This window comes from Girardinichthys multiradiatus, chromosome 2 (genome assembly GCF_021462225.1).
Source record: "Girardinichthys multiradiatus isolate DD_20200921_A chromosome 2, DD_fGirMul_XY1, whole genome shotgun sequence".
In the NCBI taxonomy this organism is placed as follows: Eukaryota; Metazoa; Chordata; class Actinopteri; order Cyprinodontiformes; family Goodeidae; genus Girardinichthys; species Girardinichthys multiradiatus.
In genome coordinates this window covers 6924282-7212639 of record NC_061795.1, presented here as the reverse complement: position 1 = coordinate 7212639, position 288358 = coordinate 6924282, and the positions used below count along the sequence as shown (strand labels likewise).

Here is a 288358-nt window from a genome sequence, read left to right as displayed (position 1 = left end):
AGCTCTCTCCTAACCACAACGGACCGGCACAGTGCCCCGTTACTGCGGCAGCCGCACCGATCCGTCTGTTAATCTCCCACTCCATTCTTCCCTCACTCATGAACAAGATCCCAAAGTGCTTGAACTCCTTCACTTGAGGCAGGAACTCCCCTCCAACCTGAAGAGGACAAGCCACCCTTTTCAGGTCGAGGTCCATGGCCTCGGACTTGGAGGATCTGATCTTTATCCCAGCTGCTTCACACTCGGCTGTGAACCGCCCCAGCGCATGCTGTAGGTCTTGGCTAGAGGGGGCCAGCAGGACCAGGTCATCTGCAAAAAAAACAGACAAAATTAAAATTATAATAAAAAATATCATAATTTAGAAAAAATAAATTCTATCCAAAATAATTTTTTGGTGTGATTATTGGGCTCACAGCACTTAATAATTAGAACTAGTTAATTATCATTAATAATTGATAATTATTAACTAAAACCACACCAAATGTCTCTGTGTTATCAAGCGTTTTACTGAATGGTGTGGGACACTGAACTAATTTTGACAGATAATCACTCTTACACAAAATAAACAAACACTGTCTCTTTATCTATGTGAAAATTTATTAAACCAATTCTCCCTCTTACAACCGGCTATTCTGGTCAACTACTCCCATCTAATTAAGCATGCACTATTATTATTGACCCTGTATTTGTTATCATTTTTACTTTCCTTCATTCAGCCCAACTACTAGTCCATCAGGACTGGCACCGAGGAGTGGGTGATCTGGGTGGATGACAACATCAGAAGAAGCTTCTACTTTAAAAATGTCTTCATAGCAGCAAACGACCTCTAACACAAGTTCCATTGCACTCCTCACTGCCTCAATATGAAGGGTGGGCAGTACTTTGAGGAAGGGGTCCAAGTTGATTCTGATCTCACAAGAGCTGCAATCTCCAATTTGTCTGCAATGAGTTAGAGATATCAGTCTTAGTTAAAATGGGCAGTTGTACTGATCTGCAGTAATGAAGATGAGGAATAAACTTGATTGTGTTGCTTGAAGGATTGATAATACTGGGTTTCTCCTCATGGATCCATTACCCATGTGACCCGATCTAGGATAAGATGGCACCAATGGCTGGATGAATGGGTGAGAAGCCAGAGCAGGAGACAACTCCAGGCTACTTCAATCTTTTTCATTTTATTTTCTTACGTCACATTAGCGTCACATTAGCAATGCATGGAACTAGTTTCTTCATGCAGCAGATGTCTTGAAGGTGTCATTACCAAAGAGGCCTTTGTACAAAGTATTTCATGCATTTCTGTGTGTTCAATACTTATTCCCAACATTGTGGATTACTTGGGTGGTTGCTAACATCTGGTTTAAATGTCATGTTAACAGGAAAGAAGCACTGGCAATGAAAGGTTTCACTTGGGAAACATGAAATACAGGATGAATGCGTAAACTGGAAGGCAGACGCAGACGTAGAGCTGAGGGACTGATGACAGAGTCAATAGTGTAAGGGCCAATGAAACGAGGGGACAGTTTCTTGGACATAGCTTTCAGTGGAATGTCTCTTGAGGACAACCAAACCTTTTGGCCAGGATGGTATGTAGGCGCAGGCCGCTGCCTGCGGTCTGCGTATTTCTTGTTCTGGTCTGCCGTACGAAGAAGTGCTCTGGTTGCATCTTCCCAGATACGTTTGTGATAGGTATTATTTAGTCAACTCAGAGTTAAGGAAACGACACAGTCAGTTATACTTGCGGCAAGGGTAGGTCACACTCTGCAGTGCAAAACTACAAAGTGTTGGCACCCCTCTCTCTTTATTTATACATGCTTGGTCACACACAGTTCAACAAACATTCACGGTGTGTGTGTGTGTGTGTGTGTGTGTGTGTGTGTGTGTGTGGGGTCAGAAAGGTTAGGGTTCATTTGTCTTGATTATAAACAAACAGAGGAAGTGGGAAGTGGGCACCTGGTGTATAGCTCCCAGATGCTGCTAATAAAATAATAAAATAATAAAAGCATAACTCATTCTTGTGACCATCTCCCTTCCTGCAACATGTAAGGAGGGAAAAGCACTTAGATGAGTGATAAACAATACAAAAAGTCATAAAAACCCTAACAGTTCCCCCCTGTTTTATCACGAATAAGTCATGAGTAAATACATGTAAAATGAAACACTCTGTGTAAGCACAAACCCACAGGACGGAAAACAGATTCTTTTGTGGGAAACACTTACACGGTTCCTCCGCCCTAGGCAACCACCAATCATGGCAGAGTGAAACAATATAATAAAGCAAAGAAACAAAATGTAATAATAAAAAATAAAAGAATTAAAACAAGCCTTGTTCATATCATCATTGCACTTTTTCTCATTTCACTTAAACAGCAACTTCTTTCGATTTTCTGCTATAAGGTCATTTTATGAAGTACAAGTATGAATACACTCAGGCATTGAAGATATATTCATTTACAACATGTCATCATAATCATCTGCTTTTTGGGTCCAGTGTCCATCTTGTCCATCTCTTCTCGTGTGATGTTGCATCCTGTGGATCCTGTCTTAAACAGAGAAAGAGCCCCGCTACCAGGTTTAAGCTCAGGCTTATCAGTCCTGTCCACACGTCACAGAAAGCCATGCTAAATTGGGTCACAGGTCAGTTGTTTTTGTGATGGAAAATTCTTTTTAAAATGCTCTGATATTCTCTTCACCTCTCTCATTTGTTTCTGTGTTGTATCACTCACAGGTGACCTTCCATCTACCTCTCACCTCTGACCTCTGTGTTTGATTAGTGTTCTGTTTTTATTAGCAGATGGACTCTAAATTCAAATGCTGGAGAGTTTCATGGTTAACCCTTCCTGAAGTGTATATTTCAAGGGAAGGTAGATGGGTGGCCTCATAAATAACTTTGTTAACTCTGACCCGGGGAGGGTCTAGGGGCCATATTTCTAAAACTCCTTGAAGTTGAGATAACACCCTCATTTTTAGTATAAATACTGTTTGTGATTTCTGTTCGTTGCTCTGTTTAACTGACTTGCTTGGTGACAGAGTCATTCAAACGCTGAATGCCTTTGAATAAAACTTATAAGACAAAGTCCGGATTTTCTCTTGTTATGAGTCAACTTCTACCCACTTTGATAAGAAAATTCCACAACAATTTTAGCGTCACGAACAGGATCTAACGTGCCAGAGGAGACCGCAGGACAGGACACGGACGCCTGGCCAGCCTGGAGACGTTGTCCTCAGTCCACCTCCATATTACGGTAGTGGAGTCCGGGTGTCCGCCTGCGGCGTCTGGCTGATTAGATCCGAACAATTTGTCTTCAAATATATCTGGGTGAGAAGTTGCTCTGTATGATATAATGTATATTATTATTTTTATTACACATTAACCATCATCTCCTAACTAATTAATTAGGTTCCAGAGTTGCGAGAGGGAGGACATCAGCTGAGGGCCCGGTTACCCTGCAAAAGTAATTGCAGGGAGGTTCTTATTGGTAACAATAAGATAAAGCAGAACACAGGGTTTTGCGGGTGGTTTTTAGCAATTTTCTACACCTCATAAAGGAGAAAAGCCAGACGGCAGACGTGCCGCTGAACAGGTAAAAAAAAATGGTTCCGGAACCTTGAGGCATCAGGGGTGTCTCCTTCTTCAGACTCTGATTTATAAAATAATGAAAGGAAAAAGTGGGGATGATTGTGTTAAATGTGCTTTAATTTGGAAGATAAGTTTGGTTTTTCACAGCGTGGAAGTTTGAGTGTAAATAAGTTAAATAGTTTAAAAAGTTTCAAGTAAAACGTTGATGGAAAAATAAATAAAAAACAAGAAAAGATTAAAAAGCACAGAGTGCATCAATTAAGGGGTTAAAGAGTTAAAACTTTCCTGAAGGAAGTTTTGTTTGTCTTAAATATTGCGATCAGTCGGAAAAGAAGGTAAAATTGAAAAGGGACATTAGAAATGCGAAAAGAAAGTTGTTTTAGAAAGGAGTATAGTTCATGTTGTGGAAGGAAGTGACAGGCAGGGGGACAACTGACTGACTGACTGATAATATGTATTTGTACAAAATCTGAACCTATACTAAACTTTTCTTCTGCCTCTCTCACACACATATACACACATATATGGGATTTAAGTTCAACATCTGCGTTTTTGAGTCTGGATTTTAGAAACCTGCCCTTCTCCATGGCTACTCCGCCAGAGACGCTTCTCCAGTACGGCCTGAAAGAGAGAGATCTGCCTTCCTGCATGTTGAAAATCGCAGTGTGACTTTCTACAAGGAAAAAAAAAAAAAAAACGAATCTCAGAAGAAAATCCGGATTCTCTGAGATGGACAACGATCCATGCTGTTTGCAAGAGCCAGAAGAGCAATACACTGGATTTATATTGAAAGCATCTTATGCGGGCAGAAGAGAAACCGGAGCAAAGTTTCTTCTTTCTCCCTCCTGGAGAAGTTAAAGTGGACAAAGAATGATTGAATGTCTCACCAACAGACCGGGGAAGGGCCTGGTTGTTTTTTGGACTGATAGAGGACTGTGTGACAGTCTGACTCTGGAGCGATTAAGAAACTGATGGGGGTAACGTACAAACACACACATTTGCATAAATCTTTTCCTATTTTCTGCAATGAAGAACACTTATTAACCGCTGCTCATGTGACACTTGCTTGACGTTGACAGATATAGCGGGTTAAAATATTATTTTAGGGTTAGAAAAGTATCTTTAAAAAGGTGATAACTTAACTCATTTGATACTTTCCAGTTAATTCTTTTAGAGAAACAAGTTATCTTTCGTCGTGGAATATTCAGGGTCAATTATTCTAGTTATTAAAAGTTATTAAAAGCAGAGGAAGTTATAACATCTCCAAAACTCAGCAGTAACCAAGTGTTTCTATGTTATTCTCAGGACAGATCTCATGAAGGAGTATTTTTAAAACCCAGCGCATGTTTAAAACCTGATGGGTTTCTCCTTCAGATATTATTTTCTGTTGTCAGAGTTTGTATCCCATAAATCTAATGGGTAGAGACCTCATTAAAACAGTCTTAGTTCTACTGCAGATGGTCTTCATACAGTTTCTGACACAGTATTTACAGTTTGGTGCAGTTTTTGTCCGCAAGTGTTAACTGACGCTTATGGAAAGTACAAATTCATTGTTTTTCACAGCAGCTGCTGGGAAGAGGTTATATTAGTTTTTTTCTTCCCTCTTCTGATTCATGCAGCGTGTTGATTTATACTGTACCTTATATCAGGTCCTGACAAAAACTATGAAAGGTTTGGTTCTGCAGGTTCTTTTTTCTCCCTTTGGAGAAAGAAAGGACACCTGATCAGTTCTGTGCTGCACAGAACTATTAAAACACTTGTTGTTTTCTAAGATATCACCAGCTAAAAACTTTTAAAACTTTTGAGAGTAATTGGTTTTGTTAAACACATTTCCCTTGGTAAAAACAAACCTTTAAAATGAGTATGAAAAAATTGGGTTATTTAGAAAGAATCTGATTGGACAGTGGTACCACACAAAAATTAAACTAATTCCTAAAAGACTGCATGAAAAGGCCTTCAGAACCGTGGAGTTATTTTCCACCACAGTACCAAGTTTTTAAGGATGCTTTTTCTTTATTTTAAAACAGATCTGTATTTTTTGTTTTTGGCTTTTTAGCATAATGTTTGTCTGAAGCTTCTTATGAACTGTGTTAGAAGCAAATATGATCTGAGGTAAATTAGGAGCTGTGAACTAATAATTTTAAATCTGATTATTGTCCAAGCAGAAATAATATATTTAGCCAATCCTTCAATCTCTGCAGAAAGTTAACACCATTGTTCAATGCAGTAGTACTGAACTTGTGGTTCCTGGACTCCTGAAGCCTGTAAGCCATAGATTTTGGGTCCATGAAATTATAAGACTTAATTAAAGGTAGGCTGATTACTTATTAAAATAGATCTAAGCCAATGATGAGTTCCAGTCATTTTGGTGACTTTGAAATGCAATAATACTCAAACTTTCTACTCTGGGGAACACAGATTGGGGTTGAAGAGTTTAGTTTTGGAACCAAGGTTAGGATTTTTATAACAGAATCAAGATCAGTAAAATCCTTTATTTTAGGAAAAGAAAAGAAATAAATGCTCTCTTAACAGTAAGAGGATGGTCGGCTCAAACTCAAGTCTCCTTGTTTGATTTCTTAGGGTTTAAAGATTAAAGGAATACATATGAGTACAAAGGTACACAAGGTGATTTCAGATTACTAAGAGATAAAATATTGGAACATTTATCAGCATTTGGATTATTAAAGAGGGGTTCTAGTAATAAGTTTTCCCCAACTCTCAAAATTTAAATAGCCAAATTAAAGAAAATGATGTTTGTTTGTTTTTTAAACACTATGTGGAAAAAAGTCCAGTTTGGAGACAAGCTTCTTATCTTAATTTATGATTAAGTCAATCACTGCAGTTTTGTTTAGTTTGGGTATAACATAAAAATGTCAATGCCGACTTTTCTAATTTCCCCTCGGGGATCAATAAAGTATCTTTGAATTTGAATTGAATTAAATAAAAAATACTTCTTTGCATTTAACTTGAAATTCTGCAATACAGCTGCGATCAAATTGAGTCAAACAAAAAGAGAACTATAACAATAACTCTCAGGATTGTAGTTATTATTACAGAGTTACAGTATAAAGAATTAGCAAAAGGTTTCAGCATCAGTAAATTTGGATTCATATAAGAGAAAACTGTTGCTGTGCTTCTAAATACTTTGAGATCTCTTTGGACTATGTGCACTCATTTTAAAAAAGGATCCTGACGATTGCCATAACAACATTGATCAATTATAGCATTAAAAGATATGGTTGAGAAAACATATTCTGAAAAGAGATTGTTAAAAATTTCTTTGAATTCTTGAAGCTTCAAATTTGGCCATTTGTTTGTCTTTGATGTTTTGTCTTTGTTTTGTTGGAATTAATGTTTGTTTATATGTTGCATGAAACAATAATTCATGTTTAGAATAATGTTTCTAAATCTCAGATTGATTAAACTTTGAGTTTTCAGGAGAGTTAAGAAGCAGCTTGTTTCTGAGGTAGGTTCATGTTAATAGCTTTGTAGTTTAAGTTACACTAATGTGAGATGGGATGAAGAAACTGTGGGTCCGCCCATAGGCTGTCAATCAAAGGTTAGTTCTGCCTGACTCCGCCCACCTACTAGATTGGTTCATGCCTTTGTTGTCATGGTAACGCTCAGCACCTCCCTTCCTGAGTTTTAACACTGTTTAAGAGACAATAGAATCAACATGTTTGTAGTGATTGTTGCCTTAATAACATGTTTTTTTTTGGATGTAGGATGACTTTTAGATTTATGTGTTTTATTACTAAAAGGTTAATGAAATAGTTTAAACTAGTTTGAAGAATTAGTTTTGCATAAAGAATCATTGGTAATTTATTAGATTGAAAGTTTCCCTGGTACCATTAAGCTAGCTGACAGTTCAAGATATGCAAAAGTAAGGAATATATTTTTGATAAAGAATCAGAGTCATGCCTTTATACTTGGTGGGAATTATTTATTAGATTGAATTTGTAGGGTTTATGCATCTGAATTACATTAGATGTCCATTAATCTAATACTCATCTTCATACAAGACAAATCAGGATGATATGTGACTAATTTCTAAGTGAGACATTGATGAACTGAATGACAGTTAAACTGAATTGCAGTTAAAAACATCTGGATTTTCTTTATGTTGCTTTCGTTAAATTCATAGTGACACATAGTTATGTCAGAATTCATTTCTTTGGTTCTATGTAATGTGATCTTGGTTACTAAAACATTTTTGTACAAACTTTTTGCTGGATTGTCGCATGGGTTGGACCCTGCGCCAGAAGAGGGGAATGTCAGAATAAAGTAACATGGGGTTCCAAAAGTTTTAGCACTCATGGGAAAAAGGGTAGCTCAGACCTCCAGTGAGGACTTAGTGACAATGTGAGAGAGACGTTGTACTTTGTTTATATAAATGGTGCATAGCTCCCTAAGACCACATTATGAAAACCTCTCTGAAATTATGGTGTTGATTCTTTTGTGAAATTTTATATCTCCACAGATTAGACCATTATTGAAATTCTTTTTGGGTTTTCTGAAACTATGAAATGTTGACCTGTAATCAGACCTTCCACAAACATCATGTCACATTTTTGATATTCAGAATATTTAGCTGATGGTCATTGCTAGTATATCAGGTGAAGTCAGAAGATCAATTATTTTGATTTTGTTGGATGTTTTGATGAAGTTCATGTAGTTAAGCACTTAGGTTTGAGAATGGGACTTTGAATTGAAAATTAGCCAAGTGTTGTGAAGGCTCTACCTATTGTTCTCACTTATATGAGATTGAGACAAAGGACACAGGCAAATCTCAGTCCTTTTGAAGTGCTGTGTGGCAGGTCTCCTAATTTGGACATGGGGATATTGCCAAGATCATTTTCTTCCACATCTTTGTGTGAAGATAGGATGTTGTTTACTGTCAAAACCTGTCCACTGTGTTTTCTCAAGTTTCACAGACGGTGAAGGCTGCATTACCAGGAACAGCCACTTCAACCCTCCAGTCCTTTATTCCTGGCGACTGGATTCTGGTCAGAGAATCTAGGAGAAAACACAGGAAGTCCAGGCGCTGGAATGGCCCATATCAGATCCTACTAGACACCCAGGAAAGCTGCAGGAAAGCTGCAGGAAAGCTCCAGCTCCTCTAGCTTCATCTGGCTTCCAGGACGCAAGTCATCTTCCAACTGGATCATCCACGGCCTGAAAGGTGTGAGGACAGCGGACCACCACAAGATAAAGAACTGTAAGCTGATCACTGGCGAGTGATTGAAGAGGTGGTTGAAGAACACTGTTCTTACAAGGGCACAATAATCCCTTGGGCAGTGCAACGTTATTTCAGAATCTACTTAAGGCCATCGCATTGCCTGAAAGTTAGAAATCATAAGGTCATTTGCCTCACTGCACACACACCACAGTGAGAGACACATAGGAAACATACAGGGAAGACTTCTACACATTTACACATAACCTTTCTCTGGATGATGAACTGGTGACGCCTGCAACAGAGAGACAGTCAAATATGCGCCACGATGCTTATTCTCCTTAATTTCTTAAGCATGTTAGAGTTCCTGTTTCTAAATATATTTCTAGAGGAGCTTCCTACGACCGCCCACCTGTACCAGACTGGTAACAGGGCAGCTTGAAGCGCAGAAGCCACTCAGGAGAGGCAGCAGGATTTTTTTTTATTATTATTATTTTTTTTAAGTGGTTTATAATTTGTTTTCTTTGAGAAAAAACTGTTTGCTTTCAGTACCAGAAGAAAGGACATTCCACTTCAAGGTCACGATGCAGTTAAATGGAAGATGGTCTGTTCTGATGCTAATGATTGGTATTGCAAGTATTTTTATAACTCTTGTGTTCATTTGGGAAAAGGTACAGCAAAGACAATGTAAGGCTAATTTGAGGAATTATGCTGTACGGAAAAGCAGAAATGTTGGTAAATTTTCTAGTGAGACTAATTTAACGTGTGCGTCTACAGGAACTCTTTATAGATTTCGGGGTAATAGAAATCCAATTAAAGATCCAGATATTTGTATTGCTCAGGAGGAAAGCACACCTTATTTCCTTGGAAAGACGGTGGGTTGTAAAACTATTATACCAGTTTCATGTGCCTTGATCCACAGTAATACATCTAGACCTTGTCCTGTCAGAACTGATCCGTATACTATTTCAGAATCTTTGGCTCCAGATCCTTTTGTGTTAACTCTTAATCTTACAGCCTTACCGAATGGAAGTCAATTGTATGGCATGGCAGGTAAATTAACCAGGGTTCTTGTTACTTTTCCTAGTAGAGATGGGTTCTCGTGTCCTAAGAACATGGTTTGGATGTGTGGAAACAGATCATATCTGTATCTGCCTGCTAATTGGTCTGGAGTATGTTATCTAGCTCATTTACTACCTACAGTCACGACTTATGATTCACTCAGCCCATTATTAGAGAGGAAGACAATGCTCAAACGGCAAAAGAGAGCTAGGATCCCACATTGGAAAGGGATTTTGGGTACAATTTTTCTTAATTATGGTGCTGCTAACGCCGCCCATAGGATTAATGAGTTGTCAGTTGAGTTAGAAAATCTTACTGCTTTATCTGAGGAAGGTTTCACTGTTCTAACTACGGAGCAGCAGGCTATAAGAACTATGAGTTTGCAAAATAGAATGGCTTTGGATTATCTGTTAGCTGAGAGGGGTGGCGTTTGTCATTTAATTGGGGAACAATGTTGCACTTTTATTCCCGATGTGTCTAAGAACATGACGAGTATTCATGATAAGTTTGAGGACTTGCTGACGACCCAACAGAAGGAGAATATGAGTTCCTCTTGGACTCCTTGGTCTTGGTTCTTTACTGGTGGATGGACATCTTGGTTAGTAAAGATTGGAGTGATTCTTTTATGTTTCTTTTTGATTTTGATGTTTCTTTCATGTTGTATTATTCCAATGGTTAGGGGAATGGTGATGAGACTGGTACGTTTTTCTGTGTTGCCTGTTGATAAGGATGTGAACTTAATTTCTGTTTGTCATGATTGTGATGATTCTGCATTTGCGGTGGCAGATGGTATGGATACCGATGGATTTTATGTTGCTTGAGATGCTTTAATGATGTGCTAACTCTAAAGTGTTTGGGGAGTTATTACTGATGTTCAGCATTTTAGTGGTATATATAGAGATTTGGAGTTTTTTTAAGTGTTGTTATCCTTATTGTTTTAGCTTTGTTTTGGTTGTAATTTGAGAACAGTAGATCTTAGGGGAAGCCATGAAATAACACATGTATTTGTTATGTATTCTTTTCATTTATTAGTTTTACTTTGATTATGAGCTTGGGTGCTGGTTTTGTAGAATTTTCTTTTAGTTTTGTGATTATCTTGTAATCAGAAGAAAGGAGTGTGATGGAAAATTCTTTTTAAAATGCTCTGATATTCTCTTCACCTCTCTCATTTGTTTCTGTGTTGTATCACTCACAGGTGACCTTCCATCTACCTCTCACCTCTGACCTCTGTGTTTGATTAGTGTTCTGTTTTTATTAGCAGATGGACTCTAAATTCAAATGCTGGAGAGTTTCATGGTTAACCCTTCCTGAAGTGTATATTTCAAGGGAAGGTAGATGGGTGGCCTCATAAATAACTTTGTTAACTCTGACCCGGGGAGGGTCTAGGGGCCATATTTCTAAAACTCCTTGAAGTTGAGATAACACCCTCATTTTTAGTATAAATACTGTTTGTGATTTCTGTTCGTTGCTCTGTTTAACTGACTTGCTTGGTGACAGAGTCATTCAAACGCTGAATGCCTTTGAATAAAACTTATAAGACAAAGTCCGGATTTTCTCTTGTTATGAGTCAACTTCTACCCACTTTGATAAGAAAATTCCACAACATTTTCTTCGCCGGTTTGAGATGTTGGACCATATGGATCCAACCCCTTTGTATCCGGTCATTCCCCTGTTACCCCATCGGTTGGTTTGGCTCCTGTAACGGTGATATTAGCTTACAGTGGCTCTTGTGGATCCAGGATGGTCTCTCTGCGATTTTTAGAGCTGTTGGTGTGGTCAGGAGAACACGGTATGGCCCTCTCCAGCAGGGGGTGCTCCAGTCCTTTCTGTGAAGTGTCTTAATTAGGACCAGGTCCCCAGGCCTCAGGTTGTTCTGTGAAATCGGAGCAGAATTTACTGGCAGACTACTGGACAACTGTACTTCTTTTGTTTGTAACATCTTATTCATCCGTTCAGCTAATGATGTTTCCTGCTGTGCTTTTCCTATGTCATCCATTTCTGATGGCAATGGAAAAGGTCTGCCATGTACTATTTCAAATGGAGTGAGACCAGTTTGATTTGAAGTTATTCTCATCCATAATTTAACCAGAGATAGACATTTAGGCCATGGCATCCCTGTTTCTTCCATTGTTTTCCTTAATCTATTTTTTATTGTTCCATTTGTTCGTTCAACCAGCCCAGCAGATTGTGGGTGGTAAGAACAATGGTTTTTCAACTGAAACCCTAATGCTTTAGAGCACAGTTCTATTACATTATTTACAAAATGAGTCCCATTATCTAATCTTATGATTTGTGGGATACCATATGTAGGGAAGTAATGTGTCACTAAACTCTTCGCCACTGTGAGCGCATCACAGTGTTTTGCAGGGTACATCTCAACCCACTTCGAAAATGCATCTATGACCACTAAACAATATTTCTTTCCCCCTGACCATGATAACTCTATGAAATCCATGTGTATTGTGTGAAAAGGATGAATTGCTGCTGGGAACTGGCCTCTTTTGGGTCTCATGTTCCCCTGTGGATTATGTTTGCAGCAAATAATACATGATCTACAAATGTTTTTTGCATAGTCAGAAAAATGTATGGTATGGAAATGTAGATTTACTAAGTGTATCATTCCCCCTCTCGACACATGGGAAACCCCGTGTGTCGCATGGGCTGCCGTCTTGTATAAATTCTTTGGTAATATTGGCTTATTTCCCAAATGATAAATGTCATCTTTCTTTATGGCCCCTCTATTCAGCCAAGATTTAACTTCTGCAGCTGGTGCAGATTGTTGTGAATCTTTCAGCACATCTGTATCTATAAATAAGAGATCTGACATTTTCAAAGTGAGGGGAAGCCTCAAAGCTATTTTAGCAGAAATATCAGCGAAGGTGTTCCCCTTCGTTTCCATGGCTTCATCAGATTGATGCGCTTTACATTTACAAAGTGCTATCTTTGCAGGTAGCTGGATAGCTAACAGCAGTCGTTTTAACAGATTAAAATGTGTCAATTCTGTTCCAGCTGATGTTTTAAACCCTCTATTTTCCCATATTTTAGCAAAATGGTGAACAGAACCGAATACATATTGGCTGTCTGTATAAATGGTTAGGATTTTTCCTTCATATAGTTCACATGCTCTGATAACAGCATACAGCTCTGCAATCTGTGCTGAGCATGTATGGGGCAGGGCTTGTGATTCTATAATTTTAGTTTCAGTGGTTACTGTATAACCAACTCTGTTTTTTCCATATTCATCTTTTGATGCTGATCCATCTACAAAGATTATTTGTGAGTTTTCCAGAGGTGTCTGAGAGATATCTTGCCTAGGTTTTGTATCTTCCTCAACCTTTGTTTTGCAAGAATGTGAGAGAATTTAAGTACACCCTTTCATCAAACTTTTTGACAGGTGGGTGGGACTTCCGGTGAGGGTGGGATTTCCGGTTGGCGCCATGTGGGCGCCATGTGGGTGCCATGTGGGCAGGAGGTCACGTGGTCAAGCAGGTGGTGTGTCCAAGGGGGCGTAACAGTGGATGCTGATTGCTTGTCGTCATTAGGGGCGATACCTTAAATGAGTCAATTAAAACACAGGGGTGTGTTTAAGGGTGTTATGGGGAAGGCCTTAAATGAGCCAATTAAAACACACGGGGGTGTGTTTAAGGGTGTTATTAATAATCTGTATGTTTTTTCAGGCGTTAATACATCTAAAAACAAAAAAAAAGACATGCATCCTTTTATATTTTAAAGGTATAATCAACTTAATGTTGACCTATCACATGAAATCCTAATAAAAATGAAGTGTGTAACCTGACAGAAATTGTAAGTTCATTTTGCTTTTACAGCAGGACCTATTTTGTTGAATATATGAGCCAGTCTAAATCAGTTCAAAATAGAAAAGACCTAAAAAGTAAATTAAAAGATTGTGCTTCACTACATCGATGGAACGAGCAAAAACCTTCAGCTTCTGCGTCAACATACTGGAAAAGCAGCTGAAAGAGGTAAGACGAATATGAGATTAACAGAAAAAAAAAAGAACTTCAGTATACTGTTTCCAAGTTACAAATTGACTAGCAATGATGTGTTTGTTTTTGAATCATGAGAGACTCCATTTTAGGAAAAAACGAATGATAATTTTAGTTACCTGTAGCTTTTCTAAAACATTTACCTTTTTCATCTTAGAGTAAAAGGTTATTCAGGGGGGGGGTTACAGTTATACTATATACAACTGTTAGGGGTGATGTCAGGAAGGGCAGTTAGGTCTGTTCCTTAGATAACCATATCACCTTTGAACTCAAGAAAGGGTTTTGGTCTTAAAAACATAGTCTTTGCAGTTGAGATAACACTGTCATGTTCTGGTATAAATACTGTGAGTAAATGTTGTCCGGGGGCTCTGTTTCATTGGCTAACCTCAGTGTCAGGGTCTTCAAATGCTGAATGTCTTTGAACCATAACACTTGTTACATTGAAAATACCAGTACTGACAAAAAAAAATGTCGGTAAATATTTCAGGAAACCCGGAAATTGTGGAATCTACTTCTGATAATTCACAAAAGCACAATGACATCTTTAAACGTAAGTAAGTAAGTAAGTATTCATCTTTAAGAAATCATTAAATGCATGTGAATGTTCTCTAATTTTGTCTATATATATATTGTTTATATATATATATATATATATATATATATATATATATTTGTTTCTTTGTCATAGAACCCACTGCTGATGACCTTGATGATTTCATCTTGACACAATCAGATTATGGTAAGTAAATGTTAAATGCAATAAAATATTTATATATACATATATATATTATAGTTAACCCTTGACAATGCTTCAATTTATAGATTTGATGAGAGAGGTAAACCCAAATGATCAAGTTGGAGGGTTCAGCGGCTGGAATCGACAGTCAAAATTGAGAAGGCGAATTATTTCCAAACAAGAAAAAACCCCAACAACATCTGAACTTTCTTCTAACACAGAAATTAAAACTGATTCTTTGAATACTCCTCCGTCAATTATCATCATTTCCCCTGAAGACACACCGGATAAGTTACCGGCACCACCAGAAAGTAAGTCCTAAGAACTAACTATTTTTCTTTGAGAGTGAATGTATTTTAAACCTCAGATAAAACTGTTTACAGATTCGACTGAGAGCTCTGTGGAAGACACAGCTGTCGAGCAGCAGCAGCAGCAGGGTAGAAAAAAAATAAAAATTAAATAAAAACAATATATATATATATATATATGTATTTTAAGCATAGTTCAATAAAATGTCATATAAACCCGTTTACAGATACATCCAAAGATGCCACATTGAATCCGCCCACCAGAAGGTCGCTTTTCAAAGATCAAGACAGCTTTCAGCAGAGAGGCACCATTTCAGTTCAACAAGAAGTGAAATCTGGAGGTTTTACCGCAAAGAATCGGAGTAAGATAATAAAAAAAAACTTGTGTATTTTAAAAACTATTTTTCGTTTTATTTATGAACGCTGTGCTGCGCAGCGTAAGATAACTTTTATCGTCTTCTGTTTTTACAGAGTATTTAACCACGGCCAAAAGACAGCGACTCTCTTGGCTACAAAGCAGAGCAACGCTAGTGAGTGGTTTAATGAACGGTATGTTTTAATTCATACATACATACTGAATTAATTTGAATTCCTTTGTTTTGTTTTTTTTTGTTTTTTTTTCAGCTTTAATGTGATTATTTCAATATATATATATATATACATATTTTTATTTATTTATTAATTTTTTTGTTCATTCTCCTTACAGAGGTAACGTTGATGGTAGGACAGATTGGCCACAGAAACGGACAACGCAGGAAGACAGTCTCTACAGCCTCACGGGATCTTCGTAATAAGGCCTCATCGTTAACGCTTCTGGCAGCATGTCAGATTCTGTTAAAGAAGCATTTTGGTGACATCAAGGTGATTTTAAACTGAGCTGATCACTGTGTTTTGTTTTTGTTTTTTTCTGTAGGTTAGTTTTATTTTATTTATTTTTTCTTATGTTCATAGAAATGGATAATCGAATCAGACTTGCCCTGGATGAAATAAGAAATTTAGTTAATGAACTTAACCAAATTCCCGTTAATGCAGAAGTAGCAGATAACATCGTTTTAAATGCATCTCCTGCTAACAGTGAAAATGTAATAAATGAAGATCAGCACGGTGACTTTTTAAACGTAATCAATCAGGCTCTTGAAGATTTAAATAGAGCATTTTATCCACTCAGCATTGAGCAAAATGATCCACCTGACACTCAGCAGAATCCTTCTACGTCACACGCCGCAGATCGGCACGGTGACGTTTTAAACGTAATCAATCAGGCTCTTGAAGATTTAAATAGAGCATCGTCTCCACACAGCATTGAGGAAAATGATTCACCTGACAGTAATCAGAATCCTTCTACGTCACACGCCGCAGATCGGCACGGTGACGTTTTAAACGTAATCAATCAGGCTCTTGAAGATTTAAATAGAGCACCGTCTCCACACAGCAGCATTGAGGAAAATGATTCACCTGACAGTCATCAGAATCCTTCTACGTCACACGCCGCAGATCAGCACGGGGGTCATTTCAATACGGACGTAGCAGTTAGTTCTGATCAAATAGGACGAAACCCTCCAGCCGTGGTTGAACGTGAACATTTTAATAACCATGAAATAAGGAGACCTTTTACCATACCGCCGCCCTGTCCAAGTAATGTTCCAGATTTAGCCGCATTCTATACAGACATCATGCGTATTATCATTGAATTAGCCGACGCTGTGAGATCGTTAACCAGACGTAACGACATTGTGCAGCTGGAATTAGTGGGTGAAAATCTCAATCGTCACATCACATTTACTGTTACAGATGATGGATATATGATCCTGCCTGCTTTCGAAAACTTCCTCGACGATTTAGTACAATCGAATGCAAATATACCTGTAGATAATAACATGGAATTTGTTCTTCAGGTTGTTAATGACCCAGCAGGAGGTTCTAAGCGTAAAGCTGCAGGAACGTTAGACTGTGAACTGTTTAATAAGAAAATGCGTCATTTGTATATTATAAACAATACCGGTAATCAGTTATGTTTTGCAATCAGCCTCGCACACGTCTCTGATCCTGAGCTCACGGATCACCGTGCTGTAGAACTGGGGAGGAGATGGCAGCATCAGGCAGGCCTCAACGAGCAAACAGCAGTTACTTTTAGTGATATTGGTAAATTTGAAACCATTCTGAAGAGAAAAATTGTAGTGTTTCACAGAACCATGGGCTCTACTGCTCTGTGTAAATTTGAGACCAGTTTCCCCGATCGTTCAAACCCTCTGTTTTTGCTGTTATTTCAAGGTCATTACTATGGGATAAAAAATCTCAAAGGTTTTATGGGGTGCAGATATATTTGTAATTACTGTTACGCCAGCTATCAGAATGCCAATACACACCATTGTGAAGGTTATTGTCCAGTGTGTCGAACATATAAATGTATGCAAGAGATTAGCAATCCTGTAAACTGTGCAGGCTGTCAAAGAATCTGTCGTAATTCCTCATGTTTCTGCAGACACAGGGAACCGCGCATCAGAAATAGTGCTGACAGACCTATGAGTGACTGTGAGTTGGTAAAACTGTGTAAAGTATGCAAACGGATATACGTTATTCCAATCAGTAAACCGAATAAACCACACGTGTGTAATGTAAAATGCAGTATTTGCGGTGAAAATGTACCTCCCAGCCTAGACATTACATGCGATGATCATAAGTGTTACATTCAGCCTTGCAGTGCAATTAATCAGCTTGATGATAAACTGATTTTTTATGATTTCGAATGCCTCGTCAATGAGAGCGGCGTGCATACCCCCTTTCTGGTCTATGCTAAAACGTTGAAAGGTGATAAATGGTACGCTTATGGACTGAATTGCACCCAAAAATTTCTCCTGCATTTCAGGAGGCCGAAGTACAGAGGTTACACCTTAATAGCGCACAATGCGCGTGGGTACGACGGTTACCTGATCCTTACAGCAATGCTGCAGTTAGGCATTAAACCTCATCTCGTCATGGTAGGAAGTAAAGTTCTCTGTTTAACCGACCCTGATTACAGGTTAAAATACATTGACAGCTTGTCCTTCATGTGCATAAAGCTTAGCGCCATGCCGAAAGCGTTAGGCTTTACCGATCAAAGCAAGGGTTTTTTTCCCCACCTACTTTCCTCTGAACAACGTCTCCAGTATGTGGGGCCTTTTCCTCCTCCATCCTGCTACGCTGTAGAACGCATGAGTGTTCAAGAACAACAGGTGTTTAGCAGCTGGTACAGAGAAGCAAGCAAAGAGGTCTTTGACTTTAAGAAAGAAGCTATTCATTATTGTAAAAATGACGTTGAAATTCTTTCTCAAGGATGCTTAAAATTCAGAGACGAGTTCTTTAAGGAGACAAGTGTGGATCCGTTTAAAAGTATCACAATAGCATCAGCCTGCATGAAGGTTTTTGTAACCAATTTCCTTCCTCCTCAAACCTTAGCCATTCCATCACCTCTGGACTACAGACGTAGCAGTAAAACGTTCTCCAGCGCGTCCATTCAATGGCTCGGCTGGATTGCAGACAGCAGAGCCATATTTATCGAGCATGCATTAAATAGGGGTGAAAAGAAAATCGGCCCATATTCTGTGGATGGGTATGCAGAAATTAACGGTGTCAAAGTTGCGTTTGAATTTTATGGCTGTTTTTTCCACGGCTGTAAAAAGTGTTACATGCCTCATGACAAGTGTCCGTTGAGAGGGGTCGCATTTGAACAGTTTTACGCAGCCACTGTTGAGAGAAGCAAGGTGTTACAAACTGTGTACGGCCTTCGTCTCGAAGTCATATGGGAGCATGAGTGGATTGAAATGAAAAAATCAGACCCATCATCTGATTATTCTAGACGATGTTATCGCTCAAGCCTCAGATGATGAAAACGTGATGAAGGTCTTTACCCAGTTTCGTCACCATCGTAATATGAGTGTTATGATGTTGACTCAGAATGTTTTTCATCAGGGAAAGTTCAGTCGCACTATTAGTTTGAACTGTAATTATATGGTGTTGTTTAAGAACCCGAGAGATAAACTCCAGCTGAATATACTGGCCCGCCAAATGTTTCCATCTCAAAAGGGTCTCTTCTTGGAGAGTTTTGAAGACGCAACGAGAGAAGCTCATGGATATTTAATCATCGATTTTACGCCTACCTGCCCAGAACATTTCAGACTGAGAACGGGGATACTTCCTCAGCAGTGGCCTGCTGTGTACGTGCCCAGAACAAAGTAAGTCATCATGTCTGCGCGTATAAAAAGGAATTTACCATTATTCAGAGCTTTGTACCAGGCCTGTCCACAGAAACGTAAAGATATTCTCGCACACTGCTCTCCCGACTTTATTCAGGCTCTGTGCGAGATTGCACTGAATATCCTAAAAGGTAACATTAAACTATCACCCTCTCAACACCGACAATTGAAGAAACAAAGAAATATCATCAGATTGTTGGGTGATAAAAGAACCGGGATAAAAACTAAACAGTTGGCTCTCAAAAAGCAACGAGGTGGTTTTCTCCCCATCTTAACGGCTCTTGCACCCTTGATCGGTGATCTAGTGGGTGGAATCATCAGGAGATAATGTCTCTCAGAACATCGCAGAAGATGTTTCTCATTTCACCTCATCAATTCAAGCGTCTGACCCAGTCAGACACGTCCATCAGACAGACGGCAGAGGAGAATTTGGATGCTGAAATGAGAGCGATATTAAACGAGCCGGGTTTGACTTCTTATGAAAAAATCAAGAGATACGATGCTCTTCTCCAGAGGTATCTGACTTTACTTAAGCAAGGTGTCAAAGAAGAAAAACAGCGGGTTAGTTTAACGCTGCAGCGTGACACAGAGGTTCCTGAACATGAGCGGTCCCAAGAAAAACAAGGCCCAGGGCAGGACGAGGCCCCTAAGGATCAGGTTCTTACGGAAGTACTGAAAAGCCTTCCTAAACACAACCGTAAAAATGCCGAGTACATTTTGAAGAAATTATCCAAAAGAAGTGAGAGTTGGACTTCGCGAGGTGAATTTGTATTTAAAGGAAATGTTATAAAAGGGTCCCACATGATTGATTTCTTGAAAAATCTCATGCTTCCATTTAAAAAATCTGGAGCATCACAAACCCGAGGATGGTCTGACTTTCTACACGCCTTGTCAGAGGTAAACATCCCTATATCTTCAGTCATTAACCCTTATGCTCGTGAAGAATATAGACGTTTCAAAACAGAGGGTACATCGATTGAAAATGGGGGTACACCCCCCAGCGTTAAGCAGAGAAGAAAAAGAAGAAGAAGAAGGCAGATAACTCATTCTCCCTACTGGTCTAGATCTGAGCTGGAAGATTCAAAAAATGCTGATGGGAGATCAAAAAGGTCTCTTCGTAAGATGACACTACCACCCCGATGGATTACATTTTCACCATAAACCGTTATAAGAAAATGAAACATGTAGTCTATTTCTTTTATTCAATAAAATATTTATTGATTATATTTTTCAAGTCTAACTTCGTTCTCTACTTCACACACTAACATATGATATCATTACACAAATATTAAATCATAAGAAGAAAAAAAAAAAAAACAATGAAAAAAAAAAAATAAGACAATTTAAATTCCATAACAATCCATAAATATCTCCAAAGAGCATGTTCCGTGAGTATAAAATGTACAACTTTGATTAACGACACATTTCTGATATTTTTTCACAAAGTTAGATACCATTAAATCATTCTTAATCACATCTCCGGTGTATTTCGACAACACTTGCTGCATTGATAATCCGCATGCTCTATGACATAGATAAAAAATGCAATGGTGACCGCACACAGTGGACAGAGTGTTTTGAAGCTGATTATTATGATACAATATTTTTGAGGATCTGTCTTCTAAAAATGTTACGATGCTTGACGGGTAGAACTCGAAATCCGGAGAGAATCCATAAGAGTCAAAGCTGGATTGACCATTCTCATCCAATGTCAGAGCTAGCCAGTGTTCTCCCGGCATGTGTGAAGGATGTGTGTTCACAATAAAGTAGGCCGGCCCTGGGAATTTGTCAGCTAGCAGCGGCAGCTGGTCGCACGGCCATACACCACAAAACAAATCTCCCAGCAGATGACGCATCAGGCTCTCAATTTCATGATTATTCATGCCTGATTAGATTAATAATAATCCACCAGCACACGCCTCTTTGAATCAATCTCTAAAATAGAGTCATAACAAGCGTAGATGATCAGCGTGGTGGTATGAGGCAACGGGTCTCTGAAGCGCATTTCCAATCTTAAATTTCCACTGGAAACTGGAAATAGAGCATCTGTGTCCTCGCCCGGGTTAAGATTAAATGTGAATAGAGAGTATCCTTGATTAAATTCCTGACGTGTTATACTCAGCGGAAGATCTTTTAGATGTCGTCCTGTAGCTGTAAACAAGTTGTAATACTCTCTCACTGAATGACCTTGGTTAAAATTGGGCTGGAAGGCTTTAGCAGGAATTTGTCTGCCATCCTTACACAAAGCTAAATATTCCATATCAAAATTATTAAAGTCAAACGGATTGAGATTGCGTGTTCCTGTAAAAGCGTCATGATCCAGTAATGCAATCACCACATACTTGGGAAAGACACCTAAGAAAAGATTCTCTTGGTTGCATACCCTTGAATTTTCAGGGATGGAATATGTTTTTACATTCACACGTGAAAGTGGATACAGAGCATTTGCCTTCATTAAAGCTGAAGCGTGCCCCAGTCGTACAGCTGGAGAGACAGTAACGTTTTTGATAAAAAGAGATGCTCCTAATATCCTGAGTTTGTAAGTGGAGTCTCTTGCTGCCATGAGACAAAATGCATCGTTGGCTCTTGTAAGTTTAATTTTGAGGTCAACAGAGTTTAAAAGAAGTCTCTCACAGAAAAATATGTCTGCATGCAGGGGGCCTAGGGATGTACCTCCCTGGAATTTGCCGTAAAGCCTGCTCTGCTGTTAAGACCTTGGTTAGGGCCGTTAGTTGTAACAATAGAGTTCAGAGCACCTGCAGTGTCTTTATAAAAAAGACCAGAGCTAAACTGGGTTTTTAAAGAATCCTCAGAAAAGTTTAACAATGTCTCAATCATGGCTCTATATGGATGTGTAGCGCTGGATTGTGAAATCATTCGATCTCCGAGAGTGACGTCACACTGACTGAAGATGGTGTTTAACGGGTAGTTGATGAGCCCTACAGGTGCATCATCTGGCAGGTTTGTTCCATTCTCGTTAGTAATTTTCACTCTGAGATGCAACAGCGTATCGTTGAGATCCAGATACTTTTCTCCGTCTCCCGGAATGAAAAACTCGATCGGGCCTCCATCGGTGATTGCTGATAAAGGCTGGATCTCGGTGTAAATTTTATCTTCGATCGATAGCTGCGTCATCGGGGCAGAAAATAAGTCCAACTCTGCCAGCGTGCACTTTGATGATTTGTTATGTAAAAGAGCCATTATTTAAATATATCAAAACTTGCGGATGACTTCCTTCCTCTTCGTTTGTCAGCTGCGACTGATCTCCTTTTTCGCGTTTGTCGTTGTTTTTTAACCGTCCTTAAACGATCACCAGTGGGTCTTGTTCTGGGTCTTTTGGATAAAACCATAATTCCTGAACCTTCTTGACCGTCGGTGTGTGTAGAACCACTCATTTTACTCACGGCTCTACCGATGACATCCGAAGAGATATTTGATGCAGCCGTTTTAAGATGGGGTTTTGCAATTGCAAATCCTTTTTTAACCAGAGGGGATACGAAGCGGAATAATTTTGAAAATAATGATCCAATTCCGCGTCCATACATGACCGGGGCCCCATAAAACCCTGGCAGATTACCGCCTGATTGACTTACATAGTAATTTACAAAGCGATTTGGATCACGTCTCAGACTTAGCTGTGCCATGTTCTCTCTTGCCTGCTTGATGCAGTGTTGAATAACCAGCGTAATATGAATGATAACCAATCAATCTTAGAGGTTATATACATATCTCTGGAATAGTTTATACAAATAAAATTTATCTCAGGCTACGTTGTGATATCACCGGTCTGAAGTGTAGTCTTATGACGGTCTTTCCATAGACGAAATTTACAGGAACGTTTTGGTCCGATTTAATTTCTATATTGATATTTTCAATGTCTTCTGGAGACTGGAAGGTAGTGGGCGGGGTTAAATGTCTGAGTAATCATATCACTGAATTTGCCTTGTACTTTGACGGTCCGCAGTAAAGGTGCAAAAGTGTCGCCTACTATTTGTGGGCTGACCACGTCGCTGTAACAGTATAGGTGATAGAAACCAGCCTTTATATCCGCCGGAAAAGGAGCCAGTTTTGGTTCAGAAACATGAATCCATTCCCCTGGTTTCACGCCCATCATATAAGCTAGAGTGCTGAAGAAGCGTATTTCATACGGACTGTTTGCTTGAAATGCAAATCTCTTTTGAACTTTGCTGAATTTAATGCGTAAACCCAATTTCAATTTTTTGAAAAACATTTCCATCTCTGTCTCGAGTTGAATAACGCTGTTATAGTAGCCACTTCTGATCCTTTGCGTATTGATCTCCACATCACCAACCTTCCTCCATTCAAAGTAGGCATCATAATCCGGTAAATTATGCCATGTATGAGGATATGAAATCTCGGCTAATGCAACCATCCATTGGCCTTCTAAATCAATATGTTGAGCTAAATTTACACGGAAACTTGAACTGGTATTATTTTTAAACACTTCCATGCTAGCATTAGATGGAAGAGTAACGTAAAAGCCATCATCCTCTACCTGACGGTTCATGATGCTGTGTCAACTGTGAGGTTTAGTGCAAACCTTTTTTATACGTTTCGAAGTTCATCAAACTTGATGCAACTGTTGAATTTCTCAGGCCAGTTTTTCCAGCTTACAAAAACCTGTTTGACTCCCTTGACCGTACGTCGTTTTAATATTTTTTCCACTTGATACATCTTGTCGTTAAATATTTTTACTTTTTGAAGTTCCTCAGCGTAAAAGGAACCCTCGATAGGTTCTCCATCCAAATCTTTGAGTTTGTATACAGGAGGAGAACGGGGTATCTGCTCATACACTGCAAACACTTCATCCGTAAAACTCTGTTCGTATTTTTTGTCAAACACTCCACGGACCTTGGATATTCTGACAAGAATTGTTTAAACGTTGTCACTGAGTCCTTGCAATATCTGTTGGACTTGACATCATACAGATTCTGAAACACTTGAAAGGCATTTTCTGGGGTCACTTCCATAGGGCTCATTTTAATGCTGGAGTGGTAGGAATCGTTGTAGCTTCTAGCTAGGTTTTGCAGTACATCGACGTACCACCGGGTATTGTTAGCTGTAAAATATCTCCACATCCTTGTTTTTAATGTGCGGTTAAATCTCTTGACCACTGAAGCTTTTGGTTCACTCGCTGTGGCAAAATGTTCAATACCGTGTTTCTCCATTAAAACCTTAAATTTCTTGTTAAAAAATTCTTTACCGGCATCAGTCTGAAGTTTTTTGGGGATCTGACTTTCTGTAAAAACTGATTCAAATGCCTTTACCACCTCAGCGGCTGTTTTCCTCTTCAAAACTCGTACATACGCCCTTTTCGAAAAGATGTCAATGACTGTTAATAAATAATTATAACCATCATTTTCCATGGCCAGAGCTTGCATGTCACAGAGATCAGCCTGGAACTGCCTCAATGGTCTGGTGACAAAAACTCTGTTTCTCGGGAACTTTATTCTTGCAGGTTTATGTAGAGTATAGGTATCTTCTCCTGATAAAAAATCTTTAACTTTTTCAACCGCAACCTTCTTTCCCGTTTCATCTTGCATAACCCTCCTCAGCCTATCTACACCCCCAAAACTTCCCGGATTTGAAGGGCTATAATATACTTTCTTCATCAGCCGTCTTCCTGCCATCTCTGCCTTATGCTCACTCTGCCGATTACTTGTTAAATAATGAGAAAAAACACACAGGAAGGTAGATTTATCCCTATTTTTTTTATTTTTGTATTTAATATAAAAAACAAAAAACAACCAAAAAACAAAATCAGAAAAAAATGCAGATTAATGCAGATGAATTCAAACACTACTAGCTTTTAAACAACACTTTTGGGAAAGGTTACTATGTTCCTACTTTAATTGTATTTAATAGTAAAAAGAAAAAAGAAGAAAGATCATATAATGCAGATTAATTAAAGTACTGGAATACTAAAAAAAAATGATACAACAAGTCATCAAACATGTGAGATCAGTTTGTCAGTCCATAGCACTCTGAAACAGAGTTAAGTTGTTTGAGATGTTTCTCATCGACCATGCGATCATAAACGTGCGCTATTGCACTGTGGATGCCTTGTACCGATTTCAGTTCATATAAAACTGTCTTGGCAATCGTCTTCACTCTGAAGTCATCCGCTTGTATGCGTCGAAGTACCAGAAGATTCTGAATAGCAGGAACGAGTTTGGGGGTTACGAGTCGTCGTACGATGCATTGAAAGTTGACTTGGTAATAATCCTCCCCCAGTACCTCCAGGCAATGGTGTTGACGCTGGCTCGGGTGGTTCATTATACATCCATAGCAGGTTTCTCTGAGATAGTTCAAAGAGGTTATGTTGAATAAATGAAGTATCGCTGTTTTCACCGTATTGATGAGGGTGGTTGAGAACCAACCGTCAATTTCGTCCTCCTGGTTACTCTCATCCTCTGCTGAAGGCTGAGGGTCCTCCATCGGTTCCAGGGTTTGTGTAGGGGCTTCAGTAGAGGGTGAGTAGCCGGTGGCTACCTCCTCCTCCACGACCACCTTCATGTCTTCAGGCAGGACATTCGCGTCTACAGACTCAGCCATGAATAGCGGTGATGGTGAGCAGAGGTCTGGAGAAAGCGGTAGATATTTCATGTTGTATCCTGTAGGTGATGCAGGACTGAAGTGGTTCTCTGAGAATGAGGATGTTGAGGTGGATGGTGAGAAGAGGTCAGGGGAAGGCGGATGATATGGTCCAATGTTGAAGCTTTCATCGTGCGCGGGAGAGAAGTGGATCTCTGCTCGGTGGTTGTAAAGATCCCTGTATGGTGTCGGTCCACTCATTCTCATGATACGATTCTCAGTGTCTGTGAGCTTGCAGTTATCCCCCCGTATATATATCATAGGAAGGGGCGTGTCCTCAGAAGAGGGTTCGTTCTAAACGTAAAACAGGAAACGTCAGCGTTTTTTTCACTGACATGACATCGATCCAACTTCGTGACTTGTGGAAAAGGTCGGAAAGACAATGTCCAATTTCATTCATCTTCTCTGCCCAAGCTTCAAACGGCAGAGCCAGCATTGTCTTGAATACGCCGCAGTCCTGATTGAAAGCCTCCAACACAAACAGATCTGAGGGACTCGTCCGGTTGTTCCTGCGTCTGCTTGCCCGAAAAGACCAGCGGCCATTTGCTGTGGTTTTTGACCCCCACACTGTGCTAAAGAGAGGTTCTCTCTCAGCTATTTCAACATCGGATGGTATATGAAACATTCTCGCCCGTTTTACAGGTCGAGAAGACAGTTCATTTTCTTCTTCTTCTTCCTCCCTCTCCTGCCTTGAGACTGTTTCAGGGCTATCATTAAGGTGCGGGATTGCAAGCCTTAACACAGCCCAGTCGCTGTGGGTGAGAGTACACAGAGCCAGTGATCCATTAAATACCTCATCTTGATCCAATTGATACAGGCAAAGCTCTCCTATTTCATACATGAAAATATAACCCCAGCTGCCAACCAGGCCATATGGCTCCAAAGACCATTCTTCCTGCAGAGTGTCGAACGGGGGTCTTTGTAAACTGCAGATGTAGTATGTTGATTTCTTAGGAGCATTCAATTCACGGGATGAATACTGGTAGACGGTCACTGGGGTTTCGCAGAGAACTGACATACCTCTTGGCCAACCATGGTTGTTGAAGTTGATGTTGGATCCTCATCATCGGTAGAGTATGTCATGACGGGAATTCCGATAGGTATCTCCGTTGAGGAAGTATATGATGCAGTTGCTTGTTCATCATCATCATCTTGGCACGCGTTGCGTTTCTCCTCCGCTTGACGATAAACTCTCTTAACTCTAGCCATTGTTGAACGGGTGTTCTTTTTTCCAACGAATGCTGCATGTAAAGTGCAGAGTTTTATCTCTGTATTTAAAGTAAACACTAAAGCACGCCCTGTTGTTTTCATTGGGTTATTCAAGGTTTAACGATGCTTACAAACACACCCCTTCTATTTTTAATTGGTGTTGATACCAAACAGTTTCCGATAATACCATATTTGTCTTGTTCTATTTATAACAAACACACCCCTGTGTTTTAATTGACTCATTTAAGGTATCGCCCCTAATGACGACAAGCTATGGTGTATAGCCCCCAGATGCTGCTAGTAAAATAATAAAAGAATAAAAGCATAACTCATTCTTGTGACCATCTCCCTTCCTGCAACATGTAAGGAGGGAAAAGTACTTTCATGAGTGATAAACAATACAAAAAGTCATAAAAACCCTAACAGTTTGCAATGGCGTATGTGGTGCCGAACAGATGCTATACCTATATCCTTTTCATCAGCAGGAAACAAAGGAGGTTGATAGCCCAGGGAAATCTTAAAAGGTGAGAGGCCTGTTGCGGATGAGATTTGTGAATTTATAGCATATTCTACCCAGGGAAGAAAAATACACCAGTCCAGAGGTTCGGTTGTGGTCATGCATCTGAGAATGGACTCCATCTGTTGGTTCATGCGTTCAGTCTGTCCCTTTGATTGGGGATGATAACCTGAAGTCAGGGAAGCTTTGGCTCCAATGGCTAAACAAAACTGTTTCCAAACACGCGAGATAAATTGAGGACCACAGTCTGATACAATGTCCTGAGGTATGCCATGGAGGTGAAAAACATGTTGAACCAACAGCTTGGCAGTACAAAAAGCAGAAGGAAGTTTCTTTAATGGTACTAAATGGCATGACTTGGAAAAACGATCAACAATAGTGAGAATGACAGTATTTCCCTTAGATATGGGTAAACCTGTGACAAAATCCAGAGCAATGTGAGACCAAGGGCGTTTCGGAGTACTGAGTGGCTGAAGTAGGCTATAGGGAAGTTGGTTGCACGATTTCTGTCTGGCACAAACCGAACAGGCCTGCACGTACTCAGTGACATCTTTATGAACAGATGGTCACCAAAACCGTCTAGAAATGAGTGCTACAGTTCTGCTAACTCCTGGGTGACCTGAGAATTTGGCGGTGTGAAACCAGCGAATGAGCCTAAACCTAACAGAGGTAGGTACATACTTCTTATTAGGAGGACCCGTACCAGGGTCTGGTTCGTTTCTTAGGGCATTGTATACAAGGTTCTCTATCTCCCAAACCAGAGCTCCAAAAGTCCAATGGGATGGCACAATGGGTTCGGTCTCCTTCTCAGTAGAATCTGGTGAACGAAGCCAGGAGAGAGCATCCGTCTTGATATTCTTGGAGCCTGGTCTGTAAGAAATGGAGAGATCAAAAGCGTGAGAAAAACAATGACCAACGTGATTGGCGGGGGTTCAGTCTCTTTGCTGTTTGCAAGTAGGCCAGATTTTTGTGATCGGTCCATACTAAAATGGGATGCTTGGCCCCCTCCAGCCAATGTCTCCACTCTTCAAGGGCTAGCTTTATAGCCAGCAACTCCCTGTCCCCCACGTCATAATTTATTTCAGGGTTAGTGAGACGATGGGAGAAAAAGGCACATGGGTGGAGTTTTCCATCTGTAGCCGACTGCTGACATAGTACGGCTCCAACACCCGTATCTGAGGCGTCTCCTTTAATGTCTGAAAAGCCTTGTCTGCTTCGGGTGTCCAGGAAAACACGATCTTTGTGGATGTCAAAGCAGTGAGTGGTGCGACGATCAAGCTAAAGTTCTTTATGAATCGTCGATAAAAGTTTGCAAGCGGTCTTCCACTCATCCCCCTGACGGATCCTAACTAAGTGGTATGCATTACGGAGATCTAACTTTGAAAAAATGGTGGAACCATGAACTGGTTCAAAGGCCAGAAGACAAAAGAGGAAGAGGATATTTGTTTTTGACTGTTATTTGGTTTAACTCTCTATAGTCTATACATGGGCGTAGTGAGCCATCTTTCATTCTTACAAAGAAAAAACCAGCTCCGAGTGGAGATGAAGAGGGGCGAATTAATCCTGTCACCAGAGATTCATTAATATAATCTTCCATTACTTTTCTTTCCGGTCCTGAGATGTGGTAAAGCCTACTGGAAGGCAGGGGGGCACCGGGAAACAAATCTATTGCACAGTCATAGGGTCTATGTGGGGCTAAAGACAGAGCCTTGGATGTGCTGAAAACCAACCTGAGATCATGGTAATCTGGTGGGACGTTTGTGAGATCGATTATCTCATTCTCTGCAGGATCTGATTCAACTCGGGGTGAAGCTACTGCTGACTGTAAACAGGAGGAGAGACAGTTAGTGGACCAAGACACAATACGGCTTTCTGCCCAGTTGATGTGAGGGTTATGTTTCCTTAACCAAGGGAAACCCAAAATTATAGAATTTAAAGCTATGGGAAACACAAAAAAAGAAATCTCCTCCCTATGATTTCCCGAGAGGATAAAGGTCAATGGTTTGGTTCTATGTGTTATTCGGGGTAATCTCTTCCCATCTAAGGATGAAACAGACTGAGGCAAGAGAAGTGGTTCTGATCAATAAGATTCTGGTTGCTGCCGGAGTCAATGAGAGCGGATAGATTCTGAAAAGGTCGGTAAGAGATTAATGTGGCAGGCAAACTAAGTCTGGGGGTAAAAGGCCGGTCCGCCGGAAACCCCTCACTTACTGACGGACCTGGTCTTTTGGTCCCGAAGGACGAATAGGACAGTTTGCGAGAAAATGGTCAGCTGAGCCACAGTAAAAACACTGATTAGATCTGCGACGTCTCAATCTTTCCTCTGTGGAATAGTGAGTACGCCCTATCTGCATAGGTTCAGCTCCAGAACTCTGCGGGGCAGAGGTGGAGCGAATAGGTTCAGGTGAAGAACTAAGTAAATGAGTCCTAATTGCACTCCGTTCAAGTTGGGATCTCTTTCTTTCTCTCATTCTGTTATCTAATCTGACGGCTAACTTGATTAGCCCATTTAAAGTCGAAGGCTCGTCGACTAATGCTAACTGATCTTTCAATGATTAATTTAAAGACTGGAAAAAAGCCGTCTTCCATCCAGAAGCAGCTGCCAAGGTGCAGAAATCGATGGAGAACTCAGCAACAGGCCGGTCTCTCTGTTTAATCGACCAAAGGCTTCGAGCGTTTACAATTAAATCTTTCTCACTAGAAAAAACTTGTCAAAACTCCTCCTCAAACTCTGAAAAAGTGCATCAAAAATCTAAACAGTTTGAAAAATGGGCCTCTGCCCATCTCAAAGCCCTTCCAGAAAATAAACCAAGAATAAACGAGATCTTGACTGAATCATGAGGAAAGGATTGTGGGGAACGATTGAATACTAAAGTGCATTGTAAAAGAAAAATTCCTTCTCGCCAGAGAACTTCTCAGGATTCGGGGAAGTGACGATACATGAATGCAGAAGTTGCTGGGAAACCTGTGAGGCTGAGGCGCCCTCTACTGCCGGGGAGAAGAAATTACTCAGGGTGTGCTGAAACAAGATGGCCAGTTGTTCGATCTGCTGATTGGTCTGCTTTTGCTGTTCAAACAGAGAATGGAGGGAAGAGTCATGAGTTATGATTTGGTGGTGTTGTTCTGATAGAGTTCTCCTGAATGCTTCTGCTGGGTCTGGTTGGCCAGAGTGTTCTATCATATTGGTTCTTACGGATCTGACCCACATGCAAAAAAGCAATTCAGGAGACAAAGTTTTGCGGTAACTTGTTTATTTACAGTGAAGTGACGTGAGCAGGGAAACAGGAACCGGGAAACCAACTGCAAAACAAACAGGATGATGAGCAGGGTAAACTCAGGGTCTTGAACTAATGAATAAAGAGTTAGTCTTACAGGGTTAATGGAAAGATCTGCCAGAGGGTGAGAAGTGGAGAGACCAATATGTTGTTTATCCGTGAGACTGATGAGGATGGAGTAACTGTGCGCCAGAATGATTAACGGGTCTAGGTCTTCAGAAGTAGGCGCGGTGGGAAAGGAGGAGGGTGGACAAGGTTCTTGAATGGTCTGCAAGGAGTGAGGAACTCAGGAGGCTGCCAACCAGCAAGGTCCAAGAGGTTTGGGCCTTTGTTCATGGAGTTTAATGGCTTCCTTCTGGAAGAGGTCAATCCAGGCAGAGTTCCACACAAAAGGCAAGGTCAGGTTCAGGTAGTCCTGCAAAGGAGCACAAAACCAAAATTACTTGAAGTCTAGGCAAGGAACAAGACAAGGTAATGTGGCTAAAGCTGTACCACTGAGGGGCAACACTCTGGCAATGAGTTGCTGGCAGCCTCCTCCTAATATACTCCTCAGCAGGTAATCAAGGGAATGATGAACACCTGTCACCTCTCCTCCAGGTTCCACGCCATCTAGGGGCTAAGCAAAGTAACAGCACCAAAACAACAGACAAAAACCCAGATCCTGACATTAGCCAACATTTATACATATAGTCTAAATTTTAATGTCAAGTATTACTCAATATTAGAAGGGTTTGTGGATGTCTGGATGTTGTTGTTAAAGGCTGCTGCTAGTTTAACTCCTTTATTCCCAAAACTGAATTTACTCAAACACTACTGGTCTACTGCAGGTAAAATACTGAATATTCATACCTGCTCCACAGAAACCCAGTTATAATAATTTGAAGGTTCCAACACAAAGAAAAATTCAAAGTCCTGACAGTTCCACTCTTTAGGAGTAGGCTGAATTAATAACAAAGCTTTTGTTTTAGTTAAAAAGGAAGAACCTTTCTCTGCTCATTGAGTCTTTATTATTCAGATGTTTCTACTTACCTTCACAAGAACTCCAACATGGGTCCTGTCTTGCTCCTGTTTGTTCAGGCAGTAGCAGGAGGACATTTGGGGCCTTCGCCCTGATGACGCATGAGCTTGGGCGCACGCTCTCGACGCTGGCCCATGCTCGGCGCCAGGTGTGGTTGGTACAATCATCTTTGACCGAGCCCTGCAGGAGAATACTGAGGGCTCTTCCTGTGGTTCCGGGGGAGCTCTTTGGCTCCACTGCGCAGGAGGCCTTAGACCACACAGCCCAGGCCTCCCGAACGAGGCAGCAGCTGGCGGGTCTTCATAGACCTGCCTGCCGGCCTGTTGCTGCTGGGGCAGCTGGGGGCTCGTTGCGGGGTTCCTTCCCCCCTTCTGTTCCTTTCTTTGGATCCACGAGCATGGCTCCTAGGCCGCGACTGGCTAGGGCCCAGGGGGACCACAGTGGGGCCCAGGCTTCGTATCCAGTTTGGAATACTCAATCTGGTCGGCGTTTCCCCAGGCCTTCTGGGCCAGTTTTAGAGCCGGTGTTTAGAGCCTTTGTTGTTTCACTGAGCTGCAACTTTGGGGGTTTTATGACTGCAGCCTGGTGGAAGCCGCTCCCAAAGCTTTGCTCAGTACTATATTTTCTCTTGTTTTTGCCATAACTGCTGGTTTGACTTTCATACACACTCAATGCTGATTTATCTTGTTTAGTTAGTTATCTTACCCATTTTGTGTAGAATTTTTGCATGCTTGATTAGGTGAAGATTATTGAATCAGAATAGCGAGGTGTATCAGGACTGTTGATTTAATAAATATTCACGTAGATAAAGAGAAAGCATTTGTGTTTATTTTGCACAAGAGTGATTTGTCTGTCAAAATAAGGTCAAAGTTCCCCCACCTTTGGTGAGGCGGTTGATTAAACAGTGACATCTAGTAATAGTTATCAATTATTACTGAGAATTTAATAATTGTAATTATCAAGGGCTTTGTGCCATAATTACAACACTAGAGGACATCTCTGATTTCAATTCATAAGTAATGATTTTGTTGGTTAAGAAATAAAAAAATTTCAAATTATGGTTTTAAATTATAATTCTTGATAAATATTAATTAATCAATAATCATAATTCTTACACGGTCATCTGCGACCCGATGAAGGCTCGGGCCCTCGACAAAGAGATATGCACCTTGCTGGCCAAGGGTGCAATTGTTCCACTGGACCCCCTGCGGGATCTAGGGGTCTTTTATTCAGTTTATATTCTGGTTCCCAAGAAGACCGTGTTATGTTACTCTTGAATACAAACAAAAACTAAAGTATGACCAGAACCAAAAACCAAACTTGACAGAACATGAACAAGACCAAAACATGACCAGAAAAATAATAAACAGAAGCATTATTCAAAAACTGTGAGAGAAATACAAGAAAAACCCAGAAACCAAAAACCAAACAACCCCAAATCATAACAGAACCCCCCCATTTAAGGGCGGATACCAGACGCCCACAAGAGTCCAAACAAGAGACAACCCGACCAGGGCTGGCGGTGGGGGACTCGGTAGGAGGGCCAGAAACAAAAACAACCCAACCAGGGCGGGCTGTGGGGGCCTCGGTAGGAGGGCCAAACCAAAAACAAAGTTCAGGAGGGCGACCATGAGGTCGTCTCGAGCAGGCAGAGTTCAGGTGGGCGACCAGGGGGTCGTCCCAAGCAGGCACAGAGTTCAGGCGGGCGACCAGGCGGTCGTCCCGAGCAGGCACAGAGTTCAGGCAGGCGCCAGGACCTGCAACACAGAGTTCAGGCGGTCAACGGCGATGGCGTGGAGACCTGTGACAAAGACGTGGAGACCAACAGAAGCGTAGAGACCGTGGCGGCCTGCGACGGGACCCTGCAGGTTGGTCAGGAGTCCGGCCGAGCAGAGTAGAGGATCCCCCAGAAACTCTGTGGAACTTCGAAGGCGTGGAGCCTGGCGAACCCTCTGTGGCTTAAGCGGAGCCTGGCGAACCCTCGGAGGCTGAAGCTGAGCTTGACGCACCCTTGGAGGCTGAAGCAGAGCCTGGCGAACCCTCGGGGGCTGAAGAAGAGCTAGGCGAACCCTCGGAGGCTGAAGCAGAGCCAGGTGAACCCTCGGAGGCTGAAGCAGAACCAGGCGAACCCTCGGAGCTGGGTTCAGAGACCAGAACAAGGACAAACTGTTCCTTGAACCCCTCAGGAACAGGGTCCAGCGGCGCTTCCTCCTCGAACCCCTCGTCTCTGGGTTCAGAAAGCCAGAACGAGGACAAACTGCTCCTTGAACCACTCAGAGACAGGTCCTTCGAACCCCTCGTTGCAAGTTTCCGTGAGGACCAGTTCCTCACTGAACCCCTGCAGACTAGGAACAGGAGCTGAGGCGTCGGCGGGACCCTCAGTGGCGTGGGCAGGAGCTGAGGCGTCGCCGAGACCCTCAGTGGCGTGGGCAGGAGCTGAGGCATCGCTGAGACCTTCAGTGGCGTGGGCAGGAGCTGAGGCGTAGAAAGTGTCTGAGAAAGCATGAAGAGGATTCTGAATGTATAAACACTTATCTATGTACAGATAAAGATTGTAAGACAGGAAGCTTTTCAGATCACCATTTCCTTCTTTGCCCAAAAGTTGAGTTTAAAAGGAGTGGAATTGATAAAACTAGAAGGAGAAGCAGATTTACAGAAGAACAGGAGATGTTCATAGCTGAACTTTCACCAGAAATGGCAGAGGAATGCAGAAGAGCATTCTCAAATATGACTGCATCAGTAAACAACACAGAAAGTGAAGTCCATGGGCTTATGGAGGCATATGGATTAAAAGAGCAACCTGTTATTCTAATGCTGCTGGAAGTCACTGCAAATGCAGGCCAAAAAATTGGCACTTTGATTGACTTGGCTTCTGACACTAATTACATTACGCATCAAGCAGCAAAAAAAACTAAACCTGATGGGTGAGAACATAACGTTAATCGTTCATGGTGTAGGGGGAATGGCAATTAAAGTAAGAACAAAGAAATATCTGTTAAAAGTAAGAGTTAAGACACCCAAAGGAACGGAGAGAGCTCACCAACTCATTTGTTATGGGCTCAGTGAGATTGGCAAAGTGCACAGAGTCATCCACAGCAACTGCTAAGGTTTTTTCCAGAAGTTGACCTGGAGGATCTCAAAAGGCCAGATTCCATTGACCTGCTAATTAGCCACAGAGAAGGTAGATTGGCCCCTCAAAGAGTCAAGGTTGTTGGACACCTGGTCCTGTGGAACGGCCCACTTGGCATAACTGTGGGAGGAACTCATCTGGATCTTTGTGAAGAGGCTGATGTGGTAGAACACAGGTCAGAAACACACTTTGCTCGCTCTATGCGCACTGCTGCAATAAGATGTGAAGAAGTTTGCAGTCCTAAAGAAGTCAAAGCTGAAGGCAAAAGCACATCTTCTAATAAAGAGTTCATTGACTGGTGGAAATGGGAGAGCATAGGAGCAGCTTGTGAACCAAAGTGTGGTGGATGTCGTTGTGGAAATTGTCAGCCTGGGGGAAAAGATGATATTAATGGAGGAGAAAGAATTTGAAATAATCAAACAAGGTCTTACCTATGTGGAAAGAGATGCTCACAGTGATGCTCCACACTGGGATGCAAAGTATCCTTGGATTGTAGAACCTACCTGTCTTCCTAATAACAGGAGGAGTGTGGAATCAACTTTTTTGACAACAGAGACAACTGAATAAAGAACCTGAATGGAAAACCATTTATGCAGCCCAAGTGCACGAAATGGTGCAAAGAAAAGCAGCAATTAAACTGTCAGAAGCAACTTTAAACAGCTGGGAAGGACCTGTGTGGTATGTAAACCATCAAGTGGCACCAAATCCTCACTCTGTAACCACTCCTGTGCGCTTAGTATGGAACAGCAGTCAAAGATTTGAAGGGCTGAGTATCAATGACATTCTGCTGAAAGGTCCTGATGTTTTAAATCCTATACGTGCTGTTTTACGTAGGTTCAGAAGAGGAGTACATGCTGCCTTGGGAGACATTAAAAAGATGTACAACTCTGTATGGTTAGAGGACCTAGAGAGACACCTGCACAGATTCCTCTGGAGAGACAGCCCAAGAGAGGAAATTAGTGAGTTTGCTATTACCAGAGTTAATATTGGGGATCGTCCCGCTGGATGTATTGCCCAAATAGCAATGCGGGAAACGGCAAAACTACCAATGTTTGATTGCTGTGTAGAGGAGCGGAGGATTCTGGAGGAAGACTGTTATGTTGATGACATTTTAACATCTGATAATAATCCAGAACTTTTGCAAAACCACAATAAAGAAGGTGGAAGAAATCTTGCAAGCTGGAGGATTTTTGTTTAAACCATGGATCTTGTCAGGCCAAAGTGGGAGGCGAAACACTTCTTCAGAAAAGGACATTTCCTCTCTTAATAAAGGAAAAGTTTTTATACTCCCCAACCAGTTGAAGGAGGAGGACAATAAGGCTTTGGGAGTTGGATACCTGGTGGAAGAAGATAAACTCTATGTGATGACATCAATCAACTTCTCAAAAAGAAGGAAAAGAATGAAGGTGGGACAGGACCTAAGAGAGGAGGAAGTTAAGCTAAATACTCCAAATCCTCTCACTAGAAGAGAACGTCTGAGCCAAGTAGCCAGCCTCTTTGATCCCATTGGTCTAGCTACACCTATCAAACAGAAGGGGGCAATTTTAGTGAGAAAGGCTTTTCAAGAAGCCAGAAGCGGAGATAAAGCAGGGGACACCTGGGACCAACCACTTTTGAACTGTTCCAAGAATATGTGCGTCTGAGCCAAATTACATTTTACAGGAGTTTGACACCAATTGGTTGGAGTGGAAAACCCATGGGAATAACCTTTTCTGATGGAAGCGACAAAAGTTATGGGGCAGTTCTATATTTCAGATGGGAGACTGAGCAAGGGATCCAAGTGATATTAGTTGAATCCAAAGCAAAGCTCACTCCGCTTGATCAAAAAGGAGACTCTGGATTCCAGGTGATCTCAATATTGCCGACAGTATAACAAGAGGTGCATCTCCTGAGGACCTTCAGGAGGATTCACAGTGGCAAAATGGACCAACATTTCTGTGCCAACCTATAGAACGATGGCCGATAAAGTCTGCCAAAGATATTTCTGTGTCTGCAAAAGAAAGTGTCGCAAAGCTCCAAAAGAAAGCTTTTTCAGCAGTGACGACCAGGGCACAATCCAAGCAAATTAATGAGAAATAAATTAGGAAGGAGGATGAGACAAATAATTCATTAAAAGCCAGTGAGTGGAAGGAAAAGGGCAGTCAAAGCAAAGTTTTTCCACTAACTTGTATTGCCAAGCAATTAATCCAGGAGAGAAGATACAGTAATCTTTCTAAACTGGTCAGAGTTATCGCATGGGTGAGAAGAGCTATTGAAAAGTGGAAACTCATATTAAAAAGACAGAGTGGCAGCAAAGGGAAAGTAAATCAACAGACAGCCATTCATGCTGGACTTAGTGTTAAAGAGTGTGAAGATGCGATAAAAGATGTTTTTCTGGCTGCTCAAGAGGGTAATCTATTCAATGACACCACTTTGAACAGACTAGTTGTGTTTAAAGAACAAGGCTCTGGACTTCAGGTATGTGGGGGACGCATTCAATCTTTTGGTGAAGATAAAGAAGTAGTTCCTATCTTACCACATGATTCATGGATATCCACACTGCTTGCCCTTGAATCTCATGAGATAAATCATGAAGATATTGCTGGAACATTATTGTGGATGAGAACAAAAGTATGGGTAGTAAGAGGCAGAAGACTGGCTAAAAAAGTTGTGGATAACTGAGTGATATGCCAGAAAGCCAAAGCAAAAAGGTGCAAGCAGATAATGGGGGATCTCCCTCCTGAAAGAACACAGCCTGCCAGACTGTTTGAGTACACAGCTATTGATTTGTTTGGGCCCTATGAAGTGAGAGATGAAGCTCGGAAAAGGGTGAAACTGAAAGTGTGGGGCATCATCTTCTGCTGCATGTCATCTCGAGCTATCCATACAGATCTTGTAAGTGATCAATCAAGTGAAGGGTTCTTGTTGGCATATCAAAGATTTACAGCCCTGAGGGGGCATCCAAAAAAGTTGTGGTCAGATGGTGGGAGAAACGTTGTTGGAGCTAAATCTGCTCTTAGTGATTTCTATTTGTTTTTTAACCAACTTAACAAAGAACAAATTCAATGGGAAACTTTGAAACATGGGACTGAATGGTGCTGGAAAATACATCCTGCAGACTCCCCCCACAGAAATGGAGCAGCAGAAGCAGCTGTAAAAATTGTCAAGCAAGCTTTACACAATTTAGGAGGAGATGGAGTTTTCACATGGGGAGAATTTCAGACATTCCTGTACATTGCAGCAAATCTGGCAAATGAAAGACCAATAGATGCTAGAACTCAAAGCCGAGAAGACTGCATAAACTACATAACTCCTAACTCTCTGTTGCTGGGAAGAACTGATCCCAGAGGTGATAGCTATGGCTTTGAGTTTGAAGGGTATTCCCTCAAAAGACTAAAGTTCATTCAAACAGAAGTTGACAGATTCTGGAAAAAGTGGAGTCAACTGGCTGGACCAAATTTGTTTGTCCGAAGTAAATGGCATTCAATGAAAAGGAATGTAGCTACTGGAGACATCGTTTGGCTTGCAGACCAAAATGCCCTGAGAGGTCAGTACAAACTTGGCAAAGTGATTGGGGTAAATAATGACAAAAAGGGGATTGTGAGAGATGTATATGTAAGAACTTATCCAAGTTACCCTGTGGCCACTGTTAAAGCTGGAGGACAAACAAAGAAAAAGGGGAAAGAACTCTCAATAAAGATACTTTCAACAATACTTCATAGAGATGTCAGGCGCATTGTTGTGTTATTGCCAATAGAAGAACAAGGAACACTGCAGTGATAAGATCTGACGATGAAGAGAGAAAGATGTGACCTCCTAAGGTTAAAAAACTCAGGAGCTCAAGTGGGAGGTGTCAAGTTAATCTAACAAATCTGACAGTTTTAAATGGTTTACTATTTCCATGCAACTGGGGTGCACTCTACAACGAATCAAGCGCACCCATCCCTGTCATTGCTCTATCTCAGCAGGCAAATCTAATAAGGTAATCCTGTTCACCTGTGCTCAGGGGAATTCTATTCAGAGAAAGAACTTCAGCTGAAAGCTTCTCCAAAGACACCACTGGTAGGAACTGGACAATATTATTTGAAGAACATAATACATATTTAATTTGAAAAGCTAAAACTGTGCTGATATTTGCTGATTGTTTGTGGTTGGATGTGAGTGGTCAAAGAGAACATTGTTGTTTCTGATGTTTGGTGTTTGTTTCATCTGTTTGTAGGTTATCAACCTACTTAAGTTCAAGAAATGGTGCACTGATGTTAAGATCCATCTCAAAAGAAAGGATGAATAAACAAAATGTGACTGAGCTGAGTTGTTTTTGTGTCTCTTTGGAGAAAGCAAGCCTTTTCAAGTTTGGGAAAATGCTGAAGTGACATCAGATGAAGAAAGAAACTTGACAGCATGGGCAGAGCTGCAGCGAGCCTGCGAGACAGTGCTGTGGCAGGTGAAAATGCAGGCTTACTTGCTGCAGTGCTCACGTCCGCTGACAGGGAAACCACCTCCTCGCCAGCCGACCAGCTGGGAACCCCTGCGCGTCGGCGATTTCTGCGGCAGGAGGAAGAAGACGGCTTAGCTACCGGTACGGAAGCAGGAAGGGAACGTCAGAGCTGATGTGGAGGGACAGAGCAGCCCTCCCGAACTCTCTGGCGCTGGGCCGCCTCACGCTCCATCTGTTCCAGCAGCAATGGAGACGGCAGAACCTCCAGGTCTTTAGGCAGATTTCTCTTCGCCTCCTCCTTCTGCCGTTCAACCCAGCAAGTCTGCCTTGTGTTTATCCACGAGGTCCATGGTTTGCGGAAACATTCTGTTATGACTAGTGAGATTGAGGACCCCAGAATGCAAACTAGACGGCATGTCGGAAAGTGAAAAAAAGATTTAATTAACAAAAATTCACTCTCAGAAGAGGCAGGAACAAAACAACGAATGGGCAGGCACGACAGGCAAAAACAGACATGGGCAGGCTGGCGAGACAGGCGTGGCATGACTACAGGACAAGAGCATTATCTGAATAATGTTTCCGCTAAGAACAACTGAACAGGAGTGTATATATGGAGAGTAAACCAAGTGGAGACAGATTAGTTTGGAGCAGATGAACCGGATAAAGATAATTAACAGACAGAACAGAACGTGGCTGGAGCAAGAACAGAGACTCTTGAATACAAACAAAAACTAAAGCATGACCAGAACCAAAAACCAAACTTGACAGAACATGAACAAGACTAAAACGTGACCAGAAAAATAATAAACAGAAGCATGATTCAAAAGCTGTGAGAGAAATACAAGAAAAACCCAGAAACCAAAAACCAAACAACCCCAAATCATAACAGACCGGTGGTTTTCGTCCAATATTGGACCTCCGGGGTCTGAACGCTTTTCTGAAGGTTATGCCCTTTCACATGTTGACCACCAGGGAGATACTGCAGGGGATCTATCTGGGCGACTGGTTCACATCTATCAACCTGAAGGACACTTATTTTCATGTCCCCATTGCTCCAGATCATTGGCGGTTTCTCCGCTTTGCATTTCAAGGGCGGCACTTTCAGTTCAGGGTCCTTCCCTTTGGTCTTTCCCTCTTTCCACGGGTATTCACCCGGTGTGTGGCAGCGGCCCTTTCCCCCCTGCAGGCCAGGGACTGCAGATCCTTCTCTATTTGGACGACTGGCTCATTTGTGCTGTGACCCGCAATCAGGCAGTCCAAGACACTCTGTGCTCACACACATGCGTCAGCTGGGTTTGAGAGTGAACCTCGAGAAGAGCAGCCTGATCCCCTCCCAGGTGACTATTTTCCTAGGCATGGTTCTAGACTCTGTTTCCATGATTGCCTGTCCTTCTCCTCGGCGCCCAGTTGTGGAACGGGTCCTACATCATGGCGGGTGTCTGCTCGGCCCCCTTCCGTGTCAGGGGGAAGTCGTCCATGCGGATGCAAGACCGTGCGGCTCATGGGGTGTGGTACATGCGGCAGTGCGGTGTCCATATCAATGTTCTGGAGCTGATGGCTGTGTTCCTGGCGCTCCGTGCTTTCCTTCCAGGGCTGCTGGGGAGACATGTGTTGGTTCGGTCGGACAACACCACAGTTGTCTTTCACATAAATCATCAAAGGGGGTCCAGGTCTCTGAGACTACTGTCCCTGATCCGCCGGCTCCTGGTCTGGGCGGCACCACCAGCCTCAGGGCGGCCTATATTCCGGGTCCGCAAAACGTGTCCGCGGACTTTTTGTCTCGGCAGGTGCCGCTTCTGGGGGAATGGCGCCTTCACCCAGAGGTGGTGAATCGCATTTGGGCGACCTATGGTGGGACGGAGGTGGACCTGTTTGCGTCCAGAGATGTGGCTCACTGTCCCCTCGGGTTCTCCCTGATGGACAGTGCCAGTCCTGTGGGTTGCGAAGCACTGACACACGAGTGGCCACGCTCCCTTCTGTATGCCTTTCCCCCATTGCCCCTGATCCGTCAGACACTCCTGAGAGTTCTCCAGGATGGGCACAAGCTTCTGTTGGTAGCCCCATTTTGGCCGAGGAGGACCTGGTTTCCGCTCCACGGCACCCATTCGCCAGATTGACGACTGTCTCTTTGTCTGTTTTGATGGCTCTCGGAAGGGTCAGGCCCTTTCTAGACAGCGGTTGTCACGTTGGATTGTGGAGATGATCTCTGTGGCTTACTCTTTGCAGGGTTCCCTTGGACCAGTTGACTCAGGGCTTGTTGGATGTAACACAGCCGGCAGGGGGCGCACGATGTCACTCCACTAGGAGCCTGTCCACCTCATGGGCTGCCATGACCGGGATGCCTCTAGAGGCCATTTGTGAAGCAGCTTCCTAGACGGCACCGAGCACCATTGCCAGGTTTTACAGGGTGAACGTCGCCACGCCTCATCCCCTGCAGGGCATACTGGAGCAACCACCTTCTGCATCCCGCTGAGGTTGGTATTGTTGCTGTGTTCCTTTGGGTTTCTGTTGGACCCCTTGGGACCCTGTTGGTTTGCGTCACCCAGTGCTTGAAGCACTACCTCTGGTGGTCAGTAGGGATGAAATAAAATGAAAGTTATGACTCTGTAAGGCAGAGTGAACACCAGAGGCGGAGGTTCAAGCACTGAATGAATTTAATAACAACATAGTCACATGTCACCGGGAGCTCAGTCCCGACAATCTTCTCGCAAGCATGTGGATACTGAGGGACCAAGCGTTCTGGTGGTCATCCAGGATTCATAGAACCGTAGTCACAGTCGTAACTTTTGTTAAAACACATATGGGACACAGAAGGGACCTGCCTCTTTCAGTTATTCTGCCCAAAGTACAGCTCCTGAGAATAAACCAGTTATATAGGGAGCCTTCTTTCATACAGTAGCTCAACCACTTTCCCATCATGTGTCAAAGTCAGGATAATGGTCCAGTCATGTGCAACATGCAACCAATATGGTGTGGTGTTATAGAACAGCAGATAAAAGAAGTAATTTGAGCAATTAACAAGCTCTTTAACAAGGCTAGAAACAATTTAGCTAAAATAAAGAAAACTAATAAACAATATACAATACTGTTAGGCAAGTGTAAAAAATGCTGTAAACAAAGAATGCTTTCAAAAATAGAAGTGTTAATCATTTATTTTCATCAATCAACAAAATACAGTGAATGAACAGAAGAGAAATCTAAATCAAATCAATATCTGGTGTGACCACCCTTTGCCTTCAAAACAGCATCAGTTCTTGTAGGTACACCTGCACACAGTTTTTGAAGGAACTCGCCTGGTAGGTTGTTCCAAACATCTTGGACAACTAACCACAGATCTTCTGTGGATGTAGGCTTCCTCACATCCTTCTGTCTCTTCATGTAATCCCAGGCACACTCTATGATGTTGAGATCAGGGCTTTGTGGGGGCCAAACTATCACTTCCAGTAATTCTTGTTCTTCTTTACACTGAAGATAGTTCTTAATGAATTTAAACATTTATATTTCTGAAAGCATTTTTTGTTTACAGCTTTTTTTCACACCTGCCTAAAACCTTTGCACAGTACTGTACATTTGAAGGAAACAGGGGAAGCAATGAAAATGATGCAATGATATCACAGTTTAATGTGACTACTTATGTTTAAGAACTAAGGTTAATTTTGAGTTTAAAAATAAGGATATAAAACTAATTAAGAACAATAGTTGGTGTGTGTTCAAATGAAAACATTGTAAAAACAATTTAAAGAATGATTAGCTCAGTTAGAAACCAATAACCTTTTGAACAATTGATTCTTAATGATGGTAATAGAGTGGACTGCTAAAATGGTGGAGAGGAACATCTATGGACTCTCACAAGATGGTGAACGAATGGACAGACACAATGATGTCAGTTTTAGCTAACAAAGGATAGCTAATCAACTCCGTTAAATCGCTCATGTACCTTTAATTGCAATTAATATAAATATTAATATGTGTATGGGCTCTGGCAATGCGTTAAGACAGATTCCTGTTAAAACCACTGATTAAAGTAAAGTTTGTTGTAACTTTCAAACACAGCCCAAACTCTTGTTTGATCTGATTTCTCTCTACTGTGACACCTCTTACTTGTTCTAATACATAAGCATGTTAAAACACATACTTTCTGTTGCTGCTTTTGATGTTTGGGGACTCTCCGTGTTTTATACGTTTTTTTGTAGTAGTGATAAGGGGTCACTAGCATTGCGTTAGCTCCACCATGGCTACCCGTTCTGCTGTTTCTCTCTCTGAGTCTCCTCCTCTCTCCTGGCACTGGAGACACCAGCGACCATAGTCAAATGTCTGCCAGGGGCCAGAACGGGCGACATCAAATCTTACCTGAAACTGCTGGCTAAGGATAAGCATAAATACAGTAAGATTGTAATTCACGCTGGCGGTAATGACATCCAGTTACGTCAATCGGAGGTCACCAAAGTTAGTGTTGCTTCAGTGTGTAAGTCTGCCAAAACAATGTCGGACTCCGTAATTTTCTCTGGTCCCCTCCCCGATCTGACCAGTGATGACATGTTTAGCCGCATGCTGTCATTCAACCGCTGGCTGTCTAGGTGGTGTCCAGAAAACAATGTGGGCTACATTGATAATTGGCGAACATTTTGGGGAAAACCTGGTCTGATCCATCCAGACGGCATCCATCCTACTTTGGATAGTGAGACAACATTGGAAGTAATCGTAGAACCTGATCTGTGTTTGGACTGCTTTGATCCTGTGGAGCTTCCTGTGTTATCAGAAATATTAGCTTCATCTCAACCTTCAACTTGTATGTTAGACCCAATCCCAACCAAATTATTTAAGGAAGTGTTCCCTGTGATTACCAGCCCCATTTTAGGTATGATTAACCTATCCTTAGTAAATGGATATGTACCACAGGCTTTTAAGGTAGCTGTAATTAAACTTTTACTTAAGAAACCTTCGCTTGATCGAGACGACTTGAAAAATTACAAACCTATATCCAACTTTCCATCCTTATCTAAAATTCTTGAGAAAATAGTTGCTAATCAAATGTATGAGCATTTACACAGCAATGACCTGTTTGAAGAGTTTCAGTCAGGCTTCAGAGCTCATCATAGCACTGAAACAGCTCTGCTGAAAGTCACTAATGATATTCTTATGGCCTCAGATAATGGACTTGTGTCTGTACTTGTCCTGTTAGATCTCAGTGCTGCATTTGATACAGTCGATCACAATATTCTCTTAGAAAGGCTGGAATATGCTGTAGGGATCAGGGGAACAGCGCCAGGCTGGTTTAAATCTTATTTGTCTGACAGATTCCAGTTTGTTCATGTAAATGATAAATCATCTTTAAACTCCAGGGTTAATTGTGGTGTACCACAGGGTTCAGTACTTGGGCCAATTCTCTTTACTATATATATGCTTCCAATAGGTAAAATTATCAGGCAGCATAGAATACATTTTCACTGTTACGCTGATGACACTCAGTTTTACTTATCCATGAATCCTGATGAGCCCAACCAGTTAGATAGACTACAAGCATGTCTTGAAGACATAAAAACTTGGATGACTTTAAATTTTCTGCTTCTAAATTCAGACAAGACAGAAGTTGTCGTCTTTGGACCGGAGTCTTTAAAAAAGAAACTGCTTAGTCAATCACTTAAACTGGATGGCATTAAATTGACCTCGGATAATACAGTAAAAAACCTTGGTGTTATTTTTGACCAGGACATGTCATTTAAATCCCATATTAAACAGGTTTCTAGGATTTCCTTCTTTCATCTCCGGAACATTGCCAAAATTAGAAATATCCTGTCCAGGAGTGACGCTGAAAAACTATTCCATGCATTTGTTACTTCAAGGCTGGACTATTGTAATTCGTTACTATCAGGATGTCCACAATATGCAGTTAAAAGCCTTCAGCTGATTCAAAATGCTGCAGCAAGAGTTCTGATGAAAATTAAAAAGAGAGATCATATTTCCTCTACTTTAGCTGCCCTTCATTGGCTCCCTGTTAAATCCAGAATAGAACTTAAATGTCTCCTCCTCACATATAAACCTGTATGACCCCCTCTCTTTTCTAATAGTTATGGTCAATCTGACAGAGAGAGGTATCCCAATCGTTGTGGTTTTTAGCATAACAATGGCCATCAGTGGGCTCTAGATGGAGAAACTGTCTACTTTTAAGGCTAGGCTTAAAACTTTCCTTTTTGATAAAGCTTATAGTTAGAGTGGCTTAGGTTATACTGAGCTATCTCTGTAGTTATGCTGCTGTAGGCGTAGGCTGCTGGAGGACATAATGACCACTTTCACCTTCTTCGCTACATTCTCACACTACTTACTAATTCTGCATTATTTGCTGTTATTTCAGTTTTTAACTTTATGTTCTCCCTCTTTTCTCTTCCTAGAAGCTACCCCTGGCCTGACTCTGTGTCTACCTGTGACACCTTTCTGGAGAAGGGCATCGTCCAAGCTTCTGCTGGCAACAGCATAATGCTCACCCTCTACCGATGACCCACATGGCCCTGTCTTTCAGTGTTTAACCCTTTCTCTCTCCTAGACATGGTGATTGACTGAGCTTTTACTGTGACTAACTTTATGTGCTCTCTTTCAGACTCTAACCTTGAAAACTGGCTCAGAGTTTCTGTTCTTTCTTTCTAGGTGAAACGACTAAAGGAGTTACATCCATTAGCATTTACTTTTCCTTCCCATAGAAAGGACTACTGAATCAATGCTTCTGTATTCTTTGTGTGTCTCTGCTCTGTTCTCTCAAACCCCCAGTCGGACGTGGCAGATGGCCGCTCACACTGAGCCTGGTTCTGCTGGAGGTTACCTTTAGACAACCATTCATAATGCAAGATAAGATACAATATTATTTTAATAAACTAATATTTTAAAGAATGATTTGATGAATAAAACCAACCTTCTGGATGACCAATTCTCAACGGTGTTTAATTAGCTGCTTTTATTTATTAAAATAATAGTTAAAGAAATATTATTTTGAATAAGAACCAAATCTTTGAGAAATTGGCTTAATTGTGTTATTTAGTTATCAAGTTTAGTAAAATAATATTTAGGGAAAAGGTAGTTTACATATTATTTTACTAGATTGAAAACTAACAACCTTTTTGGGTAAATGATCTTTAGCAGGCAAACACGTGTTCTTAGCTGTTAGCGGTTGAAGCTAACAAAAGAAGGTTATAGCTTATCATCAGAATCAAACACATACCTTTAAAATACCATTGATAAAAGGGTTAAAATGCATAAGCGTGGACGGCGCGTTATGGCCGGTCTTCTGTGTTTAAAATCACCATTTAAATAAAGTTTGTCTTAACTTAAAAAAAACCCACAAACACAGAACATGCAAACTGAAGACGTGTGCTGAGCAGATAATCTGCTAGCACTAAGATAGCTGAGTTTCAACACAAACAAAACCAAACATCATAAAATGAAAAATGTTTAGATTATTTCACTCTAAACTACTTCTCTCTGCCCAAAACACAACCTCTTACGTGAACTGTGCTGAGGAAAAGTTGTCTGGGGCAATGAAGTTGAAGAAAGCATTCACAGTGAACAAAGGGTTAGTGGCAGCTAACCTCCGTAGCTGTGGGGTAGGGTGGCTCGTTCTGTCAGCTGGCCAAACTGCATGTTACTGCTGTAGCCACAGTGATGCGGTCCCGTTGTCCTTCCTTCAGACCGTGAAAACTGCTCCAGTTGGCGTTGTAGAGACAGGGTCTCTGCTGGGAACTCTCTAGAACACAGTTTGCTTCTGTAGACCTCAGAGAGAAAAGTCAAGCCACGCTTGTATCTTAACTACCCCGTTCATGAATGAATACCGGATTCACAAACAGCAATTCATTTGTACTTAACTTAGTGCATTTGATCGCGTAATCATATGACACTCTTGGATCCAGTTTGAAGAGTTGTCTGTTTGCCAGCAAAGAGACATTAGCTCGCTGTGTCCCTCTGTCCAGTTCCTCTGGGGACCTGTGTGGAAGAGGTCAGTTTGTTGCAAAAGCGAAGTTTTTATTCGGACAGTGACGTCATGGGACGGCCGCTGTTATTCCCTGTTTCTGGCTGTGCTGGAAGTTGGTTAATGCGATTTATTTTGAAAGTTCCAGAAATGTTTTTATCATGTTGTACCCATGGCTGTGGTCCCAACATGGGCAAGGCTACGGTTCTATGCTATCTTCTCTCTTTGCTCTAGAAAGGAAAACGCTCATCAATGTCTTTTAGAGGAATCTGTAAAACCCTATTTGTGTCATTTGTGCGTCACTGTAAAACCAACTGAGAACACAAGTTAAGGAGCAGTAGGTGTTAGATAGATGGAACCATCTACTTTGCTTAGTTTCCTGCTCGGCTGTCTTCCCTGTCCAAAATGTGCAGATTGCTGTTTGCAAATGAGTGCACCTTGTTTTTGATTTAGAGATTAACTGCTATGTCTTGACCCAATGAGCTGGTTCTTCTGTTTTTGGTCATCCTTCAGTTTCTCCAATGTAGAGGTCTTACCATTGCTGCTTGGATGGGACTTAATATACCACACCACTGTGCTTGTGTTTGGGTTTTTATTCTTGGGAAAAAACAGTTTTTGTCTGATAGTGTTGTTAGGTTTAAAATGCACCAGGATATTGTGCTTAGAAAATATCCTTCTTACTTTCTCAGCCCTGCGATGGACTGGCGACTTGTCCAGGGTGTACCCTGCCTCTCGCCCATAGACTGCTGGAGATAGGCACCAGCTCCCCCGCAACCCACTATGGAATAAGCGGTGGAAAATGACTGACTGACTTTCTCGGATACTCCAGCCACATTTGGAATGACAATATTCATCACATCTTCTTATTCTCTCCTTCAGTGGACTGAGTTTAGTGTTTTCTTGAAATCTTGGATGCCTTAACATCAACCCAGTTAGGGCGTCTACAGATTTGAAGTGCTTTATAAATGTGTTGTCCTTCTCTTTTATCCTTGTGGGGACCTGTGGTGCTGACAGTTTATGTTCCAGTGGATAGTGAGAATCAAAAAGTAGGTACTGGTTTGTGATTGAGGGTTTTCTATAGGCTTTAGTCTCTTTAAATGTGCACTGTTCTAAAAAGGTAACTTGTGGGTTTTGGCATCCTCTCTAAGGAAATTGATGTTGTTGTCAAGATCATATAACAGTCAGGTGTGGATTTACCATATAAGCAAAAGTAAGCAACTGCTTGGGGCCCCAACCAATAAGGGGCCCTGCTGGTGGCCCACTCCCTAACATTGCTCCTACATTATTAATTTGTTTAAAATAAAATAGAAATCATATACAATTTAAAAAAAAACTATGACAAAATGTGACACAATGCATGATTGACCTCTGTTTCTCCTTTCCACAAATTAAAATGAACTGTACTGTATAAAAGATACAGGAAATGCAGTGTGCTTGTGCAAGAAGCAGGATCAGACAGAAGAAAGACGATATAGGGTTATCACAGTGGAGTGGAAAAAAGAAAAAGCATTAAAAACATATGTTTTTCAATGTACCTACAATAATGTTGACTGAGGAAAATAATGTCAAGCATTATCCAGGAGCATCCACTGCAAATGTCAACAGGGAACCGGATTGGATGAAGGAAAAACAAGTGAGTGCTGAGGAACAACAAGCCAGGAAGAGGATTTACATGATGAGCTGTGATTGATGGTTGTTGTTACAGTACAGTCCAGATGTACGAATTTAGTAGTGGTAGGAATTATTTTCTACATAAATTCTGGTTAAGACACCCCACATTGACCTCAAAGTGTATATTGATGAGACAAACTGCAGTACAATGTTTATTTTCTCTATATCAAAGTATGCAGGCCAAGGCCCACAGGGTTAGATTCAACTAGTGATGTCCTAGACAGCTATACAAAAGTGAAACCATAATTAAAGCTGATTGGAGAAATACTGATTAGTAATACCAAACTAGAAACATCTGAAATGCGCCATGAAGAAGAGGAATATACAGCTACAACAGCATAGGAGAAACAATAAAGGACAGGAAGAGACAAAGGGACAAATAAGAGTAAATTAACATTCCAGGGAAAGGAATACAAGAGAAGACAAAAAGGCAGCATAGAGAAGACCACAATAGAAAGAAAAGGTTGAACATTTTATTAGTAAAATACATTATTCTATACATGTTACAAATAACCTGTTATGCTCTCACGTGATACTCTCTTCAGTAAAACATGACAGAAGACACTACTTTTTTCACAGAAGTCCGACTACTCAATCAAGGTAATTTATGGTAACTTAATGGTGTCAAAAACCGAAAATACAATATAGAGATGGTCATCTCTTCCAGTATTAACAAATTTGTTTTTTCCAGATGCATTATCTATCCACACGTCACAGAAGAGGGTTATGGTTATTGTCTCAGACTGATACACTACCGGTAAAAAGTTTTAGAACACCTTTCTCATTTAATGGTTTTCTTTATGTTTATGACTATTTACATTGTACATAGATTTTCACTGAAGGCATCAAAACAGTGAATGAACACATGCAATCATGTAGCAAACAAAACATTGTAACTTTAAATATGCTTTATATTTTAGATTCCTTAAAGTAGCTGCCCTTTGCTGTGATGACTGAAATATTAACCTCTGGCCGTCTCTCAATGGACGTCTGTGAAGTTCTTTCAAGACTCTTTGGAAAACTATTTCAGGTGACTACCTCAAGAAACTCAGAGAGAGAGTGCCAAGGGAGCAAAGCAGTAATGAAAGCAAAGGGAGGCTATTTTGAAGAATCTAAAATATAAAAATATTTAGAGCTATTTCACACTTTTTGTTTAGTTTTGTTGGCTTTCATAAGAATCTACAAATAAATAGTCATGAAAATAGAGACCCATTAAGTGAGAAAGTGTATCTAAAACTTTTGACCGGTAGTGTATTTTGAGTAAATGACATTGTAAATTGAAAATACAAAAAGGCATGGACCAAAAAACAAGTTTTACATCCAAAACATCTTTGCATTGTTGTCCTTTTACAGCTCATGCATGTCTCTCTTGCCTGTACGTCTTGCTGACCGTCATCCAGTCTGCTTCCCTGTCCACACCTGCAATGGGCCAATGTTTGGATTTGCTTCCAAGTATCACTTCTCTCAAACACACTGACTTTGGGACAATGCTCTAACAGCTGGGCCCTGTCATAGGAGTATGCAATATGACACAAAAATAATTGTGATATAAATTAATGAAAATCTGCTAATTTAGGAATACGTTATATTTTACTATATTGCTGTTGGGATTATGAATCTGAGAATATTATTTAATATTCATATTTTATCAAAAAATATTTCAGTCTGTTAAGGGTTGTCCTGTGAATACCAGCCCAGTAAGGCGATGGTATTAGGACAAAATAGAAAGGTGTGAGACGAGCTCTGACATTATTGAACAGCATAAACTCTGCACACACATGGAATGAATTCACACAGTTTCTTAAAATACAAGAATTTATTAATAAAAATAAGCCAACTCAAAGTCAAACATATTTCAATCAACAACTATGCTAAAACAATCCAACTAAACTACCAAGCAGAATTAAAGAATAACAAAGACTAATGGGCTATGTACAATATAAACAAGTTGATGAGAGATGATTGAAAATCATGACCAAAAGAGTGATGCAACATTACCATGCAATGTTTATGTTTGAGAACCAAGGATTATCTTGAAGAATCTGGAAATGAAATTAAGTTAGTCTTGCAACCAACTTAGGCAATCAGCAGACGTTTAGAAAACTGAGATGAGATCCTCAGACCCCATGTGAGACCATATGCTGGTGCGGTTGGCCCTGGGTTCCTCCTAATGCAGGACAATGCTAGACCTCATGTGGTTGGAATGTGTCAGCAGTTCCTGCAAGATGAAGACATTGAAGCTATGGACTGGCCCACCCGTTCCCCAGACCTGAATCTGATTGAGCACATCTGGGACATCATCTCTCGCTCCATCCACCAACGTCACATTGCACCACAGACTGTCCACGAGTTGACGGATGCTTTAGTCCAGGTCTGGGAGGCGAACCCTCAGGAGACCATCTGCCGTCTCATCAGGAGCATGCCCAGGCGTTGTAGGGAGGTGGAGGCCAAACACAATACTGAGCCTCATTTTGACTTGTTTTAAGGACATTACATCAAAGTTGGATCAGCCTGTAGTATGTTTTTCCCACTTTAGTTTTGTGTGTGACTCCAAATCCAGGCCTCCATTGGTGAATAAATTTGATTTCCATTGATGGTTTCTGTGTGATTTTGTTGTCAGCACATTCAACTTTGACCAAAGCAGTGTTCCTAGGTTGCTTTATGTGAATAAATGATGGACAACCTAAAGATTCTTTTGCATCTTTATTAAACTATAAATGTTACAAAGAAATATCGTAGTAATAGGAATTGCACATTAAACATAAATGAGAACAAATAGTTGAACCCCAAGTTTGAAAAGAACAAAAAACATTAATAAATATAGAAAATTTTGACAGTTCCAATGTAGGGGAATCACAGCAAGTCCAGTGACACAGTACATATAAAGACCAGCACTTCAAGAAAAAAAAAAGAAATACCTAGAGGCATAAAGTGCACTAGTAAAAATGTGGCACTGTAATGTCAAAGGTAAAACTTTAAATATAGAACTACATCCTATATCTATTTATTATATTTATATCTACATCTGAAATGGGTATCAACATAAAGATTAATATTTTTAAGTAATACTCGTATGTGTAGGCATGTGTAGCCAAACACATCAGATAATGTTACCCCTGGAAGCTCGTTTAGGTCAGTTGTCCACTCCCCATGTTCGTAGGGATCAAGCCTGTTAACTGGCTGTATTTTGTTCTAGGTATCGCTGTTTCGCTTTGCTGTACAATTGGTTTTGGTAGGGAATCCGGGACTTGCTCTTTTCACTGTCCATGGTTTTTTATATTAGCTTCTGTTAGTGTGTCTTACAAAATGGATGTGGCAACTCAGCATGCAATGCATCGTGACGTCGATTCACAAGCCCTATAATAAACAAAAGCTTGACTTAGCAGCAGTATGCAGCATTGCACAGTAAACATCACATTGCAGTGCTAGCGCCACAATTAAGGCACCAGACTGCATGTAAAAATAATGGAGTAACTCACTGTTGGGTAACAAGTTGAATGCGGAGATGGGAGCGAAGGTATATGTTTTTTTTAATGAACAACAAGAATGGGGGGTTTTCATTGACGTCACTGAAGTTGCCGGTCCACCATCTTGGTTGTCTCCGTATCGCTTCAAGCATTTCACAACATTGCAACTGTGCATACTTTTTTGACCTTGGTGAAGTATCTAGAGTCGTTACAGCCTCCTGATAAGGCCATGTACCTCAAGAAAATTATGGTCATCAACAAGGTGGATCCATATGTACAAACTTGGTTTGGTTTGGTTTGTTTAGCTCAAATCTGGACGATTGACCGCACAGCTATTTTTTAATAGCCATAACATAGGCAAAAATCCATAATAAGTTTAATATTGCCTTTTACTGGATATTTACTTAGTAGTTATATTACTAGATAATACATTTACAGCATAACAGTCAAGGTAAATTGCAGCCTACATATAGATGGTGTGACAGCTCTGCTTTCTGAAGCAGGTCACAGCGCTGAGAGCTGGGTGGCAGTGCAGAGTGATGCCACCCAGCTCAGAATCACGGTCTTGGATGACTACTTTCCAGAATTTTATTACAATAAATGTACACAAACATTATTTATTTACCTGTCACAAAATGTGCACTGCACACTCGGGCATGAGTGAGGTTCAAGCCGCCCAAATCCGTCCTGGATATCCGATTCAGCCACAGTAGTCGGCGTTGTGTGCTCAGTGTTGGAATTATGATTATCGATTAATTAATATTTATCAAGAATTATAATTAACAATCATAATTTGACAAAATTAATTTCTTAACCAAAATCCTCATTTATGAATCGAAGACCAGGGATGTCTTCTGGTGTTGTAACTGTGGCTCAACGCCTTTGATAATTACAACCGTTAAATACTCGGTAATAATTGATAACTATTACCAGAGATGTCACTGTTTAATCAACCGTTTCTACCGAAACATGGGGAACTTTTAACCTTATTTTGACTGACGAATCACTTTTGCACAAAATAAACACAAAACGCCTTCTCTTATCTATGTGAATATTTATTAAATCACAGCCTGATACAATTCGCTCTTCCGATTTAATAATCTTCACCTAATCAAACATGCAAAGTTCTACACAAAAAGGGGGTAAAATATCTAACTAAACAAAATAAAGCAAAACAGCAGTATGGAATCAACTAGCAGTAACTCTGGTGAGCACACAGAATTATAAAACGTTTGGCAGCAAGCTAGTAAGCAGTAAAGTTGAAGACAAAGAAAATGGTGAATTTACCCATGAGGTTATTATAACAGTCCAGTTCCACAGTGCACCTGCGCTTGCTCTCAGGTGTTAAATAACTCCGCAAAGCACACACAAAGCTGGGTAGCACAGCGGCTTCCAGACATCCAACACAGCACATCAAAGTTTCAATAAAAGGTTGCATGCACATATACTGGTCCTTCTCAAAATATTAGCATATTGTGATAAAGTTAATTATTTTCCTTAATGTCATGATGAAAATTTAACATTCATATATTTTAGATTCATTGCACACTAACTGAAATATTTCAGGTCTTTTATTGTCTTAATATGGATAATTTTGGCATACAGCTCATGAAAACCCAAAATTCCTATCTCACAAAATTAGCATATCATTAAAAGGGTCTCTAAACGAGCTATGAACCTAATCATCTGAATCAACGAGTTAACTCTAAACACCTGCAAAAGATTCCTGAGGCCTTTAAAACTCCCAGCCTGGTTCATCACTCAAAACCCCAATCATGGGTAAGACTGCCGACCTGACTGCTGTCCAGAAGGCCACTATTGACACCCTCAAGCAAGAGGGTAAGACACAGAAAGACATTTCTGTACGAATAGGCTGTTCCCAGAGTGCTGTATCAAGGCACCTCAGTGGGAAGTCTGTGGGAAGGAAAAAGTATGGCAGAAAACGGTGCACAACGAGAAGAGGTGACCGGACCCTGAGGAAGATTGTGGAGAAGGGCCGATTCCAGACCTTGGGGGACCTGCGGAAGCAGTGGACTGAATGTGGAGTAGAAACATCCAGAGCCACCGTGCACAGGTGTGTGCAGGAAATGGGCTACAGGTGCCGCATTCCCCAGACCTGGGCTACAGAGAAGCAGCACTGGACTGTTGCTCAGTGGTCCAAAGTACTTTTTTCGGATGAAAGCAAATTCTGCATGTCATTCAGAAATCAAGGTGCCAGAGTCTGGAGGAAGACTGGGGAGAAGGAAATGCCAAAATGCCAGAAGTCCAGTGTCAAGTACCCACAGTCAGATTAAATATGCTAATTTTGTGAGATAGGAATTTTGGGTTTTCATGAGCTGTATGCCAAAATCATCCGTATTAAGACAATAAAAGACCTGAAATATTTCAGTTAGTGTGCAATGAATCTAAAATATATGAATGTTAAATTTTCATCATGACATTATGGAAAATAATGAACTTTATCACAATATGCTAATATTTTGAGAAGGACCTGTAATTCAGAACACATTAGATTAAATGGCGAATCTAATCGCACTAAAACCTTCTGTACCGTGTCCAGACCTTTCTAAGAAATAAATAAAAATAAAGGATGGGTTTTACTTGTTGTTGTCTCCTCTGAGCAGAGGGAGAGAGATGGTGGTGGGGGTGGGGGGTGGGGGGGGAGTTGGAAGTTAACTTGCGTCCACAGTTAACTTCAGGAAGAGCGGTCAATCTTCGTCCTCTTGGCGAAAGGGGAAAATATGATCTGACCGTCAGGAGTCGACTGGACAAAACAAGGTGGCGATCCGTCTCCTTGAAGCTCCGTGGTTTTTTTAGTTACGTGTTAAACTCACGTCTTCGATCGGCAAAGTGAAATTTCTGGCCTTCTCATTCCAGAAACCTCGTTCATTAATTTTTCATTGGCCAACGAAGGAGAATAAATGAAATCCACTTGGGACTCTTCTCCAGAAGTGATGCGCTTCAGTTGCTGGTCCAGTCTCCAGCTGAAAAGCAGCTTCTTTCAAATGTCCGCCTTCCTATGTTGCCTCCTGTGACGTCAGACCTGGGACAGCCCCGTCATATCAGCCGTGGTGGTCGCTGAGTTTTGTAGGACAGACCATCCTGCGGAACAAAATGGCCAATGGCGTGGGAAAGGCATAGTGGTGTCCAGCGACGTGCAAATGGTCCAATATTCAGCAAACAAGTGGTCCAACATCAGTGTTTTTGTTTTCTCACACTGATATTCTATCACAGCTGGCAGACGGTAGAATGAACGTTGGTCTCGACCACCACGCACAGCACAATCCACAATTAAGCAAGTTTTCCCCATGGTTAAATTAATGGTTCGGAGTTTTGCTTCACTGATCACGCTAAAAAGCTGCCACCCAAGATGGCGATCGTGTAGTGCAGCCATGTGACTGCGACGCAATGTGAAAACGCCCCATAGCAGACCACAGCCACAGTGAGCAGCAGCGCAGAATTAGAGTAAGTGTCACAAGGGGCTCTTGGAACTCAAAGGTGAATAGGGTTCAGCTGAAGGCAGTCACGTGGGTTACACATGGCACCCCAAACCATCATTGATTGTGGAAACTTCACACTGGACCTCAAGCAACTTGGATTCTGTGCCTCTCCACTCTTCCTCCAGACTTTGGGACCTTGATTTTCAAATGAAATGCCGAATTTACTTTAATCTGAAAACAGAGCTTTGAACCATTGAGCAACAGTCCAATTCCTTTTCTCCTTAACCCAGGAAAGACGCTTCTGACGTTGTCTGTGGTTCAGGAGTGGCTTGACACAAACAATGCGACATTTGTTGCTCATGTCTAGTATTTGTCTTTGTGGTGGCTCTTGATGCACCAACTCCTGCCTCAGTCCACTCCTTGTGAATGGGTTTTGCCTGATAATCCTTTCAAGGCTGCGGTTATCCGTGTTGCTGGTGCACATTTTCCTACCACACTTCTTCCTTCCACTAAATTTTCTGTTAATATGCTTGGACACAGAACGCTGAACAACTAGCTTTTTTAGCAATTACCTTTTGTAGCTTATCCTCCATGTGAACAGTGTCAGTGACTGTCTTCTGGACATATGTCAAGTCAGCAGTCTTCCCCCTGATTGTGACCATTTAAAGGCTCAGAAATCCTTTGCAGGTTTTTTAAGTTAAGTAACTGATCAGGGTATGATCAATAATACAGAGACACTGAAAAGTTAATATATTTCAGAGACACTGAATATATATATATATATATATATATATATATATATGTTTTGTTTAGCCATAATCATCAAAACTAAAAGAAACAAAGGCTTGGAATATATCATGTGTAAAGATTCTATATAATATATGAGTTTCACTTTCTGAGATGACTGGCAAAAAAGATTGCACTTTTACGCAATATTCAAATTTTTTGGGATGTACCTGTAAACTGACTACTTGACTGCATTGTTTGATAACTGATCAAATTGGAATGATGTACTTGACTTGGAATCTGTCATTATGATTGGAGTGAACTAACTAACTTATTGTCAAGGCGAGGTGTGGTAGAGGACCCCACAATGCAGACAGCAGGCAGAGTTGTGGTGAATAAGGATTTAATAAACAAAACTTAGCAAGTTGTGGCAGGCAGACGTGAAACAAAGGCAGGTAAAACAGGCTTGGTATGAACAGAGACTGAGGACTATGAACAATGAACAATTAATGTTTCTGCGAGGAGTAAAAATAACAACACAGTATATATTGGCCATGACATGAGAAGTAGGGAGACTGATTGACATGGTGCAGCTGGACTGAATGAAGCTGATTACTGGCTGACTGAGGCAGGGAGTGAAAACAAAAGATGGCTGGAACAAAACAGAAATTCAAGGAGACATTCTAGCCTAAGAAACATAACTATAATAGAACTGAAAACAACCACAAGAAACCAAACCTAAACAACTACAGTACCACCTCTAAAACAATAAACAGTGGCAGGTTCCAAAACTGAACTGTGAGAACAAAATAAGAGAAAACCCCAAAACCAAAAACCAAACACCCCCAAATCATAACACTTATAGCAGTATGTCTTTCATGTTTTGGTGTTGTTGGGGACCCAAATTCAGAGACCAGGATGGCAGGAGCGTGATAATAAAGAATACTTTTAATGATGGAAGTTAATAGCCTGAAACAGCAGGGTGTGGACGACAGAGGCTTGGACGTGGAGTTACTGAAACAAGCAGTATTTATACTGGGAAGTTTGATTATTGAATGCTACAAAAGTGAGTGAGTGAACAGATGAGGAACAGCTGTTAAAGAACAGGAAACAGAGGCACCGAGGTCAAAGATCAACACTAGCAACCACAAACACAAAACACTGGAATACACTAAAACAGAAGATGTTACAAAGGCATCAAGATTACCAAGTTAAACAAAAAGCCCAAAAGATCATAACAAGGGCATAGTTTTGCTACAGGTGAAAGAAATTATGACTGAAAATACCTTTATAAAATCTCCTTCTGAAAAATCCGAACTATCCCTTTAACATGCCATCTGGATGCTCCTGAACACCAGCTCCTGAATAGTGACAGTCTTCATAAAAAGATTAAAAGGTGTCACCTTCGAAGTGAGTAGGCGTGAAGGACAAGTTTGTTAAACGAAAGGTCTGTCAAGAAAAAGAAGTGGTTTTGAATCATAAGTCAGCTCTTGCAATTAGGAACAGATTTTGGTCACAGAAATCCTTGGTTGACATTACTTTAACGAACATTCACATTTTAAAACATGAGACAGCCTCTCCCTCAGCGTTCCAGAACAACTTTCTAATGTTACATCAAGTGGAAACATAATATCAGTTGGCAGGGTGTCTGAGCTGCATGTCTGCTCCTGTAACTGCCCCATGTTTAAAAAAATATACAACTTTATTGAGGTCAGAGTGTCCCCTCTGGTAACACACAATCTTCTGGCTGCTTCTGGAACAGATTGTGTGGGGATTTCAACAGGATGCTTTCAATACAGTAGAGATTAGGCAATTAACCTTAATGTCACTGTAATTATTAAGACACTTCAGAAAAAAAATGAAATCATTTCCCAAATGGTGCCAGGCAAAAAGGATGTGCTGCTGCTTGGCCACGTAGTGCAAAGGGCTGTCAATGGCCAATTAGAACAAACAGATGAGTTAAAAAGATATTAATCTGTTTAACACATAAAGCTGAATGGAGTCATATCCAGCTGTGAAGCCAAATTTTTGCATGTTCCTTTTTTTATCACCACATTCACACTGAAAACACTGGGAGGGAGGACAATAACATCAGTGTGGAAAATTTGTATAAAGATTCTTTATATATTTCGGCTGTTAGGTGTTTTTCTGAGAGCTTCACATGAGAACGGAATAATCCAGGGGAGAGCAAAGAGAAGCCAGGGACTTAAATAGCAGAAATAACAAGTGAGTGCCATGAGTTTGATTATGAGGCACAGGTGGGCAGACTGAGTTTGATTGTAGAAGCAGAGACAAATTAACACAGAGCTAATAAAGCAAGACCTTAATGCAGAGGTCACGGATTAGCGGACCAAGGTCCAGATCTGGACCCAACAAAGTTGTGCTGTAAGAGTCCATTCATCTTTAAATGTGTGATTTTCATAGTCCGATTTACATATTTTTGATGACGCCATCTTCTTTTACTCACTCATCTGTTCACCACCAAGTCATCGTACTATCAGCAAGCGTGAGCTCCCAAGCTAGTAATTTAGCAACCTGCGTTCAAGGACCCACATACCTTCTTCTTTGTTGTTTTCAGGTGGTTGGCGTACAACGTTGCGGTGCATTACTGCCACCAGCTGGCTTGGAGTGTGGACCAGAATGTCGCTGACCTACACAACTGTCAGACGCGGCAGCCAGCAGGAATAAAATGTTTATATCTACATAGTAAATGAGAAAATGCTTTGCAGTTAGGGTAGCAGCAGCAGCCAACTGAAGCAGCTCATTGCCTAACTTGCATCACTTGCAGCCTGGGGTCAGACGCTCCACTGGAATATACCATATAAACACGAGATGCGGCACAAGTGAAGTTAGACACTGTTGAACAACATGCAGTAATATGTAAATGTTTAAAATCAGGTTGGGTCTGGATTGGACGGCTCGTGGGTCCAGATCCAGACCCGGGTCTGCTAATCCGTGCCATCTGTTCTAAACTATCCCTTAAATGTTTTCTGTGGACCAGCCTGTTCTGAACCACCACATCACTTCGTTCAGTGAAGCTGCTGTGTTCATTTCTATCTCCTGCTACTGCCTGAACAGACAGGAGCCGGACAGGAGCCGCATTGCAGTTCTTGTGAAGGACATCTGAACAACAAAGATTCAATGAGCAGAGAAAGGTTCTGCCTTGCCTTGTAACTCTTACTCAACCTATTCCTTAAGAGAGGAACTGTCAGGACTTTGAACTTCTCTGGAAACAATTAACAATACAACTAGGTGTCTGTGGAGCAGTTATGAATATTCTAGCAGCAGCCTTTCACAACAACAATCAGATGTCCACAAACCCTTCTGATATTATTACTGATTAACACTTGTAATTTAGACTGCATGTAAAAATTTGTTTACCATTTTTTTAAACTGTCACTGTCATCATACAGCAGACCTCATGAAGAGTCGTGAACAATCACTGCTGTACAGGTCCTTCTCAAAATATTAGCATATTGTGTTAAAGTTCATTATTTTCCATAATGTCATGATGAAAATTTAACATTCATATATTTTAGATTCATTGCACACTAACTGAAATATTTCAGGTCTTTTATTGTCTTAATACGGATGATTTTGGCATACAGCTCATGAAAACCCAAAATTCCTATCTCACAAAATTAGCATATCATTAAAAGGGTCTCTAAACGAGCTATGAACCTAATCATCTGAATCAACGAGTTAACTCTAAACACCTGCAAAAGATTTCTGAGGCCTTTAAAACTCCCAGCCTGGTTCATCACTCAAAACCCCAATCATGGGTAAGACTGCCGACCTGACTGCTGTCCAGAAGGCCACTATTGACACCCTCAAGCAAGAGGGTAAGACACAGAAAGAAATTTCTGAACGAATAGGCTGTTCCCAGAGTGCTGTATCAAGGCACCTCAGTGGGAAGTCTGTGGGAAGGACAAAGTGTGGCAGAAAACGCTGCACAACGAGAAGAGGTGACCGGACCCTGAGGAAGATTGTGGAGAAGGGCCGATTCCAGACCTTGGGGGACCTGCGGAAGCATGGGACTGAGTGTGGAGTAGAAACATCCAGAGCCACCGTGCACAGGCGTGTGCAGGAAATGGGCTACAGGTGCCACATTCCCCTGACCTGGGCTACAGAGAAGCAGCACTGGACTGTTGCTCAGTGGTCCAAAGTACTTTTTTCGGATGAAAGCAAATTCTGCATGTCATTCGGAAATCAAGGTGCCAGAGTCTGGAGGAAGACTGGGAAGAAGGAAATGCCAAAATGCCAGAAGTCCAGTGTCAAGTACCCACAGTCAGTGATGGTCTGGGGTGCCGTGTCAGCTGCTGGTGTTGGTCCACTGTGTTTTATCAAGGGCAGGGTCAATGCAGCTAGCTATCAGGAGATTTTGGAGCACTTCATGCTTCCATCTGCTGAAAAGCTTTATGGAGATGAAGATTTCATTTTTCAGCACGACCTGGCACCTGCTCACAGTGCCAAAACCACTGGTAAATGGTTTACTGACCATGGTATCACTGTGCTCAATTGGCCTGCCAACTCTCCTGACCTGAACCCCATAGAGAATCTGTGGGATATTGTGAAGAGAACGTTGAGAGACTCAAGACCCAACACTCTGGATGAGCTAAAGGCCGCTATCGAAGCATCCTGGGCCTCCATAAGACCTCAGCAGTGCCACAGGCTGATTGCCTCCATGCCACGCCGCATTGAAGCAGTCATTTCTGCAAAAGGATTCCCGACCAAGTATTGAGTGCATAACTGTACATGATTATTTGAAGGTTGACGTTTTTTGTATTAAAAACACTTTTCTTTTATTGGTCGGATGAAATATGCTAATTTTGTGAGATAGGAATTTTGGGTTTTCATGAGCTGTATGCCAAAATCATCCGTATTAAGACAATAAAAGACCTGAAATATTTCAGTTAGTGTGCAATGAATCTAAAATATATTAATGTTAAATTTTCATCATGACATTATGGAAAATAATGAACTTTATCACAATATGCTAATATTTTGAGAAGGACCTGTACTCTTCATAAGACACAGCAGTTGTAAAGCTGAGCTTTGACATTTTGCTTTGAAAGCTGTTCTCAGAGAAATCATACCTCTCTCTCAGATATTTACTTGCTCTTTCATAGAACTGAATAAAATCAGCCTCACAGTTCTTTGTCAAATCAGGAGTTAGCTGTTTAAGTCTGATGTTCACAGCACAGCCAAAAGAATGGTCCCTCAGCCTCCTCTCGAGTTTCCCTTTAAGTTCAGTCATCACTTTAAAGACAGAGGTTATATTGAATGATTTGGTCTCAAGTGCTTCGATGCAGTCTGAAAACACCATAAGAATGTGACGGAAAATGAAGTACATCTCAGACACTTCAGTAATGTCCTCTGCAAGGGACCTTCACAAAATCTTTGGACATTCTTCATCATCCAGGCTCTGAAAATAGCTGGCAAGGGGCTTCCAATACTTAAGCATTCGGTCGATGGACGCCAACAGAGACAGCCACCTTGTGATGATGTGCCGCAGCAGGTTGCACTTATCCACCTTCTCAAACTCTCAAACTCTTTCATCTGCACTTTTCTATTGGCTGAGATGCTAAAATGGCTGTACAATTTTAACACAACATTTTCAATGTCCAGATCCAAGTTACCAGCTGCATATCTTGTAGTATTGTGCAAAATATACGCTAAACAGTTTGCAGCAAGCACGAGACTTTGAGCTGCTTTCAGCTTTTGATAAACACTATTGTGTTTTCCATAGTTAACACTGGCATTGTCTGCTGTATATGCTGACATTTCCTCCATATCCAAACCAGACATCCTGAGTTTTGCCAGTAGCTGATTCGTTATAGCTTCTGATGTCTCGTTACTGTCACTGTAAAAATCGAGCAAATCATGCTGCACGCCCTCCTTAAAGTATCTCAATACCATGGGGAAACACTTAATCGTACCTTTGATTGATGCATCAGTCGCCAGTGAATAATGTAGATCGTTTTCTTTTATATAGTCCAAATGCGCTTGGACGGAATATGGTGCTAGGACATTTTCACACAAGGCTTTAGCTTTAGTTTTCCACAGTTTACCCCTTTAGCTATTGATGAGTTGCTAAAGTTCTTTCGGTCAACTTATATTCCACAGTCTACACTCGGGTATGATTGGTGATGCCTGACGGCGTGATAAATTGTACAAAGTTATGCAGCTGATATTTTGTCATCCTGGGAAGATGTGGCTTCATGGGAAAAGGAAAAAAGGAAAGAGGTAACCGTGCTTTAATTGTTGCTCGTGTGCTTGTCTGTGCTGGCATGTTAATTGATGATTGATGATTGCTGCTTACAGCCACATCACATCGACACAGCGTGCAATACGCATGACAGTCATCCTTCCCACTTTTGGAGATAAATCCATATTCCTTTGTCCATTCGAGATTAATTGTAATCTTTCGTCTAGGCATTTTTCCGGCCTGCAGGTGAACTTGGTCGGTTCACTTGGTCTACCTAGCTGAACCTGACCTGACATCCTCTATGTCCACATTGCTAATTTAATTACGTTCAGTACCGTTAACCTATAAAATGTCTGATATTTATTTGACATCAATTTCATCAAATAATCTGTCACAAATGCATCATGATGGATAGCATTTTTATTTAGGTGCATATACTTTTTCATTAGAGATCATCAAAAAGGGGAGAAAAGATCATATCAAAAAGAGGACAAATGGGGGTCGGTCTCAAAGCTGCGTCGGACAGCGGACAGGCGTTTTAAAAATTGGACTGTCCGTCTCAAAGCCGGACGTATGGCCACCCTAGTCATGACGTTACACGTAGGACACTAAAGCTGCATTTAACTTGGTTCAGTTGGACTCAAAGTAAAAAGTTACGTTCAGATGAAAATGTGTGACTATTAAGTTAATTGAACCAACAAAAGTAAGTTGTCCTCGCTAAACCAAACAAATGAGATTAATGTAAATTAGTCCCGAACATGAACTACAGCCCAACAACTCTATTTTAGAGGGTAGAACCTTAAACAACTTTCTAGAATTTCCTTCTTTTACCTCGAACATTGCCAAAATTAGAAATATCCTGTCCAGGAGTGATGCTGAAAAACTAGTCCATGCATTTGTTACTTTAAGGCTGGATTATTGTAATTCTTTACTATCAGGATGTCCACAAGAAGCAGTTAAAAGCCTTCAGCTGATTCAATTATCATATTTCTCCTACTTTAGCTTCCCTTCATTGGCTCCCTGTTTAGAGAGTAATGCAAAAGCATCAGTCAATCTTAGACTAAAAAGTAGAGTGTGCTGCAAAGAGCTCCTCCCACATCTCAAAACACTCATAACTGGCCCAGTCCTCATGAAACAATCCGTCTCACCTGCAGTCAGAGCAGGAGATGTTCACCTCTGACAAAGGGGTGACCCTGCAAATGAATGTACGTAAAAATAATAATAATAATAATACATTTTATTTAATAGGCACTCAAGGTCACCTTACAATGAATACACATCAAAATTAAAAACAAGAACAAATAATAAAATAAAAACACAGCAATCAAGCAGTTAAAATGTAAAAGTGCAAAATAATAAAGTGCAGAAGGCAGTCCTAAACAAGTGAGTCTTTAGTGAAGATTTGAATTGTGAAAGTGAATTTATGATCCTTAAATTAAGCAGTAGAGAGTTCCAGAGCCGAAGAGCAGAGCGGCCGAAAGCTCTACTCCCCCATGATGGTGAGACGGGCAGAGGGAACAATCAGGTGAATAGCGGATGACGATCTGAGAGTGCGAGAGGGTGTAGTAACGTTGAGAAGATGGGATAAATAAGGTGGTATGAGATTATGGACAACCTTGAAAGTGAGAAGAATGATTTTAAAGTCTATACGGACCTTGATGGAGAGTCAGTGGAGCTCTGACAGAACAGGAGTGATGTGATGGAAGGAAGGGGTTCTATAGATGATACGGGTAGCTGAGTTTTGAACTAGTTGAAGCTTATGAAGAGATTTATGTGGAAGACCGTAATCAAGACGGGAAGTGACGAGGCTATGAATGAGAATGGCAGTAGTATGTGAAGTGAGGGAGGGGCGAAGATGACTGATATTTCGCAGATGAAAGTAGGCGGACCGGGTCATGTTATTGATGTGAGATTGGAAAGAGAGAGTACTCTTGAGGAGCCAAACTCTTTACCTGAGGCGAAGGGGAAACAGAGCAGTTGTCAATATCAATGGAGAAACTGTTTGTTGTGGATAATGTGGTTTTTGTGCCAACTAGGAGAACCTCAGTTTGTTCACTGTTTAATTTGAGTAGATTGGTGGAAAACCATGAATTTATTTCAGCCTTACAGTCAGTAAGGGAGGTAGATGGAATGTTGGGAATGGGTTTGCAGGAAAAATAGAGCTGGGTATCATCCGCGTAACAGTGGAAACTTATATAGTGTTTTCAAAAGATATGGCCATGGGGGAGGAGGTAGATTATGAAAAGAAGGGGCCCCAGGACAGAGCCTTGGGGCACACCGGAAATGACAGAAGAAGACTGAGAAGAAATGTTTTTAACTGAATAAATTGAGAGTGATGGGAGAGATATGATTTAAATCAATTTAGAGGGGTCTGAGTAATACCAATGGAGGAAAGTCTATTGAGGAGGGTGGCGTGACAAATGGTGTCTCTCATAGTGTTACGTATGGCTCTGACCCAGAATCACGCTCAAAGGAAACAGGTACAAGTTTGAAAAAGGTTTATTTAAGGAGAATGGATCGGTATGGTGTGTAGGAACAACTGTAAGGAAAACCGACAGGTAAGTGGCACAGTAAACGAAACCGGAACTTAAATGTGAAATGTCTCTTACTAGGAGGGAGTAGGCAATCCGCCAGGAGGAGAGGGATTCGGACTGGAGAAGAAATGAATATGGAGACAACGGTAAGTCCGATGATTTTCTAGTTACTTGGGTTAGAGCTTGGAGTGCAGGCGAAGCGTCAGCGGAGAGATGGAGGGTGGACAGGTTAGGTTGAATGGTCTCTGGAGAATCCGGGTCCGGAAGCAGCCAGCCGGGGACGTTCCAGAGTTCGGCTTCGGGTAGGTGTATGTGGAAGATCCTTCCTGGGGAGATCCTAGGAGCGAGGCTAGTGCGAAACTAAGCCACCAGGGCCAGCCTGGGTAACCTCCAGGTAGTCGCCAGTATAATACTTGGAAGGTCCTTGAAAACGTAGTTAGTGTTTGAACGAAGCCACCGGGGCCAGCCTGGGTTACCTCCAGGTAGTCGCCCGTTCAGTTCACTAAGAAGAACAAAAAACAAGTTAAACGTTGTCAAAGGCAAAGTACACATAAACTTAATTAATACGAGGCTGGCTGAGTAGCTACCACAGAGGCTAATACTCGAGCGACAAGATCCTGGCTGCTTCCTGCTTAAGTACTCCAGGACTCAGTCACCAAGATGGAAAACACCTGTCTCCACCACTGCTGAGCACTAGCGCCTACTAGGAGTCAAAAAAACGCAGACAAAAACATACAACAGAAACTCCAGCCCCAACAGTGTCAAATGCTGCACTTAGGTCAAGGAGGATAAGGATGGAAAATAAGCCTGAGTCAGCTGCCATGAAGAGGTCATTGGTGACTTTTATGAGAGCAGTTTCTGTACTATGGAGAGGGTGGAAACCAGATTGGAACTGTTCATACAGGTTGTTATGAGATAAGTATGTGTGAAGTTGAGTTGCTACTACTTTTTCTAGAATTTTGGAGATGAAGGGTAGATTAGAAATTGGTGTAAGATTATTGAAGTTAGTGGGATCTGCACCAGGTTTTTTCAGAATAGGACTGATCACTGCAGTTTTGAATGAAGCAGGAACAGTTCCAGTGGAAAGAGAGGAATTTATAATAGTAGAAATGATAGAAACCAATGAGGGAAGACAGGCTTTAACTAGCACTGAGGGGAGAGGGTCTAACTGACAGGTGGATGGTTTAAGCTTCTGGATGATATCTGAGATTTCTGGGATGGAAGGGAGATGAAAGTTAGAAAAGAAATTAAGCAGGATGAGAGAGTTCAGAGGTAACATTGGAAGTCGGTTAAGATGATGGTGAATTTTCTGGATTTTTTCATCAAAGAAAGACACGAGTGAGTTACAAAAGTTAGTTGAGTACAGATGAGGAGGAAAAAAGTCCGGGGCTTGAGTAATATTCTTATATAATGAGAGTAGTTACTATGAATTTCCTTTATTAGAGCAGATAATATCAGTGTAGTTATTGGATTTTGTTTGAGTAATACAGTCCTTGTAGTGGAGCATGTGGTTTTGTACATGTCTTTATGAACAGAAAGTCCAGTTTTCTTTTGAAGCCGCTCAAGTTGCCGTCCTTTAGCCTTCATAAGTCGAAGTTCAGACGTAAACCAGGGGGCAGAACAGGAGAATGAGACAGATTTAGTTTTTAGTGGAGCCAGGAAATCAAGTACAGAACGAAGACCAGTATTGTAGTGTGATACCTGTTCGTCAAAGGTGGTTACATTATGAATGTCCATTTTGGAGTTAATATTAGCAGAGAGGGAATCCAAGTTGATGTCCTTAATTTTGCGGAAGGAAATGATACGGGGAAGTTTAGTGATGGACAGAGAGAGTCTGGCATTAAATGAGAGGAGAAAATGGTCTGTTGTAGGTAGTTCATCAGCAGTACGATCAAAAGGAGAGACACCAGAGTAGCAGATTAAATCCAAAATGTGACCCTTAGAATGAGTGGGAACGTCAGTGTACTGCTGGAGTCCAAAGCCTTCAAGACAACACATGAGGTCTCTGGTGAGAGGGTTATTAATATTGTCCATATGAATATTAAAATCACCCAGCACAATGTTATTTGAAGAAAGAGTGGACAAGTGAGTGAGTAGAGTAGCAAAATCATTTAAAAATTTGCTGTTTGGTTTTGGAGGGTGATAGATAACTGTAATGATGGTGGGAGTAGATCCAGACAGTTTGCACACAGTCGATTCAAAAGAGGAGAAGGTAGGAACAGTCAACGACGACTTTCCACTTCTCATTATGAATTATGGCGAGACCTCCTCCCCGGCTGGTAACCCATGGTTGGCAGATGTAAACAAACCCAGGAGGGGTGGAATCATTGAGTTGAGAAAAGTCATAGGGTTGTTGCCAGGTTTCAGTTAAGCAGAAAAAGTCAAACTTATGGCCCGTGATGAGATCCTGAGTGAGATGTCCCCTGTTTGTGAGTGAACGGATGTTGAGCAGATCGAAGTTGATAATGGAGTTGTCGCAGGTGTTAGCCGAACTAGCTAAACTGGCAAGCACACTGTGGTCACTAATCCAGCCAGTCATACATTGAGGGCGGCAAGAAGTGGACCAGATGGATTTTATTGCCTTCGAGGAGTCTTCCTGTATATTCCGACAAGACCCACGGTGAATATATCTTCGGCGTGGCAGAAATGCTATATCCGATTGATGTAGTAGTGAAGCTGGCGGAAGTGCAGACAGGTGGAAACGCAACCAAAGGAGCTCAGCAGCAGGGTACTGGAGCAGAACCGTCACAGGTTGGTGAATGAATGCCAGAGAAGTCCAGAGAAACACCGACCAGATATGTATCTTTCCGGTGAGCATTGTAGATAAAAACCACAGGGCAGTTTGGACAGGTAAGCAGAGGTTGACGCTGTGAAATCCGTGAGGCTAACACGCCAGTCTTGACAGTACAGATTAAGTGTTTCTTTGTCCAGATGAAAGCGATTGCTTAGACCATAGTCTAAGAATGCTTTAAAGCTTCAAAAAGTTACGTTTAATTGAAGGTTACCGGCGAGCAGCAAGCAACGGCAGCCAGTGGCGCCAACGTTCACCCGAAAAGCCGGTTGGCTCATTCCCGTTTGGGTTTTCAGGAAGCTAACACACATGATATCTGATTGACTTGTTTCAAAATCAACTTTGCTTAGATGAAAAACAAAACTACAGAAGTTAATCCACTCTGAAATATTCATATGGAAATCATTTGCTTGCATATAATGTTCTTTAGGCATGTTTTTGCATGTTTTCCCACTGAATACAAAACACAGCACCAACAATGCCTTAGAGCTACAAACAAATAGTAACTGTTTACACAGACTCCAGGAGTGAACTTTAGCCTCAGCTTATTTTGGCCTTCATCTTCAACTAAAACCCTTAACTAGTAGGTTGCTGTCTGTTGTAATTGTAATACATTAGCTAACTAACACACTTTACTTTTGAGCATTACTTCTGAAGTCCAGTAATCTGTTTGTGTTTTAGTGCACTTCATTACATGCACCAACTGATACATTCCTGTGTGTGTGTTAACCTTAACAGAATCATCCTACTACTCAGATGTTCCTCATTGAGAGTAAATTATCAGACATGTTGTATCAAAACAACTTTATGTTGAGCTTTAACAACTTTAACAACTTTATGTTGAGCTTAAATTGGAAATCCTGTCGTTGGACTTTATTTGCATACTTTTCAAAATAACTGGATAAACAACGCATTTAGGAAAAGAAAAAGAAATAAAATTATCCCGTTCTTTTGGAACCACTGTTAGATGGATCAACTTTCATGAGGTTATTAATGTTCAGACAGTATCTCCTGTGGCAACAACAACCATGATGTATTGTACAAAAGAGAGAAACGTGACATTTGTTAGTAAAGCCAAATAGCCCTGTCACTTTAATCGAACCTCCTAATTATTCCTCTAGAGGTCCAATTAGCTTGAAAATGGCTCAACATGAAGCAAATCACTGGTCCAGCAAGATGCCGATGGTCTAGATGCCTCTCCTGAGGATACTATTAAAATAGCGCTTCAGACAAGTTCAAGTTTTGGAATAAACTTTGTACTTTCGCTCGCTAAACTTTTAATTATTCAATGGCACATGGATGAGACAAATCCTTTGGCCAACACAAAACTGGACCAACATGCAAAAGATAACTCAGCGGTCCGTTTTTAAAATAAGTTCTGACAGATGGGTTAGCAACGAATTGGTGTTGGTTCAAGAAGTCTTACTGTAGCTTTAGATGGCTGTGCAAGACAACAGCCAAACCTCACTGAGCTTAACCAACAAACGTTTACCTAAACATAGAAAAGAGAAGCAATCTATTAAAAGATGGCTGCAGAGTGTAAGGGATTGCTCTATATTTAGTGTGCATATCTTGTGCTGATTTTAAAGACAGACTTCAGTGTGACCATCAACAACAGTATTATCCTGGCCAGTTAAAATTATTCTTTATACCTGCTAGGTTGTGAGTCCCAGTTTGACATAAACTGACAAACTAAATAAAATGATGAATGACAATGAGGTTTTAGAGTTTGAAATGTATATTCTTCATTGATTAGCAATTCAAACCAGTTCAGTGTAGACACACATAGTCCCGTGTCTGCAGTAGGGGGAATAGACCCAGACTTTGACTTTACATCTCAAAGATAAATTGGTTGGAGTTCCTAATCCTAAGCCTGCAAATTGAAATGGAGTTTAAACAAAATTCAGAATGAAAGACTCACCCCTCACCGTCCAATGACTTTCCCGTGCGTCTCCCGGCCTTCCAATCAGCATCCTGTCCGCCTGATTCATCATCCAATCACCTTCCGGCGCCTGGTTTTTAAAGGACCTTCGGCTGTGTTCCTCCTCGCTTGTCAGCTAAGCTCATCCATCCTCCACCCCACCTCCACCATCTTCCTTCACATCTACTCCTGGCTTCCTCGCTCCATGGCCGCCTATCCACCACCAGTGTCGGATCGGGGGGAAGACATCTCTAAATCTAAGCCTTACAAATGTTCATCTTAGCTCATATCATTCACAGCATTCATGTCTTCCTCCCAGGTCCGAGCGCCAAAGATATAATTATGTGTAATTTCACATCATTAAAACTTTTCTAATTGCCAACCCTCTCTTTGTGAGACTTTTTAGATTAAAATACTAATTAATACTACATGTTTAACAAATGGTTTGGAAGCACCTTAGTCTCTTTTGGCATGGATGTAAATTGGCTACATTGAACAAATTCCAATAATAATGCATCCTCTTATGACCCTCATCATCCAATTTTAAGAGCTTTATATCGGCCATCTGCAAATTAAATGTTTGGTACCAAAACAGCCTGACCCATGGAGGCACGGTCTCCACTGGACCCCTGAAGTTGTGCTTCGGTATCACCAATGTTAGTCGCAACCACTGCATGCCGGGCCATCCATGGATTGGATTGGAACTCCTCCAGATGCCTGATTGGAAGCCTCACCTCTGCTCCTTTCTTGAACCATTTTTAATGGAGACTGACTGTTGACTGAACACCCCACAATACCTGCACCTCATCTTAGTTGAAAAACATCTTTAAACTTTAGCTGCCTTTTAACACATCCAGTTTGGTGACAAATGTTAATTTGCTGTCTAATCTATCTAACCCACTAACTGGTGAAATGAAGACTCAAGTATTATTCACTTCACCTGTCTGTGGTCATATTGTTATGCCCAATCAGTGTAGATTGAGTTTTTTTCCCAAAACTGTATTCTTAAAAGGTTCTTAAATAAAATGTTTCTCTCAGAGGTGAATAAGCCTTGCTGTGAATAACCAACATCCATGGTTGCATGTTAACTAAGCTTTCTTGAACGAGCACAGACAAATGGGATGGGATCTTCACAGTCCATCACATCCACAGAAGACTCATTGTTTGCAGATTTGAACCAGGAGGAGTTTGTCTCGCTCTTCTGCTAAGAGACCCACAAATCACATGCTGATCCTCAGTCCTATTTACTTGAAAATGATGAGCTTTTTAAACTGACGTCCTTGACTTGGAAAATTAAACAACATTCCTCTGTTTGTTAGGTAATGATTTGATATAAACACTGTGTAGGTTGTATCATACATTTAAATTAATACATTTAACCCCCTAAAAGTGTTTTTAAGATTACATACAAAATGGTGAAGGTGTTGGAATCAGAATGAATCCAATGCGAACGTTGGGGAAGTGGTGATGTAACTAGGTTAGAAAGTTCTGGGGGATAGTGGGTCCTTGTGAAAAATACTGAAAGTACTCGGCAATCCTCCTCAGAGATCAGTGATTAATGAAGGTGCTGCTACAGATGCACAACTAACAGAGTCCACAGTGTCTGAAGAATTCCTAGAGGATCTATAATACAGATATGTCTCATTTTCATCTTCTCTTTTTCACTGACAATTTTCTCAGATACTTACACACATTTTCTTTGCCTAAAAGATAGCTAGCTGTAAGATGAGGCTGCTGATCTGAATCTCATTTCAGGCCTTTCTGGATTGACTTTTCATGTTCTTGCCATACATTGCAGGATTTACTCTGGGTACTCCAGATTCCTCCAGAAGTAAAAAAAACATGGTAAGTTTAGTTTTAAAATTGTAAAACTATGTTTCATGTGAGTGTGGAGGTGTTTGTGTGCGCAAATGGTTGTGGTGGTTTGTGCTGGCCCTGTGTTCAACTGGTAACCTGTCATGGGCATATCCTGCCTCTCACACATTGCTAGGGTTAGGGTTATGCTTGGACAGGCTTCAGCCACCACAATACGATAAGGTCAACACCCCAGAAACTTGACTTTCTAACAGCAGTGTGTTCACTTTAGAGATCAACTAAAGGTGAATGTGGAGAGATAATGGTACGTACATTGTAGAGGGTGACACGGGAGTGGATTTTCTCTCCTGTCCCATCCCGCTCCCACAGAAAAATGTCTTGTCCCATCCCAATCCCAGGCCAGCATTAAAAAAAAAAATCCTGTCCCGTCCCACTCCTGGTAAATTGACTCCCACTCCCATCCCGCTGCCATTTAGAACGACTCCCACTCCTGTGCCACTCCCATTTTTGTTTTCTTCATTTAGTCTTTTGGGAATTTCTTTGTTTGAAAGACCAGTTAGGTCCCTGTTGTTAGCTGTAGTAGAAATAATAAAATATCAAACAAGGAAACAGACCATGACTATCTTAGCTGAATAAACAAAATGTACATAGTTGTATTTTACTCATTTATTAAGTGATTGTTTCCTTTGAACAATGACATTACTTTTATGTTTCAAGTTGCTGAAACGAAAGAAAAATGCACCTAGTAAGAGAACTGTACTTGGTGAACAAAAGTGTAAAAAGGCATTACCTTCACAATTTAGAAACTGTATCTCAATGGTTCACAGCCCTGGTCCTCAGGGACCCCTTCCCAGCAGGTTTTAGATGTGTGTCTGCTCCAGCACACCTGATTCAAATTCTCACATGACCTCCTATACAGGCATCAAGAATGGAGGGTCAAACTGGACAAAATTAACACAATAAAATCATCATTAAATAAATGAATGTTGTGAATGTCCCATAAGTGAAGTAAATGTAACAAGAAAGAAATGTAACATTAATTATGCCATTAAATTAAAAGGTACCATTTATTTATTTAACACATCATTAGAAACAATAAATGTACCATTATATCATGAAATGGAAAATTATACAATTAAATGTGCCACTGAATAATTAAGTATACTTTTAAAGACGACATGACGTAATTAGTGGTACACTTAATATTTAATGATGTATTAAAATATATTGTACATTTAATGGTACATTCAATTTTTTTCTATTTCACAACGTATTTATTTAATATCTTCCCTTGATGAAGCCTTACTACGGAGCCCGTGAGGGGACATGGGAGAATTGTTTTTCTTTTGCATCCCCACGCAATACTTTTTACGTTCCCACGAAATACTTGTTCGGTAATATTTGCGACTTTCCTGTCATTCCAATAAGTTTAATAGATAAGTCCTTACTTCTGACTTTACGTTGCAAATCCAATTTTACCACGTACAGTTCTCCACCTGCGTTTGCTCCCTCCATTCTGAACGCAGGTGGAAAACGTCGATCAGAAGCACTGTTGGCTTGTGGGTCGTGTAGTTCGTTTGACTCGCATTATAGTATATGATTCTTGGAAAAAAAAAACTACACTTTTTTTTTCTTACAGTTTATAACAAAGTCTCAGTTTTACATTTCCAAAGACAATGATCCTAGTTTGTTCTCCCTCCTATTGGTTAGCTCCCGCACCCGTCTGCTCCGTTCATTTTTTATCCTGTACCGTCCCAATCACGTGATCTTTACCGATGCCGTCTCACATCCCACGGGATTCCCATGGGAATCCCGTGACCCGTGGGATTCCCGAAAAAATGTCAGCCTCTAGTACGTTGTAGTTAATATTAGTCACATGTAACCAAAGCTGGATCATGGTAAGTTGCTATCCCACCAACAAAGCTTTCCTAAACGGTGGAGGAACTGTGCAAATGTACTCAGTTGGTGACACAACTTGTGCCCTGATCCACGAGTCGATCAGCAGGATCATAAGTACAAATGATGATGAAAAAGATGACTGAACACTTATTTTTATGTTACAGAAAATATGAGGAGATGTGTAGAACTTTCAAATGAGAACAAACTGCTTCTGGCATCTGCTGCATTTGCAAACACTGAGAGGAAAAATGTGACTGCCCAGACAAAAGAGGCAAATGTTGAAGAATAATGGATCTGTGTTTTTAGGAGTCCACTTGTTTCTTAAGAGATGTGTAATTTTGCACTATAGAACTGGCGCAGATAAATGTAATGTACTCATACTCGTACTCGTCGTCTTCCGCTGTATCCGGGACCGGGTCGCGGGAGCAGCAGACTCAGTAGAGACACCCAGACGTTCCTCTCCCCAGACACCTCCTCCTCCAGGGGGAACCCAAGGCATTCCCAGGCCAGCCAAGAGACATAGTCCCTCCAGCGACCCTATGTAATGCGTCATGCAAAAAAACAATATGAAGATGCAACTAAACAGATTGAGAGGTAAAGGAGTGTGTAGGTCTTAACGACCATCCAACATATACCTTCCAAAAGAGAGCCAACATTCTTGAGGCCCGTTTTTGCTGCCTAAAGCAAGAAACACACATTGCAAAATGCTTTCTTTCAGAAAACCCCAGGAAAATGCCATGACTTTGGATGAATTTATGGGATCTTGAAGCACTGGTTATGAAGAGGTCTAGAGATGGAATGACTCGTACCATATGGAGATCACAGTTCAGTGACTTGTATCGCTGGAGATAATGCCTATCCAAAATCTACTTTAGGAATGATTGTAGGTCCAATTTCAGCAAAAAAGCAGAAATTAAAGTAAAGTAGCTTTGGTTGCTAATTTTATATAGTGAGCTGTGTTTGAGGCATACTTTTTGCAGTTTTATCTGTTTCAATAATCACACACATGTGGACATACCTGAGGTTTGCAGGGACCTATTTATGTCATGCACTGTTCACTAACGCACTTTTAATCAAGCGAAGCTTAACCTATGGCTGCAGCTTTTGTGTGAAAACTGAAATAGGATTTTCCTGCTGTTAATGAATTATTTTCCATCGGTGACACTGAATCAAGACGGATGTGGCATCTAAATTTAAAGCAATCACTAAAACCCTTCATGTTTGCTCCTTTCACTTTATCAACAAAAATCTTTTAACTAACTCCTTACCTCACGTCATGGCTGAGCGCCAAATGACCACATGAGAGGAAACATCAGTGTCTGAAAACAATCAACAACTCTGTTGAATGCAAACCAGATTTTCAGGTTTAGGAAAAACAGGCAGCGTAGCAGCACCAGTTCCTGACTGCCCAATCCTCTCATTTCTGAACTAATTTTAAGCCAACAACAGAAAACATCAACTCAGAATAGTCAAATACAAAAATATTGCGCTCTAGGGATTTAGATGGCTCGACTGGAAAAGGGTGGCTTGTCCTCTTCAAGTTGGAGGGGAGTTCCTGCCTCAAGTGGAGGAGTTTAAGTATCTCGGGGTCTTGTTCACGAGTGAGGGAAGAATGGAGCGGGAGATCGACAGACGGATCGGTGCGGCTGCCACAGTAATGGGGGCGCTGTGCCAGTCCGTTGTGGTGAAGAGAGAGCTGAGCCGAAAAGCGAAGATCTCAATTTACCGGTCGGTCTACGTTCCTACCCTCTCCTATGGCCATGAACATTGGGTCATGACAGAAAGAACGAGATCCCGGATACAAGCGGCGGAAATGAGCTTCCTCCGTAGGGTGGCCGGGCACTCCCTTAGAGATAGGGTGAGGAGCTCGGCCATCCGGGAGGGGCTCGGAGTAGAGCCGCTGCTCCACATCAAGAGGAGCCAGTTGAGGTGGCTCGGGCATCTATACCGGATGCCTCCTGGACGCCTTCCTCGGGAGGTGTTCCAGGCACGTCCCACCGGAAGGAGGCCCAGGGGATGGCCCAGGACACGCTGGAGGGACTATGTCTCTCGGCTGGCCTGGGAACGCCTTGGGCTCCCCCCGGAGGAGCTGGAGGAGGTGTCTGGGGAGAGGGAGGTCTGGGCGTCTCTGCTGAGTCTGCTGCCCCCGCGACCCGGTCCCGGATAAAGCGGAAGACGACGAGTACGAGTACGAGGATTTAGATGGACTTTGTCATATTTCTTTGAAGAGGGTACAGGCTAGTTTCACCCACTCAGCTAACATCTTAATGTGAACCAAACCCTATAGCCAAATAACCTGGAAATAGTTACTTCCTGTAACGTGTAGGCCTCTTTATAACCCAGCGGCGAGATGTCAGGACTAGGCTGCTGTAATGTAACTAAAGACTTTCTAAAATAGCGGAGAAGTGGCAACATAGCAGTCTGCTTAATGTTCCCACAGGGATGTCCTTTAAACATGTGATAAATGATAAAAAACTATGCGTCTGACACTTACCATTAGCTCACATTCATCAACAGGAACTAACCACTCCCATAGAAATGGCCTCCAGGAAAAACAACTCCCCTGCTATAATAAATGTTGCTATCTCTGCTAATAATTCACAGAGAAAAATGAGAGTAGGAAAGCAGAGCAGTGAGTCTGCTTACAGGAAAAAAATGATGGAGTTTCCCTGAAGAGAAATTGTTCATCTGCTCACAATCACTCAGCACATAAAGTAAAACAGCCTTATTAATACAAACAAGGTCAAGTGTTTCTACAGCCATGCCACATTCTGGTAAAGCATGTGCTTTGAGTGATCAATGTGACTAGACTTAAAAAGCACTATGTAAAATTAGTCCAATTACTAAAAAGAAATATTGTATTTCTACTGCATGCTTCATTACTGTTTATTAGCCATAAAAAGGGAGATGGGTGTTGCTGTGTTTACATATGAGGACCTATCAGCTTCTATCCTATTTCACAGTGAAATATTTAACTTATTGAAAACCTTGAGCTTCAGGAGTTCTTCCCTGCATTTTGGTCCATTAAAAAAACAAACTATGACACATTAGGGTCGTAACAAGACTGGGATGGTAACTTGTACTGGAACCAATGGCAGGTTGACTTGACCTTGAGTATATCTCTTATCAGGGACCCCCTCCCCCACTCCTCCCCCCCCCCTGCCTTGTAGTTTACAGTAGGAACTGTGTACTTTCATTGTACACCTTGTGGACTTCTCTCCTAATGAGCTTGATTAGAGATAAAACATTTTCAGAACCATGTATGATTTTCCTTCCATTACACAGTAATGCTCTACTTTGTGATTGGCTGGTCACATAAAATCCCAATTACATACATTAAGGTTTGTGTTTGAAACGCGACAAAGTGTGGAAAAGTTCCACAGGTATAAATAACAGTCTAAGGTACTGTAAGGTCAAAACTAGTCGCGCTGCAGACACCTTCAAGTTTTAAGTAATTTTTAGTCTTACCAACAAGTTTTTTTCTGACCAGAAGTGGGTTGCACTAATTTACATGTACTTAAATAAATTGGTTTTCTAAAGTAACTCTAAGAGTAGTTTTGTTGTACTATAGTTTTTTTTATTTTTTTGTAAGCGATATTGTTTTGAAGTAACACTTAATACAATTCATGGCAAATCTACCCAGCTCTGCTTTTACTGGAAGTAATAACATGCCAAGTACAGACTTGCATTTTAAAGAGAATCTGTGCTGAGGGGGCGAAAGATTAGGGTGATGACATGGAAGCCTTCCAATCATACTCACTTGTAGCTTATCACCAATGCTAAATCATCCAAGTACCAGAGAAAAGCTGCAAAAAGCTGCTCAGCAATAAAAAAAGGTGTTATTACTGCGATGCCAAAACAGGTTATTAAAAATGGTATAAGTATTTTTTTGAGATGCTATTTTCTAAGGTAAAAGAAAGCGAAATGTTTTTTTCTTTCAAACTTAATACACCTTTAAATTATTTTATTATCTTTTGAGAGAAGCGTGTCTCATTTTCTATCAAACACAAACTTTTTGGTAGAATGATAATAACCGAAGATGTGCCAAAGTCCTTAAATCAGTCACTGACTTTTAGCCATATAAAGCTGATGCCATATGAGGGTTCTAGGTCCCCCATCTATCCTTTATGTGAAAAAAAATCATCTTTCATACTGTGGCTCATTAGGAACTGCTTGAATTTCAGTATAAAACATGTTAAACAGAACTTATTTCACCTTCTTCAATAGAACACAGTTCCACCTGAAAGATCTGTGGCTCATTTTAAGTTTTTTAAACTTTTTATCTAACATTTACAAAATTTCCATCCATGTGTTTTTTTTAATCAAGGATCCAATGTGAATACAAATTGATAATTAAAATATCATAAAGTAAGAAACAGCACATTGTTTGCTCCCTGAAATAATTTATGTAATTAAATTAAACTTGTTTTTTTTGTGTGTTTTTAGAGTACATGGAATGAGACCGGGTTTACTGTCTGGGTCCTGTTGTGTCTCGATGTTGCATGATGAAACACTCACTAGTGATTTATTGTTTGAAAGCCATTTATTTATCTCAAGGAACTCACGTCCTTCTGTTTTATGTAGGATTACAGCAGAAACCTGCAGCTCCAGAAAGCCGCCCACCTGGGACTGACTGGTCTGCTGCCTTCCCTTCCCGGCCATGATGGATGGTGTAGGAGAAGAACAGGAGGCGTTCCCGGAAAGTCGAGCATCTTGCAGCAGCTTAAACAGCGTTCAAATGGTAGTTGCTTCAGAGATGTTTGATGTTAAAGACTGATATAAACTGGAGAGCTACACTTCTTCCATGCAGAGGTGTAGAAATGTATTCATTCTTAGATGCATTTTGATCACTGATGCAATAGCAGGGCATACTTAATGTAAAGAATCTATAACTGAGGGGTTTTCACTTCACAACAAACACACTATATGCTTCACACAGCTACCTACACAAACCTAGAAAGCTTTATGTGATCATTGTCATAGGGAAACAGCACAATAAGTCATGAAATGATTAACATGTTTTATAAAAGAATCATCAGGTCAGTAATGATAAACAGTTGTTTCAAAATGAAAGCATATTATTTTTTTTTATCAATCTGATAACAAGCCTTTGCATCCACATTTGATCCTTCATTTCAACTTTTCTATTAGACAAATAGAAACAAAAGCTTGCTCGGGACCTAGATCTGTTGTCATGGTGACATCTTGCAGGATTATGGATATTTTCACATATAAGGAAAATTTCTTAAATTAGTTAAATTTGAATAAAGGTTCATTTAAGTGGCAGCTCAAGCATGTCAGCGTGTTTCCTTCCGTGTTTGATCAGGTCAGAGAGGGAACAAGCTTCTGTGACATGAAAAATTCTGTATTTTTTCTTGAATAGTGTCTGACTGCCATGATGCATTTGGCAAGTAAGATGTTCCTTCAAATAATTTTGAACAGCTTGTACGGTTAATGTCAAGCAAAGCGGTTGGAAGAAGCAGAAGTGATTAGAAAGAGAAAGGTGATCTGAGGGAGTCACTCAGGAGAAGCTTTTGGTTAACAACAGAAGACATCTGGGGGAGAGAGAGCTAGGTAGATGTCAGTCCAGGATGGTAGCTCACAATGTTTGCCAAAGGTTTTCAACTAGCCCTCCAAATCATGGCTAGACCACAGGTGTATAAAGTCGCCTTTAGAATCTTAGTGAATTCCAGCTTGAAACCATGATAGATGCTACCTCAGCAAAAGGTCCAGTGATGAAATTTCCTCACCACAACATATTCCACAGTCAGCTGTTAGTGGAAGAGGCTGGGAATGACGACGACAGCAAGAGAGAGGTCAGAGGATCCTAAAGGCTCAGAGTGCATCAACTTTCGGCAGAGTCAACAGCTACAGACCTCCAAACATTAAATGACCTTTAGATTAGCTCACTAACTGTAAGTAAGGAGCTTTGTGGAACGGGTTTCCATGGCCAAACAGCTAACATCATATTAAACTGTGTGGATTAAGAATGGCATGTTACTCAAGTTTACATGTGTATGAAGACAGACGAGTGAATAGTTTTGGCAGAATAGTGGATGTCACTCATGTTTCATGTACATCATAGCTGACCTCAGTTCCACTTAATCACTTACAGTACAGGGTGTACAGTCTATTGTTCTTCATTTCGTTAGTGGGTCAGGACCTTCAGAGGTCACATTTGTCTTATTTGACAAGTTTCTTTAAAAACACAAATGGTGTACACTGCAGTGAAAGCTAAACAAAACCAAGTGTTCAGTTTACTCTGAACTGCTCTTCATCATCAGTTTAATATGGCTGCTTTTCTCACAGTGTAATTAATGCACATTAATGCATTTAAGCAAAATCTAAACCATCAAAGAAATTAGCTATTAAAAGCAATTAAAATGTCACATTTGTCTTATTTGACAAGTTTCTTTAAAAACACAAATGGTGTACACTGCAGTGAAAGCTAAACAAAACCAAATGTTCAGTTTACTCTGAACTGCTCTTCATCATCAGTTTAATATGGCTGCTTTTCTCACAGTGTAATTAATGCATATTAATGCATTTAAGCAAAATCTAAACCATCAAAGACATTAGCTATTAAAAGCAATTAAAAGGTCACATTTGCAAGACTGTTGACTGTAGATAATAAGTATAAAAAGTCACTCCTTTACGATCTGTAATGATTCGAATCATTTAGGACGGATAAAGCATTGTTAAGACAACTGAAAAAGGGACATTTATTCAGAGCAAACAGTGATATAAACTGCAGCTACAATAATCATGAAAACAATGAGCTGAGAAATCAAACTGCTTCAGTTCTCCCGTCTCCTCTTTAAAATCCTCTCTCTTAGCAACATTAGAACTTTGCATGAGGTGCTCCAGGAATCTAGAGTCCAGAACCTTAAAGACTTGAGCTGCATAGAAGCCATTGATCTTCATGTCAAGATGAGGGATGTGGCTACAAATATGGATTTAAGTTTCCAGTTCTTCTTATTTGTAACAGAGTATATAGATTCTTTGGATAATTATCTCCAAAATAGGAGTTTTTGTTCTGTAGAAAACTAAAAGATGTGATCAATTGATAGAGCTTTAGTGCTGAGTTATTGTTAACTTTGTTTTGAATATGTTAAACGAAGAAGGTCTAGGTGTCAGATGTAATCCTTATGTGTTCTCATGTGTTTTTGTTCTCATCATCTTCCTGTTGTTTATTATGTTCTGTGAGGTCTTACTGTATCTTGTTTATTTCTCTGCGTTCATTTTTGTCATTTCTCACCTTATTAGTTCATTTATTTTTAGTTAAGTAGTTTATTCTTGTGTTCTGTGCTTTGTACATTTGGGATTATTTTTTAGTTCTACATTATGGTGCGTTCACACGGAACACGGATTCTGCGAATTTTTCACGTCATTTGTGTGCTGTTGCTCGCTTGACATTTCGCATGCAAATGTCAACAAATGGCAACGCTTCGCTGTGTCATCAAATAGAAGGAGCTTCAATCTGCTGCTTGCTGGTTTCAACTTAACATGGCGGACATGGATTTCACGGATATTCACGGTGTTTTAGCTGTGGAGAGCCAAAAAAACACCACCGGCGTCAACGTCCCTGGGTTCACCAGATTCTTCAGGGACGGAAACAGTTCGGAGAGTACCACCACCTACTCCAGGAGCTGTGTCTGGATGACGGTCGATTTCAGCGGTACTTCTGTCTATCCAGGACCCAGTTCGAAGATCTGTAGTCCTGTGTTAGGAAACGAATCGGCCTCCGGGACAGCAACTACCGGTGCTGTATCCCCGCTGCTGAACGCCTGTCCATCTGTCTTCGGTGGGTAAATAAATCTCAGCTAGTTAGTTGAGTCTTACAGCTCTGGCTTGCCGCACACCGCCACCATGATTTGGTCCTCCATCTTCTTCTCCGCTGCGGTCCTTCACCCTATGTCACAGCAACAGCCAGTCCCTGATTGGTTGATGCGACACGAATTTAGAGAAAAGTTCAGGTTTTTCAACTCCTGCTTGGCGTCCATCGCGGGTTTCGCTTCACTCTCGCTTTGCTCGGTTCTCGCTAATCACGCCTTTTGTGTTGCCTCCTTCGTGTCCTTCGTACTGCCTCGCGCCGCTCTTGAATGCGCCTCTACATAGTGATAACATGTAAATCGGTCGCTCCTATCACAGAATTCGCGTTCGGTGTGAACGCACCTTTAGACTTTTCTCCTTGGTTTGATAGTCTGTGTGTTAATTCAGCTCCACTCATTCTAATTAGTCTCCTACCCTCAGTTTTCTTGATTACCTTATGCATCAGCTGTCTCCTGATTAACACACCAGCATCCCATGTCATTCTCCACATCTCCCTCAGCATATAAACTCTCTGGTTCACTTTGTTCTTTGCTGGATCCGTCAGTTACTCTCGCTATTTCCATGTCATTGTTTCTGACTGTGCTTCACATCCTGTTCTCCACATGCAGTGCTGTAAGTTTTGTATGTTTATTCAATTTAACCCTTTAGTCACTATGCTGCTCCCAAGTTCCTGTCTGCGTTTTGGTCCGCCTCCAGACTCACCAAACCTGACACAAGAAATAATACTTATACAATAAATAATAGGAATAGTTAATGAGACTTGGACAATGAAAATTTTGAAACTCCACACAGAAAGAGATCAGATTGGAATTTGAACCCAAACATTCTTGGTACAATGCACAAGTGCCAACTAACTACACCACTGTTCAGTCCTGAAATAATTTCTCAAGCCCACACACAATACTGAGCCTCCTTTTGATTTGTTTTAAGGACATTACATCTAAGTTGGATCAGCCTGTAGTGTGTTTTTCCACTTTAATTTTGTGTGTGACTCCAAATCCAGGCCTCCATTGGTTAATAAATTTGATTTCCATTGATGATTTTTGTGTGATTTTGTTGTCAGCACATTCAACTTTGTACAGAACAAACTATTCAATGAGAATATTTCATTCATTCAGATCTAGGATGTGTTATTTGAGTGTTCATATTAATTTTTTGAGCAGTGTATTAGGGTAGTGTTGGTAGGAAAAAGCTCCTGTATTGTCAAAAAAGTCTTCAGTCAATCTGTTGCCCAATCTCTATTTGATTAGCCTGGTGAGGTTACAGTGAAGTTTCTGATATAACTGCAATATTAAACAAAACTACAATCACAACTAAAATGAAGGATTATACACATCTAAATACCTGGCTGAACAGACAGCTTTGTATTGATTCTCTACATGACAGAGAGACTTTTTCCAGTGTGATTCTGGTTTCATTTTCCTAGTTGGAAAGGTTCTGGAGCTTCTCATTTTCTGTCTCACACTAACTGGGAAAAATTAATAGCCTGTTTAGCTCCTATTATCCTGTTATCACTTGGCCACGTCTTACAAGATGGCTGTAATGTCCTGTTAAGTTTACATGTCTTTAGTTAGTGCACCAATGTTTAAATTGACTGCAGAAAAAATGACCTTATCATAAAAAACCTACAAATTAAAAAAAAAGTTGAGGTAGTAAATCAATCTTCCTAAATGTGACTTGTAATGTTCCACATGATGGATATCTGTGGCACGTAACAGGAGTAAAAGTGGAAGAAAAGGGATTCAGGAAGGCTCAGGGGAAGGGACGTGCGGCCTTATCTCCGGCCTGGACAAATGGCTGGTCCTGCCATAGCAGAGAGTTGGGACCGCTGACTCAGTTCTCAACTAACCTTCAGCAAACCAGTCAGACCTGGACATTAATCATCAGCATCTCTGCGCTACTCCTGCTAAGTCTTGGAGTAAGAAATTGCAGCTGTCGTCGTGTCCACAGAGACCCAGACTGCTGTTTTTTTTTTTTACCCATCATGCCATCCTCCTCCTCTGTGGCACTCAAATTATTAGCCCAATTACTTGAGCCCCTCCCCCTCTCTCTGCGTCCTTGAGCACTCCTTAATGTCACTCTATCCTTGTGCTCCAACCTGTCCTTTCTTGTTAGGTTTTCACATGACTTGCAAGCATTTACAGCAATAGTAAAAAGAAAGTACACCCTCTGTAAATTCTAGGGTCTGAATGGCAAAACCTTTTGGTCTCTACAAGGTTCAAAGATTATTTAAAGCTAAACTCAAGAGCACAAAATCATCATGTTATCATAAAATAATGATTAGGCCAAAATGTTTAAGCTGCAAAATATGCAGCTTTAAGGGGATTCAGATTTTTCAACAAATGTTCTTCATCAAATGGTCATCTTCTACACTTCCATCGTTCTGTCTGTCCTGTGTTCATCCATCTCTGGTTTGGTTCATCCTCAAAACAGGACAGGTCCAAACTGCAATGAACAGTCAGTTCTGCAGAGAGGGTCATCAGGGCTGACCTTCTGAAAACAGATGTGAATTACTTAAATAAAAACAGGAGCCAACATCTGGTGTCAAAATGATTATTTTATTGAACTCCAACCAGCTGACTGCATATCATTCAACTATGATTAATCATTTCTGCTTTCAAAAATAAAACTGTGAACTTTGTGAATGTGACTATTTGGAAGCAACGTTGTAAAATGTCCTGTTGCTTATCTCAGCTCAGGCTTTAATTCTCCCCCCAAAAAATCAGCTTCTTTAGAGGTAACTGACTCAGGTGGTTGGTCCATATTATGATGGGTTAATTCCCAGGTCAACAACCAATATTGCTTTTTTCAAAGGTCAACATCAATATTCAATTATCATCATCATTAAAATTAGTTGGTTTCCTGTCACAAACTATGTTTTTAAGGGTCGTTCATACATTTTCAGTTGGTCGAATGTCAGGGTCATTCCAGTAGCTCAATGCTAGTTTGCTTTTGCTTTACTCATTCCAAGTCAGCCTTGTTGTAGGTTTGGGATTATTATCCTGTTAACAACTAATTGTGTCCAAGTTTCAACACAAGCTGCTGGAACAGCAGTTTCACTGTCCAAGCTGAAATCAGTTTAACATCAACTTAGAGAGGTTTTTCTAAGAAAGAAATGTCTGACCGACAAAACCGACACCTTCAGGTTTCAATAAAATGTGTAGCTCCATGCATTTTATGGAGTAAAATGTTCCAGTCAGATCAGACAACATTTGACATTTGGCCAGAATGATGAAAAAATTGCTAGAGGAGTAAAGCTCAGCCCTTTAAATTTGCTAACACACTGCCTACTGTCATGCATGGTGGTGGTAAGATCCTGCTGAGAGTGTTTTTGTTGCTAGTGTTACTGGTGTATTGCACTAAGTGGAGGACATAATAAAAATGGACTGCCTCTAAGTTTTTGAACCTTACTTCAAATCAACAGCTAGATGGCTGAAATTTGGACACAGGTGGTTTTTCCAACAGGACATATCCAAAATGGCCTTGGAATGAATAAAGAAGGCTAAACTTTTCGGACTGGCCTTGACCTTTACCCTGGTGAAAGTTTATGGACTATGGTTAAAAGACAGTTTCCAGTTTCCAGTTTCATGCAACATTTTGCATTTCTTTCATGTAGAAAGTACTCCTAGATTAGTGCTCCTGTATTATTTTTGTGTGTATTCTCTCTCCTTTCAAATCCCCAGTCAGTCGTGGCAGATGGCCGCTCACACTGAGCCTGGTTCTGCTGGAGGTTTCTTCCTGTTAAATGGGAGTTTTTCCTTTCCACTGTCGCTACATGCATGCTCAGTATGAGGGATTGCTGCAAAGTCAACGCCAGTGACTGTCCACTGTCGCTACCTGCTCATCCAGGAGGAGCTGCAAGTCTCTAATTTTTTCAATGTTGCTTCTGTTTATTGTAAGAAAGAAGAAAAAATCCATTGATGGGACTTTGTCATTTGTTAGTCAGATCTAGGGGAAAATCAAACAAAGTCTTTTCCCCCCAGCATGAAGTCCTGCAACGTTGCTCCTTGGCTCTGATGGTGGCTCATGATTGGACTGTAGGAATTAACCTGAACTGGCACCTGTTTCTTTTCATGGGAAGGGCAGTCAATCAACAGCAGGAATCATTCTTTGTTGTCTTCTTTGCCACTGTCAAGAAACCTGAAGAAAGATAAGCAGCATTAGAAAGGAATCACTCACCTTGTTCAAGTGTATCAGACTGAGCAATACCAATACCCCTATAACATTATTTTGTTTCTACATGTTTTATTGATGTAAGATGACACAATACCACATTAGTAACCAGAGCATACATAGTTTTATCACTTGATAAGCCAAGCTGTCACAGAATTTTTGGACACGATGAAAAACCATAGCTTGCACACATCATGTACTGTGCAACTGAAGCTTAAAAATTGCAGCAATCACGAGGGTGACCAAACGTCCGTATTTGTGCGTAACTGTGCCGCATTTTTCAATCCTGTCCCTGTGTCACTCAAACAAAAACAATGTCCCACATTTCCCTGGGTCGTATTCTGATAAGTAAAAAAACTGTTTGATAGCTCTTCTGAAATAAAGAAAGCAGAGCTGCAGTCATCATTACAGAGCTGTCAATCAAAATACACATCGGCGTCCCATGTCATGACCAACCTGTGCGCAACGATGCTACTAAAATACAACAAGAACAAGAAAAGGATTTTCTTGTACATCAGTAGACTACAGAATATAATGGAAATTATGTCACGGAAAAGATTGAAAGACTGAAACTTTATAACTGAGTGAGGCCAGTGAAAGGTTATGTTTTCTGAAGTTTGCCAAAGTTAATTTTCACACGGAGGGGAGCGACACTGTAAAAGTGAGTCGCACAAGAAATGCAAACCTGAAAAAGCCGCCTGCTGAACTATGGACTAATTTTTACACAAACCCAGAGATGACTGCAAGACACACAAGGTAACAGCAGCCGAGATTACCAGAGTTAAACTTTAAAAGCTTGTAAGTTTTTTTTCAAACTTGTGCTAATTCTTTGTTGTGCACTAAGAAGTAAAGCAGAGATTGATGAATATGATGTGAGATCTTTGTTCAATTAAAATTTATAACGTCATCATGTGTTGGTGATGTGTCCCGCGATGTCCCTCATAAGCATCCTTGTTGTCCCGCATTCGGTTTTTTTGATATCTGGTCACCCTAGCAATCACCCTACAATAACATGACTTTATGTCACAGTACGCAATGCTGTATGCACTGATAAAGATTCATTTACGATAAAGATTCACTTTCTGTTTTGCGATGGATGCGTGAAACAGAAATTGAAGCTGACGGCTTGACCTACTTTCTGATTTATTAAACTCATAAATATATGTTGTTCTGCTTCTCCATGTTGCTTTCCCTAATTATCGTAAAACTCACTGCACCTCACATTTATTTCTCTTCTGTTTGCAAGTCCAATTGTGCTCTAACCAAGTATACTCCTTACTGAATCAATGACACCTTAGAAAATGGGTCTCATGGACAGAATGCGTCCTACCAAATACGTCCTACTGGTTCTACATCAGAATCGTGGGCATCAAAGAAAAAGATCAGGACTTGCGCACAGGATTCATATTCAATCTAATTCCAGGGCTGTTGACCCTGATAATTTCATTAAACCTGTAATGACAGCTGCATTCATCGCAGATTGTAGCATCAACCTGGAGTGCCAGCACAGTCATAACTCATCATTGCGAAGATCATCAATATCTTTGCCTCGCCAGAACAGTGTTTTGATTCTAGTCCTATCAAGGCTGAAAGTAATTTCCAGTACACCTGATGGGGCTTTCTTTCTCCATACATCCATACTTTTCTCCATACTTTTAATAAGGTGCCTCTGCAGTCTTTCTTTCATGCCTGCTAGATGTTGCACTGAATGCTCATCTGTAGAGTTGGTACAGTATTAAGTTCTTTCTACTTTAACAGAAAAAAAATATTTTTGTAATTGATGCAGTAAAACTGACAATTTTGCATACTGGATAACAACAGCTACTGGTCAAAATGATATGGTTCCTGCCAGGTTACTGTGACTATGTTTGCTGTCAGCTCATATTGCCACTGTCCACCTAAAGCTGGGGACACACTACACGATGTTCCACCTGCTGGTGCTGACAGGAAATGCAGAAAAGCCTATGAAACCTCATTGAGGCTGAATTTGAGGGGAAACGTGACACACAATGGCCTTGTGTAGGAAGTAGGGATGTTAGGATGCACGTGTGCAGGATTCGAGTACATTGCTAGAGCAGCTGTGAAAAAGTGCAGTTTTGGGGGTTACATCTAGTTGCATCGAACTGTTAACAATGAGATACTCTATGCTTTTATTAGAAACATGGTCCGACTAATTATTTGATTTTGAGGGTTTTCTCACTGATATATAGCTACTCTTTATTAGAAAACAGACAATGAGGCCTAGCGAAGGACGCAGGGCCTGAGTAAGGTACATGTCACAAACAACAACAAGGTAAATATCACATCTAAAGAAGAATGAGAGTCAAGTTGAATCCTGGAGCACCTATTGCCTGGAGCACCTATTGCCTTTCTAATTGCCTGCAATCAGCTCTGGTAACCCCAGATTCTTACCCATCAGAACTAGAGGAAGCTCCTCCAGATCTGTCCAAAGTACCCAATGATTACCATAACCTTAAGGTATATAGCAAATCTCAAGCAGTCTCCTTACCTCCACACAGACCTTATGACTGTGCAATGGAACTGTTTCCCAGCGTTCCTCTGCCATCCAGCCATTTGTACAACCTGTCTAAACCCAAAAGAGAAACCATGGAGGAATATATCAACGAGTCTCTTTTTGCATCCGTCATTCCACATCTCCCCCTGGGAGATGTGGAATGACGGATGCCCAAATTGGCGGCGCTCAGCTCCTTGTTTCACTGGGGGTCCTTACGACGCCGCAACAACGGGTTCTGGAGCTCGATTGCCTCCACTGTGTGGCCTGGCTCCGGAGGAACACTCGTCCGAGGCATCAACATCTGCAGCGGCTCCGGCCGAGCCATCCATGTCAGCAGCGGTTCCGGCCGAGCCATCCACGTTGGCAGCGGCTCCAGCTGAGTCATTCTCAGCAGCTGCAGCTGAGTTTCAGGCTGGGTTTTACTCTTGCTCAGGACGACGTCGTCGCCGGAGGGCATTCACCACTGTGAAGGTTCGTGTGGGCGCCTCCTACTCTTCTACGGAGGGTCCACCGACCACGGCTTCCTCGCAGCTGTTTTCCCCGGCATGGGTCCAGTCCGGACCGGAAACGCCACCGGCGGAGCTCATGAGGCTGCGGGTCATGGATTTTGCTGACTACCTGAGGATCTTCCTGGAGGACCTGGACTTCGTGCACCCAGTCCTCGCGGTGGAGTTCCTCGGGAGGGGCTGGCTTAACGCTCCAGCACCACTCTCCACTGGAGGTCCCTTCACATCCCTTCTCGAGGCCGTGAGTGCTGCCACCGGGTCTTCAGAGCCACAGCCAGCCGCCGCCGGGTCTTCAGAGCCACAGTCCCCCCCCCCCGCCGGACCGCCAGGTCATGTTCCGGAGGAGCCCGTGGGCGGGTTGCCTCCACTGCCACGCCATGTTCCGGAGGAGCCCGTGGGCGAGCTGCCTCCACTGCCACGCCATGTTCCGGAGGAGCCCGTGCGCGGGCTGCCTCCACGTCCTGGTCCTGAGCACCTCCTATGTTTCCTCCGGGGGTGTTCATGGAACTGAATCCTGACGTCAGACTAGCTGACGCCAAGCCAGACTCTAAGTCAGCTGATGCCAAGCCAGACTCTAAGTCAACTGACGCCAAGCCAGACTAAGTCAGCTGACTCCAAGCCCGACATGACGCTTGACTCCAAGCCCGACACGACGCTCAACACGACGCCTTCATGTGAGTGAACTCTTTAAATTAAAGAAGGAGTTTCGATCCCGCTCTGCTTTTTTCCCTGCTTGTCTGCCTTTGGTCCAGCAAACAACCGCATTATGACAGAATGTGAATTTAAAGATATAAAAATCTGTCATAACGAGGGACAATTGTAAAAGATGTTCAAATCATTACCAGAAGTTAATAATTTGCAAGAGAGCCACAAACAGACTATTTTTTCAGCAAGGACAATAACTGAGGAAAGTGACAGTAAATCAGGCATTAAGTCTCAGGCAGTCCCAAAACAATCTGAGTAGCACAGACCCCACCTGCTGTCATGTGTCAAATGAAAACCCGAACTAGGTAGGAGTAACTGTGCAGGTGATTTGCTAGCAGACATCATTATGTTTGGCAATTTTCGGGATTACTGTAGTTGGAGAAATGAATCCCAATTACCAATACTTTGCTTAATAAATTTAGTAAACAGTACAAAGGAAGAAAGACAGCAGCATAAATTTTCAGCATAATTATTGTTGTTGTTATTGGTTGTTAAATCAGAGTCTGCGGTCACAAAGCACCTATATGACAGTCTCCATACACTCCTGTCGATGCTATAATCTGTTTAGTCAGCTTTAAAATATGTATAAGCAAGTTCATAGTGCAATGTATATAATTAAGGCTCTTCTTGTGGAGCTTTTGTTGGAAGTTATTTCTGAGTTTATCTGCTGAACTAAAAAAAAAAACTAAATGCTCTAATATTTTGTCCTTCCTGTCGAGTATGAAAACAGTGGCTACAGTGGTGGTCATCTTAGAAATGTGAGAAGTAAGTAACAAGTGAAGACAGACACAGACTATTCTAAAGATCTCTTACTTCTGGCTAAATGTTACCCTACTTAACATTCACTACTAGACTCCTTGAGGCAGATAACTACTTGTGATGTTTCCTTCTGTATTTTCTAAAAAATAAAACCTCCTCCAAAAGCCTTACTTGGGCAGTGATAAAGTCTGAATCGTTTGAATTAATAATTATTGCATCCCTAAATCCAACATCCCCTACCCTCATCAACAGAGAATAAAACACACTACTGACCAACTGTTAATCATGCAGTTATGATTGAGCTGATTTAACACGACAACAGGAGCTCTACATGTTTCAAATGAAATGTTTTAATTATGCATGAATTATATTAATTAAGCATCATTATAAACACAATTATATCAGGACTTTTTATCCCTGATACGATCCAAATCATGAAAGAATGTAAATTTGTTGATACAGTTAATATCTAACACTTGGGTCCAACACAACATTAGCTTCCTGTGACAAGTTCAGTGAGCATTTTTATGTTTAAAAACCAAGGTTTATTTTAAGGACTTTGAAATGAGGCCAAATATTGTTAAAACTAATTAAGAACAACAATCTGTCTGTGTTCATACAACCAGTTCACAATGCAAATCAGAAAGGTAAATAAAACATTACCTTAATAAATTATATTTTAAATAGAAATCAACAATCTTTTTGGCAACTGATTCTTTATAGTTAACCAGCCATCAGTTTTATATGTACTTTAAATATCGTTAATAGGAATAAATATTTATGTGTATATGAGCATCAGCGGATTGTGGAATGAAAAAACGAGCCGTGTTATGAACACGGCTGAGCTAATAATTGCTACTGTTAACTTTATCTTGACTGACAAATCACTCTTGCACAAAATAACCCAGAAACGCCTTCTCTTTATCTATGTGAATATTTATTAAATCACAGCCTGATACAATCAGTTCTTCTGATTCAATAATCTTCACCTACTCAAACATCCAAAGTTCTACACAACAGGGGTAAAATATCTAACTAAACAAAAATAAAGCGAAACAGCAGTGGGATCAAAATTGATAATATGACGAAAGGGGTGTGGTGGTGAGGATGTTGGGGCGCAGTTCCACTGTAACTCTGTTATACTCAGTCATAAAACGTCCCCCAACTCTGTGAGGTGAGCAGACAAAGGGTTATAAAACCTTTGGCGGCAAGCGAGCAATCAGTAAGATTGAAGACAAAGAAAATGGGGAATTTCACCATGAGGTTATTTTAACAGTCCAGTCTCACAGCGCACCTGCGCTTTTTACAACTGGCTCTTGGTATATGGGCTAGGTTAATTTTAGTGGCTCAGCATGAGCCCCAAGGGCGCTGTTTTAACAAACTTGGCTAAGGCAACCTATAAAAACCTCCCAAAATCTCTTAGAACCAGGCAACAAGACTTTTTACCACCAATGAAAAACCGAAAATAAGGTGACTCAATTAATTGAATGTCCACAATTTAACTAGATTTTTATATGCTTTCTTTAATCAGCAACGCTTATGCAGGGGTCAGTAACAGCTTCAATTTGGCAACACGGAATAATTTCAATAATAGAAATAAATCAATCAATTCAGCCTGTCTTTCCCTGATGCTGAAACTAATGAGTTTGGAGAGGCTTTGAAGACGGAGGCTCATCCATGCACCTGATGGAGAATAATTCTTCTGGTAACAACGAGTGGTTTCTTGAAGGGAATACGACTTAATCTTCAGTTTTCTTCCTTTAAGTGGCAGGTACTGATGCTCCAGGCTTCAATGGTTAAACAGAATCTTTGTTGTCATATGTCTCAGAAGACAGTAGTTTCCAGAGGCTGAAGAGTTGAAGGAAACCCAGAGACATAAATGAGGTTGATTAACTTAGAGCAATCAGCTATTCACCGATCAAGTTCACTTCTGTTGTCTGGATAAAAAGGCTTTAGATGAAATCAGATTCTTAATCTTGAGGCACAGTCCTTCTAAGGCAAACGGGTTGATCCTCTTTTTAATGCAGTCGATCAGCTGGGCTATGTCTCTGGTCCTCTGATTCATCTGTAGCGTCTCTCCGATCTTATTTGCTGGTCTTCTGCGTGGAAACAACCAACTAGTTCCTCTATTCTTGCCCATTTTATAGAGCATTTCCACCAAACCCTTTGTGCTCATTGGCCAGTGGTTGTTGCCATGGCTGTCCCATTGGTCACCCATGACATAAGGTGATTTTCTGGAATTTCCCGAGTCGTGTCCATATCAGACATGCCATCATCACCTCAATTCTGAGCTGTCTGCTGGCCTCTTCTTGGCCCTGCGCCCCCGCCTTAATCATCAGTCTTGTGCTGTAAGCTGCAGTTCTTACTTCCCCAATTCCCGAACATCTGCTCTATTCCTGTCTCAGTCAACGTTACACTTCCTCTTAAACAGAGGCTTTAATTCTTACATTGGTGCTGCTCAAACTTTTAGTTACAGTGTTTACTTCATTTACAGTTAAAAACCATTACTTAAACTTCATCCTTTTTATTCATACACCACAAAACATTATCTCTTTCATATATAGCTGATTGAGAATGTCAAACCTTAATGTTTTTTGTTTTTTTTCTAATTCTCAGTTCTTAACCACATTTCAATCATACATCTTTTAACTTGTTAATCAACGATTACTAATTTTATTCAATACATGTGAAAGAATATAAAATCATCATACATAATTTCTTTGGATATACTTGTTTATATTTTTGCAAAAGATAAGACAGATAACATGTGGCAGATAATATGTGGCTCCACACAGGCCTCTCCAGTCTCTCAGCTCCAGAATATGAGAACATGCTTGTTTCACTCCCCACTGCTTCAACTGTGTGTTTTTAATAATTATTGCATGGATTACTCATAGGGATATAAGGATATATATTGTAACTTTTATGGAGTTAACTGTGAGCAGTTACTAAATGTTGCATGGATTACATGGAAAGATCTCACCTTATTTTGACAAGCATTAGCAGTTAATTGTTTTACTTTTTAGCTTACCAATAACAGGTCATTTTGCATGTTTTGAAGAATATTTAAACATATTTAAGATGGGTTACTGGGGATAGATAAAGGGAAAACACAGGCAAAACAGAGTAAACCCTCATTATTGAACCATCAGCGTTTAAACTACTTTTAATAAAGTTTGTCTTTAAAAACACAACCAAAATTTCATGCATCAAGGCCAGGTAGCTTGCTAATACTTAAATATGTTTTCTTTTAATACCACTAACAATGCAAAACACAATGAAATAAACAAATATTTTTAGTGACTGGTGTGGAAGCACCTGAAGGACATCACAGGCCTCCTGCTGGACCCCTTGCAGTTTGTTTACTGGGTAAACAGGTCGGCAGACGACGTGGTCAACTTGGAGCCACAATTCATCCTGAACCACCTCTACCACCCATGCATGTACGCCAGGATCCTGTTTGTAGATTCAGCTCTGCCTTCAACATCAACCCAGATATCCTCCATTAGAAGCTGTACCAGTTTGTGCCAGCCTTCAGCTGTCAGTGGATGACCAGCTTTTTGACTGACCGACAGAGTCTGGTGAGACTGGGGAGCATCTTCTCTCGCACAAGAACTATCAGAACCGGTGCCCCCCAGGAATGTGTTTTCTCCCCACTCAGTTCAATTAAGTCCAAAATGATTTGAATCAAATAGTCTAATTTACACGTAATCACTTTTTGGATTAAATTAATTGCTATACTATTAGGCCAACTTATGTAGAATGAGCTCTACCTTCAACCAGCCTCTCTGCGGTCACTTTTTTTTATTCAACAAAAGTATTTATAGCCCAGGACAAAATATACTTTAGCTGAACATCTGGAGGTTATACCCATGTATGCAGGACATATTTAACAGAATCCAATACAACTACTACAAACCAATATTTTGTGTATTGTTGATCAAAAAGATATTAGCACTGGCTAAACAGTTGCACATGTATTGAAGAAAAATGAACAAATATATGATAGGAAAGCAGAAGTAGCTAAAAGCTTGCTTAAAAGTTGCCACCGGTAAGCAGCGTAACGAGAGGAAGGTTATTTGTCTACAATTTCATTCAGAGACTCACCAGCAGCCATTACGAGGATGTCAGTACTGTTGTCTGGATCCATGGGGGGTGTATGAGTCAAAAATACAAGAAGATTGAGTTCATTGGACAGCTAAGAGACTAGTCATCTCCTGAAGCCCTGGTAGACGTACTTGGTTCTGTGATACCCAGGGTTTTTGGTTTCAGAAAAGGTGGTAAAAATTAGGTCACTCAACTCAGAGGCAAGTCAACCTTGAGTTAAGCACAAGAAGCTTGGAAGTGCATACTTATCCCCAATAGAATTAGAAATATTAATGACGGCATATGGAGAATATCAAAACATATTTAACAAAACGAAGCAATAATGTTGCCGCCAAAGAGCGAAACTAAGCAAGGCCAAGTCGATGTGTGAGTTTGATCTGATGGAGAATTAAATTTGTATTCGACACTATGCTTATTAATTGTCCAAAAAATTATTAAAGTGTGTCAGCATCTGTCTGTGTCACGTTTTTGAGTTTTGTTAACTTGTGTTCTGGTCACCTCCCTGCTCACCATGTTCATTTGTTTTACAGTGCCTTGCGAAAGTATTCGGCCCCCTTGAACTTTTCAACCTTTTGCCACATTGCAGGCTTCAAACATAAAGATATAAAATTCAAATTTTTTGTGAAGAATCAACAACAGGTGGGACACAATCGTGAAGTGGAATGAAATTTATTGGATGTGTCAAATGTTTTTAACAAATAAAAAACTGAAAAGTGGGGCGTGCAATATTATTTGGCCCCTTTACTTTTAGTGCAGCAAACTCACTCCAGATGTTCATTGAGGATCTCTGAATGATCCAATGTTGTCCAAAATGACTGATGATGATAAACAGAATCCACCTGTGTGTAATCAAGTCTCCATATAAATGAACCTGCTCCGTGATAGTGTCAGGGTTCTGTTCAAAGCGCAGAGAGAATCATGAAGACCAAGGAACACACCAGGCAGGTATGAGATACTGTTGTGGATAAGTTTAAAGCCGGATTTGGATACAAAAAGATTTCCCAAGATTTAAACATACCAAGGAGCACTGTGCAAGCAATCATATTTAAATGGCAGGAGTATCAGACCACTGCAAATCTACCAAGACCTGGCCGTCCCTCTAAACTATCTTGAACAAGGATAAGACTGATCAGAGATGCAGCCAAGAGGCCCATGATCACTCTGGATGAACTGCAGAGATCTACAGCTGAGGTGGGAGAGTCTGTCCATAGGACAACAATCAGTCGTACACTGCACAAATCTGGCCTTTATGGAAGAGTGGCAAGAAGAAAGCCATTTCTCAAAGATATCTATAAAAAGTCTCGTTTAAAGTTTGCCACAAGCCACCTGGGAGACACACCAAACATGTGGAAGAAGGTGCTCTGGTCAGATGAAACCAAAATCCAACTGTTTGGCCACAATGCAAAACGATATGTTTGGCGTAAAAGCAACACAGCTCATCACCCTGAACACACCATCCCCACTGTCAAACATGGTGGTGGCAGCATCATGGTTTGGGCCTGCTTTTCATCAGCAGGGACAGGGAAGATGGTCAAAATTGATGGGAAGATGGATGGGGCCAAATACAAGACCATTCTGGAAGAAAACCTGTTGGAGTCTGCAAGAGACCTGAGACTGGGACGGAGATTTATCTTCAAACAAGACAATGATCCAAAACATAAAGCCAAATCTGCAACGGAAGGGTTCACAGATAAATGTATCCAGGTGTTGGAATGGCCAAGTCAAAGTCTAGACCTGAATCCAATCGAGATTCTGTGGAAAGAGCTGAAGATTGTTTATTATTTACATTAATGACATCTGTAAAGTTTCTAAAGTACTTAAATTTGTTTTGTTTGCAGATGATACTAATATTTTTTGTACAGGTGATAATTTGGATCAGCTTATGGCTGAAATCAACTTAGAGTTATGTCAACTTAAGATATGGTTTGATATGAACAAATTATCATTAAATTTGGATAAAACCAAGTTTATGTTGTTTGGAAACTGCGGAAGAAGAACAGATGTTCAGATCCTAATAGATAATATAGCAGTAGAGAGAGTTAAGGAAATTAAGTTTTTGGGAGTAATGATAGACAATAAGATTTGCTGGAGACCTCATATAAAATACATTCAAACAAAAATATCCAGAAGTACTGCTGTTCTCAGCAAAGCTAAATATTTTCTAAATCATGATGCTCTTCATATTATGTATTGTTCACTTATATTACCTTACTTGAGTTATTGTGTGGAAATATGGGGCAACACCTATAAAACCTCACTGCGACCGTTATGCACATTACAAAAAAGGGCCATCAGAATGGTTCATAAGGCAGGATTCCACGACCATACTAACATACTATGTATAGAGTCCCGCCTCCTCAAACTCCCAGATCTGGTAGAATTTCAAACAGCTCAGCTGATGTATAAAGCTAGAAATAAACAACTACCAGAAAATATTCAAAAGCTGTTCACTGATAGAGTGGGGGGTTATGATTATAGGGAAAATCTCAATTTCAGAACCTTGAGGGTTCGAACCACCATGAAGAGAATGTGCATTTCAGTCAGTGGTGTGAAGGTCTGGAATAAACTCCAAAAAGAGCTGAAGCAATGTCCAAGCATGAGTCTGTTTAAAAAAAGACTAAAACTGATGTTTTTCAACATGTATTGGGATGAAGAGGCGAGGTGCATGGTATCTCATCTGAGCACGGTATGTATGTGTGTGTGTGTGTGTGTGTGCGTGTCTGTGTTTCTGCTGTGTGTTTGCATGGGGTGCATGGGGGTGCGGGGCCCTCTTCTCTGCTTCTGGTCCTCTGTAGCTGCAGCCTGACGCTGCAGTTGTTGCAGCCTGGCTTCTCTCGCTGCTCCTCGCTCTGTGCCTCGTGGTGGTAGGGGGCAGGTCGGGGTTTAGGGGACTCGTGTGGACGGCTTGGTTGTTCAGGGGGGTCCTGGGGATCTTGTCTGCCACCTTGCGCTATGGGGTGTGGGGTTGGGATTGGTGGGGGGAGCTGGTGGTGGTGGAGCTGTGGTGTTGGATTGTGGCTCTGATGATTCAGGGGGGGTCTCTAAGTGCCGATATACAAGAATGTGAATGTGGATTTAGGCCTAATGTGTGGTGTTTCTGTGTGTGTAGGTATGCATGTGTGCAGTTACATGTACATATGTGGAGGTACATGTTTGTCTGTATGTGTACATATGTATATGTATGTATATGTGTATATATATATATGTATGTGTGTATGTGTATGTATGCGTGTGTGTATTTATGCATGTGTATATATGCATGTATGTATGTGTATGTGTATGTATGTATATATGTGTAGATATATATATGTGTATATGTATATATATAGATAATTGTGTATATATATTTATTTATTAGTTTTTGGTTTGTGAATTCTGGATCAAAAACATAGATGTTAATTAGGAAGGTTACTCAGTTAATTTAAGTGCAATTAGAGGGAGAAGGGGTATTAAAAATAAGTTTTACTTCTTCATACCCCTTTTCAGACAATGTATATTAATTAATAATCAATGTCAGATCTCAGGTTAAATATACTGACAAGTTTGCTTGTTGGAAAATGTTTATTTTACTGGTTTCTATTTGTGTTTAAGTTAATTTAATTTATTTGGAACTGGAAATTTAATTTAATGTTTACCAAACACTTCTTTGTATGGTATTTGGATATTTGTTTGTTTGTTATAAGCATTTCTGAAATTGATTTATTTACCGAAATCATTGTCTGAAATAAAAAAATAAAAAAATAAAAAAAATAAAAAAAAGACTGCTGTTCACGAACACTCTCCATCCAACCTCACTGAGCTCGAGCTGTTTTGCAAGGAAGAATGGGCAAGAATTTCAGTCTCTTGATGTGCAAAACTGATAGAGACATACCCCAAGTGACTTGCAGCTGTAATTGCAGCAAAGGGTGGCGCTACAAAGTATTAACGCAAGGGGGCCGAATAATATTGCACACCCCACTTTTCAGTTTTTTATTTGTTAAACAAGTTTGACACATCCAATAAATTTCATTCCACTTCATGATTGTGTCCCACTTGTTGTTGATTCTTCACAAAAAATTTGAATTTTATATCTTTATGTTTGAAGCCTGAAATGTGGCAAGAGGTTGAAAAGTTCAAGGGGCCCGAATACTTTCGCAAGGCACTGTAATTAGTCACTGTCCCTCAGGTCTCCTGCTTTCCTGGTCACCAGCTGTCTCATATCCCTCCTGATTAGTTCCCCTCCCAGTTCATTGGTTCATACACCACTTTTCTCAATATTTAAGCTTTCTGGTTTTCATTGTCCAGTCCCAGGTGTACCCCGCCTCCCGCCCATAGACTGCTGGAGATAGGCACCAGCTCCCCTGCGACCCACTATGGAATAAGCGGTAGAAAATGACTGACTGACTGACTGGTTTTCATTGTTTGCTATTGGTCCCTCCTGTTTCTCTGAGTGCATGTCCTCTGATCCCTTGCTCCTGTCATCCTGCTCATTTCACTCACCCGCCTGTGTTCGAGGTCAAGTTGTAAGTTTGTAGTGATGGGCAGATGAGGCCTCATTGGGTGTATGGCACATTTTCCAAACTGTGTCTACACTGTGTTGAAACTGTGTTGCTGTATCACCTGCAGTGACATTTGCTGGATTGAAAAAGTCATTGCAGGCTAATTCAATAAAGAGTGGAAACAGACTGAACAAGGTTCATTCATGTTTTTATTTAGAAACATCAGCTGCTGTAACAGCTTTGGGCCGAGGCAATTGCACCGTTTACAAACCATTTTTCCAGCATTCTTTGGCTAATCGTGGTCTTGATAGCCTAAAATTAATAACACAAATGGAGAATAATGAATGAAAGCACATAACATGCATATACTTTGTTAAGATGTATAATACCCTTTCATCAGTTTGTTTTACGTACCTTTCTGCTTGGCAGAACATATGAGGGCTCAAGGAGTTGGAGCAGCTCTCAGAACCCCTCTTCTTCCACAAGGCTAAGCGGTTGACAGTCTATAATGATCATATTCACTACAGCCTCATCAATCCCCTGCTTTCTGGAAACACCAGGGTTCATTACGGGAGTGTTAACCAGTTTTTCCCTCTCATGCCGGGGCATAATGATGCCTCAGCATTGTGGAAGTGCTTCGGTTACAGTAAGACAGCACCTGGGAGTAAATCTTACATTTAACCTACAATAGAAATAAAAGTTAATCCATGTAAATGAATTCAAATATCCTTTAGAAAGGAATTAGAATAATCCGAAAGAAAAATGATCAAAAGTGGAAATGAGAACAGAATAATCATTTACCTTATTCTCCGTGATAAGATCAAAATGATCTTAGACGGGAGAAGACTTTCTCTTCCTTGACTGTTCCATGCCGGTATTCAAATACGAGCCAAAAACCAACGCAACGCAAAGAACACAAACTATCTCCATCCAACAAAACCCACAGACGTGTCGATACATTTTCTACTTTATAAATACAGTTTGGTGCGTTCACAACCAAATGACACAGGAACTGTATCGGTCAAGTGGTTTTCCTTAAGGTACTATGCGCACCGACGCGGGGTTTCGTCATTTGCTCTGCGCATGTGCCGAGGTTTCTGTGTCGTTTGACCCATCACTATAAATTTATTTATAATTAACTATTTTTCATTTACTCCACTATGCTCTGCATTTGGGTCCTACCTTAACACACAGCATGTCAAAGTGTGTGTGTGTGTTCTTGTACTTGTCGCTGAGTGAGAACCATTTTTCGTATTTCGTATTTTTATCGAGCTGCTGGGCATGAGTTATTGTTTGAAAATTATATAATGGGGGTGGTTCCACAGTTCCCCCTCTTATATAGCAAATCCATCCCAACACAACCAGTACCACCATACTGTTTGCCTAAGCTGTCAATATAGTTCACATTAACAAAAAACATTTGGACAAATCACTTTCACTTCCTCTACAGCATGGCATCATTTGAAAAGTGGGTGTACTCGCATAATCCTTCACTGTTTCCAACAACGCAGTTGGCAATCAATAAATATAGTTAAATAGTTCATGAGTGATTATGTACTTTGCAATGCATGGTGATTTCTTCACCCTAACCACAGAGAATATACTTTCTTCACACATGTCCATCACTCTTACTTCTGGATTATTTTGTAGTCAACAGCTTGTTGTTGACTGACATTTAAGACACTAAGATACACCCTGTAGCTGTCAGCAATCATGCACCCATCTCCTTAACTTTAGTAATTAAGAAAGAAACCCTACAAAGCAAAAGCTGGAGGTTTAATACCTCCACTGCTTAAGAATAAAGATTTTATCAAATATTTTAAAGAAGAATGGACTTCATATCTGGAGTGTAATGACCTGCCTGGGACATCAACATCTGTTCTCTGGGAGGCAGGGAAAGCAGTGATGAGAGGTAAAATAATCTCATTCTCATCACATAAGAAGAAAAAAGAAAACAAGCGTAATAAGGAATTAGAAGAAATCAATAAATTGTTAAAAGCTTCCCAATAGAGGAATTGCTGGGTGAACTACATAAAGGAAAACTATAATTAAATACAATTATTGCAAAAAAAACAACATTTTCAGTACAAAGACTTTGACTAGAAAACCTTAAACATGGCAATAAATCAGGTAGCTTTTTAGCTAACCAGCTAAAAATAAATGAAGAAAAGACAACTATATTTGCTGTTAAAGGCTCGACAAGGAATGAAGTTTATGATCCTCAAACAATAAAAAGCACCTTTAGAGATTTTTACGAAGCTTTATACTCACCACAGATAGACTCGTCAGAAAACAACATTGACCAATTTCTGGATAAAGTAACACTTCCTAAATTATCAGATAGTCAAGCGATGGCCTTGAATGTACCACTGACTTCAGCCGAAATCCAGGAAGCCCTCAAAACCATGCCCAATAAAAAGGCTCCAGGCCCAGATGGATTTCCAGCAGAGTTCTACAAACAATTCTAGAATTCTGGAACACTCCAACATTCCACTGAATGCTGGAGGAAACTGAGAAAAATGGCAGACCTCTGCCAAATATTAGTTCTACCAACTTTACTCTCCTGTTAAAACCCGGCAAAGACCCAGTATATTCTACCAGCTACTGTCCCATATCCCTTATTAACGGTGATAATAATCTGTAAAGCCCTTGCATAAAGACAAGAAAAGGTAACTCCTCTCATAATACATCCTGACCAAACTGGTTTTATAAAAGGGAGGCATTCATGCACAAATTCACGCAGAATACCTAATTTCATAGACTATTCCCACAGTAAAAACACTAAGACTAATATATTATCTCTAGATGCAGTAAAAGCATTTGATAGAGTTAACTGGAAATTCTTATTTGCAGCCCTTGAATAAAGTTGGTTTTAAACCTCTTATATAATCTGGTTAAAAATATTGTACAGTTCCCCAGCAGCATGTATCAGGACAAATAACCAAACATCTTCCAGCTTCTGACTTCAGAGGGACACCAGGCAGGGATGCCCTCTTTCCCCATCACTATTTGCTATTTTTATTGAACCACTCGTGGCAGCAATCAGGCAAACTAATGATAATAAAGGCATATAATGCATGAATGTTGAACATAAAATCAGTATGCGGATGAAGTGTTACTTTTTCTCTGGCATTCACAAACCTCTCTCTCTCACATTATTGGATTAATAAATTCTTAATAGTTTAATATTATTCTATAAATTGTTTAAAATCTACACTTCTCCCAAATAATTGTTATATCCACAATTCCTGGCTGAGCCTGGGGGGTGGGGACCTGGGGTGTTTGTTGCCGGTGTTTTAAGTTGGAGCATGCGCGGGTGCCCAGCTCTGGCCCATCTCATTGTAGGTACTTTCTCCCACCATTCTGCTGGTGGGACGGAAGGTCTGTGAGACGGTGTGGGGCGCAGTCAACCTGGGTGTCTAATGTGTTTTGTGTTCAGGGAGTTGTGCGAATGTTGGGGTCGGTGTAGGTTCTCTTCTGGGGTTGGCTTTGGGTTTGGGTGGAGATAGGCATCGATAGGTCTGGGTGCGTCTGCATGGTGGGCGGAGTTGTTTTGGCTCTGTGGGCTCTCTGCCTTTTGTGGGCTTCAGTGTGGGTTTTCTCATGAGGCTACTTCTGGCTGGGGTATGGGTATCGGGCATGTGTTGTTGGGTTTGGATTCTGTGGGTTTCTTTTTGTGGGGTTGCACATTTGTGGGGGGGCTTTATTTTTGGGAGGCTGGTGAGGGCGCATCTGCGCAGAGTGCACTTTGTGCACGGCTTTTGCCTTGGGTGATTTTTGCTGTGTTCTGTCCTCTGCTGTACGACGTGCTGTGGTGGTCCTGTGCAGTGTGGCTCTGTCCGTCCTATGTGGGTGTTGCAGGGCAGGCGTTACTGGGCTTAGCGGTTGCTTCAGGTTTCTCAGCCTTGTACTGGAGTGGGGTTTGGCCTGGTGGTTCCTGGTGGGTGGTGTGTGCTTGGGGTTGGTGGTTTTTCACTGTGCCTCTCTACGGACATATGGAATGATGTGTGATGTCGCTGTTGCTTTGGCTCAGGGGCAGCTGTGGCTTGGCTCTATCAGTTTTGCTTGGCTGGCCTGGTTGTTGGCGGTTCTGCATCTTGGAGGGGGGAGCAGCCTCTTTGCGGTGCAGGCCGTGACCTTTCTGTGGCGCCCTTCAGCTTGCTGGACTGGCATATTTCCCTTGGGCACAGTGGTGGGTGGGGTGGTGCGTCGGGGCGTCTGCTTGATGGCCTGGCTGCCGCTGGCGGTTTCAGTTCCTTTGTCTGTGGGGGGTGCATGTGTCTATGCTAGCTGAATGTTTGCATTTGGGTGGGCCTGCCATTTTGGGTTAGGTTTGGCTTATTGGCAGCCTCTGTGTTGTGTGGGCCCCTGCTGTTGCCCTGCTGGCCTGGTTGTGGCTGTGATCCGATGCAGAGCTGGGGGGCATCGGGGACTGGTTCTGTTGGGCCACACTTTTATTGGAGGTCGTGGCTTCTTCTGGCGGGGGACTGGGTGTTGGGGCTGGGCATCGGAGTTTGGGCGGTCCCAAGGGGTTGGGGATGTAGGTGTCTGAAGAGCCTTTTGTCCCCCAGTCCTTCCATCCCCATCCCAGGACACCTCCCTGTGCCTGCTCCATTAGACTGGGCCTCAATTTAAATGTACAACTCTCGCTTACAACATTTTCATGACACCTACATGTTGGGCCTTGGGGCTGGGCACATTTAATGGCATCCGGGGGGGAGTGTGTTTTATTAACCTCACCTCTGGTGCCTGTGCCCACCTCTAAGAGTTAAGTTGCATGTAGATATTGAAAGTTCTGGGTGGGGGGTGGCAGACCCTCTTCCTCACCTATTTTTCTTTCTATATACACTACAACAGCACACATTAACACCACATTTCCACACCCCCATTCGCTGTTTTCCGTCTCATGTTGGAGGCCGGGAGAAGTATCAGGCCTTCTGGTCGGGGTCTGGGCTGGGGCTGTGAGTCGGGTCATGGGAGTGGATTGGTGCTGGCATTTTGGCTCTCTCTACATCATTTGGATTTTTTTGTTTCATGGTCCCTGAGTCCACAGTGGTGCACAGAATGTGTCTTTGCTTTGGTGGAGTGGATGGCTGGCCTTCTTGGTGTGGCGGGGTGTGCCGTGCCATAGTGTTTGCGGCCGGCATACTTGTGCTGGTACCCAGACATGAGTTACAACATTAAAGACCAGTAAGAACTTTTCTGGAACTTCCAAAATAAATCGCATTAACCTACTTCCAGCACAGCCAGGGACAGGAACAAGAGAGGTAACAGCGGACTTCTCATGATGTCACTGTTTGGATAAAAACCTCGCATTCCAACAAACAGACCTCTTCCACACTGGTCCCCAGCGGAACTGGAAAGAGGGACACACAGCGTGCTGTCTCCTTGCTAGTAAGATAAACATAACTCTTCAAACTGGATCTAAGAGTGCCATGTGATCACGCGATCATATGCACTAAGTGAAGTAGGAATGAATTGCTGTTTGTGTATCCGGTATTCATTCATGAACGGGGGTAATTAAGGTGCAAACGTGGCTTGACTTTTCTTTCTGAGTTCTACAGAAGCAAATTGTGTTCCAGTTAGTTCCCAGCAGAGACCCTGTCTCTACAACGCAGAGTGGAGCGGTTTTCCCTTTCTGAAGGAAGGACAAATGTACTGCAACACAGCACACCGCTCTGCGTGCAGTTCGGCCAGGTGGCAGAACGAGCCGCCCCTTTCCCACAGCTACCGAGGTTAGCTGCAAGTTAACTCTGTGTTCACCATGGATGCTTTTCTCAACTTCATCATCCCGGACAACTTCTCAGCACGGTTTACGTAAGAGGTAGTGTTTGGGCAGGGAAGATTAGTTTAGAGCTAAATAATCAAAATAATGTTCGTTTAATGACTTTTGTTCTTGTTTGTGTTGAGAAACTCAGCTACAGTAAGTGCTAGCAGACTAGCATCCCTCTAAGAATGTGTTCTGTGTTGTGTTTTTTAAAGTTAAGACAAACTTTATTTAAAGCATGGTTTTTAAACACAGTTCGGACATAACCCTTATGCATTTCAACCCTTTTATTAGTGGTGGTTTAAAGGTATGTGTTTGATTTTGGTAACCAGCTATAAGCTTCTTTTGTTAGCTCCAACCGCTTACAAAAGGCACGTGCTCGCCCACTTTATGAGTCAGCTGAAGATCATGTACCCAGGAAGGTTGTTAGTTTCCAATCTAGGAAGTAATATTTCCTTAAATATTATTTTACTTAACGTAATAACTAATCAAACACCATTAAGACCCATTTATCCAAAAGGTTTGGTTCTTATTCAAAATAATATTTCCTTAAATATTATTTTAATATTTTCACAATAATGTTTCTATAAATATCATTTTAATAAATAAAGGTAGCTAAATTGACAAATGTTGTGATGCTGTAATATTAATAGGAACTGCAAAAAACCCTATCACAGACATTGGTCTTTTGTTTTTAAGAACATTTAATTTACATTTAAAGTTCTCCAGAACATTTTCCAGCATTTAAAGTTTCACAGCCTACATTTAGAAGCCCTTGACATCAAAAAATCCTAGAAGAGAGTCTCTGACAAGTGTAGATATTTATTTCTCCTTTTCAGAGCATCCAAGATAATCCTTGCATCTCCAGAACACATTCCAGCACAGTGAAAACTACAAAATAAACATACATGGATGGTCATACTGTGTTTGATAAACAAGGTTTAAACATAACTGAATGCACTAACCCTAATGGTGAATTCTAAGATTAATGACCAGTTTACTATGGTGGTGATCGTACAGTGTACACTGGTTAAATGCCTGTATGACTCAAATCAATAATCAGTCCAGATAATGTTTTACGGTTTCTTTAATACGCAGATTCAGGTACCAGGTACGGGTGCTTGTGGTTCTACAAAATAAAATGCACAAGTAAAACATTTGTGTATAAATCATTGTAATCTTAACTTCCCATAAAAGGAGATTACATGAAACATTACACCCACAAGCTGTATTTTTAGCCTAACTAATAGGTCCAAAGGCCTTTATATGTAGCCTGAATTACATTTGATAACAAAGGAAATATACCATTTTATCATTACTTCAGTCCTGTGTTTCAATCACTTATAATGTGGAGATCAAGTTAGAAAAAAGCAATTAAAAATAATAAAAATTACCAACTCAAGGTAAAAATGTATCTTGTTTTACACATATTCTATTAAGTAAAAGGACTATCTTCCTTCTGTGGGCTTTGGTGTGGGTTTTCTCGCGGAGCTACTTCTGGGTGTTGAGCATGTGGTCTTGGGTTTGAATGCTGTGGGTCTTCTTTTCGCGGGGTTCACTTTTGCAAGGGGGCTTTATTTTTCGGAGGCTGAAGGGGCGCATCTGCGCAGAGTGGGCTTTGTGTATGGCATTTGCTTTGGGTGCTCTTTGCTGCGTTCTGTCTTTCACTGTACGACATGCTTTGGTGCTGAAGTGGTGGTCCTGTGCAGTGTGGCAAAAACTGCATCAGTCATGCCTTCAGAATGTAGCTTTACATTGTCATGAAATGCAAAATAAATGTGATTAAACCAGATTCCGAGTCATAAAACCAAACACTTTTATACAGAATAGCATGAAAGTTCCTCACAAGTAAACTTAAGAACCATATAAATCTAAAACATGACATACCTCGCTTAGTTTTGGAGCTAAACTTCTGCCAACATGTAAACAGTGGGTCTCTCACAGGTGGAATTCTACTAGCTGGAGTCAGCATAAGAGGTAAAATACCCCATGCAAGGTGTAAATATAGATGGTTTGCATCCGTTTCAAAGCGAACATATTAGACCCAGCAACATAACTGACAAACACTATCGGACTTTCAGATAGAAAAGAATAAACAAATTACTTCAACTCACCAGCTGGATCAGAACCCGCTCCTGCCGGCTGGAATGCATAACAAATTCTCCCCCTTATAAAGATTACTTTACTTACTTTGTTATGCATGTTACCACGGTGGGGACCATCAGCCCCAGGTGCGTGCTGCCGGCCGGGGACCTCCTGCCGGGTGAGTTTGTCCCGTCTTGGTGTAGGGTTGGTGGGGTCTAGTGAGTACAGTGCTCGGTGGTGTCTGCTCTGTTGTGCTTGTGGGCAGAGGCTGCAGTGGCATTGCGCAGGGCCCTTGCCTTGCTGTCGCGACCCGCTGTGTGGTGGAGGTTAGGATGAGGTGGGGGTGCTTGGAGCGGGGCTGGGTGTGGAGCTTGTGCTGTGTGAATGTCTTCATCCACTTTTCGGGGTAGGAGCTTGTCTGTTGGACTGTGCCTTTTTGGGGAGGGTATTCATGGCGTTTGGGGTCTGTGGGGACATCCATGTTGGGGTTCATTGGAGTGGGGGGCTCATGAGGTTGAGATCAGAATTTATTGGGCAGTTGGGACTGCTTTGTCCTGGGGAGGCTCTGGTTGGCGGACTTGTTTGGACCAGGTAGGTCTTTTGTTCATGACCCTCGGTAGTTGGGGGCTGGGGTCAGGGCGGGGCGTTGAGGCCTAGGCTGGGGTCATTCGGGTTCGGCTGGTGTCGGGACTAATCTGGGCTGGTGCTGGGGCGGCCTGCCTGTCTCCACCCCAGAATGAAGGGGACAGCCAACTGGGTCTGAAAACTGGTTGCCCCTCTAGGGTATCGGTACCTGGACCTGGGAATATAGTGTATGTATGGGGAGTTTGAGTGAGTGTATGATGTTCATTGTTGTGTGTCTTTACGTTGGGTGCGTGGGTGTGAGTGTTTTTATGTGTATGCATGAGGGTGGGAATGTGTGATTGTGTGCATCTGTTTTTGTGTCAGGTTGGGTCTTGAGCTCCTCCCTCTCCTGGATCAGCTTAGGCCCCCCATCAAATTTGGGGCTGGTGTCTTTGCACGCTGGTGTATTGGTGGTTTTCAGTGTCCAGGACTGGGTGCTTTGCTGTGTGCTGGCTCACCCCCAGTTGCTGCTGCCAGGGCCTGGGTCCCCTGGCTGTCAGGCATCTGCTTGGAGGGTGATATGCCCAAGGGGTCTGCCGGCGGGGCCTGTTGGCTCATCGCAGCAGCTCCCTGGGGCTTCTGCACTGTGGCTGCTGGGGGTTCCCCTGGGACTTTCCTCTGGCGGGGTTGCGGTAGTCCTGGTGGTTGTCCTCCTGAGGTTCCTGTGCTCTGGGGGGCCTTTGGATGTATGTGGCTCAGATCTTCTCCATCTCTGTCACGGGTCCAGGGGGGCAGGTCTGTGGCTGTTCACACTTGCTCGCTATTGCATATTTTTATGGAGAAACGTTATATATACAAGCATGCTCATACTTACACCTACAGGTGTTTGGATTCAGGTGTTAACAGATAAAAAGGTGTTCTATATTGAGCTGCAGTTACTGCGATATACATCTTGCATTCATTGCAAAATATTTAGCTTGCTAACTAAATATGTAATTGTAAGGTAAATATTTAGCTTGTTAACTAAATATTTAGTTTGGAACCGTGACATTTATAAATGTATGAATGACATGGTCCATTTTTTTTCTTTTAACGGGCTAAATAATTCAAAGTAATGGTGTTAATTTTTGTCTTTATTAACGGCACCCCATATTCCACCACAGGCCTAACTTAGATCAGATAAAGTTGCTATAATGTTTTAACAATGCAAAGCTTTTTTTTATTTGTAAACATGTATCTGACTTAACATGTAGGTAGGCCTACAGCTGTTCTTCTCCAGGGTGTTTTTTATTCAGAACAGTTAACCGAAGAGCTAGGCTAAAGTTTACATGTTTACTCGCTGTTTGCTTTAACTCATTGATTATTCCTCTCAAACATAATGCAGTATTATTACAGTTAATCATATGGACAAAACCGACAGAAAACTTCATAAACTTTGTGCTTTGCCTTGAGGGTCAACTAATTTAAGGGTCAACTAATTAAACAAGTAGTGTTTCAGCTGCTTTCTGTGTAGCTGCAAGGTCTGATGGAAGTGAGGGAGATATCTGTATAGCTTTCAATATGAGGGCGTGTTTTTAAAAAGATGGTCTCTGTTAAACAAGGCTGCATGCTGTTGCTGACGTTGCAAAATCACAAACGGTACAAACAGATATCAGGAGCTAAGTTTCATCAGAGACTGATTTTTATCAAAGTGTGGATCAGGACCCTGATGGGATACCTGTGATCTGACTAAGGCATCTCAATAAACTCTAAAATACATGTAAGTGCCCATACACAATGTACTTTTTGGTTTAAAGGGGCAACATATGAATGTTACAAATACAATTTCAGTTAAAGATCACTGAGAAAAAATCTGTTCTTTCACATTACATGTCAACCCAAAGGGAAGACTCTAAGAGAATGAACATGAAGGCTCAGCTCAGCCCCATTGGCCTATATGTTTACAAAAATAACTGAAACATTTTATAATAAAAAACAAGATGAGATCGCATTTGAAATAATAATCAGTGGAAACGTATCCTTGTAATGTGTGTTTATGAGCATTCTTATCCTATTCTAACAAAAGGGAAACATTAGAACTTATACTTTATATCACTATGGTATAAATGGGAAAAACAGCTATGAGCATATTAATAAAGGTTATTCCTAACAAGAGACATAAGAACATTGATGATATTTATTTTTTGATATATTTGTTTCTTTGAAACCAGAAATAATAAACTCTTGTGAAGGAGTTTATTTCCTTTATAGTTTTAGAGCACAAAGTAATTTCTCATGTTAAAAGGCAAAGGTGCAAGACCTATCTGGGTAAAGATGACTGTGTATAAATGTAAACAGAGAGAGGAAGAGAAGTACAGGTACATCCCAAAAAATTTGAATATTGTGTAAAAGTGCCATATTTCTTGCCAGTCATCTCAGAAAGTGAAACTCATATAGAATCATTACAGATAGTGGTATAGTCCAAGCCTTTGTTTCTTGTAATTTTGATGATTATGGCTTAAAGGAAAAAACAACTAAATTCAATGTCTCTAAAATTTTGAATACTGTGAAAAAGTTCATTATTGGTGTAACCTGGGTAGGAAAAATTATTTACGTTCTCACCTTTTTGTATGCACTCATCCCTTCTCGCATTATTAGCCATTCGCGAGAGTACCATCATACAGACATGTGACCATAATGAGCCAATCAGTAGCTTATATTACTTGTTCAGCAAACATGCCGGGAGACTACCGAGAAGTTTGAAATGGAATGCTGCAGGTAGGCATTCTAAGCGAATTGTCGCTCTGTTTGTGTGTGAAATAGCACGTAAAACTGAATGTGTCGAATGTTGATTATAGGGGCCGACTATCAAAGCCGCTAAGAAGCAGGAGGACCTTTGTATTTAGCTGTGAAACGGAATTGGTAGTGATGTCAAAATGAGGCTTTTTGAAGCATAGAATCATTTTGAACCATTGTGTCATAAAGTGGTTCACTACCCAAAGCTTCATTCAATTCCCTTGGGTGACATCTAATGGCAGTAGTGATTGTTGTACCAAATGAGGCCCTGCGACTGTGATGCACCTCTTGTGTAAATAATAGCACTTATGTCTGTATATATGTGTGTTGTACATATGTGTTTTTAGTAACCCATTACAGATTCTGAGTGATTAACTCATGAAAAAATTATAATTTAAAAACAATATGAACTCTAGGTCCCCCAGTGGGCCCACCACCTGCAGGGGGAACCGTGAGGGACCGGTGCAAAGAGGATTGGGTGGCGGACGAAGGTGGAGACCTCAACGGCCCGATCCCCGGATGCTTAGGCTGGCTCTAGGGACGTGGAATGTCACCTTGCTGGGGGGGAAGGAGCCTGAGCTTGTGCGGGAGGTCGAGAGATATCGACTAGAAATAGTCGGGCTCGCCTCCACGCACAGCATGGGCTCTGGAACCCATCTCCTTGAGAGGGGTTGGACTCTCTTCTACTCTGGAGTGGCCCACGGGGAGAGGCGGCGGGCTGGTGTGGGTTTGCTTGTTGCCCCCCAGCTCAGCCGTCTCGTGTTGGGGTTTACCCCAGTGGATGAGAGGGTTGTATCCCTGCGCCTTCGGGTTGGGGAGAGGTCTCTGACTATCATTTCAGCCTACGGGCCGAGTGGTAGTGCAGAGTACCCTGCCTTCTTGGCGTCTCTGTCGGGGGTGCTGGATAGTGCCCCTCCCGGGGACTCCATTATTCTGCTGGGGGACTTCAACGCCCACGTGGGGAACGACAGTGACACCTGGAGAGGCGTGATTGGGAGGAATGGCCTCCCCGATCTGAATCCGAGTGGTGTTTTGTTATTGGACTTCTGTGGTAGTCACGGATTGTCCATAACAAACACCATGTTCAAACATAAAGGTGTCCATCAGTGCACTTGGCACCAGGACACCCTAGGCAGGAGGTCGATGATCGACTTTGTTGTCGTATCATCAGACCTTCGGCCGCATGTTTTGGACACTCGGGTGAAGAGAGGGGCTGAGCTGTCCACTGATCATCACCTGGTGGTGAGTTGGATCCGCTGGAGGAGGAGAAAGCCAGACAGACTTGGCAGGCCCAAGCGCATAGTGAGGGTCTGCTGGGAATGCCTGGCGGAGCCCTCGGCCAGGGATGTATTCAACTCCCACCTCCGGGAGAGCTTCGACCAGATCCCTGGGGATGTTGGAGACATAGAGTCCGAGTGGACCATGTTCTCTGCATCTATTGTCGATGCTGCTGCCCATAGCTGCGGCCGTAAGGTCTGCGGTGCCTGTCGTGGCGGCAATCCCAGAACCCGGTGGTGGACACCGGCAGTAAGGGATGCTGTTAAGCTGAAGAAGGAGTCCTATCGGCTGTGGTTGGCTTGTGGGACTCCTGAGGCGACTGACGGGTACCGTGAGGCCAAGCGTGCTGCGGCCCGGGCTGTGGCAGAGGCAAAAACTCGGGCCTGGGAAGAGTTCGGTGAGGCCATGGAGAAGGACTACCGGTTGGCCTCGAAGCGATTCTGGCAAACCGTCCGGCGCCTCAGGAGGGGGAAGCAGTGCTTTGCCAACACTGTTTATAGTGGGGGCGGGGGACTGCTGACCTCGACTGAGGACATTATCGGGCGGTGGAAGGAGTACTTTGAGGATCTCCTCAATCCTGCCATCACGCATTCCGTGGTGGAAACAGAGGCTGGGGACTCGGGGTTGGACTCTTTCATCACCCAGGCTGAAGTCACCGAGGTGGTTAAAAAGCTCCGCGGTGGCAAGGCTTCGGGGGTGGATGAAATCTGCCCTGAGTACCTCAAGTGTCTGGATGTTGTAGGGCTGTCATGGTTGACACGCCTCTTCAACATTGCGTGGCGGTCGGGGACAGTGCCTCTGGACTGGCAGACTGGGGTGGTGGTCCCCCTTTATAAGAAGGGGGACCAGAGGGTGTGTTCCAACTACAGGGGGATCACACTCCTCAGCCTCCCTGGTAAGGCCTACGCCAGGGTATTGGAGAGGAGAGTCCGACCGATAGTCGAACCTCGGCTTCAGGAGGAACAGTGTGGTTTCGTCCCAGCCGTGGAACACTGGACCAGCTCTATACCCTCTACAGGGTGCTCGAGGGTTCATGGGAGTTTGCCCAACCGGTTCACATGTGTTTTGTGGACCTGGAGAAGGCATTCGACTGTGTCCCTCGTGATGCCCTGTGGGGGGTGCTCCAGGAGTATGGAATCGGGGGCCCTTTATTAGGGGCCATCCGGTCCCTGTACGAGCGGAGCAGGAGTTTGGTCCGCATTGCCGGCACTAAGTCGGACCTGTTCCCAGTGCGTGTTGGACTCCGGCAGGGCTGCCCTTTGTCGCCGGTCCTGTTCATAACTTTTATGGACAGGATTTCTAGACGCAGCCAAGGGCCGGAGGGGGTCTGGTTTGGGGACCAGTGGATTTCGTCTCTTCTTTTTGCGGATGACGTGGTCCTGCTGGCCCCCTCTAGCCAAGACCTACAGCATGCGCTGTGGCGGTTCGCAGCCGAGTGTGAAGCGGCTGGGATGAGGATCAGCTCCTCCAAGTCCGAGGCCATGGTACTCAACCGGAAAAGGGTGGCTTGTCCTCTTCAGGTTGGAGGGGAGTTCCTGCCTCAAGCGGAGGAGTTTAAGTATCTTGGGGTCTTGTTCACGAGTGAGGGAAGAATGGAGCGGGAGATCGACAGGCGGATCGGTGCAGCTGCCACAGTAATGGGGGCGCTGTGCCGGTCCATTGTGGTGAAGAGAGAGCTGAGCCGAAAAGCAAAGCTCTCAATTTACTGGTCGGTCTACGTTCCTACCCTCACCTATGGCCATGAACTTTGGGTCATGACCGACAGAATGAGATCACGGATACAAGCGGCTGAAATGAGCTTCCTCCGTAGGGTGGCCGGGCACTCCCTTAGAGATAGGGTGAGGAGCTCGGCCATCCGGGAGGAGCTCGGAGTAGAGCCGCTGCTCCTCCACATCGAGAGGAGCCAGTTGAGGTTGCTCGGGCATCTATATCGGATGCTTCCTGGACGCCTTCCTCGGGAGGTGTTCCAGGCACGTCCCACCGGGAGGAGGCCCAGGACACGCTGGAGGGACTATGTCTCTCGGCTGGCCTGGGAACGCCTTGGGCTCCCCCTGGAGGAGCTGGAGGAGGTGTCTGGAGAGAGGGACGTCTGGGCGTCTCTGCTGAGTCTGCTGCCCCCGCGACCCTGTCCTGGATAAGCGGAAGACGACGAACGAACGAACGATGAACTGTAGGGGATTACAGATGAAAAATAGCCATTAGGCTAATTCTGGCTTCTTTAACTTGAATTGTCATTTGTTTTATGAAATTCCACTGTCCCATTTTAAATAAATAACAAAAAAATAAATAAATGAAATGAAAATGTTTGATTCGTCATTCATATTTTCTTTGAGAGTGTGCTTGGAGTGTTTTTGGACATTGTGCTTGGTGTAATAAAGAGGGTGCTTGTGTTACTTCATGTGTTTTTATTCAGGAAAAGTCATTTCTGCACAGAAGAAGGGCTCAAACGGTTTCTTTTTTTTTTGAGACAATTTCTCCAGCTTTGGAAAATACTTTTTCATAGGGAACAGAGGAGGCTGGTGTGACAAGGAACTATTTGGCTGGGTGGTATAGGTTTGGATACAGTGAAAGGCTGAGAGTCCTTCACTATGAAGTCCACAAGAGCTTCATCAAGCTCTTGCTTTCTGGATCCTAGAAAAAAAATAAATAAAGCTAAATAACTTCAATTTAACTTACAAACATTTAACTGTAATTTTTTCTAATTCTATATGCTGAACTTTATTGGTGGAATGAAGCTGAGTGTTCTCGTGTTTGGCTCTATAATGCCTCAGCATCGATGACGTATTATTATTATACATCAGCAGCTGCGGGCAAAGAAAACACTGCACCTGTAAAACCAAGATAACAACCCGTTACCGCACATCTTGCATAACATGATACTATGACTATAACACTACTGCATAGTATAGGCTATAGGCTTTCTAATAAACACTTTGAATGTACATTACCTTATTAGGTGGCACCAAATCGAAATATTCCCACACTTGGGAACGCTTCCTAGATGGTTGCTCCATGACAGAATAATCCACCAAAACTCAGAATATCCAAAAACGAGAGCTGTTCATAATGTATAATACGTGTAGAACGGGGATGTGAATTGGGGCTTGAGCCATCTTAAATACACTGAATCGTGCCAAATGTTTGAAACTCCGCCAGTCAACTCGAAGCAGTCAGCTGACTCAGTCTGAATGAAGCAGTGAAGTGGTTCACATGTCATCAGGGACGACACATGAAACAAGTTCCGGCCCAATGCTTCACCATAACTACCCTGTCAAGTTTGAAGCGTGCTTTGAAGCCTCAGTGTTAGGGGTAACATCACAAGGAATTGGTGAGTTGGTGTTTGTTGTTGGCTTTTGTAGAATATAAACTATTTATGTGTGTAATATAAACCATCTATGTATGTAACTGGCATGTGTACATAGAGAAGAAGGGGTCAAGCTTAGGGAGTGAAGCATAGAGTCCAAAGTCATAAATTAGTGAAGGACAAGGAATCACCGATGGGGGAGAAGAAGACAGGGGAGAACAGGGCACAGAGAGGGCAAGGTCATAAATTGGGGAAGGAGACAAGGCGGGAGCCAGACAGGACATGAGGTTATATTGTTGCTGGGGAGATATTTACAGACAGGATGATTGTGTATGTGTACTGCATAGCAGCGAAGGGTATATAAAGGTATTGTGGCCCCTCCAAAACGGACAACACACAGACGTTTCCAGGTACCCGTGTAAGTGTGATGTCCCCTCTCTGAATTCAGATTGGTTTTAATAAACTTGTGGAAACGTACAACTGATCTCTGACTGAGGATTTTCCTTTGGGTACCATATAAAAAGAGTCGAGGAGAGGTGAGGAGTAATGTAAGAGTTAACTGACGGCCACTAAAGTTTTCCTACCTCAACAATTGGTGCTGTGACCTGGATTTGGCACTAACTAAATGATAATTAATTGACTACGAGGCGGACGTCGTTCTACAACACCACAGGGTCGACCCAAAATAAAAGGTAAGGAGATCTATATTTATTCTCCTTTTGCCTGCTAATAGTGTAGGTGGTGTTGTGGAATAGATATCTGTTTTCTCTTAAATTTACAGTCTCGATCAGTTTTGGGTAAAATATTTGTTGGTTGAAATAATGGCTTACGGTAAAGAAATAATATAGTGCGTAAAAATATTTGTTGATTGAGACAAAATAAATTTTAGCCGAGATACTTGAATGTTGAGGCTGTAACATACTTTTCACCGAAGATACTTAAATGGTGACGGTGTTGAAGTAAATAAGTTCCGGATTTGGCAATCCAAACTCAGTCCTGACGAGGACTGTGGTATTTAGGCTGGGGTTAGTAAGAGCCTCCCCGAGGGATAGGGACGCCTCAAAGTGGCCAGGAATAGGACCCCAAGACCCTGAACTGGCAGGTGAGGGAAGACAGTTGAGATACTTCAATGGTGAAACTGTAATAATAAGATTAAGTAAAAGGAAGTCCAGGGAGTCAACGGAGAGTTGATTCCTAGGTGTCAAACCGGGTTTGGCATCATAGCGGTTGGACCAGGAGAGATTGAAAAATCCCGCTGAGTGGAAGGGTTAAAAAATTAAAGGAAAAAGTGGGGATGATTGTGTTAAATGTGCTTTAACTTGGGAAGATAAGTTTGGTTTTTCACAGAGTGGAAGTTTGAGTGTAAATAAGTTAAATAGTTTAAAGAGTTTCAAGTAAAACAGTTGATGGATGGATATGAGAAAAATAAGAAACATAAGAAAAAGATTAAAAAGCACAGAGTGCATCAATTAAGGTGTTAAAGAGTTAAAACTTTCCTGCAGGAAGTTTTGTTTGTCTTAAATATTGCGATTAGTCGGAAAAGAAAGGAGTATAGTGCATGTTATGGTGGACAACTGACTGACTGACTGATAATATTTCTGTGTGCAAAATCTGAACCTATACTAAACTTCTCATCTGCCTCTCACACACACATACAGGTCCTTCTCAAAATATTAGCATATTGTGATAAAGTTAATTATTTTCCATAATGTCATGATGAAAATTTAATATTCATATATTTTAGATTCATTGCACACTAACTGAAATATTTCAGGTCTTTTATTGTCTTAATACGGATGATTTTGGCATACAGCTCATGAAAACCCAAAATTCCTATCTCACAAAATTAGAATATCATTAAAAGGGTCTCTAAACGAGCTATGAACCTAATCATCTGAATCAACGAGTTAACTCTAAACACCTGCAAAAGATTCCTGAGGCCTTTAAAACTCCCAGCCTGGTTCATCACTCAAAACCCCAATCATGGGTAAGACTGCCGACCTGACTGCTGTTCAGAAGGCCACTATTGACACCCTCAAGCAAGAGGGTAAGACACAGAAAGACATTTCTGAACGAATAGGCTGTTCCCAGAGTGCTGTATCAAGGCACCTCAGTGGGAAGTCTGTGGGAAGGAAAAAGCGTGGCAGAAAACGCTGCACAACGAGAAGAGGTGACTGGACCCTGAGGAAGATTGTGGAGAAGGGCCGATTCCAGACCTTGGGGGACCTGCGGAAGCAGTGGACTGAGTCTGGAGTAGAAACATCCAGAGCCACCGTGCACAGGCGTGTGCAGGAAATGGGCTACAGGTGCCGCATTCCCCAGGTCAAGCCACTTTTGAACCAGAAACAGCCGCAGAAGCGCCTGACCTGGGCTACAGAGAAGCAGCACTGGACTGTTGCTCAGTGGTCCAAAGTACTTTTTTCGGATGAAAGCAAATTCTGCATGTCATTCGGAAATCAAGGTGCCAGAGTCTGGAGGAAGACTGGGGAGAAGGAAATGCCAAAATGCCAGAAGTCCAGTGTCAAGTACCCACAGTCAGTGATGGTCTGGGGTGCCGTGTCAGCTGCTGGTGTTGGTCCACTGTGTTTTACCAAGGACAGGGTCAATGCAGATAGCTATCAGGAGATTTTGGAGCACTTCATGCTTCCATCTGCTGAAAAGCTTTATGGAGATGAAGATTTCATTTTTCAGCAAGACCTGGCACCTGCTCACAGTGCCAAAACCACTGGTAAATGGTTTACTGACCATGGTATCACTGTGCTCAATTGGCCTGCCAACTCTCCTGACCTGAACCCCATAGAGAATCTGTGGGATATTGTGAAGAGAACGTTGAGAGACTCAAGACCCAACACTCTGGATGAGCTAAAGGCCGCTATCGAAGCATCCTGGGCCTCCATAAGACCTCAGCAGTGCCACAGGCTGATTGCCTCCACGCCACACCGCATTGAAGCAGTCATTTCTGCAAAAGGATTCCCGACCAAGTATTGAGTGCATAACTGTACATGATTATTTGAAGGTTGACGTTTTTTGTATTAAAAACACTTTTCTTTTATTGGTCAGATGAAATATGCTAATTTTGTGAGATAGGAAGTTTGGGTTTTCATGAGCTGTATGCCAAAATCATCCGTATTAAGACAATAAAAGACCTGAAATATTTCAGTTAGTGTGCAATGAATCTAAAATATATGAATGTTAAATTTTCATCATGACATTATGGAAAATAATGAACTTTATCACAATATGCTAATATTTTGAGAAGGACCTGTACACACATGTATGGGATTTGAGTGCAACATCTGCGTTTTTGAGTCTGGACTTTAGAAACCTGCCCTTCCCATGGCTACTCGACGCTTCTTCAGCACGGCCTGAAAGAGAGAGCCTGCCTGCCTATCTGCCTGCCTGCTTGCTGTAAATCACAGTGTGAGTTTCCACCAGAACGAAACTCAGAAGTAGTCTGGCCCCACTGAGATGGACAACAATCCATGCTGTTTGCCAGAGCCAGAAGAGCGATCCACTGGATTTATATTGAAAGCACATCTTATGCGGGCAGAAGAGAAACAGGCCGGAGCAAAGTTCTTTCTCCCTCCTCGAGAAGTTAAAAATGGACAAGGATTGAATGTCTCACCAACAGACCTGAAGAGCCTGGGTTGTTTTGGACTGATAGAGGACTGTGTGCCTGACAGTCTGACTCTGGAGCGATTTAGAAACTGATGGGGGTAACGTACAAACACACACACACATTTGCATAAATCTTTTCCTATTTTCTGCAATGAAGAACGCTTATTAACCGCTGCTCATGTGACACGCTTACTTGACGTTGACAGATATAACGGGTTAAAATATTATTTTTGGGTTAGGAAAGTATCTTCAAAAGGGTGATAACTTAACTCATTTGATATTTTCCAGTTAATTCTTATAGAGAAGCAAGTTCTCTTTCATCGTGGAAAATTCACGGCCAATTATTATAGTTATTAAAAGTTATTAAAAGAACAGGAAGTTACATCTCCAAAACTCAGCAGTAACCATGTGTTTTCTATGTTATTCTCAGGACAGATCTCATGAAGGGGCATTTTTAAAACCCATTGCATGCATAACACCTGATGGGGTCTCTTTCAACCATTATTTTCTGTTGTCAGAGTTTGTATTCCATAAATCTAATGGTTAGAGACCTCATTAAAACAGTCTTAGTTTTACTGCAGATGGTCTTCATACAGTTGCTGACACAGTACTTACAGTTTGGTGCAATTTTGTCCGCAAGTGCTAACTGACGCTTGTAGAAAGTACAAATTCATTGTTTTTCACAGCAGCTGCTGGGAAGAGGTTATATTAATTTTTTTCTCCCCTCTTCTGATTCATGCAGCGTGTTGATTTATACTGTACCTTATATCAGATCCTGACAAAAACTACGAAAGGCTTGGTTCTGCAGTTTCTTTCCCTTTGGGGAAGGAAAGGAAACCTAATCAGTTCTGTGCTGCACAGAAATATTAAAACACTTGTTGTTTTCTAAGATATAACCAGCTAAAACTTTTAAAACTTTGAGAGTAATTGGTTTTGTTAAACACATTTTCCTTGGTAAAACAAATCTTTAAAATGAGAATGGGAAAAATTGGGTTATTTTTGAAGGTAAGAAATAATCTGATTGGACAGTGGTACCACACAAAAATTAAACTAATCTCATGTTCCATAAAAGACTCTGCATAGAAAAGGTCTTCAGAACCATGGAGTTATTTTCCAACACAGTACCAAGTTTTTTTAAAGCATGTTTTTTCTTTATTTTAAAACAGATCTGTATTTTTGTTTTTTGTTTTTTTAGCATAATGTTGTCTGAAGCTTCTTATGAACTGGGTTAGGAGCAAATATGATCTGAGGTAAATTAGGAGCTGTGAACTAGTGATTTTTAAATCTGATTATTGTCCAAGCAGAAATAATACACTAACAGGTCTGGGATTATTTAGCCAATCCTCTCTTCAATCTGCAGAAAGTTAACATCATTGTTCATTGCAGTAGTACTCAACCTGTGGTTCCTGGACTCCTGAAGCCCGCGAGCCATAGATTTTGGGTCCATAAAATTATAATACTTAATTAAAGGTAAACCGATTACCTATTAAAACAGATCTAAGCCAATGATGGGTTCCAGTCATTTGGTGGCTTTGAAATGCAATAATACTCAAAATTTCTACTCTGGGGGACACAGATTGGGGTTGAAGAGTCTTGTTTTGGAACCAAGGTTAGGATTTTTATAACAGAATAAAGACAAGTAAAACCCTTCATTTTAAGAAAAGAACATAAATAAAGGCTCTCTCAATACTAAAGAGGATGGTCAGCTCAAACTCCAGTCTCATTGTTTGATTTCTTAGGGTTTAAAGATTAAAAGAATAACTAGGAATACAAAGGTACACAAGGTAATTTCAGAGTACTAAGAGATAAAATATTGGAACATTTATCAGCATTAAAGAGGGGTCCTAGTAATAATTTTCTCCCCAACTCTCAAAATTTAAATAGCCAAATTACGGAAAATTATGTCTTCCCTTTGAAACACTATGTGGAAAAAAGTCCAGTTTGGAGTCAAGTTTATTATCTTAATTTCTGATTAAGTCAAACACTGCAGTTTTTGTTTTGTTTGGGTAGACCATAAAAATGTTAACGCCGGCTTAAAATACTTCTTTGCATTTAACCTGAGCAGAGAAATTCTTGAATGCAGCTGCGATCAAATTGAGCAAAACAAAAAGAGAATTATAACAATAACTCTCAGGATTGTAGTTATCATTATTACAGAGTTACATTACAAAGAATTGACTAAAGGTTTCAGCATCAGTGAATTTGGATTCATTTAAGAGAAAACTGTTGCTGTGCTTCTAAATACTTTGAGATCTCTTTGGATTATGTGCACTCATCTTAAAAAAGGATCCTGAAGATTGTCATAACAAAAATGATCAATTACAGCATTAAAAGATATGGTTGAGAAAACATATTCTGAAAAGAGATTGTTAAAAATGTCTTTGAATTCTTGAAGCTTCAAATTTGGCCATTTCTCTGTCTTTGATGTTTTGTCTTTGTTTTGTTGGAATTAATGTTTGTTTTTATGTTGCATGAAACAATAATCCATGTTTAGAATAATGTTTCTAAATCCCAGATTGATTAAACTTTGAGTTTTCAGGAGAGTTAAGAAGCAGCTTGTTTCTGAGGTAGGTATGTTAACAGTTTTGCAGTTTAAGGTTCACTAAGATAGGTTGGAATGAAGAAACTGTGGATTCCGCCCATAGGCTGCCAATCAGAGGTTAATTCTGCCTGACTCCGCCCACCTACCAGGTTGGTTCATGCCTTTGCTGTCATGGTAACGCTCAGCACCTCCCTTCCTGAGTTTTAATACTGTTTAAGAGACAATAGAATCAAAATGCTTGTAGTGATTGTTGCCTTGAAAACATGGTTTTTTGTATAATAATTAAGGATGTAGCATGACATTTAGATTTATGTGTTTTACTATTAAAAGATTAGTGAAATAGTTTAAACTAGTTTGAAGAATTAGTTTTGCATACAGAATCATTGGTGATTTATTAGATTGAAAGTTTTCCCTGGTGCCATTAAGCTAACTGACAGTTCAAGATATGCCAAAAGTAAGGAATATATTTTTGATAAAGAATCAGAGTTATGATTTCATACTTGACAGGAATTATTTATTAGATTTAATTTGTAGAGTGTATGCATCAGAATTACATTAGATTTCCATTGATCTAAAACTTATCTTCATGCAAGACAAATCAGGAAGATGTGTGACTTATTTCTAAGTGAAATATTGATGAACTGTATAACGACTGAAGTTTGTGTTATGTTGTTAATGGAACTGAGTTGCAGTTAAAAACATCTGGATTTTATTTCTGTTGTTTTCATTAAATTCATAGAGACACATAGTTATGTCAGAATTCATTTCTTTGGTTCTATGTAATGTGATCTTGGTTACTAGAACATTCTTGTTTAAACTTTTTGCTGGATTGTCGCAGGGGTTGGACCCTGCGCCAGAAGGGGGGGGAGTGTCAGAATAAAGTAACATGGAGTTATTGCCAAGATCATTTTCTTCCACATGTTTGTGTGAAGATAGGATGTTGTTTTACTGTCAAAACCTGCCCACTGTGTTTTCTCAAGTTTCTCAAGTTTCACAGACGGTGAAGGCTGCATTACCAGAAACAGCCACTTGCACCCTCCAGTCCTTTATCCCTGGCGACTGGATTTTGATCAGATAATCTAGGAGGAAACACTGGAAGTCCAGGCACTGGAAAGGCCCATATCAGATCCTACTAGATACCCAGGAAAGCTGCAGGAAAGCTCCAGCTTCCCCAGCTTCATCCGGCTTCCAGGACACAAGTCATCTCCCAACTTGATTATCCACGGCCTGAAAGGTGTGAGGACAGTGGACCACCACAAGACAAAGAACTGTAAGCTGATCACTGGCGAGTGATTGAAGAGGTGGTTGAAGAACACAATAATCTCTTGGGCAGTGCAACGCTATTTCAGAATCTACTTAAGACCATCGCATTGCCTGAAAGTTAGAAATCATAAGGTAATTTGCCTCATTGCACACACACCACAGTGAGAGACACATAGGAAACATACAGGGAAGACCTCTACACATTTGCACATAACCTTTCCCTGGATGATGGACTGGCGACGTCTGCAACAGAGACAGTCAAACATGCGCCATGATGCTTATTCTCCTTAATTTCTTAACATTTGGTGGCTTCTAGGCTCCTTTGCCTGGACAGCAAGGGTCAGCCAAATTGTTTTCTCCCACTTTGACAGCAAAACTGACTCTGAGAAGGAAATCTCAGATGCTTTTATCTAACTTTCATGTTTATTGCTTGATATCTATCATTATGGTACAAATTTGAAATGTATGACCTTTAGGTTACCTCTCTTTCTTCAGAACATCTGTGTTAGTGGAGGAAGTTGTCAAAACCAAGAGCAGATGGGTCTGCTCATAGATAACGTTGTTACCCCTGACCTGAGGACGGTTCAGGGCCGTAAAGCACAAACTCTTTTAAGTTGAGATAACACCCACATACTCTTTAAATACTGTGTGTAAATGTTGACACCACACTGAACCCAAAGACAGAAGAAGAGGCGGAATGATTGAGTTTCTCTCATTGGGAGTGGTGGAGCTTCCCTCCCACCCCAGAAGACACCGTTTGGTGGACATTTTATATTTTATGTTACATTTTGATGTTTCTGTATCTTTTTCAGGTTATGATTTAACTTTGTGTGGATGAGGACTCAGAGTGTGAATTCATGGACGCATAATATGATGTATGCATGTTTTTTAATGATTTTCTCTTTTACAGGTGGTACAGTAATATTTTTACTTATTTCTACTTATTTTTAGAAGGACATTTTAGATTGTGAACTCTTTTATGAGAGTTCAAAAGAGGGATTGTAGAATATAAACTATTTATGTGTGTAATATAAACCATCTATGTGTGTAACTGGCATGTGTACATAGAGAAGAAGGGGTCAAGCTTAGGGAGTGAAGCATAGAGTCCAAAGTTATAAATTAGTGAAGGACAAGGAATCACCGATGGGGGAGAAGAAGACAGGGGAGAACAGGGCACAGAAAGGGCAAGGTCATAAATTGGGAAGGAGACAAGGCGGGAGCCAGACAGGACATGAGGTTATATTGTTGCTGGGGAGATATTTACAGACAGGATGATTGTGTATGTGTACTGCATAGCAGCGAAGGGTATATAAAGGTATTGTGGCCCCTCCAAAACGGACAACACACAGACGTTTCCAGGTACCAGTGTAAGTGTGATGTCCCCTCTCTGAATTCAGATTGGTTTTAATAAACTTGTGGAAACTTACAACTGATCTCTGACTGAGGATTGTCCTTTGGGTGCCAAATAAAAAGAGACAGGGAGAGGTGAGGAGTCATGTAAGAGTTAACTGACGGCCAGTAAGGTTTTCCTACCTCAACACTTTTGCTAGCTTAGCCGCCCTATGTTGTTAATGAGTCGGTTAGCCTTGTTGCTAATTAGCCCCCCTAGCTAATCAGCCTATTGAATACTATGGGCAGAGTAGCATGCGGTATTTGTATTGCCTGTTCTCGTTCCATTGCATGAAATGACTGTGAAATTCATTTCGTTTGTACAACAAATTCTTGTTGAATACTCTTGAAGAGTAAGTCAAGAGTATTTAATTTTCTTTTTGTTTATTGTTGACTGATTTCAATATTGTTTAAATGAGTGAAATAGTCAGTCATTTTCTACCACTTATTCCATAGTGGGTCACAGGGGAGCTGGTGCCTATCTCCAGCAGTCTATGGGCAGTAGGTGGGGTACACCCTGGACAGGTTGCCAGTCCATCACAGGGCAACACACATACAACCATGCACACACTCATTCATACACCTAAGGGCAATTTAGAGTTACCAATTAACCTAACAGGCATGTCTTTGGACTGTGGGAGGAAGCTGGAGTACCCGGTGAGAACCCACACATGCACAGGGAGAACATGCAAACTCCATGCAGAAAGACCCCAGGCTGGGAATCGAACCCAGGACCTTCTTGCTGCAAGGCAACAGTGCTACCAACTGCACCACCGTGCAGCCTGAGTGAAATATATTTATTGATATTCTAGTGATTTTTGACATATTTAATACTGTTAGTATTATTTATTTGAATTTTGATGTGTGCACACGGATTTGTATTTATATGAATTCATTGAATGCTGGACCTGTGTGTTATACAGGCCAGGTTCTATAAAGATGGCGAGCTACAGAAAAGAGCCCTGAGCCTAGGACAAAGAATTGCCTCATCCAACAATGGGGATCTGTCATTCCTAGTCTGGCGGAAATCGTTGGATCCATTTGCTCTGTTTGGGCTGGTAGGAGGTTTCTGCAGCCAGTTGAACTCTTTTTCCCTTGGTTTTGGACAGTTTCAAATCTACATGCTCCTGTTGTCAGGTTTACCCAACCTTTAAAGGCATCAACAAGAATTATTGACTTTTGCCTTCCACAAATCCACTTCATAATACACATCAAAGGCCAAATACTTAACTTTATAGATTGTTTTAACTTCATGTTGGTTTTAACAGAAGCTGATGAAACAGAAGATTATAAGGGGAATGTTGTAACTCTGCCTAAGAAATGCTGTTGGGGCAGTTTTCCACATTCTGATTGGTTTTAGAAGTGCTTTTTTGAAGACGACCTCTAGTCTGAATGATTCATTAATTGTAGCAGAGTGTGATCCAACTCTCCTCAACAGCCATTATCTTTATGCCTTTATGCTAAATCAAACTGAAACTAGGTAGCCCTCAGGAAAATTACCATTATATGTCAACATTTATAAACTGAAAAGTACTGAATAGATCACCATGACCTGGACTGAAATGGTCTTGGAGATGCGTGTGAAGCTCAACATGCATTAATATCAGCACAAATAGAACCAATTGAATCATTTCTCTCAAGTGCGGTTCTATTCTCACCGTAGTAGTCTTTACTCGGCCTCCTGGTTGTGTACAGGTCCAGCCTGACTGATTGACCAGGAGGTTACAACTCTCATCATCCAAACATGGAGTCATCCCGCACCACTGTCGACTGCTGATGATGTGAACTGGGGAAAAACAGACAGGTGATCATTTTCATTTTTACTCCTTGTTTTCAATGTTTTTCTTTAGGTGTAATCTTTTCACACTGTCTAAAAATTAATGACACAGGCCATTTTGGAATTATGTTAAATTTGTCACCTCAGAATAAAGATCAAACACAGAACACTGCGTCAAAACATCACTAAGTCACAAATATTGAGCTCGAGCCAATAATACTTTGTTCTAGTACTAATATCTCTAAAAAGATACTAAAACAACTTAAAGGATTTTTAGAAATTATTTGTTTTTACTCACATTTTATTAAAATGGCATGGTGAAAAGAAATGTATAGCTCTCTCTACAATCTGTGGAAAAATCTTTACTGGCATTACAGTAATCAAACACTTCCTATAAATGCAGAGCAGCTTTATGCATGTTTTTGCTGGTATTCTGATAATATATCTCTGGTGAGGAACACCAAGTCTTTGGGTTGGACAGCCTCCATGCCACCACCCTAATCTTTGTCTCCTTCCACAGATTCTCTATTAGATTCAAGTCTGGGCTCTGGCTGGGGCACTTCAGAATAATAGTTATTATTACTTCCAGTCAGAAGAAACATCCATCCATCCATCCATTTCCTATACCCACTTCTTCTATACAGGGTCACAGGGGAGCTGGTGTCTATCTCTAATGTTCTACAGACGAGAAGCGAGGTACACCCTGGACAGGTCACCAGTCCATCACAGGGCGACACAGAGAAAAACAAGACTAACAACCATGCACACCTAAGAGCAATTAAGAGAGACCAATTAACCTGATGGTCATGTTTTTGGACTGTGAGAGGAAGTCGGAGTACCAAGAGAGAACCCACAAATTCAAGGGGAGAACATGCAAACTCCATGCAGAAAGACCTCTGGCCAGGAGGAGTGATCTCAGAGTTCTACTGGGAACATGCCTGTGAAAGATCTCCGATAAGTAAGGAGGCGCCTGACCATTCAAGCATTTTAAAACCAAAAGTAAAATCTTCAAAACAATCCTAAAATGTACAGGCACCCAGCACAGGAAGGACAATATAGGAGTTATATACTCATGTCTGCTATTAAAACCATTAGACGACACGACTGGTATGAATGGTCTCTAATTAATAATACAAAAAACCTCAGCCATGAGAGTGGCGAGTATTTCTCAGGTCAAATTAGAAAAACTTGCATGAGCATCAATCAATGATGCACCTTTTAATCCTAATCATGCACTCCCAAGCAGCCCCCAAGTAAGATAAGTGAGGTGGGTAAAAAAAACCAGGAGGATCTCTACTCAAGTTGGCTATCTTCCATTCTATCTTTTCCTGCAACTAAAATAAGTTCTTTGACTGCTCCATCGAAGTTGGTCTTGCAGTGTGACCTTAACTGATTAACAGGTACACGAACAACATAAAAGCAGTGCAAGGCACTGATCTAACTAGAAGAACTAATGGTCTCAATGACCTCTATGTGACCACACTGGTGGACATACAGTTAAACAAGATCATCTCTTGGGTTTAGTCTTACACCCTCCTGTGCAACATGTCCTGATCTCCCAGGGACCAAAAACATCCAGTTCAACGTAGCAGAAAGGCGGAGACCTTCAACAGGTAAGTCTGCCAATTCTGGTGCTCCACTTTTCCTTGCAGTTTTTTTACAGGTAACACATTTATGGATGATGTTGCTTATACACCTCTTGGCTGCCACAGTCAATAAACCATTCATCCGGATAGCGCCTTCTGTTAAGTGTCTTTTCTTGATGCACAACTCCCTTGTTGTGATGACAAGCAAAACATCAATATGATGTTTTCCTGGGATGAAAAGTGGGTTAGCTTCATCAGTTTACACTTAGAACTGACACCATGGTCGGTAGAATTATTTTTTGTCTGAATGTAATTTTATTTATCTGGTTGAGTAGACTGTCTAATTCTCTATGCACAGTTGTTTACATACATGTAAAGTCTTCCACTCTGATTGTAGATGTATGCCAGCACAATTTGGCCATCAGTATAGAATGTGACATGATCAAGCTTCAGACCCAGTTTTCCCACAATAAGGTCAGAAATCTCTACGGCTATGACAGCAGCAATGAGCTTAAACTTTGGCACTGTGAGCTCAGGCACAGGAACCAGTTTGGCTTTTCCTAAAACAAACCCTACTGCCATATGGTCATATTTGTCTGTGATTTTCAGATAAGCCACTGCTGCTATTGCTTTCACCGAGGCATCTGAAAGAATGCACCGTTCAATCATCTTGCCTTGTGAGACAGAGGAGCCATAAGTCTGAGGTATACGAGAGACAGGAGTTGAGGCTGAGTCTTGACCTGGTGACCTGATGTTGTACCATTTGTTTGTGAATCAGCTGTTTTGTTGACTGATGTGTATTTCATGAGATAAATCAGGCTGGTTAACCTTGAGGGGAATAACCCTTTAAAGTTCTATAGATTTAATTTGAAGAGAGAAGCAAAAACATTAACGCAGTTCATTTCTCCGATAGGACAAGACATTATGTTATGGGAGAAGAATTGGTTTCCTTGTTTCCTGAAACATTTTGACCAATGAAAATGAAGAATTAATGAAAGTGTTTGAAAATTGTCAAATATAGTAGCCAGAGGTACTACTCTTTTCATAAAAGAGATGCAGTGGATTAATCACCGGTTTCAGTAAACACCTTAACACCTGCAAAATCTGCATCACCGCCCACCGCTCACCACTGATCATTTATCCAAATGTGTGGAGGCCATTTTGTAATGGCTTCATTCATCAAAGACAGCATCCAGAAGGAGGGCTGCTGCTTTGTCCCTTGAGGATGACCCAGTCGGATGAAGAAATGATGGAACAAAGTAGAGAGGAAGTGAGTAAGAAAAAAGAGATTTCAACAGGAAATGCTCCAAGAAACTAGTAATTTTTTCTTTGTGGAGACAAAATATTTCTTGGTCTAATCAGGCAACATGTTCATGCATATTACTGACCACAAAAAGCATTGATTGCTTTGACTGCACAGCATTTAGTATCCCTGGTAATTCATAAGACATCAGGCTTGGAGGATGTTCAGTCACTTTCAGTCATTTTTTAGCAAATGAATGAATAAATAAATGAACAAATGAATAAATAAAAGTCAGATATGGGAAAAACAAATTCTGATTTGACTTCAAAAAATAAAAAATAAAATAAAAAACTGCATAAAAAAATTAAATATTGTTGCAGTAATTATTGATTAGATGTAGTTTTGTCAGTGTGTGTCACCTTTTGGACTCTGTGTTGGCTTTGTGTTTTGTTTTCTCCTCAGTTATTTTGAGTGTTAGGTTGTGTTTCTCTCCCTCCTCGTTCATAGCTCCTTTAGTTAGTGTTATCCTTCTTAGTTATGACTTAGTATGGTTTTCTCTTTGTTGTCATTATTGCTATTATTATGATGTTTATTATTATTGTGCTCCGTTTATCTTATTTATCCAGCCCTCTGGTTAGGTTGTGTTTACTTATTGTTTACATTTTGTTTGTTTACATCCTAGTCCTCATGTTCTCTGCTTCCCTTCCTGTCAGTTCAGTCTGTGTGGTGTTAGGTTTTGTTACTATGTAATCTGGTTTGCTTTATGGGTTCCTTGTTCGTTCTTAGGTTATGGTGTTTCTTATGTTCCCCCTAGTTTCTCGGTTCATGATTATTCTTTACTCTCATGCTTCATTTGGTTATTTGTTTATAGCTTCGTTTCGGTATTGTTTATTAGTCCCTCGTCATGTTTTAATCTATGTATTGTTTTCACCTGTTCCCTCTGCCGTCCTGCCTCTTTGTCAAACCTGTTCTTAGTTCCTTGATTACCTGCCTTTGTTGTCGCTCTGTATATTAGTTGGTTTTGTTTCATTGTCCTTTGCTGGTTCCTCATTTTACACCCGATCACAACCCTTGATTAAGTTCAGCCTTTGCTACGTTCCTGCAGTGATACTCGAGTAAGTTTTGGACTATTTTCATGCTTGTACCTGCATTAAGTTTTGTTACGTTTTGCTTTGCCTTGAAACCTGCGAATAAAACTGAAGACGATTCACAATGCTGCTGCCAAGTTCTTGTCTGCGCTTTGGTACACCCCAAAACCACAATGTGACAGGTTTTTGATATAGGTGATGTGGTTTCCTGCCCAGGACAGCACAGAAGGTGGGAGCGCTCACCAAAGGGGTGTGCAGTGTTTGCCTTGTAAGAAAATACTGCTCTTCACCACATGCACATTAAAAGGCTATTTAGGTGGTTTCTAGGAAGTCTGGATTGCACATCTCTGGCTTAAGATGTTAAATATTCAGACTATTCAGAACTCATCCTCACTATTCTATACTAAACAGAGATTTTTTAAAGAAAATGTATGAAACCTTTATTTTACTAATGAAAAACAAAAACTAGCCTTTTCCATGCTTCTTTGGCATTAGGACCTACATTGAAACACACATGAAATGTATTAAATATAGACTTAAAGTTTTGACTTTTTAATATTTCTGAGAAGTTACAGAGTAACAGGGTTTTTTGCAGAATGGGCTTTATCAGAAGTGTGAAATTGGTTGTGTGCCATGCATCAATGTTTTCTAAGATCAATGAATGAAAAACATGGTAAACCTAAAAATCATTACAGTTAGTTCTATGTTTCAACTACTCTATAATTTAAATAAAAAATAATACTGTTCATCAGGCTACGGCTCCTTTACTTGACATGCAACTACTTATCACCAGTGACTGTAGAAATGTTCTGGTTTTCTTCAGGCTGGGTTGGCACCAAACAACCAGTCCAGATTCAGAACCATGTCATCCAGTTATCTATACTCCATAACTGTTTGTCTTCAGTCCCCCAGAAACTTTTTATTTTTTTTGCTATTTAAGAATTAATGATGCTTCTAGTTTGGCTTTTTTGGGTTTTACTTACAGTTGGCACAGAAGCCCATGTTTTTGCAAACATATATTTCATTTCATATTGCTTTGAGCTTTCTGTCCTGATGCTTCCCAGCTGACTGACAACAACTAGCAACATTTGCCTCACTCTATGTTGATTCATCTTGAATCCTACCCCTGGGATTATTTTAGGTTAAAGTAATCATTTTATTGGACTAACATGTTTCTTCTGACTTGAAGAAATATTCATGTTTTGGAGTGGCCCAGGTGGAGTCCAGACTGGTGTCTGACATAGGGTCTTTGGAGGGAGCTAAAGTTTAGGGTGATGGTAGGGAGGTCTTCCAACCTCAAAGACTTGGAGCTCATCACTAAAGACAAATAATCAAAAAATACCTGCTGAAAGCTGCTCAATAATTATAGGAGGTTGTTGATTGCTGAGATATTAACTTTGATTATTGAGAAAGTATCAATAATTTACAACCTGCCACCTTTGAAATTAAGGTCTCTGTTAACTGCAAAATAATTTCAACATTAATATAACCTTGTACTGGTATTTGTTTTAGAAATGCCCATTTTAAGGGGATTGTATATCTATTCTATGTCTAAATAAAAGAGATGTAGTTAATTTGGGCAAAGTGATCCATGTTTCTTGTGATATTTTCATTCAGAAAAGAGCTTTTATAAACTGCATTATATGTACTAATATAAGTATCATTGTACACACGTCTTAGAGGCGTATACCTTCGCATCCAGGAATTGCACACATTTTTACAATTTTTACAAAGTAACAGTGTATTTCATTAAAATTCCTATAATAGTATGGCTGATATTTAATGCTGTTTGGTACAATATAAATAGAGCCTGGTGTTTCAGTTGAACTGTGGCACCTTCCTGGAGGGGACATCAACTGAGCTTCTGCTGCCACCAACTTAGTGTTCTCCTACTACAGATGACACACTCAGCCCTGTCTAGTGTTTAACCCTGTCTCTCTCTTAGAAATAGCTATTGAGCTTCTAATATGACTAACTGTATGTGCTCTCTTTCATACTCTAGACTTTGAAACTGGCGAATACCTTATCTGCTTAGCTGTCTTTCTCTCTTAGATGAAACCACTAAAGGAGCTACAACTGCCTTAAACATTTTACTTTTCTTTCACATAGAAAGTACTCCTGAACCAGTGCTTCTGCATTTTTCTTGTGTGTGTATGCTCAGTCTTCTCAAATCCCCAGTCAGTCGTGCCAGATGGCTGCTCACACTGAGTCTGGTTCTGGTTCTACTGGAGATTTCAGCCTGTTAAAGGAGAGTTTTCCTTAACACTGTAGCTACATGCATGGTCGGTATGAGGGATTGCTGGAAAGCAACTGTCCACACTTGCTACATGGTCATCTAGGGGGCGTGGATGCTGCAAATCAGTGACTCTGTGCAGTCTGCTGGGTTTCCTTAGATAGAAAACTTTTTAACCAATTTGAATAATAAACCGAATTTGACTGCATTTTTTGATAACTAGGATTGATTTGGAATGGATGTACTTGACTTGGAATCTGTATGATTTGATGGAATTGACTTTTTTTTCGAAGGTATCTTGAGATGACATTTATTGTGAATTGGCGATAAAGAAATAAACTGAACTGAAATGAAGTGAATTTAACTGAATTATGTAGTTTTTAAAACTAGTCCCATACAAAGCCATTTTCACTTATCTAAAGGTCTTAGACATACTTGGTTAAATGTTGAATTTTAGTACTTCAGAAAGTGAAACTTTAAATTTTAATTTGCAGTATAATACAAAGCAGGTCTTGTTTTTGCCAGACAGTTTTTCAATGCAAAGCTCCTGAAGGGTCTGTAAGCTCAATTAAAAAAGTACACAATCAGTAAATGTATATGTGTAATTCAGTGTAAAAGTGAAACTTTTATATTGAATTTTTCACTCAGAGCAACATATTTCAAGTGTTAATTCTGTTAATTTAGGTGATTGCTCACCATTAATAAAAACCTAAAATTTTGTTTCTCTGACTAATAATGGATTTTAATGCCATGGGTTTTTGTCAAGAGGAACAAAGGAGACACCAGAGTCCACAAAACATACAAGCTGAAGGCCTTTATTAAAGTTTCCATTAATTCAATTCTATTCAATTCAGTTTATTTATCTAGCACCAATTCACAACACATGTCATCTCAAGGCACTTCACAAAATCAGCTACATACATTCCAATTAATACTAACCATCGAACAGTGCAGTCAGATTCAGTTATTTATTCAAATTGCATAAAACGTTTTTCTATCTAAGGAAACCCAGCAGATTGAATCGAATCAGAGATTTGTAGCAGTCACTCCTCCTGGATGGGCAAGTCATCCAAGTTTTTATGTCTTCAAGACAAGCTTGTAGTCTATCTAACTGGTTGGGCTCATCAGGATTTATGGATAAGTAAAGCCGAGTATAATCAGTGTAACAGTGAAAATTTATCCTATACTACCTAATAATTTTACGTATTGGAAGCATATATATATAGTGAAGAGAATTGGCCCAAGCAGTGAACCTTGAGGTACTCCACAATTAACCCTGGAGTTTGAAGATAATTTATCATTTACATGAACAGACTGGAATCTGTCACACAAATAAGATTTAAACCAGCCTAGTGCTGTTCCCCTGATCCCTACAGCATATTCCAGCCTTTCTAAGAGAATATTGTGATCGACTGTATCAAATGCAGCATTGAGATCTAACAGGACAAGTACAGACACAAGTCCATTATCTGAGGCAATAAGAATATCATTAGTGCCTTTCAGCAGAGCTGTTTCAGTGCTATGATGAGCTCTGAAGCCTGACTGAAACTCTTCAAACAGGTCATTGCTGTATAAATGCTCACACATTTGATTTGATTTGATTTTGCTCAAGAATTCTAGATAAGAATGGGAAATTGGATATAGGTCTGTAATTTTTCAAGATGACTTGAAAAATTACAGACCAAGTAATTTCTTCAAGCGAAGGTTTCTTAAGTAAAGGTTTAATTACAGCTACCTTAAAAGCCTGTGGTACATATCCATTTACTAAGGATGGGTTAATCATACCTAAAATGGGGCTGGTAAGTCTACAGCGGAGAGAAGTCAGCCAAAGTAAATTTGTTCGTTATGTGTTATTATTTTGATACTTTTCTAGTTTGGGCAGGGTAAAGAGTAGGAAATTAAGGTGACCCTTTGTGGGCTAAGAAACAAGCTACTGTGCACTTTACAGTGTCCAATTTGTTCTGGTTCTACCATTCTGTCAGCTGATGGCTGCTAGATGGGACGCATCACCTGAAGATCTATTCCCACTCAGTCCATAAACTGCTGGTTTGATCTCCATCTACACTCAGTGCAAATTCTTAATATTTTGTTATCATTAATTTACCTCTTTGTAGAATAGTGCATGCTTAATTAGGTGAAAGTGGTTGTACCAGAATAGTTGATTGTTTGAGGGACATTTGGTTTAATGCATTTTCACAAAGGTAAAGAGACAGCGTTTGTGTTTAGTTTGTGTAACAGTGATTATCTGTCAACTAAGGTTAGTGTTCTACATCATTCAGTAAAACGGTTGACAACACAGAGACATTTAGCCTGGTTTTGGTTAATAATGATCAATTATTAATGACAATTAAATAATTGTAATTAAGTTCTGTTAGCCCAATAATGACACCATCTCTGATATCTTTTCGTAAGAAATGATTTTTGTTTAGAATTTATGACTTATGATTTTTAATTATTATTTTGATAAATATTTATAATCAGTTATAATAAATCCTTACAAATCATCAGTTGTAGTCTATATTAAGTAAAACTGCAATACTTTGGTCTAAATTCCTTGTTATTGTAGCTCCACAGGCCCTTCTTTACCCCTGTACTAAGGGGCGTCTGAGAGCAACTTGTTTTGGTGCAGTCTCTTTAAATGCTAGTGATGCACTTCACACCCCGCCCCCCTACAGGTCAAAAAGCGAGCCACTTCACCCCATTGGGCAAAGATACAATTATCTAGCGTCGCAGAAACAAAACTAAAATGGCAAAATCAATGTAAAGCTGTTCATGTAATAATAATAATAATCAAAACACCAAGTTTGAATATGTCTTCAAGGAGCTAAAAGCAGCACACAGCGCTAACATAAGCAGAAGGCACAATGCTACTGCTATCAAAACAATGGCCAGGACGTCATATCAACACACAATAAATTCATGTTTAAAAAAAGGTCTGTTGTCATTTTAGTGTTATTTCCAGCATACCGCTTTGCTGATTAGGGGTCCACTGACCCCTAATCAGATGAAGTGTTTCAGCAAATCCTTCTTGATACTGGAGAAGGTTGCTGAAGTTGCCTTGAAGTGCTTCATGCAAACAAAGAAGAATTCCACACTGAAATGTTTCCACGGTGTGGGAACATTTCTGTGAAAAATAAAACTTAACCAGACACTTTGAAGAGGTTCTGATGCTGGGGGACGATGGTATGAATTGTGGAGGGTAATACACCCAACAATTGAACATTTAGACTTATCCTCCCACACTTTGGCATACTTGAGCTTAAACTCTAAAATCACAGTGAGAAATAAAAATGGAGGATACGGAATTGGTATCAGAAGGTCCGTGACCTTGTTTAGCAGTTCCGCAGAAAATATGAGGTACCAGTTCAAAAAAAGTACTAGATTATAGAGAAGACTAAAATAAACTTTTCTGCACTCCTACAGACTCCAAGTACACAACAAGATGTATTTAATGGTTCAATTCAATTCAGTTTTATTTATATAGCACCAATTCACAACACATGTTGTCTCAAGACACTTCACAACAGTCAGATACATACATTCCAATTAGTCCAAACCATTGAACAGTGCAGTCAGAGTTAGTTATTTATTCAAATTGGATTAAACGTTTTTCTGTCTAAGGAAACCCAGCAGATTGCATCCAGTCAGTGACTTGCAGCATTCCCTCCTCCTAGATGAGCATGTAGAGACAGTGGACAGTCACTGGCGTTGACTTTGCAGCAATCCCTCATACTTAGCATGCATGTAGCGACAGTGGAGAAGAAAAACTCCCTTTTAACAGGAACAAACCTCCAGCAGAACCAGGCTCAGTGTGAGTGGCCATCTGCCACGACCGACTAGGGGTTTGAGAGAAAGAACAGAGCAGAGACACAAAGAGATCAAAGAAGCACTGATCCAGGAGTCCTTTCTATGGGAAGGAGAAGTAAATGTTAGTGCATGTAGCTCCTTTAGTCATTTCACCTAGAAAGAATGAACAGATAAACTCTGAGCCAGTTTTCAAGGTTAGAGTCTGAAAAAGAGCACATATAATTAGTTACAGTAAAGCTCAGTCAATCGCCATGTCTAGGAGAGAGAAAGGGTTAAACACTAAAAGATAGGGCCATGTGGATCATCGGTAGAGGGTGAGCATTAAGTTGTTGCCAGCAAAAGATCGGACGATGCCCTCTCCAGAAAGGTGTCACAGGTAGACACAGAGCCAGGCCAGGTGTAGCTTCTAGGAAGAGAAAAGAGAGAACAAAGTTAAAAGCTGTAATAACAGCAAATAATGCAAAATTGGAGAGTAGTGTGAGAATGTAGTGCAGAGGGTGAAAGTGGTCATTATGTCCTCCAACAGCCTAAGCCTTTAGCAACATAACTACACAGATAGTTTCAGTACAGATTGTTTAGTTAAACGGCACTTATTTACAACAATGTCGTCACAAGGCACCCCACAATGGGTCCCTCTGATGGTCATTGTTATACTAAAAACAACAATGATTGGGATACCTCCCTCTGCCAGACTGATTATAACCATTGGAAAAGAGATGGGGTCATACAGGTAGCAGAAATGGAGGGTGTGTTTGCACCTCAACCATAACTGAGCCGGTTTGCGCTAAACCTGACTCCCATTACTCCATCCAACAGGGACGGAGGAAGGCTCCCTCCCTGATAAACTAAGCCCCTCTAACTATAACCTTTATCAAAAAGGAAGGTTTTAAGCCTAGCCTTAAAAGTAGACATGGTGTCTGCCTCACAGACTAAATCTGGGAGCTAGTTCCACAGGAGAAGAGCCTGATAACTAAAGGATCTGCCTCCCATTCTACTTCTAGAGACTCTAGGAACCACCAGTAAACCTGCAGTCTGAGAACGAAGTGCCCTGTTAGGAACGTATGGAACAATCAGATCTCTGATGTATGATGGAGCTAGATCATTAAGGGCTTTATATGTGAGGAGGAGAATTTTAAATTCTATTCTGGATCTAACAGGAGCCAATGAAGGAAGCTAAAATAGGAGAAATATGATCTCTCTTTTTAATTTTAATCAGAACTCTTGCTGCAGCATTTTGTATCAGCTGAAGGCTTTTAACTGCATTTTGTGGACATCCTGATAGTAACGAATTACAATAGTCCAGCCTTGAAGTAACAAATGCAGGGACTAGTTTTTCAGCGTCATTCCTGGATACAATATTTCTAATTTTGGCAATGTTCCGGAGATGAAAGAAGGAAATCCTAGAAACCTGTTTAATAAGGGATTTAAATGACATGTCCTGGTCAAAAGTAACACCAATGTTTTTTACTTTATCACCGGAGGCTAATTTAATGCCATCCAGGTTAAGTGATTGACTAAGCAGTTTTTTTTTAAAGACTCCGGACCAAAGATGACAACTTCTGTCTTGTCTGAATTTAGAAGCAAAAAATGTAAAGTCATCCAAGTTTTTATATCTTCAAGACATGCTTGTAGTCTATCTAACTGGTTGGGTTCATCAGGATTTATGGATAAGGAAAGCTGAGTATCATCAGCGTAACAGTGAAAATGTATCCTATGCTGCCTGATAATTTTACCTATTGGAAGCATATATATAGTAAAGAGAATTGGCCCAAGTACTGAACCCTGTGGTACTCCATAATTAATCTTGGAGTTTAAAGATGATTTATCATTTATGTGAACAAACTGGAAACTGTCAGACAGATAAGATTTAAACCAGCCTAGCGCTGTTCCCCTGATCCCTACAGCATATTCCAGCCTTTTTAAGAGAATATTATGATCGACTGTATCAAATGCAGCACTGAGATCTAAGAGGACAAGTACAGACACAAGTCCATTATCTGAGGCCATAAAAGAGGATTTTGCATTATATGTCCCTTTCAAGGAACTCTTGCTAGATTTGAATGTTTAGTTAAGGAAACTACATCAGCATATTTCTCCTCTTTAAAGAAACCCCTATTTATTATAATTGACAATACTGTGTTCCCTCCTGTGGTAGCAACATTTTCTCACAGTAACTGTAAGCTTCTGTCATTTCGGGAAAACAAGGGAATCACCCTTCGTTCTATTATTCAGCCAGGCCCACATTTGCTCAGAGGCAGCCTTTTTTAATTAGGCCTACTATCCTTTCAACCTATTCATTTCCATAACCTGCTAAGAATAACAGAGACAATCTCAATTAAAGCTGCAAGCAGCATTGAAGGCCCTCGCACCTCAGCGCAACTCGGCCTGCGCAGCGACCGTGGGAGCCAGGCATCGCCGGCAACACACCTCCATCGAGGCCGCCGTTCAATTTCAAATGTTGCCTCTTGGTGGCCCTGTGAGCGTCATGTCATGATCTTCACTCATGCAGAATTCTGGTCTGGTGAGAAGTATTCAAAATTTGGGGGAAATCCGACCTTTCACATAGAAGCTGCAGTCAATTTATTAGTGGGTGGGCCTGAAATGATGTCATAAACTGACAGTTTTGATCCCTGATGATGTATACTACATTTGAAGTGGATCTGATGTATGAGGGAGACAGAGCACTTGAAATGTCCTAGGGGGCGGTGTTGATCCAAATTCCAATGTAATCCAATAGAGCTGTTTGGGGGCTGACAAAGATCAACCATAATCAGTTTGGAGTAAATCGGACATTCCTAATGGAAGCTGCACTAACTTGTTTGTTTGTGGGCAGGGCTAAAATAATGTAATCAGTTGATTGTGTCAACATGTACATCGTTAACTCATAATCATGTATACTATATTTCAAGTGGATCCGATGATGTATGAGGGAGATATAGCCCTTGAAGTGTCCTAGTGGGCGCTATTAATCCAAATTTCAATGTAGTCCAATAGAGCTGTTTGGGGGTTGTCAAAGATCAATCATATTCAGTTTGGAATAAATCAGACCATTCATGTGTAATTTAGAGCCAAACATATGGCCGTGGCGTGACATCAGAATTCGCCACGCCGCCACAACCACACCCTGAAGCTAAACCAGTCAGTACTGGAGACTGTGGGCGTGACCAAACCACTTAGGCACGCCCCCAAACGTGAGATAAGCCAAATTGTAAGTTGTAGAGATCTGAAATTTGGCACACTGGTAGAGCTCCTCAAACCAAGAAAAAAAGTATTTAGGGGGTATGCCCTGAAACGCACAGGAAGTCGGCCATTTTGGGTCAAGGGCCAATTTTTGGCCATTTTTCATTTTTACTCATCTCAAACTTTAATGAACTCCTCCTAGGGATTTTGAGCTATCGGCTTCATATTTGGTCAATATGCAAGTAAGGCATGGGGGATTAAAAGTTATCAAAATCATGAGTTTTCAGCCATGTTTAGGGGGCGTGGCCAGGGCACGAAAATGGCATTCCTGCCAAAAGTGAAAAAATGCAATAACTTTCCCAAAGAAACGCCAAATCACACCAAAGATGGCATGAAGGAGGACCTACGGGTTCCCGACGATCCTATGGGGTCATATGCTGACATCATCAAAGCCACACCCCCTGAGAATAGGAAGTCACTATTTTTACTGGGAAAGGTCGCTATCTGGCTGTCTACACTCAATCAACTTAAAACTGTCAGGTGACTGATAACTAGTGGGTCTAACTTCGTTTGAAGCGCAGTGACTTTTCATAAAAGGGCGTGGCTGTGCACCAAATTCAATGTGATTGATCCTTGTCCAGTCCCCAACAGAGATCTGATGACATATATGATGGGCGTGGCCTAATTCGTCCACAGCGCCCCCTAGAAAATTTAAAAAAATTTGCCCCAAGCCATGCTTTGACCGAGGATTGTGAAATTTGGTACACATATGTAACTTATCAGGACCTACAAAAAAGTCTCTTGGAGCATTCATCCAAACCCAACAGGAAGTCGGCCATCTTGGATTGAAGTTGTCATTTTCACCCCGGTTTGGCCGTTTCTAGCAAACTCCTCCTACAGCTTTTGACTTAGAGACTTGAATATCACAGAGTTAACTCTTAAGGCACTGGGGATCAAAAGTTATCAAAATCTTTTTGGTAAATAAAAGCGTGTGGGCGTGGCCACGGCTCAAAATATGACTTCTCGCCATAAAAGATTAAATTGATATAGCTCTTACAAGGAAAGTCACAGAGACCTAAAACCTTCTAAGATTGATCTGCCTCTGGCCCTGAACAATATTCACTGATCAGATGCTGACATCATCGAAGCCCCGCGCCCTGAGAACAGGAAGTGTCATGTTTTCCTTTAGAGAGTCACATTTTGATGTTCTTCACCTAATCAATGTGAAACTGTCCGAAGTAACAGATAACATGATGGTCTTAGACAGTCGCCAGTACTGATTGCTTTAGCTGGAGGGTGTGGCTATGATGGCCTGGCAATTTCTGATGTCATGGCCATACGTTTGGCTCTAAATTACACATCCATGATCGGATTCACTCCAAAATAAATATGGTTGATCTTTGACAACCCCCAAACACCTCTATTGGATTATATTGGAAGTTGGATCAACAGCGCCCCCTAGGACACTTCAAGGGCTATATCTCCCTCATACATCATAGGATCCACTTGAAATGTAGTATACATGATCATAGACCAATGCCGAACATGTTGACACAGTCAATTGATGACATCACTTTAGCCCCACCCACTGAGAAACAATGAGTGTAGCTTCCATATGGAAGGTCCGATTTACTCCAAACTGAATATGGTTCATGTTTGTCAATCCCCTAACAGCTCTATTGGATTACATTGTAATTTGGATCAACAGCGCCCCCTAGGACATTTCAAGTGCTCTATCTCCCTCATACATAATCGGATCCACTTGAGATTTAGTGTACATCATCAGGGATCAATGCTGAACATGTTGCCACAGTCAATTCATGACATCATTTCAACTCCGCCCACTAATCAAAAACTCAGCAACTTACATCTGGAAAGTTGGATTTCCCCCAAATTTTAAATGCTTCTCACCAGATGAGAACTCTGCATGTCCGAACATCATATGACATGTCGCTCACAGTCCCTCCTGATGTGTGGAAATGAATGTCAGCGTCGTCTGTCATGCGCAGGCGGCGATGCCAGGCTCCCGCGGTCGCATCACGGGCCAAGTTGCGCTGAGGTGCGAGGGCCTTCAATGCTGCTTGCAGCTTTAATTGCTCCGTTTATTATTATTATTCAGGTGACAAATGAATTGCCGTTTTAGGGCCTAAACATATTCAAAAACTCACCAAACCTTACCCAAAATTGTCCCCCTAGTGAAATTTAAGGATTTGAATGGAATTGAAAATGGCCGTGGCCAAACGGCTCTACAGCGCCCCCTAAAGGGAGATAAGCCAACTGGTAAGTTCTAGAGAGTTGAAATTTGGTACATAGCTAGATCTCCCCAAATCACGAAAAAAAGTCTCTTGGGGGTATGCCCTAAAACCAACAGGAAGTCGGCCATTTTGGGTCAAAGGGTCATTTTTGGACATTTTCCACTTTTTATACATGTCGACCTTTAACGAACTCCTCCTAGGGATTTTGAGCTACCGGCTTCATATTTGGTCAGTATGTAGTGAAGGCATTGGGGATTAAAAGTTATCAAAATTGTGAGTTTTTGAGCATGATGAAGGAGAGGGACCAGGCCTCAAAGTTAGCCTTCTCGCCGCAAATTTTGAACAGCAATAACTTTCACATAAATTGGCTGAAATACACCAAACCTGGTATTATTGATCCCTCTCAGGTCAACAACAATCCTATCTGGTCAAATGATGATATCATCAAAGCCACGCCCCCTGACAACAGGAAGTAACTTTTTTCACTTAGAAAGGTGCCTCTCTGACCCTCTTGACCCAATCAACTTGAAACTGTGTTAGAAGACAGATAACTAGTGGGTCTAACTTCATTTGAAGCACAGTGACTGTTCATAAAAGGGCGTGGCCGTGATGGTGCGGCAAAGTGTGACGTCACGCCATTGCCATACGTTTGGCTTTAATTTCTACATACATCATCTGATCTGCACCAACTTCAATGTGATTGATCTTGTCCAGTCCCCAACAGAGATCTGATGACATATTTGGTGGGCATGGCCTAATTCATCCACAGCGCCCCCTAGAAAAGTTTAAAAAATCAGCCCCAAGCCATGCTTTGACCGAGGATTGTGAAATTTGGTACACATATGTAACTTGTCAAGACCTACAAAAAAGTCTCTTGGAGCATTCGTCCAAACCCAACAAGAAGTCGGCCATCTTGGATTGAAGTTGCCATTTTGACCCCATTTGTGCTGTTTCTAGCCCACGTATCTGAGCAAAGTCCTCCTACAGACTTCGAAATCAATGAGTATAGTCTTAAGGCATTGGGGATTAAAAGTTTTCAAAAAGCTTTTTGCTACATGAAAGTATGTGGGCGTGGCTAAGCCTCAAAACCTTCTTGCCATGAAACATCAAACTATTATAGTTTCTACAAGGAAAGTCACAGAGATATGTAACCTTCTGAGATTGTTCTGCCTCTGGGCCTTAACAGTATTCAGTGATCAGATGCAGACATCATTAAAGCCCCTCCCCCTGAGAACTGGAAGTGTAATGTTTTACTTAGAGTGGGGCATATGTGATCTCCTTCACCTAATCAACATGAAACTGTCTCCAATGACAGATAACATGATGGTATAAGTTGGTCTCATGTACTGACAGTTTTGGCAACAGGGTGTGGCTGTGGCGGCGTGGCGAAGTCTGGTGTCACGCCATGGCCATACGTTTGGCTCTAAATTACACATGCATGATCCGATTCACTCCAAAATAAATATGGTTGATCTTTGTCAGCCCCCAAACAGCTCTATTGGATTACATTGGAATTTGGATCAACTGCACCCCCTAGGATATTTCCAGTGCTCTGTCTCCTTCATACATCATCAAATCCACTTCAAATGTAGTATATATGATCATGGGTCATTGCCGAACATGTTCAGACAGTCAATTCATGACATCACTTTAGCCCCGACCACTAACAAAGAAGTGAGTGCAGCTTCCATCTGGAATGTCCAATTTACTCCAAATTTTGAATGCTTCTCGCCAGACCACATCTCTGCATGACCGAAGATCATTTCACATGTTGTTCACAGTCCCCCTTAGTGGCAACATTTGGAATTGAACAGCGGCCAAATTGGTGGCATGCAGGCAGGGATGCCAGGCTTCCGCGGTCGCTGCACAGGCCAAGTTGCGCTGAGGTGTGAGGGCCTTCAATGCTGCTTGCAGCTTTAATTAATATATTGTCTTAAGGTACAAAAAAAAAAGGAATTTCAACCCAGTCATACAGACATATTCCAAGTAAATTACATAATGAGCATGCATGCAGCCACAGCTGACCTAATATGCCTCATATTTTACATAATCTGTTATAGTTCACATCTCTGGTTATTTACTGCTTTCTTGTTTTATGAAGAAAAACAAGATAGAGACACATACGAAATTTTATGTAAACTGTAAAGCCATACACATTCTAGTCTGTATATTGATTTTAACAGTTTGGCTTGTACTTTTGTATCCATTGAATGGCTTACAAGAAATTTACATGTCTCTATCTAAAGTTACAGTTAGGGCGACCAGATGTCCTGATTTGTGCGGGACTGTACCGCATTTTTCACTCCTGTCCTTACGGTGGCTGGGGGGTGCAAAACACTTTTACAAGTACCAAAACAAATTTACATTTCAGAAAACAACTTTACATTTCAGAAAACAAATTTACATTTCAGAAAACAGATTTACATTTCAGAAAACAATTTAACAAGATGCAAAAAAAATGTACATTTCAGAAAACAAATTTACATTTCAGAAAACAAATTTACATTTCAAAAACACTTTTACATTTCAGAAAACAAGTTTACATTTCAGAAAACACTTTTACATTTCAGAAAACAAATTTACATTTCAGAAAATCAACCGGAAAGGGAATGTACCAACGCCGAGGCTGACCCGGAAGTCAGCCTCAGGAGCTGCATCCTTCGAAGGCCGTATTTGTAGGCCGATTACGTTACAGCGCGGCAACGAAGGCTGTCCCAATTCATGAATCATTCCGAGACTCCCTCAAATGCAGCCGACAAATGTGTCCTTCTTTTGCCCGATTTGAAGGATGGGTCGTGAGTATCCTTCGCGGCCCATCATTTCCCATCATTCATTGCGGGTCGAAGCGGATTGGTCAAGCAGGGGAAGCCATGGCGGACCATAGCAGCAAAAGCTGTGAGTAAATTGTGGAAAATTACACTTTCTGTGACACAAATTAACTTCTACAATGTTTTTAGTGCGGGAATATAACTATGTAGACGTGAAATATCTGCTTGATTTATCTAGACATCGCTTAATTTCAAACATGCTCCGACGTGTTCGGAGTTTTCCGTTCCCGGCGTAGTAACTGGCTCTCCTCGCTAGCCCTACCGGCGGTGAGGCGAGCTAAACTTGGAGAAATTCGACCGGACTCCCGGCACTGAGCTTCCGCTGGCAGTCATCACAGTGAACGTTTAACACAAGTGATTTCTAACAGTTTATGTTATTATTTTAATGGTTACTGAAAATCGATTTAAACTTTCAGGTGATATTAAGGTTAACCAGAATAAATGGACAGTTTTATGTAATCCAACTGTATCGCTGGAGAGTGTGATTGAGAATAAATAAGCTTTTCAATATTCATTTTTAATGAAGAAATGTGCTACATGTTTTAAAAGTTTTTTATAATTCAGTTAGCATTATAATTTCTGATTCCAGGTACAATCCAGAGACAATCATGTTCAGGTAATAAAGATGTTTGATTTAACTAGCCAATAAACAAAGAGATAGCAACTTTATGGCTAATGTATGTCGACATATTTTATATATATATATATATATATATATATATAAAACTCCGAGCACGTTTGAAATTAAGCGATGTCTAGATAAATCAAGCAGATATTTCACGTCTACATAGTTATATTCCGGCACTAAAAACATTGTAGAAGTTAATTTGTGTCACAGAAAGTGTAATTTTCCACAATTTACTCACAGCTTTTGCTGCTATGGTCCGCCATGGCTTCCCCTGCTTGACCAATCCGCTTCGACCCGCAATGAATGATGGGAAATGATGGGCTGCGAAGGATACTCACGACCCATCCTTCAAATCGGGCAAAAGAAGGACACAAAAAGAAGGACACATTTGTCGGCTGCATTTGAGGGAGTCTCGGAATGATTCATGAATTGGGACAGCCTTCGTCGCCACGCTGTAACGTAATCGGCCTACAAATACGGCCTTCGAAGGATGCAGCCACTGAGGCTGACTTCCGGGTCAGCCTCGGCGTTGGTACATTCCCTTTCCGGTTGATTTTCTGAAATGTAAATTTGTTTTCTGAAATGTAAATTTGTTTTCTGAAATGTAATTTTGTTTTCTGAAATGTAAAAGTGTTTTGTGAAATGTAAATTTGTTTTCTGAAATGTAAATTTGTTTTCTGAAATGTAAAAGTGTTTTCTGAAATGTAAATTTGTTTTCTGAAATGTAAATTTGTTTTCTGAAATGTAAATTTGCTTTCTGAAATGTAAATTTGGTTCGGTACTTATAAAAGTGTTTTGCATCTTGTTAATTTGTTTTCTGAAATGTAAATTTGTTTTCTGAAATGTAAATTTGTTTTCTGAAATGTAAATTTGTTTTCTGAAATGTAAATTTGTTTCGGTACTTGTAAAAGTGTTTTGCACCCCCCGGCCACCGTATGTCCCAGTGTCCCTGAAACAGAAACAATGTCCCACATTTGACTGGGTGATTTGGCTGGAGCTCTTCTGAAATGTAAATACAGGTCCTTCTCAAAATATTAGCATATTGTGATAAAGTTCATTATTTTCCATAATGTAATGATGAAAATTTAACATTCATATATTTTAGATTCATTGCACACTAACTGAAATATTTCAGGTCTTTTATTGTCTTAATACGGATGATTTTGGCATACAGCTCATGAAAACCCAAAATTCCTATCTCACAAAATTTGCATATTTCATCCGACCAATAAAAGAAAACTGTTTTTAATACAAAAAACGTCAACCTTCAAATAATCATGTACAGTTATGCACTCAATACTTGGTCGGGAATCCTTTGGCAGAAATGACTGCTTCAATGCGTCGTGGCATGGAGGCAATCAGCCTGTGGCACTGCTGAGGTCTTATGAAGGCCCAGAATGCTTCGATAGCGGCCTTTAGCTCATCCAGAGTGTGGGGTCTTGAGTCTTTCAACATTCTCTTCACAATATCCCACAGATTCTCTATGGGGTTCAGGTCAAGAGAGTTGGCAGGCCAATTGAGCACAGTGATACCATGGTCAGTAAACCATTTACCAGTGGTTTTGGCACTGTGAGCAGGTGCCAGGTCGTGCTGAAAAATGAAATCTTCATCTCCATAAAGCTTTTTAGCAGATGGAAGCATGAAGTGCTCCAAAATCTCCTGATAGATAGCTGCATTGACCCTGCCCTTGATAAAACACAGTGGACCAACACCAGCAGCTGACACGGCACCCCAGACCATCACTGACTGTGGGTACTTGACACTGGACTTCTGGCATTTTGGCATTTCCTTCTCCCCAGTCTTCCTCCAGACTCTGGCACCTTGATTTCCGAATGACATGCAGAATTTGCTTTCATCCGAAAAACGTACTTTGGACCACTGAGCAACAGTCCAGTGCTGCTTCTCTGTAGCCCACGTCAGGCGCTTCTGCCGCTGTTTCTGGTTCTAAAGTGGCTTGACCTGGGGAATGCGGCACCTGTAGCCCATTTCCTGCACACGCCTGTGTACGGTGGCTCTGGATGTTTCTACTCCAGACTCAGTCCACTGCTTCCGCAGGTCCCCCAAGGTCTGGAATCGGCCCTTCTCCACAATCTTCCTCAGGGTCCGGTCACCTCTTCTCGTTGTGCAGCGTTTTCTGCCACGCTTTTTCCTTCCCACAGACTTCCCACTGAGGTGCCTTGATACAGCACTCTGGGAACAGCCTATTCGTTCAGAAATGTCTTTCTGTGTCTTACCCTCTTGCTTGAGGGTGTCAATAGTGGCCTTCTGGACAGCAGTCAGGTCGGCAGTCTTACCCATGATTGGGGTTTTGAGTGATGAACCAGGCTGGGAGTTTTAAAGGCCTCAGGAATCTTTTGCAGGTGTTTAGAGTTAACTCGATTCAGATGATTAGGTTCATAGCTCGTTTAGAGACCCTTTTAATGATATGCTAATTTTGTGAGATAGGAATTTTGGGTTTTCATGAGCTGTATGCCACAATCATCCGTATTAAGACAATAAAAGACCTGAAATATTTCAGTTAGTGTGCAATGAATCTAAAATATATGAATGTTAAATTTTCATCATTACATTATGGAAAATAATTAACTTTATCACAATATGCTAATATTTTGAGAAGGACCTGTAAAGCAGAGCTGCATTCATCATCACAGAGTGATCACTTCATCAGCTGTCAATCAAAATACACATCAGCGTCCCACGTCATGAATAACCAGCGTGCCACGATGCTAGTAAAATACAACAGAACAAGAAAATTATTTTCTTGAATAGCTTACATCAGTAGACTACAGAATATAATGGAAATTATGTCATGGAAAAGATAATGCAGCTACAACAAAGACTGGGAAACGGTTTTTAACTGGGTGAGGACAGTGATAGGTGACCTCTGAGGGACCTTTAAGACGTTTGCCAAATTAATTTTTTCATTTTACACAGAGGGAAGCACGATGTGAAGCGAAACAAAAAAAGTGAGTCACACAAGAAATGCACAGCTGAAAAAGCCACTTGCTGAACTATGGACTCATTTTTACTCAAACCAAGAGATCACTGCCATACAGACAAGGTAGCAGCAGCCGAGATTACCAGGGTAAAACCTCAGTCATTATTTCCAGGAAAATCTTGGACCCCTGATAGGAGAGCACTGTAAAATCTCTGAGTTAATACATAACCGAAAAAAGAAAACTAATAAGATAAAAAAGAAACAATAGACAGCAATTGATATTGAAATCTATTTCTTGTCAAGCGTAACTTGCCACAGAAAAAATAGCAGCCACTATACTGGCTCTCTTAAACATTCGTTTTAGAGCTCAGACAGAAGCAGTTACAGTGAGCCAAGGTGGTATATTTGCCAGAGATTACACTGAAATAGAGAGAGCAATCCTTAGAACAGAATCCTTAGTGCAGAAGGACAGTTTCCCTGAGTGGTTCAGCCGTTTGAGTTCTTGTCAGCCAAGGCAAACAAACAGCAGACTACTGTCCCTGGCACCAGAATATGATGACAAAATGAAGCCCATCTGTGGCTTTCATGCAGTGAGAGGTTATAGAGACCGAGCCCATGCATCTAATAATTCTGGGCCCTTGACACAAAATGGTACAGCTTATCATTTGCGACAAGAGCCTTTGTAATCCAGGGTCGGATCACCTATTTGCAGAACCTCACCCAAAAACTGAAAACTGTGTGGCCGTGAACCTATCAGGAACATATTATCAGCATTCATGCTCCAAATGCCAGAGGTGGAGTCACCCCAACTGTTCCACAGATTGCAGGCCAGACTAAGGCTGATAAAGCCTCCTTTCTTTTCAGCAGGCGTGGATTGTTTCAGGCCTTTCACCGTGAAGCTGTGGCATTGCCATGAAAGGCATCCTGTTTGTGCCTGACAACACTTACAGTACATTTAGATGTACGGTCTCGTGTAGACCCTGACACATTTCTGATGCCACTCTGCGTCTGTCTGACCAGAGTATCAATTTCAAACTAGGAATGTGGTCACTTCAGAAAGCTTTTAATAAATTGCCCCCCCTCAACTTAGGCAAAGTTGGCTAAACACCAAAATCAACTTACAGTTCAACCTCTTAGGTACACTACACTTTGGAGGCATTTGGGAGAAAGAATATTAGGTTAGTGAAAGCTGCATTGTATACCACTATTCAGACTCAGGTAGTTTCTGAAAAGGTTCTGAGGACAAGACATATTAATGTAAAAGAGTGTTTGCAATAGGTTACATATTGTCTGACATAGCAGATGCAGATCCAATTACTCCCAGCATGCTCCACCGTTTTCTATCACAAGTTATGTCCCAACTCTCGTTAGGAGGTAGACTCATTTCAAGGGGAGAAAGGATCCTTATCAACTGCTGCTCTGTACAATAGTCATGATAGCAGATCCTCAGCTGCCAAAAGCACGTTGGCCACTGGGTTTCGCAACTGAAGCTACAGCCTGGAGCGAATGGGAGAGTCAAGACTGCAGCAATGCGAGTTAAAACTAGAACCTACACTAGAACAGTTTATTGTCATGGTGATCTTCCAGCTTAACCAGAATCTGAAATGGTTAACCCTTCATAATATAACTAGAAGCTACACCTGGCCTGGCTCTGTGTCTACCTGTGACATCTTTCTGGAGAGGGGAATCGTCCGAGCTTCTGCTTGCAACAACTTAATGCTCACCCCCTGTCTTTTAGTGTTTAACCCTTTCTCTCTCCTAGACATGGCGATTGACTGAGCTTAACTGTAACACACTCTATGTGCTCTCTTTCAGACTCTAACCTTGAAAACTGGCTCAGAGTTTATCTGTTCTTTCTTTCTAGGTGAAACGACTAAAGGAGCTACATCCATTAACATTTACTTTTCCTTCCCATAGAAAGTACTCCTGGATCAGTGCTTCTGTGTTCTTTTTGTGTCTCTGCTCTGTTCTCTCAAACCCCCAGTCGGTCGTGGCAGATGGCTACTCACACTGAGCCTGGTTCTGCTGGAGGTTTCTTCCTGTTAAAAGAAAGTTTTTCCTCTCCGCTGTCGCTACATGCATGCTCAGTATGAGGTATTGCTGCAAAGTCAATGCCAGTGACTGTCCACTGTCTCTACATGCTCATCTAGGAGGAGTGACTGCTACAAGTCACTGACTGGATGCAATCTGCTGGGTTTCCTTAGATAGAAAAACGTTTTATCCAATTTGAATAAAAAGCTAACTCCGACTGCACTGTTCAATTGTTAGGATTAATTGGAATGTATGTACCTGACTGTTGTGAAGTGCCTTGAGACAACATGTGTTGTGAATTGGCGCTATATAAATAAACTGAATTGAATTGAATAACTAGTTTAATGACATAAATTTGGGTGCAGCTGTTTGGAAGGATGACTGAGCTCTGCACACTGAGTAAATGAGCAGTTAATTGCATGATCAGTCAGAGAAGTGCCCTCAATATTGCCAAGAAGATACAGGAAGGAGACAGAGCAGAAGAGCAGTTTGGAGGAACCTCATGAACAAAGGATGGACTTTGTGGAAATTTTAAAAAGTGCCAGCTAATGTTGAAGTCTGTTGAGGAATTGTGTCTGTGCAAGCTACCAAACTACACATGTATAAGCAGATGCAAACTCTTGTTCATGGAAACCCACCAAAAGCACAACTTAAAAAGAACTAAAGGAACTTAATTTTTAGGTTAACTAGTGAAATAAGGATTTTTACTCTGACTACACAACAGCAACTTCGAAACTAACCAATCATAGTTGCTAAAGATTCTATCCCAGCCTTTTCAGAGGGTGTTTGCTTAACGACTAATTAGCTTGGCAACTTGTCACATAATGTGCAAACTTGTTACTTTAGCTCCAAGCATTCACACAAATGCTGTGGGGGCGCAACTTTACACAGGTCTAAAACCTCCATTCATTGTCATTACTGGACTACATTGCTTTTATGGTGATAGTAAAAAGCATATTTATGTGAACAGAAATGTTATTTGCAGATGATTGAAATACAATTAAAACAAAAGGCATTCAGCAGTAAATACTAAAAGCTACACAGAACATATTTCAAATTATTCTGGCCCATCAGTGCATTCCCACAGTGATGGCATTATGAAATAAAATAGACTGAGCAGTTGAGTTCTTACACATCTCAGCTTTACCTTTGCAGTTTCTCACAATGTGTTTTAAAGTGTGTCCAGAAGAAAAAAAATCATTGAGCAAAGTTTTCCGAGAGCAATAACAGTTTTTTCCATACAACTTGACTGAGATGTACTCTGTATAATCCATGCGTGTTGAAAGACAATTCAATGATAGGACAGACTGCCTGGATTGGCTGAGCCCCCACCTCAAAACGAATTGGACAAATTTGAGGAAAAAATGTGGATCTAGATTACCGTTTTCTCAGCTGCTCCTTCTTTGAACTCACTGTTTAGAATATCTCAATCAGTGCAGCCTTTAGAGAAAAGCAAGCAACATACCATCAACGCAGGCTGGTTTGGTTCGTGTCGTTCCAGCGATCTGTCCTTTTCTGCAGGCACAACGGGCTGTCTGACGAGCGATAGTCCTCTTGGGCTGGCTACTGTCTCGGTCCAGAGTTACAATCTCACAGGTTCCTGCCACCAGCTGACCTCCTGGATGGACGCATTTAAAAAGGAGAAATGATCTAAATAGAAGACATTTCTGTGGGTGTGACTTGATTTGTTCACTAAGCAACAGACCTGACTTCAACATTGAAGCTAAATACAGGTTTATTTTACACGAGTCAATATTAATACGTGATCCTGATTTAGATGTAGATTTTTTTTGTCTAGATTTGTACTATAGGCACTACACTAAGCAGTTTCAACCCTATAAATAAAGTGAAACATCTTACCTAATCAAACAAAAATTCACGAGGAGTGTAAACAATTGTATACATCATGCAGCGATGGCAGAAAACAAATATAAACTCAACTGACTTCATTTTTGGTAATACTACAGTAATAATAGTAGTGTACATAAAAACATTTGTGCTGTACAGGCTGTGTGCTAACGCTATTACAGTTTTAAGATGTCAGAACTCAAGTTAGTTTTCACATAAGCAAAGTGTAAGTTCAGTAAAATATGTCACTGGAAAACATCTTCTACATTACCAAGAGGAGAGAAGTCCAAGGGAAGCATGACCAATTCTAATGCTAAGCTAGAGCCAAGATCACAAAGCAGCGCCAGCCTGTGATGCAAAACGCAGTCCAGGAGCCTTGCGCTGCGTTCGGCCAACAGAATACAGGCTTTAGTCAACTCAGATGTTCAAAAAATGTATGACAATACCGGCAAAATGCTGGACACCAAACTGGAAAATGTTATTAAACTTGTTATAGAGATTTCTTAGAAGTTTGACTCGATTATGGAAAGACTGGAGACTGTTGAAGTACGAGTGCCCGATTTGGTGAATATGCTGGCAGTGAGTAACTTGAGGATAATTATGATGCAGACAACAGTCAAAAAAACACTAGAAACACTGGATAACTATGAAAATCAGTTGTTGGCAAAATGTTAGAATACTTGGACTGTAAGAAGGCACAGAGAGCAGGAACCCAGTTTCCTTTATTGAGAAATAGATCCCATAGATCCTCTGAATGTGGGAGAAACAGATGAAGATAGTGTGCACACCGCATGAGTCCGCCATTCCGACCCAATGGTGGGCACAGCGCAATGGGCAGTTTTGGCAAGGCTGCATAGCTACGTAGACAGACAGAGGATTCTGGATGCGGCAAGAGACAAACCCAAAGTGAAGCTGGTGAACCATTAAGCGTCTTATTTTCAGGACTTTTACACTGAAGTTGTAAAGCAGAGGCAGACATTGGCAAGTGCGCGAAGGAGGTTGTGTAATGCGGGGATTGAATATGTTTTCCTGTATCTTAATAATAAATAAAACAAGGCTGATTTCTGTCTCTCTCTACAATGAAAAAGGTTAATGACTATATCAAGACACTCCATGCTACTTCGTGAATAGACTCAGCTCACCTTAGTATTCAGGTAAACATTGATCACAATTTAAGGGACAGCTGCTCGATCTGTCTAAAGGCTTGACAGCCAAATTCTATTATTATAACACTTTTCACGTTATACTTGAGCACAAGTGGATACATTTATCTAGTTTTATACTGTAGGTTTAAAACTTGCCTAAAAACTAGTCTTGTGATAAATATCACATCCAGACAATTGTATGGACTAACATTGTATATACAGCAAACACTAACTCCACATAATTACGTATGAGTATTAAGTTTTTTTCATGGAATATTAAGGGCTCTAATAATGCCACAAAGAGAAAGCACCAAAAGGGATAAAGTTCAGATTGCTTTTTGTCAAGAAGCACATTTAAGCGATGCGGAGCATAGAAAGTATCTTCCAGAATAGGTTGGTCAGGTTTACTTCTCATCATACTCTACAAGCAGAAGGGGGGTAATCATTTGATTATGGAAACGTTGCCATTTACTGTGAAAGATTGTTATGAAGAACCAAAAGGTAAAATTGTATTATTAAAAGGAGAATTACATGGTGAAATATTTATGCACCTAATGTTCACCATGAGAACCTTTTTGCGTCCCTTCTCGGCAAAAAGAGATTGAAAAAGGGGTTAAAAAGCTAGAAGACTTCCATAGATCAAAGTCAGATGACATTTAGAAAGAGCTGAAGGAGGCAAGAATAGGGTTAACTAACTTAAGAACAAGGACGGCGGAATCATATATATATATATATATATATATATATATATATATATATATATATATATGTATGACTATCAGCTGTGTACTGTATCCACCTCTTGCACAACACAACTGATGGTCCAAACCCCATTCATAAGGCTTGAAATCCCACCTGACAGGGCACACCTGTGAAGTGAAAACCATTTCAGGTGACTACCTCTTGAAGCTCATCAACAGAATGCCAAGAGTGTGCGTAGTAGTAATCAAAGCAAAAGGTGGCTACTTTGAAGAACCTAGAATATAAGACATATTTTCAGTTGTTTCACACTTCTTTGTTCAATATATAATTCCACATGTGTTAATTCATAGTTTTGATGCCTTCAGTGTGAAGCTACAATATTCATAGTCATGAAAATAAAGACAACTCTTTGAATGAGAAGGTGTGTCCAAACTTTTGGTCTGTACTGTATATATATATATATATATATATATATATATATATATATATTTATCTTTTATTTTTTTTGCCAGACATAGAACGTCTAAATTTGGAAATAAGCCAAAAATGCTTCTGGCTCAATTGGCTAGAAACTCTCCCAGAAAATCATTTATATCAGCGATATGAGGTGAGAATCATCTGGATCAGACAAGCAATGTTAAGAGGTTAGCGTTTCAAAACATTTTGCAAAAAGCTGTATGGGTTAGTAATGGATACTGACAAACTCACTCAAGGTCACTTCTTGAATAACTTGGAGATACCACAGTTATCAGATGCATGAGCCAAACTGCTTGAAGGCCCTAAGTCTTTACCTGAAATAAATGATGCAAGATCCTCACTGCAGTCAGAAACATTATATTGCCAAAAGTATTCCTCTACTTTTACATGTGCAAGAACTTTGGTAACCTTCTGTTCTTAATCTAAAAGGTACAGTTTGTTGATGGATCCAACATTACCAGCAATAGCAACTTTAACTATTCGGTAAACGTCTTCCACAAATTTAGGAGTGTGTTCATAGTTAGATGAGAAAACCACAATTGCAGCCTCCCCTCTAACTCATCCCAAAGGTGTTCAAGAAGGTTGAAGTCAGGACTCTGCACAGACCAGTCAAGTTTCTCCACACTTGCAACCATGGAAGTGATTGGAACACCGGAATTCATTCATTTGGTGGTGTGACACCAATACTTTTGGCAATATAGTGTATATCCCCAGGCACTGATGGATTCCGTGTAGAGTTCTATAAAACTCTAAAAGGCAAAAATGACACACTATAACTTTAGGGTATAGTTTGTAAATTCCATATTTTTCAGTAGTTGTCAATAGTTTGTTGAAATCCTTTGAAGAGGATGAACTCCCCAACTCTATGTATGTTGCACATATTATAGTAATTCGTTAAAAAGACCCTGAACAATTTAGCTTGTATAGGCCTATCAGCTTGATTGGGAGTTGATACAAAAATACTTTCCAAAAATATTTCCAGAGCGGGTAACGACTGACAATGCTAATGCTGATCAGACTGGTTTTATAAAAGGCTGTACTTCTTCTAACAACACTATATAGTATAATTCACTATCTCAAATTTTTGTAGCCATTGTGAGGATGGTGATAGGAACCACACAACATAAAATCTTATGCAGATGATATTGTCTTAACAGTAACTGTCATAATCTGCCTGTGTTAGGCTTTTGGGTTTGTGTTGTGTTTACTTTCTCTGCACAGCAAGGTTCTTCCCTTGCTTTATTTCTGTTCATTCAGGTTTGTTAGATTCTTTTTGTTTAGTTTTGTTACTTTCTGGATTCCAGTGTTAGATATGTAAGTTTATATTTTCCTTATAGATCTAGTTCCTCCCTGTTTATGTTCATTTTGCAGTCTCATTGTTTACTTATTTCAGTTCATCTAGATGTGTCCTGTTGCCTCCCTGCTAATTAGTGATAATTAGTCACTCTCCCTCGGGATTCCTCATTCTCTCTACCACCAGCTGCACCTGATTCTCTCCCTGATTATCCTCCTCAGTCCATACTCCACTTCCCTCATTATTTAAACTCTCTGTATTTCATTGTTTGCCACCAGTTCCTCCTGATATCTACATGAAAATTACTCTGCTTGCTACCCTGTTTTCTCCCTGATTCCATGCATTCTGTTCCTATGCACCTTATTGTCTTGCTCATTTCACTCACCTGCCTGTGTTCCTGTACCTGGTCAAATTGTAAGTTTGTTTATTATTAGATAATTTTCATCTACTCCACAACGGTCTGCATTTGGGTCCTACCTTAACACAACACGACAGTAACTAATCCCACAAAATCAATACCAGCGCTAATCTATTGTATTAAATAATTTGGACAGATTTCTTGATATCAGGCTAACCTTTCCTAATCTAAGATAATGCCTGTGGCAGCTTAAAGAGAATGTGAGCCAGATTTTGTGAAATTACTTCGATGGGTAGCTGGTGGGTTCACATATCTGGAGGTTAAGGTTATGCCTAAGATCAGACACTTTTACGCTGAAAATATTAACCTGTTTATGAAACATATGAAACACAAAGTGACTAGTTGGATGAAGCTCCACATATCTTTCCTAGGCAGGATTAGTCCAATAAAAATAATAATACTTCTTAAAATAACATCTTTATAATTCTACAAATACTCTGACTTTCTTTGGGCTGCTTTTTAACCTAAAATTAAATTAGACATCCTTCCTAAAAAACAACAGGGGTAGGGCCTACCTAATATAGTACATTATATAACATCAGTGCAAGCTGGAATTATTTTGGTATGGGCTGTTCGACAGCCAAAGCCATCTGTGTAAACCTTTCTCTCCTGTAAACTTATTGATTATGCCTAGACACGAATTATCTTTTATGGTAATGGACAACTTTGTAATTAAATATTTAAATAGTCTAAAGAAGTTATTTGGGACAAAGCATATATTGTGCTGTTTAAAATCACTTGTAAATAATCCAGATCTAAATGTGGGTGCACTGGAGCCAATTAAAAAAAAAGAATTTGCATAAATACTTCCCAGTTAGACAGTATGCACACTCCAAAATGAATACTGTTAGTCTTCCAGACTTCAATTTACTCAAAAAAACACTTCTGATTTAAGTCAAATCGATAGCATCTCACTGAGGACAAGCTATCTTAGGAACATCTTGGGCAACACTCTTGAAAACAACAATAGACCCCAAAGCATGGAGAATGTTTTACTATTGCCTTCTAAGATATCAATATGCAACAGATACAAGTACAGGGGTTGGACAATGAAACTGAAACACCTGTCATTTTAGTGTGGAAGGTTTCATGGCTAAATTGGACCAGCCTGGTAGCCAGTCTTCATTGATTGCACATTGCACCAGTAAGAGCAGAGTGTGAAGGTTCAATTAGCAGGGTAAGAGCACAGTTTTGCTCAAAATATTGAAATGCACACAACATTATGGGTGACATACCAGAGTTCAAAAGAGGACAAATTGTTGGTGCACGTCTTGCTGGCGCATCTGTGACCAAAACAGCAAGTCTTTGTGAAGTATCAAGAGCCATGGTATCCAGGGTAATGTCAGCATACCACCAAGAAGGACAGACCACATCCAACAGGATTAATTGTGGATGCAAGAGGAAGCTGTCTGAAAGGGATGTTCGGGTGCTAACCCGGATTGTATCCAAAAAACAAAACCACGGCTGCCCAAATCACTGCAGAATTAAATGTGCACCTCTACTCTCCTGTTTCCACCAGAACTGTCTGTTGGGAGCTCCACAGGGTCATTATACATGGCCAGGCTGCTATAGCCAAACCTTTGGTCACTCGTGCAATGCCAAACGTCGGTTTCAATGGTGCAAGGAGCGCAAATCTTGGGCTATGGACAATGTGAAACATGTACTGTTCTCTGATGAGTCCACCTTTACTGTTTTCCCCACATCCGGGAGAGTTACGGTGTGGGGAAGCCCCAAAGAAGCGTACCACCCAGACTGTTGCATGCCCTGAGTGAAGCATGGGGGTGGATCAGCGATGCTTTGGGCTGCCATATCATGGTATTCCCTTGGCCCAATACTTGTGCTAGATGGGCGCGTCACTGCCAAGGACTACCGAACCATTCTTGAGGACCATGTGCATCCAGTGGTTCAAACATTGTATCCTGAAGGCGGTGCCGTGTATCAGGATGACAATGCACCAATACACACAGCAAGACTGGTGAAAGATAGGTTTAATGGACATGAAAGTGAAGTTGAACATCTCCCATGGCCTGCACTGTCACCAGATCTAAATATTATTGAGCCACTTTGTGGTGTTTTGGAGGAGCGAGTCAGGAAACGTTTTCCTCAACCAGTATCACGTAGTGACCTGGCCACTATCCTGCAAGAAGAATGGCTTAAAATCCCTCTGACCACTGTGCAGGACTTGTGTATGTCATTCCCAAGACGAATTGACGCTGTATTGGCCGCAGAAGGAGGCCCTACACCATACTAATAAATTATTGTGGTCAAAAACCAGGTGTTTCAGTTTCATTGTCCAACCCCTGTACATTTCATATGGTCCAAGTGATCTAACAATGCAGTCAAATCCAGGTCAAATTGGTTAAAAGGCTTTCCATCCAAGGAAACGCAGCATATTACTTCAAGTCACTGACTTGCAGCATTCATACCACTTGGGAATTGCTAAAGTGTGTGGAAAAATTACCAGTGCAGCCTTAAATAAACTGACTAAATTGTACAGGGTGAGGTGATTCTTAGCTAATCATTGTCACCAGTGGCGACTGGTCATTAGAGGATGCTAGGGTGCTGCCCCACCTCACTTACTAAATTACACTGAAAGACAAAAAAAATCTTATTTTAATAAAATACTAAAATAAAAATATTTTTGAAATATTAGATATATATTTTCGATTATGAGATAGATATGTTATAGTCAAGGAGTAAACTTAAGTTGCGTTTATGGATATTGTCTTGTTGGGACCCCAGCCATGGATTTCAACATGGATGAGCATGGACTCTGAACTGTACATAATTGAAGGCTGGTATGAACATTTCTACACCTTTCAGTGTCACACTAACTTGCGCCCAACCCAGCCAAGGAAGAGGAGTCATAGCTGACTCCCCGTGACGTCACTGTTTGAACAAAAATGCCTGTTCCAACATGGCGGCCTCTTTCCACGCGGGTCTCAGACGAGAACCGGACAGGAGAGGCACAACCCGCAAATGTCACCTTGCCGGCACGCAGACATAATTCGTCAACTTGGATCCAAAAGTAACTATGATTACGCCGATTGTATGAACAAAGCTAAGTAATGATTTGCTGTTTGAGTACCTAGCCTTCATTCATAAAAAGGGTGTATTAAGACAAGCGTGGCTTCACTTTCCTTGTGAGGCTTCCAGAAGCAGCCCTAATTGAATACACACAGAAACATGCCTGCAGGTCAGATGAATGAGGTGGTTATCTTAGGAAAAAAATCCATGCTGATCTTAGACATAGGGAAGCCTCAGCTGAAGGCTTCTCAAAACAGTATGTAATGTCAATATTACAAAGGAATGCCCGCAGTCTGATAGCAAATGGTCAGGAGTTCATAGAATACATTAGCAAATTAAATACAAAACCACATATAATATGCATTCAAGAAACATGGCTCAACTATTATTGGATTTTAGCATTCATGAATATTAAATTTTACATTAATATAGGGTGAATGGGAATGGAGGAGGATGTGCAATATTCATAAAACAGAAGTTGAATTATATACAGCTCTATACAATACAGGATTTAGAAGTCATTACTCTAGAAGTATGGGCCAATGACGACAGTATTACAATAATAAATTGTTATAACCAATGTAATCAGATAGAAAAGGAAAAACTAGAATCATTCCTAGATCACTGGAGGGGAAAAAGCTTTGTGTGGGGTGTGGGGACTTTAAATCACACAACACTTTATGGGGAGACATGATGACAGCAATAGGGCATTAGTATAAGAAATAAATGAAATTAAGTTGCATTTGTAGTTTTAAATAATGGCTCAGGTACTCTGTTGGATTTTGTGAGGGATACTGAATCAACAATTGATCTTACATTAGTGTCACAAACTCTGGCTGGTATTTGCAGCTGGAGAGTTTTCAAAGATTGCACAGTAGGTATTGATCACCATCCAGTATGTGTTAGCATAGGAATAGACTCAGAGAGAACACATGTGGAAAGAGAAGGGAAGCGTAAATTTGATAAGGTAAACTGGAATACGTTTAAGTTTCTGAGTGAGGGTAATTTGAAAAATCTTAAACAAACCTATAAATGAATTAAACCCAGACAGCAGGAATAGTATAATTAATGGAGCCATGGTTTGGTGCACAATAAAATAACATCTTCTAATTCAAAAGATTATTTCCAATAATGGAAATATTATAGTAGATAATAAAAGTAAATCTGAACTATTAGCTAAAACATTTGCAAGGGTATATAGTACAGAGAACCTAATAAAGAAAAAAAGGATGGGAAACCACATTACAGAGAAATACCGAAATACTTCAGGATAAAGAAGATAATGAGGATGTTATTAATATGAAGTTTTTTTGATAGAATAAAATAGTGGCAAGGTTTAAATCAGTTTTTGAATGTTGAAAAATCTTAGTTATATAAGTAAAAAAAAGCATTGGAATTATACAGCAAGGTATGGGAAAAAAACTATAGAGCAAATGGAAAGAAGCAATTATTCTAATTTGTAAACCTGGCACAGATCCTAGTTTAGCTCTTACATCTTGCTAAGGAAAAATAATAGAAAAAAATTGTCAATGATATACTAATGTACTTCTTAGAATCTTTGGAGAGGATTACATGTTATTAGTTTAGATTTAGAAAAGGTAGAAGTACTTTAGATCCAGCTTTATGTTTAAAGCATGAAATTAGATGCGCTCATGCAACTTCATGAATAATGGAAAGAATTAATCAAGTATATAACTCTAAATTAAACTATTATTTATTAATTGAAACAAAAAAGTTGTTTATTAGCTAAGACTCTTTCAAAGAGAGTAAAGAAATAATGCCATCCACTGGACTGAAGCTGTATTGCAGTTTTCTTCACAACTTCCCCATACAACATTAGGTTGATTTATTTATTTTACTTGTTCTGTCTGGCAGAGCAGCACTCAGAATTGTTTTCTGAGTGCCAAGAAGAAGCCCAACAGATTTACGTTCACATGTGGTGCATTACAGCTAATGCTATAATGCTCTGCTTTATATATATATGTATACAGGTCCTTCTCAAAATATTAGCATATTGTGATAAAGTTCATTATTTTCCATAATGTAATGATGAAAATTTAACATTCATATATTTTAGATTCATTGCACACTAACTGAAATATTTCAGGTCTTTTATTGTCTTAATACGGATGATTTTGGCATACAGCTCATGAAAACCTAAAATTCCTATCTCACAAAATTAGCATATCTTTAATAGTGTCTCTAAACGAGCTATGAACCTAATCATCTGAATCAACGAGTTAACTCTAAACACCTGCAAAAGACTCCTGAGGCCTTTAAAACTCCCAGCCTGGTTCATCACTCAAAACCCCAATCATGGGTAAGACTGCCGACCTGACTGCTGTCCAGAAGGCCACTATTGACACTCTCAAGCAAGAGGGTAAGACACAGAAAGAAATTTCTGAACAAATAGGCTGTTCCCAGAGTGCTGTATCAAGGCACCTCAGTGGGAAGTCTGTGGGAAGGAAAAGGTGTGGCAGAAAACGCTGCACAACGAGAAGAGGTGACCGGACCCTGAGGAAGATTGTGGAGAAGGGCCGATTCCAGACCTTGGGGGACCTGCAGAAGCAGTGGACTGAGTCTGGAGTAGAAACATCCAGAGCCACCATGCACAGGCGTGTGCAGGAAATGGGCTACAGGTGCCGCATTCCCCAGACCTGGGCTACAGAGAAGCAGCACTGGACTGTTGCTCAGTGGTCCAAAGTACTTTTTTCGGATGAAAGCAAATTCTGCATGTCATTCGGAAATCAAGGTGCCAGAGTCTGGAGGAAGACTGGGGAGAAGGAAATGCCAAAATGCCAGAAGTCCAGTGTCAAGTACCCACAGTCAGTGATGGTCTGGGGTGCTGTGTCAGCTGCTGGTGTTGGTCCACTGTGTTTTATCAAGGGCAGGGTCAATGCAGCTAGCTATCAGGAGATTTTGGAGCACTTCATGCTTCCATCTGCTGAAAAGCTTTATGGAGATGAAGATTTCATTTTTCAGCACGACCTGGCACCTGCTCACAGTGCCAAAACCACTGGTAAATGGTTTACTGACCATGGTATCACTGTTCTCAATTGGCCTGCCAACTCTCCTGACCTGAACCCCATAGAGAATCTGTGGGATATTGTGAAGAGAACGTTGAGAGACTCAAGACCCAACACTCTGGATGAGCTAAAGGCCGCTATCGAAGCATCCTGGGCCTCCATAAGACCTCAGCAGTGCCACAGGCTGATTGCCTCCATGCCACGCCGCATTGAAGCAGTCATTTCTGCAAAAGGATTCCCGACCAAGTATTGAGTGCATAACTGTACATGATTATTTGAAGGTTAATGTTTTTTGTATTAAAAACACTTTTCTTTTATTGGTCGGATGAAATATGCTAATTTTGTGAGATAGGAATTTTGGGTTTTCATGAGCTGTATGCCAAAATCATCTATATTAAGACAATAAAAGACCTGAAATATTTCAGTTAGTGTGCAATGAATCTAAAATATATAAATGTTAAATTTTCATCATGACATTATGGAAAATAATTAACTTTATCACAATATGCTAATATTTTGAGAAGGACCTGTATATATATATAAAAACTTTATCAGAAACTGCTTTGGCATTATTCCAATTGCAATGGACCCAAAGACAGAAGTGAAATGAAAAGAAGCAAGAAAGAGAGAGAAGTGGGGCAAAAAGGAGTGAGAGAAGGAGAAAAGAATAGAAGAGAGAAAAAAGGATGAGATTACAAGATACTAGAAGATTGCTTCTACACCTGTCGAAACATATATAACAATAGCAGTTACCGAAAAGTGCACAGCCTAATGAATGCAAGATGTATTTAGTGACAACTGTAGCTCAGTATAGAACATCTGCGTACCTGAATCCAAACACATGTGTGTGTGTGTGAGCGCACTTGTGTGTATAAGGCTTCACCATAAAAATATGCAATATGCTGTGAGGAGCCACAGACCTCCCCCCAAGAAGCCGAGACAGGAACAGAGGAGATCTAAGCCACAGACATCCAAAGGCCCCCCAGAGCATGGGAACCCCGAGAACGGGGCCCCACCATGGCCCAGAGACCCGGGGCCCCAGGGCACATTAACCCTCAGCAGACGCCCTGAAGAGCCAGGGGGTCGAGGCCCCGCCAAGCAGCCACCGGGACACAATAACATTAGGGTGATTTAAATAAATGGTCGTTGGCCTTTTTGAGCTCTGGAAACAGAAGACACCCATATCCCCAAGATTCCATTTACCCGGGTAAAACAAATCATTGGCCTTTCATTGGAAAAGAGGCTTGTATCTAGAAAAACAAAAGAAGCAGCTCAGTTGGTTTGATTGGATAATTCAGGATGAGGTCTCAATAGTGATTGGCTATATTTTTCCTAATAATGTTTACAGATCCTAAATTTAAAGGGTGAAAACATTCAATAAAATGTTCCCAAGAAACATCAAAGGCTTAAATTGATTGAGTAAAAGCTGCCAAAAAGGACCACAGCAAACAGATTTAGCCTCAGGAAATAGTAGCTGTTTTTAGTTGTCGTGGTGATGAGTGACACCCCCCCTGCATGCTGATGAACAGCTATCAATAGGGCCATGGATAGTACATAATTGTGTGAAAGCTGAATTCTATTTAAAATATTCAGCTTTTTATGGTTTTTTTGCTCCCATTGAAATGAATGGAAAATGCCAGAAATTCCACTAAAACTTCACTGTTGTTGCCATGTAACTACTTACGCATATATTCAGCTAGTAACACCATTCAACTTTTAAAATACTTCCACAACCTTCTGCTATTTTTGTATTATTTAACTTTTTGATATCTTTTACAGTTTTTCTACAATTTTGGTCTAAACTTTATTACAGTTTTTTCAGATTTTCAGTTTTATAATGTAATCCAATGACGGAATTCGTCAGTTGGTAGAGTGTACACTAAGTTTTTGAATAACCTGAGAAAGAACAAACAAACTCTCCTCAATCGCTCAATTTTTACTCTACCAATACAAATTATACATCAAAACGTAGGATGCTCTTTTGCGATTAAGAAAATGTCAACCTCATTGACGTGGGACAAACAGTTTTCTGGAAACAAGCCCAAAGCAGTGCGAAGTCAACACACCCTGAATGGGAAACCTATAGGAATTTCAGAAAAAATCAGAGTAAAAAATTAGTTTTCGAATGACTGCCTCTCGTAAATCGTTCGAGGTAGAGACATGAGCCTTGCTGGCGCTCATAGTGAAGGAATTATTTTGATACCTTTTATCGTTTTGTCATAAAAAAGGGTTTGTTTATGAGTACCAAATCTGTCCTTACCAAAATCGCTTGAAATTGAAAAATTTCAACATTATCCACTTTTCTACACTGTCATATCTCCTACACAGATTTATGTAGACACACGGAAATCTCCAGAATTGTTTACTGTTCCCTGCTGATACCTATGGTCCAAACATTCTCTGGATACCTTTAATTTTTTTCTTGTGAAGTAGGTTTGTTTGAGAGTGAAAAATGTGCCTTCACTCAGGTTAAAAATGGTAAAAATGGTCCACTTTTTCACAGGGTCACACCTCCCAGAGAGATTTTTGTAGAAACTTGAAATGCTCCATGATTTTTCAGCAAGGCCTGTTGATTAATATGGTGCATGAATCAAATCGATAGAGTTATTAGACATTGTTCCAGAGCATGTTCAGGCAGTTTTGTGTTTTTCTTTTCCATTTTTCCCTTTCTTTTCACCTAGTGTTGTGCCTTTAATATTATATTTTCAACAAAAACAGATTAATATTCTCGTTCCCCTGTCCGTTCTGAGAAAAACGGTCCAAGAATGACATCGATAGCCCTTACGGCTTGCGAGTTATGGGCGGTAGTTCGGGAGCATGCGCCTCCATGTTAAAAGCCTAGGCAAGGTGGAGACAATAGTGAGGTGCTGCGTTATGGTGCGTTCACACCAAACGCGATTTCTGTGAATTTTTCGCCTCATTTGTGTGCTTTTGCCCGCTTCACATTCCGCGTAAACTCCGCGATGGTATTCGGCAACAAGCCGCAACGCTTCGCCGCGTCATCAAATAGGAGGAGCTTCCATCAACCTAATGTTGTCATCTCCATCAGAACAGGTTAGGGACCCTCCACCAGAACGAGGTCCAAATCGCCTTCAGAACCCGGAGGAACCTTCTATAAGAACCAGGTCCAAACTCGATCAGAACCTGGCAAAAAGCTCCATCAGTACCAGAAAAAAACTTCCATCAGAACCAGTTATGAACATGTATCAGAACCAGGTACAAACCTGGATCAGAACCAGGTCCAAATTCTATCAGAGCCAAGGAGAAACATCCATCAGAATCAGGTACAGACGTCCACCAGAACCAGATACAGATCTCCATCAGAACCAGATCCAAACTCCATCAGAACCAGTTCATACTTTTTCAGAATTTTCTGCCATTTTTTATATATTCTAGCACTGAATTCAACTTCTTAAGCTATATTTTTGCTTCAGTCGATGCTTTTTCAGCTCATCTATGGGCAGCTCTTTCCTGCTTTTTTAATGTTTTTGTCAGTTCTTACATTTCAACAACTATTTCAAGTAGTTTTGAGATAGCTTCACCTTGTTACATTGTTTTACAGCTAATAGTCGTCTTGCTTAAACAGATCAGATGACAGTTTTTCTTTGCTGTTTCTGCTATTTCTACTAATTTCACATTTCAGCTGATATTCTGCTGTCCTTAGCCACTTTCTGCCAGCTTTCAACAAGAGTTTAGCATTTCTGTTATCTTCTAATTTATTACATTTCATCAGATTATCTGCAGTCTATTTCAGCTTGTTTCTGCCAGCTAAAAAAAAAATCAGTTTACCGCATTCACACTGCATTTTCGCAGGAAATGCAAATTTGTCTAGTTACATAATGTCTCCTCAAACAAAACATGAAACTGGCCCTTCATGCACCCACTATTTGCTGATTATCAGAATCTGATTTATAAAGTAGTTGGCAATGACTGAATGCAAGAAAGGTGATCAATTATAGCAGTCTCAGTTTTGAGCAGTTTGCACTCTCTTTGTATCATGTCTCAAATATCATTGCTTTGACAGTCTAATTACAAACAACATGCACAAAGGTGACAGAGAGAAAGAAAAACAAATTTCTAATAAATTAAGTATAATTGTACTCAAACTGCAGGCATAGCCAAAAGCAGTGAAATGAAAAGAAGAGTTTTAATGAGGAGACTTACAAAACAGGTGCCAGGACGGCTGGACTTTTAATTGAAAATAACGGAAAAATCCAGCACGAAACAATAAAATCCAGAAGCTTAAATAATGAGACAGAAATAAAAAATGACAAATGAATCCGGGGAGCTAATCAGGGAATGTAGAACAGCTGTGGCATAAAGAGAGCAGGAAAATTGAGACAGGAAGATTAATTAACACAAAGGGAGTTGAAGTAAGACTCGAAAGAATGTACTAACCAAAAGGGAAAAAACAGTCTCACCTTGCAGTCTCACCATCGGTCACGGGAGGAGCCAGTTCTGCATCACCGCTGCCAATAATATCCCTCATAAAGAGACTATAGTGTTTGTGATACTGTTTGTCAGCTTTTAGCCTTTTCTTTAGGTGTTGAAGTCTAACTGTGGCTAGCCTCTGATTGTTGGGTAGAGCTGGTGGGTTTTTGTCTTTGAAGGGAAGAGGCATTTCAAAGTGCCCATCCACTCTTTGCTTTATTGTGTCACTGAGGAGGGGTAGGAAACGAACACCATCCTGGGACACATACTTATCCTCATAGTCTCTTTCATTAAAGTCCGACTTGAGGACTTTGAGCACATCGGTTGCTGATGGAGTGTGCACTTCCTTGACTGTGATTCGGTGCACAAAACTCTGATTTCCCTGTCTAAGTGGGGATTACCAGACCCAATGATACTCCAACCTAACATTGATTTTTGTGCAAAAGGTTTGTTTACTTTACCTGTAACAATTTCTAGGAGAGCTAGTGGCTGATGGACAGTCGTAGCCGATTAACAGACCCACTTAACAGTCCTGTAGTGGCTTTAACTTGTTGGCTATGCCTTTAAGGTGTGGCCACTGAAGCGCAGTTTCTCTGGTGGGGATACGTCTGACGTCACAGGAGGTAATATAGGAAGGCGAACGTTTGAAAGAAGCGCTTTCACGTTGGATACCGGACCAACATCTGAAGCATCTATCTCTGGAGAAGAAGAGATGCCACGTGGATTCTTCATTTATTCTCCTTCGTTGGCCAACGAACCAACATCAATGGCTCACATCTTGCTGCTTTAGGTTGTTGTCTTCTTCAGCAGGGTACAACATTGTGTTGGTTTAATGTGTGTGTTTGCTCTTTATAGTTAAGTCTGAACTTAGATTTGTGAGTGTTGATTTAACTTTAAGACAATTTGGGAAACAAGGTTTGTATCAGACATTTAAACCATATAGCTGTACAAGTTAGCGACCACACATAACAAAATTATTTTGAATGTAAATATTGCTGACATACCACAATGTTACCTTGGAGGAGCACCAACCCATACAATTTAAGAGACAGCAATTACCTAGGGTTGTCATAATTTGAGGGTGTTTGGGTCTTTGCTTGGGTTAAAGATATTCTTATTTCCAGTTTACGTTTTGGATCTTGTTTCTGTTTATTATTTTCCATGCTGTGCTTTAGTTTCTTATTGTGTTCCAGTTCATGTTCTGTATGTTTATGTTTAACCGATTAGTTAGTATCCTTGAATTTCTGTTTTGCTCCAGCCACATTTTGTTCTCTCCTGTCTGTTAAGTAATCAGCTTCATTTGGCCCACCTGCCCTATGTTAATCAGTTTTGTTTTTCATCTGTGTCTTGCCATTCATATACAACCTCATCCTGTTCATTTTTCATGGAAACATTCTGGATCACGTCATCTCTTTTCATGTCATGTCCTTTGCTCATGTCCTTTGCTCATATAGAAACATTTACACTGAGCGACCGTGCTCCTAATATTTTTCACTTGGACTTATATAAGGAATCTTTTAGTAAATACTCATCGTGTTCCGCTTTATTCGGAACCGGGTCACAGGGGCAGCAGACACTGTAGAGACACCCAGACTTCCCTCTCCCCAGACACCTCCTCCAGCTCCTCCAGGCCAGCTGAGAGACATAGTCCCTCCAGCATGACCTGAGCCATCCCCTGGACCTCCTCCCATGGGGACGTGGCTAGAACACTTCCCGAGGGCGTTGTCCAGGAGGCATCTGACCGAAAGGTTCATGGCCATTGGTGAGGATAGGAACGTAGACCGACTTGTAAATCAAGAGCTTCGCTTTTCGGCTCAGCTCTCTCTTCACCACAGCGGACCGGCACAGTGTCCCCATTACTGCGGCAGCCGCAGCGATCCGGCTGTCGATCTCCCGTTACATTCTCCCCTTGTGAACAAGACCCCAAGATACTCCTAACCCCTGAGGCCCTGACCCTCCAACCTGAAGAGGACAAGCCACTTTTCCTCTCAAGAACAATGGCCTCGGACTTGGAGAGGCTGATCCTCATCCCAGCCGCTTAACACTCGGCTGCAAACCGCCCCAGCACATGCTCTAGGTCTTGGCTAGAGGGGGCCAGCAGGACCACGTCATCTGCAAAAAGAAGAGACAAAATCCTCTGGTCCCCAAACCAGACCCCCTCTGGCCCTTGGCTGCGCCTAGAAATCCTGTCCATAAAAGTCATGAACAGGACCGGTGACAAAGGGCAGCCCTGCCGGAGTCCAACATGCACCGGGAACAGGTCCAACTTAGTGCCGGCAATGCGGATCAAACTCCTGCTCCGCTTGTAGAGACTGGATGGACCCCCACTGGGCACCACGAGGACACAGACAAATGCCTTCTCCAGGTCCACGAAACACATGTGGACTGGTTGGGCAAACTTCCATTAACCCTCCGTTGAAGTCTCCCAACGGAATAACAGAGTCCGCGAGGGGGGTACTATGCAGCACCCCCGACAGGGACGCCAAAAAAGCCGGTTACTCCGCACTACCGCTTGGCCCTTAGACTGAAACGTCAGTCGGCAACCGGCACTCGACCCGAAGGCGCAGGGATGCGACCCTCTCATCCATCGGGGTAAACCCCAACACGAGACGGCTGAGCTGGGGTGAAACAAGCAAACCCACCCCAGCCCACCGCCTCTTCTTGCGGGCCACTCCAGACTAGAAGAGAGTCCAACCTCTCTAGAGGAGGTGGGTTCCAGAGCCCATGCTGTGCGTGGAGGCAAGCCCGACTATTTCTAGTCGTTATATCTCGACCTCCCGCACAAGCTCAGGCTCCTTTCCCCCCAGCGATGTGTTGTGACTATGAATCTGAATACATTATTTAACATTTAATAATAATACTTTTATATTTTATCAAATAATGTTTTGGTCTGTTAAAGGTTGTCCTGTGAATACCAACCCAGTAAGGCGGTGGTATTAAGACAAAATCGAAAAGGGTGAGCCAAGCTCTGACATTATTGAACAGCAAAACTCTGCACACAAATGGAATGAATTCACACAATTTCTTAAAATACAAGAATTTATTAACAAAAATAAGTCAACTCAAAGTCAAACATATTTCAATCAACAACTCTTTACTATGCTAAAACAATCCAACTAAACTACCAAGCAAAATTAAAGAATAGGGAAGACTAATGGGCTATGTACAAAATAAACAACTGAATTAAAGATGGTTGAAACTGTTGGAAAAATTTATATAAGTTATCATTGCTTAGTTTAAATCATGTTTATGTTTGAAGTTCTACTATAGTTAAGATTATTCCTGTGATTGTTTTTAGTGTGGAAAAAGGGTTTGTGGAAGGTTAAGGAATGTGGTCTGGAGTGGATCAATCCTTGGACATGACATGCTTATACCATATATGGGAATGACCACTCTTCTAAGTTGAAATCTCTGTAAGAATTGGCTGAACCAATTCCTGCTTTTTGCTTGTTGGAATGTGAGTTGTAAATAAAAGGCTGGCGCAAGGATTTTTCACTTTGTGAGAAGGAAGTCACTGTTCCGGCAGAGGACTGTCTCACCCTTGCAAGTCAAACTTACTTGGTTCACTTGTATCTTATTTTACACTTGTCTGTATTTATCAGCTTTCTAACTGTAACATTTCTTGGTCCTTCGAGCCGGATCGCTAGAAATCTACCGCCCGGGGCCCAGCGGTGCATATGGGGTTTCAGTCTGCGCAGTCTCCAGAACGTCTGGAGAACGAACATCCTGCACAGTAAATTCTGTGTTGGTAACCACCAAATCGACCGAGGGGCACCAGGAGAGGGTGGATCAACGTGTTCCGACAGACAGTGCGAACGAACACACAGGTAAGACAGAACCAACTAAGTATATAAAAAGAAATACGCGAGCTGGTATTTAACATAACTGCAGTTTTAAACAAATAAAAAAATAAATAGGAGTTATGAGTTTAGAGGTACTCGCAATTTCCCCTAAGGAGATTCAAAAGCAACCAACTCTATGGAAAAATAAAAATAAATAGGAGTCTTGAGTTTAGAGGTACTCGTAATTTCCCCTAAGGAGAGTCAAAAGCAATCGACTCCATGGAAAAATCCTGAGTTTAAAAAGAAATAGTGCATAAAATATGGAAAACCTAGTCTAGGTGATTTAGGCCTTTAAGTGATTGTGTGTTGCATGTGTGTGTGTGTGTCTGCAGAATCATATGGCACTATCAGTGAGACAACCTGAAACCTTGCTGGTGTTAACATAAAGTTGTTGACAGCTGAGAGGTGTCGTAAGGTATTCTGATTTGGATATTAGGTGCCATCAAATCTCAGTCTAAAACCCCTGCATTCTCCGAGAGTAGAACTCAATGCAGAAAACCGGATCAAATCTAGGTGTTTGATCTAGAAGCCTGTTTTACGGGAGCTGTTGGGGGCCCGTTTGAGGAATTCTGTTTTGATTTGATGGTACAAGATATGTATAATAAATACACCTCTGTTATATATACAGTACAGACAAAAAGTTTGGACACACCTTCTCATTCAAAGAGTTTTCTTTATTTTCATGACTATGAATATTGTAGCTTCACACTGAAGGCATCAAAACTATGAATTAACACATGTGGAATTATATACTGAACAAAAAAGTGTGAAACAACTGAAAATATGTCTTATATTCTAGGTTCTCCAAAGTAGCCACCTTTTGCTTTGATTACTGCTCCGCACACCCTTGGCATTCTGTTGATGAGCTTCAAGAGGTAGTCACCTGAAATGGTTTTCCAACAGTCTTGAAGGAGTTCCCAGAGATGCTTAGCACTTGTTGGCCCTTTTGCCTACACTCTGCGGTCCATCTCACCCCAAACCATCTCGATTGGGTTTAGGTCCGGTGACTGTGGAGGCCAGGTCATCTGGCGCAGCACCCCATAACTCTCCTTCTTGGTTAAATAGCCCTTACACAGCTTGGAGGTGTGTTTGGGGTTATTGTCCTGTTGAAAAATAAATGATGGTCCAACTAAACGCAAACCGGATGGAATAGCATGCCGCTGCAAGATGCTGTGGTAGCCATGTTGGTTCAGTATGCCTTCAATTTTGAATAAATCCCCAACAGTGCCACCAGCAAAGCACCCCCACACCATCACACCTCCTCATCCATGCTTCACGGTGGGAGCCAGGCATGTAGAGTCCATCTGTTCACCTCTTCTGCGCTGCACAAAGACACGGTGGTTGGAACCAAAGATCTCAAACTTGGACTCAGACCAAAGCACAGATTTCCACTGGTCTAATGTCCATTCCTTGTGTTCTTTAGCCCAAAAAAAGTCTTCTCTGCTTGTTGCCTGTCCACAGCAGTGGTTCCTAGCAGCTATTTTACCATGCAGCTATTTTACCATTAAGGCCTGATTCACACAGTCTCCTCTTAATGGTGCATTCACACTGAACGCGGATTCTGCAAATATTTCGCCTCGTTTGTGTGCTTTTGCCCGCTTGACATTCCGCGTGAACTCCGCGTTGGCATTTGGCAACAAGCGGCAACGCTTCGCCGCATCATCAAGTAGGAGGAGCTTCCATCTGCTGCTTGCTGGTTTCAACTGAAAATGGCCGACATGGATTTCACGGATAATTACGGTGTTTTACCTGTGGAGAGCTGAAAAACGCCGCCGACCTCGACATTCCTGGGTTCACCACATTCTTCAGGGACGGGAACAGTTCAGAGAGTACCACCACCTACTCCAGGAGCTGCGTCTGGATGATGGTCAATTTCAGCGGTACTTCCGTCTATCCAGGACCCAGTTCGAAGATCTGCTGTCCTGCGTTGGGAGACGAATCGGCCTCCGGGACACCAACTACCGGCACTATATCCCCGCTGCTGAACGCCTGTGCATCTGTCTTCGGTGAGTAAATACAGGTCCTTCTCAAAAAATTAGCATATTGTGATAAAGTTCATTATTTTCCATAATGTCATGATGAAAATTTAACATTCATATATTTTAGATTCATTGCACACTAACTGAAATATTTCAGGTCTTTCATTGTCTTAATACGGATGATTTTGGGATACAGCTCATGAAAACCCAAAATTCCTATCTCACAAAATTAGCATATCATTAAAAGGGTCTCTAAACGAGCTATGAACCTCATCATCTGAATCAACGAGTTAACTCTAAACACCTGCAAAAGATTCCTGAGGCCTTTAAAACTCCCAGCCTGGTTCATCACTCAAAACCCCAATCATGGGTAAGACTGCCGACCTGACTGCTGTCCAGAAGGCCACTATTGACACCCTCAAGCAAGAGGGTAAGACACAGAAAGACATTTCTGAACGAATAGGCTGTTCCCAGAGTGCTGTATCAAGGCACCTCAGTGGGAAGTCTGTGGGAAGGAAAAAGTGTGGCAGAAAACGCTGCACAATGAGAAGAGGTGACCGGACCCTGAGGAAGATTGTGGAGAAGGGCCGATTCCAGACCTTGGGGGACCTGCGGAAGCAGTGGACTGAGTCTGGAGTAGAAACATCCAGAGCCACCGTGCACAGGCGTGTGCAGGAAATGGGCTACAGGTGCCGCATTCCCCAGTCCTGGGCTACAGAGAAGCAGCACTGGACTGTTGCTCAGTGGTCCAAAGTACTTTTTTCGGATGAAAGCAAATTCTGCATGTCATTCGGAAATCAAGGTGCCAGAGTCTGGAGGAAGACTGGGGAGAAGGAAATGCCAAAATGCCAGAAGTCCAGTGTCAAGTACCCACAGTCAGTGATGGTCTGGGGTGCTGTGTCAGCTGCTGGTGTTGGTCCACTGTGTTTTATCAAGGGCAGGGTCAATGCAGCTAGCTATCAGGAGATTTTGGAGCACTTCATGCTTCCATCTGCTGAAAAGCTTTATGGAGATGAAGATTTCATTTTTCAGCACGACCTGGCACCTGCTCACAGTGCCAAAACCACTGGTAAATGGTTTACTGACCATGGTATCACTGTGCTCAATTGGCCTGCCAACTCTCCTGACCTGAACCCCATAGAGAATCTGTGGGATATTGTAAAGAGAACGTTGAGAGACTCAAGACCCAACACTCTGGATGAGCTAAAGGCCACTATCGAAGCATCCTGGGCCTCCATAAGACCTCAGCAGTGCCACAGGCTGATTGCCTCCATGCCACGCCACATTGAAGCAGTCATTTCTGCAAAAGGATTCCCGACCAAGTATTGAGTGCATAACTGTACATAATTATTTGAAGGTTGACGTTTTTTTGTATTAAAAACACTTTTCTTTTATTGGTCGGATGAAATATGCTAATTTTGTGAGATAGGAATTTTGGGTTTTCATGAGCTTTATGCCAAAATCATCCATATTAAGACAATAAAAGACCTGAAATATTTCAGTTAGTGTGCAATGAATCTAAAATATGTGAATGTTAAATTTTCATCATTACATTATAGAAAATAATGAACTTTATCACAATATGCTAATTTTTTGAGAAGGACCTGTAAATGTCCACATCTCCTAAATATAAGATATTTGTGCCTAAACATAAGCAGGCCAGGTCCTTTTTGTACTTGTCTCGGTAAAAGTAACTAGTTGAGTCATACAACTCTGGCTTGCCGTGCACCGCCACTATGATCTGGTCCTTCATCTTCACTGACAACCGCTTCTTCTCCGCTGCGGTCTTTCACCCTACGTCACAGCCACATCCAGTCCCTGATTGGTTGACGCGACGCGAATTTAGGAAATAGTTCAGATTTTTCAACTCGTCCATCGCTCTCGCTCCGCTCCCGCTTCGCGCGCCTTCCGGCTCCTTTGCCCTGCGCTGCGCCACTCCGCTCCTGAACGCGCCTCTACATAGGGATAACATGTAAATCGGCCGCTCCTTTCGCGGAAACCGCGTTTGGTGTGAACGCACCATAACAGTTGTTCTAGAGATGTGTCTGCTGCTAGAACTCTGTGTGCCATTGATCTGTTCTCTAATATGAGCTGCTGTTAACCTGTGATTTCTGAGGCTGGTGACTCGGATGAACTTAACGTCCGCAGCAGAGGTGACTCTTGGTCTTCCTTTCCTGGGGCGGTCCTCATGTGAGCCAGTTTCTTTGTAACGCCTGATGGTTTTTGCGATTGCACTTGGGGACACTTTCAAAGTTTTCCCAATTGTTCGGACTGACTGGCCTTAATTTCTTAAAGTAATGATGGCCACTTGTTTTTCTTTACTTAACTGCTTTTTTCTTGCCATAATACAAATTCTAACAGTCTATTCAGTAGGACTATCAGCTGTGTACTGTATCCACCTCCTGCACAACACAACTGATGGTCCCAACCCCATTTATAAGGCTTGAAATCCCACCTGACAGGGCACATCGGTGAAGTGAAAACCATTTCAGGTGACTACCTCTTGAAGCTCATCAACAGAATGCCAAGAGTGTGCGTAGCAGTAAAGCAAAAGGTGGCTACTTTGAAGAACCTAGAATATAAGTCATATTTTCTGTTGTTTTACACTTTTTTGTTCAGTATATAATTCCACGTGTTAATTCATAGTTTTGATGCCTTCAGTGTGAAGCTACAATATTCATAGTCATGAAAATAAAGACAACTCTTTGAATGAGAAAGTGTGTCCAAACTTTTGGTCTGTGCTGTATATATATAAAAAGAGCGGAGTCTGAATAATAATAAAAAACTAGAGTAAATAAGACAAAAGTATATATAAAAAAGCACAGAGAATACAATAAATAGCGCTAATAATAAATTAATAGAAGTGGAACTCAGTTCTAAACAATAGTTTTAATAGATAAAAAAAAAATCTTAAAATGGGGAACTGCGTCCGGAAGCAGCCCTGGAAGAAGATGCAAAGTTTATGCACTCAAAAGATCCAGATACGGTAAAAAAAATAAAAAAAAACCTCACAAAATGGTAGAAAGATTATTATTTTATAGGACATCTTTCGGTTCCTGCTTGTACCCATTTGGTGCAGAGATTACAACAGAAAGACAAACTTAGGAAAAGGAAAAAAACCTAGCCAAGAATTAATAAGGGCAAAACAAAATTGGCTTGCTGAAGCTTATAAACGAAAAGCAGGAAACAATAAAAAAAAAGCAAGGAGGTTTATATAGCAGTTGCCAGAGAAGACGATAATGATACTTGTGTACTAAGGGGGAGGGGCAGGCAGCCCATTTATTAACAATACATTTTTCTTCAACAGGTGGAAGCTGGAGAAATAACATCACACTGTGTGGACGTTTTGTTGACTAATAATTGGTTGGATCCATAAGACATTATGTGCACAGACCAAATGACCAAGGTTCTGACTGACTTATGAACCTCGCTGACATGACAATGACAACCTGATACTTCTCCAGACTGAATGGACCCAAAAGACAACACGTTCAAGGTGGACCCCACTAACACGACCTTATTGATCCTTGGTGGATAGAAAAGAATTGAAGCATTCAAAACAGACCTAGTGAAAACAAAAGGGGTTATGAAAACAATGTGCATTTTAAAAATATAAAAAGGAAGTTATATTGGAATTTTTGTAAATGAAATTTCTCTGATAGAGAAGTAACTAAGTAAAATGTATTTGTACAGCACATTGCATGCAGGGCAATTCAAAGTGCTTTACATTATAAAAATACAAAATCCTAAAAACCATCAAGTGGATGTTCATGACAGTCATGGGGGAAAGGTTGTCTGTGTGAATGTGTGTGAATGGGAATGACTGATTTCATTAAAGAGCGTCTTTGAGGGACTCTAAAAGCGCTAAAAAAGGTCTGATGTTCTGATGATCATTGCCAAACGTTTACCTCAATAAGGTTTCCAGAATTTTTCCAAAATCATATAAAGATAGCAAAGATTCTACCTGTATTGAAATACTGATAAACATAAGAAAGCTAATAGACCTGTCTTCAATTTTTCGAAATTCTTTTACAAACAGAGTAATTACATTTTTATGTGGCCAATGTCTGTCCATTTTGTCTGTTTGTTTTTGTGAAAAGTCTGTTTTATGTTATGTAAAAATTAGGGTATATGTGCACGATAATAATTAAAGCCTACAAGAGCAAGTCTGATCCTCAACAGTACAATGATAATATTAGGTCAGTTCTTTATGGTAAAACAAAAGGATTTTAACAGATGTTTGGACTTTTTTCCAGTCAGGTTCAGAATGATCAAATTTGACTCAAAATTTTACATAAAACAGAATTACTGGACTGGACTGAAATTGAGAAAACTGTAGTTACTTGAAATAAATACAAAGTGTAATTATAAAGGGAAGAACTATATATGACTAAAATTGTACAGGTGTGTTTATAAAACTGGGTAAGACAAACTAAGATTATAAAACATAACAAGCTCTTCATTTTTGCATTCATCAATTTTATTAAGCCTTCTAAACTGACGAGAGAGCCAACAGGTCTGTAGATGATGCAGTCAACCTAGCCCTTCACTTCATCCTCCGGCACCTGGACTCCACAGGAACCTATGCCAGGATCCTGTTTGTGGATTTCAGTTCTGCCTTCAACACCATCGTCCCAGTTCTGCTACAGGAGAAGCTCTCCCAGCTGAGTGTGCCCGACTCCACCTGCAGGTGGATCACTGACTTCCTGTCTGACAGGAAGCAGCGCGTGAGGCTGGGGAAGCACGTCTCTGACTCCCTGACCATCAGCACTGGTTCCCCCCAAGGCTGTGTTCTCTCTCCTCTGCTCTTCTCCCTGTACACCAACAGCTGCACCTCCAGTCACCAGTCTGTCAAGCTTCTGAAGTTTGCGGACGACACCACCCTGATCGGACTCATCTCTGATGGCGACGAGTCCGCGTACAGATGGGAGGTGGACCATCTGTTGGACTGGTGCAGCCAGAACAACCTTGAGCTCAACGCTCTAAAGACAGTGGAGATGGTTGTGGACTTCAGGCAGAACCCAGCCCTACCTGCCCCCATACACCCTCTGTGACTCCACAATTGACACTGTGGAATCTTTCCGCTTCCTGGGAACCATCATCTCCCAGGATCTCAAGTGGGAGCCAAACATCAGCTCCCTCATCAAGAAAGCCCAGCAGAGGATGTTCTTCCTGCGGCAGCTGAAGAAATTCAACTTGCCAAAGACTATGATGGTGCACTTCTACACAGTCATCATTGAGTCCATCCTCACCTCCTCCATCACCATCTGGTACGCCGCTGCTACAGCCAAGGATAAGGGCAGGCTGCAGCGTGTCATTCGGTCTGCTGAGAAGGTGATTGGCTGCAGTCTACTGTCGCTCCAGGAACTGTACCCTCCAGGACCCTGAAGCGGGCAGGGAAGATTCTGGCTGATCCCTCCCACCCCGGTCACAGACTCTTTGAGACTCTCCCCTCTGGCAGGAGGCTGCGGTCCATCCGGAACAAAACCTCACGCCACAAGAACAGTTTTTTCCCATCTGCCACCAGCCTGGTTAACAAAGTCCGGAAACCACCCTGACACTCTCCCTTTCCCCCCCTTTTTTTTGCTGACAGGACACCTGTAACCTGTAACTCTATGCGTTACATTAACGCTCAGCATGGACTCCTGCTTTACTTGCACTGCTATACTTGCACAATGATCACCTGCACTGTTGTATTGCTCTTGCATCTTATACTGCTCTATATTTACTCTCACTCACTTAAAACTGTGCACATATATTTATATTATATTGTAGATATGTTTATACTGTTTAATTTGTACTGTATTTTTTTTTACATGTCTAAAATGGTTTGTTTTGACATATTATTTTTTACTTACCCACATTAAATTTTCATTTTTAATAAAACACGGAGGAACTGCTCTCTTTCCAGCTGTATGTTCACTGACCATCAGCTTTACCCAGAGCAATAACTTGAGTTTGGTTGGTACGAATTGCAAAAATGATCCCACCTTTTCATTCGTAGAGCCTGTACAATCAGGTTCCTTTCACGCCAGTCCCATTAATCACCAGATGTAGAAAGACGAAGTTGTGTGACACAGACTGATTGACTTGTACCTTCATTGAATCAGCCTCTAGTTTTTTCAGACCCGGAAGCAGAAGTTCAAGGTAAATCGATTACAAAGCACACTGGGAGTGGTAGTTACCCAATAAATATGACAAACAACAAAGGATTTAAGAAATGGGGAAGAAAAAGACAAAGGTAGAAATGTTTTTAGATTATGTTTTTCAATTGTGAGTGATAATTCTGGACTTCTTTTGCTGCTGGTTGAGTAAATCCTGGGCGGATTGTGACAAAACTTATATTTTCGGAATCTGGGAGCTCTCTGCGTCTGAAGACATGCTGTTTGTGTGTATACAAGTTGCGGCGGGAGCAGCTGAGACCGAGATAGGCGGCTATGGCATTTTGTAGAGTCTACAGGTCCTTCTCAAAAAATTAGCATATTGTGATAAAGTTCATTATTTTCTATAATGTAATGATGAAAATTTAACATTCACATATTTTAGATTCATTGCACACTAACTGAAATATTTCAGGTCTTTTATTGTCTTAATATGGATGATTTTGGCATAAAGCTCATGAAAACCCAAAATTCCTATCTCACAAAATTAGCATATTTCATCCGACCAATAAAAGAAAAGTGTTTTTAATACAAAAAAACGTCAACCTTCAAATAATTATGTACAGTTATGCACTCAATACTTGGTCGGGAATCCTTTTGCAGAAATGACTGCTTCAATGCGGCGTGGCATGGAGGCAATCAGCCTGTGGCACTGCTGAGGTCTTATGGAGGCCCAGGATGCTTCGATAGCGGCCTTTAGCTCATCCAGAGTGTTGGGTCTTGAGTCTCTCAACGTTCTCTTTACAATATCCCACAGATTCTCTATGGGGTTCAGGTCAGGAGAGTTGGCAGGCCAATTGAGCACAGTGATACCATGGTCAGTAAACCATTTACCAGTGGTTTTGGCACTGTGAGCAGGTGCCAGGTCGTGCTGAAAAATGAAATCTTCATCTCCATAAAGCTTTTCAGCAGATGGAAGCATGAAGTGCTCCAAAATCTCCTGATAGCTAGCTGCATTGACCCTGCCCTTGATAAAACACAGTGGACCAACACCAGCAGCTGACACAGCACCCCAGACCATCACTGACTGTGGGTACTTGACACTGGACTTCTGGCATTTTGGCATTTCCTTCTCCCCAGTCTTCCTCCAGACTCTGGCACCTTGATTTCCGAATGACATGCAGAATTTGCTTTCATCCGAAAAAAGTACTTTGGACCACTGAGCAACAGTCCAGTGCTGCTTCTCTGTAGCCCAGGACTGGGGAATGCGGCACCTGTAGCCCATTTCCTGCACACGCCTGTGCACGGTGGCTCTGGATGTTTCTACTCCAGACTCAGTCCACTGCTTCCGCAGGTCCCCCAAGGTCTGGAATCGGCCCTTCTCCACAATCTTCCTCAGGGTCCGGTCACCTCTTCTCATTGTGCAGTGTTTTCTGCCACACTTTTTCCTTCCCACAGACTTCCCACTGAGGTGCCTTGATACAGCACTCTGGGAACAGCCTATTCGTTCAGAAATGTCTTTCTGTGTCTTACCCTCTTGCTTGAGGGTGTCAATAGTGGCCTTCTGGACAGCAGTCAGGTCGGCAGTCTTACCCATGATTGGGGTTTTGAGTGATGAACCAGGCTGGGAGTTTTAAAGGCCTCAGGAATCTTTTGCAGGTGTTTAGAGTTAACTCGTTGATTCAGATGATGAGGTTCATAGCTCGTTTAGAGACCCTTTTAATGATATGCTAATTTTGTGAGATAGGAATTTTGGGTTTTCATGAGCTGTATGCCAAAATCATCCGTATTAAGACAATGAAAGACCTGAAATATTTCAGTTAGTGTGCAATGAATCTAAAATATATGAATGTTAAATTTTCATCATGACATTATGGAAAATAATGAACTTTATCACAATATGCTAATTTTTTGAGAAGGACCTGTACTTTCTGATTCAAGTGCTTGTAGTTTTAACTGTGTTTTGTGTTCATAGAAGTTTGGTTCGGTTTGTATCAGCTTTTAGCCAAGAGTCTGACGTTTTAAAGCACACCACACTTGCCTTTGTTTAACTAAGGGAACGCAGAGCAATGAACGTAAAAAAAAAAAAATCCGCCTAAGAAGGCCTAAGAAGTTTTAAAGCAAAGCCAACTTATCCTAGAACATCTACTGCGACAGTGGAAACATTTGACACTTCCATACTGGCCACAGTATGGGTGGTTGAATAACTGTGGTAGCTCATCCTTTGCTGGTGGCTAGTACCCAGTGAGAATCCAATAGTCCTGAAATTATTTGTATGTCAGGCAGCTTGCTAGAAGAAGACATGTCTCTTTTCAAATCTCATAGTTCAAACACCAGCAGGGGGACCAGAACATCTGATTAAGTGTGGACAATGTTCTAGACAACTGTGTTTGGGTTAAAGTGGTACTGCCTGATTCTCACATCTGTTAAAGCCAGATGTGAGAATCAGGCAGTACCACAGTTGAGGTCTTGGAAATACCTTGTCTGACAGACAAAACCTTGTCTATGAAGTATTCTAGGAATGCATTGCAGGTGTGTTCAGAAACATCACTTAAAACAGCAGGACGTTGGCTATTACTAGAGATGATGGTAGATAAGTATTGGGACTTTGTTTCCTTTACAGATCTTTGGTAGGTGGCAATACTATCTTTTAGAATGCTCAGTGTCACATGCAGTCTGTCTTTCTTCTATCTACTCTCGTTCTGCCTGCCTGCCTCAGAATACGGGTAGAGTCAGTACGCCATGAATCAGGATTAGGCCTACATTTGGCAGTTTCATGCCTGAAAGGGGCAACTGAAGCCAAGATCTGAGAGCATGTAGCATGGAAAAAAGATGGAAAAGTGTCTAGGTACATAACAGATGCTAGACAGGTTTTAGAGAAAATTTCAGAAGCTGACAAAGCTGAAGCAAAGTCACTGGCTGTTGTGGAGGAGATTCTACAGTGGTGATGAGTAGTGAGATTCTTTGGTGGACTTCAAACAGAAAAGGAAGTTATCGGAGATAGGAATATCCACTACTTCATTTGCAGACACAGCGAGTCCATGGGAGATGACCAGCGTGTGTCCAAGCTAATGAGTGGGACAGGTGATTGAGTTAGATCCAGGGATTCCAAAAAGGTAATAAAGTCAGTGGTCATCTGGTCAGACGGGCAGCGAACATGGATGTTAAAGTCCCTGCAAATCAGAAGATTGTCAAATTTTGGAAAAGACTCTGCCAAAAACTCAGAGTGTTATGATTCTGGCACGTCTGCTCTACCCTGTCTCCCTGGCTGCAATCAGCATATTAGATGCACCTGGTGGCTGCTGCGGTGTAGTGCAATCTGTGGAATGCCAAGCACCTGTGTCTTCCCTGATATATACTGACTCTGACAAGCAGACGGTGCCAGATTTTTGAAAGCCATCGTGAGTAGATATCCAGCGTTCCTTCCTGTCTGATCATTGTTCTTGACCTTGCCTTGTCTTTTGGATTTATGCCTCTGCCTGCTCCCTGTCAGACTATTTGGATTTTGGTTGTCGACCTTGTTTCCTGCATCTGGTTTATGCCTCTGCCTGCCCCTGCTTGACGCCTCTTGTTCCAATTGTTGACCCTGTTTCTGTCCTTGGATTATTGAGCCAGCCTAGCCCTCGGATTATTCAGCCTGGAGTCACTTCTTATCTGTGCTGTGGAGATCACCGCCTGCCGCCCACTGAGGTTTCCCCTCTGGGTTTCAAGTTCCACCCAAGACAAAAGCAGGTTAGTGACTTTTCTGATCCCTGCAAAATCTGGAGAGACTACAAGTCACTAATCCCTCTTTCTGCCTCAGTGATTCCTGGAAGCTGTGAGGAGTGTTACCTGTGTGATGTTTTCCTGTGGCTGAATAAACCTTTTAAACTTTCAGTACTGTGTCTGGCTGAATATTGGGTCCGCCTTTTTCTGATTCATAGCAGACAAATCTGGCCAAAAATGGACCCATCGCCAGCACAACAGTGGTGTACCCACGTTGATGAGACCCTTTCCTGGTTGGGTTCCGGCATGGAGGAAATAATTTCCACATTACATTCTGGCAATCTTGTCTCTGAGCCGCCACCGTCACAAAGAAACCATGCCCAAGTAACACGGACGACAGCAGAGGTAAGGGAGCCACGCCTCTCTCTGCCTGAGATGTTCAGGGGAGACTCAGACCAATGTCGAGCTTTTCTAACTCACTAGTGTGAAATTAATTTTGAGCTTCAGCCGTCATCCTTTCCCACTGAACGTTCCAAGGTGGCGTTTGTTATATCTCTGCTGGCAGGAAAGGCAAAACAGTGGGGAACTGCTGAATGGCATAACAGGTCTGCATCTTGTGATCTTTATTAAACTTTTTCCAAGGAACTCATTCGAGTTTTTGACCCGGTCATTCCATGTCGTGAGGCCGCAAGAGGATTATTGTCCCTAAAACAGGGTGATCAACCTGTCTCGACCTATATAATTGACTTTCATTTGTTGGCTGCAGAGAGCCGTTGGAATGAGGCAGCACAAATGGATGCATTCATGATAGGATTAAACGAAGACATCAAGGATGAGCTAGCGACCCGTGACTATCCTTCTTCCCTGAAACAACTCGAGGATTTGGCTGCTCGCATTGATATTCGGCTGGCAGAGAGAAGGAAGGAGAAGCGCCATGAGAAGGGTCGCTCATCATTAACTCAGGTTTCTGCACACCGGTATGAGAGAAGGAGTCGGTCACCTCTCACTGAGGAAAATGATAATTGTGAGCCCATGCAATTGGTCAGAACCAAGATTACCCCTGAGGAGAAAGATCATCAGAGAAGATTCAAGCTCTGTTTTTATTGTGGAGAGAAGGGACATTTAGCACTCAGGTGTCCACTAAAAGGACAGGCTCAGCAGAGGAAGGGAGGTCTCTACTGAACCGAAGTCAACTATCTGCCTCCTCCTTCTTGTTTCCTGCCCATTTTCAAACCTCTTCTTTATCTCTCCAGGGGGTCGTGTTTATTGATTCAGGAGCAGATACTGAAGCCATGGACGAAACATTTGCAAATAAGAGCGGCATAAAACTTATTCCGTCAGCTGACACAAGAAACGTGCCAGCTTTGGATGGTCACAGCATGAACAATTCACATCTCAGGACGGAGGAGATTACTTTAACAGTTGGAGGTAATCATCAAGAAAAAGTAACTTTCATGATCATTAATTCACCTGAACTTCCTATAGTCCTAGGGGACTCCTGGTTGCAGAAACACAACCCTCACATCGACTGAAAGAAAAAATAAGTTTTGGGTTGGTCTGAGTCATGTTCCGCTGACTGTCTTTTGTCTGCTGCTACGGAGGTCAGTGTGGAGAATGAGGTTGAGGAGACCTATCCGGATTTATCCAAGGTACCGCAAGAATACCATGATTTAAAGGGTTTTTAAAATAAAATCAAGGCCACAGCTCTGCCACCCCATAGACCTTATGATTGTGCTATTGATTTGCTTCCTGGCAGATCACCCCCTAAAGGCAGAACCTATTCATTGTCTGGTCCAGAGCACAGAGCCATGAAGAGTTATGTTGATGAGGCATTAAAGGCAGGGCACATTCAACCATCTTCCTCTCCTGCAGGTGCTGGTTTCTTTTTTGTTGGGAAGAAGGATGGTTCATTGAGACCATGCATTGATTAAAGAAGCCTTAATGAGATAACAGTTAAAAATAGATATCCCTTACCACTCATGAACACAGCTTTTGATCAGATCCTGGGAGCCAAGATATTTTCTAAGCTGGATCTAAGGAATGCATATCATCTGGTACGAATCAGAGAAGGAGATGAGTGGAAAACAGCTTTAAACACGCCTATGGGTCATTATGAATACAAGGTCATGCCATTTGGACTTACTAACGCTCCAGCAGTTTTTCAGTCATTGGTAAATGACGTTCTATGAGACATGGTGTGCCAATTCGTATCTGTTTATCTTGATGACATACTGATTTATTCTCAAGATCTGGAAACACACAGAAAACATGTCAGAGCTGTTCTCCTGCGTCTTCTCCAAAACCAGTTGTTCGTCAAGGCAGAGAAATGTGAGTTCCACATAACTACCACTTCCTTTTTGGGCTTCATCATTTCGCCAGATCAAGTGCTTGTCGACCCCTCCAAGGTTAAGGCCGTATTGGAATGGCCTGTTCCAACTGATTGCAAGCAGCTTCAAAGATTTCTGGACTTCGCAAACTTCTATAGGAGGTTTATTAGAAATTACAGCCTGGTTGCTACTCCCCTAAACGCTCTTACCTCTTCCAAGGTGAAATTTGTGTGGAATAATGATGCAGAGAAGGCCTTCAATAGGTTAAAGAAACTCTTCACGTCAGCTCCAGTGTTACGGTCTCCTGACCCAGAGAGACAGTTTATCGTGGAGGTGGATGCCTCAAGCACTGGCGTCGGAGCTGTATTAAGCCAAAGAGATGAGGATGATCGTGTTTACCCATGTGCCTTCTTTTCAAGGACTCTGTCACAGGCTGAGTGGAATTACGAATTTTTTTACTTGAGCACCTGCCCCCCAAAATGTATGTGCATGGCACTGGCTGTGTGATTGTTATACTTAACAAGTTGGGACAATCAAGTTGCTGCTACAAATATTGTAGTAATGGAATATATTAAACGGACCTGCTTTTTTGTCTAAATTAAACCTAACTGGTTCCACAACTTTTAACAATTTTTTAAAATATTGTTCCCTCTTGTAAGATGTTGCAAAAGTGCTTTTATTTCGTATTGCTTTTACTAGCGGATTAGATTTGCGCAATAAATTTGCAAACTCTCCAAAATACCGATTAAAATTAAAATGAGCTCCTAGCAGTAACACTATTGCTCAACAATCTTGCAAATTAACTTAGAAAATGGCAGATTCAACATATCATCTATGATGCTCATGCTGAATAGCATTGAGGTTTCTGGCTGCAGGCAGTGTTTCAGTAGACGGCAGGCACTGCGGACTGTTAAGTAAGATGACAGCTCTCGGTTTCTGATTGCGGAGTAAAAGGTTGGGTCACCCGCTACTTTGGTCAAGTAAACAAACTTTTAACCTCCGCTTCCAGCCATAATGTGCCAATACTATGCTCGGAGGCGATCTCTGGAGAATCAGTAGCTCACAGGTGGGTTTTCACTCCATTCTCCATCACTGGCCAACCTCATGAGAAGCTTGACAGAGCTAGAAATATTGCTGGGATAAGAAGACCAGAAGATTTACTTTACCAATCGAAGGTGTGTCTGTAACGTGCAAATAAAGAAAAAAACACAGAGGTTTTCCAAAGGAGACAAATGTTTCCTCTTTTGTTGTATTCCAGTCGACTGTGAACCCTCCATCATTTTTCCCCTTTTTTTGCCGTAATTGGAGAAGTTGACCGTTTTTGAGTTTTTTACGGACACATGACAAATGAAGCCCTTACTTGCTGCTCCAGAAGACGAAACCAAATAATCCCGTTTCTCTTTGTTGGTACTATAGAAATTGCCTGGGCAGGATAAAGTAGGATAGTTAGGGTGATTTTAAAATCGCCATGCATTTAACTCAATGTGCTTTAAGTTGTATATTGCATGCAATGCTTTATTGAAGTTGTTGACCAGAATAACTGGTTGTACGAGGGATAATTGGTTTTCACATCGATAAAGAGACAGCGTTTGTGTTTATTGTGGTTTTGGTTAATAATTATCAGTTATTAATGATAATTAATTGTAATTAAATAAAAATAATAATACAAAACATTAATTGTAATTATTAAGTGCTGTGAGCCCAATAATAATACCACCAGAGTGTATCTCTGATCTTTATTTGTAAGAAATTATTTTTGGTTAGAATTTATTTCTTTTAAATTATGGTTTTGGTGATAAATATTTATAATCAATAATCATAATCCCTTACAAAAACAATTACATGTATGTAAATGGCACAAGCAATTTAAAAGTTATCACTAGTGGCTTTTATTTTTTATTTTTTTTTCGAAAGTAGGCAGGCAGAAGATGTGGTGGAGAGAAGGGTAAGACATGCAGCAGCACATGCCTCCAGGTTCGGGACATGAATCTGGGACAACTGTGTCAAGGCTGACGCCTCCGTATAGGAGTCGTGTGTTCTACCAACATGCTACGCCTCTACTTTTAATATATTTATTTTGTCCTTTGATTTTGTGCTTGACCAACAAGTGGAAACTTTGATGTACAGTGGTAATTTTAAAATTAAAAAATAAATACGTCATTGAGTGCATGCAAGGGCTTCTCTGTTTATCTGTCCCAAGTGTTTGTCCTTGTAATACCTTGCTCTGCCATCAGGGTGCTGGAATAAAACCACCAGCCTTCACTAACAGCTGTGTTGTTCAAATGGATGGTTTCCAAGAACCAATGTCCCATTTTCTAAATGAAAAAAGTAATATTATAATATAACATTAATATTAATTATATATGTATTTTTGTTCCACTTGTAAAAAAACTGTTAATATTTCCCGAGGAGTTTTTTTATTTAGCTGTTGTCACCAAAATATAAATTCATAAACAAATAAATCCATATATAAATCATTAAAGGGTTCATATTTGAATTTTTGTCTGGTGACTTATCATACACCTTTCAAACTGATTGTAAGAAGTTATGATAAGCATGTAATGACAACAAGTTTTACGGCCATTTGCAAGATACAGTCTTGGTCTCAAGAAAGAGCAGTCAAGAAAGAGCAGTAATGGTGGGCAATTGTCCTTTGTCCTACAGATATACTTGGTCAATACTGTGGTTAATTCTATATCGCACATGAATATACAAGCTTGGTATGATAACAACATAGCAAGCATGGCCAACAAACACACTATTTGTGTGCTTTTACTGTATTTTCTTTTACTTTACAACAATCTCACTTAAAAAATGGGACACTGATTCTTGGAAACCATCCATTTGAACAACACAGCTGTTAGTGCAGGCTGGTGGTTTTATTCTAGCGCCTCTAGTGGCAGAGCAAAGTATTACATAGATAAACATAAGCCTCTCAAAAATATTTTTTCTCACTTGCCTTTCAGGGCTTCCGTATATGACAGTGTCAGTAGAAATAAAAAGCAACTGGAATCATCCTACATTGTCCCAGAGTGGGAAATTTCAGTTGTGTCAGTGGCAAAGCAAAAAGACAAATGGAAATATAAAGGTTCACACGTCACAAAAAATTGTTACAAGACTAAAGACTGTAATCTGAACCAAAAACTGGAATCAAAATTAGAATACATTCTATAGTAAAGGAAAACCCACATCACAAAAGAGAAATACTGTGCAGTTACCAAAATGGCATACACGTTATATTTAATAAAATTTAATAAAAATCTTTAATTTTAAGTAGTCGGGTGACGATAAACCCACAAAAAGCGCATCTCTGGCCATGCATGAGAAAAGAACTGACCATTCACAGAAAAAAAAAAAAAAACAGAAAACAAGTGTGCAAGTATCAGCATGGATGTAAACACATACAAAGCAGACAGAGACTGTTCAATAAATGTTTACATCCAGTAAAGAACCCCCTCAGGAATAGCCAGATTTGGATTAGAATCTGCTGATTACATCCTTAATAGGGGTGTGTCAAAAAATCGATTTACATAACAGTCACGATTCCAATTTACTATGATTCAGAGTCAATTTAACATGTCCCAAAAACCAATTTAAAAAAATTAAACAAATCCACTGGCTGTCGGTCTCCATTTTGTAACTTCGTGGGAGGTCCTGAAATCATCTATCAGCCGGTTCTGGAACGTATGCATGTGCGGAAAGCACCAAAACAAAGAGGAAACTACAAAAATGGAGGAAAGAGAGATTCAACCAGCCCTGTCTTCACTGAAGGCAAAGATTTGGACTCAATTTGGTTTTTGGTCTGATTCAGAACAGAGATGAGGCTGGAGCTAACTATGAAGACCGTGGAGATTATGTTGTACTCTCCCCCCACCATCTTTAACAACACTGTCCATTTCTAAATACATATATTAAATATAAAAGAAAAAAAAAGGAAGTAACTTAGCTCGGAGAGTTTTTTTTTAACCCACTTTAGGTCTTCCCTATCAAATTATTCCTCTGTCTTATAGTGTCCATTACAATTGCATGCACATGGCCAGTCATGGAAAGTCTCAGCTAAGGCTCAACAGACAGAGATCTAAACTAAGCACAGCACACTGCTATAACACTGTTAATTACAAAATTACAATATTTAAACCAAAGTGTTTAGTTTGTTGAAACTTTTTCTTGGAGGTTTGTCAGAATGCCAAGCATATCAACACAGAGAGGAAAGAAACAAATATTAGCCTAGCACCTTAGCAAATTTGACTATGTGCTAAACCAGAGTGAGAAGCACAGTACTGAAGTCTTTTTATAGCTGTATGTGCTGAGTCAGACAGTTCATTAAAAATAAAGTTGTAAAGCTATGCGGCGACTTTGGGAAGTGTTGCTACAGCAGAGTACTAAAACCCACATAAACCCTGTGTCAGAGCAAGGAAGGCACTACAGAAACTCTGTGAAGACAAAATATTCCACAAAAGCAACCTGAACATGATTATTGGTGGCTAAGATAGAGTACAGTTACAGTTCTACTGCAGACTTTGCAATACAGATAAAATATTGTAAGAATATTAAGTCAATATCTATTTTTTTATTTTAACCGAACATTTCTGAAAACTGCTGCCCTTATCTCCCTCATACATCATCGAATCCACACCAAATGTTTTGTGCATAATCATAAATAAATGCTAAACACAATGGCACAGTCAATTGATGATATCACGTTAGCCCTGCCCACTGACAACCAAATCACAGGTTTCTTAGGTAATTAACCTTCCTTGACAGTTTCCAGAAGTTTCAAACCTTCTCCTATGGTGCATTACAACCGAATATGAATGACGCAACAGGAGCAAGTGATTTACATGTTAACCCTATGTAAAGGCGTGTTAAAGAGCAAAGCATTCTGAAGGACACGGCGCAAACAGTGCAATTAGCGCGAATAGAGCGAAGTGAGAGCAAAGCGAAACTCATGATGGACGAATTTCGCTGAAGTTAAAAAATCTGAACTTTTCTGTCAATTCGCATCACTTCTGTAGCCCTCTTTTCAGCACAAAAGTTGTCAGCCGTTATTACATAAGTATTCAATACTTATGGCTACCATGCTACATTCTGTTGCTATATTAGTTCTTGCCTCTTGTATTCTGGCAGTCCTCATCCGTATGTTTTGGCACAAAAATATTTATTATAATTAAAATATTTGGAAAGTACAATTTGGCTGTTTTTCTATTGAGCTGAGATTTTTTTTCTCACTGAAGACAGCTGGACAGGCGTTCTGCCACCAGGCTGATTCGTCCCCCAGTGCGGGACACAAGTTCCTCAAACTGGGTCCTGGATTGACGGAAGTACCGCTGAAAGCGACCGTCATCCAGACGCAGCTCCTGGAGTAGGTGGTGGTACTCTCCAAACTGGTTCCGTCTCTGGTGAACCCAGGGACATCAACAGCGTTGTTGTGGCTTTCGATAAATAAACCACCGTGACTTGCTCCATGTTGAGTTGAAACCGGCAAGCAGGAGATAGAAGCTCCTCCTGTTTGTTTATGCAGTGAAGCGAGTGTAGTGTTGTCGCCCGTTGGCCACGCAAATTCCTAGTGAAATGTCACGTGAGCAACAGCACGGGAATGAAGCGAAAAATTAGCTGGAATCGCAGTGGGTCTGAACGCAACAAAATAAGGCATAATAATTTTAGACGACATTTTCAAAGCATGACAGGAAGTTCTCGTTAATCCTTCGATAATCCTTCACCATCAAACAGGAAGTGAGACCAGAACTCAGCATGACCGAAGATCATATGAAAGCTTGTTTACAGTACCATGTAGTGGCAACGTGCAGAATGAAGCAGCGGGCTCGACAGTGGCAAGGAGACAGCAATGCCAGGCTACCGCAGTGGCTACGCAGGCCAAGTGGCACTAAGCTGCAAGGGCCGTCCAATGCTGCTTGCAGCTTTAAATGAATTGGCTGTTTCTGCATTTAGCGTGGTAATCAGGCCTACAATCACTTCACTAAACAAAATCTGCTTAACCAAATGTCATTCCTGGAAGAAAAGAGACAAAGGACAACATTATCTTAAAACTGCCCACTGTCAAACTCAATCTTTGGATGTGCTCATCTCAACCTGGACTCGTCTCATCTCAGTTGAAAGAAATGATCCTCCACCTGTTATATGTACCACAATTCATCATTGAATATTTAAAACAATAACATTTCCTTCTCCCTCCCAGTCTTGAACCAGGATCTCATTAGGGGACCCAGACGACCTAGTTCCCGTACATTGTTTCAATAAACCATTTGATCTTATCGTTTGTGTTCATAATTACTACCAGCGCTTGAGTAAGGTCTAACTTAAACTTGACAAGTCTCTGAAGACCTGAAGGGTCTACAGGTACTTGACAAACGACTCAAAAATGTTTTTCAGCCCAAGAACATTATGTGCTTTATAAACCAGATGTCAGGCCACGGAGCTAAGTGCAGGTTTGTTGTGCTGTGTGAGTATTGTTTCTCTATTCCTCCACCAGGGTGTGACAGGCAGATGCAGCCGCAGAGCTGTTCCGCATCAAGAGCAATCACAGACGAGCTTCTTAAGCAGTTGAGACCTTGGAGGAGTTGTCGGATTGTTTACTCTGCCGAGTGGTAGACAGACCAACAAACCCTGCTCTGTGTTTCCCTTTGTGCTTTCCTGCCATTTGTTAACCCCAGCTCTGTTCCTCCTTAAAGGTAGCTGTCAGCAGAACCCTGCTCTGAATAAGCCCTTAGTGGTTCTGGCTCTGACCCTGTTGGCTGTCAGCAAAACATGCTTCCTGGAAAAACCCGTCGTGGTTCAGTCTTCTGCCAAGTGGTAAATACTTCAATGAATTTACCTACCTCAGCCCGAGGACTGCTCAGGATCCACAGGATCAGATTGTAAAATCGCTTCTCGTTTCACCAGCTCTGCCTGTCCACCCTCCAACTCATGTCACCACCTGGAGGAACCCACTTGCACAGCACGCTCGCCTGTCAGCCTCAGTCTCCGTGGCTTGCTCACTTCTCCCCAGAACCAACATACTCATCCATAAGTAAGCCCTGCATTCAAACCTTCAACATTCAGAACCATCTTCCTGTCAATAACCATCCCCTCTCTCATGAGCTGATCCTTGAAGCCCGACGTCTACAGAGTCCCGACACTGCCAAAAAAACAAATTTCAATAAACTTTTTAAAATCTTTCCTGTTTCTCTGGTGTGCTGCTCTAAAGTCTCCTGGTTCAGAACTCATCATGACACCAATAGCATAATTTTAAAATCTATTATTTGAACAACAGAAAGCCAGTCCAGTGGTTTAAGAACCAGAGTTATTAGGTCCATTTTCCTGGTGTCAGTCAGGGCTTTGGCAGCAGCATTTTGGATGAACTGTAGCTGCCTGCTTGAGTTTTTGCAGAGACCAAAAAAGACACTGTTGCAATAATCTAACCTACTGAAAATATTGCACCAGTTTTTCTGTGTCCTGCTTTTACAGAAAACACTTTATGCTGACAATGTTTTAAGATGATAGTAGGCTTATGTAATAACAGATTTCATGTAGTTTTTAAAATTTAGGTCCAAGTCCTAAACAACACAATTTTTTCTTGCATACTCTTTGCTCTTTAGTCCCATTAAGTATAGTTGAAATGATCTCTAACCTTGAATTTTTGGGAACACAAACAATTACTTCTGTCATCTGCATTAAACCAGAAGAAATCTCGACCCATCCACTCATTGATATTATGGATTCAGCGACTGTAGTGGGCTTAATGGACTGAGGTCACAAGGTGCACAGGGATGTACCATGTGTCAGCAGCCTACATATGGTAGAACTCTTTAATTGGAAAAATAAAACAAATTTTTAATTGTCTTTGCCAGAAATGATAGACTGTAAAATGGGCCTGTAATGACTTATTATCGATGCATCTAGATTTTCTAGGTTTCTTTAAGAAGTTTGATTACTGCAGTTTTTAAGTTTTGGTAGCTCACTGAAGACAGGCAATGGCATTTTCACACTGTCACAGTTATACAGGTCCTTCTCAAAATATTAGCAAATTGTGATAAAGTTCATTATTTTCCATAATGTAATGATGAAAATTTAACATTCATATATTTTAGATTCATTGCACACTAACTGAAATATTTCAGGTCTTTTATTGTCTTAATACGGATGATGTTGGCATACAGCTCATGAAAACCCAAAATTCCTATCTCACAAAATTAGCATATCATTAAAAGGGTCTCTAAACGAGCTATGAACCTAATCATCTGAATCAATGAGTTAACTCTAAACACCTGTAAAAGATTCCTGAGGCCTTTAAAACTCCCAGCCTGGTTCATCACTCAAAACCCCAATCAAAGTTGTGTGTCTTTCATGGAGGAGTTGAGAGAGGCTCTGGGTGGCCAGGTGCTTCTAGATGACTGGACAACTACAGCTAATGCTATCAGGGAGATAGGTAGGTTAGTACTTAGTATGTCTTCTCGGACGACAGTTAATTAAGAGAATTGGTGGTGGAAAGAGGAAGTACAGATTTGTGTACGGAGAAGGATATCAGTTAAGGAGAAGTGGAACACTAAGGACTGAAGAAAGTTGCCAGGAGTACAAGGAGACTTAGTAAAGGTAGGCGTATATAGTGACTTGTATGATAGGTTGGACTGTAAGGAGGAAGAGAGGGATTTATACAGGTTGGTGAGGCCAAAGGACAGAGATGGGAAAGATGTTCAGCAGGTTAGGGTGATTAAGGATCGAGATGGAAATGTCCTGACAGGCTCAAGAAGTGTGAAAGAATGATGGAAGGACTACTTGGAAAACTTGATGAATGAGGAAAATGAAAGTGGACAAAGAACAGAAGAAGCAACCATTGTAGCCAGGAAGTTGCAAAGATCACTAAGGATGAAGTAAGGAAAGCATTAAAAAGGATGTAGAGTAAATCGGCAGTTGGCCCTGATGATTTACCTGTGGAGGGATGGAAGAGGTCAGGAGAGACAGCAGTAGAGTTTTTGACTAGGCTGTTCAATGAGATCTTAGAGAGCGAGAAGATGCCTTGTGAATGGAGGAGAGGTGGGCTGGCATAAATTTTCAAGAACAAGGGAGATGTACAGAGTTGTAGTAACTACATAAGAATAAAGCAGATGAATCATACAATGAAGTTATGGGAAAGAGTAGTGGAAGCTAGACTGAGGCCAGGAGTAAATCATTTGTGAGCAGCAGTATGGTTACATGCCATGAAAAAGTACGACAGATGCAATATTTTCTTTAAGGATGTTGATACAGAGTAAAGAGAAGGTCAGAGGGGAGTTTCATTGTGCTTTTGAGAAAGCTTATGACAGGCTGCTGAGAGAGGGGCTGTGGTATTGTATGAGGAGGTCTGGAATAGCAGGGAAGTGGTGCAGGACATGTATGAGAGCTGAATGACAGTGGTGAGGTATGCTGTAGGTGTGACAAAGGAGTTCAAGGTGGAAGTGGGACTGCATCACGGATCAGCTCTGATCCCCTTCGTGTTTGCTGTGGTGATGGACATGTTGACAGATGAGGTTAGACAGAAATCTCTATGGACTATGATGTTTGCAGATGATATGGTGATCTGTGGTGAGAGCAGGGAACAATAAGTGGGGAAAAATAGATTATGACTTGCTCTAAAAAGGAGAGGAATGAAGGTTAGTCGGAACAAGACAGAAAACGTGTGTGAATGAGTGTAGTGAAGTTACAGGGAACTAAGATAAAGAAGGTGGAGGATTTTAAGAGCAAAGTTGAGTGTGGAAAAGAGGTGCAGAAATTTGTCCAAGCAGGTTCAAATGGGTGGAGAAAATGTCAGGTGTGGTGTGTGATAAAAAAGTATCAGCGAAAAGGAAAGGAAAGGTGTACCAGACAGTGGTGAGACCAGCGATGTTGTTTGGTTAAGAGACTGTGGCACTAAGGAAGAGACAGCATTCCACACATGGTTTACTCTTTGCTTAGTGATTCTTAGATCCTTCTCACATTCTGCTCTTTGTGTTTTGGTTTATATTCGTGTTTCAGTGTAACTGTTTAGCTGTTAGATCCCTCTGTGCTCATTTTAGTCTTAATTTGTCCCTCTCCCTCAGCTCCATCTTTCAGTTTCTCACTTAGCTCCTTTGGCTTCTCCTGTTTATTCACACCCTGTCACTCATTCACCTTCCCGGTAGTTAGCAGCCACTCTGTTTGATAACCTCCTGGACAGATTATTCTATTGTTGGTTCCATCCATGTGTTGCTGTTGCTTCATGCTCCAGCCTGATGCTCTCTATTTCCGCTCTGCCTGTTCCTTGTTGGAATTTAAAAAATATTCATCACCAGCATCATGAAATTCATGTTCTCCTACTTGCACTTAGGTTTAAATCAACAAAAATAACAATACAACATATACTGTAAACATTTAGAACTTTTTGAAGAATGTATTTGCAAAATCAGTATCAAACAATATTTAATGAAATACTGGCAGGGTTACACACCAGTGGCACGAGAGATAAATGCCTTTAGGCTTTATTATGACTAGTATTAATCCCTTTCCAGTGTTGTGTTTGTATTTGCCAGGCTAAACTACTAGAAACATTCAGATTTTGTGAGTCAGTAACTGTACCAAAGTGCAGACAGCAACTTGGAAGCAGCATTGTGAGTAGAAATTATTTAATAAATATCAACAAAAAATAAAATAAAATACAAAAATGTACAATCTGACACTAGGAGAACAGAACATGGAGACCAGATCAGGAACTGGGTGGAACAATCAGGAAAAAACAAACATGTTAACAGAATGATCCAGATTGAGAATCAGAGTTTATACACTGCAACAGGGTTGGGGTAGAGCAGCTGTGGCAGAGGGAAAGCAGAGCAGCTGAGGGAGGGAGAGTAATTTACCCAAATAGAACTAAACAGAAATACAAAGAAACCCTGGAGAAATATCTAACTGAGATCTAACAGAAAATTACTCAAAGTACAAAAAAACCCAAGAATAAACTACGAAGCTAAATACAATGAATGAACTAATAGTACAAGGAAATGAATTAAGGCATGGACTAAAGAACATAAAACAAAACAGCAACCAAATGGTCAAAATACACACACAAATGAAATTCAAACCCCAAAAACCACTGGATTGTGACACAGCAGAATACAGACAAATATGAAGAGCTTTTGGGAATACAATCCCGCTTTCATTTGTTAAACTTAAAAAAAATTTTAAAAAGAAAATAAAAGGCCAGACTAACTAGAAACTGTTAAATTATTTTCAAAAGGTACAGGTCCTTCTCAAAATATTAGCATATTGTGATAAAGTTCATTATTTTCCATAATGTCATGATGAAAATTTAACATTCATATATTTTTGATTCATTGCACACTAACTGAAATATTTCAGGTCTTTTATTGTCTTAATACGGATGATTTTGGCATACAGCTCATGAAAACCCAAAATTCCTAACTCACAAAATTAGCATATCATTAAAAGGGTCTCTAAACGAGCTATGAACCTAATCAACTGAATCAACGAGTTAACTCTAAACACCTGCAAAAGATTCCTGAGGCCTTTAAAACTTCCAGCCCGGTTCATCACTCAAAACCCCAATCATGGGTAAGACTGCCGACCTGACTGCTGTCCAAAAGGCCACTATTGACACCCTCAAGCAAGAGGGTAAGACACAGAAAGAAATTTCTGAACGAATAGGCTCTTCCCAGAGTGCTGTATCAAGGCACCTCAGTGGGAAGTCTGTGGGAAGGAAAAAGTGTGGCAGAAAACACTGCACAACGAGAAGAGGTGACCGGACCCTGAGGAAGATTGTGGAGAAGAGCCGATTCCAGACCTTGGGGGACCTGCGGAAGCAGTGGATTGAGTCTGGAGTAGAAACATCCAGAGCCACCGTGCACAGGCGTGTGCAGGAAATGGGCTACAGGTGCCGCATTCCCCAGGTCAAGCCACTTTTGAACCAGAAACAGCGGCAGAAGTGCCTGACCTGGGCTACAGAGAAGCAGCACTGGACTGTTGCTCAGTGGTCCAAAGTACTTTTTTCGGATGAAAGCAAATTCTGCATGTCATTCGGAAATCAAGGTGCCAGAGTCTGGAGGAAGACTGGGGAGAAGGAAATGCCAAAATGCCAGAAGTCCAGTGTCAAGTATCCCCAGTCAGTGATGGTCTGGGGTGCCGTGTCAGCTGCTGGTGTTGGTCCACTGTGTTTTATCAAGGGCAGGGTCAATGCAGCTAGCTATCAGGAGATTTTGGAGCACTTCATGCTTCCATCTGCTGAAAAGCTTTATGGAGATGAAGATTTCCTTTTTCAGCACGACCTGGCACCTGCTCACAGTGCCAAAACCACTGGTAAATGGTTTACTGACCATGGTATCACTGTGCTCAATTGGCCTGCCAACTCTCCTGACCTGAACCCCATAGAGAATCTGTGGGATATTGTGAAGAGAACGTTGAGAGACTCAAGACCCAACACTCTGGATGAGCTAAAGGCTGCTATCGAAGCATCCTGGGCCTCCATAAGACCTCAGCAGTGCCACAGGCTGATTGCCTCCATGCCACGCCGCATTGAAGCAGTCATTTCTGCCAAAGGATTCCCAACCAAGTATTGAGTGCATAACTGTACATGATTATTTGAAGGTTGACGTTTTTTGTATTAAAAACACTTTTCTTTTTTTGGTCGGATGAAATATGCTAATTTTGTGAGATAGGAATTTTTAGTTTTCATGAGCTGTATGCCACAATCATCCGTATTAAGACAATAAAGACCTGAAATATTTCAGTTAGTGTGCAATGAATCTAAAATATATGAATGTTAAATTTTCATCATTACATTATGGAAAATAATGAACTTTATCACAATATGCTAATATTTTGAGAAGGACCTGTATGTATTATATCTGTTAGTGTCTTTTATTTTTGGTATTGTTGTGTTAAGAAAGGCACTGTCATACAATTTAAGTACCCATTATAATTTACAGTCAATAACTAGATTGACTTAGTGTTTCAGACAAACAACTAAAGGCAGCTCATCAGTGCTTTTTTAGCCCTTTCACCTTATCTAATATAATATTTGGACGATTTTTTTGAAGATGAAGTTTGAAAAACATTGACTTATCAGATCATCAGATACCAAACATAATAATAATAGTTATGATGATATAGTATGCATAAATCTGTTGTGAGAGCATTATGAATAATATAAATTTTGCTGAGGAAAGTAAATTATACAGATGGAACGTCAAAGTGTAGGAACATTTTTTAATCCTGCATGCACGGATTGCACAAACCAAGGGCAGATTTTTGAGAATCTTTATTCTATTTTCTTCTACAACTGTTCCAAAAGCCAGTTCAATTTCGATAACACAACCAGTAAAAGTTGACTGCCTGCACTAAGGTCTAAAAAAGTCTGATTTATATTTAAAGGTGCATTCTTTGGTGTTTTGAACTTTGCAAAGTTGCTGCACTCTGTTTTTTCTTTTTCCTTTTATAATTATTTTCTGCATGCAGTTCTCTCTTCAATAACCCTCAGTTCAGTTAAACTGGAATATATGTATGATCTAATGAACCAAAAGCCTGGAAATGCAACATGCTTATGATATGGTCTCACACAGGAGCCGCGTTAACTAAGTATTTTCCGGTTTTGACCTTTTTTTTAAATGGTTACGTAAAAATCTGAAAGCCATCAGTCATTTTGAAAGATTGCAGTTCACACCCCCGACCACTTGGTGGCGAGTTAGCATATTAATTAGCTGTTTGCTACCGTGGGGTCACTTCAGCAGAGTGCTTGCCAGATCAGGAAACCCCCTGTTCGGAGTCTTGTTGACTTCTGAACACTTCAACTGAAAAAAATGTTCCCTGTTTTCAAAACTTTGGCTGAAGTGGCGCTTGTTATTCCAGTCTCTAGTGAGGCGGGAGAGAGTGGATTCAGCCTCCAGAACAACATCAAGCAGCCACTAGAAGTCGTCTCTCCAAGGCAAAAGTCCAAAACCTCATGACATATAGCCCATATAGGAGGAGGTTGTGAAACAGTGGCTTCAGGTCACAGCAGGTCATCTGTTTATATTTGAAGTGCAATTGTTTAATTTCATTATTTATGTGTAGTTACTGGGACCACAGTCAGTGTTTTTTGTCACTGTGGAGAAAAAGATTATGTGTATTCATCTGGTTAATGTGGATTCTCTGTTGTTTGGACTGAATACTAATTAAACAAATGAAAATAAATGTTATTGATTGTTTATTTATTATTAATTTAAAAAATAAAGTGAGGTAAAAATTTATTATGACTGGATTTCTCTTAACCTGTCAGTCAAAATGACAGACAACAAAAAAGTCATCACACGTCTCACATTTATAACGCAGTTGAGAAACAGCACATCCTTCAATTCAGTAATGTGATAGGAGATGAAGATATCAATACCATCTTTCTGTAGAAAAATCTTCACACACATCTGAGTTGCTCAAAGTTGCTGTAGGTTTAAAATTAACAGCTTGTCGACATTGCTCTAAGCTGCTATGATTACCAATCCGAGTGGCAAATTTTGAATAGCCAATGAAACTCCAAATGACGACCATTAAGAAAACAAAATTAGAAACACTCCAATTTCACCAAGAACAAAGACATTGGTTGGATTTTGCATCGGTTCTGCAGCAACATTAAAGATCAGCGGGTAGATGATTGATTAGCCCTGGAATGCGTTGTACTGCACCAGCGTCTGGTTTCTGGAGCGGATCACCCAGGTGCAAACCCATCCCTGGCCATAACTCAGACTAGAGAACTGCACCATGGCACAGTTACAACTCGGCACACTTTATCCGGACCCTGGAGTAGTTCACTTGCTTGTGTGAATGCAAGCAAACCACTCCAGTGTACCAAAAGCAAGAAGAGAGGATGTGACATAGGAGCATTGCATTTGGGTAGAAAAAAAGGAGAGGAGGAAAAACAAACAATGAGAATCCAAAGACCAAATAGTCTGAGTAGTGAAGAGGTGCAGGTGCTTATTAAGATAAGGTCAGAGGACTATATATCTCAGTTATTTGAGTCTCCCCACAAGAAAAATTAGGTGCTTAAAATATTTAGCTAGAGGATGATGGCACAAGGATATAATAGGTCGGCAAAACAATGTTGTACAAAGGTTAAAAAAAAGTGCACTACGGAGAAGTGGTAGCTTGGGGAAAGAGAAGGAAATGTTTGTGTGGTACAATGACCTAGATGGTATCGTCAGGTCTTTAATCATTCCAAGACGAGGTTCTGTGGAGGTCTACACCTTCAGAGCTGGCAAATCTGAGCTCTGTTGGTCAAGAGTTTACTAACAACAGTAAGTAGGCTAGGTTGTCTTGTCTGTGCAAACTCAGCATGCAAGTCTGTGTTGCTTGTTTGTTGTTAACTGACCATGTGTACTGCTGAGGTTTGTGATTTTGTACTTAGTTGTGAGTACCAGTAACCACAATGTTTGCGACATAATCTGGTTAAATGGCGGCAAATGCAGAACATGTCTAATTCGGAAATGTTAGTTTTCATCCTCTATTTGAAATACATTTAAGGGAAAGTATGAGATGTGGACTGTGGTGTTGTAGCAACCTGAGGAAGTTGTAGAACACTAGGCAACTTTTTATATACACAGTCTCCTTTGTGGAGCAGATGTTATAAAATGTTATGATTATGTACAACTGTAAAGTTTACCCCCCATCCATTTGCTAAGAGAGTTGTCTGTTTTGAGTTCAGGTTATCCTTATTTTTGTTACCTGATCAGATTTTACTTTTATGATATGTTCGATTAGTTTTAGCTTAACATTCACATTAGTGCATAAAATAACTTTTTTATGATTCCCACGTCATCACTTATTTATGGTGGCATAATTTGTGGGAACGAAGCAGTGAGGAATTTTCTCAAGAACCATGAAAAATTACCAGCTGCTCCAGCAGTTGCAACTGCCTAAAGGAAGTACAGAAGCTCTGGTGGGCGATTCCAGGTGCCCAATGCTGAAAAAGAAAAAAGCACTGTGATCGCCTAGAAAATCTGTGGATCACTTCATGGAACAGAAAGGTCAAGTAGATGAGGATGGCAGGGCTCAGTATGATGAACAGAGAGAATCATTTGACAATTTAATCAGCATGCAATGAAAAGCAGTGGAGCGGCAGTGGCAAATACTCAAGGAAGAGTGGCAGGCCAACAGACAACTGCTTGCACACATAATGGGTATTTTTGCAAAGGCATTAATCCCCCAATTACAAACCCCACCAGCACAGTTGATGCCGACAACCAATGCAATGGTCCAGTATGGTAGGCTTAACCATAAACACACAAATACCTGGGTTGTTCACTGATTTTGTTAGTTCAAGCAATGTTTTTGGTTGCTCCAATTTTCTGATTGTAGATTCCTCATTGTTTGAGTAGGACCTTTTTTGTCTTTAATTACATAGTTTCATACAACTTTACCACAGTGTACTACTGTTCCACTACTAATACTTATATATATATTGGTTTTAAAATGTCTGACAAATGTTGTAATTCTGTTGAGTAACTTCAGAACTAAATTTAAACTGATTTTAAGTACTTGTACTCCACCATGCTTACTGTACTTGTTTGAGTGTTCTTGTGATGCTTTCGAAAAAGTATGACACATGCACCTTACACCGGTTCAGTACCACCATTTAATGTTTCACTGGGAAAGTTGAAACCCTTTGTTTTAAAATCACTTGATGTTACACCACTCCATTCCAGTTTTTCCTCTTTTTCTTTTTTACTATAGCTTTGTTGCTAGTTAAAAAAGAAAAATGGTACAACACCACCTTGTCTTGTTTACTACTGTCATTTCATATTTTGTTATAAGACTCAAGATAAAAAGGTTTCTGTATGTTATTTTTGTTTATTAGCCCTTGATATTTGGCTGCTCTTGTGTTTTTCTTTTTGTTAAGTATTAAGTCGATGCTGTTAAGAAATTGTAATAGCAGCCCTTTTTGTTTGCTCCCTGCATTTTAATATGTTGTTGAGATCAAGTTAAATATTTTGCCTGATGTCAAGTTCAAAATACAATAAGCTGTTTATAAAATCAGTTTTTCTTTCAATCTGATGCTTGGCTAAGACAAAGTAATAGTACCATACACAGGCTTAGACAGGCCATTAATATTGAGCTGTCCAATAATAGAATATTGCTACAAAAGTGCAACTGATGCTGTGGCAGGTGCATGTGGGTCCAACTGCAGGGATGTGGTTGGACCCACATGCACTCGTAAACCCAAAATCTATCAAAGCGATTAGTGGCTATTACATAGCTTGCCACATACACACATACATATGAACTGTTGCACAAATAAAAACATGTCAACACACAGTTGTTAGATAAGCTGGCAGCAGAATTTTACACAGAATGTTTAGTTTCAATTGACCGACATCGTTTACAGAAATTGAAAAGATAGACCTAAAATACAACATTGTTTCATTCCCTTGTTTTCCAACGACAGAAATACTATGTTTGCTTTAAAAAACCATACAAAAACCGCTGTCCAGTTAACACGTTTCATGAATATCCAGTAGCCTATTCGGTGTTCCATTGCAAAGTGGACAAATTCTGGGAAGAGTAGATGTAAATATGTTTATTCAACATAAGCAGTGAGATTCACTGAAGCTGCAAATAATTGCGCTTATTGTTTGCGTGTCATACTTTTGCATGTCCCAAAGACCGCACAGCGGTGCAGTAGCAAACAGATCCCTTCTGCTAAGGCACAAAATGCACATAGGAGTTGTTGCGTTATAATTAGAGATCATCCAGCTGCTGATTTTTCCTTCTGTTCCCTTCTGCTCTTCTGGACTGTTTCAGTTTGTTAACCTTTGTCGTCACTATTCACAGCAGTAGGTCTGCCCTCTCAGACTCTCTCAATACTTTATGTTTGTGGTCCACATGGACCCAGTGAGGCAAAGACTACATCCTGCTTCGCCTTTAACCCACTATTGATATCCATAAGGGCGAAACATTTACAAAATCAAACATTGTTTGTGTATTATAACCTCAGATTCAGAGTATAGGAACAGGCCTTTAAGCCAGCTCTGGGCCTCACTGTTTCCTAAATAGCTGAAGAAAAAATCATATTTGGGAACCGATCATCTAAACCAGCATAGTTTAAGATGGGAGTGAGGCCCACTCAGCTGGTGGGCATGAAAAGGTTTTTTCACATAGAAATAAACATAGTGGGTAAAATTAATAAATAAATAAATACAGACTGTAAAGGTCACATTTTCATGAGGAAGCAAGGGGAAGGAGGGTTCTGGGCTAATGCCCTCAATGTTTCAAGACCCTAAAAATACCACTTAAGTACGCATCAGCATTATCATTTGACAAAACTGAGTATCTGTGCCTGTATTCAAGTGCAAGGCGATGCAACACCCCCAAGACCCGCGCACCTCTAAAACAAATCCTTTGGCACTAATTGGTAGAAGATTATAACCCCAGAACAAACCAAAATGAGTAACCTGCTGGCTATTAGATATGATTTAATGGAGTGTAGCTATAGAGATTCTAACAGTATGATAACAATGAAGAAAAAAAATGAGACAGTTTTACAGTATTTATAAAAAGATTTGAAGTGAAAAAATGCTTCACATGATCTTTTACGGTTATTTACTGTAAAATGGAAAAGCAACAATAAATAGTGTAACATTATTACAGTTATAATAATGTAATCTGCAATGTTTATTTGTTGTCATTTTGATATATAGATTTAGGAATAAATATAGATTTTAAACCCACTACAAATTTAGTGGTAGTTTTCAAGTGCTAATGTTGCATTTTCTTATAACCCGGTGGCAGTTAAAATTTGGAAATAAGATTTTATTTTATACATTCTGAGGTTTAAGCAGCTCATTAAAAGGCAGACAATCTCATTTATTTCTCGAAATTGGTAGGTTTTACCTAAGTTGTTTTGATGTTACTGATGCCTGAGTCTAGTTTATGTATTTTGTAATTCTGCTGTATAAAGGTGTATATGGCTCGTTTAGTGTCGAGGCATGAAACGTTATGAAGAAGGTAAAAAAAGTTCAAGTTTCTTCTAAAGTCAGAGAGCTCATTGCATTTTATATTCAGAGATTAGAGCAGCTTGGAGTCACTAAACAGAGACATAGAGTAAAATTTGTTTTGCTGTAACTTGTAAGAAATATTTTAGCAAAAGGATTTGGTTCATTCCTACGTGTCTTCCTGCCTTATCCAAACTTACATATAAAGTTTAAGAACTCCTGTTGTCGCAAAGAGCAAAATATAGGAAATTACTTTGTGTTGTCAGATATCAATGCGGCCACAAGATGTCTTTTACAGCGCTGTGGAGGATTTTTGGCCTCTCTGCTTTGCAGAATTGTTGTAATTCAGCCACATTGGAGGGTTTTCGAGCATGAATGGCCTTTTTAAGGTCATGCCATAGCATCTCAATAGGATTCAAGTCAGGACTTTGACTAGGCCAATTCAAATTTCTCATTGTGTTTTTCTTCAGTGGTGGACTTGCTGGTGAGTTTTGGATCATTGTCCTGCTGCACAACCCAAGTTTGTTTCAGCTTGAAGTCACAGATAGCTGGACATTCTCCTTCAGGATATTTTAGTAGACCGCAGACTTCATGGTTTCATTGTTTACAACAGGTCTTTCAGGTCCCGAAGCAGCAAAACAGCCCCAGACCATCACACTGCCACCACATTTTACTGTTGGTCTAAAGTTATTTTTTGGAAATGTGGTGTTATTTTTATGCCAAATATAATGGGACACACACCTTCCAAAAAGTTTAACTTTTGTCTTGTCAGTCCAGAGAGTATTTGGGGATCATTAAGATGTTTTATGGAAGAATTGAGACGAGCTTCAGTGTTCTTTTGCTCAGCAATGGTTTTCATCTTGGAACTCTGCCATGCAAGCCATTTTGCCCACTCTCTTTCTTATGGTGGAGACATAAACTCTGATCTTAACTGAGGCAAGTGAGGCAGTGCAGTTCTTTGGATGTGGGGTCTTTTGTGACCTCTTGGATAAGTCGTCGCTGCGATCTTGGGGTCATTTTGGTCGGCCAGCCACTCCTTGGAAGGTTCACAACTGTTCCATGTTCTCTCCATTTGTGGATAATGGCTCTCACTGTGGTTCGCTTAAGTCCCAAACCTTTTTCCAGACTGATAGATCTCAATTACTTTCTTTCTCATTTGTCCCTGAATTTCTTTGGATCTCAGCATGATGTCTGGCTTTTATGGATCTTTTCATCTACTTCACTTTGTCAGGCAGGTCCTATTTAAGTATTTAGTTCCTTGATTGAGAACAGTAATCAGGCCTGGGTGTGGCTAGAGAAAGTAAACTTAGATGTGATAAACCACATTTAAGTTCTAACACAGGGGGATGATGTAGGTTTGGATTTTTTTTTTCTCCCTTAATAATAAAAACTTTCTTTTAAAACATTGTGTTTACTTGAGTTGTTTTTGACTAATGTCTAAATTTGTTTGATGATCTGAAACACAAATAAGATTTAAGAAGGGGGCAAACGGTTTTTCACACCACTGTATAGGCAGTAAGAGAGAGATTCATCTGCTTTCAGATTTCAGCAAGTGCAAGGATGATCCACCAGTGCAGCCTAATTAAAGGACATTTCCAGCCACATTAATGGGAGACAGGACAAATTCACTTTGTTGGTGCTCCAAATAAATTCACATATTATAATAAACAATTAAATATAAGCACAGCTTACTGAAGTAGGTCACAGTGCTGAGTGCTGGGTGGCAGTGCTGGGAGCTGATCAGAATCAACTGATCAGCTCACGGTCTTGGCAGACTACTTTCTAGAATATTATTACAATACATGTAGACGAACATTATTTATTTACCTGTCACAAAATGTGCACTGCACACTCGGGCGTGAGGTTCAAGCAGTCCCAATCCGCCCTGGATATCTGATTCAGCCAAAGTAATTGGGGTGTTTTTGTTTTTTTACACTGATTTTCTTTCACGGCCGGCAGACGATAGAATGAACATTTTTCACTCCACTCCCACTGTGCTAACAGCCAGCTCGTTTCGACTGCTGTCAGCTCACCGGGGCAGTCGAGGCACGGCAGACCGGGGAAGAACACTGGTCTCCCAGCCCCATCGTTTTCTTACTCCTGCTAGCTTTCACCAATGAGTGGAAGTTAAACACAGATATAATTCAGTCAGATTATATCTGATGTTAATTTTTTTTATTTTTTTTTATTATGCTCTACAATTAAATTGATTTAAAATTGGGTCAGAAAGTTAATATGTTAGTGTTTAAGTTGTTAAAAGCTTTACCAATAAATTAAGTGATATTTGTCATCAATATACTTTATTTAGTATTATTTTTCATATCTATGAACATAGACGTTTTTTTGTTATATGTTAAATGCCTGATAATTGAATGAGAATAAAATTAACAGATAATAAAACAGGAACATTTTGAAGAAAACAAGCTTTTAAGGCATCAGGATTGTGTGCAAATACAAAGAGTGGAAATGTTTAAAATGTTCAGTATTTTTTCAAAAAACATTTCAACATCTCTTCAGGAGAAGTTTATGTACAGCTGTCTTCAGGTTTCTGGAGTCGATGTGTTTTAAACACAATGATTATAATGCAGTGCTGACTAGTTTCTAAGATTTCTGCAACACATGAGCTAAAGTTTATGCAAACCTGAGCATAATTACTCTGCATTTTCTGGTGACTGATGCACACTTCCATGCTCCCCCAGCTAAATTCTGGTCTGTGCGAAAGTTCGAACCCCCCGGGGGTACTTTGATGCGCACTTTGATTGCTGACAGCATGAAGCAGTTTTATATTCAACTCAGCCTACCGAAGGGAACTGTGGGTAGACAACTGTGATGAATGTTTAAACTTATGTTTAAAGTTCTAATCTGTCTCATTTTACTTTTCCGTGGCCCAAACGGGGATCACAAGCAGATGAAAATACGTCTTCAAACAAATTCTATAGAAGTTATAAAAAATATGAGATTGGAGTATTTTTTTTATCTGTGGAGACTCCCGGTTCACAGTGGGACCAGAACCGAGAAGAAAACAGAACCATACCTTCTCTTAGCAGGTGGTTGTGGATGAGCAGGAGGAGCAGGAAGGAGACAGCGGCGGCAATCGGAGCCCAGGCCTGCCGGAGGAGAAGCATGACGGAGACCCGTAGGAGAAACGTCCGAACCGGAATGATTCGATCCGCGCTCTACTGTGTCCTCTTCACGACCATATTCATTGCGATCCGAGCCAAAGGAGGACCGAAACCACTCATGATCGGCAGCTATAGACCGAGTTACTACAGGAATTATTTAAAAGTGATCCCTTTTAATGAAACGAAACAGGTTGTAGTCTCCCAGCAATAGTTCTGGGGGTCAGCAGAGCCCGGTATGCTGCTTGTGGTCCGTTCCACAGTAACACGTTCTTCTAAAAAACACATTTACTGTACAGAATAAGTTTGCCAACACTGCTGACGACCTACACCCCAGTCCATTTCTGATGTGCCAAGGTTCTGGATAGGCGTAAATCCACCGGGAGATCAGGGGAGGCGCTTCTGATGGAAGCTGCTGCTAAAGCGGGCATGTTGCGCTTCTGACAGAGAGCCGTAGCCGCTGCTGCTCTGAGGATTCTCTGTTAACAGACCCTCTCCTCCAGTTCCCTGCGAGCCTCTTGCCATCTCTATGTGCCTATCACGTCACGGACGTGACGGACGTAACACTGGTTGGGTGAAAACTGGCCCATCCTACAGGTACCGGGGCACAATCTGATCTGATGCTGCTGAAATGTGGGATCCAAACGCCAATTTGTGTGTCACAGCTGATTAATAATTTAGAATGGCAACATATATCATTTGATATGATTGATTAAATAGTCAGTCAGTCATTTTCTACCGCTTATTCCATAGTGGGTCACGGGGTAGCTGGTGCCTATTTCCAGCAGTCTATGGGCAAGAGGCAGGGTACACCCTGGACAGGTTGCCAGTCCATCGCAGGGCAACACACAAACAACCATGCACACACTCATTCATACACCTAAGGACAATTTTTAGAGTGACCAATTAACCTAACAGGCATGTCTTTGGACTGTGGGAAGAAGCCAGAGTACCCAGTGAGAACCCACACATGCACAGGGAGAACATGCAAACTCCATGCAGAAAGACCCCTGGTTGGGAATTGAACCCAGGACCTTCTTGCTGCAAGGCAACAGTGCTACCAACTGCACCACCGTGCAGCCCTGATTAAATAGTTTTGAAGGTTTTAAAAAGTTGACCAATCAGCTGCGGAAATTTTCATCTCTTAACACCATAGCCAGGGGCGGGCTGGGACAATAATCCAGGCCGGGAATTTGATACCATCCCATGCACTACCAGCGAGTTTTTTCAAACCACCAAGACTGAGTAAAAATTAAACCAATTAGAATGACGCCCCCACACGTCATCAAATAAATATATACAAAATAAATGTTTCTGCTGTGGTGCAATGTTATGAAACTGAAATTATGTCATCCTACATCATGCTATGTAAAAACCCATAAAAACTCACTAATATGACAATCATAGTGTCATACAGCATGATGAGGAATTTTTCTTTGGCTTGTCTGATTTAGATGGTACTTCAAAGCCTTGAAGTGAGGGCAAAAAAAAAAAAATCAAAAATCAAATGGCTTCTCCTGACTTTCATGACTATTGCTATACTTGTCTTTCCTCATCTCTCTCTCTCTCTCTTTCTCTCTCAGTAATTATGGCTGCTCTGCAAAACGAAATTAACATTTTAAATAATCTAAGCTTGTAAAGTTAGTTGAACCCTTTGTCCCACTCGGGGACATTTCCCGGTGCTCCCAATGGCCAGTCCGCCACTGACCGTAGCCTCTCCTTACACGAATACTTTAGAGCTTGGGTGGAGTGGGATTCCATATTAACAGAAATTAGTGGTTATACAATGCATGTTTAGTGTGTTTTTACAAACATAAATAATGTTTATACTTGCTGCTTCCAAAGTCTGTGTCTTCGACTCACCCACAGGTCATGTTACAGTTTTCACAGAAGAACCAGGTACTGTAACCCAAAAGTTATAAAACAATAAATCTTATTAACAAAACCCAGTCATTTAAGGCAGCACACATCCATATCCAATTTCAAATTTCAAAGTTTTATTTGTTCTTTTCAAAACCACAATACAATCAAAAAGGATGACAGATTACAACAATAGAGAACAGAAAGCTCTCATTGGACAAGGTTATATACAATTATTCCAATACATTTCAGGTATCTTCCATAGTCTGCATCTTTCCTCATGATTTTTGCTGTCGAAGTCTTTCAACATGTAATCACTTAACAAAGTTACTACGCCTTTAACCACAGTTTTTGCTGGTATCTCATATTTTCTAAAGACTAAAACATTCCTTGCCTTCCATAACATATCTTTGATACAGTTAACTAGAGCCCACCAGCGATGATTGTTTAATGTCCAGTTTTTGTCCAGCGATCCGTAAATAATCCTTTCACATGATAAATATCTGTTTAAGTCATACAACCAAGGGGATAACAGTCCCCACACCCTTTGAGCAAAAACACATTTCCAAAAAAGATGTTGGACCGACTCTTCATCCCCACAATATCTTCTTGGGCATTGTGAACTCTTTGTACAATTTCTGTTTTTAAGGAACACTCTGGTCGGTAAGCATTCGTGTACAATTTGCCATGCAAGATCTTTATGCTTGTTGAGAAGAAACCTATTACTCACATTACTCCAGATCTTTTTTTGGGACTCCTCATTATATCTTCCAACTGTAGACAAAACATTGGGAGGCGATAGTCTTTCCTCTACTATCATACGCGACAATTTCTCTGTGGGGAAGTGCTGCAAGCCGACATCCAAGGCCTGAATAACTTTTTCATAAATTGGAGGACATGTATCAGAAAAAGGAGTATTTAAAGGGACTCGCTGACCCCAAGCTCTTAGTATTGTGCGACCAACCCAGAATCTGGCAAAGAAAGACCATATGGATTCTGATGGTTTCTCTAGACATGCCTTTATAATCGGTGTTACGAACATAGCTTTTAGTTTTCCTTCAATGTTGGGGACTGCTTTCCCTCCATTTTTCAGGGATCTATATAAAATCTTCCTGTTTAACCTCTCATGTTGGCCACTCCAAAAAAAGGCAAACATGGTTTTTCGAAGTGATACAAGTACTTTAAAGGGGACTGGGAGAATAGTAGCTAAGTGAGCCAGGGAGCTAATAACTTCTGCTTTTAACACTAAGACTTTACCACTAAAAGAGAGATCTCTGTCCTTCCACTGGAGGAATTTCGCTTGGATATTAGGCAATTTTGTTTTCCAGTTCTTTTCCTCCATATCTTTTCCTATACACACACCTAAGATTTTTATTGTTTCACTTTGTTCCAAGAGCCCCCACTGCTCTTTTTTCTCTCTCCAATTAAGGTATAAGATTTCGCTTTTCTGGTTGTTAACTCTCATTCCAGAAGCACAAGTAAAAACATCACAAGTCTTCAAAACACTATTAATAGATCTATTATCTGAGAGGGTCATGGTTAAATCATCCAAATACATTGTAAATTTTGCCTCTTGGCCGTTACTACCAGGGGGGAGGGTCCCACAATATAGGGATTTTGTCGCAAGGAACATGCCAGAGGTTCCATAGCTAAAATAAACAAAATCGGGGACAAGGGGCAACCTTGTCTCATCCCCGATTTGATCTTGATTGGAGGTGTAAGCCTGCCGTTAACCAATACAGCACTGGCACAATTATTGTATAGGAGATGAATCCATTTTTGAAAATTCCCACCAAACCATAGTCTTAAAACTTCTTTTAAATAAGTGTGACTTACATTATCAAAGGCTTTTTCCAAGTCAATCCCCAAAATACATAGAGGATGCTTCCGTTCTTTGCAATAAAGATAACAGTCTCTTAAAAACCCTAGGCTATCCGTTATTTTACGTCCTACTACTCCACAAGTTTGTTCCATCCCAATTAAGTTTCCCACAACTGACTGTAGTCGAAAGTATAAAACTTTGGACAATATTTTAACATCAACCCCAAGCAGAGTTAATGGTCTCCAATTTTTCAAATCTTTCTTAGAACCTTTTTTGAATAAAAGTGAGATCATACCTTTATTAACCGATAATGGTAGTTCTCCCTTCTCAAAAGATTCCTTATAGAATCGAAGGAGTGGGCCCTTAAGTTGCTCCCAGAAAGTGTGATAATATTCTTTAGGTAGTCCGTCAAGACCTGGTGATTTGTTACTCTGCATACTTAACACGTACTTAAAGACGAAGATGGCATTCATCTTCGTCTTTTAACTCCACTCCCCTTATAACAGCGCATTTGAAAGCCAGCCACGTCTTAACATCTTCCATTTTAACTTGTTCCGAGTACATTATGACAGTATCTGATTTAGGTTCACTTTCCGATAGGGAAACCATCTCAATATTTCTCAAAGAGGTCTGGACTCTTTCAGTCTCTTAAAAGTTCGAAGACATGTTTCAAAGCTAGTATTTGTAGCAAAGATCACTTCAAAAGTCTTTTTACCCGGGAGGCCAAAGATGTAATCAATCTGCATCGGTGAAAATCCAAGTTCTTTCTGTATGATCAGTCTGCTGAATTGTAGTCGATCCATTTCCAAGTTACTTGTAGTTCAAAACGAACTGCATTCCTTCTGGAACCAGTCACGACAGGTGTTGGAGCCATGCTGTGAAAAGGCTAGGTGAAACCACCTGTAACCCAAGGCGTTTTTGTGAAGTTTGTGCACAAAATTACATGGCCAAATGTTATTGAGTTTTTCTCAGCAATTACAAACTATTTAAATAAACTTGGTGTCAAATTAATGGTAACACTCTGAAGATTCAATCAGAAGTGTGAATATCACAGTAGCAGCTATTGTTTCAGAGATGATGAGGATGGCACACAGAAAAAAATGAAATTTCTTTCCCTCGACCAAATGTTTCCTGCATTGTACAGTATATAACCCTTTTAGAAATATCATGAGAAAGGCTACAAACTTTAGAAAAACCCTAAACCCACTTGTGGACATTACCTGTACAAAGTTTCATTCAGCTGCGGTAAACTGAACCAAAGTTACAGAGGTTTTAGTAAAGATATATATAGGCGTTTTTACTTTTGGCACCAGATGGCACATTTCAGCACAATTCGGTACCATCTGCAAAAGTGGAAATTTCTTGTGATTTAACGTGAAAAATGTAATAAACTACTTTTTACATGTCTAAAACTGCCTGTTTTTGATTTTCTAGTTTTTATTACCCACATCTATTTTTTAATAATTTTCAATAGAACAAGAAAATACTATGTTGAATCATAATGGAGCACAAAAATCAATCTTTGCAATAAAATACGTAACAGCATCGCTACAAATAAAATAACATCAATTTATTGACAACTAGGAATGAATGTATGTGTTCACAACACCTTTGTTGTGAACACATACAAATGTGTGTGTGTATGTGTTCACAACACCCCCACCTGCCACCGGGCAGGTGAGGGTGGGGGTGTAGGGGCTAATTACATTTCCAAACATTTCAGTTCTAACTTCCACTGTGTGGCTTACAAATCAATTTATTATGGGACATCACGAAGCACTAGTGTAAAAAGGAAATCAATCTTTAAAAGAATTTTAAGACTTCAGTATTGCAGTCCATTGTAATTAGGTGCATCAGTGATGGCGTAGAACTTTGTGCGGGAAGCCATTGTGTTTCAAAAACAAACACTCGAACACGTGAAATGATAACCACAGCACATAAACAGCCAGAGGTAGGAAGGTCCGCAATCACACCCAACGCGGATTCTGCGATAGGAGAAAACAAAACATTGGATTTGTTTTATGCAAATGTCAAGGACTCATACATCTCTAAAGCAAGACCTCTAGGCAAATGTTGGGACCACAGAGCCATGGGTTTTCAACACTAAAACTCCGGTACATACTTTCCTGGAACCTTTCAAAATAAAGTGCATTAACCTTCTTCCAGCACAGCCAAGAAAGGGGGTAACTGCGGACTTCCTGTGGCGCCAATACCCAAATAAAAGCCCCACCTTTCCACAAGTCTTTCTCTTCCATACGGCCTCCCAGAGGGACCGGTCAGGAGGGAACACAGCGCGCTGAATGTCTTTTGCTGGCAAAAAGACATAAATTCAACTGGATCCAAGGACCGATCACCGATCATTTGCAAAAGTTAAGTAGAATGAAATACTGTCTGTGTATCCGGTATTTTCATTCATGAACGGAGAAATTAAGGTGTAAGAGTTGCTTACATTTTCTCTTCGAGGCCCCACAGAAGCAAACGGTGTTCCGAGAGAAGCTGGTGGAGAAGCTGTTTCGACAAGCCAAGTCTGGAGGAAAGACGACGGCCGCAACCGTGTTTACGGTAACGAACAGCTGGTCACCTTCTGATCGGGAGAAACTGAGGAAGTTGGCGGGAAGCTAACCTTTGTTCACAGAACAAACGCACCTTCGGATCGGAAGAAACTGAAGAAATTAGCGGGAAGCTAACTCTTTGTTCACAACGGATATCTTCTTCAAACTTCGCCTTGGGACGACATTTCCTCAACAGGTTCAGAGGTTGGGTTTTGGGCAGATTAACAGATTGGTTTAGGATGAAATGATCTAAACGTTTTTATGTTATGAAGTTTGTTTTGTGGAACTCGGCTATCTTGGTGCTAGCATGCTACCTGTAGCACCCAGGCCGGTTCGTGTTCTTTGTATGTTTTAAAGCTAAGATAAACTTTATTTAAAGGGTGGTTTTAACCAGAACATTGCTCATAACGCGCCGTCAGCGCTTATGCAATTTAACCGTGGTATTTTAAAGGTATGTGTTGATTCTGGCGCTAAGCTATCTCTAGCTTAGCACTTTAGCTAGCTTCTTTGTTAGCCCAACGGCCAGCCGGTAAGAACACGTGTGCTAGCATTAAGGCTAGTCAACAGAAAGGTTGTTAGTTTTCAAGCTAGTAAATAATAGTCCCTGAACATCATTTGCTAGAGTTGATAACTAAGTAAACACCATTAAGCCCCATTTCTCCAGAAAGATTTGGCTCTTTTCCAAAATACTCAATAATATTTCTTCAAATATTATTTTAATAAATAAAGGCAGTTAATTAGACACCGTTGAGAATTAGTCATCCAGGAGGTTGGTTTTATTCAGCAGATCATTATTTAAAACATTATTTTATTAAAATAATATTTAATCTGATCTTGCATTGTGAAGGGTTGTCTAAAGGTTGCCGATTATTTTCTAAGTTAGTTCCAAAACTAACTTAACTTCACTTCCAGATTCTTCAAGATAATCCTTGGTTCTCAAACATAAACATTGAATGGTAATGTTGCATCACTCTTTTTGGTCATGATTTCTAATCATCTTTAATCAACTTGTTTATATTGTACATAGTCCGTTAGTCTTCATTATTCTTTAATTCTGCTTGGTAGTTTAGTTGGATTGTTTTAGCATAGTAAAGAGTTTGTTGATTGAAATATGTTTGACTTTTAGTTGACTTATTTTTGTTAATAAATTCTTGTATTTTAAGAAATTGTGTGAATTCATTCCATGTGTGTGCAGAGTTTATGCTGTTCAATAATGCCAGAGCTCGTCTCACACCTTTCTATTCTGTCCTAATACCATCGCCTTAATGGGGCTGGTATTCACAGGACAATCCTTAACAGACCGGAATATTATTTGTTAAAATATTAATATTAAAATATTAAATATTAAATAATATTCTCAGATTCATATTTACAACACAAATCAGATCACAATCTTGTTTTTCTCTGCTCGAAATATAAGCCCCTTGTTCAGAGGCAACCTGTAATAAAGAGGACTTTGAGAAAATGGTCACAGGATGCTGAAGAAGCTCTGCAAGGTTGCTTTGAGGCTACAAACTGGGCCGCACTGTGCCAGCCACATGGAGAGGACATCAATGCCATGACTGAGTGTGTAACCGACTATATAAACTTCTGTGTGGATAACATCATTCCCACCAGAACTGGGAGATGCTTCCCCAATAACAAACCTTGGATCACCAGTGACCTGAAGGACCTGCTTAACAAGAAAAAAGAGCCTTCAGAGAGGGAGACAGAGAATTATTGAGGAGTTTACAGAAGCAACTTAAAGTCAAGATAAGAGACAACAAGGAGGTGTACAAGAAGAATCCGGAGAGCAAGCTCTAGCAAAACAATATCAGAGATGTGTGGACAGGGATGAAGAAGATCACAGGCTTCAAGCAGAAGGATGATCAGACCAATGAAGGTCTGGACAGAGCCAATGAACTGAACACATTCTTCAGTAGGTTCAGTTCAGAAACAAGCTTCGCATCCTCCTCTCCTGCTCACAGCCAAACAGACATTCCACCCTCCTTTGACCCACAGGACCCATAGCTGTCCAGAAACACCTCAAATTTTTTATCTTCCACCTCAGCCCTAGACCCTTCTGCTTCTACATGTTTGCCTTCAACCATATCAGAAGATGCTGATGCTTCCTTTGCTTCCCCCTTCCACCTGTGTGTCTCAAGAAGTCAAGTGAAGATGCAACTGGAGAGACTGAATCGGAATAAGGCTGCAGGTCCAGATCATGTCAGCCCTAGAGTCCTGGCATGGTGTGGAAACAATCATCTCATTTTGAACGTGACTAAAACAAAGGAGATGATTGTAGATTTTAAGAGAAACAGGAATAAGTCAAAAACTATTTCGATCATGGGAGAAGTGGAGGTGGTGTATAAATACCTCGGTGTTCACCTGGACAACAGACTAGAGTGGAGATGCAACTGTGAAGCAAGAAGGGACAGGGCAGACTGTACTTCTTGAGGAAGCTTAGGTCCTTTGGTGTTTGCAACTAGATGCTGCATATCTTCTATAAGTCTGTTGTGGAAAGTGTGATCTCTTGTGCCATCATTTGCTGGGGAAGCAGCATCAGAGCCAGGGACTTAAAAAAGCTCAACAAGCTGATAAAGAAGGCTGGTTCTGTTCTGGGGACTCCTCTAGAACCTCTGGAGATCATTGTGGAAAGACGGATTCTTCATAAAATGAAGAACATTATGGAGAACCATGAGCATCCTCTTCATGAGACTGTCCTACAACAACAGAGTGTCTTCAGTCAGAGGCTTCTCCAGATCTGCTGTAAGACGGAGCGCTACGGGAGATCCTTCCTGCCCACAGCCATCAGCATCTACAATGGCTCTTTGAAGAAATCTTCACAATGAGCTACAATCCCTTTGGGATTAATAAAGTATTTTTGAATTGAATTGAATTGAATTGAATTGAATTGAAGAAGCTCAATGGATTTTTTCCACAAATGGAGCATTACTGCTAACGCTATATTGCCCCACTTGATATATATAAAAACTTTATTAGAAATTGCTTTGGGATTATTTCAAATGTTACGGACACATAGACAGAAATAAATAGGAACAAAATAGTAAATAAAGAATGGAGGAAAGAAGGATGAAGAGAATACAAGATAACACCCTGCTTACTTTTACGCCTGTAGAAAAATTCATATTAACAGCTTTTTCACCAAAAAGTCCATGGTACTTATGAATGCAAGATGTATTTAGTGGCAAATGTGGCTCAATATAGAACATTTGTGTATCTGTTAACACCTGAATCTAAACACCTGTGGGTCTTAGTGTGAGCGCGCTTGTGTATACAAGGTTTCTGCATAAAAATATGCAGTAGCGAGTGTGAGGAGCCACATACCTGCCCCACTGGACCTGGGATAGATACGGAGGAGACTCCGCCATACGCATTCAAAGGCCCCCCAGAGCACAGGAACCCCAGGAGAACCAACAATGGACATTGTACACTCACTCACACTCCCCATACATACTCTATACTCGCAGGTCCAGGTGCCAATACTCCAAAGGGACAACCAGCTCCCCGACCCAGGAGGTCGTCCCTTCTCTCCGGGGGTGGAGAAAGGCAGACTGCAGCTAAACCTGAGTTGGGCTAGCCTGGGCTGGTGCCTGAACCTGAGCCCAAACACGATGAATCCCCTCCCCACAGCACAGGAGCACACCCCCACAGGTGAGCTCCATCCCTGAAAAGCCGACGAAGCCACAACCACACTGCGTAAGCTCCACACACAGCCCCGCTCCAAGAACCCCCGCTGCATCCTGCCCCCACCACAAAGCGTGCTGTGATGGCGAGGCAAGGGCACCGCGGAACGCTACCCCAGCCCCTTTCCACAGGCACAACAGGGCAGACACTACCATGCACGGTGCCCACAACAGAACCCCTGACCCCACACCAAGATGGAAGAAACTCACCAGGCATTCCCCAACACGCCCCCTGCAACCACACAAAAGCCAGCCCCAGCACCAGACAACCCCATTTGTTTGTGTGACAGGTTGGGTCTTGGACTGCTCCCTCTCCTGGATCAGCCTAGGCCCCCCCATCTTATGGGAGGCCTATTTCCTCCCCGCCACACTACCTGCCAGTGGTTGGAGTCTCTGCCCGCTGGTGTACTTGGGGTTCTCAGTGTCCACGGGTTGGTGCTTTGGTGTGTGCTGGCTCACTCCTGGTGGCTGCTTGCCGGGGTCTGGCCCCCTGGGCTCTATCGGGCCTCTGCTTGGGGGGTGGTGTGTCCCGGGGTCTTGGGTCTCTGGGTCCATGGCTGAATCTGCTCGGGCGTGGACGGCTGCCGGCGGGGCCTGTGGGCTCGTCGTTGCGGCTCCCTGGGGCTTCTGCATTGTCGCTGCTGGGTGGCTCCCCTGGGACTCTCCACTGCTCTTCTCTGGGGGGGTTGTGGTAGTCCCGGCGGTGGTTCTCCTGGGGTTCCTGTGCTTTGGGGGGCCTTTGGATGTCTGTGGCTCGGATCTCCTCAGTGTCCGCCCAGGGACCACGGGGCAGGTCAGTGGGTCCTCAAACTCCCTATTGCATATTTTTGTGGAGAAACCTTGTATACAAAGCGCATCCACACTCATACTCACAGGTGTTAAGCTTCAGGTGTTGACAGATACACAGATGTTTTATATTGGGCTGCACCTCTCACTAAGTACATTTTACATTCATAAATACCGTGTGCTATTTTATAAAAAAAAAAACACAGCTGCAGGTGTATAAGCAAGCAGGGTGTAATGTTTTATTCTGTTCATCTTTTCTCTCCTCCACTCTTTCCTTATTTTCTCCCCTTTTTCCCTTTTGCCCCGTCTCTCTCTTTTTCAAGCTTCTGTTTTCCTTTTCATTTCAGTCTTTGTGTCCGTAACAATTTAAATATTCCCAAAGAAGTTTATAATAAAGTTTCTTTTATAAATATCAAGCAGAGCTTTAAAGCATTAGCTGTAATGTTCCGCTTGTGAAAGTAAATCTGTTGGGCAATTCTGAGTGATACTCTGCTGGACAGGACACGGTAAAAAAAAGAAAAAAAAAAAAAGACAAGCAATCCCCACCTCAGTATAAGGCCGCAAAGTCCAATGCAACCGCTGAGCTCAGCGACGCCTGCCCTGCAGCACCCACACTCGGAGGCCAAAGCCGTCGCGCACAGGTCCGCCACCCCAATACCAGAGCACGCCATACAATGTAGGACAGAATGCAGCAAAGAGCACCCAAAGCAAAAGCAGTGCACAAAGCCCACACTGTGCAAATGCACCCCCACCAGCCCTCCAAAAATAAAGCCCCTCCGTGAAAGTGCACACGCATGAAAAGAAGACTCACAGCATCCAGGTCCAAGAACATGCCCACCACACATATCCCTGCCAGAAGTAGCCCTGCGAGAAAACCCACAATGAAGCCCACAAAGGTCAGAGAGCCAACAGAGCCCAAACGAAAACCCACAGAGAAGCCAACACCAGTCCACCCCTGCCAGCCTGCCTGCCCAAACCATGCAGACCCCTCCGAACCCCCTCCCCCAGACAGAACTGGGACAGATGTCAGGAACCGGAACCCAGACAAGGAACCAGAACCTGAACAGGAACCACACAGGCCCAAATGATGCCTATCCCCACCCAACACCAACCACCAACCTCCACCCCAGAAGAAAACTTACACCCACCCCAAGCATTCAAACAACTCCCAGAACACATAAGACATTAGACACCCAGGTGGACTCAGCCCCACCCCCCACAGGCCCTTCGCCCGTCCAGCAGAATGCACTCTTTGAAGGAGAGAGCACCTGCAATAAGATGGTACCAAATTTCAGATCTCTACGACTTAAGGTGTGGTCTATCTTAAGTCTGGGGCCAAACCTTTTAGCCACGCCCATGGTTGGCGACAATAAAGGACAAAAATTTCATGCATGGGACAATTTTTGGGTAAAACTGTGTGCATCTAGGGGTATGGCAAAGCCCCCAAAAAGCCCCAAAAGTTCCATTTACCTGTCCACCTTGAGCCTCAGCCACCTCAGAATGAATGATTCTTCTCTTAGTGCTGGTAAACCGAGTAAGATCTGATCCAATACTTGCCTGTTGTCAACATACCGCACTTTAAACAATCTCTGCTCCTCCCATCCTCGGATTGTTCTCTGGACAACTTTTGTCTTCTTAGGGACATTTTCAGTACCATTTGTACAATAAACCACAATATATTTTACTCAATGATTCTCAGTGTTTTTCAATCATTACAATCACAAGAAGAACAGGCAAGCTCAAAGGAGCTAGCCAAGATTTAATTTTGAAATATTTGAACTAGCCTTCAGTGTTATTGTGCAACAATAGTATGAGCTGCCCCATGAATATTTGGTGAAACTATAAACCATTAGGATCCTCTAAAGGAGCTGAATCTGTCACTGAGCATAGGTATTTCTGGGTTTTCCTACTGAACTTGTTACCCCCCTGACCCACGCCTGGTTCCCACTGAATTATGGTCAGATAATTCATTAGATTAGTCATTAGATATCTCCTAAAGCATACAGTCTGATATTTGAAATATTAATAGTAACTAGTATTAATGGTACTTCGTTTACTTCTGATGTCCTCTTACTACATTTTGTGTGACCAAAGATTGTGCTTCAAGCCTAGTATCACATGTGTTTCCTTTAATTCATTTTCCTCTTGCACATTAAAGTGAAAATAGTAATTCCATGCAGGCCACTATGATCTGCCTAATGTGCTGCTCTACATCTGACTTTAAAGCTCGTCCATAAATCCAGCAGCAAGTGAGGGAAAGCAGTGGGACTTGACCAGAAGGAGAAGGAAGGCACCTCTTCTTTACTCGAAGGTTAAACTGTGATGAGAGACTTAACCTAAATACAATAACCAAGGCAGTCTCAGTGATCTGAACACAAGGATGCAGAGGGTTAAAGCAGTAATTACTTCTGCCTTTCATTAGAGATTGATAGTCTGGAACCCTGAGGTTACTTTAACACTAAATTTAAATTACACAATAGTAGTGTATTTTCTGTAATGCTGTAATGCAGTGCTCCTTTGTCTTCTCTATGCTACTTGTATCCATAAAAGTGGTGGAGAATTACTCACGTTTAATTACATTTATTCACGTAGCTAATTTCCCTATAGAACCAGTGAAAATACTTCTTTGGAAACTGTATAACATTAAAATGGTAACACAGAACATATATTGTGTGTAATAACTAATCAATGAAGGAAATGAATTAAATCAAAAACATATGTATTCATTGCATTATGTATTTCAGAAATTGTAAAAGTAAATAAATAAATAATTCAATTCAATTCACTTTATTTATATAGCGCCAATTCACAACACTGTCTAAGGAAACCCAGCAGATTGCATCGAGTCAGAGATTTGCAGCATTCACTCCTCCTGGATGAGCATGTAGCGACAGTGGACAGTCCCTGGCATTAACTTTGCAGCAATCCCTCATACTGAGCATGCATGTAGCGACAGCAGAGAGGAAAAACTCCCTTTTAACAGGAACAAACCTCCAGCAGAACCAGGCTCAGTGTGGACAGCCATCTGCCACGACCGACTGGGGTTTGAGAGAACAGAGCAGAGACACAAAGAGAACAAAGAAGCACTGATTCAGGAGTCCTTTCTATGGGAAGGAAAAGTAAATGTTAGTGGATGTAGCTCCTTTAGTCATTTCACCTAGAAAGAATGAAGAGATAAACTCTGTGCCAGTTTTCAAGGTTAGTCTGAAGGAGAGCACATAGAGTTAGTCACAGTAGAAGCTCAGTCAATTGCCATATCTAGGAGAGAGAAAGGGTTAAACACTGAAAGACAGGGCCATGTGGGTCATCGGTAGAGGGTGAGCATTAAGTTGTTGCCAGCAGAAGCTTGGACGATGCCCCTCTCCAGAAAGGTGTCACAAGTAGACACAGAGTCAGGCCAGTTGTAGCTTCTAGGATGAGAAAAGAGGGAGAACATAAAGTTAAAAACTGAAATAACAGCAAATAATGCAGAATTAGAGAGTGGTGTGAGAATGTAGAGAAGAGGGTGAAAGTGGTCATTATGTCTTCCAGCAGCCTAAGCCTATAGCAGCATAACTACAGAGAGAGCTCAGGATAACCTAAGCCACTCTAACTATAATCTTTATCAAACAGGAAAGTTTTATGCCTAGCCTTAAAAGTAGACAGTTTGTCCATCTATAGACCACTGATGGCCATTGTTATACTAAAAACCACAACGATTGGGATATCTCTCTCTGTCAGATTGACCATAACCATTGGAAAAGAGACGGGGTCATATAGGTAGCAGAAATGGAGGGTGTGTTTGCACCTCAACCATAACTGAGCCGCTTTAGGCTAAACCTGACTCCCCCTTACTCCATCCAACAGGGAGGGAAGAAGATGGAGGTAAAAAATAAGGAAGATAGCTCAGGATAACCTAAGCCACTCTAACTATAAGCTTTATCAAAAAGGAAAGTTTTAAGCCTAGCCTTAAAAGTAGACAGGGTGTCTGCGTCACGGAGTAAAACTGGGAGCTGGTTCCACAGGAGAGGAGCCTGAGAACTAAAATATCTGCCTCCCATTCTACTTCTAGAGACTCTAGGAACCACCAGTAAACCTGCAGTCAGAGAACGAAGTGCTCTGTTAGGAATGTATGGAACAATCAGATCTCTGATGTATGATGGAGCTAGATCATTAAAGGCTATGTGAGGAGGATAATTTTTAATTTTATTCTGGATTTAACAGGGAGCCAATGAAGGGAAGCTAAAGTAGGAGAAATATGATCTCTCTTTTTAATTTTCATCAGAACTCTTGCTGCAGCATTTTGAATCAGCTGAATGCTTTGAACAGCATTTTGTGGACATCCTGATAGTAATGAATTACAATAGTCCAGCCTTGAAGTAACAAATGCATGGACTAGTTTTTCAGCGTCACTCCTGGACAGGATATTTCTAATTTTGACAATGTTCCGGAGATGAAAGAAGGAAACCCTATAAACCTGTTTAATATGGGATTTAAATAACATGTCGTGGTTAAAAATAGCACCAAGGTTTTTTACTTTATTATTGGAGGTCAATTTAATGCCATCCAGGTTAAGTGATTGACTAAGCAGTTTCTTTTTTAAAGACTCGGGTCCAAAGACGACAACTTCTTTCTTGTCTGAATTTAGAAGCAGAAAATTTAAAGTCATCCAAGTTTTTATGTCTTCAAGACATGCTTATAGTCTGTCTAACTGGTTGGGCTCATCAGGATTCATGGATAAGTAAAGCTGAGTATCATCAGCGTAATAGTGAAAATTTATTCTATGCTGCCGGATAATTTTACCTATTGGAAGCATATACAGGTCTTTCTCAAAATATTAGCATATTGTGATAAAGTTCATTATTTTCCATAATGTCATGATGAAAATTTAACATTCATATATTTTAGATTCATTGCACACTAACTGAAATATTTCAGGTCTTTTATTGTCTTAATACGGATGATTTTGGCATACAGCTCATGAAAACCCAAAATTCCTATCTCACAAAATTAGCATATTTCATCCGACCAATAAAAGAAAAGTGTTTTTAATACAAAAAACTTCAACCTTCAAATAATCATGTACAGTTATGCACTCAATACTTGGTCGGGAATCCTTTGGCAGAAATGACTGCTTCAATGCGGCGTGGCATGGAGGCAATCAGCCTGTGGCACTGCTGAGGTCTTATGGAGGCCCAGGATGCTTCGATAGCGTCCTTTAGCTCATCCAGAGTGTTGGGTCTTGAGTCTCTCAACATTCTCTTCACAATATCCCACAGATTCTCTATGGGGTTCAGGTCAGGAGAGTTGGCAGGCCAATTGAGCACATACCATGGTCAGTAAACCATTTACCAGTGGTTTTGGCACTGTGAGCAGGTGCCAGGTCGTGCTGAAAAATGAAATCTTCATCTCCATAAAGCTTTTCAGCAGATGGAAGCATGAAGTGCTCCAAAATCTCCTGATAGCTAGCTGCATTGACCCTGCCCTTGATAAAACACAGTGGACCAACACCAGCAGCTGACACGGCACCCCAGACCATCACTGACTGTGGGTACTTGACACTGGACTTCTGGCATTTTGGCATTTCCTTCTCCCCAGTCTTCCTCCAGACTCTGGCACCTTGATTTCTGAATGACATGCAGAATTTGCTTTCATCTGAAAAAAGTACTTTGGACCACTGAGCAACAGTCCAGTGCTGCTTCTCTGTAGCCCAGGTCTGGGGAATGCGGCACCTGTAGCCCATTTCCTGCACACGTCTGTGCACGGTGGCTCTGGATGTTTCTACTCCACACTCAGTCCACTGCTTCCGCAGGTCCCCCAAGGTCTGGAATTGGCCCTTCTCCACAATCTTCCTCAGGGTCCGGTCACCTCTTCTCGTTGTGCAGCGTTTTCTGCCACACTTTTTCCTTCCCACAGACTTCCCACTGAGGTGCCTTGATACAGCACTCTGTGAACAGCCTATTTGTACAGAAATTTCTTTCTGTGTCTTACCCTCTTGCTTGAGGGTGTCAATAGTGGCCTTCTGGACAGCAGTCAGGTCGGCAGTCTTACCCATGATTGGGGTTTTGAGTGATGAACCAGGCTGGGAGTTTTAAAGGCCCCAGGAATATTTTGCAGGTGTTTAGAGTTAACTCGTTGATTCAGATGATTAGTTTCATAGCTCGTTTAGAGACCCTTTTAATGATATGCTAATTTTGTGAGATAGGAATTTTGGGTTTTCATGAGCTGTATGCCAAAATCATCCGTATTAAGACAATAAAAGACCTGAAATATTTCAGTTAGTGTGCAATGAATCTAAAATATATGCATGTTAAATTTTCATCATGACATGGAAAATAATTAACTTTATCACAATATGTTAATATTTTGAGAAGGACCAGTATATAGTAAAGAGAATTGACACTGAACCCTGTGGTACTCCACAATTAACCCTGGAGTTTAAAGATGATTTATCATTTACATGAGCAAACTGGAATCTGTCAGACAAATAAGATTTAAACCAGCCTAGTGCTGTTCCCCAGATCCCTACAGCATATTCCAGCATTTCTAAGCGAATATTGTGATCGACTGTATCAAATGCAGCACTGAGATCTAGCAGGATAAATACAGACACAAGTCCATTATCTGAGGCTAGGAGAATATCATTACTGACTTTCAGCAGAGCTGTTTCAGTGCTATGATGAGCTCTGAAGCCTGACTGAAACTCTTCAAACAGGTCATTGCTGTGTAAATGCTCACACATTTGATTAGCAACTATTTTCTCAAGAATTTTAGATAAGAAAGGAAGATTGGATATACAGTACAGACCAAACGTTTGGACACACCTTCTGATTCAAAGAGTTTTCTTTATTTAAAGAACCAAAAGGTAAAATTGTATTATTAAAAGGAGAATTACATGGTGAAATATTTATGCACCTAATGTTCACCATGAGAACCTTTTTGCGTCCCTTCTCGGCAAAAAGAGATAGAAAAAAGGGTTAAAAGCGACAAGACTTCCATAGATCAAAGTCAGATGACATTTAGAAAGAGCTGAAGGAGGCAAGAATAGGGTTAACTAACTTAAGAACAAGGACGGTGGAATCATATATATATATATATATATATATATATATATATATATATACAGTACAGACCAAAATTTTGGACACATCTTCTCATTCAAAGAGTTTTCTTTATTTTCATGACTATGAATATTGTAGCTTCACACTGAAGTCATCAAAACTATGAATTAACGCATGTGGAATTGTATACTGAACAAAAAAGTGTGAAACAACTGAAAATATGTCTTATATTCTAGGTTCTCCAAAGTAGCCACCTTTTGCTTTGATTACTGCTCCACACACCCTTGGCATTCTGTTGATGAGCTTCAAGAGGTAGTCACCTGAAATGGTTTTCCAACAGTCTTGAAGGAGTTCCCAGAGATGCTTAGCACTTGTTGGCCCTTTTGCCTTCACTCTGCGGTCCAGCTCACCCCAAACCATCTCGATTGGGTTCAGGTTCGGTGACTGTGGGGGCCAGGTCATCTGGCGCAGCACCCCATCACTCTCCTTCTTGGTCAAATAGCCCTTACACAGCCTGGAGGTGTGTTTGCGGTCATTGTTCTGTTGAAAAATAAATGGTCCAACTAAACGCAAACCGGATGGAATAGCATGCCGCTGCAAGATGCTGTGGTAGCCATGCTGGTTCAGCATGCCTTCAATTTTGAATAAATCCCCAACAGTGTCACCAGCAAAGCACCCCCACACCATCACACCTCCTCCTCCATGCTTCATGGTGGGAACCAGGCGTGTAGAGTCCATCCGTTCACCTCTTCTGCGTCGCACAAAGACACGGTGGTTGGAACCAAAGATCTCAAACTTGGACTCATCAGACCAAAGCACAGATTTCCACTGGTCTAATGTCCATTCCTTGTGTTCTTTAGCCCAAACAAGTCTCTTCTGCTTGTTGCCTGTCCTCTGCAGTGGTTTCCTAGCAGCTTTTCTACCATGAAGGCCTGATTCACACAGTCTCCTCTTAACAGTTGTTCTAGAGATGTGTCTGCTGCTAGAACTCTGTGTGGCATTGACCTGTTCTCTAATCTGAGCTGCTGTGAACCTGCGATTTCTGAGGCTGGTTACTTGGATGAACTTATCGTCCGCAGCAGAGGTGACTCTTGGTCCTCCTTTCCTGGGGCGGTCCTTATGTGAGCCAGTTTCTTTGTAGTGCTTGATGGTTTTTGCGACTGCATTTGGGGACACTTTCAAAGTTTTCCCAATTGTTTGGACTGACTGACCTTCATTTCTTAAAGTAATGATGGCCACTTGTGTTTCTTTACTTAGCTGCTTTTTTCTTGCCATAATACAAATTCTAACAGTCTATTCAGTAGGACTATCAGCTGTGTACTGTATCCACCTCCTGCACAACACAACTGATGGTCCCAACCCCATTTATAAGGCTTGAAATCCCACTTATTAAACCTGACAGGGCACACCTGTGAAGTGAAAAGCATTTCAGGTGACTACCTCTTGAAGCTCATCAACAGAATGCCAAGAGTGTGCGTAGCAGTAATCAAAGCAAAAGGTGGCTACTTTGAAGAACCTAGAATATAAGACATATTTTCAGTTGTTTCACACTTTTTTGTTCAGTATATAATTCCACATGTTAATTCCATTCATAGTTTTGATGCCTTCAGTGTGAAGCTACAATATTCATAGTCATGAAAATAAAGAGAACTCTTTGAATGAGAAGGTGTGTCCAAACTTTTGGTCTGTACTGTAGGTCTGTAATTTTTCAAGTCATCTCGATCAAGCGAAGGTTTCTTAAGTAAAGGTTTATTTACAGCTACCTTAAAAGCCAGTGGTACATATCCATTTACTAAGGATAGGTTAATCATACCTAAAATGGGGCTGGTAATCAGAGGGAACACTTCCTTAAATAATTTGGTTGGGATTGGGTCTAACATACAAGTTGAATGTTTAGATGAAGCTAATTTTTCTGATAATTCAGGAAGCTCCACAGGATCAAAGCAGTCCAAGAAGGTTCTACGGTTACTTCCAATGTTGTCTCACTTGCTGAGGATGAAGTAATCATCTTCGGAAGTATGTCAAAGATTTTTTTTTATAAAATCAATTTTATTTTGGAAGAATCCCATAAAGTCATGACTGCTGAGAGCTAAGGGAATGGATGGCTCAACTGAGCTATGACTCTGTGTAAATTTAGCAACTGTACTAAAGAGAAACCTAGGATTATTCTTGTTCTATTCTATTAATGATGAGAAATAAGCTGTTCTAGCTTGGTGAAGTGTCTTTTTATACAACAGTAAGCTATTTTTCCAGATTAAGTAGGAATTCTCTAGGTGTATAGAATGCCATTTTCTCTCCAATTTTCTAACATTGTGCTTTAAAGTACGCAGCTCTGAATTAAACCATGGAGCTAGCCCCCTATGAATAGTTACCTTCTTTTTCAAGGGGGCTGCATTGTCTAATGCACCACGCAAGGATGAAGTAACACTATGAACAAGAGAATCAATTTGTGAAGGGGAAGAAACATAATTATTGCTCTCCACTGTGCTTTTCTGTGATAATGAGGAAATCAAAAATAGAACAGATTCTAGTTTGATAATGATCTACTATAATTAAATTTTCTTTCAGGTGTGGAGTACTCAGTTAAATTAAACTCAAAGGTTATTAAAAAATGGTCAGACAGGACAAGGTTATGAGAAAATATTGTTATGTCTTTACACTCAGCACAAGGTCCAGAGAATGAAGGCAAAGATGGGTGGGTTTGTTAATGTTTTGAGCAAAGCCAATTGAGTCTAAGATAGCATTAAAGGCTATATTTAAGCTATAACTTTCAGTGTCAACATGAATGTTAAAATCCACCTTTTACATGTCTGCTGGATTGTGTTTTTTTTTTTCTTTTCTTGCCACAGAAACCTCTCCTGAAGCTGCTAGTTCCGGGGGTAATCCTAACAAAGCTGAAAATGTGCTCCCTCTTCCAGAACCAGACATAACACATTTTCCCGCTTCCAGGGAGGAGTTTATTGCTGCACAGAAACAGGACATGACCCTGGTGAACTGTTGTGGTTCTGTTCTTAACCAGGAGGAAACCCAAAAAAAGAAGGTGGTGTAAGTTGTTGAGAAGGGTCTCCTACTGCGTCGCTGGACTGGTGACAACCATAACATTAGGATGCTGTGTATCACGTGGTGGTGCCAACAGTGTACCGGATGCAGGTGCTAGCTTTAGCACATGATCATCCACTGTCGGGGCATTTGGGCATAAATAAAACCTATAACAAAGTTCTTAAACACTACTTTTGGCCAGGACTCAAGTGTGATGTTTCACGCTTTTTTCATACCTGCCATGTTTGCCAAGTTGCTGGCAAACCAAATCAGGTCATTCCTCCTGCTCCTTTGTCCCCAATTCCTGTAATGGGTGAACCATTTGGAAGGGTGATAGTTAATTGTGTAGGTCCCTTGCCAAAGTCTAAGAGTGGAAACCAGTTCATATTAACCATAATGTGTACTTCCACCAGGTTTCCTGAGGCTGTGACTTTGAGGAGGATCACCGCTCCTGTCAAAACAAAAGCACTGGTAAAGTTATTTTCAGTGTTTGGTCTTCCTAGGATTGTCCAGACTGACCAGGGCACCAACTTTAAATCTAGGGCCTTTGCTCATGCACTAAAGGAGTTAGGTGCAGAGCATGTCACGTCAAGCCCTTACCATCCTGAAAGTCAGGGTGCACTTGAAAGATTTCACCAAACTTTAAAATCCATGTTACACAAATACTGTATGGATACAGGGAGGGACTGGGATGAAGGTATCCCACTTCTGTTATTTGCAGTATGGGAGGCAGTGCAAGAATCTTTAGGTTTTAGTCCTGCTGAGCTTGTGTTTGGACATGAAGTTAGAGGGCCTTTAAATGTACTTAAAGACAAGCTGGTTGCCCCCTTCTAAAATAGTTAGGTGTATGTGGCAAAAATGAGGGAGCGTCTTCAGAAAGTTTGCTCTTTTGCTCGAGAGGCTTTAACTTCGAAACAGAGTAGAATGAAAAAGCACTATGATCAGAATGCTGTGGCTCGTGAATTTCATCCAGGTGATAAGGTTTTGGTCTTGCTACCTATCCTTGGTTCTTCTCTGGAGACAACATTTTCTGGACCATATGTGGTAGAGAAGAAGGTTAGTGAGACAAATTATGTTGTCCAGACTCCCGACCGACACCGCAAAACTAGACTCTGTCATATCAGCATGATGAAACTGTATCACTCAAGAGAAAATGATCAAGTTTCTGAAAGTCAGGTTGACTCAGTTTCACCCATAGCCTGTATGGCTTCAAATCCTACCGATGAGGAGTGGGTCATGCTAAAGGTGCTTCCCAGCTTGCAAGGCTTAATAATAGTGAGGTTTTGTCTAACCTACCCCACTATTTGTCACATTTACCAACTGACCAGGCTCAAGACGTTGAGAAACTCATGCTGGACTTGCGATGTCTATTCAGTGATGTTCCTACCCAAACAAATGTACTGCCTCATGACATGGTTCTTACCAATCCGGTACCTATTAAACTGCGAGCATACTGTGTCAATCCTACAAAAAGAGAACTTATGAAACAGGAAGTGAGGTACCTTGTTAAAAATGGACTTGCTATTCAAAGTTGTAGCCCATGGAGTTCTCCATGTTTATTGGACATGAAGGCTGATGGAACCCCAAGGTTCTGTACTGACTTTCAAAAAGTGAATGCTGTAACAGTCCTTGATGCATATCCCTTATCCCTCATCAATGACTGTATCGATGATGTGAGGCCAGCTACATATGTCACCAAACTTGACATGCTAAAGGGGTACTAGGAAGTACCATTAACGAAAAGGGCCTCTGATACTTCTGCTTTACTGACAGTTTTTTTTCAGTACACAGTAATGCCTTTTGGGTTATGTAATGCTCCAGCTGCGTTTCAAAGGCTTGTAAATAAAGTACTGGGAGGTGTGCCGAACTGCCGAGTGTACCTAGATGACATTGTTATATACTCCAGTGATTGGACTGACCATCTTGCTACCTTGCTTGAGGTTTACAAACTCCTCGCAGCCGGCTCACTGACGCTCAAAATGTGAGTTTGGTAAAGGTACCACTCTCTACCTTGGTCAACAAGTTGGTGGAGGTCAGGTGCGTCTTGTAGATGCTAAAGTCAAAGCCATCTCTGACTTTCCAGTTCCTTCTAACAGAAGGGAGCTCCGTCGATTCCTGGGGATGGCCGGGTTCTATCGTCGCTTTTGTAAGAATTTTTCTACGGTAGCGGCCCCTTTAACTGCTTCGACCAGTCCTTCTAAACCTTTTACGTGGTCTGAGGAGTGCCGGCATGCGTTTCAGAATCTGAAAGGATTGCTTTCTTGTTCTCCTGTTCTAACTATAATAACCTTATCTGTATTTAGCACTAAATCAGATAAAAGATCTGAAAACTGATCTAAAAATTTAGAGTAAGGGCCTGGTGGACAGTACAAAACAACAAACAGAAGTGGTATTAGTGCTGTGCAATTTGGATGAGGAAAACTAAGGATTAAATATTCAAAAGAGTTGTAGCTATTGATTGGTCTGGGACTAGTCAATAAATCAGACTGAAAGATGGTTGCTACTCCTCCTCCTCGCCCAGTATTTGGAGGAATGTGAAAATTTAAATAATTAGTAGGAGTTGACTCATTTAAAGTAACATAATCCTCTTGCTGCAGCCAGGTTTCTTTGAGGCAAAATAAATCAATCTGATTGTCACAAATCAGGTCACTAACTAGCAAAGTCTTTGAAGAGAGAGATCTTATGTTGAATAAGCCGCATTTAATAGTTTTTTTTTTTTTTGTCTGAGTTTGTTTATTTTTATTAGATTTTCCTGATTTCCTCCTTTTAGATTATTTTTTAATCTATTCAATTTTGGCCATGGGCGAGACACTGTCTTAATAGGGTAATGGGTGGGTAGCAGTACAGAAGCTGCAGAGAGGAGTGTTAAACTACGACCCTGCTTCCTGGTCTGAACCCTAGATTGTCAGAGGTTTGGAGAACTAATAAATTCGGCCAGATTCCTAGAAAGAAGAGCTGCTCCATCCAAAGTGGGATGGATGCTGTCTCTCCGGATCAGACCAGGTTTTCCCCAAAATGTTTGCCAATTATCAATGTAGCCCACATTGTTTTCTGGACACCACCTAGACAGCCAGCGGTTAAAACCAGCCGCCACAGAGACAGTTTCTTCCCCCAGGCTGTTTCTCTGTTGAACATTCAATAGAGTACAAAACAACAGCATACAGATGTTGCAAATGCACCTTTTTATTATATATGTGTATATTGTACATTGTAAATATGTATATTCTGTAATACAAAAACAAAACCAAAGAGCAAAGTGTACCAGAGTCAAATTCCTTGTTTGTATGTACGAACTTGGCAATAAAGCTGATTCTGATTCTGATTCTGATTAAATTGAGTGTAAAAACGAAAAAAAAAAATTTATTCCCAGAAATTCATAAACATTTTCAACAAATATGAAACTTCTATGAAACACTCAGACAATCTTAAAATATGTGCATACTGTATTTTTGAAGAATGTGATTTGTTGCCTAACAGATATCAGTGTCTATGTGTTTTCAACTGTTTTTTTTTTACCACTGAATGTCTTTCCAGGGTCTTTGCAGCTAAAGTAAAGTGCTGAAATCTTAGGTTCTTAATTTGCTGGATGTAAAAACACAGTTTTGCTCTGAATGCCTTTATAACACTTATCATGTTGCATTTATTTTGCCTCTACCTCATAACTGCTGGTTCCAACTGAAGGAGCCAGCAAAAGACAACCTCGTTCGTCTGTAAACACACGAACGAGGTTGTCTTTTGCTGTAAGTCAGTGCTACGGCTGGCTGACAGAGACCAGCAGAGATCAAAAAAACTGTGCTATATGTGTTTTTAAAAGTATATTTGTAATTCAACTAGCATTATAATTCATGATTCCAGGTACAGCTGAAGAGAAATACACTTTCAAATGCAAGCAATTCTCAGCAAAGAAGTGAAAAGTTTGAAAGAGCTTGTTTTAGGCATTTGCATAGGAATATTTTAATATGTTCTGCAAATTAAGACAAATGTAAAATTAAAAAACGCTTTTTTTACACTGATATTAAGTAAGATGGTTTTTTGGTTGTTTTTGGTTTTTAGGGACAAAGGAGCAGACGTGCCAGTTTATTAAGCTCAGGGGTGAGAATGACCACCTTTTTACTGGAGCTAAAAACTCATGAGGACATGAGGGTACAGAGAGAACCAGAAGAGAGGAGGGCACAGAGAATGGACAGACTGTTTTCCAAAGAATGGCACCAAAATAAGGGGCTATATAATAAATAAATAAATATGTTTTCTTCAGATAGTTTCTTAAAGTTTTAAGCTGTTCTAATAAATTTCCAAATCATCTTTGTCACCAATGTATTTAATTTCCATTTAACCTAACAATACATCAACTTCATTTAAATTTCTAAACACAAAGTTTATTTTGAAAATTAGAAATAGCATTTTAAAAAGAATGTGGAAAAAAAGAACATTCAAACAGATCAAGATTACAAGACAATAAAGGCATAAAATAAAACTATGTACAAGTATTTACAATGGGAAAACCAAAAGAAGTATGTCAATCACTGGCAGGATATTTATGAAAGTTAGAAAGATAGGAGTTTTTGAAACTGGACAGAAACTGACTGCAAAGAAAGTTATTGTACCTCCAAGACACGGTGGCTGAGTTTTTAGCTCCACTAAAAAGGTGGTTTTTCACCCAGCATATTCTTTCCTAAAGTTGGTAGTCTAGCGCAGAACAAAATGAATAAATAACACTGCATTAATATGCAAATATGAATTGCTAATTGGGTGCATGTCAGTGCTGAGGTAAAATGTTGTCTCTAGAAAGGTTCTGAATTTTTTTTTCATGGCTCTAAAAAAATGTAACTGTAATGTAAAAAAGTAACTGAATTTCAACGTGCAATTTAATATCAAATGGCCACCTTGGTGATAAATCCAGATGACCTGTGCTTGGACTTGTAGAATTCTATTGATTTTGGGTCAAAACCTTGACCAGCACAACATGAGTAAATTTGTAAAATATGAATTGCTAATTGGTTGCATGTCAGTACTGAGGTAAATTGTTGTCTCTAGAAAAGTTCTGTGACTTTTTTTTTCATGGCTCTAAAACAATGCTGTGCAGGGCCGGTTAGCTCAGTTGGTCAGAGTGTGGTGCTAATAATGCCAAGGTCATGGGTTCAATCTCTGGGCCAGTCACAAATGTGTTTGTTTGACAAGAAAGTTTCAAATTATACAGGTCCTTCTCAAAATATTAGCATATTGTGATAAAGTTCATTATTTTCCATAATGTCATGATGAAAATTTAACATTCATTTATTTTAGATTCATTGCACACTAACTGAAATATTTCAGGTCTTTTATTGTCTTAATACGGATGATTTTGGCATACAGCTCATGAAAACCCAAAATTCCTATCTCACAAAATTAGCATATTTCATCCAACCAATCAAAGAAAAGTGTTTTTAATACAAAAAACGTCAATCTTCAAATAATCATGTACAGTTATGCACTCAATACTTGGTCGGGAATCCTTTTGCAGAAATGACTGCTTCAATGCGGCGTGGCATGGAGGCAATCAGCCTGTGGCACTGCTGAGGTCTTATGGAGGCCCAGGTTGCTTCAATAGCGGCCTTTAGCTCATCCAGAGTGTTGGGTCTTGAGTCTCTCAACGTTCTCTTCACAATATCCCACAGATTCTCTATGGGGTTCAGGTCAGGAGAGTTGGCAGGCCAATTGAGCACAGTGATACCATGGTCAGTAAACCATTTACCAGTGGTTTTGGCACTGTGAGCAGGTGCCAGGTCGTGCTGAAAAATGAAATCTTCATCTCCATAAAGCTTTTCAGCAGATGGAAGCATTAAGTGCTCCAAAATCTCCTGATGGATAGCTGCATTGACCCTGCCCTTGATAAAACACAGTGGACCAACACCAGCAGCTGACACGGCACCCCAGACCATCACTGACTGTGGGTACTTGACACTGGACTTCTGGCATTTTGGCATTTCCTTCTCCCCAGTCTTCCACCAGACTCTGGCACCTTGATTTCCGAATGACATGCAGAATTTGCTTTCATCCGAAAAAAGTACTTTGGACCACTGAGCAACAGTCCAGTGCTGCTTGAATGCAGCACCTGTAGCCCATTTCCTGCACACGCCTGTGCACGTTGGCTCTGGATGTTTCTACTCCACACTCAGTCCACTGCTTCCGCAGGTCCCCCAAGGTCTGGAATCGGCCCTTCTCCACAATCTTCCTCAGGGTCCGGTCACCTCTTCTCGTTGTGCAGCGTTTTCTGCCACACTTTTTCCTTCCCACAGACTTCCCACTGAGGTGCCTTGATAAAGCACTCTGGGAACAGCCTATTTGTTCAGAAAAGTCTTTCTGTGTCTTACCCTCTTGCTTGAGGGTGTCAATAGTGGCCTTCTGGACAGCAGTCAGGTTGGCAGTCTTACCCATGATTGGGGTTTTGAGTGATGAACCAGGCTGGGAGTTTTAAAGGTCTCAGGAATCTTTTGCAGGTGTTTAGAGTTAACTCGTTGATTCAGATGATTAGGTTCATAGCTCGTTTAGAGACCCTTTTAATGACATGCTAATTTTGTGAGATAGGAATTTTGGGTTTTCATGAGCTGTATGCCAAAATCATCCGTATTAAGACAATAAAAGACCTGAAATATTTCAGTTAGTGTGCAATGAATCTAAAATATATGAATGTTAAATTTTCATCATGACATTATGGAAAATAATGAACTTTATCACAATATGCTAATATTTTGAGAAGGACCTGTACAAGATTAACACACAAGCTAGTTGCTGGCTATGAGAGCTTATCAGGATTAAAGTGGTTAAAAAGCCTTTTTTTCAGACAACTTTGTGTCTTTATTTGTGACTCAATAACATGAAGCAATTTACAAAACTTTTCAGCATATTCTTTCCTAAAGTTGGTAGTCTAGCGCAGAACAAAATGAATAAATAACACTGCCTCAACCTTTCCATGTAAATCCAACAATAAAGGTGAATAAAGGCAAGTTTTTCTTGTATTTTCATCACGTCTAAATCTTTTCCATTCAAAAACAGCTCATTGTGAATTATGCTTGTAAAAATAATTGGATTTCAACCTGCAAATTAATATCAAAGGGCCTCCTTGGTGATAAATCCAGATGACCTGTGCTTGGACTTGTAGAATTCTATTGATTTTGTTCAAAACCTTGACCAGCACAACATGAGTAGATTTGTAAAATATGAATTGCTAATTGGTTGCATGTCAGTACTGAGGTAAAATGTTGTCTCTAGAAAGGTTCTGACTATTTTTTTCATGGCTTTAAAAGAATGCTTTGCAGGGCCGGTTAGCTCAGTTGGTCAGACTGTGGTGCTAATAACACAAAGGTCATGGGTTCAATCCACTTACTGGCCAGTCACAAATGTGTTTGTTTGACAAGAAAGTTTAAATCTATACAAGATTAACACACAAGCTAGTTGCTGGCTATGAAAGGCTGTAAGGATTAAAGTGGTTCCAAAGCTTTTTCTTCAGGCAACTTTGTGTCTTTTTTTGTGACTCAATAACATGAAACAATTTACAATCCTTTTCAGCATATTCTTTCCTAAAATTGGTAGTCTAGCGCAGAACAAAATGAATAAATAACACTGCATTAACCTTTCCATGTCAATCCAACAATAAAGGTGAATAAAGGCAAGTTTTTCATGTATTTTCATCACGTCTAAATCTTTTCCATTCAAACACAGCTCCTTGTGAATTATGCTTGTAAAAGTAATTGTATTTCGCCCTGCAATTTATTATCAAATGTTCACCTTGGTGATAAATCCAGATGACCTGTGCTTGGACTTGTAGAATTCTATTGATTTTGGGTCAAAACCTTGACCAGCACAACATGAGTAGATTTGTAAAATGTGAATTGCTTATTGGTTGCATGTCAGTACTGAGGTAAAATGTTGTCTCTAGAAAGGTTCTGACTTTTTTTTTCATGGCTCTAAAAAATGCTTTGCAGGGCCAGTTAGCTCAGTTGGTCAGAGTGTGGTGCTAATAACACCAAGGGCATGAGTTCAATCCCCATACTGGCCAGTCACAAATGTGTTTGTTTGACAAGAAAGTTTCAAATTATACCAGATTAACACACCATCTAGTTGCTGGCTGTGAGAGCTTGTCAGGATAAAAATGGTTCAAAAGCTTTTTCTTCAGACAACTTTGTGTCTTTATTTGTGACTCAATAACATGAAGCAATTTACAAACCTTTTCAGCATATTCTTTCCTAAAATTGGTAGTCTAGCGCAGAACAAAATGAATAAATAACACTGCATTAACCTTTCCATGTCAATCCAACAATAAAGGTGAATAAAGGCAAGTTTTTCTTGTATTTTCATCACGTCTAAATCTTTTCCATTCAAACACAGCTCCTTGTGAATTATGCTTGTAAAGGTAATTGAATTACAACCTGCAATTTATTAGCAAATGTTCACCTTGGTGATAAATCCAGATGACCTGTGCTTGGACTTGTAGAATTCTATTGATTTTGGGTCAAATCGTTGACCAGCACAACATGAGTAGATTTGTAAAATGTGAATTGCTAATTGGTTGCATGTCAGTACTGAGGTAAAATGTTGTCTCTAGAAAGGTTCTGACTTTTTTTTCATGGCTCTAAAAAAATGCTTTGCAGGGCCAGTTAGCTCAGTTGGTCAGAGTGTGGTGCTAATAACACCAAGGTCATGGGTTCAATCCCCATACTGGCCAGTCACAAATGTGTTTGTTTGACAAGAAAGTTTCAAATTATACAAGATAAACACACAAGCTAGTTGCTGGCTATGAGAGCTTGTCAGGATTAAAGTGGTTCCAAAGCTTTTTCTTCAGGCAACTTTGTGTCTTTATTTGTGACTCAATAACATGAAACAATTTAAAAAACTTTTCAGCATATTCTTTCCTAAAATTGGTAGTCTAGCGCAGAACAAAATGAATAAATAACACTGCATTAACCTTTCCATGTCAATCCAACAATAAAGGTGAATAAAGGCAAGTTTTTCTTGTATTTTCGTTCGTTCGTTCGTTCGTTCGTCGTCTTCCGCTTATCCAGGACCGGGTCGCGGGGGCAGCAGACTCAGCAGAGACGCCCAGACGTCCCTCTCTCCAGACACCTCCTCCAGTTCCTCCAGGGGGAGCCCAAGGCGTTCCCAGGCCAGCCGAGAGACATAGTCCCTCCAGCGTGTCCTGGGCCGTCCCCTGGGCCTCCTCCCGGTGGGACGTGCCTGGAACACCTCCCGAGGAAGGCGTCCAGGAGGCATCCGGTATAGATGCCCGAGCCACCTCAACTGGCTCCTCTCGATGTGGAGGAGCAGCGGCTCTACTCCGAGCCCCTCCCGGATGGCCGAGCTCCTCACCCTATCTCTAAGGGAGTGCCCGGCCACCCTACGGAGGAAGCTCATTTCAGCCGCTTGTATCCGTGATCTCGTTCTTTCGGTCATGACCCAAAGTTCATGGCCATAGGTGAGGGTAGGAACGTAGACCGACCAGTAAATTGAGAGCTTTGCTTTTCGGCTCAGCTCTCTCTTCACCACAATGGACCGGCACAGCGCCCCCATTACTGTGGCAGCTGCACCGATCCGTCTGTCGATCTCCCGCTCCATTCTTCCCTCACTCGTGAACAAGACCCCGAGATACTTAAACTCCTCCACTTGAGGCAGGAACTCCCCTCCAACCTGAAGAGGACAAGCCACCCATTTCCGGTCGAGTACCATGGCCTCGGACTTGGAGGAGCTGATCCTCATCCCAGCAGCTTCACACTCGGCTGCGAACCGCCACAGCGCATGCTGTAGGTCTTGGCTAGAGGGGGCCAGCAGGACCACGTCATCCGCAAAAAGAAGAGACGAAATCCACTGGTCCCCAAACCAGACCCCCTCCGGCCCTTGGCTGCGTCTAGAAATCCTGTCCATAAAAGTTATGAACAGGACCGGTGACAAAGGGCAGCCCTGCCGGAGTCCAACATGCACTGGGAACAGGTCCGACTTAGTGCCGGCAATGCGGACCAAACTCCTGCTCCGCTCGTACAGGGACCGGATGGCCCCTAATAAAGGGCCCCTGATTCCATACTCCTGGAGCACCCCCCACAGGGCATCACGAGGGACACAGTCGAATGCCTTCTCCAGGTCCACAAAACACATGTGAACCGGTTGGGCAAACTCCCATGAACCCTCGAGCACCCTGTAGAGGGTATAGAGCTGGTCCAGTGTTCCACGGCTGGGACGAAAACCACACTGTTCCTCCTGAAGCCGAGGTTCGACTATCGGTCGGACTCTCCTCTCCAATACCCTGGCGTAGGCCTTACCAGGGAGGCTGAGGAGTGTGATCCCCCTGTAGTTGGAACACACCCTCCGGTCCCCCTTCTTATAAAGGGGGACCACCACCCCAGTCTGCCAGTCCAGAGGCACTGTCCCCGACCGCCACGCAATGTTGAAGAGGCGTGTCAACCATGACAGCCCTACAACATCCAGAGACTTGAGGTACTCAGGGCGGATCTCATCCACCCCCGAAGCCTTGCCACCGCGGATCTTTTTAACCACCTCGTTGACTTCAGCCTGGGTGATGAAAGAGTCCAACCCCGAGTCCCCAGCCTCTGTTTCCACCACGGAATGCGTGATGGCAGGATTGAGGAGATCCTCGAAGTACTCCTTCCACCGCCCGATAATGTCCTCAATCGAGGTCAGCAGTCTCCCGCCCCCACTATAAACAGTGTTGGCAGAGCACTGCTTCCCCCTCCTGAGGCGTCGGACGGTTTGCCAGAATCGCTTCGAGGCCAACCGGTAGTCCTTCTCCATGGCCTCACCGAACTCTTCCCAGGCCCGAGTTTTTGCCTCTGCCACAGCCCGGGCCGCAGCACGCTTGGCCTCACGGTACCCGTCAGCCGCCTCAGGAGTCCCACAAGCCAACCACAGCCGATAGGACTCCTTCTTCAGCTTAACAGCATCCCTTACTGCCGGTGTCCACCACCGGGTTCTGGGATTGCCGCCACGACAGGCACCGCAGACCTTACGGCCGCAGCTATGGGCAGCAGCATCGACAATAGATGCAGAGAACATGGTCCACTCTGAGTCTATGTCTCCAACATCCCCCGGGATCTGGTCGAAGCTCTCCCGGAGGTGGGAGTTGAATACATCCCTGGCCGAGGGCTCCGCCAGGCGTTCCCAGCAGACCCTCACTATGCGCTTGGGCCTGCCGAGTCTGTCCGGCTTTCTCCTCCTCCAGCGGATCCAACTCACCACCAGGTGATGATCACTGGACAGCTCAGCCCCTCTCTTCACCCGAGTGTCCAAAACATGCGGCCGAAGGTCTGATGATACGACAACAAAGTCGATCATCGACCTCCTGCCTAGGGTGTCCTGGTGCCAAGTGCACTGATGGACACCCTTATGTTTGAACATGGTGTTCGTTATGGACAATCCGTGACTAGCGCAGAAGTCCAATAACAAAACACCACTCGGATTCAGATCGGGGAGGCCATTCCTCCCGATCACGCCTCTCCAGGTGTCACTGTCGTTCCCCACGTGGGCGTTGAAGTCCCCCAGCAGAATAATGGAGTCCCCGGGAGGGGCACTATCCAGCACCCCCGACAGGGACGCCAAGAAGGCAGGGTACTCTGCACTACCACTCGGCCCGTAGGCTGAAATGATAGTCAGAGACCTCTCCCCAACCCGAAGGCGCAGGGATACAACCCTCTCATCCACTGGGGTAAACCCCAACACGAGACGGCTGAGCTGGGGGGCAACAAGCAAACCCACACCAGCCCGCCGCCTCTCCCCGTGGGCCACTCCAGAGTAGAAGAGAGTCCAACCCCTCTCAAGGAGATGGGTTCCAGAGCCCACGCTGTGCGTGGAGGCGAGGCCGACTATTTCTAGTCGATATCTCTCGACCTCCCGCACAAGCTCAGACTCCTTCCCCCCCAGCGAGGTGACATTCCACGTCCCTAGAGCCAGCCTAAGCATCCGGGTATCGGGCCGTTGAGGTCTCCACCTTCGTCCGCCACCCAATCCTCTTTGCACCGGTCCCTCACGGTTCCCCCTGCAGGTGGTGGGCCCACTGGAGGATGGCCTCGCGTCTCTCGTTCGGGCTTGGCCCGGCCGGGTCCCGCGAGGAGCAACCCGGCCACCAGGCGCTCTCCGACGTCAATCCATGTCAATCCAACAATAAAGGTGAATAAAGGCAAGTTTTTCTTGTATTTTCATCACGTCTAAATCTTTTCCATTCAAACACAGCTCCTTGTGAATTATGCTTGTAAAAGTAATTGAATTACAACCTGCAATTTAATATCAAATGTTCACTTTGGTGATAAATCCAGATGACCTGTGCTTGGACTTGTAGAATTCTATTGATTTTGGGTCAAAACCTTGACCAGCACAACATGAGTAGATTTGTAAAATGTGAATTGCTAATTGGTTGCATGTCAGTACTGAGGTAAATTGTTGTCTCCAGAAAGGCTCTGACGTTTTTTTTCATGGCTCTAAAACAGTGCTCTGCAGGGCCGGTTAGCTCAGTTGGTCAGAGTGTGGTGCTAATAACGCCAAGGTCATGGGTTCAATCCCCATACTGGCCAGTCACAAATGTGTTTGTTTGACAAGAAAGTTTCAAATTATACAAGATTAACACACAAGCTAGTTGCTGGCTATGAGAGCTTGTCAGGATTAAAATGGTTCAAAAGCTTTTTCTTCAGGCAACTTTGTGTCTTTATTTGTGACTCAATAACATGAAGCAATTTACAAAACGTTTCAGCATATTCTTTCCTAAAATTGGTAGTCTAGCGCAGAACAAAATGAATAAATAACACTGTATTAACCTTTCCATGTCAATCCAACAATAAAGGTGAATAAAGGCAGGTTTTTCTTGTATTTTCATCACGTCTAAATCTTTTCCATTCAAACACAGCTCCTTGTGAATTATGCTTGTAAAAGTAATTGAATTACAACCTGCAATTTATTATCAAATGTTCACCTTGGTGATAAATCCAGATGACCTGTGCTTGGACTTGTAGAATTCTATTGATTTTGGGTCAAAACCTTGACCAGCACAACATGAGTAGATTTGTAAAATGTGAATTGCTAATTGGTTGCATGTCAGTACTGAGGTAAATTGTTGTATCTAGAAAGGTTCTGACTTTTTTTTTCATGGCTCTAAAAAAATGCTTTGCAGGGCCAGTTAGCTCAGTTGGTCAGAGTGTGGTGCTAATAACACCAAGGTCATGGGTTCAATCCCCATACTGGCCAGTCACAAATGTGTTTGTTTGACAAGAAAGTTTCAAATTATACCAGATTAACACACAAGTTAGTTGCTGGCCATGAAAGGCTGTCAGGATTAAAGTGGTTCCAAAGCTTTTTCTTCAGGCAACTTTGTGTCTTTATTTGTGACTCAATAACATGAAACAATTTACAAAACTTTTCAGCATATTTTTTCCTAAAATTGGTAGTCTAGCGCAGAACAAAATGAATAAATAACACTACATTAACCTTTCCATGTCAATCCAACTATAAAGGTGAATAAAGGCAAGTTTTTCTTGTATTTTCATCACGTCTAAATCTTTTCCATTCAAACACAGCTCCTTGTGAATTATGCTTGTAAAAGTAATTGAATTACAACCTGCAATTTATTATCAAATGTTCACCTTGGTGATAAATCCAGATGACCTGTGCTTTGACTTGTAGAATTCTATTTATTTTGGGTCAAAAGCTTGACCAGCACAACATGAGTAGATTTGTAAAATGTGAATTGCTAATTGGTTGCATGTCAGTACTGAGGTAAATTGTTGTCTCTAGAAAGGCTCTGACGTTTTTTTTCATGGCTCTAAAACAGTGCTCTGCAGGGCCGGTTAGCTCAGTTGGTCAGAGTGTGGTGCTAATAACACCAAGGTCATGGGTTCAATCCCCATACTGGCCAGTCACAAATGTGTTTGTTTGACAAGAAAGTTTCAAATTATACAAGATTAACACACAAGCTAGTTGCTGGCTATGTGAGCTTGTCAGGATTAAAGTGGTTCCAAAGCTTTTTCTTCAGGCAACTTTGCATCTTTATTTGTGAATCAATAACATGAAGCAATTTACAAAACGTTTCAGCATATTCTTTCCTAAAATTGGTAGTCTAGCACAGAACAAAATGAATAAATAACACTGCATTAACCTTTCCATGTCAATCCAACAATAAAGGTGAATAAAGGCAAGTTTTTCTTGTATTTTCATCACGTCTAAATCTTTTCCATTCAAACACAGCTCCTTGTGAATTATGCTTGTAAAAGTAATTGAATTACAACCTGCAATTTATTAGCAAATGTTCACCTTGGTGATAAATCCAGATGACGTGTGCTTGGACTTGTAGAATTCTATTGATTTTGGGTCAAAACCTTGACCAGCACAACATGAGTAGATTTGTAAAATGTGAATTGCTAATTGGTTGCATGTCAGTACTGAGGTAAAATGTTGTCTCTAGAAAGGCTCTGACGTTTTTTTTCATGGCTCTAAAACAGTGCTCTGCAGGGCCGGTTAGCTCAGTTGGTCAGAGTGTGGTGCTAATAACACCAAGGTCATGGGTTCAATCCCCTTACTGGCCAGTCACAAATGTGTTTGTTTGACAAGAAAGTTTCAAATTATACAAGATTAACACACAAATTATTTGCTGGCTATGAAAGGCTGTCAGGATTAAAGTGGTTCCAAAGCTTTTTCTTCAGGCAACTTTGCATCTTTATTTGTGAATCAATAACATGAAGCAATTTACAAAACTTTTCAGCATATTCTTTCCTAAAATTGGTAGACTAGCACAGAACAAAATGAATAAATAACACTGCATTAACCTTTCCATGTCAATCCAACAATAAAGGTGAATAAAGGCAAGTTTTTCTTGTATTTTCATCACGTCTAAATCTTTTCCATTCAAACACAGCTCCTTGTGAATTATGCTTGTAAAAGTAATTGAATTACAACCTGCAATTTATTATCAAATGTTCACCTTGGTGATAAATCCAGATGACGTGTGCTTGGACTTGTAGAATTCTATTGATTTTGGGTCAAAACCTTGACCAGCACAACATGAGTAGATTTGTAAAATGTGAATTGCTAATTGGTTGCATGTCAGTACTGAGGTAAAATGTTGTCTCTAGAAAGGTTCTGACCTTTTTTTTTATGGCTCTAAAAAAATGCTTTGCAGGGCCGGTTAGCTCAGTTGGTCAGAGTGTGGTGCTAATAACACTAAGGTCATGGGTTCAATCCCCATACTGGCCAGTCACAAATGTGTTTGTTTGACAAGAAAGTTTCAAATTATACCAGATTAACACACAAGTTAGTTGCTGGCCATGAAAGGCTGTCAGGATTAAAGTGGTTCCAAAGCTTTTTCTTCAGGCAACTTTGTGTCTTTATTTGTGACTCAATAACATGAAACAATTTACAAAACTTTTCAGCATATTTTTTCCTAAAATTGGTAGTCTAGCGCAGAACAAAATGAATAAATAACACTACATTAACCTTTCCATGTCAATCCAACTATAAAGGTGAATAAAGGCAAGTTTTTCTTGTATTTTCATCACGTCTAAATCTTTTCCATTCAAACACAGCTCCTTGTGAATTATGCTTGTAAAAGTAATTGAATTACAACCTGCAATTTATTATCAAATGTTCACCTTGGTGATAAATCCAGATGACCTGTGCTTTGACTTGTAGAATTCTATTTATTTTGGGTCAAAAGCTTGACCAGCACAACATGAGTAGATTTGTAAAATGTGAATTTGTTAGGTATTATTTAGTCAACTCAGAGGTAAGAACGATACAGTCATAGTTACTTGTGACAAGGGTAGCCCACTTTGCAGTGAAACTACAAAGTTTTTGACACCCTATCTCTTTATTTATATGCACAGTTCAACAGACAGTTCAGACAGGGTGTGTGTGTGTGAGACGGAAAGGAGGCTGGTTCACACAGAGATAACAATGATCTCACACACACAGGGAGGAAGGCATAGTGCAGGTGCCTTGCAACACAAGGTTTTTACATGAGTGATAACAAGTTTTTGCACCCATCCAACAGTCCCTCCTTTTATCACAAGTAAAAACATTTAATATAAAAACGAGTAAGAAAAATACTTTGTATGAGCGAAAACCCACGGACGGTAAACAGATTATATTTTGTGGGAAAGACTCATACGGCCCCGCCGCCCTTGGCGACCATTAAAAGTTAAATGTTGATTAATACTTGAAATCATAAAAATAAAAGAATGATACTTGAAATCATAAAAATAAAAGAATAATACTTGAAATCATAAAAATAAAAGAATAATACTTGAAATCATAAAAATAAAAGAATAATACTTGAGATCATAAAAATAAAAGAATAATACTTGAAATCATAAAAATAAAAGAATAATACTTGAAATCATAAAAATAAAAGAATAATACTTGAAATCATAAAAATAAAAGAATAATACTTAATGAAAACAGTGAAACATAATAAAGGAATTTAAAAATCTGCCCTGTTTATGTCATCATTGTACTTTTTCTCATTTCACTTAAGCAACAACTTCTTTCGATTTTCTGCTGTAAGGTCATTTTATGAAATACAATGTATGAGTTCACTCAGGCTTTTGATGTGATTTATTTACAACATGTCATCATAATCGTCCCCTTCATTTTCGTGCATTTCTACCTGGTTCAGTGTTGCATATGCCACCATGAACAATACCAGAAATTCTGTAGGAATGGATGTGTGTCATGTTCTTCCGTCAGTGGTCTGAGATGGGTCCCGTCTGATGTCCATCTCTTCTGGTTCGGTATCACCTCCTGTGGATCCTGCTTTAGATAGAGAAAGAGTCCTGCTACCAGAATTAAGCTCAGGCTTATCAGTCCTGTCCACATGTTACAGAGAGCCATTTTATAATTGGGCGCAGATCAGCTGTTTTCTTCACCGGTTTGAGACGCTGGGCCATCTTTGAACCCGGACTTCCTCTGCTACCCCGTCGGTTGATCTGGCTCCTGTAATGGCAAAACTGGCTTACAGTGGCTTTTATGGATCCAGGAAGGCCTCTCTGCTATTTTCAGAGCTGTGGGCGTTGTCAGGAGTATTTGAAACGGCCCTTTCCACCAAGGAGTGCTCCAATCCTTCCGGTGGAGTGTCTTAATCAGGACCAGGTCTCCAGGCCTCATTCTGTGGGATAGGAGCAGAGATTATCGGCAGACCACTGGACATTTGTTCTTCTTTTGTCTGCAACATTTTATTCATCCACTCAGCTAATGAAGGTTCCTGTTGTGCTTTCTCTATTTCATTCATGTCAGAGGGCAGAGAAAACGGTCTGCCATGTACTATTTCTTTGAGAATACAAATTCACATCAGCAACTTGGTGTCACGTGATCTCAGACTCAGAACACAGTGGGTGGAGTTATACAATGATGTACAGTAGGTGGCAAATGGAGTAAGACCGGTTTGATTTGGAGTTATTCTCATCCATAATTAACCAGGGATAGGCATTCGGGCCATGGCCTCCCTGTTTCTTCCATTGTTTTCCTTAATCTTTAACTGAAACCCTAATGCATTAGAACTTAGTTCTATTAATTTATTTACAAAATGAGTTCCGTTATCTGACCTTATAATCTGTGGGATACCATATGTGGGGAAGAAATGTGTCACTAGGTTCATCTATTACAACTAGGCAATATTTCTTCCCCCGTGTTTGCAACAACTTATGCATGATCTGCAAAAATGATTTGCATAGTCAGAAATATTTATAGTGTAGCATTAATGCTTTACCAGATGTGACATATTCCCCCCTTGACACGTGGGTCTTCCCAATGTGTCACTGTAGCCGCTGTGTTGTATAACTTTTTTGGGAGGATTGGTTTATCTTCTATCTGATAGATGTCATCTTTTTTCTGTGCTCCTCTCTTTAGCCAGGCCTTTATTTCTGTCTTGGGTGCTGACTGTTGGGCGTCTATAAATAGCAGATCTGACATTTTCTCTTTAATAGGTTGAAATGAGTTAGTTCTGTCCCTGATGATGTTTTAAAACCTCTATTTTGCCAAATCTTAGCATGGTGATGTACTGATCCGAAAACGTATTGGCTGTCTGTGTATATAGTAAGTATTTGTCCCTCATGTAATTCACATGCTCTTACTACAGCATATAATTCTGCTGTTTGGGCTGAGCATGTATTGGGTAGAGATTTAGCTTCTATTATCCTATCGATGGTTGTTACTGCATAACCAACTCTATTCTTTCCATATTCATCTTTAGATGCTGAGCCATCTACAAACACAACACATGAATCTGGTAGAAGGGTTTGAGAAATGTCTTGTCTGGGTTTGGTGTCTTCTTCAACTTTTGCTTTATAAGAATGTGGTTTTCCATCTTCTGCAGTAGGTATTAGAGTACTTGGATTTAAAGGGCACATCTTTTTAGAGTTATGTTTGGCTGTGATAATAATAGTGATGTCAGTGTGATATGCCTTGCATGTAGCGTCAGGTGCTTCTCTTAATATTCCTGACTTCAACATATCTTGTATTATTGGCTTAGTATCTTCTTCAGCTTCTGGCTTTAAGGGGTATTGACGGACTAATGGCCTTTTTTCAGATATTAGTTTAACCTTGTATGGTGGGAACCCCTTTATAAGCCCTACATCAGTTGATGATTGTGACCACAGTTCAGGTGGGACAGCAGATAGGGCAGGATGCATGTTGCTCTCAGCTAAGCCCTGTATTTGTCCCTCTGCCTCATCTAAATGTATCCTTGGATGGACTTTGACTGTCCATGCCAGAATGAGCTTCCAGATTCCTGTATTAGGATCTACCTTTGACAGTGTCAGTGCTGTTCCTGCAGAGGTTTAAAGCCTCTGTTTTTCCAAATTCTTATTATTCTTTTTTATCATATTTTATAAAGTAAGTCCTTATTACATTTAAAAATGAGATCACTATTTTTGGTAGTTGCTATTATTATAAATAATGCTTGGTTTAGTTCTTATTAAAAATAAAAAATAAAAACTCACTCACTGATGAACACAAAAAATGAAGGGCATATTATATCTTATAATCTTAGTTTGTTTTACCCAGTTTTATAGATACAACATACAGTTTCAGTCAGCTTTGTATTTAGTTCAAGTAACTAAAGTTTGTTTCAATTAACTAAAGTTGTATCTATTTCAGTCCAGTTCAGTAATTCTGTTAAGGTTAATTTCATCTTATGTTAAGTTTGAGTCTAATTCAATCATTTTGAACCTGACTGGAAAAAGTCTAAACATCTGTTAAAATCTTTTTGTTTTACCATAGAGAACTGACCTAATATTATTATGGTATGTTGAGGACTCTAATTTTTACATAACATGAAACAGACATTTATTTCACAAAAACAGAAAGTCAAACACAGACATTTGGCCACATGAAAGTTTAAATAACCTGTTTGTAAAAGAATTAGGAAAAATTGAAGATGGATCTATGAACTTTCCTATGGTTATCAGTATTTTTAATACAGGTAGAACCTTTGCTATCTTTATATGATTTTTCGGAAAAAGATTCTGGAAACCTTATTAAGATATAAATTTGGCAAAGATCATCAGAACATCAGACCTTTATTAGCGATTTTAAAGTCCCTCAAAGATGCATTACAATGAAATCAGTCATTCCCATTCACACACATTCACACACTACTTACTTATTTCTCTGTCAGAGTCATTTTTATTTGCAAAGATTTGAACATAATTTGACTTCTATTATTCTTAAAATGCACATTGTTTCCTCATAACCCCTTTTGTTTCCACAAGGTCTGTTTTGAACGCTTCAATTCTTTTTTTTTATTCACCAAGAATCAATAAGGTGGTCTTAGTGGGTCCACCTTAAAGGTGTTATCTGTTGGGTGTCATGTTATCATTGTCAGGTCAGTGAGGTTCATAAGTCAGTCAGAACCTTGGTCATTTGGTCTGTGCACATAATGTTTCATAGATCCAGCCCATGATTAGTCAGCAAAACCTCCACCTATAGGAGAAAAATTGATTGTTAATGAATGAGCTGCATTTCCTAGGAACACTGTCTTCCTCCTGGATGAGCATCACCTGTTGAAAAACTTTCATCATTGTTTGTTTCACATATTCAATCAGATCTTTATATTATATCAGTAGGTGAAGTTGTTAGTATCTCATGTAGACTGACATATACTGTTGCATTTGGAGAGGATCTCAGATTAAATAAACATAGTTAGAGCTTCAATCCAGGTTCATTTTGTGTCTGCAGACTTTAGCCAATTTTTCTTTTCTTTCTTTTTTTTTTTATACATAAAGAGCAAGATTCAAAACATTTTCAAAAGGCAGATTGTGGCAGAATGTAAACAAAACTGCTTATTGATTGACAAAATAACATTCAAGCACACAATCACCATATTAAAAGGCTCTACTTCTAGAGAATCACTAAACTTTTGGGGTCCGGTTTTGGCCCGCGGACCTTGAGTTTGACACATGCAGGGTAGAGTTACAATTTTTTTCAGACCTTTCAGCAGAGACAGGCTTCTGCTGTTTGCAGAAGTTTTATCTTTGTTTTCAGGCAGCTGCATCTCTTTGTCAAGGTCGTTTCACAGAGCTGAAATTTAACTTCTCTCAAAGAGGAAAAATCAAGAATGCACACAATCTGAGCCAAATATGTAATTATTTCCCTGTAAAATGAATCTTTTGCATTTTATCATGATATTGTTAGTAGTATAACACCATAGAATGATTTTTAAAGCACCTGTTTCTCACTAATGCTTGCCTACAAAATCTTTTACTCTCAGATTACTTCTTTAACAACATTCTGTTCTCTCTTCTCTAGTCATTGTTCACTGGGTTGTCCAGTTGGACAGTTTCCATGTTGTCCACATTGTCACCTCCTCTTTTAACTTCTTTTACCACGTCCTCTAAAACCATCTCTTAGTCTTTATAATCTAACCTGGGATGGGTGGCGGTCCGCCCCCCCCTTTATTTGTTTTCAGTTAAGCTGAAAGTTTTTTCCTGTGCTTTTCTTAAGGCCTCAGTATTATGGCTATGTCAGTTAAAAGCTGCTCTTATTGTTGTTTTTTTAATTCATCTTTTTGTTTTAATCTGTTTATCAACTGTGAGCACTCAGGGACTGAAAAGTCCCCTTTGAAATTATAATCTGGCAAGGTTTTTTATTGTCTCTTGAATCTTTTGAATGCATAATCTCCAGTTTAAGATCCCCGTGTAGTTTTAGGATTTCAGTGATAATTAAGTTTCCTGAAAATCCGTATTTTTATGCCATCGTGTACATATTTCTGTTAAATCAGAGCTTTTTCTCTGTTCTTTCCCCATTGTTCTTTGTTATTTTTCTCTTTTTAGTTTTCATTATTGCTAATTTTAGATCCCCTTGTAATTTTAAGACATCCTTTGTATCTAATTTGCCCAAAAACCCATGTTTTTTTATTTTTTATTCCATCTATGACAGATCATACCTGCTCCTTTTACATAGTTCTCCATAAACTTTACCTCCCATTCTAAGTCAATTAGTTTACTTTGTTTCTTCCCCATTATGTTTTATGTTAGTTTAATTATAGTATAAATGTCCCAGATAAAAGGTCACTGGCATGAGACTTTAAGGAGAGGACATTAACACGCCCTTCTACTGCGACTAATTCGCAGCGGTGTTAATTTTCTGGAATGAAATCCGACCTGAATCTCCAAAGTCACCAGTACGTAGTTTTAATCTGGGCAAAAGAAAACACAGGACTAGCAGAATCCTGCTATGATTCTATTAAAATGCTTAGTCCTCCAAACACACACAACACAGTCACACAGTTAGTTTCAGGTACCTTGTAATTTTTCTAAGTTAATTTGGTGTTATTTTATGAGCTCAATTTACTCCGTTCTTTTTACTTGTATAGCGCTTATTCTATTCCCTCGCAGGGGAATAACCCTTAGTCGTTTTATTTGGCCCCCTTCTTGGCGGGGCCCTACCTTAATTTGTCACTATTCCTTTCACGGTGGAATAAAACCATCCCAATGCAGCGTCCTTACCGGCGACGCACTACCAACGACTTTTAAGTACTTTTCTTCTTTTATTTATATAGCGCTTACTCTATTCCCTCACAGGGGAATAATCCTCAGTCGTTTTCTTTAATCCCCTTCACGGCGGGATTGTACCAAATTTGTCACTATTCCTTTCACGGTGGAATAAAACCATTCGAATGCAGCGTCCTTACCGGCGACGCACTACCAACGACTGTTAAGTACTTTTCCTATGAACTGTATTTTAAAACTGTCTCACCTCGGAGTTGACTTCTTGGTGACTCTTTGGACCCTGTGAGAGTCACCCCGCGCAGAGGAAGGCAATAACCCACTGGCCAGGTGTGAATTCACACACACCGGGACTTTCAGCCACTCCGGCTAAAGGAGGCTGTGCAGCGGTGCTTCGCTCGACGTCAGGCTTCCCCCACGGATCCCAGAGTCACTGTTAAAGCAAAGAGAAATAAGGTTATTGAATTAATCCGGCTTCGAAGGACCAATAAATGTTAGGTATTATTTAGTCAACTCAGAGGTAAGAACGATACAGTCATAGTTACTTGTGACAAGGGTAGCCCACTTTGCAGTGAAACTACAAAGTTTTTGACACCCTATCTCTTTATTTATATGCACAGTTCAACAGACAGTTCAGACAGGGTGTGTGTGTGTGAGACGGAAAGGAGGCTGGTTCACACAGAGATAACAATGATCTCACACACACAGGGAGGAAGGCATAGTGCAGGTGCCTTGCAACACAAGGTTTTTACATGAGTGATAACAAGTTTTTGCACCCATCCAACAGAATTGCTAATTGGTTGCATGTCAGTACTGAGGTAAATTGTTGTCTCTAGAAAGGCTCTGACGTTTTTTTTCATGGCTCTAAAACAGTGCTCTGCAGGGCCAGTTAGCTCAGTTGGTCAGAGTGTGGTGCTAATAACGCCAAGGTCATGGGTTCAATCCCCATACTGGCCAGTCACAAATGTGTTTGTTTGACAAGAAAGTTTCAAATTATACAAGATTAACACACAAGCTAGTTGCTGGCTATGTGAGCTTGTCAGGATTAAAGTGGTTCCAAAGCTTTTTCTTCAGGCAACTTTGCATCTTTATTTGTGAATCAATAACATGAAGCAATTTACAAAACGTTTCAGCATATTCTTTCCTAAAATTGGTAGTCTAGCACAGAACAAAATGAATAAATAACACTGCATTAACCTTTCCATGTCAATCCAACAATAAAGGTGAATAAAGGCAAGTTTTTCTTGTATTTTCATCACGTCTAAATCTTTTCCATTCAAACACAGCTCCTTGTGAATTATGCTTGTAAAAGTAATTGAATTACAACCTGCAATTTATTAGCAAATGTTCACCTTGGTGATAAATCCAGATGACGTGTGCTTGGACTTGTAGAATTCTATTGATTTTGGGTCAAAAGCTTGACCAGCACAACATGAGTAGATTTGTAAAATGTGAATTGCTAATTGGTTGCATGTCAGTACTGAGGTAAATTGTTGTCTCTAGAAAGGCTCTGACGTTTTTTTTCATGGCTCTAAAACAGTGCTCTGCAGGGCCAGTTAGCTCAGTTGGTCAGAGTGTGGTGCTAATAACGCCAAGGTCATGGGTTCAATCCCCATACTGGCCAGTCACAAATGTTTTTGTTTGACAAGAAAGTTGCAAATTATACAAGATTAACACACAAGTTAGTTGCTGGCTATGAAAGGCTGTCAGGATTAAAGTGGTTCCAAAGCTTTTTCTTCAGGCAACTTTGTGTCTTTATTTGTGACTCAATAACATGAAACAATTTACAAAACTTTTCAGCATATTCTTTCCTAAAATTGGTAGTCTAGCGCAGAACAAAATGAATAAATAACACTGCATTAACCTTTCCATGTCAATCCAACAATAAAGGTGAATAAAGGCACGTTTTTCTTGTATTTTCATCATGTCTAAATCTTTTCCATTCAAACACAGCTCCTTGTGAATTATGCTTGTAAAAGTAATTGTATTTCAACCTGCAATTTAATATCAAATGTTCACTTTGGTGATAAATCCAGATGACCTGTGCTTGGACTTGTAGAATTCTATTGATTTTGGGTCAAAACCTTGACCAGCACAACATGAGTAGATTTGTAAAATGTGAAATGCTAATTGGTTGCATGTCAGTACTGAGGTAAAATGTTGTCTCTAGAAAAGTTCTGTGACTTTTTTTTTCATGGCTCAAAAAAAATGCTTTGCAGGGCCGGTTAGCTCAGCTGGTCAGAGTGTGGTGCTAATAACACCAAGGTCATGGGTTCAATCCCCTTACTGGCCAGTCACAAATGTGTTTGTTTGACAAGAAAGTTTCAAATTATACAAGATTAACACACAAATTATTTGCTGGCTATGAAAGGCTGTCAGGATTAAAGTGGTTCCAAAGCTTTTTCTTCAGGCAACTTTGCATCTTTATTTGTGAATCAATAACATGAAGCAATTTACAAAACTTTTCAGCATATTCTTTCCTAAAATTGGTAGACTAGCACAGAACAAAATGAATAAATAACACTGCATTAACCTTTCCATGTCAATCCAACAATAAAGGTGAATAAAGGCAAGATTTTCTTGTATTTTCATCACGTCTAAATCTTTTCCATTCAAACACAGCTCCTTGTGAATTATGCTTGTAAAAGTAATTGAATTACAACCTGCAATTTATTATCAAATGTTCACCTTGGTGATAAATCCAGATGACCTGTGCTTGGACTTGTAGAATTCTATTGATTTTGGGTCAAAACCTTGACCAGCACAACATGAGTAGATTTGTAAAATGTGAATTGCTAATTGGTTGCATGTCAGTACTGAGGTAAAATGTTGTCTCTAGAAAGGTTCTGACTTTTTTTTTTATGGCTCTAAAAAAATGCTTTGCAGGGCCGGTTAGCTCAGTTGGTCAGAGTGTGGTGCTAATAACACTAAGGTCATGGGTTCAATCCCCATACTGGCCAGTCACAAATGGGTTTGTTTGACAAGAAAGTTTCAAATTATACAAGATTAACACACAAGCTAGTTGCTGGCTATGAGAGCTTGTCAGGATAAAAATGGTTCAAAAGCTTTTTCTTCAGACAACTTTGTGTCTTTATTTGTGACTCAATAACATGAAGCAATTTACAAACCTTTTCAGCATATTCTTTCCTAAAATTGGTAGTCTAGCGCAGAACAAAATGAATAAATAACACTGCATTAACCTTTCCATGTCAATCCAACTATAAAGGTGAATAAAGGCAAGTTTTTCTTGTATTTTCATCACGTCTAAATCTTTTCCATTCAAACACAGCTCCTTGTGAATTATGCTTGTAAAAGTAATTGAATTACAACCTGCAATTTATTATCAAATGTTCACCTTGGTGATAAATCCAGATGACCTGTGCTTGGACTTGTAGAATTCTATTGATTTTGGGTCAAATCGTTGACCAGCACAACATGAGTAGATTTGTAAAATGTGAATTGCTAATTGGTTGCATGTCAGTACTGAGGTAAAATGTTGTCTCTAGAAAGGTTCTGACTTTTTTTTCATGGCTCTAAGAAAATGCTTTGCAGGGCCAGTTAGCTCAGTTGGTCAGAGTGTGGTGCTAATAACGCCAAGGTCATGGGTTCAATCCCCATACTGGCCAGTCACAAATGTGTTTGTTTGACAAGAAAGTTTCAAATTATACAAGATAAACACACAAGCTAGTTGCTGGCTATGAGAGCTTGTCAGGATTAAAGTGGTTCCAAAGCTTTTTCTTCAGGCAACTTTGTGTCTTTATTTGTGACTCAATAACATGAAACAATTTACAAAACTTTTCAGCATATTCTTTCCTAAAATTGGTAGTCTAGCGCAGAACAAAATGAATAAATAACACTGCATTAACCTTTCCATGTCAATCCAACAATAAAGGTGAATAAAGGCAAGTTTTTCTTGTATTTTCGTTCGTTCGTTCGTTCGTTCGTCGTCTTCCGCTTATCCAGGACCGGGTCGCGGGGGCAGCAGATTCAGCAGAGACGCCCAGACGTCCCTCTCTCCAGACACCTCCTCCAGTTCCTCCAGGGGGAGCCCAAGGCGTTCCCAGGCCAGCCGAGAGACATAGTCCCTCCAGCGTGTCCTGGGCCGTCCCCTGGGCCTCCTCCCGGTGGGACGTGCCTGGAACACCTCCCGAGGAAGGCGTCCAGGAGGCATCCGGTATAGATGCCCGAGCCACCTCAACTGGCTCCTCTCGATGTGGAGGAGCAGCGGCTCTACTCCGAGCCCCTCCCGGATGGCCGAGCTCCTCACCCTATCTCTAAGGGAGTGCCCGGCCACCCTACGGAGGAAGCTCATTTCAGCCGCTTGTATCCGTGATCTCGTTCTTTCGGTCATGACCCAAAGTTCATGGCCATAGGTGAGGGTAGGAACGTAGACCGACCAGTAAATTGAGAGCTTTGCTTTTCGGCTCAGCTCTCTCTTCACCACAATGGACCGGCACAGCGCCCCCATTACTGTGGCAGCTGCACCGATCCGTCTGTCGATCTCCCGCTCCATTCTTCCCTCACTCGTGAACAAGACCCCGAGATACTTAAACTCCTCCACTTGAGGCAGGAACTCCCCTCCAACCTGAAGAGGACAAGCCACCCATTTCCGGTCGAGTACCATGGCCTCGGACTTGGAGGAGCTGATCCTCATCCCAGCCGCTTCACACTCGGCTGCGAACCGCCACAGCGCATGCTGTAGGTCTTGGCTAGAGGGGGCCAGCAGGACCACGTCATCCGCAAAAAGAAGAGACGAAATCCACTGGTCCCCAAACCAGACCCCCTCCGGCCCTTGGCTGCGTCTAGAAATCCTGTCCATAAAAGTTATGAACTGGACCGGCGACAAAGGGCAGCCCTGCCGGAGTCCAACATGCACTGGGAACAGGTCCGACTTAGTGCCGGCAATGCGGACCAAACTCCTGCTCCGCTCGTACAGGGACCGGATGGCCCCTAATAAAGGGCCCCCGATTCCATACTCCTGGAGCACCCCCCACAGGGCATCACGAGGGACACAGTCGAATGCCTTCTCCAGGTCCACAAAACACATGTGAACCGGTTGGGCAAACTCCCATGAACCCTCGAGCACCCTGTAGAGGGTATAGAGCTGGTCCAGTGTTCCACGGCTGGGACGAAAACCACACTGTTCCTCCTGAAGCCGAGGTTCGACTATCGGTCGGACTCTCCTCTCCAATACCCTGGCGTAGGCCTTACCAGGGAGGCTGAGGAGTGTGATCCCCCTGTAGTTGGAACACACCCTCCGGTCCCCCTTCTTATAAAGAGGGACCACCACCCCAGTCTGCCAGTCCAGAGGCACTGTCCCCGACCGCCACGCAATGTTGAAGAGGCGTGTCAACCATGACAGCCCTACAACATCCAGAGACTTGAGGTACTCAGGGCGGATCTCATCCACCCCCGAAGCCTTGCCACCGCGGAGCTTTTTAACCACCTCGGTGATTTCAGCCTGGGTGATGAAAGAGTCCAACCCCGAGTCCCCAGCCTCTGTTTCCACCACGGAATGCGTGATGGCAGGATTGAGGAGATCCTCGAAGTACTCCTTCCACCGCCCGATAATGTCCTCAATCGAGGTCAGCAGTCTCCCGCCCCCACTATAAACAGTGTTGGCAGAGCACTGCTTCCCCCTCCTGAGGCGTCGGACGGTTTGCCAGAATCGCTTCGAGGCCAACCGGTAGTCCTTCTCCATGGCCTCACCGAACTCTTCCCAGGCCCGAGTTTTTGCCTCTGCCACAGCCCGGGCCGCAGCACGCTTGGCCTCACGGTACCCGTCAGCCGCCTCAGGAGTCCCACAAGCCAACCACAGCCGATAGGACTCCTTCTTCAGCTTAACAGCATCCCTTACTGCCGGTGTCCACCACCGGGTTCTGGGATTGCCGCCACGACAGGCACCGCAGACCTTACGGCCGCAGCTATGGGCAGCAGCATCGACAATAGATGCAGAGAACATGGTCCACTCTGAGTCTATGTCTCCAACATCCCCCGGGATCTGGTCGAAGCTCTCCCGGAGGTGGGAGTTGAATACATCCCTGGCCGAGGGCTCCGCCAGGCGTTCCCAGCAGACCCTCACTATGCGCTTGGGCCTGCCGAGTCTGTCCGGCTTTCTCCTCCTCCAGCGGATCCAACTCAACACCAGGTGGTGATCAGTGGACAGCTCAGCCCCTCTCTTCACCCGAGTGTCCAAAACATGCGGCCGAAGGTCTGATGATACGACAACAAAGTCGATCATCGACCTCCTGCCTAGGGTGTCCTGGTGCCAAGTGCACTGATGGACACCCTTATGTTTGAACATGGTGTTCGTTATGGACAATCCGTGACTAGCGCAGAAGTCCAATAACAAAACACCACTCGGATTCAGATCGGGGAGGCCATTCCTCCCGATCACGCCTCTCCAGGTGTCACTGTCGTTCCCCACGTGGGCGTTGAAGTCCCCCAGCAGAATAACGGAGTCCCCGGGAGGGGCACTATCCAGCACCCCCGAAAGGGACGCCAAGAAGGCAGGGTACTCTGCACTACCACTCGGCCCGTAGGCTGAAATGATAGTCAGAGACCTCTCCCCAACCCGAAGGCGCAGGGATACAACCCTCTCATCCACTGGGGTAAACCCCAACACGAGACGGCTGAGCTGGGGGGCAACAAGCAAACCCACACCAGCCCGCCGCCTCTCCCCGTGGGCCACTCCAGAGTAGAAGAGAGTCCAACCCCTCTCAAGGAGATGGGTTCCAGAGCCCACGCTGTGCGTGGAGGCGAGGCCGACTATTTCTAGTCGATATCTCTCGACCTCCCGCACAAGCTCAGACTCCTTCCCCCCCAGCGAGGTGACATTCCACGTCCCTAGAGCCAGCCTAAGCATCCGGGGATCGGGCCGTTGAGGTCTCCACCTTCGTCCGCCACCCAATCCTCTTTGCACCGGTCCCTCACGGTTCCCCCTGCAGGTGGTGGGCCCACTGGAGGATGGCCTCGCGTCTCTCGTTCGGGCTTGGCCCGGCCGGGTCCCGCGAGGAGCAACCCGGCCACCAGGCGCTCTCCGACGTCAATCCATGTCAATCCAACAATAAAGGTGAATAAAGGCAAGTTTTTCTTGTATTTTCATCACGTCTAAATCTTTTCCATTCAAACACAGCTCCTTGTGAATTATGCTTGTAAAAGTAATTGAATTACAACCTGCAATTTAATATCAAATGTTCACTTTGGTGATAAATCCAGATGACCTGTGCTTGGACTTGTAGAATTCTATTGATTTTGGGTCAAAACCTTGACCAGCACAACATGAGTAGATTTGTAAAATGTGAATTGCTAATTGGTTGCATGTCAGTACTGAGGTAAATTGTTGTCTCCAGAAAGGCTCTGACGTTTTTTTTCATGGCTCTAAAACAGTGCTGTGCAGGGCCGGTTAGCTCAGTTGGTCAGAGTGTGGTGCTAATAACGCCAAGGTCATGGGTTCAATCCCCATACTGGCCAGTCACAAATGTGTTTGTTTGACAAGAAAGTTTCAAATTATACAAGATTAACACACAAGCTAGTTGCTGGCTATGAGAGCTTGTCAGGATTAAAATGGTTCAAAAGCTTTTTCTTCAGGCAACTTTGTGTCTTTATTTGTGACTCAATAACATGAAGCAATTTACAAAACGTTTCAGCATATTCTTTCCTAAAATTGGTAGTCTAGCGCAGAACAAAATGAATAAATAACACTGCATTAACCTTTCCATGTCAATCCAACAATAAAGGTGAATAAAGGCAAGTTTTTCTTGTATTTTCATCACGTCTAAATCTTTTCCATTCAAACACAGCTCCTTGTGAATTATGCTTGTAAAAGTAATTGAATTACAACCTGCAATTTATTATCAAATGTTCACCTTGGTGATAAATCCAGATGACCTGTGCTTGGACTTGTAGAATTCTATTGATTTTGGGTCAAAACCTTGACCAGCACAACATGAGTAGATTTGTAAAATGTGAATTGCTAATTGTTTGCATGTCAGTACTGAGGTAAAATGTTGTCTCTAGAAAGGTTCTGACTTTTTTTTTTCATGGCTCTAAAAAAATGCTTTGCAGGGCCAGTTAGCTCAGTTGGTCAGAGTGTGGTGCTAATAACACCAAGGTCATGGGTTCAATCCCCATACTGGCCAGTCAAAAATGTGTTTCTTTGACAAGAAAGTTTCAAATTATACAAGATTAACACACAAGTTAGTTGCTGGCTATGAAAGGCTGTCAGGATTGAAGTGGTTCCAAAGCTTTTTTTTCAGGCAACTTTGCATCTCTATTTGTGACTCACTAACATGAAGCAATTTACAAAACGTTTCAGTATATTCTTTCCTAAAATTGGTAGTCTAGCGCAGAACAAAATGAATAAATAACACTGCATTAACCTTTCCATGTCAATCCAACAATAAAGGTGAATAAAGGCAAGTTTTTCTTGTATTTTCATCACGTCTAAATCTTTTCCATTCAAACACAGCTCCTTGTGAATTATGCTTGTAAAAGTAATTGAATTACAACCTGCAATTTATTATCAAATGTTCACCTTGGTGATAAATCCAGATGACCTGTGCTTGGACTTGTAGAATTCTATTGATTTTGGGTCAAAACCTTGACCAGCACAACATGAGTAGATTTGTAAAATGTGAATTGCTAATTGGTTGCATGTCAGTACTGAGGTAAAATGTTGTCTCTAGAAAGGTTCTGACCTTTTTTTTCATGGCTCTAAAAAAATGCTTTGCAGGGCCGGTTAGCTCAGTTGGTCAGAGTGTGGTGCTAATAACGCCAAGGTCATGGGTTCAATCCCCATACTGGCCAGTCACAAATGTGTTTGTTTGACAAGAAAGTTTAAAGTTATACAAGATAAACACACCATCTAGTTGCTGGCTATGAGAGCTTGTCAGGATAAAAATGGTTCAAAAGCTTTTTCTTCAGACAACTTTGTGTCTTTATTTGTGACTCAATAACATGAAGCAATTTACAAACCTTTTCAGCATATTCTTTCCTAAAATTGGTAGTCTAGCGCAGAACAAAATGAATAAATAACACTGCATTAACCTTTCCATGTCAATCCAACAATAAAGGTGAATAAAGGCAAGTTTTTCTTGTATTTTCATCACGTCTAAATCTTTTCCATTCAAACACAGCTCCTTCTGAATTATGCTTGTAAAAGTAATTGAATTACAACCTGCAATTTATTAGCAAATGTTCACCTTGGTGATAAATCCAGATGACCTGTGTTTGGACTTGTAGAATTCTACTGATTTTGGGTCAAATCCTTGACCAGCACAACATGAGTAAATTTGTAAAATATGAATTGCTAATTGGTTGCATGTCAGTACTGAGGTAAAATGTTGTCTCTAGAAAGGTTCTGACTTTTTTTTTCATGGCTCTAAAACAGTGCTCTGCAGGGCCGGTTAGCTCAGTTGGTCAGAGTGTGGTGCTAATAATGCCAAGGTCATGGGTTCAATTCCCATACTGGCCAGTCACAAATGTGTTTGTTTGACAAGAAAGTTTCAAATTATACAAGATTAACACACAAGCTAGTTGCTGGCTATGAAAGGCTGTCAGGATTAAAATGCACGGTGGCGCAGTTGGTAGCACTGTTCCCTTGCAGCAAGAAGGTCCTTGGTTCAATTCCCGACCAGGGGTCTTTCTGCATGGAGTTTGCATGTTCTCCCTGTGCATGCGTGGGTTCTCACCGGGTACTCTGGCTTCCTCCCACAGTCCAAAGACATGTCTGTTAGGTTAATTGGTCACTCTAAAATTGCTCTTAGGTGTATTAATGAGTGTGTGCATGGTTGTACAGGTCCTTCTCAAAATATTAGCATATTGTGATAAAGTTCATTATTTTCCATAATGTCATGATGAAAATTTAACATTCATATATTTTAGATTCATTGCACCCTAACTGAAATATTTCAGGTCTTTTATTGTCTTAATACGGATGATTTTGGCATACAGCTCATGAAAACCCAAAGTTCCTATCTCACAAAATTAGCATATTTCATCCGACCAATAAAAGAAAAGTGTTTTTAATACAAAAAACGTCAACTTTCAAATAATCATGTACAGTTATGCACTCAATACTTGGTCGGGAATCCTTTTGCAGAAATGACTGCTTCAATGCGGCGTGGCATGGAGGCAATCAGTCTGTGGCACTGCTGAGGTCTTATGGAGGCCCAGGATGCTTCGATAGTAGCCTTTAGCTCATCCAGAGTGTTGGGTCTTGAGTCTCTCAACGTTCTCTTCACAATATCCCACAGATTCTCTATGGGGTTCAGGTCAGGAGAGTTGGCAGGCCAATTGAGCACAGTGATACCATGGTCAGTAAACCATTTACCAGTGGTTTTGGCACTGTGAGCAGGTGCCAGGTCGTGCCGAAAAATTAAATCTTCATCTCCATAAAGCTTTTCAGCAGATGGAAGCATGAAGTGCTCCAAAATCTCCTGATAGCTAGCTGCATTGACCCTGCCCTTGATAAAACACAGTGGACCAACACCAGCAGCTGACACGGCACCCCAGACCATCACTGACTGTGGGTACTTGACACTGGACTTCTGGCATTTGGCATTTCCTTCTCCCCAGTCTTCCTCCAGACTCTGGCACCTTGATTTCCGAATGACATGCAGAATTTGCTTTCATCTGAAAAAAGTACTTTGGACCACTGAGCAACAGTCCAGTGCTGCCTCTCTGTAGCCCAGGTCAGGCGCTTCTGCTGCTGTTTCTGGTTCAAAAGTGGCTTGACCTGGGGAATGCGGCACCTGTAGCCCATTTCCTGCACACGCCTGTGCACGGTGGCTCGGTTTCTACTCCAGACTCAGTCCACTGCTTCCGCAGGTCCCCCAAGTTCTGGAATCGGCCCTTCTCCACAATCTTCCTCAGGGTCTGGTCACCTCTTCTCGTTGTGCAGCGTTTTCTGCCACACCTTTTCCTTCTCACAGACTTCCCACTGAGGTGCCTTGATACAGCACTCTGGGAACTGCCTATTCGTTCCGAAATTTCTTTCTGTGTCTTACCCTCTTGCTTGAGGGTGTCAATAGTGGCCTTCTGGACAGCAGTCAGGTCGGCAGTCTTACCCATGATTGGGGTTTTGAGTGATGAACCAGGCTGGGAGTTTTAAAGGCCTCAGGAATCCTTTGCAGGTGTTTAGAGTTAACTCGTTGATTCAGATGATCAGGTTCATAGCTCGTTTAGAGACCCTTTTAATGATATGCTAATTTTGTGAGATAGGAATTTTGGGTTTTCATGAGCTGTATGCCAAAATCATCCGTATTAAGACAATAAAAGACCTGAAATATTTCAGTTAGTGTGCAATGAATCTAAAATATATGAATGTTAAATTTTCATCATGACATTATGGAAAATAATTAACTTTATCACAATATGCTAATATTTTGAGAAGGACCTGTATGTGTGTTTCCCTGCGATGGACTGGCGACCTGTCCAGGGTGTATCCCGCCTCTCACCCATAGACTGCTGGAGATAGGCACCAGCTCCCCCGTGACCCACTATGGAATAAGTGGTAGAAAATGACTGACTGACTGAACTTTGCATCTTTCACAACATGAGTAAAATGTGAATTGCTAATATGTTGCATGTCAGTACTGAGGTAACATGTTTTTTTTTCATGACTCTAGAGAAAAGAATTACAGCTACAACTCGAATTTCAAAATTGCACGTCGTTCTTTATTTGTTTCAGACAGTTATTGTGTAGTTTTTCTCTGCTTTTGAGTCGATACACATAAAATTAGAGATGATTACAGAAGCAAATGCTGACAGTGCTGCAGAATATATGACATTCATCAGAAAAAGATCAGATATCTTTTCAGCAAAGTTCTGTTATTAATTAGTGCGTTCTGCAGTTCTACTTCTTTTATTGGGTGGCTGGAGTTCAAATTAAGCGGATAAGAAAAGTGTGGGAAGGGTCCTGCCTAATTTGAGAAAACAGTGTTTTGATGGGATTTTCGCCGTATTTTATGGCGTTCTGAACTATAAAACAGCGTTTTTTGCGTGACCTTTTAACCAGACGCATGGTAAAAGTGGCGTGAATAACGTGTGGTGGCGTTTTCATCAAGAGGCTGTCCTATTATTGCTCTGCCACTAGATTTTAAGGCATTTTACCCAATCAGGTCACTGTAAGGGCAGACACAACTAGGGAATCCCTGATCTTTCACAGAAAGTACATGCGCCTGTCATTGAACACCCAGTTCAACAATGAAATCCAGTGGCGTGCACAGACATTTTGGGGGGCAGGTGCTCAAGCACCACCTCGTGTCTATCTGTGCACATCCCTGATAAAAGCTGATATAACATAAAACTCACTCTACTTGTTCTCTTGGGGCGGAAAATAAGTGTCTTCTTTAACAGGAAATTAATTATTAATTTTATAAGATAATAGCATGTGACTACACGTTCAAAGCCTAAAGAAAAACTGGTTCTACTAAGTACGACTGCCTAATGAGAATTTTTCTCCATGTAAAAAAAAGACCTAAAAAGATCAGTGAGCCTCAAAGCAGTATGGATAATTTTATAGATCACAACTTATCCGTAATGAAAAACTACAGAACGCAAATCGTTGTACCCTCAGCAACTTGCTTTGCAAGTTTAAGGTCAGTCTGATTTTGGAGCTAAATTGTGAATAGTCACAGACCTTTCTTGCATTATAGTGATTAAGTTAAAGTTGCTAAAGTCACAACTGTCTCTGTCTAAATCCTTAACCTCTGCTACAATATCACAGTGCATATACAAGGTAATGGATACTGTTTTACATTTTGTAAATTAGATACAAAGGAGAATGAAAGTCTCATTTAAAAAATCAAAGATTATTTGGACAAATTGTAACATTAAAAACATAATCATTGTGGTAAAGGAAATAAATTGTTAGGACCCAGCCATGGGTTACAACATTAAAGGCCAGTAAGAACTGCTTCTCAGGTGGCTCAATACAACCTGATCCACCACCACATGCACTAGTCCACTCATTGGAAAGCTCTCATTTAGTTAATGAGAAAACTCTTCATCTTCCCCAGAGGTTAGGTCTTGATCTTCCACCATTTGACAAACTTAACTGGCTTGACTTTTCAGATGGACATGTTCCACCTTGGGAGAACGGTGTCCGTTTTAAGCAGCTTGAGTCCCTTGGTAAGGACATAGAGGTTTTTGATCCAGGTTTTTGATCCAGCAGTCAAATATTGATGCTTATCTGCTAGAGGTTGAACATTGTCTTCTTGACTTGTGTTTCCCTTCTTCTCGTGAGAAGCTGCGTCTTATTTGGAAGACAACAGCTAAGAGTGTTCATGTGTTCATAAAAACTCTTCCTCCAGAAATTAGTGACAGTTATTTAGCTTTTGTCAAGCTCTAAGGGGAAAGTACTATGTTTACAGAGATGAAGCTGCTGCCACTGTTGATGATTTTGCAGTTGTCCGAACAACAAAGATGATTAAAACCATGACCAATAAAGTGATGCAACATAACCATTCAATGTTATTTATGTTTGAGAACCAAGGATTATCTTGAGGAATCTGGAAATAAGTTAGTCCTGGAACTAACTTATAATTGGTATACCTTCAAAGAACCATTCACAATGTAAGATCAGTGAAAATATTAATAAAATGTTCTAAAGAATTATTAGCTGAATAAAACCAACCTTCTGAACGATTGTCAATGGTGTTTAATTACCTGCCTTTATTTAATACATACTTAAAGACATATTAAGGAAATAATATTTGAGGAAATATTTTGAATAAAACCAAACCTAGTGTTTAATAAGGTATCATATTTAGTAAAATAATATTTAGAGAAATTGTATTTTCCTAGATTGGAAACTAACAACCTTTCTGGATAAATGCGTCTTAATAGATCTTACACTTAAGTTATGTGTTACCTTATCCGTTAGCAGTTGAAGCTAAACAAAGAAAGCTTATAGCTCTTTAAAGTCAAACATGTATCTTTTATTAATATATCTTTTATTAATGTACCATTAATAAAAGGATCTGAACGCATAAGTGTTTTTATAAATTAATGCTGGATACCCGAACAGCAAAATCATAACTTTGCTGCATATGATCGGCGTGACCATAGTCACTTTTGGATCAAAGTTAAAGAGTCATGTCTGCTTGCCAGCAAGGAGACATTCACGGGTGCCTCTCCTGTCTGGTTCTTTTCTGAGACCCACATGGAAAGAGGCCGCCATGTTGGAGCACGGAGTTTTTGTCCAGCTCCGACTCCTCCTCTTTCTGGGCTGAAGTGGAAGTCAGTGTGACACTGAAATGTGAAGAAAAGTTCATATCGGCAGGTGTACAGTTCAGAGTCCAAATTCATCCATGTTCATTTCATATTCATGCATGTTTATCCTTGGCTGGGTCCTAACCAGGGGTGAAAGTAGTTTTAAATTCTTGCCGGTACTCATGGGCGGAGCTAGAGGGGGGGCTGGGGAGACACTGGGGGCATATATGCATGCATATATATGAGACTAAATGTACATCCTTCAATCAAACGAGGTGTGAAAGTTTTGACAGGTGGGCGGAACTTCCGGTGGCTGGGACATCCTAGGGCGGAACTTCTGGTGGTGGGCCTTCCTGTGACGTAACCGGATATCATCATTAACCGGATGTTGTCATTAGCTGGATATCGTCATTAACCGGATGTTGTCATTAGCCAGATGTTGTCATTACAAGGAAGCGAATCTTTCTAATTGTATGTTTTAAACAAAAACACACAATAAAAACAAAACATGTAGTTTATCCACTTTAAAGCTACACTCAGGTTAATGCAGGCATGTCACACGAAATTCTGATAATAAGAGAACCTGACAGAATTGTAAATTCATTTTGTTTTAATGCAGGGGTTATTTAGATGGATGTTTCATCTAAAAAACAAGGAGACAAAAAGTAGATACAGAACCTTTCTTCCTCTGCTCAAATGTTTGAGTAATCTAATCTGCACCAGTAACTTGTAGAGATGATCTAAAAACAGAGAAATAAATGAACTGAAAAAAAAAATAGTTAAAAAGTAAGCCAAACATGGAATTATCTATTTATGAGTGCTCAGTATGACGTTTCCAAATTAGAAATGTATTCTACAGCTAAAAGACCTTGTTTGGAATCATGAGAGACTCCATTTGGTAAAATGAATGATAATTTTAGTTACCTTAAGCTTTTCTTTTTTCAGCTTAGAGCAATAGTTATTGAATATTTAGAGAAAACAGTCATCCTGTAACTGCTGCCTCGTCCTTCTGATTCAAAGTCTTCTTCTCATACCATGTAGGAGGCGGAGGTTGTATCCTGTATGTCTGTGTAAAACGCCACAAGAAACTGAAAAAATAAAAAATAAAGGTTATAAAATCCGCAGTCACTGTTTATTGAATTAAGGCATCCACAGCTATTTCTTGTGTATTGTCTCAGACACAGTCTTCACACTGACAGTGCTCTTTTCCTGGCCCAAAGTCTCGAGCATTGTCTCAGTCAATACACATCCACTGTTTAATGAATAGGTGACCAGACCTCAGACATCTGCAGCTGTTTCTTGCGTATTGTCTCAGACAGTCTTCAGACCAACTATAGTCAAAGTAATTAAGAGGAATGTGCTCTTTTCCTGGCTATAAGTCTCAAGCATTGTCTGTGACAATTCCCATTCCCTGTTTATTGAATTAACACGTCTGCGCTGTTGCTGAGGTGTCTCGGGGGGGGGTGGCCAAGGGGCGTAACTATGCGCGCTGATAGGATTTCGTCATTAGGGGGCAAATCTAGAATCAACGAATTAAAAAAAACAGAGGGGCGTTCTTCAGTGTTTGTTTTAAATACTAGCGTAAAACGCAACATTTTACCTGCAGCATTCGCTGGAAAAGAACGCTTGTTGAACGATTGTTGATGAGAGTTTTTCATCAAACCGGTGAGAAAAGCAAGGTGTGCCAAGATGATGAACAACCATCTACATCATCTATTTCCTCGTCTGAGATACCTATCGGAATTCCTATCGTAACATACTCTGCAGATGATGATCCAACTTCACCAACAACAAAGGATGAAAAAGAGGCCTCAGGTCAGCTAAGACGTGTGAAACCCCAGTAACCGCCTACAGGCATACGCGCCGTGAATTGGATGCACCGAAGAAATCAACATATTACCTATGCAAGGTACAAAGGCCTCCGTTCGACACTCTGCAGGAAGAGTGATCTTTGGAACCATATGGACTGAGTGGTAGCTGGGGGTATATTTTCATGTACGAAATAGGAGAGCTTTGCCTGTATCAATTGGATCAAGACGAGGTATTTAATGGATCATTGGCTCTGTGTACTCTCACCCACAACAACTGGGCTGTGTTACGGCTGGCAATCCCACACCTTAACGATAACCCTGAATCAGTCTCAGTGTACGAGAGGGAGGATGAAGATGAAAGCTCTCCTCGACCAGCAAAAAGGATGAGAATGTGTCCTTCCAATGTTGAAATAGCTGCGAGAGAACCTCTGTTTAGTGCAGTGTGGGGGTCAAAAACCACAGCAAATGGCCGCTGGTCTTTTCAGGCAAGCAAATGCAAGAACAACCAGACAACCCCCTCAGATCTGTTTGTGTTGGAGGCATTCAATCAGAACTGCGGTGTATTCAAGACAGTGCTGGCTCTACCGTATGATGCTTGGGTTGAGAAGATGAATGAAATTGGACAGCGTCTTTCCAACCTTTTCGAAAACTCACGCTGCTGGATTGATGTTATGTCAGTGAAAAGAATCCTGACATTCCCTGTTGTGGATCTAAAGCCCACCCTCTTTTGAGGACCCACTCCCCTTCTTGAGGACCCTCCCACCTTCCTGCGCTATATATCAGGGTCTAACTGCGAGCTCACAGACTCTTCTTCTTCATAACGGCGGGCGGCAGACCACCATACTGGGACCTCTACAACCAGCAAGAAGAGACCGTCTTCTCTCCCGATCATGATGATGAAAGCTTCAACACCGGGCCGTATCATCCACCTTCTCCAGACCTCTACTCACCAGCCACCTCATCGTCGCAGCTCTTTGAGTTCCTATTCAGTCCAGGGACACCAACAGGATACAACCTCAGATCGTATCATCCGCCTTCTCCCGACCTCTATTCACCGCTATGCGTGGCTGAGTCTGTACACACAGATATCCAACCTGAAGACAAGAGGGTGATCGTGGAGGACGAGGCAACCATCAGCTACTCACCCTCCCCACAAACTCCAGACCCGATACCTGCCCCTCAGCCTTCACCAGAAGAGGAGGAGAGTAATCAGGGTGAAGAAATTGACGGCTGGATCTCAAGCGCTCTCATCAATAAGGTGAAAACAGCAATACTTCATTTATTCAACATTACCTGTTTGAACTATGTCAAAGAAACCTGTTACGGGTGCATTACGAACCACCCGAGCCAACGACAGCATCAGTGCCTGGAGATATTGGAGGAGGAGTATTACCAAATCAACTTTCAACGCATCGTGCGACGGCTCATAAACCCCAAGCTCCTTCCTGCTATTCGGAAACTTCTGACACTTCGACGCATACAAGCAGATGACTTCAGAGTGAAAACGATTGCAGAGACAGTTTTATATGAACTGAAATCGGTACAAGGCTTCCATAGTGCTATCACTGATATGTACGATAAGATGAGCGGTATTCTGTATTCTCTCTCGGCTTTCTACTGGTATACATATATATAACTGTTTTGTTTTTTAAAGATTGCAGTGTTTGAATTGATCTTTATTATCTGAATGTGTTTTTTTTTCTGTTTCTCTATTAAATACAGGTACAAAATAAAAAAAGAAGTATAAATATACCCTCAGGTGTTTTGTTTTTTTCCATTATTTAACAAGCAGTCATCAGAGTGAGCATAAGAATGGGATGTCTGAAAGAAGGATCATGAAAAATGTATATTACAACCCATCAAATCCGGGACGTTTAGGGGGTTTAGAAAGGTTGAGGAGGGTTATACAAGATGAAACGGGGAAGAAGGTAGCGGTTGAAAAAGTTAAAGATTTTTTATCGGGAGAAGATACCTATACTCTACATAAACCTGCAAGAATAAAGTTCCCGAGAAACAGAGTTTTTGTCACCAGACCATTGAGACAGTTCCAAGCCGATCTCTGTGACATGCAAGCTCTGGCCAAGGAAAATGACGGTCATTGACATCTTTTCAAAGAGGGCGTATGTACGTGTTTTGAAGAGGAAAACTGCTGCAGAGGTGCTAAAGGCTTTTGAATCAGTTTTTAAAGAAAGTCAGGTCCCAAAAAAACTTCAGACTGATGCAGTGAAATAATTTTTTAACAAGAAATTTAAGCTTCTAATGGAGAAACACGGTATTGAACATTTTGCCACAGCAAGTGAAGCGAAAGCCTCTGTGGTTGAGAGGTTTAACCGTACGTTAAAAACAAGGATGTGGAGATATTTTACTGCTAACAACACCCGGCGGTACATTGACGTCCTGCAAAATTTAACTAGAAGCTACAACCATACCTACCACACCAGCATTAAGATGAGCCCAATGGAAGTGACCTCAGGTCCGTATGAAATACGCTTCTTCAACACTCTAGCTTATATGATGGGCGTGAAACCAGGGGAATGGATTCATGTATCTGAACCAAAACTGGCTCCTTTTCCGGCAGATATAAAGGCTGGTTTCTATCACCTATACTGTTACAGCGACGTGGTCAGCCCTCAAATAGTAGGCGACACTTTTGCACCTTTACTGCGGACCGTCAAAGTACAAGGCGACTTCAGTGATATGGTTACTCTGATGTTTAACCCCGCCCACTACCTTCCAGTTTCCAGAAGACATATTGAAAATATCCATATAGAAATTAAATCGGACCAAAATGTTCCTGTAAATTTTGTCCATGGAAAGACCATTGTAAGACTACACTTCAAACCGGTGATATCACACAGCCTGAGATAAATTTTATTTGTATAAACTATTCCAGAGATATATATAACCTCTAACAATGATTGATTATCATTCATATTACCCTGGTCCTTCAACACTGCATCAAGCAGGCAAGAGAGAACATGGCACAGCTAAGTCTGAGACGTGATCGAAGTCGCTTTGTAAATTACTATGTAAGTCAATCAGGCGGTAATCTGCCAGGGTTTTATGGGGCCCCGGTCATGTACGGACGCGGAATTGGATCATTATTTTCAAAATTATTCCGCTTCGTATCCCCTCTGGTTAAAAAAGGATTTGCTATTGCAAAACCCCATCTTAAAACGGCTGCATCAAATATCGCTTCGGATGTCATCGGTAGAGCCGTGAGTAAAATGAGTGGTTCTACATGCACCGAAGGTCAAGGAGGTTCAGGAATTATGGTTGTATCCAAAAGACCCAGAACAAGACCCCCTGCTGATCGTTTAAGGACGGTTAAAAAACAACGACAAACGCGAAAAAGGAGATCAGTTGGAGCTGACAAACGAAGAGGAAGGAAGTCATCCACAAGTTTTGATATATTTAAATAATGGCTCTTTTACATAACAAATCATCAGAATGCACGCTGGCAGAGTTGGACTTATTTTCTGCCCCGATGATGCAGCTTTCGATTGAAGATAAAATTTACACCGAGATCCAGCCTTTATCAGCAATCACCAATGGAGGCCCGATTGAGTTTTTCATTCCGGGAGATGGAGAAAAGTATCTAGATCTCAACGATACGCTGTTGCATCTCAGAGTGAAAATTACTAACGAGGATGGAACAAACTTGCCGGATGGTGCACCTGTAGGGCTCATCAACTACCCGTTAAACACCATCTTCAGTCAGTGTGATGTCACTCTCGGAGATCGATTGATTTCAGAATCCAGCGCTACACATCCATATAGAGCCATGATTGAGACATTGTTAAACTTTTCTGAGGATTCTTTAAAAAGCCAGTTTAGCTCTGGTCTTTTTTTCAAAGACACTGCAGGGGCTCTGAACTCTACGGCCCTAACCAAGGTCTTAACAGCAGAGCAGGCTTTACAGAAAATTCCAGGGAGGTACATCTCCTAGGCCCCCTGCATGCAGACATATTTTTCTGCAGGAGACTTCTTTTAAACTCTGTTGACCTCAAAATTAAACTTACAAGAGCCAACGATTCTTTTTGTCTCATGGCCGCAAGAGACTCCACTTTCAAACTCAGGATATTAGGAGCATTTATTTTCATCAAAAAAGTTACCGTCTCTCCAGCTGTACGACTGGGTCACACTACAGCTTTAATGAAAGCAAATGCTCTCTATCCACTTTCACGTGTGAATGTAAAAACATATTCCATCCCTGAAAATTCAAGGGTATGCAACCAAGAGAATCTTTTCTTAGGTATCTTTCCCAAGTATGTGTTGATTGCATTACTGGATCATGACGCTTTTACAGGAACACGCGATCTCAATCCGTTTGACTTTAATCATTTTGATATGGAATATTTAGCTTTGTGTAAGGATGGCAGACAAATTCCAGCTAAGGCCTTCCAGCCCAATTTTAACCAAGGTAGTTCAGTGAGAGAGTATTACAACTTGTTTACGGCTACAGGACGACATTTAAAAGATCTTCCGCTGAATATAACACGTCAGGAATTTACTCAAGGATACTCTCTATTCGCATTTAATCTTAACCCGGGTGAGGACACAGATGCTCTATCTCCAGTTTCCAGTGGGAATTTAAGACTGGAAATGCGCTTCAGAAACCCGTTGCCTCATACCACCACGCTGATCATCTACGCTTGTTATGACTCTATTTTAGAGATTGATTCAAAGAGGCGTGTGCTGGTGGATTATTATTAATCTAATCAGACATGAATAACTATGAAATTGAGAACCTGCTGCATCATCTGCTGGGAGATTTGTTTTGTGGTGTGTGGCCGTGCGACCAGCTGCCGCTGCTCGCTGACAAATTCCCAGGGCCGGCCTACTTTATTGTGAACACACATACTTCACACATGCCTGGAGAACACAGGCTAGCTCTGACTTTGCATGAGAATGGTCAATCCAGCTTTTTTGACTCTTATGGATTCTCTCCGGATTTCGAGTTCTACCCGTCAAGCATCGTAACATTTTTAGAAGACAGATCCTCAAAAATATTGTATCCTAATAATCAGCTTCAAAACATTCTGTCCACTGTGTGCGGTCACCATTGCATTTTGTATCTATGTCATAGAGCGTGCGGATTATCACTGCAGCAAGTGTTGTCAAAATACACTGGAGATGTGATTAAGAATGATTTAATGGTATCTAACTTTGTGAAAAAATATCAGAAATGTGTCATTAATCAAAGTTGTACATTTTATACTCACGGAACATGCTCTTTGGATATGTTTCTGGATTGTTATGGAATTTAAATTGTCTTTTTTTTTTATTGTTTGTTTTTTCTTATGATTTAATATTTGTGTAATGACATCATATGTTAGTGGGTAAAGTAGAGAACGAAGCTAGACTTGAAAATATAATCAATAAATATTTTATTGAATAAAATAAATTGTAGGATCTCAGCTCCTCTCCTCCTGGTTGGTTCTGGCAGCTCGTTATCAGCAGCTGCAACTCATCTCCTGATGAGCTCATGGGGCTTCTTAAGGCAGCTGCTGGTACAGGCCTTTGCTGGAACATAACCTCTGTTATGTGGACTGCCTGTCTGCCTACCTGCTCGGCTACCTACCTACCTGCCTGTCTACCTGTCGACCTGCCTATCTGCCTATCTGCCTACCTGCCTGCCTGCACCTGGTAATATTCCCTCCTAAGGACTGCACTGTAAATATACTCACCATCAGCACTCTCTCCTTGGATTCCTGGATTCCGGCCTCCTCCCCTGGTTCCTGGACTACTCCAACTTAGTTTCCTAGGCAAGCCTACCCTAGAAATAAACCTCACTTACCGTCTATATCCTGTGTGTTGAGTCTGTTTTCATCCTCTGGTTTGTTCTACTTTGACTACCTAAGTGATTCATGATAGTATGTTCCAGCCATCTAACATGTCAAAGAACAATTCAGATGATGAACAGACTTCGATTAAAGAACGCTTACAATCTAATGAAACCATGCTCCAACAGCTACTGCAACAACAAAGGACTACAGACTCCCATCTCACAGAACTTGGTGGTATGGTTCATGCTCTAAGTGAAATACTAACCAAACTCTCACCTGCTTCTCCAACTCCTCCAGTTCAAATAGAGAATCCTCAATCGTCCACAACCCTCTCTTCTGGGATCCGTGAGCCTGACTTCCGTCCGTCTGAACTTTTTGATGGTAATCCTAATAACTTTGGTGGCTTTTCTCTCCAGTGTGAGTTAGCATTCAGTCGTTCCCCCTCTCTTTTCCCTACTGCTGCCTCCAAGATTACCTATATTGTAATCTCGCTAAGGGGACCAGCTCTGCACTGGGCGCACGCTTATTTGGCATCTAACCCTGTTGAGTCTCTTAGTTATGCTACTTTTTTCAGTCACTTTAAGAAGGTCTTCGACCGACCACTCCAGCAGGAGGCAGCGGCTAAGAGAATACTCACCCTCAAACAGGGAAGGAGAGCGTTGGCGGAGTTCGCCATCAACTTCCGGGTGGCAGCTCAGGAGGTGGGTTGGGATGAAGCAGCACTCAAGGGTATTTTTGTTAACTCCCTTGCAGATCAAATAAAGGACCAGTCGGTTTTGAGAGATGAACCCGAAAGACTGGATGAATTAATCAACCCATCGATCCGCATTGACAACCGTCTGAGGGAGAGACGAACAGAAAAGGACTACAATTCCCAGTGGCATCCCTCTCTGGCACCTCGAACCACTTTCCTCGACGCACCCACTTCTGTTCAAGCTACAGAGGGGTCTACGGAACCGGAGCCAATGCAGATTGGCCACACTCGACTCTCCCCAGAGGAACGACAACGGCACTTTGAGGCTGGTCTTTGTTTATATTGTGGACAAAGAGGACATTTCATCACAAGATGCCCTAAGAAGGGAAAAGAGAGAGCTCGTCAATAAAACAGGGGACGTTGATGAGCATATCCCATTCTTCCCCTGTCTCCTGTCTGTGTTTTCCGGCCACTATTATTGTCGGCCAAGAGAAGTTTCCTGTTGACGCTTTTATTGATTCTGGTGCTGAACAGAATCTTATTTCCTCGGACCTGGTTAATAAACTTCAAATACCCTCTCAGCCTCTCAACCACTCCATTTCTGTCACTGGCATCACTGGTCAAACCATGTCTCAAGTGAGATTTAAAGTTCCTCAGCTTCACATCATCACCTCTGGTAATCATCATGAAAAGGGTGAGTTCTTTATTATCTCTTCCATCTCTCCACAATTAGTTTTGGGGTTTCCTTGATTGCAGAAACATAATCCCACTATTAATTGGGTGGAGGGCAGAGTAGAGAGATGGAGTAATTTCTGTCTCCAGAATTGTTTAAGAACTGCCATCTCTCACTCTACTAAACAACTCAAACCTCCTGAGCCTGTTGATTTATCCAAAGTTCCACCTGAATACTATAATCTCGCACCTGTGTTTAGTAAACAAGGGGCTCTTTCTCTACCTCCGCATCGCCCCTATGACTGCCCTATTGATCTCCTCCCAGGCGCTCCACTACCATCCAGCAGACTCTATAATCTCTCCAGACCCGAAAAAGAGGTCATGAAAGAATACATTGAGGATTCTTTAGCTTCTGGGATCATTCGTCCATCCACCTCCCCTGTCGGTGCCGGATTTTTCTTCGTGGGTAAGAAGGACGGCACGTTAAGACCTTGCATTGATTATAGAGGGTTGAACCAAATTACTATTAAAAATAAATACCCACTACCACTTATTGACTCAGTACATGAACAACTACATTCTGCCAAGATCTTCACTAAACTCGACCTGCGCAATGCTTACCATTTGGTCCGGATCCATGAGGGTGATGAGTGGAAAACAGCTTTCAAAACCCCCCTAGGACATTTTGAGTATCTGGTCATGCCTTTCGGTTTGACTAATGCACCCGCTGTTTTTCAGGCTCTCATTAATGATGTTCTTTGCGATTTCCTCAACCTCTTTGTTTTTGTTTATCTGGATGACATTTTGATTTTTTCCCAGGACATAGAACAACATCACCAACACGTCAGAACAGTTCTCCAAAGGCTTTTTGAAAATCAACTCTTTGTTAAAGCCGAAAAATGCGAGTTCAGCGTCACATCCGTGTCTTTTTTGGGTTTCATTTTTGAAGCAGGCAAATACAGAACTGATCCCGAGAAGACCAAGGCAGTGGCAGAGTGGCCTACTCCAACTGATCGCAGGCAACTTCAAAGGTTTCTGGAATTTGCAAATTTCTATAGGAGGTTTATAAGGAACTACAGTCAGGTCACTGCACCCCTCACTCAACTCACCTCCTCTCTGAGAACATTCCATTGGACCCCTGAGGCGGAAAGGGCATTTGGTGAGTTAAAAACTCTATTTTCTTCAGCGCCCATATTGACCCATCCTGATCCATATAAACAATTTATTGTAGAGGTTGATGCTTCTGACATTGGAGTAGGGGCCATTTTATCTCAACGGTCCTCTGTGGATGATAAAGTACATCCATGTGCCTATTTTTCTCATCGCTTGTCTCCAGCAGAGCAAAATTATGATGTGGGCAACCGTGAACTTTTAGCCATTAAGTTGGCGCTTGAGGAATGGCGGCAATGGTTAGAGGGTACTGAAATCCCTTTTCTCATTTGGACTGATCACCAGAACCTCTCCTACATTCAAAATGCCAAGAGACTTAACCCCAGACAAGCCCGTTGATCTCTGTTTTTTGCTCGTTTTCATTTCTCTATCTCCTACAGACCCGGTTCCAAGAACACTAAGCCTGACGCTCTCTCTCTCGCCAGTTCTCTCATTCTGACCAACCTAAGACTGAAGCTTCCATCCTCCCGGACTCTTGTATTGTGGGCGCCCTCACCTGGGCCATTGAGAAGGACATCAGGGAGGCACAGAGGTCCGAACCTAACCAAGGTACTGGCCCAGTGGGCAAGTTGTTTGTTCCCAACTCTGTCGTCAATAAAGTTCTGGATTGGGTGCACAACAATAAGCTGACTTGTCATCCTGAGGTGACTCGCATGACCACATTTACCAAGAGGTATTTCTGGTGGCTGACTATGAATCTCAACATTAAAGACTTTGTTGCAGTTTGTCCCACGTGTGCTCGAAAGAAGAACACTAATCAACCCCCTGCTGGTCTTCTTCAACCTCTGCCCACCCCTAGCCGCCCCTGGTCCCACATGTCCATTGATTTCATTACTGGTCTCCCGCCATCTGACGGTAACACAGTCATCCTTACTGTTGTTGACAGATTTTCTAAAGCAGCCCATTTTGTTCCATTATCCAAGCTCCCGTCTGCATTTGAGACTGTCTAACTCCTGGTTCTCCACGTTTTCTGCATCCATGGCATTCCTATGGATATTGTTTCTGACCGAGGCCCGCCATTCATCTCGCAAGTCTGGAAGGAGTTCTGCAAGGCTCTAGTGGCCTCCGTAAGTCTTTCATCTGGATACCACCCCCAATCTAATGGACAGACAGAAAGATGCAACCAGGAACTTGAAGTAGCCTTAAGGTGCGTAATAAATGACAACCCCTCTTCTTGGTGCAAATATCTCACATGGATTGAATATGCTCATAACACACATACTTCCTCTGCTACTGGTTTGTCCCCCTTTGAGGCTTCCCTTGGCTATCTACCACCGCTGTTTCCCAGTATTGAATCTGACATCCTGGTCCCCTCTGTTCAGCATTATGTTTCCAGGTGTCGTAGGATTTGGCGACAGACCAGGAGGACCCTCCTACGCACTTACAAAATAAGAGGTTCGCCAACCATCGCCGTTCTGCTGCACCTATCTACCAAATCAATCAGAGAGTCTGGCTATCTACCAGGAATATTAAATTAAAGGATACTCCCAGAAAGTTGGCCCCCCGTTACATTGGCCCTTTTCTCATTGAGAGGATCATCAATCCATCTGCGGTGAGACTCAAACTACCATTTTCCATGCACATTCATCCTACTTTCCATGTTTCTCAGATCAAGCCAGTCTCTGAAAGCCCCCTGAGTCCACCTACCAAGCCCCCTCCCCCCGCTCGACTCATTGATGACCACCCTGCATATACGGTCAATCGTATCCTGGATGTTCGGCGTAGGGGGCGTGGATTTCAATATCTTGTGGATTGGGCAGGATATGGACCCGAATAGAGAACCTGGGTTCCCCATTCTCACATCCTTGATCTTGCTCTCATCACAACCTTCTACAAACACCATCCTGAAAAACGTACTGGATTGCCTGGAGGCAATCGTTGAGAGGAGGGTACTGTAGGATCTCAGCTCCTCTCCTCTTGGTTGGTTCTGGCAGCTCGTTATCAGCAGCTGCAACTCATCTCCTGATGAGCTCATGGGGCTTCTTAAGGCAGCTGCTGGTACAGGCCTTTGCTGGAACATAACCTCTGTTATGTGGACTGCCTGTCTGCCTACCTGCTCGGCTACCTACCTACCTGCCTGTCTACCTGTCGACCTGCCTATCTGCCTACCTGCCTACCTGCCTGCCTGCACCTGGTAATATTCCCTCCTAAGGACTGCACTGTAAATATACTCACCATCAGCACTCTCTCCTTGGATTCCTGGATTCCGGCCTCCTCCCCTGGTTCCTAGACTACTCCAACTTAGTTTCCTAGGCAAGCCTACCCTAGAAATAAACCTCACTTACCGTCTATATCCTGTGTGTTGAGTCTGTTTTCATCCTCTGGTTTGTTCTACTTTGACTACCTAAGTGACTCATGATAGAAATAGGCTACATGTTTCATTTTCTTTTAACGGTTTATGGTGAAAATGTAATCCATCGGGGTGGTAGTGTCGTCTTACGAAGAGACTTTTTTGACTTCCCATCAGCATTTTTTGGATCTTCCAGCTCGGATCTCGACCAATGGGGAGAATGAGTTATCTGCCTTCTTCTTCTTGTTCTTCTCTGCTTAATGCTGGGTGGTGTACCCCCATTTTCAATAGATGTACCCTCTGTTTTGAACCGTCTATATTCATCACGAGCATAAGGGTTAAGGACTGAAGATATGGGGATGTTTACCTCTGACAAGGTATGTAGAAAGTCTGACCACCCTTGGGGTAGCCATGCTCCAGATTTTTTAAACGGAAGGATGGAATTTTTCAACAAGTCTATCATGTGGGACCCCTTTACAACATTCCCTTTATATACAAATTCACCTCACGAAGTCCAACTCTCACTTCTTTCGGATAATTTCTTCAAAATGTACTCAGCATTTTTACGGTTATGCTTCGGTAGGCTTTTCAGTACATCCATAACAATCTGATCCGAAGCAACCTGGTCATGCCCCGGGACCTGTTTTTCTTCATGCTGCTCATGGTCTGGAGTCTCGCTCGATGTGTCACGCTGAAGCGTCAAGCTCACCCGCTGTTCTTCTTTCACACCCTGCTTGAGTAGAGTGAGATACCTCTGCAAAAGTGCATCGTATTTCTTGATTTTTTCATAAGAAGTCAAACCGGGCTCGTTTAATATTGCTCTCATTTCAGCATCCAAATTCTCCTCTGCCGTCTGTCTGATGGACGTGTCTGATTGGGTCAGACGCCTGAACTGATGAGGGGAAATGAGAAGCATCTTCTGCGATGTTCTGAGAGGCATTATCTCCTGATTATACCACCCACTAAATCACCGATCAAGAGAGCAAGAGCCGTTAAGATGGGGAGAATAAAACCACCTCCTTGACTTTTGAGAGCCAGCTGTTTCCGCTTGATACCAGTTCTTTTATCAGCCAACAATCTGATGATTTTTCTTTGCTTCTTCAATTTCCGGTGTTGAGAGGGTGATAGATTAATGTTACCTTTTAAAATATTCAGAGCAATCTCACACAGAGCTTGAAGAAAGTCGGGTGAGCAGTGTGCGAGAATATCCTTGCGTTTCTGTGGACAGGCCTGGTACAATGCTCTGAATAATGGGACATTCCTTTTTATACGTGCAGACATGATGACTTACTTTGTTTTGGGCACGTACACAGCAGGCCACTGGTAAGGAAGTATGCCTGTTCTCAGTCTGAAATGTTCTGGGCAGGTAGGTGTGAAATCGATGATTAAATAACCATGGGCTTCTCTCGTTGCGTCTTCAAAACTCTCCAGGAAGACACCCTTTTGCGATAGAAACATTTGGCGCGCTAGTATATTCAACTGGAGTTTATCTCTCGGGTTTTTAAACAACACCATATAATTACAGTTCAAACTAATAGTGCGACTGAACTTTCCCTGGTGAAAAACATTGAGTCAACATCATGACGCTCATATTACGATGGTGACGAAACTGGGTAAAGACCTTCATCACGTTTTCATCATCTGAGACTTGAGCAATAACATCGTCTAGAATGATCAGATGATTCTGATCAGGAGGAAACAGGTTTTCATCTTCAAAAGAATGAGGCAATCCTTCCACAAATTTAATATTTGTATTCATCTTCTGCAATTCAGCATACATCGGCTGAAAAGATGTGTAAATCCACACAATATTTTCTGGAACAACATCCATGACATGGTTACAGTTCTACAAAACACTTTTTACAAAAAAGGTTTATCCACAACCGCTGGGTCCTATTATCATACATGAGAAAGGCGCTCTAAATCTAGGATCAAAATCAACCTCCTGTAAATCGGCAGAATGCAACATTTTTATTTTTTTAAATTTTATCTTTCTTCTTATTATTATTATGCTCTAATAACCAAAAGGCAGAGTTGTCCCGTCAGAAAAAAGGCATCTCTTGTCATACACCAACCGAAACCTTTTAACAAATGTAGCATTTCTTAAGAGGAATCTCTTTTTATCCCTCCTGATCGTGTGCTGAGGAATTTCAATGACACCCTCACCTGACCCCTGTAAGTAGCCCTCGACCAGCCCTTTGATGCTGTCCAAATTGACCCTCTCGCTGCATTCATGCGTCTGAGTGATACCTTTAGCACGTATCACTAGCTTTTTCTGGTTTTTGGTTTGATATGCATAACTCTTGGGTCCTGTTGATGCAAACTCCGAAATGCTGTCTCCCGCGAGCTCATCAGTAAGATCACCCAGATAATTTCCAAGCTCCAAAGGAGTTTCACCACTTTTTGTCACATAAATCAAACTGTCCGTGTCAATATAAATCAATCTGTCCTGCAATTGCTCCATGCTGCTGAGAAGTTTTAAACGTGCATAAGCGGTGGTGAATGCAGCAATAAACACATTGTTTACCTTGCTTGGGGGAGAGATGACACGTTTGCTGTAGTTCCACTGCACTACACACATTTCAGAGTTGAGGAAATGGAAGTAGTTAACCCTGTATTACCACTGGTATAACCCTGGTAGACCACAGCTCTGACGAGGCCAAAGTAGCTGCTGGGGTCATCAAATATTTTGTAAATGATGGTGGGGTGCCCGAGGGGAAAGACGCAGCTAGCATTTACATAAGGGTACAGAGATGTGTAATCCACATAGTGTACAGTTTCACCTGGCCCAGCTGTATACCTCAACCTCATAAGGCAGGTGCGTCCACCATACAGAGCATCTCGAGGTGATAGCGGTTCGGGTGCATTCACTTTCTCAAGAAAGCTGATCACCCCAGGGTCTGATTTTTTCATTTCAGTCCACTCATGCTCCCAGATGACCTCGAGACGAAGGCTGTACACAGTTTGGAGTACCTTGCTTCTCTCAACAGTGGCTGCGTAAAACTGTTCAAATGCTACCCCTCTCAAAGGACACTTGTCATGAGGCATGTAACACTTTTTACAGCCGTGGAAAAAACAGCCGTAAAATTCTAACGCAACTTTGACACCGTTAATCTCTGCATACCCATCCACAGAATACGGACCAATTTTCTTTTCCCCCATGTTTAATGCATGTTCGATGTCAATTTTTCTGCTGTCTGAAATCCAGCCGAGCCATTGAATGGACGCGCTGGAAAACGTCTTACTACTACGCCTGTAATCCAGAGGTGAGGGGATGGCCAAGGTTTTAGGAGGAAGGAAATTGGTTACAAAAACCTTCATGCAGGCTGAGGCTATCGTGACGCATTTAAGCGGATCCACACGTGTCTCCTTAAAGAACTCATCCCTGAATTTCACACAACCTTGAAATAGAATGTCCATATCATTTTTACAATAACGAAGAGCTTCCTTCTCAAAGTCAAAGACCCCTTTGCTCGCTTCTCTGTACCAGCTGTTAAACACCTGTTGTTCTTGAAGGCTCATGCGTTCTACAGCGTAGGAGGATGGAGGAGGAAAAGACCCCACATACTGGAGATGTTGTTCAGAGGAGAATAGGTGGGGGAAAAAACCTTTGGTCTGATCACTAAAACCTAATGCTTTCGGCATCGCACTCAGCTTCATACACATGAAGGACAGGCTATCAATGAATTTTAACCTGTAATCAGGGTCGGTTAAACAGAGAACTTTACTTCCCTGCATGATGAGATGAGATTTAATGCCTAACTGCAGCATAGCTGTGAGAATCAGGTAGCTGTCATACCCACGTGCGTTGTGTGCTATTAAGGTAAAGCCTCTGTACATCAGTCTCCTGAAATGGAGAATACATTTTTGGGTGCAATTCAGCGTTTTAACACAGACCAGATAGGGGATGTGCATACCGTTCTCGTCGATGAAGCATTCAAAATCATAAAAAAACAGTTTATCATCTAACTGATTACAGGCTTGGGCAGTTTGAATGTAACACAGATGACCATCGCACGTCACATCTAAATCTAAATCAGGAGGTATATTCTCACCGCAAATACGGCATTTTACATTACACACGTGTGGTTTACCCTGCTTGCTGATTGGAATAACGTATATCCTTTTGCACACCTTGCACAGTTTTACCAACTCAGTCACTCATAGGCCTGTCAGCACTAGGTCTTTTGCGGGGTTCCCTGTGTCTACTGAAACAAGTAGAGTTACGACAGATTCTGTGACAACCTGCACAGGCGACAGGTTCGTTAATTTCACGCATACATTGATATGAGTGACACACCGGACAATAGCCTTCACAATGGTGTGTGTCTGGCTTTTCATAGCTCCTGTAACAATATGCACAGATGTATCTCGATCCTATAAAACCCTTGAGATTTTTTATCCCATAGTAGTGACCTTGAAATAACAGCAGAAAGAGAGGGTTTGATCGACCAGGGAAACTGGTCTCAAATTTACACAGAGCTGCAGAGCCTGTAACGGTTCTATGAAACACTACAATTTTTCTCTTTAGAATGATTTCAAATTTACCAATGTCGCTAAAAGTTACTGCTGTCTGATCATCTAAACCAGCTCTGCGTTGCCACTCCCTCCCCAGCTCTAAAGCCTGATTATCAGTAAGGTTAGAGTCAGAGACGTGTGCGAGACTTATGGCAAAGCATAACTGATTACCGGTATTATCTACAATATACAGGTGACGCTTTTTCTTATTAATCAGTTCACAGTCTAACGTTCCTTTAACCTTACGTTTTGACCCTCCTGCAGGGTCATTAACTACCTGTAGAACAAATGCCAGGTTATTATCTGCAGGCATTTCAGCGTTGGACTGTACTAACTCATCTAAAAAATCCTCAAAAGCAGGCAGAATCATATTCCCGTCATCGTTAATGGTAAACGTGACGTTACGGTTCAGATTTTCCCCGACTAATTCTAGCTGCACAACATCGTTACGTCTGGTTAAAGATCTTGCAGTATCGGCTAATTCAGTGAGAATACGCATGATGTTTATATAGACTGCAGCGAGATCAGGTACATTACCAGGGCAGGGAGGTGGGATGGTGAAAGGTCTCTTTATTTCAATGTTATTAAAACGTTCATGTTCAACAGTCGCAGAAGGATCTCCCTCAATCTGATCAGGGTTGACTGCAACCTCTGGATTGAAATTGCCACCATGCTGCCCAGTATGATCAGCGGCGTGTGACGTTGAAGGAATTTGTAAGTCAATTCAATTCAGTTTTATTTATATAGCCCCAATTCACAACACATGTTGTCTCAAGGCACTACACAACAGTCAGGTACATACATTCCAATTAATCCTAACAATTGAACAGTGCAGTCAGAGTCAGCTTTTTATTCAAATTGGATAAAAAGTTTTTCTATCTAAGGAAACCCAGCAGATTGCATCCAGTCAGTGACTTGCAGCATTCCCTCCTCCCGGATGAGCATGTAGAGACAGTGGACAGTCACTGGCGTTGACTTTGCAGCAATCCCTCATACTGAGCATGCATGTAGCGACAGCGGAGAGGAAAAGCTCCCTTTTAACAGGAAGAAACCTCCAGCAGAACCAGGCTCAGTGTGAGCGGCCATCTGCCACGACCGACTGGGTATCATTAATTTACTCAGGTTGTCGAAATATAACCAAATCAGAAGATGACACAGATTCGATGCACAGAATTAGATTGAAATGAGGTTTTATTGTTCCAACTTAGGTAGACCTTGATTAGAGTTGTTAGAAGCCAGAGGATGAGGAAGCCCCAAGGATCCGAGCAGAGAGAGAGTGTTCTGGCGGTGGAAATATTTACAGTGCAGATTTCCTGAAGAAGAGTTCCATATGGCGACAGGCAGGCAGACAGATGGGCAGATCGACAGGAAGGCAGGACAACAAGCGATCAGGCAGGCTGACAGAAGTCCACATAACAGAGACTATGTTCCAGCAACAGACTGTGTCAGCAGCTGTCTTAAAAAGCCATGAGCTCATTAGCTGGATGAGTTGCAGCTGAGAACAATGAAGTGCCAGAACCAGCCAGCAGAGATCTCACAGTACCCTCCCCTCAACGATTGCCTCCAGGCAATCCCGAACGTTTCTCCGGATGACGTCTGTAAAAAGATGTAATGAGAGCAGGGTCCAGGATAAGAGAACGAGGTACCCAGGTTCTTTCTTCAGGTCCATATCCAGCCCAATCCACAAGGTACTGAAAACCACGCCCCCTACGTCGAACATCCAGGATACGATTGACCGTGTAAGCTGGATGGTCATCAATGAGACGAACAGGGGGAGGGAGCTTGGTGGGTGGATTCAGGGGACTTTCCGAGACTGGCTTGATCTGTGAAACATGAAAGGTAGGATGAATGTGCATAGAAGCTGGCAACTTGAGTCTCACCGCAGAAGGGTTGATGATCCTTTCTATGACAAAAGGACCGATGAAATGGGGGGCCAACTTTCGAGTAGTATCCTTTAATTTAATATTCTTGGTGGAGAGCCAGACCTTCTGATCAATGCAGTAGACCGGTGCAGTGGAACGGTGACGGTCAGCAAACCTTTTATTCTGTTCTAAAGTGCGTAGAAGTGTCCTCCTGGTCTGACACCAGATCTTACGACACCTGGAGATATAATGCTGAACAGAGGGGACAACAGTGTCAGGTTCAATACTGGGGAATAATGGAGGTAGATAGCCCAGAGAAATCTCAAAGGGAGATAAGCCAGTAGCAGAGGAAGTATGAATATTATGGGCATATTCTATCCAAGTGAGATGTCTGTCTACACCAGGAAGAAGGGTTGTCATTAATCACACATCTCAATGCTACTTCCAGTTCCTGATTGCATCTCTCAGTCTGCCCATTAGACTGAGGGTGGTAACCAGATGAAAGGCTTAAGGTAGCACCAATAGCCCTACAGAACTCCTTCCAGACTTGTGAAATGAACTGCGGGCCTCGGTCAGAGACAATATCCAAGGGCATGCCATGAATACGGAAGACATGAAGAACCAGAAGTTGAGCAGTCTCCAATGCAGATGGAAGCTTAGTTAAGGGAATAAAATGAACAGTCTTAGAGAATCTATCAACAACGGTAAAGATGACTGTGTTTCCGTCAGATGGCGGGAGACCAGTGACGAAGTCAATAGAGATGTGGGACCATGGGCGACTGGGGGTAGACAGAGGTTGAAGAAGACCGGCAGGAGGTTGATTTGAGTTCTTGTTACGGGCACATGTGGAACAAGCTGCGACAAACTCTCTAATGTCAGGATTCATAGTGGGCCACCAGAAATACCTCTTGGTAAAAGTGATCATACGATTAATCCCCGGATGACAGGTAAGTTTCTTATTATGAACCCAATCCAGAACTTTATTGATGACGGAGTTCGGAACGAACAGTTTGCCTACAGGACCAGTACCTGGGTCTGGTTCAGATTGCTGTGCCTCCCTGATGTCCTTTTCAATGGCCCAGGTGAGGGCGCCCACAATGCAGGATTCCGGTAAGATGGAAGCTTCAGTCTTGGATTGCTCAGAATGAGAAAATTGGCGAGAGAGAGCGTCAGGCTTGATGTTCTTGGAGCCGGGTCTGTAAGAGATAGAAAAATTAAAAACGAGCAAAAAACAGGGACCAACGGGCTTGTCTGGAGTTAAGTCTCTTGACATTTTGGATGTAAGAGAGGTTTTTATGGTTAGTCCAAATGAGAAAAGGGACTTCCGCCCCCTCTAACCAATGCCGCCACTCCTCAAGCGCCAACTTGATAGCCAGAAGCTCTCGATTTCCCACATCGTAATTCTGCTCTGCTGACGACAAACGATGAGAAAAATAAGCACAAGGATGCACCTTGTTGTCTATAGGAGAACGTTGAGACAAGATGGCCCCTACTCCAATGTCAGAAGCATCAACCTCCACAACGAATTGCGCACTAGGATCAGGATGAGTCAGAATGGGTGCAGAAGAAAATAAAGTTTTCAATTTGCAAAAAGCTTTCTCTGCCTCAGGGGACTAATGGAATGTCTTCAGAGAGGGGGTAAGTTGAGTGAGAGGCACAGTGACCTGACTGTAGTTCTTTATGAACCTTCTATAAAAATTTGCAAAACCTAAGAACCTTTGGAGTTGCCTGCGATCCGTTGGAGTAGGCCACTCTGCCACTGCCTTGGTCTTCTCAGGATCCGTTCTGTACCTGCCTGCTTCAAAAATAAAACCCAAGAAGGTCACAGAAGAAACACCGAATTCACATTTTTCGGCTTTTACAAAGAGTTGGTTTTCATAAAGCCTCTGGAGTATGGTCCTGACATGCTGGTGATGCTGATCAATGTTCTGAGAGAAAATCAAAATATCATCCAGATAAACAAACACAAAGAGGTTGAGGAAATCACGGAGAACATCATTTATAAGAGCCTGAAAAACAGCGGGTGCGTTAGTCAATCCAAAAGGCATCACCAAATATTCAAAATGTCCCAGGGGAGTCTTGAAAGCTGTCTTCCACTCGTCACCCTCTCGGATCCGAACCAGATGATACGCATTGCGCAGGTCGAGCTTGGTAAAAATCTTGGCAGAGTGTAATTGGTCATGTATAGAATCAATGAGTGGTAAGGGGTACTTATTTTTGATTGTGATTTGATTCAACCCCCTATAATCAATGCAGGGTCTTAATGTGCCGTCTTTCTTCCCCACAAAGAAGAAGCCGGCGCCAACGGGGGAGGTAGATGGCCAAATGATCCCGGATGCTAAGGAATCCTCAATGTACTCCTTCATGACTCTTCTCTCCGATCCAGAGAGATTGTATAGTCTGCTGGATGGTAACGGAGCACCTGGAAGGAGATCAATAGCACAGTCATAGGGGCGATGCATGGGTAAAGAAAGAGCCCCCTGTTTACTAAAAACAGATGCAAGATTGTGGTATTCAGGAGGAATCTTAGACAGATCAACAGGCTCAGGTGGTTCAATTTGTTTGCTAGAGTGAGAGACAGCAGTCTTTAGACAATTCTGGAGACAGTAATCACTCCACTTCTCTACTCTGCCCTCCACCCAATTAATCGCGGGATTATGTCTCTGCAACCACGGAAATCCTAGAACCAATTGTGGGGAGATAGAGGAGACAACAAAGAACTCACCCCATTCATGGTGGTTACCTGAGGTAATGATGTGAAGGTGGGGCACTTTAAACTTCACCTGAGATATGGTTTGACCAGTGATGCCCGAAACAGAAAGGGGGTGGTTGAGAGACTGAGAAGGTATCTTAAGTTTGTCAACTAGATCCAAGGAAATAAGATTCTGTTCCGCACCAGAATCAATAAAAGCATCCACTGGACACTTTTCTTGGCCAATAATAATAGTGACTGGAAAACACAGACGAGATATAGGGGAAAAATGGGACATGGTCCGCAAAGTCCCCTGACCTATTGACGAGCACCCTCTTTTCCCTTCTTAGGGCATCTTGCAACATAATGTCCACCTTCTCCACAATACAAACAAAGACCAGCCCCAAAACGACGTTGTCGCTCTTCAGGAGAGAGACGAGTGTGACCAACCTGCATAGGCTCAGGTTCCACAGATCCCTCCGAAGAGGAAGTGGGTGTATCAAGGTAAGCGGTCCGAGGTGCCATAAAGTGCTGCCACTCTGACTTATGATTCCTCTCTGCTTGTCTCTCTCTTAGGCGGTTGTCAATACGAATTGACAGTTTGATTAAATCATCCAGTCTCACAGGTTGATCTCTTAAAACTAACTGGTCCTTTATCTGATCTGTAAGGGAATTCACAAAAATACCCTTGAGTGCTGCTTCATCCCAATCCACCTCCTGTGCTGCCACCCGGAAGTCGATGGCGAACTCCGCCAATGCCCTCTTTCCCTGTTTGAGGGTAAGTAACTTCTTAGCAGCTGTCTCCTGTTGGAGTGGTTGATCAAAGACTTCCTTGAAGTGACTGAAAAAAACAGCGTAACTCAGAGACTCAGTAGGGTTAGTTGTGAGAAAAGGGTGCGCCCAGCGTAAAGCAGATCCTTTTAGGGAGGTAACAATAAAAGTGATCTTGGAAGCAGCAGTCGGAAACAGAGAGGGGGAACGACTAAAAGCCAACTCACATTGGAGAGAAAACCCACCAAAATTATTAGGGTTGCCATCAAAAAGTTCAGACGGACGGAAATCAGGTTCTCGGATTCCGGACGAGTGGGTTGTGGGTGGCTGAGGATTCTCAGAACGAGCTGGAGGATTGGAAGGAGCGGGTGAGAGTTTGGTTAATATTTCACTTAAGGCATGTACCATACCACCAAGTTCCGTGAGATGGGCATCTGTCGTCCTTTGTTGTTGTAGCAACTGTTGAAGCATGGTCTCAGTGGATTGGAGGCGTTCCCTCCAGGAGGTCTGTTCATCTTCATCTGATTTGTTTTTCGACATGTCTGCTGGCTGGAACATACTATCATTAATTTACTCAGGTTGTTGAAATATAACCAAATCAGAAGATGACACAGATTCGATGCACAGAATTAGATTGAAATGAGGTTTTATTGTTCCAACTTAGGTAGACCTTGATTAGAGTTGTTAGAAGCCAGAGGATGAGGAAGCCCCAAGGATCCGAGCAGAGAGAGAGTGTTCTGGCAGTGGAAATATTTACAGTGCAGATTTCCTGAAGAAGAGTTCCATATGGCGACAGGCAGGCAGACAGATGGGCAGATCGACAAGAAGGCAGGACAACAAGCGATCAGGCAGGCTGACAGAAGTCCACATAACAGAGACTATGTTCCAGCAACAGACTGTGTCAGCAGCTGTCTTAAAAAGCCATGAGCTCATTAGCTGGATGAGTTGCAGCTGAGAACAATGAAGTGCCAGAACCAGCCAGCAGAGATCTCACACTGGGGGTTTGAGAGAACAGAGCAGAGACACACAAAGAATACAGAAGCATTGATCCAGTAGTCCTTTCTATGGGAAGGAAAAGTAAATGTTAATGGATGTAGCTCCTTTAGTCGTTTCACCTAGAAAGAAAGAGCAGATAAACTCTGAGCCAGTTTTCAAGGTTAGAGTCTGAAAGAGAGCACATAGAATTAGTTACAGTAAAAGCTCAGTCAATCTCCATGTCTAGGAGAGAGAAAGGGTTAAACACTAAAAGACAGGGATATGTGGATCATCGGTAGAGGGTGAGCATTAAGTTGTTGCCAGCAGAAGCTCGGACAATTCCCCTCTCCAGAAAGGTGTCACAGGTAGACACAGAGTCAGGCCAGGTGTAGCTTCTAGGAAGAGAAAAGAGAGAACAAGGTTAAAAGCTGAAATAACAGCAAACAATGCAAAATTGGAGAGTAGTGTGAGAATGTAGCGAAGAGGGTGAAAGTGGTCGTTATGTCCTCCAGCAGCCTAAGCTTATAGCAGCATAACTACAGAGATAGTTTCAGTTCAGATTATTTAGTTAAACGGCGCTTATTTACAACAATGTCGTCTCAAGGCACCTCACAAAGGGTCCCACTGATGGTCATTGTTATACTAAAAACCACAATGATTGGGATACCTCCCTCTGTCAGACTGATTATAACCATTGGAAAAGAGAAGGGGTCATATAGGTAGCAGAAATGGAGGGTTTAGCCTAAACCATAACTGAGCCGGTTTAGGCTAAACCTGACTCCCCCTTACTCCAATCAACAGGGAGGGAAGAAGACGGAGGTAAAAAATAAGAAAGATAGCTCAGGATAAACTAAGCCACTCTAACTATAAGCTTTATCAAAAAGGAAAGTTTTAAGCCTAGCCTTAAAAGTAGACAGGGTGTCTGCCTCACGGACTAAAGCTGGGAGCTGGTTCCACAGGAGAGGAGCCTGAGAACTAAAGGATCTGCCTCCCATTCTACTTCTAGAGACTCTAGGAACCACCAGTAATCCTGCAGTCTGAGAACGAAGTGCTCTGTTAGGAACATATGGAACAATCAGATCTCTGATGTATGATGGAGCTAGATCATTAAGGGCTTTATATGTGAGGAGGATAATTTTAAATTATATTCTGGCTTTAACAGGGAGCCAATGAAGGGAAGCTAAAATAGGAGAAATATGATCTCTCTTTTTAATTTTCCTCAGAACTCTTGCTGCAGCATTTTGAATCAGCTGAAGGCTTTTAACTGCATTTTGTGGACATCCTGATAGTAACAAATTACAATAGTCCAGCCTTGAAGTAACAAATGCATGGACTAGTTTTTCAGCGTCACTCCTAGATAGGATATTTCTAATTTTGGCAATGTTCCGGAGATGAAAGAAGGAAATCCTAGAAACCTGTTTAATATGGGATTTAAATGACATGTCCTGGTCAAAAATAACACCAAGGTTTTTTACTTTATTATCAGAGGTCAATTTAATGCCATTCAGGTTAAGTGATTGACTAAGCAGTTTCTTTTTTAAAGACTCCGGTCCAAAGACGACAACTTCTGTTTTGTCTGAATTTAGAAGTCAGCTGATTCATTTTGAATTTAGAAGTCAGCTGATTCATTTTGCTGAATGCTGGGTGGAGACGGTGTTCTATTTAAATCTTTAACAGCCTGTTCTTGTGAGCTTAAAAAGTCACCGTGCAGATTTTGATTTATTACATTTTCACTGTTAGCAGGAGATGCATTTAACCCGATGTTATCTGCTACTTCTGCATTAACAGGAATTTCACTAAGTTGAGCAACAACATTCCTTATCTCATTCAGCGCATGTGTGATCTGGCTATCCATATTAACATGAGTATCAGTAGAAGAAGAATAAGACCCAGGGATCAGTTTAAATTACCTTGATATCAGCGCAACGTTTCAGTAACAGTGTCTGACATGCAGCCAGAAGCGTTGATGCTTTATTACAACGTTCACGTAAGGATAGGGGAACTCTGTCTGCACTGTTGCTGTCCAGGTCTCGATGAAATCTGTTCCACCATCAATGTTGCCTCTGGAAAGATAATGAAAAAAATTAAGTACACGGGGTATTTGAACGGTTCCGGGCGGTTCCAGCTCTTCCTTCACTGAACTGGTAGAGTTCTGCTGAATGTTATCCAGGCTTGGGTTCTGATTTAAATCATTCGATATATCTGTAAAATATTTTATCAGGGGTTAAAACAAGTCTGCAATATCGCATAGACCTGTGAAAAAAAAAAAAAAAAAAAAAAAAATATATATATATATATATATATATATATATTTTTTTTTTTTTTTTTTTTGACTTACTCTCCTCTTCCGGAGCTGTTAATTTTTCCGGCGCACGGTCAGGGGACTGTGGCGCATGAATGGCTTCGCCCTCTATTTCATGTTTAGCTGGGATCGGACTGTCTTTTTTAAAGACAAGTTTCCGTCTCAACTTTGATTTTTTCGGAGGCAGACGGTTACAAACGCTGACCTCTCCAACGTTCAGGAATACGTCTCTTGTTAAATCTGTAAGTAGAATTTATTTCATTTATTTTTTAATTCACAAAATAGCATTCATCAGTTGACTAAACCAGATGTTGTTGCAGTTAATAATTACCATAGTCAGACTGTGTAAAAACGATACCATCCAGCTCGTCACTCGTGGGTTCTAAAGAATATAAGTTAAACATTATTATTATCCAACGAGCATTCACAAGCACTTAACGAATTCTTAAAGATGAATACTTACTACTGAAGATTGCATACATATTACAATG

At 41.3% G+C, this 288358-nt stretch overlaps 1 protein-coding gene, 1 long non-coding RNA gene and 16 other non-coding genes across 18 annotated transcripts; 16 read left to right on the top strand and 2 right to left on the bottom strand.

Annotated features, from left to right (window-relative positions):
• Window positions 1-85270: 85270 nt before the first annotated feature.
• Window positions 85271-205876, bottom strand: LOC124879108 (chemokine-like protein TAFA-5). Its single transcript, XM_047383434.1, has 4 exons — window positions 205273-205876; window positions 150426-150578; window positions 125025-125152; window positions 85271-85678 (listed from the first exon to the last, which is right to left on the bottom strand). The coding sequence occupies exons 1-4, from the start codon at window positions 205361-205363 to the stop codon at window positions 85670-85672; spliced, it is 381 nt and encodes a 126-aa protein (XP_047239390.1). The 5' UTR covers window positions 205364-205876; the 3' UTR covers window positions 85271-85669.
• LOC124879114 lies at window positions 105618-107989 on the bottom strand. Its single transcript, XR_007040957.1, has 2 exons — window positions 106739-107989; window positions 105618-106249 (listed from the first exon to the last, which is right to left on the bottom strand). It is a non-coding gene; the product is annotated as an uncharacterized LOC124879114 (long non-coding RNA).
• Window positions 205877-234103: 28227 nt separating the features above from the next.
• trnai-aau lies at window positions 234104-234177 on the top strand. The gene has a single exon. It is a non-coding gene; the product is annotated as a tRNA-Ile (tRNA).
• Window positions 234178-234769: 592 nt separating this feature from the next.
• trnai-aau lies at window positions 234770-234843 on the top strand. The gene has a single exon. It is a non-coding gene; the product is annotated as a tRNA-Ile (tRNA).
• A 3773-nt stretch (window positions 234844-238616) lies between these two features.
• trnai-aau lies at window positions 238617-238690 on the top strand. The gene has a single exon. It is a non-coding gene; the product is annotated as a tRNA-Ile (tRNA).
• A 593-nt stretch (window positions 238691-239283) lies between these two features.
• trnai-aau lies at window positions 239284-239357 on the top strand. Its single transcript has one exon. It is a non-coding gene; the product is annotated as a tRNA-Ile (tRNA).
• A 593-nt stretch (window positions 239358-239950) lies between these two features.
• On the top strand, window positions 239951-240024 carry trnai-aau. Its single transcript has one exon. It is a non-coding gene; the product is annotated as a tRNA-Ile (tRNA).
• A 593-nt stretch (window positions 240025-240617) lies between these two features.
• trnai-aau lies at window positions 240618-240691 on the top strand. Its single transcript has one exon. It is a non-coding gene; the product is annotated as a tRNA-Ile (tRNA).
• Window positions 240692-241284: 593 nt separating this feature from the next.
• On the top strand, window positions 241285-241358 carry trnai-aau. Its single transcript has one exon. It is a non-coding gene; the product is annotated as a tRNA-Ile (tRNA).
• Window positions 241359-248987: 7629 nt separating this feature from the next.
• trnai-aau lies at window positions 248988-249061 on the top strand. Its single transcript has one exon. It is a non-coding gene; the product is annotated as a tRNA-Ile (tRNA).
• A 593-nt stretch (window positions 249062-249654) lies between these two features.
• On the top strand, window positions 249655-249728 carry trnai-aau. The gene has a single exon. It is a non-coding gene; the product is annotated as a tRNA-Ile (tRNA).
• Window positions 249729-250323: 595 nt separating this feature from the next.
• On the top strand, window positions 250324-250397 carry trnai-aau. Its single transcript has one exon. It is a non-coding gene; the product is annotated as a tRNA-Ile (tRNA).
• Window positions 250398-250990: 593 nt separating this feature from the next.
• On the top strand, window positions 250991-251064 carry trnai-aau. Its single transcript has one exon. It is a non-coding gene; the product is annotated as a tRNA-Ile (tRNA).
• A 592-nt stretch (window positions 251065-251656) lies between these two features.
• On the top strand, window positions 251657-251730 carry trnai-aau. The gene has a single exon. It is a non-coding gene; the product is annotated as a tRNA-Ile (tRNA).
• A 3773-nt stretch (window positions 251731-255503) lies between these two features.
• Window positions 255504-255577, top strand: trnai-aau. The gene has a single exon. It is a non-coding gene; the product is annotated as a tRNA-Ile (tRNA).
• Window positions 255578-256171: 594 nt separating this feature from the next.
• On the top strand, window positions 256172-256245 carry trnai-aau. Its single transcript has one exon. It is a non-coding gene; the product is annotated as a tRNA-Ile (tRNA).
• Window positions 256246-256838: 593 nt separating this feature from the next.
• trnai-aau lies at window positions 256839-256912 on the top strand. Its single transcript has one exon. It is a non-coding gene; the product is annotated as a tRNA-Ile (tRNA).
• Window positions 256913-257505: 593 nt separating this feature from the next.
• On the top strand, window positions 257506-257579 carry trnai-aau. The gene has a single exon. It is a non-coding gene; the product is annotated as a tRNA-Ile (tRNA).
• The last annotated feature ends 30779 nt before the right edge of the window (window positions 257580-288358 follow it).

Coding starts and splice junctions, on each gene's coding strand:
- LOC124879108 (XM_047383434.1), bottom strand. CDS start 205,363: ATGCTTCTCCTCCGGCAGGCCTGGGCTCCGATTGCCGCCGCTGTCTCC. Junction 150,579..205,272: donor CAACCACCTGCTAAGAGAAG/GTATGGTTCTGT, acceptor GCGTCCATCCAG/GAGGTCAGCTGGTGGCAGGA. Junction 125,153..150,425: donor CAAACCAGCCTGCGTTGATG/GTATGTTGCTTG, acceptor GTTTTTCCCCAG/TTCACATCATCAGCAGTCGA.